This window comes from Myxocyprinus asiaticus, chromosome 41 (genome assembly GCF_019703515.2).
Source record: "Myxocyprinus asiaticus isolate MX2 ecotype Aquarium Trade chromosome 41, UBuf_Myxa_2, whole genome shotgun sequence".
NCBI lineage: Eukaryota > Metazoa > Chordata > Actinopteri > Cypriniformes > Catostomidae > Myxocyprinus > Myxocyprinus asiaticus.
The window spans coordinates 22927694-23216051 of NC_059384.1; the positions used below are offsets into that span (position 1 = coordinate 22927694).

Below are 288358 nucleotides of genomic sequence, written 5' to 3' on the forward strand. Positions count from 1 at the left end.
GTGGGAACCTTGGGCACATAGCCCGGTCAGGGTCTCAGGATCACGTGAGAGTAACCCGGACCGAACTCCAGGCACGTTTCGCTGACAGAGAACGCTAGCAGGTCACCTACCCTCTTGATGGAACTGAGTGCAGTCAGGAGGGCAGTCTTCAAGAATAGTGCCTTAAGCTCGGCTGACTGCAAAGGCTCAAAGGGGGCTCTCTGTAGACCCTGAAGAACTACAGAGAGGTCAGATGAGGGAACAAGGTGTGGTCTGGAGGGATTCAGCCTCCTGGCGCCTCTTAGGAACCTGATGATCAGGTCGTGCTTCCTTAAGGACTTACCGTCGACTGCGTCGTGGTGTGCTGCTGTGGTGGCAATGTACACCTCAAGGTGGAAGGGGACAGCCTCCCTTCCAACATCTCCTGCAGGAAGGAAAGCACTGATCTGACTGCACATCTCTGGGGGCAAACAGACTTAGCAAACAGACGCCACTTAAAGGCATACAGGCACCTCGTAGAGGGGGCCTTAGCCTGAGTGATCGTGTCTACCACCGCAGAGGAGGAGACAGCAGGCGAGTTGTGACATACAACAAGAGCGCAGACCGCCTTGGCGGTTGACATATGCTACTGTTGTTGTGTTGTCTGTCTGAACTAACACGTGCTTGCCCTGGATCAACGGCCGAAACCTCCGCAGGGTGAGCAGAATTCGAGGCAGTTGATGTGCCAATGCAGTCGCGGACCCGTCCAGAGGCCGGCGGCTGCGTGCCCATTGCAAACAGCGCCCCAGCCCGTTTTTGAGGCGTCTTTCATGACCACGGCACCTGCCCGTAGAAACGAGAGGTCGGTCCAAGGGCTGAAAAGACGGTGACAGACCGGCGTGATGACCACGCGACGTGTCCCGTGGCCCCATGCCCATCTCGGGACTCGAGTCTGGAGCCAGTGCTGAAGCGGCCTCATATGCAGCAACCCGAGCGGGGTGGCCACTGCCGAGGATGCCATATGCCCCAGGAGCCTCTGAAAAAGTTTCAGTGGAACCGCTGTTTTCTGTTTGAACGCCTTCAAACAGGCCAGCACCGACTGGGCGTGCTCGTTCGTAAGGCGCGCCGTCAAGGAGACTGAGTCCAACTCCAAACCGAGAAAAGAGATGCTCTGAACCGGGAGGAGCTTGCCCTTTTCCCAGTTGACCCGAAGCCCTAGTCGGCTGAGGTGTGAGAGCACCAGGTCCCTGTGTGCGCACAACATGTCTCGAGAATGAGCTAGGATTAGTCAGTCGTCGAGATAGTTGAGAATGCGAGTGCCCACCTCCCTTAGCAGGGCAAGGGCAGCCTCTGCGACCTTCGTAAAGATGCGAGGAGACAGGGACAGGCCAAAAGGGAGGACTTTGTACTGATACACCTGACTCTCGGATGCAAACCGCAGGAAGGGTCTCTGTCGAGGAAGGATAGAGACGTGGAAGTACGCATCCTTCAGGTCTACCGCCACGAACCAATCTTGATGCCGGATGCTCGCCAGAATGCGTTTTTGCGTCAGCATCTTGAACGGAAGTCTGTGTAAAGCCTAGTTCAGTACTCACAGGAAGATTGGCCGCAACCCACCGCCTTTTTTCGGTATGATGAAGTAGGGGCTGAAAAACCCCTTCTTCATCTCAGCTGGAGGGACAGGTTCTATCACGCCCTTCCGTAGGAGGGTAGCGATCTCCACGCAAGGTAGCAGCATTTTCGTCCTTCACCAAGGTGAAGTGGACACCGCTGAACCTGGGCGGATGCCCAGCGAAGTGAATCGCGTAGCCGAGTCGGACGGTCCGGACCAGCCCTCGCGACGGATTGGAAAGTGCAAGCCATGCGTCCAAGTTCCACGCAAGGGGGACCAAAGGGACAACGTCATCGGACGTACCGGCAAGTGGGGCCTGACGGCAGGGCGGAGCTCGAGGTGCCACACCACGTCGTGGCTGTGCTGAGTCTAAGGACATCGAAGCACTTACCTGGCTCCTTGTGACCACCCCCGGTACAGCCTGGGACGGGGGCGGAAGAGGCCTGTCCTCGTGACCCGTGGAGACTGTCACATCGGGGGCGGATTTGTGCCACAGCTGGGTGCTCAGGGGCGGGAGACCACCGCTGAAGTGCCAAACCTGCCAAATAAAGTGGTGGACGGTGGTCGTGATGACAGCCGTGCACACTGGATACGTGACCCAGGGAACAAGGAAACCACTCTTGCTGAGCTCTTGAGTACTGCAGCCACTTGGGCATGCAGCGCAATTAAATGCAAAAGGTAACAAAAAGATGGAGAGATCTGCTTACCAGCTCCAGAGCAGTGGGTTTCATTGTCCCTGGGTCGCCTGTCTCAAGGGCACTTTGAAGCATTTCACGGGTTCTGGGCAAACTGCGAGACAGGTGGCGTCTGCTTCCTGCGGTGGGCTCCACGCCGGGGCCGGGCCGAAAGGGCAGGCTGCGGCAGAGCCGGTGCAGTCACCGCAGGGGGACACCCTTGGCGATGAGTAGACGGGGTGCAGGATCTTGAGCCGCGCCTGGGAAATGGGGGCAGCAAGGAACCGTGTCTTGTCCGCCTCGCCCATCTCGACCATGTTGAGCCAAAGGTGGCGCGGTGGGAGAGACCACGCCGTGACCTCCGTTGCTCAGAGAGCGAGGTCGGTCACCGAGCGCAGTTCCTGCATCAATTCCGGGGCAGAAATACCCTCGTGCAGTTCCTTTAGCGCCTTGGCGGAATTGCAGGAGAGCCATGGCATGCAGGGTGGAGGCAGCTTGTCCAGCGGTAACTGTAGGCCTTGGCCGTCAGAGACAACATAAACCTACAGGCCTTGGATGGGGGCTTTGGGCATCCGTGCTAGGTGGTGGCGCTCTGCGGGCATAGGTGCACCGCGAGTGCCTTCATCCACCGGGGGATTGCCGAATAGCCCTTGGCCACCCCACCGTCGAGGGTAGTGAGGGCAGGGAAGCTGAAAAGATCGGGACTGGGCAGTAAAAAGTGCCTTCCGTGACCTTGTCAACTCTTCATGCACTGCCAGGAAGAAAGGAACGGGGGCGGGGCATGGCTTTGAGCGGCGCCGTGAGCCCAGGAACCAATCACCGAGCCACGAGGGTTCAGGGAAGAGCAGAGGGTTCCACTCTAGCCAACGCTCGCGGCTGCCCGGGAAAGCATGTCGTCATCTCCGCGTCAGCCTGTGACTGGGCAATCATCCCCGAAGGGAGGAGCCCAGCTGAGGCTTCTGACTGGACGAGCCCGCTCTCCGATGCTGCGCTCGAGAGCTCATCACTTTCGCGGGCTCCGAATGAGAGGTCGAACTCGCCGTGAGACGAGCCGGCGGACTCATCCGGAAGCCCGATCAGGGCAGACGAGCGTGCTGGGGAATGGGAGGTCCGCAGGGGGATGCCCGGCGGAGGCGGTCCCATTGGGGTCCCCAAATCGCCCCCAGTGCTAGCCACACTGGCCTCATACCGTGGGTAAAAGGACCGAGGCGGGGAGCCTCTGGGGTGGCTTGCTTTCTTATGAAGGCGGGCCGCGACCGCAACGTTGCCATGGACATATCCTCGCAATGAGAACATGATCAACCACGAACGCTGTCTCCGCGTGAGCAGTGCCCAGACACGAAAGACAGTGATCGTGACCGTCAGAAGGCGAGAGATAACGAGCGCAACCAGGAATAACACACAATCGGAAAAGCATCTTTAGAAAGACACGTCTTTGAAAAGATGTTCCGTGTATGCCGCTCTTTTAGAGAAATATACTCTTTTAGAGAAATATACTCTTTTTATTTCTGCCAAAGCACCCAGGGGCATTCTCTGCAGTGCACCAGTGCAGACGGGGGAGAAGCCGCTGAAATGTGGCGTCAGATCCAGCAGAGCTGAATGAACAGTAGTATTCAGCTCAGTGAGCATGACCGTTCGGCTCCGAAAAGAAAATCTGAATGAGTGGTTGTATACCAGCTCCTTTTATACCCGTATGTCTGGGGGAGTGGCATGCAAATACCACTCGCCAATTTTCATTGGCCTTTTATCAAAGACCAGAGGTGTCTCGGGCTCCCAAGAGTGACCCCTAGTGTCACTACATCGACACAACGTCGAGTGAGTGACAGATAGGGAACAATAGTAATAGGGATGCTTGCACATTTACTAACCTCATGCATAGTTCCTGAAGGCCAAAGTATACTTTGTTTTTTTGCAAGCTGCTATGTGTTACACACTGTACACATTATACAAATTTTGTCATCAGCACAGTCCATGTGCTGGCCAGTTTTTCTAGACATGTGGACAGTCTAAAAGAGTATCACAAAGTAATCAGTGCACGTGTTGAACACATCTGTATGGTAAAAAGAGTTTGCTTTGAAGGGCTAGAATGCTCAAAATATAAAATTGAAGTAAACTCAAGCCTTAAGATCCACACCATACCACTAATTGATAATATGTGCTTGTGTGTCTTGGAGTATTTGCACACTCGGATATCTGTTGTCCACTGTATATGCTGGGCAGGAGATGCTAAAATGCAAGGTATTAAAAACTATTTGTCAGTGTCAGACTACAGACAGACCCAAAGACCTGTCCTGCCCAACAGCCAATTAGAATCCAGACAGTGTTACCATCAGCGACTGACCAGAGAAGCATGGTGATGATACTGATACTTGTTTTGTATTTACTCTTTCCCTACTCGTTCTGTTTAATTTCCCTTCCTTACACACCTCTCTCTATTTTTTGTACAGTGAATTCAACTTCCTCCCTCCAGTTTCCCTGCCTTCTCTCTCTCGTTCAACCCCTCTGTCTTGAACTCTGTCTCTCTGCACTCTGGTCATAATACAGAGGCCAGATTAGCTTCTGTAGGCGTTGATGCACCATAAGGTCAGCTGCGAGATTGATGTACCGAACGGAAAAAAGAAACAAAAGAAAACATGCACACAAACTCACCCTCCTGAACAATCAGTGGCTCTTTATATTTATCAGAGGGGGGTCTTACACTGTCTGAAGCATCAGAGCTTTCTTCAACACTAATCTTTGATAGGCAATGACACATTTTCTCACTCCTCTCTGATCCCAGTCAATTAATTATATTCGTCTGTGCAGCAGCAATGCAGAGAGGCCGGCTTTTGCTTTTACAATTGCAACATATATTCAGCCATGCCTGGAAATAAAAATCAATTAGGGGTCATTCTACATGAATATTTCAGTTTAAAGGACATAATAGCATTGAGTATATTGGTGTAGATTAATTGATTAGAATTATTATTTAATATGTAAATAAAGGCAAATTTATTAGATCAAATGATTTTGCACACTTTCAAATCTGATTAGTTGACCTTAGATTTATTAAGGCAATTCGTTTGCATGTACTTTTTCTTTTTTTTTTTTTTTTTTTTTAAGTAAACATACTTATTTGGCTCAAGTTAACTGAACTTAATTTTTTTAAGTAACTTTAACTAGTTACAAGTAAACTTAACTCATCTGTGATTAAAGTATCATTCTTTTTATTTAATTCTTTAAATTGAGTTTGACCAAACATACATAATTTATTCAAGCGCAAGGGCTTATGGGTATTCCACACAGGCGTAATTTTGTACTTGATCATTTTGAGTTAGTAGTACTCAAAGCCAAGTTTAAAGAAAGTATATTTTTGAGTTATGATTCCAAAATGTGACATTACAAGTAGTTTAATTAGGACCACTTAATTGTTTTTATTAATTACAACTTAAGGGTTTAGAGAGTAAAATTAACTTAATTAAAACTAGTAAGAATAGTAAAAATTAAGCTCAAGTAAACTATTTTTTTATTTTATTTTTATTTTTATTTTATTTTTTACCATTTGAGAGAACTATTAGTATTTACAGTGTAACTAAAGTTGATCACGCTAAGCCAGTTTCAGAAATGAACTAAGTAGCAATGTTTACCCTCTGGATTTTGATTTTCAGGGGCACTTTTCTTTTTTTAACCTTTATGAGGGCAATTTTTTTCTAACCATATAAAACACATTGGGTGTTATCCTTTTATGTTAAATAAATCTTAGTTCATTAACATAAATTATCTTATGTTATTAGATTAAGAATATATTACCTATATAAATGAAATCAACTTCAACACATTTTATGTGATAATGTCTAGAACTGCACACCTAGAATAGAATATTAAGTAATATATCAAGTTTTAAATAAACAAGTTTTTATTTTCAGGGGCAATTTTGTCACTTTCAGTAGCATTTTTGCCCCGAGCCAATGTTTCAGGCTTTGTTCACATAAGAACACATATGTATGTGGTGGCATCTCAATCAGAAAACTTTTTTTTATTTTTTTTATATTCCCTTTTCTCCTAATTTGGAATGCCCAATTCCCACCACTTAGTAGGTCCTCGTGCTGGCGCAATCCAGGTGGCGGAGGACAAGTCTCAGTTGCCTCTGCTTTTTAGATCATCGATCCGCGCATCTTATCATGTGGCTCATTGTGCATGAGACCGCGGAGTCTCCACGATCCACGGACAACTAACCACGTGCCCCATTGAAAGCGAGAACTAATAATCATGACCACGAGGAGGTTACCCCATTAAAAGAATTTAAAATGTAGTGGGTTACTTTTTAAAAATGTAATTAGATTACAGTAACTAATTTATTTGTAATCAGATTACAACCCAACACTGTTAAAGTGTGATTAAAGAAATCTTTATTTCTCTTATTAAAGACAGTCTTAGAATAAAGTACATAAAATATGCATGTATAACGTATAGGCCCTATTTGACAAAATGTTCTTCTAGGCTCTGAGGAACCCTTAGACTTGTTCCTGAAGGTAGCTATTAGCTTGCAGAGGGAGTTTATATGTTTCCAGCCCTATGGGGAAGACAGACCTTTAACACAACCCACCACTGAAGGAAACTGCTCTGAGTTTAAATAGAATTCTTAGGACACTCTAAGGATTTGCTCATTCTTACACAGGTTCAGATTTTTCATAAAACACAGGTCCTACTTTGACACAAGTCAAATTAGATTTTTTATGATGGTGTAATGATATTTATGTTGATTGTTGCTCAATTAAATAATTGCATTAGATTTACACTAATATGCCTATTATTCCATATTTTTATTTGATATAAGTATTTTAAGTATTATTATTTTTGTTCTTCTATGCACATAGTTATGGGCACAACAGTGTTTAGTAGTTATGTAAAAAATATTATTTATAATAATATATATTTCTTTGCATGTAAAAAATATACTCAATAGTGCCATAAATAGGGGGCCTGGGTAGCTCAGCGAGTATTGACGCTGCTTACCACCCCTGGAGTCGCGAGTTTGAATCCAGGGTGTGCTGAGTGACTCCAGCCAGGTCTCCTAAGCAACCAAATTGGCCCGATTGCTAGGGAGGGTAGAGTCACATGGGGTAACCTCCTCGTGGTCGCGATTAGTGGTTCTCGCTCTCAAAGGGGCGCATGGTAAGTTGTGCGTGGTCATGGAGAGTAGCATGAGCCTCCACATCCGGAGTCTACACGGTGTCATGCACAGCGAGCCACGGTATAAGATGTGCGGATTGACTGTCTCTGAAGCGGAGGCAACTGAGACTTGTTCTCTGCCACCTGGATTGATGTGAGTAACCGTGCCACCACAAGGACCTACTAAGTAGTGGGAATTGGGCATTCCAAATTAAGAGAAAATGGAAAAATGAAATAAATAAATAATGCCATAAATAGGTAAATATACAGACAAGCTTACTATATGTAACTAAATAGAACCCCTGTGAAAGGTCGAGGGGCTAAAGAATCAGCACAACTGCTGCTTTTGTATCTACTGATTTACTTGGTTTTTTATCCTTATTCTATTTTATAAACTGTGTAATTTATGCAACAAAGCAAATAGTTTTTATTTTTAATGTAGTTGTTGATTAAAAAAATTAAAGGACAGAACTTGACAAAACAGAGAGAAGATAAATATATAAAAAACATGGCTCTGCAAATGGCACGTGTTATCAGAAGACTATTCAGGGGTCTTTGGACCTTTTTTTGTGGCCCCGAGGGACTGCACAGACCCTGGCAGCTAAGGCCATTAGCAATTAGCATGGATATCTTATGAGTAAAAAGGGCCCAAAATGACCCTCAGATTAGGCAAAAGGAGAAAAGGAGGGGGGCTGGGGCTCGAGTGCTTTTTCTTGTTTCTTCTCCTGTGTGATCGCCAGGGAGTAAGGCGATCTCAAACACACACACATACAGTACACACTCATTGACATGCACATACACTCCCCAGGTCCCCTCACATATGCTCTTTGGTATGAAGAACTGCCCTGGGAGTTCCTGTTTCATTAGTGTAATTAACTGTGAGAGAGAGAGAAAGAGAGAGAGAGAGAGAGAGAGAGAGAGAGAGAGAGAGAGAGAGAGAGAGAGAGAGAGGGAGAGAGAGAGAGAGAGGAGGAGGGACTTTGAGAGAGCAATAAACTTGCTTATATTATGATATTAGAAAAAGTGCAACAAAACAGTTTTAGTAGTTTAATTCGACTTGTTCTAATGATTCTAGCAAATAATGGACAAAAAACTCTTAATACTTGGAATATAATATAACAATTAGAATAACAGAATAATAAGAATAACTTTCCTTGTTTTTCATTAGTGATGCTTTCTTAGGGAAACATCACTACGTAGAATAAAGGATTTGAACAAACCCCTATCCCTAAGTAGGGTACAATGGGGCTAAAGGCACTTTTGATTTTATTTTCTCCATAAAACAGTAAACAGCAACAAAAACTACCACAGTACACCTGTTTGTCATTGTACACTGCAAAATATTTCTGATTGCGCAATGTCAAAAGTTTCAGTTTAAGTTAATTTGATCTAATGTTTGATCATTTTTAAATTGTTGCAAATTAATATAGCTAATGTGAATCCCTGAAATAACTTACTGGAAGACAAAATACTTATTTGTATATTTCAGTTTTGCTCAAGGTGAATAAATCAAAAGTTTTTTAATAACTGTCCAATAAGTGAAAGCAGTGTTTCCTCTAGGATTTTTTTTTTCAGCAGTGGTGCTGCTGTGTGCGTGTCCACAAACATGCAATGACGGACCCATATTTATGCATGTCGGTGGAGTAATAGCTTAAAATGACCTTAGAATCCTTATAGATGGATTATTCATGTTCGACTTGTCATGTGTGTGTTTATTATTTACTGGGAGCTTTTGACACTTGAAGTGCTGAAAAAATCACCAATAGAAAATATAAACCTATCTAACAGAACATACATGTCACCACAGAGCTCCAGATTAACATATGAGAGCGGTGGTACTGGTGCCACCAAGTTCTACAGATGGTGGCACTAGCACCTGATTTGGTAGCAACAGTGGAAAAATCAATATTTTTTGTAATTTAAAAAAAAATAATAATAATTAATGATAGATACTAATAAAAATAGTGACATTACTATAATTATATTATTTTGCACTGAAATGCACATTAGACAGTATAGCATTGATTTTGACTTGATGCAACAGTAACATCTGTAAAACAGTTTATTTATATATAGGCCTACCTAATTTATAAAGGGCTAAATTGAAATATTCTGCATGCAATCCTACAGAAGGCAAACAAAGCCAGTTACTTTTTCCTACAATCAAAGAGCAGATTCTAGATTTTACGCCGAAGAAAAACTGATTGCTTTGTCCTTAATTATGAAAAGTTGCTATAGTTCCTCCATTAGTGTACATAGTTTTAAGTGATATTTGTAATTAGATCACAGGTAGTCACTGGTAAAAACCAACCCGATCTCATAAGGACATACTTATTAATATTATGCCCTTACCCAAACCCCTTATCTAAACTTAACCAATCAGTAGAGTGTGTAAACATGATAGGAAGCTGTTGTGTGTGACAGAAGCAAGTAATTGTGGCGTATTAGATGGAAACGATGTCCAGCGACATCATTGGCTGTAGTGAATGAAGTTGTAGGAATTCAAACGAATGCAGCTGCATGATATCATATGAATTAGCCAAGTTTAGAAAAGTCGTATGAATCCTGACGATTTCGCCGTGAGAGTGTGTTGCGTAAAGCATGGCTCCTTACTACGATAGTAAGTAACTTCAACAAAACAAACTATGGCATTTTTATTATGAAATGACAGAAACTATACATTTAGAAACTATAAAAAACAAAATAGAACATATTTTAAAAAGAACATAATTGTAAAAGAATTAATTATTTAATAGGACTATATAAATAATATAAAAATATTTAGTATGAATATAACACATTGCAAATCCAATATAGTAAATCCAAGGTGCAATTTTGTTAGGGTGGTGATGTGTGGATTCTACAGCCTTATAATTTATGTTCTGGTCAGTGTTGTTTATAATGGTGTGTCGTTAAACATGGTTCCCTATCTGTCACTCACTCGACGCTGTGTCGATGTAGTGACACTAGGGGTCAGTCTTGGGAGCCCCAAACACCTCTGATCTTTGAGAAAAGGCCAATGGCAACTGGCGAGTGGAATTTGCATGCCACTCCCCCGGACATACGGGTATGAAAAGAGCTGGCTCGCAACCACTCATTCAGATTTTCTCTTCGGAGCCGAACGGTTGTATTTCAGCGAGCTGAATTCCTCTGCCGATTCATTCACCTCTACAAAAGCTGTTGGATTTACGGCGCATTACAGTGGCTTCTCCCCCTCGCACACTGGTGGAGTGCAGAGAACACCCCTGCGCGCTTCGCCTTCTACCGAGGCCGTGTCGTTTAGCACTGGGGGTGATTTGGGGACCCCAATGGGAGCCACTCCACCGGGTAACCCCCCACAGACCTCCCATTCCCCAGTACGCTCATTCGCCCCGCTGGGATGAGACCGCCGGCTCGTCTCAGGGCGAGTTAAGGATCTAATTTGGCACTCGCGAAGTGGATGAGCTCTCAATTGCAGCATCGGAGAGCGTGCTGGTTCAGTCTGATGCCAAGGACTCAACTGGGCTCCCACCTTCGGGTGCGGTCACCCAGTCACAGGCCGACGCAGAGCTGGTAGCCATGCTCCCCTGAACCCTTGCGGCTTGACGATTGGTTCCTGAGCTCGGAGCGCCTCTCACGGCCACGCCCCGCCCCGGTCCCTTTCTTTCCGGAGGTGCATGAGGAGCTCATGAGGTCATGGCAGGCACCTTTCACTGCCCGGATCTGGTCTCTGAGCTCCTCCACTCTCATGACCCTTGACGGTGGGGCTGCCAAGGGGGAACTCGGCGATTCCCCAGGTGGATAAGGCGGTTGCGTTGCACCTGTGCCCGCAAAATGCCGCCACTTGGCGGAACCGCCCCAGAATTCCGTCCAGCACCTGTAGATTTACGTCGTCTCTGGTGACTAAAGCCTACGGTGCCGCTGGACAGGCCGCCTCTGCCCTGCATGCCATAGCTCTCCTGCAGGTGCACCAAGCCAAGGCGCTAAGAGAACTGCACGAGGGTAGTTCTGACCCGGGATTAATGCAGGAGCTGTGCTTGGCGACTGATCTCGCCTTCTGGGCAACGAAGGTCATGGTGCGGACTCTCGGGCAGGCAATGTCCACCCTGGTGGTCCAGGAGCGCCACCTATGGCTCAACTTGGTCGAGATGAGGGAGGCTGACAAGGTGCGGTTCCTTGACGCCCCCGTCTCCCAGGTCAGCCTATTCAGTGACACCGTCGAGGACTTTGCCCAGCAGTTCTCGGTGGTTAAGAAGCCGACGGAGGCTATTCTGCATATCCTGCCCTGGCGCAGATCAAGGTACCGCACCCCATCTGCTCGTCACCAGGGGTGTCCCCAGTGCCCCGGCGTAGAGCCACCCGATGGAAGCAGACACCCCTCCCGTCTCACGGCCCGCCGCCAAGAACCCGAGGAAGGCTTCTAGCTGCCCCTGAGATAGGCGACTCAGGCACGTGGAGACCTGCTGCAGGCCTAGAAATAGTAAGCAGACCACTCCATCCCCCGGTGGAGGGCCGGAAGGAGAATCCTTTTTTGCCTTTTCTTTGATTTGCCACATGCCCGAAAGGCTGCGGTACCCACATGTTCAGAAAAGGAGTGGATTCCTCATTTCCTGGGACATACCGCTGGTGTTTATGGCCATTGTTATTGCGATCACTGGACACTGCACATTTATGGCAGGCACGACACTGCGGGGGTGGCCCCCCGCCCCTGTGTGCCAAGCTGCGGCACAACACACACGCCCGGGTGGTTGTGACGGATTACAAGGCAGTTCCCTCCTCCCCCACCACTGATTGGTCCTATGGTGGGTACCTGGAGCCAGGTAAGTGCTTTGATGTCCCCAGACTCAGCATGGCCAGGAGTTCGGGGTCCAAACCCCCTCAACGTGGCTCCTCCGGCTCAGCCCTGCCGCGAGGCCCCACCCACCGGTATGTCCGACGCAACTGTCTCCTTGGTCCCCCTCGGCGTGGCTTGCGCTCCCTAACTTGTCGCGATGGCTGACCGGGACTGTCAGACTCGGCTATGCGATTCAGTTCGCCAGGCACCCACCCAGGTTCAGCGCCGTCTGTTTTACCTCAAATGCAGGGCGAGAACGCCGCTGCCCTGTCTGCGGCGATCGCATCCCTTCTGCGGAAGGACGTGGTAGAGCCTGTCCCTCTAGCCGAGATGAAGAAGGGGTTCTAAAGCCCCTACTTCATCGTATCATGGAAAGGCGGTGGGTTGCGGCCAATCCCGGACCTGCGAGTTCTGAACCAGGCCTTGCACAGACTCCCGTTCAAGATGCTGACGCGGAAACGCATTTTAGCGAACGTCCGGCATCAGGATTGGTTTGCGGCGGTAGACCTGAAGGACACGTATTTCAACGTCCAGTACAAGGTCCTCCCCTTCGATTGACTGATCCAATTGACTGATCCAATCACAATGGAGGTTTATTTGTTTATAGAATACTTGAGATGTTATAAATGCCAAATGTGACTGTAATTAACAGAAAATGGATAACTGTTTTAACTCAAAAAAGCATCTTAATCTCTGTCTCAAAAGTATTTGCCTAAGTTGACAAATTTTGCCCTTTAACTATTGTCCTTATATTTACACAATTTCATATAACCCCCATGGGGGCCTTTTACCCCAAATGTGTGTTTAAAAATAAAAATAAATAAATAAATACATTTTACTCAAAACAACTTTCTGTTATTACTTCTTTCACACAAATTATTTTGCGCCATCAATATTCAATAAAAGAAATGTATTTTTTCACTCCTGATGCACTTTCTGAACAGGAAATTTTTTTCCTTAAGGTGTGCCTTTAGCCCCATTGTACCCTGTTATATTTTGGCAAGTAAGTCAACCTGCATTGTTTGTTCTACGAAATGAATTATATCTCAAATTGTGTGTCTTGTTGAGGAGAGGTGTGCTATTACTTTTCTAAGCCATCAAGCTGGCTGGATATTTGCCTTGTGGACCATTATACGAATGAAAAAGTCCCATAGATTTACACTGAGGAAGAAACCATTTTTAGGGACCAGAATATCATAGAAATTTGAAAGTGGGCTCTTTGACTTGGGCCCAGGGCTGGAGTGGCTATAGGGAAGATCGGGAGAATTCCCGCTGGGCCGGTCAAAAATTGGGCAGGTTAGGTCTGCATGTTGATTGACAAACTTTCATCATATGTCGCATAACAATTGCCAACAGTCCGTAACATCCGGTATTTAAAGGATCAGAATTGCGTTCCGTATTATAGCGGACGCAGTCTGTATTTTATCATCTTACACCCAAACAAATGAGAGAGTAGCTTATGAGAGACGAAACTGATGTTGCGCCGCTTCACTTCACTTGACAGCGCGGGAAGGATCACGGAAGATCCATCAAGAACAGATAGGCTACTAATAGCTGAATGGATGAACATGCTTCAGGTACAAGATCATCACAAGTTTAATATTGACTGCAGTCTCACAATCTAAATTAATTAATCTCTGAAATCCTCTTCCCTAGCAGTGCAGCATGATAATAGCAAAATAATTTTTTGTCACAAAATAACAGAATACTTAAAGTAAATGTATACAGATGCAACAGCACGACACGGTACGAAAATAATGTGACTTTACAGCTCTCAAAAGATTAAACTCAACGAAACAAACTTCACAAAGTGCCTTCAATGTTGTATCATGCGATAAAACCCTCTAAAACCCATTTTGCCTTCGTCCTGAACATTTACATTCCAAGTAAAAGAAAAGTACAACTGTGTTATTTTTAGTCTTTTATTTCACTCTTATCATTGTAAAATGGCACGTTTTTGAATGGCATGTAAAAATGTAAAAACAATCACTCAAACTTAATTGTTTCACTGGATCTGTTGCTATTTTAATTATCTAAAATACTAAGCACTGACCATTACGGGCTGAATATTAATCCCACTCCGGCCCTGCTTGGGCCAGTAACCACCTAGCAACTCCCTGGCAACACCCTAGAATTTATATATATATATATATATATACTGTATATATACTGTTTATATTATAATATTGTGCTTCAAATTAACTGGTTTGTTTCAAGTCAAAAATATGATTTAACATGTCTAAACCAACCTGAATACATTAGATCAGTGGTTCACAAACTTTTTAAAACTATTTTCCCCCAGGGCACCCCAACCACTGAAAAATAAATAAATAAATAAATAAACTAATATGCTATTGAAAACATTGAAAACATTAATATTAATAAAGTTTATTATTAACATTAACAGATTATATAAAAACAATGCAGCCTCCAAGTGTTTTTTTTAAGTAAACATTGCTTCAAGCCATTAAAGAGCCAGTAATAAAATAGAGTAAATAGTGCTTTAGGTTTTTCAGGAACAGTAGCAATTAGACATAAAATCTGTAATATAAAAACATTAAAAAAGTAATCTGAATCAAAATAAAGCTACTTAAATTACTGACATAATCTTTAATGTGTGGAAATTAGATATACATAAATATTGATTTAATGCAGTCAGAGTTTGACTGAGAAGCAGACCTGTCATTGAAATTTATTGGGCTTATAGCTACTAAAGTTATCCAGCCAAGAATTTCTTTTTGGATTAATAGTAAGGTTTATTAGGCTGCATTTACACAGATTGGATATTTTGAGATATAAGATTTTTCTCCTGTCTGCTTACACTCTTGTAACTCATTAACGGCAGTGTTATCATTAATATTTCGTCAAGAGGGGCATTTTGACCAATGAGCGCAGTTGACTTTTCACGCACACAGCTATAGAGCACGCACAGATGCATGTGAGCATTTGGAAGCAGACAACTGTAGTCAAACAGCATGCGGGTACTGAATTGAGTCAGTACTCGGTACTGGTAGTACTTTTAACATCGTTGGTATTAAAAAAAAAAAAAAAGAAAAAAAAATATATATATACATATATATATATATATATCCCTTTTTCTCCCCAATTTGGAATGCCTAATTCCCACTACTTAGTAGGTCCTTGTGGTGGCGCGGTTACTCATCTCAATCTGGTTGGCAAAGGACAAGCCTCAGTTGCCCCTGCTTCTGAGACCGTCAATCCGCGCATCTTATCACGTGGCTCGCAGTGCATGACACTGCGGAGACTCACGCTACTCTCCATGATCCACGCACAAATTACCACACGCCCCATTGAGAGCGAGAACCACTAATCACGACCACGAGGAGGTTACCCCATGTGACTCTACCTTCCCTATCAACCAGGCCAATTTGGTTGCTTAGGAGACCTGGCTAGAGTCACTCAGCACACCCTGGATTCGAACTTGCAACTCCAGGGGTGGTAGTCAGCGTCAATACTCGCTGAGCTACACAGGCCCCCTTTGGTATTAAAATATTGAACTGAGCAGAGATTCCGTGGCACCCCTAGCATGTCGTGGCGGCACGGCACCCATTTTGGGAACCACTGCATACACCAAAAAAAGAAAAGGAATTTTTAAAGGAATATTTGGAGTTCAGTATAAGCTGGGCATAATATTGATTATCAAAAAAATAATTTTGACCTGTCACTTTTCTTTAAAAAAGCAAGAATCTGGGTTCCAGTGAAGCAATGGAAGTGAATGGGGCCAATCCATAAACATTAAAATACTAATTGTTTCAAAAGTGTAGCCACAAGACGCAAACAATATTTTAGTGTGATAAAATCACTTACTAACCTTATCTTGTAAAGTTATAGCCAACGATGTAATGTCAACAAACCCTAACATGACTGTAAAAATGACTATTTAAACAACTTTACAGCTCAAATTATACATGAGTTTTAACAGAAGAATTAATTTTAATTAAGAATTAAAAATAAGTGCTTTTATAACATTATAAGCTTCACATTTCTGCCTATAAACCCACCAGAAATAGGCCCCATTCACTTCCATTGTAAGTGCCTCACTGTAACTCCAAATTTTGCTATTTTTTTAAGAAAAGGGGGATAAGTTGTAATTATTATTATTATTATGATTATTTTGGTAATCAATATTATGCCACAAATGCTGTTGATTGAAATGAACTTGTATTGAACCCAGAATATTCCTTTAAGGGTTAGAACATGTAGAAATAGCTCCTTAAGGTAACAATTGCAGGTCACTGCTTTTTACAGTGTAGCAACTGCAAAACAATAAATAAAAAGAGACTCAGAACTCCTTAGTAACCGCATAGCAACAACCTGGCAACCATCCACAACACCCTAGTGTCATGGCATCTTGTGTTGCACAGGCAAACACCATTCACATTTTCTTAACAAAATGTAAAAATCCAATTTTTTCTTCCCTCATTCTTTTCCTGGTAATTTTCCCCTCTGTTTTATTGTGTCCACTCTTCTCCAGCAGCCTGTGGTGAAAATTACACTGTATCACATCTTCTCAGGCCTCTCTCTCTCTCTCTCTCTCTCTTCCCTCAGCCTCTCACAGCCCTATTCAGTCAACAGACTGTAAAGAATAAATAATAAAAAAGTATTGATTATTTTGATGACTTCACAATTCAATTAGGTATTAATTTTGCCCTCCACTGGACCTATCAGGCAACTCAAAAGGGAGTGAAACGGGATGGGTGGAGGGATGGATGGATGGATGTGTGTTGGGGGGGGGGTTGGCTTTTGAGCTGGTATTGCCTTAAATGAATGCAAAGTGCAAGGCTCCCTCATTCAGCGTGTTGGGGGAAAGGCATTTTCCTCTCCATACTGAGAAAGAGGGGCATATTGATGCGTTGCTGAGTTGCTCGTGCATAAGTGCACTGAGAATAGAGAAAAAACTCCAGTGGAGCGATGACAAGGGACATTTTGCCAAAGCATATGAGTATTGACCAGCTGCAGGCGCTTGGCGAATGACAGCTTAAACTATTCCTATTGATTATCATTTTCAAAGATCATCATGTGTCATATCAAAGTTTCATGCACTCTATCTGATGAGCACATTAACAGAGGCCCCGCGGGCTGCCATTCATTGACCGCTCCCGAGCACAGTGTAGGTTGGTTGAGAGGTGGGGCAAAATTAAGCCTTGTGATGGTCCAATCCGCTCCTCCACTTGATTTCCTCCTTTGCCTCTTAGGCTTCATCCAAACCGATCACCTGTCCCCTATCTTAGAGTCATTTGGGCAGAAACTACTCCATAAATAAAGGGGCATAACAAGAGATAAGCAGCTTTTTTGCCCTCCCTGTTTGTACACATTTGTTTGTGTGTCTCACCATCAGAAAGAGTGGGGGGAGGTACTTCTGAAGCGAGAGAGAGAGAGAGAGAGAGAGAGAGAGAGAGAGAGAGAGAGAGTGGAGGTGACATCTCAAGCAAGTCTCCAGAGGCAATCCCAGGCTTGCACCGGCAGTGCTCACTTGATGTATCTGCATTATCCACACTGGTTTTTGGGCTTTGTGACAGGCATGCACTGACTGATCTCACTTCAGACTTTGGTATGCTCTAACTGCTCTCTCTCCCTGCTCGTGGATTTTAGCTAAGTAAGATTTTTGGAGCATAGAAACTCAGACATTTTTCTTTTTATTCTGGAATCACCTTTCTGGTAAGTTTGTTGTTGTTATAAAATGTATTTGTGTTTTACTTATATATTTTCAAACAAATAATTTATTATATGGCTTTGCTTTATGTTTCATTACTTTTGGGTGCTGGAGAGTTTAACTGGATTCAGTGAAAGTGTAGAAAGTGTAGAAAGTGTAGAAAGTTTCAAGAATATTTGTTCAAAACACTATAAATTAAACCCCAATCAAAATAGCATGAAATAACACCTCATAAAATTGCTCTTTGAATAAAAATATCTGGACATTCTTTGTGAATATTGAAAATAATGTAAATCAAAGATGATTGAATGAAGTGGGCCATTACACTGTAAAAAAGTGGTAACCTCCAGTTGTCATCCTAAGGAGCTATTTCTACTTGGTCTTGTTGGTGTAAGCTAATGTTTCCAGGTTGATTCAGTGGTGTTAAATAATATTCTTGACCTGACCTAAAACCAGTGAATTTTTTAGGTTAACATTTCAGTGTACTTTTGGGTACTGAACCTAAATGGACTTAAATAGGAAGTTGCACGTGTTTAAAACACTATTATTTAAACTTGAATAAAATAGCACTTAGTGTGACCTCATAAAATTGCACTTTGAATAAAAAGGTCTGCTTGGATGAGGACATTCTTTGTGAAAATTGAGAATTATGTCAATTTAAAGTTGAATGAAGTGGGCCATTAGATTCTCAATAAAGTTTTCAATGCTGATTTTTCTGTTATGTGATATGTCCTATGATTTATTGTAATGACAAGCAATTTCAGGTTACAAGATCCACATATTTTAATTCTCTGTTGTATTCGTACTGTTAAATCTACACACTTTTTGTTAATTTAAACAGAATACACTCTTTCGCTCAGCAAATGTTGCACATTCAAACATATCATAATTCTCAATGAAGTTTTCAATTCAGATATGATTTATTATCATGACAACGACGATTTCAGGTTACAAAATCAACATATTTTAATTCTTTGCTGCATTCGTACTCGCACTTTTTGTTAATTTAAACAGAATACACAAATGTTAATGTTGATGGCTCTTGAGTGATACTCAAATAAATGAGTCATTTGTCGAGTGGAAGATCTCAAACAAGATTTTCGAAATTTGTGAAGTCCACAAGAGCTCTTAACCACTACAGCCAGCACCAGTGAGGGTACACTGAGTAAAGAGAACGAGAGAGAGAGAGAGTGTTAGAAGAGGTGGTGAGTTTCAAAAAGCAAAGGGAGGGTGAGTAAGAGAGCAACAGAGCGAGCGTGTGTGTGTGAGAGAACCAGTGCATACCAAAGCGAACATCACTTCTTTTGCCTTTTTTCTTCTTCTTCTCCTCCCAACTTGGTCCTTCCTCTGCTCGCCTCCAGGATCCGATGATCACAGGGCAGCTGAGCAAACCGCTGCTCTCCCTGCGTGCCGATATGGACGCCTGTGAGCTGCGGGATGACGACAAAGCGGCCAGCCCAGACAGCGAGTTCAACGATGAGCCCTTGCTGCTGTCAGCTGACATGGACTCAGAGGAGAAGATGTATGGTGAGTCCAGCCTGCATCTTCCTAATTATTGTGAAGTGACACCCAGCACCAGTGTCATGGGAGAAATTAACACCAGCATGAGTATGTTTGTTTGTTTGTTTGTGTACGTGAGCGCTGTAGAAAGTGCTGGATCAGAGCAGGTGAAAGTTAGAGTCAAAGTGTGGGTAGAAAGAACACAGGTTTGGGTTCTTGTGGCTGGAAAGTGGGTATCCTGTGGAGAGATGTAATTAGAATATTCTTGTGCCTGTTATTAGTTGTTAAATATGTTGGCCAATCTCAAATTACACCACATAATTCATTCATTTTAATTTAATGAAACAGTGGATTCCTGACAGTGTGGCAATGCAGATATGTGCTTCAAACTGTATATACTAACAGCTCAAAACTCAAATTAAACAGAGTTGCTGACCTAACTTCAGCTTAATGTTTTGCTATTTTTACTAGTTGTAATCAAGTACAACATTATGCAATTCCTTGTCCACTTTACTTGAGACAAATCAAAATGTTTAATATGCTTTTTTTAAGGCAATCAGTTTTTTTTTTTTTTAAAGGAAAGTTACCTACTGTGATTATATTTTACAGCGAGTTTAGAGAAGTTAGTCTTTACGTTAACTCTGTTGGTACATGTCAATAGATGCAAATATTACCATTTCATTATGCATTTTACATGAAAATATGTTGCATTTGCGGTTAATGCCTTCACATTGAATTCTTGTGGTAGAAGTGTCCTTTTCTTCAGACACTGGTGGGGATGCTGTATGTGGGGACCAGTTTTTTGTTGGTGTTCATAAAGCAGAAAAATGTGACAGAATCTGGGGCAAATAGGCAACAGGAGACATATAATGTACACGCACACACACACTCGCACACACACTCATCTGTCATACGAGGTGACATTTCTTCACATTTGAGATCTCCTCGGCTTAGGCTGAAGATAAAATGAGAGAAAGCGAAGAGGCCTGAGGGAGAGAAATGTGATTGTTGTGTGAAGGGCTCCTCTGCCTCATGATGAGTTCACATCTAAGCAGGCTGAATTCCTGAATATTCCTGATGAACAGCAGTATATACATTGACTCTCTACTACTGGGAAAGAAGGGTACAGCTTGTCTAGTTTTGCGCCCAAGTGATGAATGCAAAAATGCACACATTTTTAAGAATGTGATATTTTTAAAAAATAGTAGTAATAATAATAATAATAATAACAGTAATTGAAAAATACTTTATTCCATAGAATTAAACTAATACTAATACCAATAATAATAACTATTATTATTATTATATTATTATTATTATTATTATTATTACTATTATGTCAATGTATTCTATTCTTTACAATTTAAGGAATTTTTAATTTGTTAATATTAACTATTAAATTGTTAATATGCTAAATGATCCCGTTCCATTGAAAAACATTTGAAAATAATTTTTAACATTAAGCATGTTCTTTAATTATGCTTCATCTTTGCTGAGTACTGAGCATACTTATTCGAATTTCTGACATATTTAATGAACCTGGACACAAAATGCATTCAAAACTCTCAAAAATTTGAATTTAATTAACATCCTAAAATAGTGTACCCTTCAGTATTATGTAAAATGTAATGTCTCGCATGATTTCTCAGACCTTGTTCGACATAAAAAAAAAAGCCTTCAAAAATCCTTTGCTCTACTCAGCAGTGGTCTACTGTGTGAACAGACAGGTTACCATCCCTTTGGATTCAATTCATTGGTGTAATGTTTGCTATGGATGTTAAATTTGCACCATTAATGATACACTTTAAAACTCATCTAACCTTGCCGCTGGCTCTTTATAAACAGAATGCACAATGCATTTTTCAATTTGTTTGAACTCTTACAGGTGAAATGCATGAACCATTCAGAATCAACCTATAATTTTTTAAGATCAGATACCAGCTATTGAGTTCAGACTTTTGTTAAAAAAAAAAAACAAAACAAACAAAAAAAACATATTCACCAATATTTTCAATATTGACATGCACCACAAATTTTAAAAAGAATTTTCATAACTTATGTGTCTTCTATATTATCTACTTTATGAAGAAATATTTTTTGCTTATGTGTTTCTATATTCATTGTATGCGCATAATAGTGAATTCAATACAAAGCTCTTTTTTCTTATTGAAGATTTTTTGACTTTATTACAGAATGAACACACAATCACACAATCACACATACACACCACAACCCCCAAACAGAGTTATATATCTCACAAATGTTAAATATGCTCATTAAAAAGAAAAATACATTAACGGAAGTGATGTAAAAATGTTCTCAAAGATCCATCACAGTATTTCAAATTAATTTGAAAGAGCACCATGCATAAAAAAGGAGCTAATAACTTTGTTGAATTCAAGTGTTGTCTTGCACATCCAGCCTAGTAAAGTGACCTTCTTAAAACACTTAAGGGGTTTAGAAGTGATTGGCACTCTGAATGTGGAATTTGTGCTGGTGTTATTTGCATTCATCCCTGTAATTCCCTGCAATTTATAACATAAATATTTCTAAAGCTTATTATCTGAGTTGGTACTTGGTAAAGTAAGGCAGTCAGGATTGATTCTATGCTTCAGGTTTGATTTCAGTAGCTGTGACTGTCTCTTCCTCTTGTCTGTAATCATGGCTGAATGACGCCTGTAGGGAGCTCTTATTGCTCTGGGTGTTAGAAGTAACTGCATTACATTAATGATAATAGAGTTGAACCTCGTCTGCCACCTACCTGATCATAATAAACTCTTAAAGCATTAAAGGACTTTTAATGTGTGTGTGTGTGTGTGTGTGTGTGTATATATATATATATATATATATATATATATATATATATATATATATATATATATATATATATATATATTACCATTCTGTATATTATTACAGTTCATTTACCAGATTTGTGATAGCATTATTAAAAAATAATTTACATCTGCTATAATATTACTTTAATTGCAATCAATATATAACCTATATGTGTTATGATAAATAATGTCTCAAAATGACCAACTTGCAGCCTTTGTTTCCCAGCCAAGGTCATATCAATTAATTATTGAATGATATTGCTGAATTCATCACTTTATCATTCTGTAATAAATTTGTTTTGATTAACTGGCTCAGGTATTCCGTTCTCATTACAAACCAGTTTCAGCCATGACTTGCTGCTGTGTTACATTAGACATTAAAAGAACAGAATAAAGAGTATTACTTGGTGTTTTGGGATGAATTATACATCAAACATCAGCGACCCCCTTATGTGCACCAAACGCACAAAACAAGAGTTTGTGTATGTGAATGTGCGGTGTGCATAGCGTATATTGTGGTTGACCATATTTTTGGAAATAATGGATTTGTGACTGCGGGCGGGTGAGGTGCAGCCAGTCACCACGGTGATGGTGTGTCAACGTGGCGGGTCTCTTTGCTGATTTGATTTTGGGATTTGGGATGGGGTGGGGTTGGGGGATGTGGCTGATCCCAGTCCGAAACCTCTCTTTCAGGCCCTGAACCGTTCCCGATGTCAGTCTGATGAATTACTCAGAATATCCCAAGGCAAAAAAAAAAAAAAAAAGCCCAGTTACTGTTTTATAATGCCAGTGTTACAATTGCCTTTAATAAGCATCAAACCTTCTTTTGTTGTCTTGTTTCTTTTTCTCTTTACGCTCCGTTTTACGGCTCATCTGTCAATCTAAACCTTTTGTAAAAATGCACTTTTTTTGCACGCTTACACAAACTCACGCACATGCACTCACTCACATTTTCATGCAGGCACATAGTTTTTCAGACCTTTATGTACAATACATAAATCTACAAAATCAAGGCTTTATTAAATTTTTTAGTTTGCATGTGGTCAGCCCAGGATCAACATTATTAAAAAAAGATTGTCCTTTCCTTTTTTAAGGCCACCAAATGGAGCGTCCCCGCTCTTTCATGCCCCATGAGAGGTAAAGCAGGCTGGGGCTGTGGGCAGTGCCAGGGGGCTGCTCGAGGCAAACGGGCATGGCTGAATCTGTCCTGGGGCACAGTTGCCCATCAGTGAAATACCTGAGAGGTCATTGTACTTTGGTTACAGAAAGAATTGTGTATGAAGGAGGAGAAGGGAAATAGCAGGTAGGAATGAAAAGAAAAAGGACTGATTATGACAACCTGTTCCTGTTTTTCTTAATATTTTGAAATTTGGTGTTCAAAGGTGTACTGGTGTACACATTTATAATTGGTTTAATTACTTTTTTGTCCCATTTCAAATATGTATTTGAATATAACCTTTTTAAAACAACAACAACAACAAAGGAGCAAAGACACAATGATTAAAATCATGTCTTGATTTTTATTTTTTACATACAAAACCAGTGATGCAAGCATGCATACAACTAAATTAAAATAAATGACTTAAAAGTAACACAATCAGATCCATACTGCATGTGTGAAAAATACAAAAACATAACTAAACTTGAGTTTAAGTCAGCCACCCACATTTACATTATCTACATCTGCATTTTGGACAGTTTGACTCTCAATTTAAAGCTTCATATAGAACATTCAACAACCTTTTTTCACCTTCATCTCTTTAGGACGATTTATACTGAAGTTTTATCTTTTCTTCTTACTCGACATTGTTTGATTAAATGGTCTTTTGCTGCCCTCAAAGAGCTCCTGTACGTTTAAAGGTCACAGAAGTGCAATACGTATGTCTAGCAACGCAACCGATGCTTGACAAATTGATATGCATGAACACAGAAGCATTGGACGAGCTTTCGCATCACCTGTTTGAAGACATTCATCCTTTTCCTTGGTTGATTTTCAAGACTAATTGAATGTTGCCTAGATGTTTTTCAAATGAAGCATTCAGCATTAAAGGCCACACAATCAAAGAATCATTTGAACACGTATGGACAAAGGTTCAGTCTAATTTCCGCACAAACGCATACGTGTTATAGCCAATAAAAGACCGGCCTTGACATTTGGTTTGAAAAGTTGAAAAGTTTCCTCTGAAGGGGGGGGGGGGGGGGGTTGTTGTTGGGTTGGTGTTGTACAGGACTATTAAGGGCAGTTGGGAGAGACAATGAAGAATACGATGGACCATGTTTTGTGCAGCGTGGATAGAACATTCAGTGGGTTTTTAGCAATCTCTAGGGAAGATTTTTAACTTTACAGAGGTTCTAAAGAAAGAGTGTTGGAGTTTGTTGTGTGGACAATGGAAAGAGAGTGAAATATATACATTATTGACCAAACATTACCACTTTTTTTGTGTTGGAGGCTAGATTTGCGCTGAATGCAACTGAACTACTTTTGAATTAACTGGACTGTGATAAAGCTTCATTTCACACTTTTGAAAGGGTATTGGAGAACAAGTTTTCAGCTGATGAAAGAAAAGTGTTTAATGTATATTTATATATTTTTTACATCAAAACATTGCGTACGTTTTGTATTAGCAGTGCTGTCGTACCATGAGTTAAATGCTTCTTTATTATCTTCAACTCCCACAAAGAGATGCATAAAGTGAAAGTGTTTTAAATGGTTGTAAAATGTTTAAGTCCCTGTTTAAGGCTCTGATTCAAAATGTGTTTGAAAAACCTTGACTGATTCATTGTGCTGGTTTGGGTGGCATTTTAGGATAAAAAGTAGTTTGCAGTGCATGTCCATGTATCTGTATGCATTAAACCCTTTTTGTGTTGTTTAGAACAGAATTATGACTAACTTTAAGGCCAAAGCAAAGCTGCTGACTCCAGAATAACATCTTTCTTCTTCACCTCTCTCTGTCTCCTCCTCACTTTCAACTCCCAATGCTTTTTCGACCTCCCCCGCCTTTTAAAAAGCTCATTTCTCCAGGTTTCACTCCAACTATCACACACAAACATCTTCAGCAACCCCATCCTATTTATTGTCAGGTACATTAGCTGCAAAAGCAGTAGTTAGGAGGCCAAACTCTGTTTTTTTTTTTTTGTTTTGTTTTTTTTGCTCTTACTCAGAATAGAAGATGGGTTGTGTGTCTATGTGTGTGTACAGTGGCTGTCTTTTCTTTTCTAAGGGATCGGCCTCCTCTTCAGCATCCCAAGACAAGATAATAAGGCACTCTGAGGCACAATCCGGCATTATATTCAGCCACCAAAGCCTCGTCTCTTGTCAGTTTGCATTTTATTCGGGCCTAGGATGTGACACTTCTATCATCAGCCTGTAAGGAGGAGATGACCAGAGAAAGACAGGGCCACTCATTTCGTACACTTAACGTCCACGCCAAATGGCCAGCACTTATGCCGATTCTGCCGAAATGGAGGACACGTTCCAGCCCAGGGGTCACCTTCAGCCGAGAGAACGAGAGAAAAAAAAAAGGCACGAAAAGATAAAAGAAATGTGTATTGATTTGTGTAATTGAGGGGGAGTTTGAGAGGAAAATATATCTGTTGTGGACATAAAAGGGGGAGAAGGTTTCTGACTCAATGCACCATTTGTTAAGAGTAGAATGTATACCATTCAGTTGGAATGCTTTCCATATGCAACATATTTTTGATAGCTTTTGTCTTAAACGATGGACAACAGAAGGGATGTGCTTTGAAATAGTGGTTGACTGAAATGGGTTTTTGAGAACAGAGTGGACAATGGCTAATATAATGCCAATATACATGATAAAAAGTAAGGATAACAAATAAGATACACAAAATTGTGGAATTTAAAAGAACATAAAATTTTATTTGCTCAATTAATTTACAAAATGTACTCAAAAATGCAGTGGGGTTCAAAAGTTGGAATTCAAAATCTAATTTTAAAACAGGACATTAAGTTTTAGGATTTTGAAAAATGCAATAAAAAACAAAGAAATGGTATGACATAAAAAGTATAAGAAATATATATATATATTATTTTTTTCCCTTTTTCACCCAATTTGGAATGCCCAGTTCCCAGTGTGCTTTTAAGTCCTCGTGGTTGCGTAGTGATTCGCCTCAATCCGGGTGGCGGAGGATGAATCCCAGTTGCCTCCGTGTCTGAGACCATCAACCCGCGCATCTTATCACGTGGCTTGTTGAGCACGTTGCCACGGACACACTGTGCATTTGGAGGCTTCACGGCATCCACCACGGCATCCGCGCTCAACTCAACACGCGCCCCACCGAGAATGGACCACATTTTAGTGACCACGAGGAGGTTACCCCATGTGACTCTACCCTCCCTAGCAAACGGGCCAATTTGGTTGCTTAGGAGACCTGGCTGGAGTCACTCAGCACGCAGAATAAGAAATATTTAAGAACTATTTATAAGTAATCAAATAAGCAAAATTTGTGACATCAACCATGTTAACTCCTTTGATAGGTCAGATTTCCTTGCTTCCTTGTGGAGTCCATGCAAATTGGCAAAAAGGGGAAATATCAAGTAAGCCTATCAAATAAGCCCAGACTCACACACATTTCATGTGTAGTATACACTTTAAGTCATTTTAACCTATTTCAAAATGAATTAATACCCCCATACCAAATAGTATAACATTCAACTTTTTATTCAAACTGTTATGCTGATAATTTAATTTGGAATGAAAATAAATCTGTATTAAATTACGGAAATGCTAAAAAATTAAACTAAATTGGCCTTTTGAACCCCAATGTACTTAAAAAAAGAAAATGTGCATTATTCATTAACAAGGCTGTCGGTAGCTGTTTGTATTTTGTAACTGACACTAACCAGAATGACCACTTCTGGTAAATGGCCAATCATCACAGTTAACAACCGTAGCGGTAATCTCAAAAGAACCAAATACTGATCGATTAATCCACCTGGTCAATACATTGGTATATCATTATTTAAAAAAATTATTTTGAGCTGAGAAAATTTGCTTTGATAACCTTTTGTCATTCAAAATGATTTAAAAATAACGTTGAACGTCTAAAAGTCGTCAAGTCATTTTTATATGTATAGCACTTTTCACATCACACATTGTTTCAAAGCAGCTTTACAGAAAATCACGCATGAAAATGTAATATCTATGAAGTCTTAGAGTCATCATTATATAGTTTGATTAAATATGATCTAAAAGTCAACCTAGAACCAAAAAGGGGTGTGTTTTAATGGCTAGCCACAAGCAAAATCCTAGTCCTCGTTTCGGCCTCACTTGTACATGTATACACACACATACACATTAGGCTTTTACACCCCCTCTAAGGCCCCTAAAAAATACATACATATTATGTTTGTGTAATCAGCTTAGCTGAAAATAGGGAGGAGGGGGTTTGGTGCTAATGCAAAGAGGGTCTTGACATGCCTCGCTCAGGTTAAGTAATAAAGTGACACAGACACATTCTTTTAAATGAGGCCGGCCCTCTTTAAATAGAGCGCACTAGCCCCGAGTGCCTCTCCTTAGGAGTTAGATCTCATTATAGGGCAGGCTCAGGCCTTTAGTTGGCTGCTTTGAGCTGGGATCTGCCCCCATCTCCCTAATGCATGCCTACCAAGCATGTGTAATCCACTCGCTAATGCGTCTGTACCGCCAGCGGCTACAGATAAGATGCTATTGAAGCAGGGGGTGATGGAGGGAGGGGGCCGGCACAAGAGTTGGGCTGGAGCGGTACAGGGTCCGCTTTTGTTTTATAAACATGCTGCTGGTAGGGTCAGCGAGGACAGTGGAAATTAATTGGCACTGCCACCTCAAGTTCATAATGGATATATGTAGGCATTTTCTGTTCAATAGGACAGAGGGCTGTTATTAAAGATATTTCAGGTTTTTCCACAAGTATCCGCTAATTGAAGTGAATGTTACTTGGGTTGTGCTCCTAGTTAATCTTCGAACTACCTCAGAGTCAGAGCTTCATTTAGATACAGTTCCATAGCCTGGTTAAAGATATAGTTCACCCAGAAATTAAAATTCTGTCATTATTTACTCACCCTCATGTTGTTTCTAAAACATTCTGGAAAAGGAGATATTTAGCAGAAAGTTTAAGCTACTGTTTTCCATACAATAAATGTGAAACATAATCACGCGGAAGTTGACATTTTGCTACCGAATGTTCCGGTACCCTGACATTGACCCTATACTACCAAGTTACAGACAAGCGCCATCTACCATCAGACATTTTTGCATCAATTCAAATGTGTTTACCTTTTCCTGTGCTGCCTGAGAGACCTGGGTTCTGGTCCCATGGAAACCAGGAAGTAATCACATTCAAATGATGAGCACGATCCGGAGGTTGCATCTATTTTTTTTTTTTGTGCATTTTCTCCCCAATTTGGAATGACCAATTCCCAATGCGCTCTAAGTCCTCGTGGTGATGTAGTGACTCACCTCAATCCAGGTGGCAGAGGAATGAATCTTAGTTGCCTCCACGTCTGAGACCGTCAATCTGCACATTTTATCATGTGGTTTGTTTGACGCTTTACCGCGGAGTCCTAGTGCATGTGGAGGCTTCACGCAATTCACCGCGGCATCCACGCCCAACTCACCACGCTCCCCACTGAGAGCGAGAACCACATTATAGCGACCACAAGGAGCTTAACCCAACATGACTCTAACCACCCAAGCAACCAGGCCAATTGGTTGCTTAGGAAGCTTGACTGGAGTCACTCAGCACGCCATGGATTCGAACTTGCGACTCCCGGAGTTTGCATTTTTGCTCTGAAGTTACATTTTTACTCCACTAATGGTTAGGTTTAGGGTTGGGGTTTGGATTAGGGTGTATGGTTAATTAGGTATGCATTCCTGTTGACTGTATTACATCATTTACAATTAAAAACAACTCACTTTACTACTCACTTTTGGCGCCACTCTGTGGACATTTCACCCAGAAACTGCAGCTCACATGCGGCCAAATGTTCAACAACACTTCCAGCTTCGGCCACTGGGGCAGTGGTTTCGAATTGTGGTAAGCAATTTAAACTGTTTTCGATAAGCAACTTTTTCTCGGTAACTGATTTCAGCTGAAACATTTTCGATCTACTGTTGCCAAATTCACAGTGAGATTAGTATGGAAAGTAAATGGTGTCCATGGCTATACCTAGTGCCCATCCACTTTCATTGTATGGAAAAGAGCAGCTTTGACATTATGCTAAATATTTTCTTTTGAGTTCCACTAAAGAAAAAAAAAACCCCATTTATTCACCCCAAGTTTAAGGAATGACATGAGGGTGAGTAAAGGATAACAAATAAACTTTCATTTTTGCATGAACCATTTTAATTAGATGTTCATAAATAGTTCATATTTGACAATTTGACTATATGGAAAAACATGGTCAAATAAGGTAGTCCAGGTTAAAATGATATCCTTCGACTGAGTTTTACGATCTCCAGTTGTCTTTTTATTCACAAAGACAAGAAACCTCTTAAACTCTTAAAAAAGTAGGTCTATCCTATTTCTTTTAAAACTCTGAATGAAAATCAAAAAGGTAACAGTTTTTACAAACAGTGAGGCACAACCCCATTTCCATTGGTGAGGTATTAAATTAACACAAGCATTCCCCAAACAAATTCTGTGCCCATCACTCTGCATGTTGCTTCCATAACGTTGGATAATTGAAGCCGTCAGTTAATAATATAGGTATAGAGGATGGTCACATCTGTCTGGAGTGATGTGAGGCGCAGTGCGTAGTCGGTAACTAGAGTCTGGATGTCCTTCACAAACCCTTTATTATTTATGATGGAGTCTCTTTGAGCACTGACCAGTACTAATGCATAACCCCCTGTCCTTCTGCCTTATACGCTTCCTTTGAAACCAAAGATTGAGAAGATCCAAGAGTGTCTGTGTTTGTACGGCTTGTGTTTTGTGTGTATATAAGGGGACAGTCTAATGTGAGTGTGTGCGTGCCATCCAGATCCTGGCAATCCACGGGCTATAATGTGTTCTTCTATCCCCCCACACATCGTTCCTGTCATATTTAAGCTTGTGGAACAAAAACCTAGGGTGTCGCTCTTCTAAGTGGATGGAGCTTCAGGAGCTTCAAAGCTCTAGACTTTCCCTTGTGACATTCATTTTGTGGTAAGACAGGTTGGGGTTGACCTTGCGTGAGGGGAGTTGGAGAGAAGCGGCGCGGCAGTTTTGCCGCACTCCCACTCAATTGCTTGTGTTTATGATGATGTCTATTGATGCTGGCGAGTGACCTGGGAGAGAAAGAAATTACTTGAGAGAGATGAGATAATCTTGTATAGACGCAAAAATGAACATTAGGTGGGAAGAGATGAGGAAGTATGACACTGAAAGGTGCCGTAACAGGCAATTGAGGTTTACAATATGAATTGTTTTTCGGAATCTTGCTGAACATCAATAAGCTAATTTATTTAGATACCATATACATTTGCTTTTTGTTTTTTAAAGTTTCACCTGAAAATGAAAATTGTGTGAAAAAGAATTTTCATTCCTATATTGTTCCAAACTGTTTGCTGAATTATTATTATTATTATTATTATTATTATTATTATTGTTATTATTATTATTATTATTATTATTATTATTATTATGTGGAACATAAAAGAAGATTTTCTGATTTTGAAACATATCCACACAATGACAGTTCAAAGTGACCATGTCTGTCAAGCTGCAAAAAGGACAAAAGAAATAACATAAAACCATCATAAAAGTAGTCCAAGTCTTCTGAAGTTGTACAATAGCTTTGTGGCCTTGTATGGTTTTAGTAGACTTGGAAATATTGAGAATGAGTTGTATGGACTAATTTTATGGTTACGGCTGATTTCCCGATTCGATTCTGATTCACAAGCTCTCGATTTTATGTGATTCTGATTCAATATTCTGTAATATTGTACATTTTGCTTACATCTAAAACAGAAGGTAGAAGGTAGTGTCCTTTACTCAATGGCCCTTTTCTCACTTGTATTTGCAGTAGGCTGCAACATGTAGACACATTTGTGATTAGAGAAACTGGGTGTTGTTGTGGGTGGTGGAGACAAGTGTGGCTGTACGGCCCTAGGGTCAGTGGGCGATGTGCTGGGCGTGACATGTGGGGATGTGGCATGTTCCTAACACCATCCACACAGCTCTTGCTGTCACCCCCACAGGCTCCTATAAGCTCCTTTTGTATGTTTATACATACTCTATAGACACTGACAGAAAATGAGCAAGACAGGACAAAAACATGGAAAACGATCAGTTGCTCAAACAATATTATGGAGATGTAGACATTTTAAGGTTTATAATTGGTAAAAATAATTGTTTAGGTTTACATTTTCAAAATTAAAATTGAAATTATACAAATGCAGCTTGTTTTCGCCTACACAGTAAAATAGCCTATTATAGTTCATAATTCTTTTCTTTTTTAGAAAAAAATATTTATATTAGAACGGTCAGAATTAACACGTTAATGCATGCGATTAATTTTAATAGTTTAACGTGTTAATTTTTCTTAATTGCGATTAACACATTTACCGTTAATACAGCATAAACTAGCAGAAACACTGGTTGGAAGGGTGGAACCTTTGCAATGTGTCGATGTGTCTGCCCGGAGTCATTACACTAATGCACACACCACAACAGAGATTCCGTGTCAGTGATAAAGTGATGGAGAAAGGACCTCTTAATGTTATTTGTTGTATAAAACAAGCCTAGATGGAGCTTGTTTCAGAAATCAAGTATTTCAATTTAATTACCACAGAAGCACGACTAGTCTTAACTATCACAAATACATTGTCTACTTTTCATGTGGAATTCAAAGCGGTGCTTGTTGCTGACGCCCTGACACGAATCATGAACGCAGCTTCACGATTGCTGTAACAAAGCAGATAGCCACAGTTTACCAGCTGATTAATATTGTGGAGGATTTAAGAGATTTTATTCCCATTACAATAAATATGCAACCTATGGAGGGGCTAGTTCTTTCAATTAGTCATCCTCACACTTAAACTTTGGGAAACTTTTAATGTTACTTGAATTTGTCCTATTTTAGTGCATTTCTATCTTTATACTTTGAAATGCATTATTGTTACATATTGTTTTGTTTTCTTTCCTGAAAAGGAAATAAGTCCATTTTGATAGGAAAAAAGTATATATAGAGTCAAATTTCACTACTTTCAAAATCTGCGATTAATCGCAATTAACTATGAAAAATTATTAATTTAATAAATGTTAATCAGCTGACAGCATTGATATATATATTGATATATATAAGTATTTGTCCACTACCTTTCAAACACTTAAAAAAAAATCACACCCAAACCCATTTTATCATTATTTACTCACCCTCATGTTGTTCTAAACCCTTATAACTTACTTTCCTGTATGGAACACAAAAGGAGAGCAGTGTCAACCTTTTCAAAATTGGTATGTATGGAAAATAGTTATGGAAAAACATGAGGGCGAGTAAATGATGACAGAATTTTCATTTTTGGGTGAACTAACCCTTTAAATTTGATTGTGTTTTTTTATGAGGAACAATATAGTCAACATATATTTGGACTACAGCAAGGAGACTATTCTTTAAAACAAGGTGAATAAAAGGTTTTACACAGAATAATTTGTAGATTTTTAATGCCATAACCATATGCTAGGCTGGTCCGCATGTTGTGACTTTTGCACTACAGAGAAAAGCGAATACGCTTTTGGGATAAAGAAGAAGCTGCACTCTAGATAAATCAGCTTTTACTTCAAAATACAAAGACTTTCACACTGAAAACAAAACTGTATACCGTGAAGGATATATTAAATATATGTACCTGATTTTCTTGCCCCCATTGTGAGCAAATAACTATTTTATATCCTTACTCAAGGTAAGCCAGAGAGTGCGTGTTAAATCAACAAATGAGAGCTACACAATATACATATAGAAAAAGAGTGCAGGACACATTCAATGAGACGCCTCACAAAGGCCACTGAAATAAGGAGAGACCTTTCGCAGAAGAGGGACAATGTTGGAGGTCAGAAGGCGGAATCCTATTTGCCACAAATATGCTTAAGGTAATTTAGGAAGAGCTCAGCATCAGTGAAAAGCACGGTGACCCTGGCATTTTCTGTCTTCGCTCTAAAAAGGTTTGATTTTCTTCAGGCAGGGTTGGCCTCAGATCCTGGCTTTGCAGATGGGTCTAAAAGGATGAGGAGCATGTGGATGGATCTTTGTCTCTTTCAACCCTGTGGTAATCGAGTTGACATTGCCTGAGGATGAGAGAGCCTTCTTCAACAGATGTGCCTGTTTGTGTGTTAATGTTCCGATCATGCAAAATCAACACCCCATCCTTCTTTTTTCAGTCCTTTCCTTTGCCTTTTCTCTCCGTCCTCTCTCACAGATGGGTTATGTGAATTTCTATCACTCTTTTAATAACATAAATGCCAGTTCATCTGCCCCCTGCTCAAATTCTCTTTTCTTATTTCCTCTCCTTTCTCTGCTTTTTTCATCACCTCTGTCTTTTTCCCCTCTTGTGTATTCAGCTATATTGATCCATTGCGTTTGTATATTTTATATAAAAAAATGAACAGCTTTGAAAGTATTTCTTCTCCAGTGAGTGTTGAGAATCTAAAGCTTCCTCATATTGAGCTGTTGGGTTCCTGTTGATAGTTAAGCATCTATCTGTCCATGGGGAGGTTTGGTATAAGTAGCTGTGTACTTTGACCAGGGGATTTACATGTCATACTTTATGGGAACTGATTGTTACTGCTACTTACATTTATATTTTGTCGAAACAGTTCCCTGCTACTGATGCACTAAAAAAAGTGGGAACCTGCACTTGTTATCTCAAGGATCTTACTTGATGTTGATCTAACCCATAAAAAATGACTGTTGTTGGTGTAATTTAATTTGTCATGTTTATTTAGTTCAATATAAAATTCACTGTAAAAAAATAAATAAAAATAATAAAATCCTGGAAGCGTCAAACACCATCAGGGTAACACGTGTAATTAAAATAATACAATAAACATCAAATAATAACTAAACTACATAAAACATAACACAGAACACCCCAAAGTACATAACTGATATTAAAAATAAGAAGAAACATAACTATTCCCATATATATAAATACACACTGTATGTATAAATATAATTAAATGTAATGGGTCATGCAGGGAATTCTGGAAACACCTAGTTATTGTTTTTTACTGTAATTTTAACAATAATTTACCATAAAAAGTACATACGTATACTCTCTTTTTAAACACAAAATAAATTTTTACCATAATTATACGGTAAAATCACACTTTTTACATGTAAAAAAAGGTACATTTTACAAAAGTTTACTGTAAAATTACATGTATTGTCTTTTTAAATATATTATATTTTTTTACCGTATATTTTAAGTTATCTACCCATTAAACAATTAACGCTTTTTTTTGTTGTAGCATTTTTACAGTCTTTTACCATTAAAATTATGAAATTTTTTTTATATGTTACTACAACAAGCAGATTTTTTCAGTTTCCTGACAGAACATTTTGTACAAGTTGAACATAAGGAATGTTTTATGTATTTATCTACATAGAACATTTGCCTGTTACTCTCTGCTGTAGATTTATCTTATTATGTGTGTTTCATAGCAAGACAAGTTAAGATCAATTTGTATTTGACAGCATTTGTGGCATAATGTTGAACACAACACAAAATCATTTTGACTAGTCCCTCCTTTTCTTTAAAAACAAAACAAAAACTGAGTTTACAGTGAGTAATATTACAAAGTTTTTTTGCTTTTATCATAGTTTTAGTTTTTAGACATGTCTTTTAAAATTATTCAATATTTCATCATGTCTTATTCATTCATTTTAGTCCGTTTTACTCTGATTAAAATGGCATATCATTTTAGTCAACGAAAATATCTTTTAGTTGATGATAATGTGCAAAATGTCAAAAACGTATGTTGAACTGTAACAGACCACACTTTAATCAAATATTCAATAATTTAGAAAAAATGTATAAACATTTTCTTAATTTAAACATGTATTAAACATAAAAGATAGGCTACATACAAAATACCGTACAACTCCTTGTTGTAAAACCTGAGCTCCTGAAATAAAAGTAGTATTAACTACTCTTTAGAAGTTAGCCTACTCTTTTCTGAATCCTTCATACTTTAGAGACTGTTATTAATTTTCTGTTTTACCAGTTTAGGATATTGCATTGCAGGTAGCATGTTTTTTTTTTTTTTTTTTTTTTTTTAATGGAAATGAGTGAGGTAAATGAAGGAATATTCCGGGTTCAATACAAGTTAAGCTCAATCGACATAATTGTGGCATAATTTTGATTACCACAAACATTAATTTTGACTTGCCCTTCCTTTTCTTTAAAAAAGGTAAAAACCTAGGTTACAGTGAGGCACTTACAATGGAAGTGAATAGGGCCAATTTTTTTGAGGGTTTAAAGGCAGAAATGTGAAGCTTATAATTTTATAAAAGCACTTACATTAATTCTTCTGTTAAAACTCATGTATTGTTTGAGCTGTAAAGTTGTTTAAATCATCATCTTTATAGCCATTTTAGTTTTTTTAGTTTTTAATCACACTAAAATCATGTTAACAGACATATTGTTTATGTCTTGTGGTTATGCTTTTGAAACAGTGAGTATTTTAACGTTTATGGATTAGCCCCATTCACTTCCATTGTAAGTGCTTCACTGGAATCTCGATTTTTGCTCTTTTTTAAAAAAAGGAGGTGTAAGTCAAAATTTATTTTTGTGGTGAGCCAACTGAAAATTGTACTGAATGTAATGACAACAGCAAAACTGCTCCAATGTGCCATATCATTTACACAGAACCAAAGACTAAAAGTTAAGCCTACCTAAAACTTTGACACTATTATTATGTTTTAATGTAATCACTGACTTCTCTGTATTAGTCCACCAGTCTTTCTTTTCCCCTTAATACCTTAATATGACAGCCACATTTACAAAATCAATAACCTAACAATTTGAGCACAATTGGCTGATTATTGACAAGATTTAAATGTGTTAAATGTGACCTGTCTGTCATGTGTCCGGGGCTTTAAACTTTAAAACCCATAAGCTTAAATTTTTGATTGATTTTGTGGTAAAAAACAAACATCCGCTGTACTTAAAAATGAAAGTGTGTTCTGCACCCTAAGCAAAATTATGAATCAAATCATGCGGACTGTGCCAATACAGTTAAATGTGTTTCAAAGAGGTCACTGCATCAGGCTTAATGATTTGTATTTACTGCCTTTACTCTGTCATATTTTAGATAGGAATGAGGAAAATCAATGCAGCACTAAACATGTCTTTCAGTTGGATTGCTTGGATCAATAGATAATGCAGATAATATCATGTAATCAATATTGTTATAACTCAACATATTTATAGCCTAAGTTAACTGTGCCTTTTTAAACAGCACTAAAGCAAGTGGAACGCTTATAGAGTGCTTTGTAATTCCAAATGGATTTACTGTGTGATTGTGAATGAGATGATAAATAGATGAAAGGGCACAGAGGGGATACACACACGTGTGCAGGGCTGTTTAACATCAGGTTTGGAAGAGTGATGCGGGGGTCTGTCAGTTCTGAATAGCCTCAAAGAGCATCTCTCAACATCACTAAAGTTATGACATAATGCATTTCCAAAGTGATAAAAGCACCTCTTTTATGGAAGGAAAAAATGATTCAAACATGTCTGCAGGGGCCAAAGCCAACCCCTGATGACAACAAAAACATTTGTGGAGGTAACATAGCTTTGAAATGTAACATAGATGAGATCAATTAATGCCAATTCAGTGCCTGGCAGACCCATTGCACTTGGCCTATTCAATGCTGCTTCACAGTTTCCACTCAAATGATCAATAGGAGGGAAGGTGTTTAAATAATTGATTCATTTGTTTGTTTGGTAACAATTTATTATAACATTAATTTGAATAATAATAATAAAAAAAGTAGAATATCACATTTTAATAGTATTTGAATATGAAGTGGCCCCGAAAAGTATTCAGACAATTAAGCCACACTTTAAAATGTATAAATGTCATTGCATTAGATAACCAATATCTATTCAACAATAGTGCTGTTCAAAATTAAGACAAAGTGGTTGGACACTTTCTGGTTGTCAGTCTTTTTCAACATGTCCATAGTTATTGAATGTGATAAACTACACCTGCTTGGGCACCTGTGTCAACCTGACTCCATACATTGACTAAAAATGACCATTTTAACACTTTAATCTTTGAAGGTGTTTTTAAAGATTTCCTGTTTCAGTGGCATACCCACAATTAAAGGCTTATAACTCTACAAATAAACAAAAGAGGGTAAATTGTTTGGTATAATTTAAAAGAAAACTTTTCAATTGTTTTAATGATATAGATTATGATTAAATATGTAACTCTCAGCCTAAGAAACTACTGAAAAATCACAAAAAAACTTGAGCCAAAAATGAACTTTTTTCCCCTTATTTTTCTGATTTGACATTATATATCTCAGGGTGTAAATAAGATAGCTCTAAAAAACCTTTCTCGCCCCTGTGTTGGAGAAGATTTCATAAGAAAATAAAAAAAAGAGAATGTGAACTCTGACCTTTGTGCATCTCAGCCACTTTATCAGAGCTGGCACATACAGACAACAGTAGGTGAGGTTTTCTACTCCCTTGCTATCAGTCTGGGTCTCTGCTGTGTTTAACCTGCTGTAGATAGGGCCACACTGAGGAGATTACAAATGAGACACTGTCAGACCAGTAGAGAGAAACATGGCCTGTTTGCATCAAACATCAAACTATCAAAATTAGACATTTATAAACCAAAAGTGTAATGTAAATAACTTCTATATTTAAATTTAAGGACATTTTTGTAGGATGAACAATTGTGGTATTGTGTTGGGTTGTCACTTACAAAGTAAAATCTGGGTCTTGACATAAAACCATTGTGCTAGTGCGCTGCTTCGCCCGTCATGTGGGAGGATGTGGGAAATTTTCAAAATATGCTAAATTATCAATAACTTTATGAATTAGTAAGTGAGAATGAGTATCTGTAATGGACCTAAGTGGTTTGATAAGTGGTTTCTTTGGGATACTGAGCACTGCAAATGTCAAAATGTCAAGAAGTATGAGTGATTATTCTTTTGGACTTACATACATTGTCTACAAGTTCATTGAAACCCTCAGGCTTTTAAAAACCAAACAATACTACTAGCAGAACATGGCATTTATTTTGGTAGAGGGAATGGATCCATCCCGTGAAAAATTCTCCACAGCTAGCAGCCGCATCAGTCTCTGTACCAGTACTTTAGACATAAGATATCCTCAGTGCTTAAAGAGTAATCCACTTAAAGCACAGGCTGTTTTAATAAACAGGTTAAAAGAACAATGGGATTGGGTAATGTGAGTGAATCGCTGTTGATAATCCCTAAGCCACCCCCCCTCCTCCTCTTTCAGCTTTTTAATTTTGTTACAGGGAAAGAAAGAAAAAAACATACCAAACCCCCCCAGAGATGAGAGGCTTGTGCGTTTATTCATTATTGATCCCACCCCCTCCCTAGCCCCCCATTCAACTAAAATGTGTTAACTTTACTGTTATTTGCAAAGGGATCAAGTGCTCCCCTTTCATCCAATGAAAGGCATTGGTTCGATAGGCCAGGCTTTGCAGCTGTACTCATAAAGGTGATATATTATTCACAACAGGCCAAGTTACACCAAACTCATCAATGCGTAAAAGAAGCATTATTTATATATGATATTGTCATGTGCTCTGTCAATGCAATGCTCCTCATCAATTATACAGCAGAGTGATTCCTTTGATTAAAAGTGAAATCGGCTTTGTTTTTCATTTTTGATATTGAGCTCACATGATAATGGAGTCTGACACAAGAGATTTTCCTCTGATGTTTGTCATTTGCCAAACTTTGCAAAGAATGTGTCATTGCAGCTGCTTATTAGTGTTGTCGCTCATCTGAAACATCAGATACGGGACAAAGCAACGGTGTAATAATGTATGATCATCTACCAATTACAAAAATCACAGATAATAATACAAAGGGCGCTTTGTCAACAAATACAAAGGTGACAACTTTGTGTCACCTTTAATCATGTACTTTGTATTGATTTGATACATAGTGTAGGTATTTGCACTGCAGACAATTGCAGCAAATACAGTGCCTCCAAACACAAGCAATATATAATTATTGTGCTTAAATATATGGTTTGATAAAATAATTGCTGCAGATAGCTGTTTTAAGCAAAAACAAGTAATTGTTTCAGTTTATTCTGCTTATTTAATTCACTTTCGAATTGAGTGCAACCTTACTTTCTGACAGGATCAGTATCAACATGTCTAACCTACACTACCGGTCAAAAGTTTTGAAACACTTGTTTTCACATTTTAAAATAACAGTAAAGTCATTAAAACTATGGAATAACATAAATGGAACTATGGGAATTATGTTGTGACTAAACAAAATGCAGACATGTACTCTTGACATTTTCTCAACCAACTTCTTGAGATATCACACTGGGATGCTTTTTAAACAGTATTGAAGGAGTTCCCATCTATGTTGGGCACTTATTGGCTGTTTTATTATTTGGTCCAAGTCATCAATTTAAAAAAAAAAAAAAAAAAAAAAAATGTTGAATAAAATTTTAGTTTTATAATGAAATAAATGAATATGGTGGCACAATTCTATTTTTGTCTACAAAACTAATTTCAAACATTTAAGCATACGCCTTCAGATCAAAAGATTTTTAAGATCATGAGAAACATTTCAGTCAAATGTTTCAAAACTTTTGACCGGTAGTGTATATACAGTAGCATGAAATCAAATATGAACTCAAACAAAACAAAGGACATTATAAAACAAGCGCATAACAAAAACAGCCCTAACCTAATACAGTTATGCATGATAACGAAATAGCCGGGTCAGTTCTATTTGTCTTGATCTTCCATTGTAAGTGCATTACTGTAGCTGTAATTCTTGCTTTTTAATTTTTTTAAATAAACTATGGATGAGTCTAAATCATTTTTGTGGCAATCAGCATTATGCAAAAAATGCTTAATTGTATTGAACCTGGAACTTTAATGATCTTTAATGATCTTTAACCTTCTGCGACCCCGCGTACACATGCGTGGATGTTGTATTTTGGCTTCATTATACACAATGTATAATGTAAATTCATTTAAACTGACTGATCTCAGCTCAGAAGACTCTGGGCTGACAATAAAGGGTTAAACTTTTGTCGTACGAAGTCATGTGACAAAACAACATGGCGCCGATCACAGCAGAGTTTGTCTTTGGGAGAAACGGCAACAAAACTACATGTAGTAAGAAACCTGATTAAGTTTTTATATTGAAACCGGTTTGAGTCAAAAGATTAGAGTCTCTAGTTTCATTCAATATGCCATTTATATAATTTGAGCGATTTATCACAAAAACCACACTGCTAAACACAATGTACCCTAATGTGAACTTTAGTGCATTTTTCCTTAGATATCTGATATTCACTGTGCATTTTCACATTTTGGTTCATCCAAAGCTGAAAATGTTGCTTTCAGAGGCTTTATATGGAGTTAGGATGAAAATAAGGTGCATTTCGAACTGTTCTGAGACCCTTGCAGACAGACACCACACTAAAAGTTAACTCATTCACTAAATAGGGAGCAAGGGAGCATCCGATAGATCTCTCTGCAGTGCATTTACTCCTAAAATCCAACCAAAAGTTCAGTTTCAGGCTTCAGATGATGTTTGGACCACTCAACATGTTTGGCAGACATGGGACAATGGTAATCGGTACACAGATTCAGAATTTATCATGTATAATTTTATTTTAACATGGTTGGCAGTGATAGGACGATGCTGGCCATTACTTTGAATCAAAATTATTTATGCTAATTTCTGATGTAATGTCTGTAATGTCTCAAAAGCATGAATAACCAACACTCCTGGAAGCTTAATAAAAAAATTGATTAAAAAAAATGGACTTGCTATAGTTTGGTATTATTTAAAATGTCACAACTTAGTCCCGCTGTCCACATGTGTTCACATCAATTTTGCATGTATATTAGGTGCTACTTGTTACAAATCAAAAAGGGAAATGGAAAATGCACACAGCAGTCACGCTCGGATCTCAGGAGGTTAGTGATCAAGTACAACATAAGGAACACAAGTCCAACAAAAGGAACCTGTTATGGTTATACTTCACCAGAAACAGTCCAAAAAAATTATTTCATTTCTGAGTAGCCTTTTCTCCCCTGGTTCTTTCCTCCTCTCAAGCAATATTTATGGTTGTGCAGCCTTTCAGGGGCAAACTAACTAATCATAAGTTTCTGGTGTTTAAAGATGCACATTTGAATGGCTTGTTAATCAAACAACGGGTTGGTTTAAACGTTTCTCAGATGACCGTTTGTCAGCAGATGTTCTTCATAAGTGTGCTGTGTAGCCTAATTACACACTCTTTAATTAGGTTTGATCAGTGTGTGTTTGAAAGATTAGGGAAAGGGAGACAGATCTTTACCCTTCAGTGATCTCTGGAATAATGAGGATATGTTGCCATGGTGATTCTCAGAGAAGCCTCTGAACCATTTAAAATCAGTTTCTTTGTTTATCTTTGGCCATCACTGCCATTGTCATTGCAAAAACAATGAAAGTGTAGAAACTGTGGAAACAAACTCAATACCTGGTACAGCAAAAATGGGGTAATGTTGTTAAGTTATTTCAAGGTAGTTTTGCCAGTATAACTGTTTTAATGTACTGAAATGTTTTACCTAAAGAGCAGTTGTTGAAAAAAGTTAAGAAAGGGAGTTATGAAAAGAGTACTGTATGAGTCTCATTTCCCTCTGTAGGAAAAGCAATAGGTTGAACTTATGTAGAATCATTTTCTGGCATGAACCAAATGTAGCTCATTTCTAAGATACAAAACCAATTATGGTTTTCTAGCAGACCCTTTTCAAAGCAGCATTTACCAGCCAAGACCTTGCCTGATCATTTTCTGACTGGTTAAAAAGACTATAAAGCTGCACGAATCAATTATACATAACATTGTGAATGATTTTTTTTTTCAAGACAGTGTGATGAAATTTTACTTTTAATCCTGACACCAGCCCAATGTCAACTCTTACAAAGCTGTTGATCCAGTTTTTTATGAGCTATTTAATGTACTGTAAATAAAAAAGATAAGTATTCTGTAAATACTTTGTCTTCTTTGAAGGTCAAATAATTTGAGCTGTCAGTCGATTAAAATATTTAATCACGATTAATCGCATGATTTATCAGTGCGATTAATCACAGATTTTAAAAGTGCTGAAAATGTACTCTTTATATAAGAAGTATTATTATTAACCCTTTAAGCTTGGATGGGGCCCTCGAGAAAAAATATAATTATGAAAATATTAATAATTACAGTCTTGACCACATAAAATGGGTATCTTTTTAAAGCTTAGAATCTCTACTTTCCAATGCATGTAGGCATTATGACCAAAACTAAACAAGTGCTTTGAAATTTGCAGACAAATCAGAAGTTTTTTGTTTTGATAATTTATTAAAATTTTTGCACTGTACATATTATTGTAATCAGTAAAAACATCAAGCTCATCAAATAGCCATGTGTCAAATGTTGTTGGAAAGCTCTCATTTGTTTTACTCACAAAATATAGTGAGTAATAGCTAAGTACATGTCTTTGACATGTCTTTTGACTGTTCATGTGAACAGGTGGTACTCATATGCCGCATTTTCACTAATAACTTCACAAAAAATAAACATAACATAAAATATCACATACCATTACTTAGAGGACTTGATCATTGACATGAAAAAGTGTGTGTGTTTGTGGTGTGTGTGTCAGGGAAATTGACTCCGGACACAACACAAAGGTTCTGCCCTATTCCATGGAGCTGAATAAAATGTCCGTATTTCTAATGTAACAAAATTAGATAAAAAAATAAAAAAATATTTTGTTAAAGAAAAAGGAACGTGTTACACATTTTAAATTAATTGCATTAACGCATACATTTTGCCAGCTCTAAAAATAATATTTGAAAGCAAAGCAATTTGGATGCTCCACATTAAACATTGAACGACTTAAAGGAATGTTCCAGGTTCAATATCATAAGCTTTCTGGACACTATCTGTGACATGCAGTGAAAATAATTGTGACTCATCCCTCAACAATCGTGTTTCCAGTAATGCACTTCCAATTGAAGTCTATGGGGCAAGGCATTACACTATGATTTAAAAAAAAAAAATACTTTCAAACTTATAACCACAAGACTAAGACATAATGCATATTGGCATGAGAATAGAGTGATAAAATTGTGTACTAACCTTGTCTGTGCAAAGGTATATCCAATCTTTCAACTCCAGTAATGACTTGGTAACTTTTGTGTGATAAGCGCAAGGATACCAGTAAGGAACTGCTTACACAGAGGAAACCCACCACAGAAATTACATTGGTAATGCTTAACAAGAATTTCATTCACTTAGAACAGTAGTTCAAAAGTAACACAAAATGGAAAATGGAAGCACTTTATTGATATAATCACTTTAACAAAAATACAAGCTTTTAAACCATTGTAAAAGTGCATTACTGGACATGGGATTTTGGTTTGTCTTTACAAACTGAGGGATGAGTTGCTCTTGTTGTTTAGTAGTTATCTGGATAACTCAAAGTCTTTCTGCTTTACAAGGTCAAAATAAAGTGGTTTTGTTGATCTAATTTTAGCCACAATTCATTATTATATTTCTTCTGAGAAAGAACCTTTGACTTTTTCGAAATGTTTGACATGAGAAATTTGATCTAAACCAATGTATATTTTATTCAAAAATGATTTATTTATTTGTTCATTTAGAAATAATGTTCAGTTTTCTTTCCTGATGCTTCTAGTTCAGTCTATCTTGTGTGTGCAGGTGTGTAATATCTGTGTTGAGGCACGGTATCTCATGCCAGCCTTGTGTACATGTTTGTCTGTGTGTTTAAGTGTGTGTGGATGTTGATAGATCAGCAGAGAACACCGGCATGTAAATTGATGTGCGGTTTGAGTCGTTGAATTAAGGAGACGTTCTGATGTGTGTGTGTGTAACACTGCTGATGTGAGTTTAGCACAGAATGCATGGTGTGCAGACTCTTTATTGGTAAAACACTTTACTGCAGCAGTTTCAGAGCACCCTACTGAGGGCTCACTGCCATCACAGCATGACACTGCCTCTGAGTGTTTGTGTGTGTGGTAATGGGAGGAAAAAAATGGGAAATAGTTTGCAATGATGTGTAGTTTTTTGGAGAATGGTGGTGGAATTTATTGAAAAGGACTACATGCTTTAAGAATAGACAAATCTCTCTCTCTCTCTCTCTCTCTCTCTCTCTCTCTCTCTCTCTCTCTCTCTCTTTCTCTCAGGGGGGCGAGTTGGTTCAGTTCAGTCCGATGCAAACAGCAGCCCCACAGAACATGGTCATTTGGGAAAAACTCACCCCACATACCCAGTAGGACCACAGGTGAGAACACACACACACACACACACACACACACACACGCACACACACACATGTACACACTATTCGCCTCACAGTAATTCATTTAAGTCAACATGACTTTACGTACCGCAGAGCTGGGTGGCTGGAGGGGTAAGGGTTGAAAAATAAGAGGGCTTGGAGACGTCAGCTTAAAAAGTAAAGTAATTTCAGAGGTAGAGCAAGTTTCTGTATTTTGATGTTTTATAATGTTAAACAATCACAATACCAGTTTTCATAGAAACACTAAAAGGATGTGTGGTGAGATTACTATTAGTATTATTATTACTATAGTACTATTAATACTATAATTAGTATTACTAAGAGTTTTATCAGTAAAATGATAGTAAAACACATTTTACTTTTTTACTTTGTGAAAGATTACAAAGACAAAGATGGGTTTTTTTTTTCTTCTTAAAAATAACTTGGACTGATAAATGTGCAAAAATGTTTTATTTGGAATAACTTGATGAAATAAAACTAGTCACCGGTGAACATTATTCAATTTTTTTTTCTGTCTTTATAATCCTTAAAGGGAACGTTCACCCAAAAATAAAACTTCTCTCATTATTTACTCACCCTCAAGCCATTCAAGATGTATATGACTTTCTTTAATCTGCTGAACAGAAACAAAGATTTTTAGAAGAATATTTCAGCTCTGTAGGTCCATATAGTGCAAGTGAATGGTGTCCAGAGCTTTCAATCTCCAACAATCACAAAAAGGCAGCATAAAAGTAATCCATATTACACCAGTGGTTTAATCTATGCCTTCTGAAGCAATGCAAACACTTTGGGTGAGAAACAGACCAATATATAATAACTTTCTTTTTTTTTTTTTTTGCATAAATCTCTACTTTTACTTTCACATTCTGAAAGTGAAAGTGAGAGTGAAGATTTAGTCCCACCCTAAAAAAATTTCTCAGGTAAATTTCCTGTTCCACTCAGAAATACATCACATTATACAAGCAAAATAGGTAGAGACCAGGGATTTACATTGACTTTAAATAGCATACCATTCAAGTCAACACCCGACAAATGTCCAGAAAAAACAAACAACTATCATCATAACGACAGAAAGTAACACACAAGCACATGCCCACTAAAAACCAAGGTCTTTTTTTATGGTGAGGAGAACAAACAAGCTCTTTGAAAAGGAGAATGATGCCCTATCCAGCCTAACATGCAGCAGCGATGTCCAAGCCCTTGTCTTCTCTGTTCCCCTGAGCTCTGCCTTAATAAATGAACCCTGTCAGGACAGTCCCACAGAAACAAACACTTTTCAGCCACACTGCTCTCTCCCTATGCCATGGCCAATTCCCTTGTTTCTGGATCAATATGTTTTGATGGATTCTCACTCTAGAGACGGATATTGTGTGCACTGCCATTACGGAACTGGATCAGTAAGAGGGCAGTTAGCCCTACATGGGTCTGACTTTTTGCAGTGCCTCTGGCTTCATTCGCGTACACTGACAGAGGGCTGCTATCAGTCTGATTACGAGTAATCTTTCAGCATTTCCTCCACTGGGCTCCCTCTGTTCTTCTTATTAGAAAGAGGAATGGAGGGTTTGGTGAAAGGGAAGGGTGGTTTAATTCCAAAAGCCAGAGCAGAAAGGTACAGCATAACACTTATAAGTCAAAGGTTCTTGAGAACACATCCATTCAGTATTGATTGTATGAAAACTGGTGTAGTCATTGTTTAATATTCTAAAAACTCCCTTTAAGTACCATGTAAATACCATGATATATTAATACGGTAATCATTCAGTACCATAGTATATAACAAGGTACCATGGCATTACCATGTGACACCGTCACTGTATCATGGTACCACCCATTTAAGGGATTTGCAAGGTTTTACATTTTCTCCAACTAAATTTGAAAGGGTTCCCAGAGTCATGGAAAATCTGGATATAACAGGGACATTTTAGATTTATAATTCCAGGCCTGGAATTATTATCAAAATTAATAAAATATTAAAATGGCATGGAAAGTGATAAATAAACAATTCAGTCAGGTTGCTTGCTGATATACATCTTATGATTATGTTAGCTACTATAACTCAAAATATGTAATTGAACCTACAAGATGTTTTTGGTAAACTTCAGGTTTCCCATTGGCTCAACATATAATCTCTGATTAAGCCACTGTTACAAGATGTTACCTCAAAAGAAAATATTAACTTTACAGAACTTTCATCAAGCCATTTGAAATATTTAGATTCAACAAGTCTGTAAAAAAACTTTAATTTGGAGTGGTCTATTTTTATTTATTTATTTATTTATTTTTTTGAACATTTCTATACTGACTATAACTTATTCTATCTGTAAAATGTATCACTTTGCAATCTCTAAAATAATATAAACTAATAATAAATAAACAAACAAATGAATAAATAATTAAATAATTAAATGACTGGAAAGTCATATAAATTAATTGATCAAAAGGTGTTGGAACACTGATTTGGGTATAGATAGAAGTAAAAAAAAAAATCATACTGGCATGAAGGCTACATTTAGAAACAATATACAGTAGCCGAATAAACAAAATTAAATAGTTAAATAAAACAAAAAGCACAGGCACAATAAGAAAAAAGAAGATATCCGCAACAATCTTTAAAACCCTTTTTGGATTTATCACAAATATGCCATAATATCCTTGAAAAGCTTACTCATGTGTATGGTAATAAACATTTAGGAGTAGGAAGTTTGTGGCGTGACTTAAACAACCCAAGGGTATTTTGAGTGTAGAGTTGTTCAGCCATTTTAAAGTGTGTTTTGATCCTGGGGGATCCCATTTCACAGACACACTGGGGTTCAGATCAGTTTGTTGGCTGCCTTGTCGCTTAGAGAGAAGGCTGATGGGAAAACGGTGTGAGCCATTAGTGAATCTAACATGAAAAGAGAGAGAAAGAGAGAGAGAGAGGGAGAGAGTGAATGAGAGAAGAACAGGTTTTCATGCTGAGTCAAAGAGTGTATGGCCCCCCCATGATTCCTGACACAGAGGTTCTGCTGGACACAAGCCATTTAACCGTGTCTCCATTTTATGCTGCCAAAACACAATAGCATGTATTCAATTGAAGAAGCCCATGAAAATGATAAGAATGAAAGTTGCCTGCCAACACAGTTGAAATAAGACAGAGGGATTCCACGATTCTGAGAGCATAGAGGATGCTGGGTAAAGAGAATGTAATCAAGCACTCTGAAATACTGCAACATACTGAATATTTGTGAACTAGTAGCATTCAAAAGGCAAGATTTCCAGAGAACACGAAAACATTTGTTTAGCATAATACTTACTTGCCATGTCACTGTAATTAAATGTCCCTTTTGGCAAAAAAAATAAAATAAAAAAAATAAAAGGGAACAAAAAGGAATCATTAGTCAACTAGTAAAGTACGAATTTATGTAGAAAAAAGCAAATATAGTATATATTCAATAGTAAAAGCTATTCACACATAATAATTTGAAATATATATTACATTTTTGATTTTAACAACATTTATACACAAGTTTTAGTCTTCTAATTTGATTGGATAAGCTAAATTCCTGCCTGTATTTACCTGCGGTTTTCAAACTTTTTGATGCCAAGGACCCCAAAACATGATGATCCCCTTGTGAGGGACCCCTTCCTAAAATTTAAAGCCAGCTACTGTATATATTTTCATGTATAAAGGCCCATTCACTGTATACTGTGTAAGAAAAATGGTACATAAGTGTACTTATAAAGATAACAATTTTATATTCATTGTACGAAAACCAAAATAACTAATTAAATTATAATTTGGAAAAGATTTACTTTGGATTAAATTGACAGCATACCATTTTTAAAGTAACGATTTTCCTCATTTAGGAAGCAGAATGAAACAAATATAATGTCAAATTCGGAAAATGTGTTAACTGCATTAAAAAATAAAATGCTAAACATATTTAATTAACATCAAAGTGATCACTCACAAAACATTTTCAAGCAAATTTTTCAAATCTAATTTTGATTTGAATCAGAATTTTTTTAGCTCCCTATTAAACTGCAGGATGCCAAAATGCAGTGTGTTTTTAATACAAATTGACATTCCCTGTGCCTGTGTTCTTTAAAGAGCCAGCATTCACGGTGCTTGTACATTCTGTACAAGTTATTGGGTTTCCCATCTGACGTTAGTCATCTTCAGACTCTGATAGAGGCTTGTCAGCTCTGTTATTTAAATTAGGTCAAGTGCCATTTAATAATTTCCTCAATACAATGAGTGGAGTTCAGAACAGGCCAGATGAGAGTTACTCGATTTGTATGAAAATGTCCTTATTCCTGATTTGAATCTGATTTGAATTTGAATCCAGACATATACACACATTTTAGCCTTTCAAAGAATTCAAAGGAAACAACACTAAAATGTGGTTTCCTTTGAATTCTTTTTTAAAGGTACATAAAGGAATATTCCAGGTTCAAGGTAAAACCTGTTGATGCTCATTGACCCCACCCATGGGCCTGACTTAACTTTGCTTAAATGAGTGCACACTTACTATATAGTATGCTGTTCAAAATTGTTCATAATCTTGACAAATCAATCAACAAATTAATCAATCGACAGAATTTGTGGCATAATGTTGATTACCACCAAAAATAAATTCAACTCGTCCCTTCTTTTCTTAATAAAAAAAAAAAAAAATCGAGATTACAGTGAGGCACTTAGAATGGGACCAATTTTTGGAGGGTTTAAAGACAGAAATGTGAAGCTTATAATTTTATAAAAGCACTTTCATTCATTCTCTTAAAACTCATGTATTATTTGAGCTGAAAAGCTGCTTAAATCGTAATTTTTACAGTCATGTTAGGGTTTGTTGACACTACATTGTTATGGCAATGAAGTTGCAAAATGTAGCTATAACTTTACACAAAAAAGATTAGTAAGTGATTTATCACACAAAAATCATGTTAACGTGCGTCTTGTGGTTATACTTTTGAAATAGTGGCCTAATTATTTTATCGTTCACATATCGGCCCCATTCACTTCTATTGTAAGTGCCTCACTGGAACCCAGATTATTGTTGTAAATGCATTGTAAAAGCAACGAGTAAAGCCGTGTTTTATCAAACAAAAATTAAATACATTCAGTTTGAACATGTTTCAGTATAAAACCTCCTAATTTTCTCTCTATCAAAGAAAAAATTAATAATTCTGCCTTTTGTTTTCCTTTGAACCATTGTGGCTCATATTATTTATTGCCATTCTATTAGCATTAAAACTAAATTCCATTTTTTTTCTCTGTATTCACAGTGTAGACTTCCAGATTACCAAAGTGACAGTTATCACTGTAAAACGCCTTACCCAGGCATGTTGGTGACCTTCTACTTGCATGAGACTTTAAAGGGATAGTTCACCCAAAAATGAAAATTCTGTCATCATTTACTCACCTTCATAATGTTTCATACCCATATGATTCTCTTTCTTGGGTGGAACACAATCTGAGACATTTTGAAGAATGTTCTTGCTGCTCTTTTCCATACAAAGAAAATGGATGATGATTTATACTGCCAAGCTCTAAAAAAGGACAAATGAAAGCATGAAAGCATTATAATAGTAGCACATATTACTTGTGCGCTATATTGCAAGACTGCTGAAGCTGTATAATAGCATTATGTGAGGAATAGACAAAATGTAAGTAATTTTATAAGTCATAATCCAATGCCGTATGACATCATTGACATCAAACGTTGAGTTGCAAGTAAGATTTGGCAGAGTACATGGTTTTCAGTGAATAGCGAGTGACAATGATGAAAGAATTTTCATATTTGGGTGAACTATTCTTTTAAGTGTTTCCTTAGGCCCAAATGCAGCTGTCAGATATAGGGGCAAAGAACTGTCTGCTGAGAGTGAAATGTTAGATCCCTGGAGGGTAGACTCTCTACTGGAAAAGCCCTCCTCTGTGATTCCTACAGCAGATTAGGTTGACTGTTCAAGATCAGATCAGCCCAAAGGAACAGCACTAAATGTCATTGTGACTGATTATAATGTAGCCTGTGTGTGTAAGAGTGAGACAGAGAGAGAGAGAGACAAATTGCTGACTGGTAGGAAGGAGGGGAGAGCTGTCTGGTAGTTCTCAGAGTCGTATCACAGACAGGTTCTTTGTATAGAGGTGTAAAGCGGTGCTGGGGTGAGCTGAAAAGAAAAATGCACTGGTCCCCTGCAAGAAAAGCATTTGATTTGTCAGACTCAGCAGTGTATTCTGCCACCACACAAGAAACACATAGAGCAAATACACTGTATGTGTGCAATGCATCAGTCTCAATAACAAGTTTGTTAGATAAACTTTAGTCTCACTTTATATTAGGTGTCTTTAACTACTATGTACTAACATTAAAATACATACAATACGATGTATTTACTGTGTAACTACACGTTGTTCTGCAAAATTCTCACAAGATTCACATTTGCTGCTACTGAGGTTGTGGGACAAGTAGGTTTAGGAGTAGGGGTAGGGTTAGGTTTAGGGTTAGAGGTAAGGTTAACAGTGTAACAGTTAAAGTAGTTAAAGACACCTAATATAAAGTGAAACCAGATAAACATTTTAATGTTGTATTTTGGGTCAAATTTACCAAAATGCGATAATTTAAAGGGAGATTACATTTGCACTTTCTTGGGATCACTGACATTCCACATGTCATACTTTAAAGGAATTTTAAGGTGAAGCAAATAATTTCTCTAGCATTAGAGTCACCAAATGGAAATAATAATAATTTTTAAAAAAATCATAAAAGTGAGAATATATATTTGAATCTTTGTGTCCATGATGGTTTTATATTTTTGAAAAAAGAAAAAAAGAAAAAACAAAACAAAAACATTAATAGCATTTTCTACAATAAGTGATGTAACATCCTTCAGTACATACATGCAAGAGAACACAACTTAATTCTTAATTTCAAAAACTTTTTCAAACATATTTTTCAAGGTTAAAAATACTTTTGCAAATATCATGAATATTTGAGGTACAGATATCAAGAAGTTTTCTTATGGTTTCTCCATTTGACGTGAACAAAATGTGCCTTTTCATAAAAATGTCTAAATATCAGGGGGCCTGGGTAGTTCAGCAAGGAAAGACGCTGACTACCACACCTAGAGTCACAAGTTCAAATCCAGGGCATGCTGAGTGACTCCAGTCAGGCTTCCATAGCTACCAATTGGCCTGGTTGCTAGGGTGGGTAAAGTCACGTTGGGTTAATCTCCTCATGGTCGCTATAATGTGGTTCGCTCTAAGTGGGGCGCGTGGTGAGTTGTGCATGGATGCCGAGGAGAATAGTGTGAAGCCTCCACACGCGCTAGGTCTCTGCGGTAACGCGCTCAACAAGCCACGCGATAAGATGCGTGGATTGACGGTCTCAGAATCGGAGGCAACTGAGATTCATCCTCCACCACCTGGATTGAGGTGAGCCACTACGCCACCATGAGGATTTAAGAGCGCATTGGGAATTGAGCATTCCAAATTGGGAAGAAAATCCCAAAAAATGTCAAAATATCTTTTTTTTTTTTAACTTCACACACACAACAATTGTTTCACTGCCTGTTTTTCTTTTCTTTTTTTTTTTTTTTTTAAGGAAAAATATTAAAAGATAATTCAAACTGCTTATGCCAACATTTTAAAAAAAATTTTTTTTTTTTTTTTAGCTTTTAATAATACTTTACATATATATATATATATATATATATATATATATATATATATATATATATATATATATATATATATATATTTACTGTCTCTGGATGGTTACAATACACTACTTTTGACTTAAAGGCCCAAGGAAAAAATATCAAAATTACTTTGAACTCTGAAATTGAAAATTAAAAAATCTCTGCTATCATAGTAGAGGTGTGTTCAAGTAATTGTTTCATGTGAATTGGATTTTTAATGTATTTTTTAATAACTTAATAGATACAGACAAAAAAATTAGCATTAAGTCATTAACCCAGATATAGATAAAGAGAAAAAAAAAATACTGTATACAGGATTGACATCACTGACAATCTACATGTCATACATCACTGGCTTTAAAGATGTTACTGTAACTTCCTTATGAACTTCCTGTGTGTTCTCCCATTCAGTCTCTGCTTGTGGCCCAGCAGCTGGCGTCGGCTGTTAGTGGAGTGATGTCCGGTGGGACCCCGGGTCTGAACCAACCCATTCTCATCCCCTTTAATGCTGGTGGGCATCTGGGTGGGCAGCAGGGCCTGGTCCTGTCTCTGCCCACTGCTGCCAACATACAGGGCCTGGTGGCAGCTGCTGCTGCTGGAGGAATCATGACACTCCCCCTACAGAACCTGCAAGGTAAGAGTCCCTATTGACACAGTGAGTATCAAGCCATTCTTATTGGCTCAGAAATCGCATTTTTCAACCTTCTGTTTGTGCATGTGCTTGCAGCGCATCAGAGGTGTTCAATACATTACCTCCTCTCTTTTCCCCAAAATGTACAATACACTCTTTCTCTAAACTGTGGTGTTAAAAGACAAAGGTATTAAAATACCATAAATCAATTGACGACATGGGCCATAAAATGTTCATAGCAGTATTTAAAAAAAAAAGTTGATTAACTAACAAAATAGTTTACCCAAAATAAGTCCATATAAAAAGAATAGTTATAGAAATGTGGTCAAAGCACTTGTCAGACTCAAAAAGAAGATTTCATGAAAGCAGTTTTTGATGCTCAACACATTCAACACACCACAGTTGTTTTGTTCTTGGGACTCACCAAGTGGTAGCATCTCAAAATACCATCAACCCACCCAAACACAGCATGTGTTTAAGACATACCTGTGCAAAGTACTCAGAAAGGCAGAGGAGACGAGGATCAGAGTGATCTAAGCGTGGAAAGTAGTTCACATTTATTACAGGTCAGCGTTTTGCACCGAAGCGCAAAAGCACTTTATAGCTCTTTCTTCTTTCAGTAGGAATATTCGCTAGCATCTCTTGTCTTCTCTTCTTTACCTCTATCCCCCCCCCCCCCACCTCATTCTTTCCTGTGTCTGCACGTCCATACTTCTCCTTGCCTTTTAAACTTTAATGCACAAATGTTCTCTTTTGATCATAGTTGTAAATGGTTTTCATTTTAATGTTTAAAACATTGTCTCTTTATACCATTAGATTGAGGGGTGGAAGGGGGAAACCATCAGTCATAAATCTTAGATGAGGTGCCTTCTCTAATGCCTGACTAAAAAATGATAGGCTATAAATTTGAGTGCATGTAAAATAGCACGTTTTCCTTTTGGGGTGGAAGAAGCTGGAGATTAAAATAATGCACAGGCAGGAAACAGGTTGTTCTGAAGTAAGAAGATGGATGGACAGTTGGCTAAAATAGTGGGATGGAGAAGAAGTCTCTAATGGACACAAACATGCATAAATAACAACATGCATCAGAGTGCAGCTGGGCTTTTAATAAACACTCACAGGGGCAAAATAAATATCTAAAAATTCTTTTAGTCACGATAATGTGCCTGTGAGGTTTGCCTTACCTTTCTGGAACTCTATAAAATGGATTCTAGAAAGAGGTGACCCATAACCCTGGTCCATTAATTGTCTGTCATGAACTTTTTGGTTTTTAGCTGCCTGCAGACTTTTTATGCTTGCTCAGCAAAAATGTTGGACCATTCCTTTTTCAATTAAGATTCACTTGTAGAGGAAATGTTCATTTTATGCAGAAGTGGTGATGTACTGTACAGATGGTCTCTGACTTTTGGACCCCACTGTACTTACGAATTACCCTGAGCACTTTGTGATGTTGTGTTATGCACAGATTGTGAATATTCACATTGTCTCATATCTAAGGTGCAAGTGAAAAAAAAAAGTGCCTGAAAAAACCCACTCTGGGGTGCTTTTAACATACAACTATGTAACAAACTGCTTAACCACTACAGTACGATGCATCGTTGGAGAAATTAACTAGCTAGTCACGACTGTTTCCTGAAATCGTAGTAACTGTCACACATCCATCATTGGTTCAACAACACAGAGTCATCATTAATGATGTTACGCAAAGGGTGGAGTAATAAGTTCCACAGATATAAAATAATAACAGCACATTTACACATACTACAGAAAGCTTTAATGAGCGAAAGCTGAATGACAGATAAATTTGCTGCAATAGTGGGGTATCCCTTTATATCAGACTTCGGGATTCCCCCGACGCACTTGAGCATATGCACATGCGCATTCTTCAAAAACATATAAGAACTTCACTTATGCATTAACATAGATATATAAGCCATTTTCTCCGACAGAAGGCATGTGTGGTAAAGTCTTTTAACAGTTAATCCCTTAAACGGCTGCATTCGCATCTACGTGATGTTTCAGAATGCCTCTTTCTGCAAAACCATAAAATTTGGCTAACGATGCTTTTGGGAAACGAACGCTGGCTAATTCTAACTAGACCTCTCAGTTTTAGAATCAGAACCTCAGGGTTACTCTTAGGGCGAAGTGTCACGGGTGCCATGTGACATTAAGTGATTTGACTGTGTCTGCTCTCCCTACAGCCAGTCACACATTCCCACAGTCCTATCCCATCATCCCCCATTGATGGAGAGCTGCTGGCACAGCACTTCTGCCAGACAGTCTTAGTTGAGTGGTGAGCTTAACCCCCAGGCCTGATTAATCACAACCTGCAGAGATCTCCTCCGCAGGCACCAAAAAGATTCATCAGTGTGCTGTAGTATGTTCCAATTAACTCTAGATCACATACTTGGCTCTGTTCAAGGATTAACTGATGCAGACAGTCCACTTTAATAAATTTAAATATAAAAGTTACACTTATCAGGAGTTAATAAAATGTAATAGCTTGTGTCGGGGCTAGAGAAGAGAGGGAAGAGCAGAATAGATAAAAAAGACCAATGAAGTAGTGTTATAGACACAACCTGGTCTCATAGAATCACATTACCATACCTTACATTTTTGCAAAATTATTTTTACGTTCCTCTTTGTAAGTATTGTGGCAATTTCCTGGTAAAATGAAGACTAGAGGCACTAAAACAACAATGACTTTTATTGCCTTTCACAAAACTCACGAATGAAACAGCAGATTATCAGTTTATTAATACAAAATTTTCACCCTGTTTTTCAGACAAGGCTATTTTATGACAGCTAAACACTTTTACTGTAGCGTATGAGGTGATACATTTTAATGTTTGCATTCGAAAATTAACTTCTTCAAGCATGATCAAATTGCGCTGTAGCTCAACTGATAGAGCATTGCGCGTGCAATGCAAAGTACCAAGGTACAAGTCCTGAAGAGCATGCAAGTCAACACATGAGCCAAAGGTGTCATAGAAGCACCACAAAATTACGTTGTTGCTTTAGCAATTGCGTTTTTCATCTCGCAATTTGCCTTTTATGACACTATCAGTTAGGTTTAGGATTAAGGTTTAGGGTAGGGAGGTCAGTTTTATTGATTTAAAACTCGATAGAGCATTAACCTTAAAAACTTTATGTGTTTGGGAGAAACTGTAACTCGCTTTTAGCGCCACACAGTGGACATTCCACCTCCGAGCTGCTGTGATACACGTGAGGACCCACATAATATATTTTTGCAAAAATGTCGCCACAATTATTTTCATGATATTAGGCTCTACATCAGGCTGGTCTGGATACTCAAACAGAAAGACCACCACAGAGTCACAGTGTTAAACCTTTAGCCAGAATTAACCTACAAATTTCTTACGTATAGTATAGTTACTTATAATCTCTGCATATTAAACTGGGATAGGAGAAAGTTTTGAAAATTTACACACATCATATAAGAAACACAAGCAATAAGTGTAAATCGTTCATAAATCCATTTGTACATAAATTCCCCAATTTAATTCTATGCGGTTTTATGTACGATTTACACAGAAATTGGTTCTGCTGAAGTTTTCTGAATGATGCCCATCTCCTGTAAGGGAATTATTCCTACAGTATATGACTTTTATAGCCCTTAATGACATCATAACTGTGCTTGCATCTCTCCCAAATAAGGAGAAACAGCAGCATCGCTGTGACCGGCCATGTAAGTATACTTAGCAGAAGGCTCTGTGGTCTGGTTGTGCACCTGCCACTGCGTTTCTGCTCTGATGAATGGGCATCACAGTGATGGGGCAGCGTCATGAAGTTCGGCTCAGTCGTCTAAATAAAAGCCTGTGCTTGGGTTACCCTGCGCTCATTTTAAACCCTGGCGCCGCCGTAGCTTGTTATTTTGTCAGGAAGATTAATGTCTGGACATGTCAAGTAAAGAAAGTGAATTCCCTCTTGAACACTATGTGTACGATTCCAGCCATAACTTGAATAGAATAAGAATCAGCCTTATGTTTCTTAGAATTGTTACTATGTTTGCTTGACAAAGCCAACATACTGTTATTCTACAAACTTGGTTTAGGGTTTTATAAAAATCCCTAAAACAAGACCAAAATTTCTAAAACTATGTCATCCTAGAGCTTTCAATCAACATCCACCAAATTTGGTACAGACCTTCAAACTGTTCTGACTTGGTGTTCTTTGTCTTTTCTAACTGAATGGACTGACGGTTTTCGAACAGCGGACAATCAAAAATCTGAAAAATCCCATAGACTTTCATTGACGGAATGTTCAAAAGGGCCAATAGAATGCTCGTTTATTCAAACTCCAACTGTCAAAAAATTCTAATGTCAACAAACCCACAAAAAGTCTTTGATCTGCTCTAATTTGCTCTGTCTCTCTCTCTTTCTCTCTATCTGACTGTTTATCTGACTATGTGACAGTCTGTCTGACTAGCTAGCTAGCTAGTTGGCAGTTTACTGGCACTTTTAAAACTAGTTTAAATTTTCGGACAAGGCTTTGTCAAGCCATCATCAATGTTTGTCTCAACAAACTTTACCTATCTAGTTTTTGTTGCATTGCAATGTTATGTCAGGGACTATATCGTCTATTGGAAGGATAGCATTTAGAGAGTTTGCTAAATTAAATAGCGTTTTAACTACATTTGGCATCCTTAATATTGTTATTATGTAGTGAACGTTTTATAAAATCAATAAGGGACCCAAGGCCGTGCTACACTGTGAATCAAATTACAACTAAAGGGCATTGCAGACATGATGCGCAACTGCCTTTAGCCATAACTATGTTCACAAAATAGCCCTTCTGTGCCCTATTGCTTAATTATAATGTTAAAAATATATGGGGTTGGTTGTGTATTTCAATACATAGCAAAAATCAAAGTCTGTTTGCTTGACACTGACATTTCTCTATATACCACAAATAAAATCATTTGATTTTATTTAAGTTGATATGAAATTTAATGATATGATTTCGCTCTTTTGAAAATTACAAATCCCTCTGTTCCACATCCCTTCTATATTCTGTCTCTTAATAAACCAGATGGCAGAATCAACTTCCTCTTACATCAAAGCATCTTTCAATAAAGTGCAGAATGAAAATAACATCTACGTGGTTGCTCATCAGCTCAGAAACACTCAAAACAGGCCTCTCACGAAAAACATAAGGGTAACCCTTAGATCACAAAATAACTGTGTTTTCAAGACCCATGTAAAGGCTTTTTGGAAACTTCTCTGTAATATGCAATATTTTCCCTAAAGAGATGTAAGACAAATGAAAGATCAGTGCTACACTGTCAGCTACTTTGAGTTAATGCAGAACAAATGTACACTTGGCCTCTTTCATATTCATATTGTAAGCTGCCTGATCGGTGCACATCAGAACCTGCAGTGTAGCGTGTAGGGAGCTGTGTGTGAGTCTACGAGACTGTGCGTTCCCTTTGCAGGAAACATAAAACGGCACTCTGGGATGAGGAGTAATTGCCTGCATCTCTTCGTGCTCGTAGGCTAATGAGGAGCCATGTATGCTCTAATCACAACACTGCTCCTCTGTCTCAGTGAAAGAATACATGTAGGCTCTTAGGGATTGCTCCCCTGTCATACCAGGGCATTGCTTTAGACTGAATACTGACACAGATTGGGAACTTGAAGCTGCTAACTCACTTAGTTTAGCTAAAAGTAGACAACTCAAAGAGAAACTTGAAGCCTTAAGGGTGATAAAGTCGAACACAGGAAAAAGAAAACAGAAAGCCCATAATTTGCTTGGTTGTAACTAAAGTAACAAGGACTGTCATTCTTGCGGCATTAAGAAATATTGCAAGTGAAAGTTCATTTGAGAGACTTGTAGATGTAGAGTCAATTCTCGCCAAAGAAAAGTTATTTTGCTTCCGCTAATGTTTCCTCTCTGGAAAATGTGGGGATATATCTCTCTTGACAGGGTTAAAATGATCTAGAAACTTTAGCTTTATAAACATGACTGAGCTGTCCGTGGTGCTGAACTAAATTGTTTCAGTCAGTGGTACTATATAGACAGAGAACTCAGACATCATTAGGCTAAATGATATCCAGTTATGAGTTCAAAAGAAGGAGAGGTAAAGAAAACACAGGGACAGGGAGACTAAAAGAGAAAGTTTTAATGCGTTTCCACCTAAAAGAACATTTTGATTTTGACAACAAGAGTAATTTTTACATTTCCAAAGCCTGAATTATGAAAAAGTTCTAAACCAAGAAATAATTTGACCTTATTTTACTAATACACATTTTCATTAAAGTCTGATTGTGTAAAGTCAAAGTACCTTGCAGTATTTTAACCTAGTTAAACCAAGTTTAACCTAATCTTGATAACCAGAGAAAATAATTTCAAATCATCCATCAGTTAACAAACAAAAATTGGGTTTATATCAATGTACATGGCCTGGGAGAAACACTGGTAAAATGAGATAAACGTTAAAAATAGTTCTGTCAGTCGATTAAATTATTTAATCACGATTAATCACATAATGTTCCATAGTTAATTGCGATTAATCGCTGATTTGAAAGTGCTGAAATTTGACTCTAAATACACTTCTTTTCCTGTCATAATGCATTTATTTTCTTCTTAGAAAAGATAAAAAAACAATATGTAACAATATCATGCTTTATTAACATTTTCCAGACAAAGCCTTCCACAGTATAAATATAGAAATGTGCTAAAATATCACCAATTCAAGTAACATTAAACATTTCCCAAAGTCTAAGTGGGAGTTTGACTAATTATAAGAAGTAGTCCCCACATAGGTTGCATATTCATTGCAATGGGCATTAAATCTCTTCAATTCTCATCCTCCGCAGTATTAATCAGCCGGCAGACTGTGGCTATCCACTTTGCTACATCAATCGTGAAGCTGCATTCATGATTCCCGTCAGGGTGTCTGAGCCAGCGTCAAGCACCGCTTTGAACTCCACATGAAAAGCGCTTGCAGAGAAATACATCTCATTCTGTGTTTTGGTGATAATTAAGTCTTGGCGTGCTTCTGTGGTAATTAAAATGTGCCTTACTTAGTCTGAAAAAAACTTCTGTTTTCTGTCACAAGTTCCATCTAGGCTTGTTTTGTACAACTAATAGCGTTAAGAGCTCCTTTCCCCATCAGTTTATCACTGACACTGAATCACTGCTGTGTGTGTTTGTGGTGTGTGCGTCAGTGTAATGACTCCGGGCGGCACATCGCAACGTTTCCACCCTTCCAACAAGTGTTAATGCTGGTTTATGCTGTATTAACAGTAAATGCATTAATCACATTTAAGAAAAATTAATCAGATGCGTTAACGTGTTAATTTTGATTGCCCTAGTTAAAATACACACAATTTCGAATCTATAGCCTCAACTTAAATAATACATGTGCTAACATGAAACCAGTGTGATAAAATCACTATGTAACCTTGTTTGTGAAACCTGATATCCAATATTTCAACCTCTGTTTGGACTGTGTCAGTGGTAAACTCTGTTTAGGGCTTTTTACATAGAGAAAAATCCAAAGACAGGACGTACAGCAGTAATGCGTAAAATACCATTTAATCTGCTTAGAACTGTAGTCCCACCAGTAAAAAGAAGAACTAATATAAGAGATTTAACAAAAATACAAGGTTCACAGTTTTGCTTTTAAACGCTGTGGAATGCTGTGCCACATAGATTTCCATAGTAAGTGCATTACTGTAAATACAATTATTGTGTTTGTTTTTCCAAACTGAGGGACATTTCAAACTTACTTTCTCTGGTAATTGACAACATGTTTTGTTGTTATCCCGGAGCATTCTTTTAATATAAAAATGAACCTATATATTTTTTCTTTCTTTCTGACTTTCAAACCATTTCTTAGTTTGACTTCAAGTATTCCCTGCTCCGTGCTTTCCACATTGTTTTTTAATGTTTGAAGTTTAAGGCAGTTTTAAGATGAATCACAGGGAGAGAGTCGCATTAAATAAATAAGAGTGATAAAATTGCTTGAGCCCTCATACATTTCAAAGCTAATGTGACTAGCAATGCGCTAGCAGCACCTGCACACAGACTTGCAGTGGTAATTTGATTGATTTATTGTGACAGAAGCCAAATAATTGAGAGTGAGAGGTTGTGTTAGTGTGTGTGTGTGTGTGTGTGTGTGTGTGTGTGTGTGTGTAAGGGGGGTTACACCGTATGTTCTCAAAGGCAATCCAGGAAGAAACAAAGATTCTCATCTCTTGTGCACTTTGGAAATTGTTCAGTTTTTTTTTTCTTTTCTTCTGACTGGATGCCGGGTGACTGCATATGACAGTGGGTTAGCCACAAAAATAACACGTTATGTACATATAACCACACAGTGAGGTTGGCCCATGCATATCTAGGGACCCAAATAGAAAGTACCTTATGACACAAAGGTTAGACATCAACACACAAATACATTTTCCCACATCACAGTCAAAATAAGCATCTGCACATCCACACAAAAAATGTCATCATGTTATACTGCATCATTGGTATTACATAAATAATAATACCAACATATTTAAAATTCTGTTTCGATTAAAGCCAAGTGTGTCATTCTCAAAAGCAGTTAAACACTTTTTATATAGGCCTAGACCAGATACAGTTTGATCTGCTGCATTTTAAATAGCATTTAAAAGTAGTTAGGTTAGGGTTAGGTCTCTATTGTTACGTTGGACATAACCCTTACCCCTATCCCAAACCTGAATCCCAGAATCGAGTTTAACAAAGATAATTGGTGTTATACTGACATAAGTAAATCTCACTGTAAGGTAGGGGTGGATATTGATACAGATTTCCTGATTCCATTTGATTTCAGTTCACAAGCTCTTGATTCAATATTGATTTTGATTTTGATTTGATTTTAAATCTGTTCATATGTGTATATTTCAGTTATAATGTCCCTCTTGCTTACATACAAAAGAAATTATCTCCAAACTAATGCTGTTAATTTTACAGGGAACATTCTTACTAGGTACATTATGAACATATTAATTTGACTAATTATAATGTATTAATTTTTCATCATTTTGGTCACATTTTGGCTTTTTAAAAAATGAACAAATCCATGAATTTAATCAATAAATAAGATATTATATTTCAAATATTATTTTGTTTACATGTTTATTGTTTAATTTCATAATTTTTACTATTTACAATATTTACATTGATTTAGTGAACACGTTCTAAAACCGGTACCGTGTCTTTAACAAACCCTGCATTTTTTTTAAGAGCGTCTGTAGATGAGCATTTGTTATCAAGAGAGGACTCAAATAGCTTTATCTTATATGTGCCATGCATGATTAGAATGAAATGCTTATTTACCTACTGTAGGGCCACAAATTCAACTGTAGGGTCACTTATTCAATTTCTAATAACAGTATAAGCATTTTGGCTTAACACATTCCATACATATAAGGTGACCAGAAGTTGATTTTGTGCATATGATGCTTGTTTCTAATTTTTAGCTTAAATAAAAAATAAATAAATAAAATAAATATAAGAGGTTTTTACTAACAAATAGGTATTTTCTAAAATTCTGGCAATTTCTTGTTCCAGGGGTTGATTGTATTAAAACAAACATAATTTAACTTTTTTTAAATCATTGTTATATGAAGGTACAATAAAACTCTTTTTTTTTTAATACTTTTCCAAATTAATTTTATATACAGATTTGACTGTTTTAGCCTTGTTCTGTGAAAAACTATTAAACTATTTAAAACTATAATTATCTAAAAAAAGAGTGAAGTAAATTTAAATCATTTCAATATTTATTGTGGGAAAATTATTTCATTTGATTGTTTTTAAAAAAATGACGACTGTCCCACAGTTGTGGAGTAATTTCAAAGACGTAAAAAATTTCATTTCCATCACCGTCATTTCCACCATGAAATTCTATTAAAAACAATACAGAATTTAAGATATGGTGTAACTGACACTGTGGTGGGAATTTCCTGACCTTCAGAAAAAATGACCAAGATGACAAAAATGACATAAATCTACATGCACATACACTGTTGGACACTGTTATTTTAAAAATGATAAAAATTAGTGAGAGCGTGAACAGTGTTTTAATGAGACTTAAATCCAAAGTGTTAAAAGTGCCCAGATTTGAAGAAACATCCAAATATGCATGTACACATAGTAATTGAATGAGTTATTGTGAGTTTATTGGACCAGTAAGGAGCTATGATGGAGATTCTGAATTTTATGCTTACATTTAATATTACAGTATTATTAAAGCACTTTAAAAATGATCACTATTGAACACTTTCAGTATTATTATTGATCAGTTATCATTTATCTAGCTTTGTAAAATAGCCCTAGCTACACCAATTCTATGTGTGAAACGTTAAAGGCACAGAGTGTCCTTTGAGTGTCAGGCAAAATCGAGCTGTTAATGTTTGACATATTGGTTGCGTTTGTCATCTTGAAATGGCTTCACCAGCTGCCTGTCCTGCCACATGCTGTTCTGTCCTCCATGACTGGTGTTATTGTCACTTTGTAAACTGTGAAAAGAGGAAACAGAGAGAGAGAGAGCAAGAGAGAGAGAGCAAGGGGTGTTGTGAAGAAAGATTGGAAAAGACAATAATAATGGTAATCGGATATGGCTTTGTCTGTTTCAATCGAGAAAGCGACATTGCTTTGGCCTTCCTGTAGTAAAACTGAAAGAGACACACATTCTCTGAATAAACTGAGACCTGGGACGTTGAATGGCCCACATACTGTATACAGTATGGCTATTTCGAAATAGCATGCTACCATACTACTATTTCTATTGCTGCAGTATATAGTATGTAGTGTATATGGTTCCTAACTGTCACGTATTAGCCTTACTGTCCAATAGGCCAGTGATTCCCAACCGGGGGTACGTAAGTAGGTTCCAAAGGGTATGCAAAAAGAATTGGATTTTGCTTTGTTTAACCTATTAATCAAAATGTATGAAATCAAATAAAATAAAAACACGTTTAATGCGTGTTCAAAGTTGAGCTCCACGCAATCCATTTGTCACTGATAATGTCTCTTTTAATAACCTTTCTGTTCTTTACATTGAGTTGTTGATCAAAACAACCAAAAAATTCACTCTTATTAACATACGCTCAGCCGGTAGTCTTAAAGAGACAGTACCATTTTAGCACTTGTTCTACATATCAATGTAAATATGCAAATTATGCATGTAAACAATAAACATGTAGGCCTAACATTTATATATATATATAAATGGTTGGGAAACACTACTATAGGCATCCTATTGTCATGTATTTAAGCGGCGTAAAGGTTGAGGACACAATTTTTCTGTTTTGTGACATATTTGATTGGACTGCCAACATTTTGAAATTTGTGAAGACATTAAAAAAAAAAAAAAAAAAAAACTGTTTTAGATGATAACTTGATGCCACTCACTTAATTAAACATGTCTTGTGATGAGATAATTTGACAAAAATGTACATCACTACTGTTTGAAAGGTTTATCGTGGAATAACACCTATTCACTTACTATTTAAAAAAAATAATTGTTGGCAGTATACAGTGTATTCTGCACAGTATTCAGTAAGTATTCCATTCTGAACATCGCCTACAGTTTGCCTCTGTGATTCTTCTAGGATTTAGCTTCCATCCACTCATCCATGTTTGATACATATTTTATGGTAATTGCATCAGTCTACAAATAATTGGTAAGTGCCAGTAATGTTTTTAAAGGAGTGAACTGGCAGTTTTCTCTCCCGATGAAGAAGTGGTGCAGAGAGGCCTGAAATAACTTAAGCCTCTCAAACTGGCATTAAATTAAACCTATCGTTTAGAGCGCATTCTTGCTCCCCCTCGTATCCCCACCCAGACTAGAGCTCTAGTAGGACATCTGAAGCAAAAGCCATGCGCTTGTGCAGGCGGTGTCCAGCACGGCACCCATGCTCACTCAGATATGTAATGAAAAAGTAGGTGGGTGCTGGAGTAAGGGATCTACATACTGTACGTCCTGCACACTACTCAGGACACACTAGACATGGATAAAAACAGCAAAGGCTGTAGTAGTGGTAATGGAGAAAAGGTCTAAGATGAAGTGGAAGAAGAAGAGAAAGAAGAAAAATAAGTAAGGAGTTAAGAAAATATTTGAAATGGAAAACTATAAGAACAATAGTAGAGTAGTCTACTAAGTCATGCAGGTGTGATTATTTCAAGTGTCTTGTAGAATAAAGAGAAAGTCTAAAATTACTTAAAACACTGGACAAATCTCGATTTTTAGATTCTCTGAAGAAAATTCGAGGCGTGCTTGCCTATGCAAAAGTTGCCGCCACAATGCTAGAGGTTGTAGGTGTTGCCAGGGCATTGCTATGTGGTTGCTAAGGTGTTCTGAAGAGTTTTTAGGTGTGGTTAGCTAGGGTGTTCTAGGTGTGGGCTAGTTGGTTGCTTATCGGCCCAAGTCAAAAGAGACCTCCCTAAACTGTCTATGGAGTTCAGGTCCCTATGTTTAGGTCTCTCCTTCAATGCAATTTTTTTTTATCATTAGAAATTTTACGATTCCAGTTCCACCTCCGATTACTCTTAAAGGAACATTCCGAGTTAAATACAAGTTAAGATCAATTGGCAGCATTTGTGCCATAATTTTGATTACCACAAAAATTAGGTTACAGTGAGGCACTTACAGTACAATGGAAGTGAATGGGGCCAATTTATGGAGAGTTTAAAGGCAGAAATGTAAAGTTTAAAAGCACCTACAGTACATTAATTCTTTTGTGTATTATTTTAGCTGTTAAGTTGTTGAAATCATAATTTTTACAGGATTACAGGATTTATGGCGTTACGTCGTCATTGCAACAAAGTTCTAAAATTTGAGATAGCTTTACATAGAAAAGGTTAGTAAGTGATTTTATCACACTAAAATCATGGTAACACACATATTGTGTACGTCTTGTGGCTAAATTATACTTCTGAAACAGTGAGTATTTTAATGTTTACAGATTGGCCCGATTCACTTCCATTGTAATTGCCTCACTGTAACCCAGATTTTTGCTTCTTTTACAAAAATCTAAAATGTATTTTTGTGGTAATCAATATTATGCCACAAATGCTGACAATTCAGCTTAACTTGTATTGAACCCGAAATATTCCTTTAACAATTCTGATTTATTTTCTATTCCATTAATGATTCTTAAAGTAATTAGAATCTGAATACAAACAAATATTTGGAATTAAGAAAAGGAATTTTTTTATTTTTTTTATTGCATTTACTGCCCTCAGCAGTCTTTTGCCAAATGATGAGATCAATCCAGATTTCAACAGAGCAGATTTAGCAAACAAGAAAGAAGGAAATATGATTCTTGCAAAAAGTTTGTTAACTGTTGGTTAAGGATTTTTTATTTATTTTTTTTGTGCAAGTTTCATACTTTGGTTTAGAGGTTTAATGCTAAGGTGCAGGTTTTTAAAAAAACAAAAAAAAAAAAAAAAAAAACAAAGTATGAACTATAGTAATAGTGATGTTTTCCTTTGCAACCACCAATGATAAAACAAAATCAAAAAAGTAATTTCATTCAAAAATGTCGAAACCATCAGCATTTTTGGTTGTTTTGCACATATGTAATATATTCCACTTCTAATTTACAGTACATGTCCCCTCTCTTGTTAAAGTCCTTGCAAAGACTACTTAATAATTAATTAATTAATTTTCTTTATTTATCACACATTATACATTTGCACATATACAGTGAAATTCTTCTTTTTCACATACTGAGACACATTTCACAGGTTTTCTGTTGTCGAGGACTGGAAATGGAAATGGAAATTGATTAGTGATTTACATGGACAGTGAGGGGACCATGAACTGATGAAACATTGAAAATGAAATATTAGAGTCAGAGCAAGCAAGCAAAGGAGAGAGAGTGAGTGAGTGAGAGAGAGAGAGAGAGAGAGAGAGAGAGAGAGAGAGAGAGAAAGAGAGAAAGAGAGATGGTATTGGGGGTTGTTATTCCTGTCTGGATGAACTGGGTAGCGTTTTTTACATTTATCTGTGTTCTGCATGACTTGTAATGCTAATGGTAATTTCATGGGAGTAAAACAGAATGAAAATGGGGTTATCACACTTCAATGACAATGTGTGATTGTGCTCTGTCACAGGACCTCATAAAACATATTTCATTCTTTCATTTGTGTGTGTTTGTGTGTGTGCGATGTGTATGTTTGTATGAGTTATTGCTCAAACTCTCCAGCAATTTACTGTAAGAACTAGAGGTTTTAGTTGCAACTATTACACTGGCTAAGAGAGAGAAACAAAGGTGTGTTCACAAGAGGGTTTGTTTGGCAAACTTTTCTGTCCCCAGTATGAATTTAAAGGGGAAATAATTTTAACAAAATATTAAAGAATAGACTGTAATAGCTTTCAATTATTTTATTGTCTCTATCATACTTTTTAGTAACGTATTTTCTGGCATTTCTTTATTTTGTGATTTTGCTGTACCCTGATTGCATTTTAAACAACAACTGAATAAAATAATAATAAATAAATAAATAAATGATATATACATATATGGTTATAATGGAAATGTAAAGTGACAGCAGAACACAACTCTGCCAGAGCAGTCGAGTGTTTGAGACAGTTTGAGCAACAGAAATGTGATTCACTTTTTACATGATGATCTGGGAGTAACGTTCCAACTTTTTGTCTACCAAAAGTGAAAAATATCATTACCATCACACATTATTACCATCAAATGCAATATAAAAAAATCCACACCATCACACATAACACTAAAGTCCACTTGAAGTTTGATCAAGGACATGTAACAAATATTTTAACACAGATGAAACATAGTTTTAAAAGGTTTAGATTTTCAAGAAGTTGTGACCCTAATGGAAGAATCACCTATATACACTTTCATGAGAGTGAATGCCATTTTATAATAAGAGATTATAACTATTCCATTTGATGGATAGAAGACACTGATATTGAAATACAGAGTACAAATAAATGTAAATGTTCTGGCCTCTGAATGGCATGCATAACTTTTATTTCAATTGAATGAAAAATCAATCCTCTCTGAATAGTTTTACAACACACCAGGACATTTTAAAGAAAGTCCAGAAACGTGTAGTGGTTCAGAGGAAGTTTACTTTTGCCACTTACAACTTAAAATAAGAAACATTTTGTCGATAAAGTACAGTTAAATCTCCAAATGAAAACAAGTGTATTGAATGTCCAGAGCAATCAATAGCAACCAAGCAGCTTATCATTGCCGGCTTACAACGGAATCAATAAAAGACCCACACAAATACTGTTCGTCGTTACAACTGTGCCATTAAATCAATATCTAAAGAATCAAGCTATCAATACACATCACACAGCGTTTAATACAGGTGCGTACTGTAGCTTGCTTTTCCTCTTTTGCTTAAATCACACATGGCTGTATAAACTCAGCAAATGTATTTTAAAAAGGATAAATATCCAAGCTGTTTGTGACTGACACATGATAAACGTTTCATTTGTCATTTCATATCAGATAAAAAGCCTAAATATGAGAGGGTTTACGATTTGACCCTTCGGTCGGGTGAAGGACTGTATCTCAGATAACGCCGGTAGCCCTCCTCTCTTGGAAACCCAAGATCCTGTGGTGATTTCTGACATGGCAGATGGTGCTGAAACCAAGCCTTTTTGGAAGCGACAGGCAGCGGCTAAAAGCTATCTGCGGTTTCTAATTGCTCAGGCCCTAATTATCTTAATTAATAGATGTGCTTTCTGGGGAAGGGGTTCGGATTCAAGGGTCTTCTGTCAGTGTTAAGGGCCCCTAAAAGGACCCAGAGGAAGGGAGGGGGGAGTGTAATGGTCCCCAGAGTCTCCTTGGTAAAAACACAGCAGGCACATCAGGGTTGGATCATGTAGCTGGTAAGTAGACCACAGACGCGAGAGAAGAGGAGATATCGTCACATTAAACTCTTGCATCTTTCACAGTGCCAAATGTTGGACACTGCTGGAAGAGGAGAAATGAGGGGTGAGAGTGGAACAGACACCCTGAATGTGTAATTTTGCCTTCAGAAACATAGATCTTCCTCTCAATTCTTTCTAACTCTTTTCTGTCCATTTCTTTCTCCCCTATGTCTTTGTTTCTCTCTCTTGTTCTTTGTCATTATGTTGTGTACTATATATCTTCCCTTTTAGTACCACAATGGTATTATCATAAAAATATACAATTGAAAAACCAAGATAACTTTTGTTGGACACTTCCATAATGGTGGTGTTTATCTTTATAATGGTGGTGTTCATCATTTATCTTACACCCTAACAAAAAAAGTACTGTGGCAGTACCATGGTACAGCAATGTTAACAAATGGTAATACCATGATACTGTTCAATTGTTAAATTCATATACCTTTTCAATGCTACATAACTATGAAAAAGTACCAAAAGAACCATGATTTTTGAAAATGTATCATGGTCATACCATGATATTCTTTGAAGCACCTTGGAGCATCATGGTAAATGCATATGGTAATAATTCAATACCATGGTATACTGTATATTAAAGTACCAAGGTATTACCATTTGTTATCATTACTGTCTCGTGGTACATCCACAGTGTGTTTTTTGTAAATTTTTATATAATGGTAATAAAACCAAAACATGGTATTTTCATGGTTTATCCATGATTTATTTTTGTGGTACCTTTACAAAAAGTACCATGGCATTATCATTAAAAAAAAAAAATCCCTGAGAGAAAAAAAAAAAAAAAAAAAAAAAACAAAAACAAAAAAACATATTTGCCATCTGATACCATCTTTTTAAACCGCCACAATGCTTTTTGCTAATTTAAATATTTTAATCGTTCAGTTAATAAGAAATGCCCAACTTTACTTTTTATATATTTATATGTGTTATTTGAGATATTTGGTAACACTTTAAAATAAGGATGTATTTGTTAAATACATAAGGTAACATGAACTAGCAAAGAACAATGAATATTTTTACGGCACTGATTAATCTTGGTTAATGTTAATTGCAACATACTGTACACTAAAACATTTGTAACATTAAAAGTTGTGTGTTAACATTATTATAAACTTACATAAACTAACAGTGAATAAAAGTATTTTGACATTTACATCTGGACATTAACATTTACCAAGGTTAATAAATGCTGTAAAAATATATTATTCATTGCTAGTTCATGTTCATAATGCATTAAATCAAACACTGATGTTTCATTACCACATACAGTTCTTAATGTTAAAAATTCTATGCATTAAAGGGATAGTTCACCCAAAAAAGAAAATTCTCTCATCATGTACTCACTTATACCATCCCAGATGTGTATGACTGCTGAACACAAATTAAGATTTTTAGAAGAATATTTCAGCTCTGTAGATCCTCACAATGCAATTGAATGGGTACCATGGAAGACTGACCCGTTCTCAAATCACTTTCACACATTTAGCAAAAATAGTGACAATACACGCAAGAACCAATGTGCGCAATTTCTACACCTCTGCTTTTTCTCCTGCCTTGTTTAAACTTTTGGCAGGCACTGCAGCACGAACTGCACAAAGCATGTAATAGTGTCAGGTGCGCTCTCAGCTGCACTTATGTAAACAAAGATGTCTCACGCACCAGTTTCAAATGGAGGAAACGGTGAATTAACACTGATATTTCAGTCGGTCCCTCACACAACACTATCGAATGGCTTCAGAAGAATTTATATATAAGGCACAAGAGTTAAGGGCGACTTGTATGGCGCTTTTGGAACTTGAACAGCCTATCACCATCCTCTCATCCCTCAGTCTTGTTGCTGACACGTAGTATCTGTTACTTTTCTCAGCACTGGCCAGGATGGGCCAATCACCTGTTGTTGGGCCAGTCGTTAATTATTACTGGAAGTTTACTGGAGTTTAAAAATGCTTAATATAGATACTACATTCACATGGATGAATACTTGCAATTATTATTATTATCTTTTAAAAAAAATAAAAAATAAATATCCAGTGTAAATATCTTCCACTGAGAGAAAACTGTTCTACTATTTAAATGTAGGCATAATTACAATGTTTTATGTATTTATGTAATACAGAAATTATACAGAAAATAACAGAACAATGTTGGCATTGTGACAAATGTTCATTCAGATTCTTTTTCAGTGAAGTATAACTTCGGTTTTTGTTGTTTCAAAGGGGGTCGTGACCAAATAAATTTGAGAACCTCTGATTTAGGTGAACTATCCCTTTAACTAATATTAACGAATTGAACCTTACTGTAAAGTGTCAACAGATATTGTAATTATATATTGTTATAATGTGCTATTTTGGTCATATTCTCTGAGAAAATGATGACCTTCACTGACAAAATGTCCCCTAGTGCTGCATCCACGTAATGTGTGAACGGCCAGCGTGAATTACAGTATTTCATCATCATAAATCTCCTCTCTATGAACCCTACATTTGATATTACCCATGGCAAGTTCTATTTACTTTCCCCGCCCTGGGCAGTTAATGTTCAAAAAATGAAGAAACAAACAACGTCCATCAGCTAATATACTTCCACACATCTCTGGCCATATTTCTTTGCTCTCTTTCTCTTCTTGTTACCCCCTCCCTCCATCTTTTTTCTTCCATGTAATCCAACCTGTTCTTCACCCCTCCTTACACCCATCATGCCTGTTTTCGGTGTCCTGCATTGAGAGAGATGCGCGTGTGTACGTTTGGGCCGCATATATTTGCTCTGATGATGTATTGTCCTGCTGAGGAGTTTCATTTACTGCGGCTGGCCTCTGCTGAACCTGTTGCTAGTCAGTGAGCACGATAAGCGCATAAGTAGCATGCCACTTCATTCATCATATATCGCTCACACTGCTCAAATACCTCATAGTCCATGCAGGAGAGAAACTACTAAACCGGCAGAAAGGATCGCACTGCTTTGTTCAAAAAGCTGAGGTCATATTAAACGCTGTGTGGAACAAATGTGTAAGAGTTGTTTTTTTCTCCCCAAAGCATTTTTTACAAGGAAATCTACTGTTTTTAACATTGTGGGAAAAGTGTTTGGGAGCTTTCACCTCATAAAAGGGTTCAGTGTGTGTCAGGGACTCAAGGATTTGTTGTACAACTCACACAAATTTGTACTTATTTTATATATCTGGGTAATTTCTAATTCATATCAGCGGGTGACTTTTCTCTTTTCGTTTTCTAGCTGTATGGGGTTTTATTAAAGTGCATTAAAAATCACAAGCAATGTCATGTCACTTAGAGCTGTGCATTTCAACAGACCCACGATGCACATACCGCTCGTGGGCACGACGCTTCTCACCCCTCCGTTCAGTACTGCGCAACAGTGCTTACATGACAAGCAAAAGGAATAATTAAAGAGGTGAAAGATAGTGGGAGGATTTAGGGCAAATTCTATTGTTTAGGGTTGTTTCATTTAATTGAAATCTGTTTTTTTTTACACCCTTTCTCGGAGAACTGGTTCCCTGAATTGCTTTTTTGGTTACATGTGTACACATTTCGCCTTGTTTTTTTTTTTTTTCAAAGGCCAAAGCAGAGCACAATGCAGGCAGCAAACAACAAAGACACTATGATGTATACACATTGTCTTTAAATCACTTCATTTCAACAGCACTGCCTGCGCAACCCTGCGCTTATCAACTTCAGGAATGCAGCTGCAGGGAGAAAAGCAATACTACAAAATGCATTTTTAATATCAGGCAGAATGGAAACTTAATCTGAAAAATCTTAACTTTCCTCTTGTTTTCTCCACTGTTTAAAGAAAAATCTTCTTAAAGGAATAGTTCACCCAAAAACGTATGTTAGGGACTTACAGCCTCAGTCACCATTCACTTTTATTGCATCTTCTTTTTCCATACAATGCAAGTGAATGGTGACTGAGGCTGGAAGCCCCCGACATTCTGCCTAACATCTGTTGTGTTTCACCAAAGAAAAAAGCTCATACAGGTTTTGAACAATATAAGGGTGAGTAAATGATGACAGAATTTTCATTTTTTGGGTAAACTATCCCTTTAACTTTGTACAGTCGTGATTGCTATCGAAATATGCCTTTTAATGAGGCTGTAATATGAGGTGGATGGGGTGTTCAGGCCAATTCGGTGCTGTTGTCCACCTTTCCTTACTTTTAAAGTGCCCCCTCAATCTCCCCCCATGCTTTTACTGTCAGTCAAAGGGCACTCTTTCTCCCTGGCGCATCAGGGCCCAACGGTATTGATTTTTCCACCCACTGAAACCACCTTGTGAGCATAAATTTTGCATTAGACACTAAGGGTAAAGCGGGCAGGGGAGGGGGTGGGGGAAGTGGGGGATAGGACCTCAGGAAGCAGGCGCATGGGACAGTGAAGGCAGACAGGTATTGGCAAAAGAGAAAGAGAGAGAGTTAAGAGGTGATCCCATGTAATGTTAGTGTGTTACAGTATGTGGTGGTGAGCTGTTGTCAGGACTTCTTGTGCTGATGAAACTGTGAGCTTTGTGGAGATAACATATAATGGTAAAAACAACATTTCGTAAGGGCTGACTATGGTTGATTTGTTTTCAGGTTTTAAAGTCAACTTAAAATGAAAATGTACCCCATTTACTCATTTCTGTCCTGCAGAATAATTGCAGAAAATGTATATTTATGTATATTTATATTCCATATAACTTGCACCCGGCACATCAGCTCTGACCTTGTTATACTCTGTATGACCCCACTCTTTGTGTTCCATTCATTGTTAACCAATCAGAAACTATGTGAAATTTGACGCATATTCCATTATCTGACTAATTAGGCTGTGATTTAATAAGCATCAATGTTTTATGTGATAATATGATTAACTAGGCCTAGAATAACATATTAGGAAACATATCAGATGTTACAAAAAAATAAAAATAAAAATAGAATAAAATAAAATGAAATAAAAAAAAAAAATAAATAAAAAAAGAGGAATTAATTACATGGGCATTTTTTGCCCTAGTATTTAGATTTTCAGCTGCATTTTTGTCCCGAGCCCCCAGTAATTTTGGAGCCTGGTTTGGCTCCATTCTGCCGTGAAACACCCACTTTTCACAATCCTCTCAAATCCTTTTCAACATTTTTGCAGTTTTGTCACTTCTGGTGGAATTTTTGTCCCGAGCCTCCAATAATTTCGGACCCTAGTTTGGCTAAATAATGGCATGAAACACCCACTTTTCACATTCCAATCAAATCCCTTTTTAACATTTTTGCATTTTTGTCACTTTTGGTGGAATTTTTGTCCCGAGCCTCCAGTAATTTTGGACCCTGGTTTGGCTCCATTATGGCATGAAACACCCACTTTTCACAGTCCAATCAAATCCCTTTCAACATTTATGCAGTTTTGTCACTTTTGGTGGAATTTTTGTCCCGAGCCTCCAGTAATTTCGGACCCTGGTTTGGCTCCATTATGGCATGAAACACCCACTTTTCACATTCCAATCAAATCACTTTTTAAATGTATTTTTATCTTTGTCACTTTTGGTGGCATTCTTGTCCCAAGCCTCCAGTAATTTTGGACCCTGGTTTAGCTCCATTATTGTATGAAATACCCACTTTTCACATTCCATTCAAATCCCTTTTCAACATTTTTGTATTTTTGACACTTCTGGTGGAATTTTTGTCCCGAGCTCCCAGTCATTTCAGACCCTGGTTTGGCTCCATTCTGTCAAGAAACACCCACTTTTCACAATCCAATCAAATCCCTTTTTAAAATTTTTGTATTTTTGTCACTTCTGGTGGCATTCTTGTCCCGAGCCTCCAGTAATTTCGGACCCTGCTTTGGCTCCATTATGGCATGAAACTCCCACTTGTCACAATCCTCTCAAATCCCTTTCAAAATGTTTTTATTTTTGTCACTTCTGGTGGCATTCTTGTCCCGAGCCTCCAGTAATTTCGGACCCTGGTTTAGCTCCATTATGGCATGAAAAACCCGCTTTTCACAATCCACTTAAATCCTTTTCAACATTTTTGTATTTTTGTCACTTCTGGTGGAATTTTTGTCCCGAGCTCCCAGTAATTTCAGACCCTGCTTTGGCTCCATTATGGCATGAAACTCCCACTTGTCACAATCCTCTCAAATCCCTTTCAAAATGTTTTTATTTTTGTCACTTTTGGTGGCATTTTTGTCCTGAGCCCCCAGTAATTTTGGACGATGGTTTGGCTCCATTCTGGCATGAAACACCCACTTTTCACAATCCAATCAAATCCCTTTCAACAATTTTTCTTTTTTTGTGGAATATCCTGTTTCACTCAGAAATACGTCACATTACAAAAGTGCCATTTCATGTTAATTTTAAAGTGCACTGAATTTATTTCAACAACTCTACTGTATAACTCTACCTTAAATACTTTTCGGAATGTCCCAGATCATATGAAAGCACATTCTGAGGCTCAAAGTTTTGTCAAAAAACTCTCTTCTTTTACACCTTATTCTCTCTGCAAGACAGCTCAGAATTCCATTTAATCCACAGCAGAGACAAAGCAGTAATAAACTTTGATCAGACATGCATGTCATACAGGAGACTTTGTGTTATGATCCCAACACACTGTTCACTTTACATGTTATAAACACTAAGGGCCTCTCAGCCACAATCTGGCATTTTGTATCTTCTGATCCCTATCCAAATCACTGTTTGGGAATCATTTAGTAAAGCCTGTGCTCCACTGTAAAGCACTGCATTTGCAAATGCTTGGGGTATGGTAGGTGGCCGGCCCACCGAAAAAAGTCCCGGTTCTACCTATGGCCAGTATGCCCCTACCTACAACTTTTCAAAAGGAAAGCAAACGGATTTTACAGACACACACAGATCCGACCCAGACACACATTTTGTTGTATTCATCAGGCAGATGCCCCTAGAGGAAAGGGTGTTTCATTGGGACAGACAGACAATGCACCTTTTTAATGAGACAGGTGTATACTCTGCTTTGCCCTGAACACACTCTCATACTAGAAACAAAAATAGTGCTATCACTCTGTCGCTTCTGTGGTGACCTCCACGGAGACCTCTGACAATCAGCCGCGCTGCCCTTCCCAAACACCCACACACACACTTCCACACATCAAAAACACAACAGGTGATTTCTACACTGGGAGTTTGACAGAGGCAAGAGCTTTAAGCCCAGACAGAGCACACACACATGCTCACACAGGGTCACAAAGGTGAGGTGGATGTGTTTCTGTTTAACAGAGGGGTCTCTGAGATCTGTTCTGGAGATTTCTGTAACCAGTTTCCTTTGCTTGGGTTCAGGTCAGGTTTCTAAAGAAGTTTTTTTTTTAAAAAACAGAATGGAAAAAAAGTGTTAAATTGGAGTGGCTTCAGGTGCAAGGATTCACAGAACTCGCATCCATACATCAGGTGGGTCACCGAACCTGACAGGACGGGCCCTGGCTTTGTTTGTTAGCTTATTGGTTGGATGAAGAAGGCTATGAGGTATTATTTAATTTCAGAATAACTATGGAGATATGTGGACCTGCAAGGTCTCCTATTTATTTTTGTTTACAGAATAAAAATGAATGAAAAGCCAGCTTCTAATTTATCTGTCAATTCACATATTAATATGACAGGTGATTTGAATGTATTATGACCTTTAAAAGAGAAACAAATAAGGGCATGCAGAATGAACTACAAATATATTGGTTTGTCTAGAGGCAGTGCATTTATTAAGAGACTTGCAAATTGACTCTTGAGCACAGAGAATATGTGTCATGATAGCATTGTTTGTAATGCATGTTTAGAGGTGACCTTACAGCTTTGTGAACAATTTTTAACCAAATAAAAGCATGTCGAATAATTGCAGCAAAATCATTTTATGAGATTATGTTCTATGTAGCAAAAAGCGATGTTGTGAGAGAGTACTTTCAGTAAAGGTGCACTGAAAATATGTTAGCCTAAAATGTGCTTCATGTGGTAATATCTAAATTAACTGATTTGATTAAAACTATTTAACATCACTGAATAAACCTGATGAGGTTACATCAGCTTCAGTTCCATCAATTTTAAGGGTTAGATCAAGTAGAAATAGCTCCTTACGGTATCAATCGCAGGTTTGCACTTTTTATAGTGTAACTTTTCAAAAGTTTTACCCCTAAAGAAACTAATGTTCCTTATAAAATATATTTTTAATGCAACATTCTTTCACATGAGATGAGTTTTTTTTTCTTGTGCATTCTGCTGCATTTACACTAATAGATCACAGGATGAAGTCCTAGACGTTATCTGCCAATAAAATATAAACAAAGAATTAATACAAGTGCACCTTTAAGAACGTCCTGGTTACTTTCGTAAACCTCCGTTCCCTGATGGAGGGAACAAGACGTTGTGTCGATGTAGTGACACTAGGAGTCACTCTTGGGAGCCCCAAACACCTCTGCTTTTTTTAAAAAAGGCCAATGAGAATTGGCGAGTGGAATTTGCATGCCACTCCCCCAGAGATACGGGTATAAAAGGAGCTGGTATGCAACCACTCATTCAGGTTTTGTGCTGAGGAGCCAAGACCAGGTCCCGGCCATTTCAGTGGGTAGTTCAGCATTGTGGCAAGAGGGACACAACGTCTCGTTCCCTCCATCTGGGAACGGAGGTTACGAAAGTAACTAGGACGTTCCCTATCTGTCACTCACTCAACGTTGTGTCGATGTAGTGATTTTGAGTGGAATACGTCACATGGTCTTACCGAGTCTTGTCGGAAGTATGTCATGTGGAGAGGTCCCATGGTAGGTCCTACCCGAAGGGGGAGGAGTTTCTACAGAGACCGGGGGCAGAGGGGCCTCTGCCCAAGGAAGACGCAGTTTGTCGACAGGGAAACAATTTTGCGGAAAATATCACATGGGGTCACCTTCAGGGAACCAGCACATGTGGAGCACCTACCTCAGTACAGGGGCTCATTAGTGCACGTACTGGGCCGGTCAGCGAGTTTCTCCGCAAACTCAACTGCCAGAGGGCTAAGGAGGAAAGTCATCCAGGGATCACAGTCTGTGAACACGACTGGGAGTCAAGAGCGCACGTCTTCACCTCAAGGGAGGGGAAAGGCGCTATGCGCAAGCAGTACACCCGGCCAGCTGTCCCGGAACTTACCTGCTCGTGCCTGCCAATACACAGGATGAGACCGGCTCAACCCGGAGATTGTAGAACCTTGCAAAGGTGTTAGGTGCTGCCCAGCCCACTACTCTGCAGATGTCTGCCAAATAGGCGCCACTGGCCAGGGCCCAGGAGGCCGCCACACTCCTGGTAGAGTGGGCTCGTAACCCCGCAGGGGGTGGTATGTCCTGAGCCTAATATGCCATCTTGATGGCGTCAATGACCCAGTGGGCGATCCTCTGTTTGGAGACAGCGCTTCCTTTCCGCTGTCCACCAAAGCAGACAAAGAGCTGCTCGGAGCTTCTAAGGCTCTGTGTGCGATCCAAATAGATGTGTGAAGCTCGCACCGGACACAGCAATGCCAAGGTTGGGTCTGCCTCCTCCTGGGGCAGTGCTTGCAGGTTCACCACCTGATCCCTAAAAGGGGTCGTGGGAACCTTGGGCACATAGCCTGGTCGGGGTCTCAGGATCACATGAGAGTAACCCGGACTGAACTCCAGGCACAATTAACTAACAGAGAATGCCTTCAGGTCCCCTACCCTTTTGATGGAAGTGAGCGCAGTCAGGAGGGCAGTCTTTAAAGAGAGTGCCTTAAGCTCAGCTGACTCAGCTGACTCCAAGGGCTCAAAGGGAGCTCCCTGTAGACCCAGAAGAACTACAGAGAGGTCCCATGAGGGGATGAGGCGCGGTCTGGAGGGATTCAATCTCCTAGCGCCTCTCAGGAACCTGATGATCAAATCGTGCTTCCCCAAGTACTTACCATCTACTGCATCGTGATGAGCCGAAATAGCGGCTACATACACCTTCAAGGTGGAGGGGGACAGCCGACCCTCCAGCCTCTCCTGCAGGAAGGAAAGCACCGATCCGACATCTCTGGGGGTCTTCGCATCGGGAAGAACACCACTTAGCGGACAGACGCCACTTCAAGGCATACAGGCGCCTCGTAGAGGGAGCCCTATCCTGAGTGATCGTGTCTACCACTGCGGGTGGTAGGCCACTTAGGTCTTCCACGTCCCATCCAGGGGCCAGATGTGAAGATTCCAGAGGTCTGGTCGTGGGTGCCAGATGGTGCCCCATCCCTGATTCGTCGGGGGGGGAGGGGTTGTGGGCTGTCGCAAGGAGTGTGAGATCCAAGAACCATGTCTGGGTGGGTCAGTAGGTTGCTACTAGGATGACCTGCTCCTCGTCCTCCCTGACCTTGCACAGGGTCTGTGCAAGTAGGCTCACTGGGGGAAACGCATATTTGTTTAGTCCAGGGGGCCTGTTGTGTGCAGTGCATCTATACCGAGGGGCGCCTCGGTCAGGGCGTACCAAAGTGGGCAGTGGGAGGATTCCCGGGAAGCAAACAGGTCTACCTGTGCTCAACCGAATCGACTCCAAATCAGCTGGACCACCTGAGGGTGGAGTCTCTACTCTCCCCTGAGGGTAACCTGATGTGACAGTGCATCTGCTGCGGTGTTGAGGTCGCCCAGGATGTGAGTGGCTCATAGTGACTTGAGGCGCTGCTGACTCCAGAGGAGGAGACGGCGGGTGAGTTGTGACATGCAAAAGGAGCGTAGACCGCCTTGACGGTTGATGTACGCTACCGTTGCTGTGTTATCCGTCCGGACCAACATGTGATTTCCCTGGATCAACGGCCGGGACCTACGCAGGGCGAGCAGTACTGCCAACAACTCTAGGCAGTTGATGTGCCAACACAGCCGCAGGCCAGTCCAGGAGCCGGCTGCTGTGTGCCCGTTGCATCCAGTGACCCAGCCCATCTTGGAGGCGTCTGTTGTAACCACGATGCACCTGGAGACCTGCTCTAGGGGAACCCCTGCCTGTAGAAATGAAAGGTCAGTCCAAGGACTGAAGAGGTGGCGACAGATCGGCGTGATGGTCATGCGATGTGTCCCGTGGCACCATGCCCATCTCGGAACTCGAGTCTGAAGCCAGTGCTGAAGCAGTCTCATATGCATCAATCCGAGCGGTGTGGCCGCTGCTGAGGATGCCATATGCCCCAGGAGCCTCTGAAAAAGTTTCAGTGGAACCGCTGTACTCCGTCTGAACGCCTTCAGATAGTTCAGCACGGACTGTGCACTCTTGTTCGTGAGGCGCGCTGTCATCGAGACTGAGTCCAACTCCAAACCGAGAAAAGAGATGCTCTGAACTGGGGAGAGCTTGCTCTTTTCCCAGTTGACCCGAAACCCCAGTTGGCTGAGGTGCCGGAGCACGAGGACCCTTTGTGCACACAGCAACTCTCAAGATAGTTGAGGATGCGTACGCCCACTTCCCTTAGTAGGGCAAGGGCTGCCTCTGCGACCTTCGAGAAGATGCAAGGGAACAAGGACAGGCCGAAGGGGAGGACCTTGTACTGGTACGCCTGGCCTTCGAATGCAAACCACAAGAAGGGTCTGTGTCAAGGTAAGACCAAGATGTGGCAGTACGCATCCTTCAGGTTTACCGCCGCGAACCAATCTTGATACCGGACACTCGTTAGAGTGCGTTTTTGCATCAGCATCTTGGACGGGTGTCTGTGCAAAGCCCGGTTCAGTACTCGCAGGTCCAGGATTGGTCACAACCCACCGCCTTTCTTCAGTACGATGAAGTAAGGGCTGTAGAACCCTTTCTTCAACTCGGCTGGAGGGACAGGCTCTATCGCACCCTTGCGCAGAAGGGTAGTGATTTCCGCACGGAAGGTAGCGGTGTTCTCACCCTTCACCGAGGTGAAGCGGATGGCGCTGAACCTGGGCGGGCACCTGGCGAACTGAATTGTCCACTCCATTGTCCAATTGTCCAATTGTTCCACTCTAGCCCGACGCTCATGGCTGCCCGGGAAAGCATGTCCGACATTTCCTCATCGCCGTGAGACTGGGCGACCGTTCTCGAAGGAGGAAGCGCAGCCGATGCCTCTGCATCAGACTGGACGAGCCCGCTCTCCAAAGCTGGGCTCGATAACTCATCGTCTTCCCGAGCTCCGAACGAGAAGTCGAACTCGTGCTGAGATGAGCCGACGGTCTTGTGCGAGAGCCCGATCAGGGCAAGTGAGTGTGCTGGAGAATGGGAGGTCTGTGGGGGGATACCCGGTGGAGGTGGTCCCATTGATGTCCCCAAATCGCCCCCGGTGCTAACCGACGTGGCCTCAAACCCGTAGGTAGAAGGACTGGTGCGGGGAACCGCTGGGGTGGCTTGCTTTCTTACAAAAGCAAGCCGCGACTGAAACGTTGCCATGGTCATGTTCTTGCAATGAGGACAAGACCCATCCACGAATGATGTCTCCGCGTGGGCAGTGCCCAGACATGTAACACAGCAATCGTGGCCATCAGAAGCAGAGAGATAACGACCGCAACCAGAAATAAGACACAAACGGAAAGACATCTTTAAAAAGAAGTTCCGTGTGTGTGCCGCTTTTTGTGAATGAATATATACTCTTTTAGAATATACTCTCTTATTTTCGCTCTGCCGAAGCGCCCAGGGGCATTCTCTGCACTCCACGGGTGCAGAGGGGGAGAAGCTGCTGAAATGCGCCATAAAATCCAGCAGATGAGGTGAATGAACTCGCGGATTAATTCAGCTTCAATGAATAAAACCGCTCGGCTCCGAAGAGAAAATCTGAATGAGTGGTTGCATACCAGCTCCTTTTATACCCGTATGTCCGGGGGAGTGGCATGCAAATTCCACTCGCCAATTCCCATTGGCCTTTTTTCAAAAAAGCAAAGGTGTTTGGTGCTCCCATACCCCAGCACGCTCGCTTGCCCTGGTCGGGCACTCGGACGAGACCGCCAGCTCGTTCGGAGCCTGGGAAGACGATGAGTTATCGAGCGCAGCATCGGAGAGCGGGCTCATCCAGAGGCTTCGACTGGGCTTCTTCCTTCGGGAATGGTCGCCCAGTCCCAGGCCTAGATCCCTCCACTCTCCCCTGAACCCTCGCGGCTCGACAATTGGTTCCTGGGATCGGGGCGCTGCCTACGGCCACGCCACGCCTCGCCCCCGTTTCTTTCTTCCCAGAAGTGCATGAGGAGCTGACAAGATTGTGGGAGGCACCTTTTACTGCCCAGTCCCGGTCTTTCAGCTCCCCTGCTCTCACTACCCTTGATGGTGGAGCGGCCAGGGGGTATTCGGTGATCCCCCAGGTGGATAAGGCACTCGCAGTGCACTTGTGTCCGCAGAGCGCTGCCACCTGGCGCGGTCGCCCGACGCTCCCGTCCAGGGTCTGTAGGTTTACTTCGATGTCCCTGGACTCAGCACGACCACGGGGCTCGAGTCCCTCGACGTGGCACCTCGAGCTCTGCCCCGCTGTGAGGCCCCACCCACCGGTACGTCCGATGTGATCATTCCCTTGGTCCCCCTCACCCGGAGTTTGGGCGCATGGCTCTCGCTTTCCAACCCAGACCGTCCGACTCAGCTACTCGATTCAGTTTGCCACGCGCCCACCCAGGTTCCTCGGTGAAGGGTGAGAACGCCGCTACCTTGCGTGCGGAGATCGCGACCCTTCTGCACAAGGGCGCGATAGAGCCTGTCCCTCCAGCCGAGATGAAGAAAGGCGGTGGATTGCGACCAATCCTGGACCTGCGAGTACAAACTGGGCTTTGCAATTTTAGATTTTTCAACAACATTTAAAAAGTAAAACAATTATAAAACACAAAACAATTCATGACACAACAAAAATGTAATACTATAAAAAATAATATATATATATATATATATCAACGCATTGTTTTGGCCACCAGAAATAATAATTAATAAATTGTATGAAATAACAAAATATTAAAAAAACACACAACAACTTGCCCCTTTAAAAATTTCACCTTTTGCCCTGACCTGACATTTAGGAAAAGTACCCTTGTCCAGAGAACACAGTTCAACCTTTCACTTATAATCTACCTTCATTATATAGTTGACCCTTGCTTTTATGTGGTTTTATTGTGTTCAGTTGTTTAATCAACAGCTATGAACATGTCTAGCATTAACACATCTATACTACTAACTTTTTTTTATGCTTGTTTCACAAAAATATGATGAATGGAATTTTAGTTTGGCAAACAGCATTCACAAAAAATATTCTAATTTAAAGGAATATTCCGGATTCAACACAAACTAACCTTACCACAAATTCACCTTACAAATTTATTTTGACTCGTCCCTCCTTTAATTTTTTTTTTTTTTTTTAAATGCACAAATCAAGGTTACAGTGAGGCATATAAAATGGAAGTCAATGGAAGAAATATTTGGCCAGTTTAACAGAAATGTGAAGCTTATCATTTTATAAAAGCACTTACATTAATTCTTCTGTTAAAACTTGTGTATTATTTGAGCTGTAAAGTTGTTTAACCTGGGTTAACCTAGGGTTTTAGGATTTGTTGACATTACATCATCATTGCAATGAAGTTGTAAAATAACTTTACACAAAAAAGGTTAGTAAGTGATTTTATCACACTTAAAGGAGACCTATTATGTCCCTTTTTACAAGATGTAATATAAGTCTCAGGTGTCCCCAGAATGTGTCTGTGAAGTTTCAGCTCAAAATATGCCACAGATAATTTATTATACCATGTTGTAAATGCCTCTTTTTGGGTGGAATCAAAAACACGCTGTTTTCATGTGTGTCTCTTTAAATGCAAATGAGCTGCTGCTCCTTGCCCCCTTTCCGGAAGAGGGCTGTGCCTTTACAGCTCGTATAGCAACAACAAATCAGAACCAATATGACTGACACCATAAATAGGCATTTTGAGTTTGTGATAGTGCTTCTTATGTAGAAAATCACTTCCTGCCCTCCATCTGCATTTCAAGCCACAGCAACGCAGTGATGTGACGTCATGTGCAAACAAGCTATAACGACATAGCTCTGGTCTCCGTGAATACAATCAGAGAAAATGGTAACTTTAGCTGCATTAGCCGTGGAATTAGCTAACAAGCACATTCGGAAAGGCGATTTGCAAACATTCACAAAATATAAAGTGCGATACTTACATCTTCAGGATATAAAGCTGGAACACAAACAGTTGGTACTGATCCATGCTTGAGAGTCAAATTTTTTGAAAATCCTGCTTTATATTGACCCTCATTCACAAAGCAGTCCGGTGTAAAATGATTTGCACAAAGATACACGAATTTTGGTATGTTTTGGGGCACATTTTCTTCAAAAACAAAAATTGTCCACTGCGTCTTCAGTGGCTCTGATGCCGGGAGTACATGAAGACTCTTATGTTCACTTTTACAGCTAACAACAGAACACTTATGACACTTACGAAGCTGAGACATTATTCTTCTCACAGTAGCTGCTGCAGCATGGAAAAAAATGGTGGACTGTGTGTCAATTATTCAGGGGAGGATCTATGATAATAGGGTGGAGTCCGTCACCAGTCGTGGGCGTGGCCTGCTCTAAAGTACCGTCACTTTAGAGCGGATACGAAAACCGATCATTTTGAGACACTGGTTTTGATTAATAGAAATATAAGAAAGAGGAGTGGGTGGACTTTTAACATTGTAGGGTGGTTGTGTACACACACTACCGACTCACATTTATGTTCAAACACCATGTAAAAGTGAATTTTGCATAATAGGTCCCCTTTAAATCATATTAACACACATGTTTGACACAGTGAGTATTTTAACATTTACGGATTGGCCCCATTCATTTCCATTGTAAGTGCCTCACTGGACACAGATTTGTGCTTTTTTTCAAAGAAAAACAGGGGTAAGTCAAAATGATTTTTTGTGGTAATCAAAATTATGCCACAAATGTTGTCGATTGAGCTTAACTTGTATTGAGGCCTAATTTTAAACTAGGTGTTTAAAAACAACATGCAAATACATGCATTGTAATTTTTGACTCAAAACCGGAAGGTTAGCAATGTTTTGTAAGATGACAGAGTTTAAAAAGCAATCCCTCTCAACCACAGTTTTACCTGCAGTGCTGTCCATATAATAGTGCCACATGGGGTTTCTCAACAATTGCTCAGTTCCTCTATACAGTTGTGCTCAAAAGTTTGCATACTTTGGCAGACATTGTGAAATTCTGGCATTGATTTTGAAAATATGACTGATCATGCAAAAAAACTGTCTTTTATTTAAGGATAGTGATCATATGAAGCCATTTATTATCACATAGTTGTTTGGCTCCTTTTTAAATCATAATGATAACAGAAATCACCCAAATGGCCCTGATCAAAAGTTTACATACCCTTGAATGTTTGGCCTTGTTACAGACACACAAGGTGACACACACAGGTTTAAATGACAATTAAAGTTTAATTTCCCACACCTGTGGCTTTTAAAATTGCAATTAGTGTCTGTGTATAAATAGTCAATGAGTTTGTTAGCTTTCATGTGGATGCACTGAGCAGGCTAGATACTGATCCATGGGGAGCAGAAAAGAACTGTCAAAAGACCTGTGTAACAAGGTAATGGAACTTTATAAAGATGGAAAAGGATATAAAAAGATATCCAAAGCCTTGAAAATACCAGTCAGTACTGTTCAATCACTTATTAAGAAGTGGAAAATTCTGGGATCTCTTGATACCAAGACAAGGTCAGGTAGACCAAGAAAGATTTCAGCCACAACTGCCAGAGGAATTGTTCAGGATACAAAGAAAAACCCACAGGTAACCTCAGGAGAAATACAGGCTGCTCTGGAAAAAGATGGTGTGGATATTTCAAGGAGCACAATACGACAATACTTGAACAAAAATGAGCTGCATGGTCGAGTTGCCAGAAAGAAGCCTTTACTGCGCCAGTGCCACAAAAAGCCTGTTACAATATGCCCGACAACACCTTGACATGCCTCACAGCTTCTGGCACACTGTAATTTAGAGTGACAAGACCAAAATAGAGCTTTATGGTCACAACCATAAGCGCTATGTTTGGAGAGGGGTCAACAAGGACTATAGAGAAAAGAATACCATCCCCACTGTGAAGCATGGTGGTGGCTCACTGATGTTTTGGGGGTGTGTGAGCTCTAAAGGCACGGGGAATCTTGTGAAAATTGATGGCAAGATGAATGCAGCATGTTATCAGAAAATACTGGCAGACAATTTGCATTCTTCTGCACGAAAGCTGCACATGGGACGCTCTTGGACTTTCCAGCACGACAATGACCCTAAGCACAAGGCCAAGTTGACCCTCCAGTGGTTACAGCAGAAAAAGGTGAAGGTTCTGGAGTGGCCATCACAGTCTCCTGACCTTAATATCATCTAGCCACTCTGGGGAGATCTCAAATGTGCGGTTCATGCAAGACGACCAAAGACTTTGCATGACCTGGAGGCATTTTGCCAAGATGAATGGGCAGCTATACCACCTGCAAGAATTTGGGGCCTCATAGACAACTATTACAAAAGACTGCACGCTGTCATTGATGCTAAAGGGGGCAATACACAGTATTAAGAACTAAGGGAATGCAGACTTTTGAACAAGGGTCCTTTTATTTTTTTCTTTGTTGCCATGTTTTGTTTTATGATTGTGCCATTCTGTTATAACCTACAGTTGAATATGAATCCCATAAGAAATAATAGAAATGTGTTTTGCCTGCTCACTCATGTTTTCTTTAAAAATGGTACATATATTACCAATTCTCCTAGGGTATGCAAACTTTTGAGCACAACTGTAGTTGCACACGATCTAGCGCCACATACGCGTACCCTGTCAAGACCTGTGAGACAACATGCCCCAACATTTCAAGCGTGAATTGAACTCTTGGAATTTTCCCGGGTGAAGATGATATATATAATTCATGCTGGGGTGTGAGAGAGGTGTCAACGTGTCAGCTGATTGAAGAAATGTAAAAATGGGCTGTTTACTGGTCGAGAGACACTTGCTTTTTTCCCTTCTCCTTTTCTGTGATTCTCTCGCCTCAGCGAGGAAAGGAGAGAGGGCTCATGGTGGATCAAATATGCGCCTGTCTGTCCAGCTGTGATGCACGAGTAGCCACACTAATCAAAGGAACGTCAGCACCAATAAATGTTCTTAGTTATCGCCAGGGAAAAAAAAATCCCCTGGTTTTAAATATTCATCTGCATCAATTAATTATGGACACTTGCTTGTCTATCATGCTATGCGCAAACACATGCTTGCCAATGCATTACAAGTCTTGCTCTGTGGCTGATTACTGATCCATTGTTATGCATTGTTTGTGATGGCTTATAACTCGGCTGTAATGAAATATTTCTGCAAATCAAAATGATCCTGATACAAGCAACTTGCTATATTATATACTCTCACTGAGCACTTGTACACCTACTTATTCATGCGATTATCTAATCAGCCAATCGTGTGGCAGTAATGTAGTGCATAAAATCATGCAGATATGGGTCAGGAGCTTCAGTTAATGTTCACATCAACCATAAGGATGGGGAAAAAATTTGATCTCAGTGTATTCGACCGTGGCATGAGTGTTGGTGCCAGATGGGCTCGTTTGAGTATTTCTGTTACTGCTGATCTCCTGGGATTTTCACACACAACAGTCTCTAGAGTTTACTCAAAAACAAAAAACATCCAGTGAGCGGCAGTTCTGCGAACGGAAATGCTTTATTGATGAGAGAGGTCAACAGAGAATGGCCAGACTGGTTCGAGCTGACAGAACAGTTATGGTAACTAAGATAACCATTCTGTACAATTGTAGTGAGCAGAACAGCATCTCAGAATGCACAACAAGTCGAACCTTGAACCTAACAATGTCCTAGTTACCTCTCAGAACACCCTAGCAACCACATAGCAATGCCATGGCAACCACCCTGGCTGTGACTTTTTCAGGTCAAGCGCATTTTTCTCAGAAAATGTACAAGTCAACATTATTTATTTATTTATAAACTTATTTAATAGTAAGAAATCACCAAACAACCACCCAGAACACACTAGCAACCACATAGAAATGCCTTAGCAACCACCCTGATTACCATAGCAACCACAAAGAAATGCCATGGCAACCACCCACAACACCTGGCTGTAACTTTTGCATGTCAAGCACATTTTCTTCAGAAAACATGCAAATCAAGGTTATTTATGAACATATTTATAGTAAGAAACCACCCAACAACCACCCACCCATGATTCTTTTATTTACAATATTTAATACTAATGCCCCCTAAATGGACTAGATATCAGTCGGTGAGATATCATCGCTGCGGAATAAAGTATAAGGAGAAAATCATGGTGACATTTTGCTGTTGTTACTCCAAAATAATGGCTCCCATAAAATGTGTATGACATCTTGGGTGTAAGTGCAGCACAGCAAAAATCATGTTTGATAAGTTCACAGTGAAGAGACTTCATTATCAGAACATAGAACAGATCAGGCCTCTGTCTGCCGGTCATCACTTCTACAGAAAAGAACCAAAGGTCACACTGATTCATACTGATATCGTAGCAGTTTGTTTTTCAATGTTTTCTTTTTATCAAATATATAGATCATGTGAGTTGATTTCTTTGGTATGTGAATAGTCCTTCGGTGTGCGCTGGAATGAGGATTTATTCTGATGCGAGCATGTAAAAGGAAGAGTTAAGAGTATAACCAAGTTCATCTTGTTCTATTATGGACTCTGTGAGTTAAAGCATGTTTCAACCCAATTCAGTGTATAGGTCTTTTCTAAGTAAACTTGTTTCTTCAATCTCACTGGAGTCTTTGGTGAGTCAGAAGGCTGTACGGAACAATTTAGGCACTATTTATTTTTTACAAAGAGGACGTGTACCATGACTTCATGGGAATCACAATCACATGCTTCTCTTTATGTACCACAAACATAAATACTTTGACATGTGCATTTGGAGTTTCTAGTACACATCAGTTCTGCTCCTTGTATTCAGAGAAAAAATTTAGCAAAGAGAGACATTCCTTCTGAATGGTGACTTTTTATTCGCCTGTTCTTTTGTCTCTTTTTTCATAGTCCTGAATGTTTTATCTCTTAGCGTCTAATACGAATATTGTGCAAACACAGATGTATAGTAATGGGTTCCAGTTGATAATTTCCACTGTTGGCAAAGCTACCTTGAATCTTAGTGATAGTTCACCTAAAAATAAATATTATCTGATCATTTACTCACCCTCATGCCATCCCTGATGTGTATGACTTTCTTTCTTCTGCAGAACACAAACAAAGATTTTTAGAAGAATATCTCAGCTCTGTAGGTCCATACTATGTAAGTGAAAGCTCCAAAAATCACATAAAGGCAGCATAAAAGTAATCCATATGAGTCTAGTGGTCAAATCCATAACTTCAGAAGTGATATGATAAGTGTGGGTGAGAAACAGATCGAAATTTAACTGAAAATTACTGTAAATCTCCACTTTCACTTTCTAAATATGAAAGTGAAAGTGGAGATTGATAGTAAAAAATGACATAATATTGATCTGTTTCTCACCCACACCTATCATATCGCTTCTGAAGATATGGATTAAACCACTGGAGTCATATGGATTTTTTTACTATGACTGTCTGTGCTTTTTAGAGCTTTAAAGTGCTGATCACCATCAACTTGCATTGTATGGACCTACAGAGCTGAGATATTCTTCTAAAAAATCTTAAATTGTGTTCTGCTGGAGAAAGAAAGTCATACACATCTAAAACAGCATGAGGGTGAGCATATGATGAGAGATTTATTTTTTATTTTTGGGTGAACTATCCCTTTAACAACCTTTTTGAAATGAACTGTCTAAGGAAATTAATATTACAAATTAACAAACCGTTTGTCTGAACAAACCAATTAGCTATAATACTAATTGAGAGTGAAAAAGGACTTCTTAAAAATGTACTTATGTTAGTAGTGTCTACTTTTAGTCAGTTGTTTCACAACACTGACAATTTCCAATGAGTGAGTTAGAGCGAGAGTTCCTTACAATGTCATGTTATAATAGCGTAAAAACCAAGGCCCTGCTAACGGTTGTAGCTGCAAAAAGAGCTTTTGTAAAAAGAGGAGGTGCATTTAAGAAATGCAGTGAATTACTTCAAATTATGTCTAAGAGTCCTCTAGATTGGAGATGGAGAAGGTACTTTGACTTCAAAAGACCAGAACATCTTTTTGCTGGATGGTTCTTAACTCAGATGCTTCTTGGGCCCCTCAATTATTACAATGTACCAAAAAGATAGTATGTAATGGGCAGTAATCAGTGATGGTTCTGCAATTACAGGTTAAGGAAAGCACTAAGTGATAATACAAACACCATCACATTGCCCGAGACAAGGTTACATCAGCTGAAATTGTAAAGTGAATTGTGAAACTTTATAAAAAATAAATAAAGATACAATATATGCCAAAAACTGTCAAATATTATTATAAATTGTATTTTTATTTATATATTTATTTAAATAATTGTAATTTTTATAATTTAAATGTTTTATATAAATATTTTATAATTATATTTAATAATTATTAATTACACATATAAAATAATTAAATAATTGCACCATTTCGATTTCACCTGCTTATTTGTACATAAACATTTTTATTTTATTTTTTTTGCAGTATTTTTTTATTTGGTCATCATATAAGGTTTCTTTACTTTATTTCTTATAATTAAATGTTTCACAGTGCATAAAAAAAGTTTTTGACTTGGCTTGACTGTTTACAGTATGGCAGCTTAACATTTACATCGGCAAACACCTTTAACCAAAGCAAATTAAAGTGCATTTGAGGGATACATTATATCAGTCCATGCATTCCATGGGACTTGAACCTATGTCCTTGGCTTTGCTAGTGCCATGTTTTACCAACTGAGCAACAGAAAAGCATTGCTGCTTCAACTGACTGATGAGAAATTGATGATTTTCAGTGAAAATTAGTGTCATTCTGCCTTTGTCTCTCTCTTTCTCCCATTACAGCTACCTCATCCCTTAACTCACAGCTCCAGCATCTCCAACAGCTACAGCAGCTACAGCATCACCAGCAACAGCAACAGCATCATCATCAACAGCAACAACAACAGCAGCGGGAACGAGAGCATCGCGAGCGAGAACGAGAACGAGAACGAGAACAGCAACGAGAACGAGAGCAACAGCAACAACTCTGCAGTCCAACGCATCTCCCACCACCCAGTCATCAGTTAACACCTCCGATCCAATCAAAAGTGACTGGACCTTCCCCGAGCTCCACCTCCTCCAATCATAACTCAGCTCCATCTCCTCAGTCTCCCACCCCCACTCACAGGCAAAACCAATCACCAGCTCGTAGCTTGCCCTCACCTGTCACGCCTCCTCTTCCACTACAGGTAAGATTTGTAAAGTAAATAAAATGTTATTTTTGGTGCTAAGGAGACAAAAGGTTTTGACCATTTTCCTTTAATACCTGTCTAATTTTATTCACAGTTTTCTAGCCAAAAAAAAGGAAGAAAAGATTAAAGATAAAATGAAAATTTGAATTTTATGTTCGTTTGATTTGAGGCCATTTATTTGCTAGTGTTCTCTTCAAATCTGACAAAATTAACTTTTAGCAGATATACAGAAAGTAAAAAGTATAAAATGTATCTAATTTTAAATATACCAACCTAGTCTCATAGAATGAACGTTACTATAACAAGATTTTTGCAAACTGACTTTTACGTGCCAGTTATACTTTTTCATCGCAGTTTCCTGTTGAAATGAACACTAGAGGCTCTGCAACATCTGTGTGTTTTATTCACTTTCACACACATCACAGGCACTATGTTTATGACTTTGTAAGCACATATTTTTCCCTCTATTACTCCCAAACTGCTATGTTATTATATCAAAACCCTTTTACTCTAACACATCATTTGAAAAATGATACATTTTAACACTTATATTACAGACCCACCTACATTTACACACATATTCCAGTGTGATTAACTTCTACAGTAGCTCACTGATACAGTGTTGGATTTTGGACTGAGAGACCCAACCAAGGACACTCGAAACAAAAGTTAAAGTGAAGCGAAAGCTAGTTATGTTTAGTAAGAGAGGAGCCCATTTAGGAGGGTCAGTTAACAACCTTTTTTAACAAGCATTTTTCTCTAAATGTGAAGCGATTTGACACCCATTCCCAAATATATGGTGACTATTTGCATAACCATGACAGAAAAGATACTCAAAAATAAACTGATATTTATATTAGCTGGTCATCTGCACCACTTAGCAATGTTAAATGTCAGTTAACTTAAAGCCATTATTCAAGATAAGTTAAGCCAACCAATCTGTCTTTATCCACTTGGCCATTGTTTTCTTCATTTTAATGCACCGTTTGTGGTGGTACTCATACAACTTATTTTCATGTCTGCAACTGGCATAACATGGCATAATTGTTTAGATCATAAGGCCCATTACACCTATATTTTACACTTATTCCCCATATTAAAAATATAACCTATTGAAATAAAGAAACGGATTACCGTTGTACATAATCGTAAGATTGAAGTGGGTCCTGACAACCTTAAATAAAATACAGCAACAGACTTCCAGTCTTAAAGCAAATTACAAGGACAAATCAGAATACACATTAATGCAAGGATGGAGTGGAGAGAAATAATATCAAGGAAGAATACGAGGATGGAGTGGAAAGAAATGTATTAGATGGGGAGATCAATAACATATAAGATTAAGAACCTAAAATTTGAACAAAGATGGGAACTGCTTAAAGAAGTAATTATATATTAAATGATGATTATTTCTCTTTGAATTTTCTGATTAATTGGTTAAATAGAAATATAATTATCAATTATACTCCCCTACAAAGGCAAAACGAAAAATTGAGTTCTGACTGAAATCAGATCTTTTAGACTATGATCTGTCCTGTGACAGACGAGTTTGGCTCATATGCTAAAATTCAGAGAAAACTTGATGTGAAAATGCAGTAACTATGGATGGATGGCCAGATGGATGGATAAATGGAAAGTAATGCCATGTCAGCACCATAGGTTATTTTCATGGCAAAAACAGAGCAGTTTAAAGCGTAATTACAAAAAACAATAAACTGTCACAGCGCTGTAAAAATATGTAAATAAAAGAGTAAGACTCGAGGTGAAGATAGCATCTCTCAGCGATACGTACAACAGGAGAAACAGAAGCACGCGTCCTGCAAAACACTGTATCCAGCCAGTGCCGCAAACGGTACCATCAGCTAATATTGGCGGATATCGTGCTTTGCAATTTAGGTCCAGTGTTTCGTGAACACCCGCAGCGTGATTTTGGGGAGTTGAGGTGGAGGGAGATATTTGATGAGCGGGAAGAGGGTGTCTGTGGTACATTAACAAAAGCGACATAGTCACTGCTAGAGACAGCACCAGGCTTCTTTATGTCTCGTATTAGATTTATAAGATTTATATTAGATTTAATATCTCGTATTACTGTTCTCACTCACATGATGTCTCTGACTCTCTGGTTTGTAGCAGCCGCTTCTTGAGTGTATTGTTGCTTTCCACCAATGACAAAAATAGAAAAATACTACAAATTTCAGGTGCGATTTTGTGATTGGTTGGGACGGTACAGCCCACCCTCAATGTTTGCAACACATAGCTCACCCCCAAATTGCTTTTAACCAATGCACAAATAGTTAAAAATCAAATATTTTATTTAATTCTGTGTTTGTCAAACGTTTGATTGGGTGGGCAAGACTCATGTTTGGGTGGGCTCAGCCCACCCCTGCCCATGCCCACATCCAGCCACGATTGTAAGGTATTATAGGAGATTTAAAATGTATGATTTTGGTGCTTTAGGTTAGGGAGCAGGGCTTAACATTAACTTTTTGGCTAACCGACCACTGTGGCTAGTGGTATTTCAAAATTGTGGTATTTTCACTGGCCAAAATCCCCCATCCCACAAAAAGTGATGAAACCAACTGGAGACTGTAACTGCATGCATTGGACATTTTATTTGAACAAGTATGATATGAGTTCAGCAGGACACAAGCCTAATGATTTAAGTAATCTCTTAGAATATCTAAAGGCAAACTGGAGAAGGACAGAACAGGAGGAAAACTTTGTCAATAATTTGTCAATTGGTCTGTGGAAGTCCAGATTTTAACCTCTTTTAACCCCTTTAACCATTACAAAATGTACTTGCCTTTATGAAAATGTACCATTGTTCTTACATTTTTTAACAGTGGCATTTGTAATGATAAGGCCATTGCCACAGGTAAGACCATGGATGGCTCCACATTACTGTGGTAAGGAGAATACAGATCAACAATAGTATTTGTTATAAAAAACCAAGAGCCTAAACATGTTAAGAAACCTTGAACTACAACTTTCACAGTTAATAATTCCATTTAGTACTAAATGGATAATAAAATGGAGAGGTTAGGTAGATTAAACTCAGTCACTATTTTCTTTCATTGCATCTTTTTCCATGAGTGTAAAAATACATGAATCTTATTCATGTATCGCCACTGCCGATTTCTACCTGCATTTGTTAAGAAAACAGTGGAGATGGTATTTGACTACAAATGCCTAGGCGACCACTCACCAGTGGTTATTCCTAACTGCAACATAGCCCAGGTTGATTCCTACAAATATTTGGACGTACATATTGACAATAAATTGACATGGAGACTGTGCTTTCTCCATAGATTGAGGGCTTTTGGTGTTAACCAGAAAGCTTTGCTTCTCTTCTACCACGCTGTAGTTCAGAGCATCATTCGCTATGGCATTACAGCCTGGTTTGGCAACCTTGGTGTACAGATGAAATCCAGAATTACTCGCCTCACCTTGTGAGCTATGAAAATCATGGGAGTCAGGCAGCATCCCATCCCACATGATATCTTCAGTGAAATAATCAACAGACTGGCCCAGAAGATCATTTCATACCCCACCCATGTCCTCCACCCAGAGTACCAGCTCCTACTCTCAGGCAGACACTTTAGAGTCCCCAAGTGCAGACTGAATGGTTTTAAGAACTCTTTTGTCCCCTTGTCCATCAAAGCTTTAAATGACAAGCTAGCTAAAAGTACATAAGTGACCTGTAGTATTAATCTTATTCTGTACAAATTCATTCTGGATGAAGTTACATTGTATGAAGAGATTGTGCAATGTTTTGTCAGTGGCAATCCAAGTGTGTGTATTTGCTATGTGTGTAATTATGGATGACAAATGTGGAAGTACTATGTTTTCTAACAACAGGTGCAGTGTATGTCCAAGACAAATCTCCTTCAGCACAATACATTTGAATCAAAATCAATCAAATTTGGCAGGTGTTAATGTCAAGCCCTGTTAGAAAGTTACGATTTACTTATTAAAACATCCATCTAATATTCACCTTAAAAACCTCATCTGATTAAAACAAAATTTCACTCGCTTTTGGCACCCCCCACTGGATATTTCACTGGGAAACTGCAGCCAAAGGTGTAATAGCCACGTACTTTTGGTTTGCAAAAAGGGCAAATGTCATGATGTCATAAGATCAGGCTGAAATTTACAGTCTTTCTTTTTGGGGAAAATTGACCAAAAATATTTTTTACATATTATTTTTACACACAGTACATACAATCTTTCTTGCAATCACAAATTTTGTCCAAGCATATGCCCTCTAGAATGAGAATGTCCCTCTAATACAACTTATTTCTGACTTGCAGTATGTAGGAAGTAGCAAACCATGTTCATGGCTGCGATGTACAATAAAGTCTATTGGCTATTAAAAAAAAACTAAAACATGATAAGCCCTTAGATACATCCCGCCCCAACTTCCTGTTTCAATAGAATATATGGTAAGTCAAAACAGGAAAGAAAACTGCACTCATCAAGCAATTTCATGGGTCTTGAAATTCACTCCACTATAGCCACCATCATTTCTTGTATTGCTCCCCACCCGGTTTGCCTTTTGTTTACACTGTAAAAGTTATTTAAAGCTATAATAAAAGTTGACTCACGATGGGAGCAGCTCTTCTAGAGTGCTGTATGGCACAGGGGTAGTCGAGACCGATCGACTCAATGTAATGACCCCTAAATATGATGCCGCCTCACTTAAAGAATTCATTCTTCTACATTATTCACAACATGTCTGAAAGAATGGAGCTCTGGAGTGAGATGAGGTCTAGGATGAATGTTAGAGAATGGGGCAGTAATTCAATTGAATGATTAAATCTGTCTGGGGAAATCTTGGATATTACAAATATTGTTTCTGGGGGAGGTACCAGTTTTCCAAGCCTGTCCCTGAAAAAGAATGAAAATTGAAAGTTTATTGTTAAAGAGTTTATCCTGGTCATCTTGCTAGCGAAAGCAATAGACTATTATTGGAAATGAAGAGCTGTAGAATATTGAATTATGAGTAATGATGTTTTTGGTGTAACTTGATTTGAAACAATTTCATGATAATCATTTATTGACATGTTCTGAAAATGTATAGCATATGCAATGGATGTTGCGTTAAACTGGTCTGAATTTTAGCAGATTCGTTTTCGACATATTTTATTTTATTGTGAAATCCAAAGCTCCATATGCCAGTGAAAAGTTGAGTTTATGATGTTTAATTTTGTTATTTGTGATTGTTATGCAGGCTTATACAGTTGAAACAGATTCCACAGATGGCACACATGAATCACTGTTGCTTTAGTCAGCTCAGTCCTCTAAAGGGGTCTTATCATGTGGAATCAAATGTTGGTTGATCATTTGAGATAAAATAGCAGGTTAGATGCTATTATTTCTAAACACAAGAATAACTAACAATAATATGCAGGAAAATGCTCTGTGGTGAGTTAAAAATGTAATTTGATACAATGGCAAACTTGCAAGCTAGTGTATGAGTGTTGTTGCTCATTTCTCATTATAATGTATAATATGACCCGGTTAAATTGAATTCACCTTATGTTTTAAATGACAAACGTAGGTGATCCATTCATATTATTGCGTGTATAATGACAACCCTTCCCTTCTTTCTCCCTCTGTCTGTCTATCTATTTATCTGCTCCTCCTCTTCCTCTTCTCATCTGGCTGCTCCAGTCTGTCACTAATAACATGCCCTCCTCCCTACATGTCCCAGTGGTTTCATTTTAGTTTGAGAAAGGCCAGGGTTGCCTCTCTGACTGTCCTCGCATTCATCAGCGTCACAGCCCTTATTGCACTGTGCTGTACTGCAACCCCACTCCCCCTTCCCCCGTTTTATGGCTGCCATCAGTTTAGCCATTTGTTTCACCTTCTGTCCCTCCCAGCCCTTTATATTCACCAGCTGGACCCTTTGGGGCCCACACTTAATGGTCTCCATAGCCCAGAACTAGTGGTTTCCAAGGGATTCCTTAAGAATGGCCAGCCATTCCATATGTCTTCATTTACAGTTGAAGCACACCTGATTTGATTTGTCAAGTAATCATCAAGCCCGTCTGATTCATGAATCAGGTGTTTCAGAGATGGGATAGAGTAAATGGTGGGAGTGACCAAGCTTTTGGAGGGGTCTTCAAAAATTTGACCTGGAGCATCAACATCAGAGGATAGCTGCATTGCCAAGTCTAGATTTGTTTAAAGTCTTAAATGAAAATGGATGTGCGTATCTAAGGCCATGTCCACACTAATACATTTTCATTTGAAAACGCATTCATTTAGCTACGTTTTGGTCTTCTGTCCATACTGAGACAGTGTTTTTTGTCCAGCAAAAACGAAGCTTTTGAAAACATTCTCCCATGTGGATACATTTGAAAATTGCGTCTTCGCATTGTAGTATGGACAAGGGAAACGGAAATAATCGAAAGCGATGACATATTTGTTGTCATGTGATGCAGTCTTGTGATCCATTCAACCCTGGCCCATGGTGTAGCAGCAATGTTGTGCCTGCTGTTCACTTTGATAGTGTTGTTAAAGATAAATGTTACTTTGAACAACCTTCATATTGCATTACTTCAAAAGCAACAAGAAGTTTACTCTGAATTGCTTTCCGGTGACAGAACATGAGGACAACTGTGTTTCAGGCCGTACATGGAAATGACGCAGGGTCATGCTTCTCATGTTTTTTCAAATGCGTAGTAAGGGAATTAAAGCTTTTTCTGGCATTTCAATGGGGACAAGCAACTTTTTGAAAAAAAATAAATAAATAAAATCGGAAGTGTGGACAGAGAGTGTTTCGAAAACAAAAAGTTTTCTCAAAAGCAGTTTTTCAAATAAGGACATGAAATAATGAATTGAAATTACATTATAATGTGTGTGGAGTCTCCAGAAAAAGCTGAATCTCCTAGTTTTTACAGTCAGAGAGAGTATCATTTATTATATTTAAGCAACCTCAGAAACATTTTTCAAATGTTAAAAGATTTCTAGTTTTATCCCAACGTGATCACATGGGAAGTCGACATGCTGTTTCCGAAAGTTTCGTTACCCTAGGATCGGCAACAGTATGCCGACTCACTGACATGCCCTATCTCCCATCGGACATATTTGGAATGGCTCAACAACAATTACTTTGCCTCGTGGCTCGACTGGTAGCGCGTTGCATCAGTTGCATGGGAGACCACAGTTCAATGCCCAATCAAATGGGGAAGTAATCACGTTTGTATAAACAATAACAAGCATGAAAAGGAGGTTGCATTTTTGTCCCTAACATTGCATTTTGTCTCTACTAATGCTTAGTGTTAGATTTGGGTTTTGGTTGGGGGGTAGATTAAATAAAATAAGCATTTCTCTTCACTGTTTTACACCCTGTTCAGCTGAAAAAATTATTTTTTCAACTGGCTTCTGGCGACCTCTCCTGGATATAAATGGATGTCACACTTGTTTATATGCTCTGAAACACTTACCACTTTAGCCTCTGGAGGCAGTGTTTTCAAATTCGGTCAATATATACCGATTACGGCTAAAGAAAAATCGGCATACACTTGCCGATTTTAATTTGAGGTCAGGCTGTTTTATACATAGGAAAGGAAAATTTAAATTTACATTTTGATAATATCAGAATGTTTATCCTAGTCTGAGATGAGTTTAACTGGAGAACAAATTGAGACTTTTCCTTAAGTTTCCTGTTTTAAAATAAATAAATAATAATAATAAACAATCCTCCTGGCAAAGACCCAAGTAATCTCACAGGTGTCTCTTCTAGATTTTCAGAAAAGATCTCAACAACATCACTGTGCTCAGATTTGCAAAGATACTAAATTCTGCAATCAAGTTTCTCATCAAATTCCTCCATGACTAAATGTTCAGAGTAAAATTATCCACATTAATTTTTATAGTTCTATACTGTATACCAACTATTGTCTCCTAAAAAAATGTAAGAGAAACATTGTGAAAAAATATCTAAGAACTTTAGAAGAGCTTTTCTCCAGGTTTTTGGTCTGTGCTGTCTGGTTCCTTTACCCCAGGGGTCTGTGATTAGATTTACAGCTGAGTCATTGTGCAGCCCTCTTGTTAATCCAAAGAGAGATTGGCACCAGGGATGACAGCATCATTACCCAACCCTTCACTGTGTTACCCGAATGCTATGTGTGAGAGTGAGAAAAAGAGAGTGATAAGTGTGCATGTGTCAGGAGTCAGGAGGGGTTTGAAGTTCCCTCTTCATGGGGGTCCGCATTACCACTTTAGCAATGTGATTGCATATGTGTATGTAGCAGGGTTTGCAAGCTATCTCTCCTGTGGGGCTTGAGCCCATAATTGGGCTTATGTCTACATTTGACTGAGAAAGTTGCAGTATGCTTCACCAGAGTGCTGTTTCTGGCCTTTAGGGACAGCCACTGCGAACACCAAGAGAGAATTTGGGGAATGTGTATTTCCTAGGTCTGTCATAATTATCTCTTCTGGTCCCACAGGTCTTTCCCCCATTTCTCTTTTTGGGTGTAATCACTTTGGTAAGGGAGGGCAGACAGGTCTCCTATTATCTGAAGACACCTAAAGGCCCAAATAGAGGCCTTCTGTAGCTGAATTGACAACATGACAGCTTGTTAGCATCCCACTCTGATAATACCACAGTCAGTGTGTCCAGTGTACGAAAGCGAAGTGCTAACCATCTGCACTCTCTCTCCCTCTGTCTCTCTCTCTCTCTCTTTTTTTTTTTTTTTGGCCACAAATGTAGACAGTAATTTTTGGTACTGTAAGTCTCAGAACCTAAGGTCCTTTATAAAGATGAATATAAATGTATTATTTTGAAAAGGGAGTTAAGTCTGGTAAAAGGACTATTATTAGTGGCAGTTGTCATTTTGAAACAAGTAGTAGCTAGTTACAAGTTAATTACTAAGTACTAACTACATTAAAGCTATTTAAGGGGATATCTCATCTTTTATATAATTATAAACAAGATTATATAATACAGTATAATTCTCTATATTGTATAATACATTTAATTTATAATATAATTAAAAAAATACTGAGTATTCTTCTGGCACTAAAACTGTAGATCTCAATTATAGTGACAGCAACTACTCAACTAGGGATGTGAATCGTAAGGAAACATGAAAGAAAATGAGGCGGAGGTGCCTTTAACAGTGCGTTAAAGCAGATCTGGGCGAATTCCATACGAAAGTGATCCTCCCTATGCCCTACTCACTCCGAATGGCAGAGCCTTTGAGGTAGGTACTCTGAAAGGAACATGGCATTACTGTATGAATGTACCCTTTGCTTATAATCTTATGGAAGGGTCCTTTGAGAAAGGATTAATTTTCTCACTTTTGTTTGGAACAACACTTTGAGTGGCATCCCCTTCCCATAATGCCCTTCAAGGGTGCAAAAATGCCATTGGGATTTCGCCCCTGGGATCATCGAAGTTGCGTTGCCTCAGACGAGTAACAGGTCAGATAAAAAGTCCACTCTATGTACAGTATTGTTTTGTAAGTTCATCAACAAAAGAAAAAAATATACTCGATTGCTACCACATTTCTGTCATTGCACACTTGCAGTGTATAGACAGCTTTATTAATTATAATGGGAGTGGTCACTTCACTTTTACCGTAGATAGAATTTAAATACGTTTTTCATAGAATACTGTCATAAACTGAAGGTTTATGAGAGTATTCTATGCTACTGTATTCCGTAACACATTGTTAGCAAATATTGCTATCGCAATCGTATATAACACCAAAGTTCAAAGCCTCTTCTATCTGTATCAGAAAAAACTGTGATTATTTTACATCCAAGCAAACTGTTCCCAGAGAGCAACAGAGAATGGAGAGAGACATACGAGCTTTAAAAAAGCAGGGGAGGGTAGAGTCAGGGCTGTTGTGACGACAACCAGATGGTGGAGATTATGAAATTTGCCTGAGTGTGTTAATTGGCTGATTGGTGGTGTGGCTGGATTTGCAGGTGCTGATTGACTGGAGCAACGGGGGTTTCACTACGCTAAGGGGACTCAGGGATTTGAGTAAGGGGAGGGGTGAGGGGCCTCGGTGGGCAAGTTGGTTACACCGGAATTGATCTTAATTAGATCTGAGAGACCTGCCACAGCAGAATGGCCACAGCGATTAAAATGAAAAACAGGAGAAATTACTGATCAAATTAATCATAATGTCAGCCTACAGCTGTAGGTCTGCTGTAATTTGCCACTCCACTGGCTTACATCAGCCCTGAGCCACACATACTGATCTGTGGCACAGAGAGAGAGAGAGAGAGAGAAAGGAGCGGGCAGACCATCCACACACCAACACACACAGTCAGACACTTTTTTCACTGTGTTGGGTGCCTGCATTTTTCCTGTAAAGAAAAGGTGTAAATTGGCTCCGCACCAGCTACTTAAACCTGCTGATCTCGAACAAGAAACCAAAAATGACAACCTGGTCTCATAGAATTACGTTACTATAACTACATGTTTGGAAAATTAGTTTTACGCAAAAGCTAGCTATTGTGTTTTTTTCCTCACATTTGCTTTTATGACACTGTCGATTAGGTTTAGGTGAGAGGTTTAGGGTAAGGATGTCTGTTTTGTTCACTTCACATTTGGTTTTATGACACTATCGGTAGGATTTAGGAAGGATGTCGGTTTAAAAGATTAGGTTTTTAAGGTTAATACTCTATCATCTCACATTTGCTTTTTATGACACTATTGGTTAGGTTTCGGTTACTGGTTTAGGTTAGGGTGTTGGTTTTGTTCAAAACTCAACTGAGCATTCACCTTAAAAAACATCATCCTTTTGGGAGAACATTTAACTTGTTTTTAGCACCTCTCAATGGACATTTCACCCAGTTTTCAAACTGTGTTAGAGCTCTTGGGGGGTCCCCTTAAAGGTGTAATATGTAAAAATTTTCATGTAATATTGGCCTTTTTTTCACCAACGTGTGAACGGCTTGTAACGCAACTTAGAAAATCCAGCAAACGTCTGGCTCCCAGCACAACACGAACTCTTACACAAACTCAGAGTAAGCAAAAAAAAACAAAAAAAAAACAACAACAACAACAACAAAAAAACATTTATCTACTGAATCCAGTCTGGCTAAGCGGGAACGTGATCGTGGTCAAGCGAAAACTATAGTGAACATCTGCAGGGTATTTGATTCCTGGAGGGACCTTCATTTGTTTTTGGGGATCAAAACCGACCCTGAATTGGCTTTCTTCTTATTGGACATGTAAGCTTACATATCTGCAAAGCATGTGAAATATAGTGCCATAAGGATTGATTTTAGCTATCTTGCCTGCTAACGCTGACGAATTGTAAGCTACCTTCGTAACTTTCAGATAATTTCAACGTTCAGTCTCTTTGTACGTTACATCATTGTTTTGGCTGATGCTCGCTCACGTCCATATTGAGTGTGTGCACGAGCGCGAGCACGAGCAACAGGTAGCTGGCTGCAGTTCACTTAATGGCCACAGGTGTCATTAATATCAAGGGTTTCTGAATCTTACATACTGCACCTTTAACCCTTACCCAGTCTGTATATTCCTTCAGAAAACAGTTCTTGGTTTAGAGTTTGTTTAGAATTGTCCGACGTATAAAAAAAAATTAAAATAAATCTAATTTGGATTATTTATGAAAACTGGGACAGATAATGGACAATTTTGCTTTGTCATGCAATAATATGAAAATAATTCTAGTTTTTTTTTCTAGTTTCTAGTTTTGATAAAACACCAGGGGACCCCCAAGTTAATTTTATAAATTATAAATATCATATGTGGGGATTGATTGCTATGAATTTGATTAGTTTTACATTTAGAAATCACTACTGACTGTTAAATTAAAGCCAGCCCATAATGGCCAATATGATTACATGGGAAGTTGACATGTTATTATTGAATGTTCTGATACCTTGACATCTACCCCATTCTGCCGAGTTACTGACAAGAGCCATCTCCTATCAGACATTTTTGCATCAATACAGATATGTTTACCATTTCCTGTGCCGCTACTGATGGGTCTCTGAGCCTCGGAGACACAGGTTCTGGTCCCATGGAAACGAGGAAGTAATTGCATTCATATAAGCAATGACTTGCATGATTCATAGGTATAATTTTTATTCCATTAAGGGTTAGGTTAGGATGTATGGTTAATAAAATGCGCATTTACAGTATGTTGACTGTATTACGTCAACAAAAAACTACTCGCTTTTGGCACCAGTCTGTGGAAATTTCATCCGGAAACTGTTCACACGTGCACATACTGTACATTAAACAACACTTCCGGCTTCAGCCACTGGGGGCAGTGGTTCAAATTTCGGTTAACACAGACCCTGGCATAAAGATGATGGATTAAATTACTTTGGATGTAAAAATCATTTCTCAAAACCATTAGTCAGAATATACAGTAGACACACTCACATTGTGGAGATTTGTGTTGAAGCATCACACATACATGCAATAAATATTTGCTTGTGTGTTTGTGAGGGTGCGTGTACAGTATACTGTAGTAGCCATTATCTCCTGATAGTTCTCCCTCTCTCTCCCAGCCTGTCATACTACTACAGTATGTGCTGTCTGTTTACTTACAGTCCTTGACCTTGCCACTATGCCTGCTTCCATGATTCCAGAGCAGAGAGAGAGAGAGAGAGAGAGAGAGAGAGAGAGAGAGAGAGAGAGAGAGAGAGAGAATGAGGTTGCACAGAGATCTCCTGTCTGGTATTTGGTCTATCATGTCTTAGCTGTCTCTCTCACTCCCGCTCTTTAACTCTCAAATTGAAACAAGCTGTATTGGCATGACTGTTGTACAGTATTGCCAAACAATGGACATTAAAGGAAAATAGTACAGTTTAATTGAAATATGTGTGAGAAAAGAAATTCAAAAATGCATAAAAAAGTAAATAAAATACAATGAAACAATTTGGAGCACACACATACATTTGATAATGTAACAGTGCTATAGATTGTTTAGTTTTGCCCGGTGGCTGTGTTCTCTCCGAGCCTATAGCAGCCTGCTACATATCTAGCTGCTGTTAACGAAAGTTCTCTCTCTCTCTCTCAGCTGTGTAAGGGTCTACCCTGACCCCCAACCCAGAGTCTTACAGAGTAGTTACAGGCTGCTGCCCAGTATTCAGCCAACGCCAGTTTACTGCTTCACTCTACTGATGACTCACCTCTTTCTCCTCTGGCTTTCTCTCTCTACCATACCTAACTTTCTGCCGATACAAGTCACTCTCAAACTTTCTGTCTCACCCAGGGTCCAAAATTAACAGTCGGCAAGCACCAAATGCGAGTAAAAAATGGCTTTGTTGAGCAAATAAAATTGATTAACTCGCCAATGACTGGTAACTTTATAAAGAACTGCAACATTACATGGTTTACTGTAAACTGAATTGTGAGAATGATAATCTGACCCTTGGTGTGAACAACATCTTCTTATGACTTTTAAATCAATGCTACCTAAATAACTTTTAAAAAGGAGTTCATACTTCAGTATCCTCATTATATGCTATTTTAAACTATTTAAAAAAAAAAATCATTTTCACATGTCGTATTTTGTTTTTGTTGATAAATCTTTTATACTGGATGTTGATAAATGTTTAAATTAATTTATTTTTATAACATTTGTTTACATTTTGTTATGTTGTCATTTGACACGTTATTGTTATTTTGTGCAATATCTTCATTATAAAATGTTTTATATATTAAACGTATTGACTAAATTTAAGTTATGTACATTTTAACTAAAGCAAAAACTGTGTACAAATAAAAAAAAAATAATAAAAAAAAAAAAAATATATATATATATATATATATATTACTAAAATTGTAATCAGTTGCATAGTCTCTAATCAGACTTTTGGATTACCTCTGACTTAACTTTTGTTTATCTGATGTCACATGCATTTGAGTAGGATAATTTTGTACCACTTTGACATAATGTTGCTTAAATGCAGAAACTTCCTTAAATTAAGAAAACTTTTAACATTTCACCTCAGAACTGCCGAAATATGTTTAAGGAGCCACGTAATCACCACAGTCATGTAATTTTTATGATATCAGGCTAAAACAATTACATGTTCTAACATGTTCCCTCGCCATTGGCAGATGTGGCAAAAAGTTCTCTCATTCACTCACCCTGGTTCTCTTTCTTGCTTTTGCTTAACCTCTCCAGGCTTTTCTGCACCCCTACTTGTCCATCTTTTACCCCCACTTTCCTTTATCTTCTCTCTCTCTCCTGCTCGCCCGTCACTCTAAGACACACCCCTCCTGTCCTGATGTACTGATGTGTGCCACAGGAGGCTCAGACCCACGAGTGCTGCAATTACGCTGGCCTCATCTCCTCTCTCCTTTTCTATCTCCCTGCTCCTCTCATCTGCCTCCCTCTCTCTATGTCCATTCTCTACCATTCCCCAGCAATCAGCCATCATTACAGCTCGCTCCTGAAACCCCATCTCTGCCAAGGTCAGGCGCCTTCCCAACTCACATATGCTCACAGACAGACATACAGTATATACACACACACTCATGATTTTTGTCTCTTGTAGGGACCCCTTAAGAACACAATCTCGTCAGGCTCCATCTCCCTCTCCCATTCACTGATTCTCTTTTCTACATCCGTGCTTTTGAACTTTTCACTCATTTGAACCCGAGATCTGTCAAAAAAGACATTCTGTTTTTTATGTATTATGTATTATTAATCATAAATGGCACTCTGAGGTGCTTGATTCTGATTGGTCAACCGAGGCATTCTGCAGTTAAATATTCTAGTATAATGACTGCTAATCTTTATCCTTGACTGTTGTCCCAGGCAACTGTTTCCTACTGTGCTAGTTTGATGTCTCTTTCTTCTCACATAATAGAATCATTTAAAGTCAAGTCAATATTTTATGTACATATATTTATTTATTTAGTAATAAGCCATAAAAATAGGCAAGATAATGTATTACAGCCTGTCATTATCACAAAATAAACCCCTTTGGAGTGATACAAGGCAAGACCCTCCTGTCTTGTTGATCACAAACTCTCTTTTCAACCTCTTGTTCTCATGTTGTTTTGATAGAAATAAGATGCAAATAAGATTTTGCAGATACCAGATTCTACTTGTTCTCCAGTAACTCAGCAGAACTGGCTGCTTAAAGAGTATGTAATTAGGGTTTTAGGATTACTTATTGTTTATTTACTAACTGTGTTTTATTAATTATTCATGTTTAGAAAGATTTGTTTAATGCAGCATTTCCTGCTTAACAAGACGTTTGATTTTCAAATGGCAAAGACATATCTAACCTCCATCCAGTCCCAATCTCTCCATTTCTTTCTTCCATGCCTCCCTGCTCTCTCTCTCTCTCTCTCTCTCTCTCTCTCTCTCTCTCTTTCTCTCTCTCATATTAATTCAGTCCAATACACAGTCCTTCTTAAGAAGGCAGAAAATTGCCTTAAATAACGCAACATCCACTATATGAAAATACAAATGTGCACTGGTGACTGAAGCAGAAAATAAGACTATTGCCCATCAACAGCAGCACACCGTTCGGTATGAATAATTATAAAGCATGTGATGCAGCCAGTGAGGAAAATCTGGGCGCTGAAAGCAAAGCAACTTTTTATTTAGTCTAAAGAGGGATTATTTTTAGAAAAAAAAAAAAAAGAGAGAGAGAGAAAGGGCACCGGGGCCTGCAATAAAATACCTAGTAAGAAATGAAAGTTTAGAAGACATCTAACAAGACATTTGGATCTGAGTTTTCATCTAAAATAAATTAGTCAATATTTGACTTAATAATTTGGCATCTACAATTAGTCATCAATGATTTAGACTTTTAGAGAATTAAAATTAAACTTAAAATGAATTAAAAAAATTCTTTAAAAAGAGAAAACAATTTCAGAAAAAGTGCTCTTTAACTTACATAATTATAAGCTTCAAAGTAACCCTATAAAAATATGCTACACTATAAAAATAGATTGAGAGAAACTGACTTGTGTAAATGTCTTATTACCACAGAAAGCTGTGAGATTCACTGTCTTTCTGTATGTTTCTTTATCATAAAAGTCTCTCTTAAGGCAAGTCAGTTCACTCTTCAGCCATATTGGGTATGGCATGCTATTTCCAGTCAAGTAAAGCTCATATCTACATCAATGGGGAAAGACCAAAATCTTCAAAATTCTTTATCAAACCTACGTTGCAATAATATATTCAGAAGACATATAGTACATGTATATCACAAATAAAATTGGACAAAAATGGCATCATTATTTATACATCATTGGCTCATATTTTCAAAATCAGACTGGTTCAGCTAATGCACATTTACATTCAAGAGAAAAAAAGAAAAAAGAAAAGAATAATGCCTCTATAAAAATGCAATTGGCTCTTTTAACTGTAAGGAGGGGCTTATATTCCTACAGCCACTGTATTGATCATTGCTATTCCTCCCATTCATTTTTATATAGTGGTCTGCCTTCTTGACCCTTATAATGTCATGTTGTCTCTCTACCACTCTCTCGTACTAAGGGTGTTCCACAAGGTTCTGTCCTGGGCCCTTTTTTTTATCATTTTTCTTTACATGGAGTAGATATTCTTTACAGTTTTTCTCCTTCTCTTCCTAACTATTTATCTCTCCAAACCGCCCCCACCCCCACCCCAACACACACACACACGCACACAATCATACACATGCACAAACATCATTGAAATAATAAATGTGCCATGTTAACACAGGCAAATGGTGCAGTTGCAGAAAACAGATGTCCAGTAACATTCTACAGTTGCTAAGTTTTTTGTGACCCCTGTAAACTGCCCAGAGAAAAACAAGGAGTCTGATCAGTGCTGTATCCGACTTTTGTCCATTCATCACTCTACTTACCGATGATACTGAGTGTGTTATTGTTTGCTTTTGTGTATTTGCATTTGTTCTCAAGAGAATGTGTGTGTGTGTGTGTGTGTGTGTGTGTATATATACACACACATACATATATATATATATATATATATATATATATATATATATATATATATATACAGTATATAGATGTGTGTATTATCGATCGGACCTCTGACCACATCATAGCCACAGAGCCCTGCTCAGTCATTATTAATCTCTATGTTGTGAGTTCTCAAATGGCAGCTGGCAGCCCCAGCTCCAAAACTAACCATTTCTCTTCATTTGCCCCGCTCACTCCGAGACGCCATGCGGAGGAGTAATCATTTACCATTATTCTAGTTATGAAACTTACACACAGCTGACGCTAGGCTTTATTGAATAGAGGCCATCAAAAGATCACCAGCCATTGATTAAGCCAATATTAAAGCCATTCAAATGCTGAATTTGTATGTCAAACAACAGCAAGTAAAAATAGATGGCATTCAGTTTAAATGCCGGAGAGGAGAATTTGACATGATGAATCAAAGTAGCTGAAGTTACCTCAAACAGAGACATGCTCTTCTGTATCTTCACTTAGATTAGCACATGCAGTATTTTGCTTTCAGTCATTGAAAGACAAACAACAATTGATCATTTTGCTTTTTTATGTTTTTATTGTCTTCATCTTTCTTATTACAGGAAATTACAGTGGAGATTAAAAATTGTATGAAGACTTGGCCTCTAGTGGCCATCATAAATGCAATATAAACTTTTCATGAAACTTATGCTTTATTTAAAGGGATATTTCACCCAAAAATGAAAATTTTCTCATCATTTACTCACCCTCATGCCATCCCAGATGTGTATGACTTTCTTTCTTCTGCTGAACACAAAGAAAGATTTTTAGAAAAATACCTCAGATCTGTAGATCCATACAATGCAAGTAAATGGTGGCCAGAACTTTGAAGGTCCAAAAACACATAAAGGCAGCATAAAAGTACTCCATAAGACTCCAGTGGTTAAATCCATATCTTTAAAAGTGATATGATAGGTGTGGGTGAGAAATAGATCAAAGTCTTTCTTACTATAAAATAAAAAGAAGAAGAATGGTTAAGTGAAAGTGGAGATTTATTTTTAAAATTTTGTATCTATTTCTCACCCACACTTATCATATCACTTCAGAAGACATTGATTAAACAACTGGAGTCATATGGATTACTTTTATGCTGCTTTTTGGACCTTCAAAGTTCTGGTCACCATTTACTTGCATTATATAGACCTACAGAGCTGAGATATTCTTCATTTGTGTTCTGCAGAAGAAAGTCATACACATCTGGGATGGCATGAAGGTGAGAAAATTATGAGAGAATTGTCATCTTTGGGTGAACTATTCCTTTCTTTCTTTCTTTCTTTCAACAACAGCAGGTCCTACAGGCTTAGTTACAGGCACAAGGGATCTCATTAATGTCTCAATTGTTTCTCCTAGCCAGCATTGAGAATGAATGGAGAACAAAATGCATTTGAGATTTTTCTCATGAGAAAAAGCCCCCAGTAATGGCATATGTGTCTCCACTAGAGTTTCAGAAGAGATCTCAACAATGTCTCAAACTTTGCTCATATTTGCCAAGCTATAAAGTCTGTAACCTATGTCAGTATGATTTTCAATATATGCTCAAACAATTTTTCATCAAATTCTTCCAAGAACAAATGATCTGAGCTATCGCATTCACATTAATTTGATAGCTCTATACTCTTATAGTGTGTAATATTGTCTTATTTTTAGTTCTCATCGAAGATGATATTTTAATGAAACATAACTGATCCCTTCATTAAGTCTTGTTAGCTATGAAAGAGCAACCTCTGAGCCATAGTATTTTTCCTCAGGGGTTGTTCCCCATCACAGTCTTGCATGGGATTTTCATCTTTTTCATTTCATCTTTGTGAATATAAAGAAATACTAGTGCTACATGTGTAACACTGCAGTCAGCACTTTTGCTTGGAGCTTTATATTTGCAGCAAACATTATCTTTAATCAATCACATTGAAATGTGGCCAAAACATTTAGGAATTTTTCAACATGAAAAATTATACAACATGGAATTTATAAATAAAATGTATATTTATTTACCATCCTGGAGGCTACTTTAAAGTACTGCCTCTTTGCAGGGAAAATAGAGCAAAGATGACTGATGGGTTAAAATGTCTTTATGGATTTTAAGTACCACAATTATGGAAGCACAGAAAACGGCAGGATTTATATAATGTCACATAAAGCAATTAATTATGCTTAGAATTAATGAGTCACATAATTGACGGCTAGCACTGGACAGTCCATCACATCTTTATTGGTACATTTGTCATTAATTTCCTTCCGTGTTCCTCCGTCATTTCCATTCTGGTCTGTTAAAGATGACCCCCTTTGCTCCCTCTTTTTCCAACAGTTGTGCTTTTTATCAAGTGCAGCATTTTAAACAGCTCTTATGTGCATCAGAAGATGTGGCCCTGGCGGTGTGAATGACCTATTACATTTGCCAGAAATGTGCGGTATACAACAGAGCATTCCACCCTTTTTTTCCACCACACGGTTTTTAAAGCAATGCATCAAGGAAGGGCTGACCCAAGTCAGCTTACTTATCTTCCGCAAGTTTACAGCATTGCATTTCACTTTATTCCAGTTTTTCTTGCTCTAGTTTTTTACTCTCTCACCTATTCTTCCCTTGAGTCTGTATATTTCTGTTTTCCTCTCAGCTATTTTTATTTTTTTATTTGTCAATGGGAAGGTGAAATGGGTCTCCGTAAGTAGCGTCAGTAGTGTGAGGATTCTAGAGGAGACGGCAGGTGATGGGCTCAGTGGGTCCAAAAGGGGAGCTGAGGTGTTTGGGACAGTCTAATGGTGTTTTGATGTACCCGGGCAGAGGGAAGGCTCCTGCCTGGGGAACGTGGGAGGAAGAGAGAGGGCTTGTTTTGAAGGAGGCAGCATAAGGTCTGGATGTGACGCAGGGGAGACCGTGAGCATGCTCACATGTGTCACTTTTGATTATGTCCACTCTCCATAATGGTAAAAAATAGAGAGATAGACAGAGCAAGGGAGACAAGAAGAAAGGGTGAAGGTTGTGATTGACAGATGAATTGCTATGGTGCACAACATTTTTTCCTGCATCTCAGTTGTTTGATAGCAGCCTATGTCAGAGTTGTCCACTTGTGTAAAGTTGTCCGTTGTCTCTCCTTCCATTTCCATGACAAATTAACGCTGAACACTTCCAAAAGTACATTTTCTTAATATGTATTTTGTTTACCAGTTAAACATCTAAACATGCTTTAAACAAGGCACAATTACTTAAGAAGCAAAATTGCATATTAGTATATTATTATGGAAAATATATCTTGAATTAAGTTTATTTTTCTTACTCTACAGGTCAATATATACAGAATATATATATATATATATATATAGGGTTGGGAGGGTTACTTTTGAAATGTATGCCACTACATATTACAGAATCCATGCTGTAAAATGTAATTTGTAACGTATTCTGTTAGATTACTCAAGGTCATTAAATACTTTGGATTACTTCTTCAGCAGTGGTAGATTTTTTCACTTGTTTTGACTATAAAAACTCTGCCAGTACAAAATACATTCTTTGAAAAACCTAAATATCTTATGCAGTGTTGTTTCTAAAACAAGATCAATCTAATTGATCTTGTTTTAAGGATTTTTAGATATTTTTACAGGAAAACAATACAAAAATTATCAAGAATAAGATTTTTACCCTAATATCAAAGATCTTACTAGAAAAAAATAAATTATGATCTAACGTGAATTTTCTTGATAAAAAAATATGATTGTGGGGCCTGGGTAGCTCAGCGAGTAAAAACGCTGACTACCACCCCTGGAGTCGCAAGTTCGAATCCAGGGTGTGCTGAGTGTCTCCAGCCAGGTCTCCTAAGCAACCAAATTGGCCCGGTTGCTAGGGAGGGTAGAGTCACATGGAGTAACCTCCTCGTGGTCACTATAATGTGGTTTCGCTCTCGGTGGGGCACGTGGTGAGTTGTGCGTGGATGCCGAGGAGAATAGCGTGAGCCTCCACATGTGCTATGTCTCCGCATTAACGCGCTCAACAAGCCACGTGATAAGATGCGTGGATTGATGGTCTCAGACGTGGAGGCAACTGAGATTCGTCCTCCGCCACCCGGATTGAGGCGAGTCACTACGCTTCCACGAGGACTTAGAGCGCATTGGGAATTGGGCACTCCAAATTGGGGAGAATAAAAGTATGATCGTGCCTGCTAACATGTGCATGTAAAATGGCTAGAAATAGCATTTTAGCTTAGCGTAAAGCTGACAATTTACACAAGGTTTATTTCTATTTCTTCTGCTCCAAACTTACTTCAAACTTATTTCTCTGTCTGCTCGTATGAATGTAACACATCATAAGAAAGTGTTTCACCGCTGTTCAAATGCACTTTGGATCACATCATTTATATGTATAAATGTTTTCCATCTGAAAGGACTAAATATTAAATGAAACAAATGACAATGAAATGCAAGGTAATCTCTTCAGTAATCAAAATACTTTTTGAATGTAACTGTATTCTGATTACCAATTATTTCAATTGTAACTGTAGTGGAATAGAGTTATATATGTATATATATATATATTGACCGATAGAGTAAGAAAAATAAATTTTATTCCAGATATATTTTCCATAATAATATACTAATATGCAATTTGTATGTTTGTATATATGTATATATTTCATGTTTTAAACATAAAAATATAAAATAAATAAACCTGGTCTCATAAAATCACATTGCAATACTTACATTTTTGCTAAGTGAATATTATGTGGCTCATTGTACATTTCATGACACTACAGGTGCTAAAATAACAGTGATTTTTATTCACTTTCACAAAATTCATGAGTAAAACGGCAGATTATCAGTTCATAAACACTAACTTTTCACCCTGTTCCTCACACAGTGCTGTCTTATGAAAACATTTACTATAGTGCATGACTTGTAAGACAATACATTTTCATGTTTGCATTACATAACCAACTATTTACAAGCTTGTTCAAGTGAAAATCAAATTGCGCTGTGGCTCAACTCATTGAGCATTGCACTTGCGATGCAAAAGACGGGGGAACGAGTCCTGAAAAGCATGTTAAAACGTGAGCTGAACGTGTTATAGAAGCACCACAAAATGACGTGGTTGCTTCAGCGACTATGTTTAGGAACCACGTAATATATTGTTTTAATGTCACCACTGTCATGTAATTTTCATGAGATTATGCTGCAAAATGTAGCAAGGTTTATGCTTGAAATAATAACATTTAGTGAGTAAAAAAGTAAAATAAATTCAAGATATATTGTTTAAAAACAGCTATTATCTTACACAATTCTGCTTCTCAAGTAAATGCATTTTGTTTTAAGATGTTTAGATATTTTGCTGGAAAGCAAGAGAAAAGTAATGATTAAGATAACATAATACATTAAATGGGCTATACAATGATAATTATTATTATTTTATATTTTTTGAAATGAACAAGGTCCTATCTATAGTAGATCATATGAATTCTTTTCCTGTAACATTGATTTCATACACCCTGCCAATATACAGTTCTTGTAACTTTTTTATCTTTAAAAATTGTGGATGAGTTGCTTTAGGTGTTTCCTCCTATAGTGTTAGCAGGAGTCTGTCCCTTAGGGTCTGTCTCTTCCTACTGTATTAGCAGAGAAAGTGATTAAGTCTAAATTTGTAGTCTGAACGGAACAAGCGGAAAATTAACTCTTGCTTTTGGAGTGCTTTACTTTGATGTCCAGAAGTCCCTTGCCATTTTTTCCCTTGTTCAGGAGATTATATGGGTTGTTGCTCCAACTGACCCGCTGGTCAAACTGCCATTGCAGGCCTTGCAGAACCTAATAGAGTTTAAAATTTACTCACCCACTTTGCCATGGGGTGCAAAACGTGTGTGAGAGTGTTTTAACACTCTTCTTTACAATCGTTCTTTCTTTCTTTCTTTCTTTCTTTCTATATAGTGTTACTCTATAAAATAATATACTGTACCAATCAGATATGTTGTCAGATCTTTCACTTATTTGACAAAATCCTATCTCAGCTTTAACCTTCACCTCTTCAAGAGGTGAAAGAATTGGTGTTTTACTGCATTTACCCAGTGTTTACCTGCTGTTTGTCAGTAAAAAAGATACCAGCTGTTTAGATCTACACACACACACACACACACACATACAATCAACACAAATAGTGGAGCTGTAACATGGTTTCTTGCCTCCCCACATGGTTCCAAGTGAAAGCAGCCTGCTGGAAAATCACCTGTTTAAATGAAAACACTGCAATCCCTGAAATCACCATATTCTCCCAGTCTGCTTCCTGCTGCCCCCCAAGTTACAAAGTCTTATTTTTCCCAGCTGTGCTGTTTAGTATTTTATAATAGGCTCAAATGTTATTGATCTGCTTTCAAAATTATATGAATGAACTGCTCAACAATAATCTGAGCTGTAGATAATGAGGCCTTCTCCACATTTTCCAAAATATTAAAAAGACAGTATGGGATCAGTGACATCTTGAAAGTAAGCTGAATAACTGACAAACGTCATACCCCATCAAACATTTTTTGCATCATTTTCACTGTGACCACCTTTCCCTGTAGCATTACTGATAGCGTGTTGTGCGAGCAACCTCTAAGAAATGGGTTCTGGTCCTGTGCAAACCAGGAAGTAATTGCATTCACATAAACAATTGTGAGAGTGATTTTGAGGTTAATTAAAATTTTACTCCACTGATGGTTAGGTGTAGGGTTGGGGTTTGGGAGTAGAGCTAATAAAATTAGTATTGCTGTTGACTGTATAACATCACTTACAACTAAATATACAACTTGCTTTTGGCGCCACCCTGTGGACATTTCACCCAGAAACTGGAGCCCACATGTGCCCATATTTTCAACAACAGCTTCAGCCACTGGGGGCAGTGATTTGAATTTTAGATCGTGTTCAGCCAGTGGTGCCTCATGAATGGCACTATGCCACTATGGGGTGGCGAGAGGGGAACAGTACAGTTTTTACTGAGAAAGAAGCTGTAATATAGTAATGTCTTGGAGTCATAATTGTGCGGTTTGATAAAAAACATGATTGTATATTGCGTCTTAAAATAAATAATAAAATAAATAAGTAAATTATATTTTGTATTTAAACCCCCAGTGAACAAGCTAAAGGCGACTGTGTCAAGGAACATGTTGGTTAATGGAGAAAAATAACCTTGGAGGAAACTAGGCTCACTGTGGGGGACAGTTTCCCTCTGGCTGAACAGCATGAATATAATGCCAATATTAGATATTTATGTTTAATACAAAAGCTTATTTTCATTCTTACTCCATATAAAGCCTCTGAAAGCAACATTTTTAAGCTTTTGGATGAACCCATTGATTCTCAATGTGAAAATGCACAGTAAATAGGATTTCTAAGGAAAGATTGCATTAAAGTACACATTAGTGTACATTGTGTTTAGCAGCATGGGGTTTCGCAATTGATCGCTCAAATTTTTAAAATGGCATATTGGATGAAATTAGAGACTCTAATCTTTTGACTCAAACAGTTTTCAATGTAAAAAAGTTATTAGGTTTCTTACCAGATGTAGTCGGTGCCATGCTGTTTTGTCACAGGACTCCGTGCGTCGAAAGTTTAACCCTTTACTGACAGCCCAGAGACTCCTGAACTGAAATCAGTTGGTTTAAATGAATTTAAATTATGCGTTGTGTATAGCGAGCCAAAATACAATGTCCACGCATGTGTATATGGAGTCGCACAAGGTTAAAGGTAAAGTGTTTAATTGTTGCGGCATTAGTATCAACACACATTATTGCAAGAATTCTGTTGATTGGACAAACAGATAGTCCCAGCATAAACTCAGGCTATTGTTTGAGCCAATGTTTGATATTTCGGGCTGGTCGAACAAACAGCAATATTTTGAAAGTGCCACAGAGCCAATGTGTTTGAACTTTTTGGGGAAATAAACAAACGAATGCCTTACTTTTGTGTCTGCGTATTAAGCTGGGATAGAAAAAAGTATTTTAACATGGAAAAAAAAAAAATACACATTTCACCTTTAAGGTACTTGTTCTGAGACTATCAAGTGAACCTAGGAAATCAGCAAAATAACATTCAGATGTCAGTGGATCACTAAAGAAGATCCTATATGTACTGTATCAGCTCAGATAATTCACCCATCTTATCATTCCAGGAGAACGCATTTCATCTACTCCATCAGAGAGAGAGAAAGTGAAGGAGAGAGAGTGTTTGCCCTCAGATAGGGTATAGAGGATAATCTTTGAATTCAATCCCTGCTTGATATTGCCATCCTTGTCTATCTCACTCTCTCTCTCTCTCTGCATCTCACCCCCTCTCAGAAATACATGTTTTTATTATCTGAAGATGTTACCCCAAGATAAGATGTTCTCTACATAGCCACCTTTCCTGCAATCACAAAGCTATTCTCCTTTTCTTTTTAACAGAATAAGCACTCAGGAGTGTCACTGGGTTGTTCTGCAGGAAATCACAAGCTGTCTGAAATTTTACTAATGCAACAACAACAACAAAAGACTCCCGTAAAAAAACTGAACACAATAGCCATTGTCAAACTGAAGCATTTTGAACTGTAATTGTTTTTAAGTACCTTTTCAATGCTAACATTGAATGCAAATATATCAATTGAAAATCTATTGACAAATGGTAAAAAATGAAAGCCTCAAAACGCAGAAATGTCCTCAAATCTCAAAGAGCTTTTATCACTTACAATAGCCACATGGCGAGGCATTGAGGAACAAAAATCGTTGCCCTTAATGTTTAGGGTCGCTGATATTATCAACTGGCACTTGACTTCTGCAGAAGGACAAAGAAGCGGCAGCCACAAAGAGGCGATTTCTGTGATTAGTGATAAAAAAAGGATGACTTTCAGTCCGGGGGACGTAATATCAATCTCAGCCAATTTTAGGCCACCAACATGAAATATGATTTCATAAGACAAATGCGGTGTCATTCTTAATGTGCTTAACCTTTACTGTCAATGAAAAAGTATTGATCGCTCGATGGTATTTTCTCATCATTTGATTTCAGAGAGACTGGTAATATATGATGGTGGGATAAGATGAAAGATGAATGGCAGCAGAATGTTCTCACTTTAACAAAGCTGAATGACCCCCGCTGAGAGATGGAAGGGGGGTGGGGGGGATGCAGACCGGGGAGACAGGAAGCAGAAGAAGAATATAGCCTGAAATTGGTTAGATATGGGTACTTCTTTAGTTAAAGCAACAGTTTAGCTGAAAATGAAAATTCTGTCATCATTTTCACACCCTTATGTTGTTCTAAACCTTTAAACTTGACTTTCTTCCTTGGAACACATACAGTATGTAGAAATGTTGAAGAATTAACTGGTCGCAGCTTTCCATCCAATAACCAGAGGTGCGTAGAGTAGCCAAAAACTATACTCAAGTAAAAGTACTAAGTCTTTTAAAAATTAATTACTCAAGTAGAAGTAAAAGTACTGATGTTAATAATTACCTGAGTAAGAGTAAAAAAGTATACAATTAAAAGAATACTCAAGTAGCGAGTAACTAGTTACTTCCGATCGGATTATTATTATTAACACCATGCATGCATGAATCATGTGCCTATGTGATCCTTTATACCCTCTGTTAAGTGATAGTTTAAAAATAAAAATTATGATATAATTTATTCACCCTCATTTTCTAAACCAGAATGACTTGGACACAATGAACACAATTAAGGAGATGTTAGATAAAATTTTAGCCAGTCACCTAACACCTTATTTTTGGTTCCAGAGAAGACGAAGACACAATGGTTTGGAACAACGAGAGTGAGTCTAAATGATTAAAGAATGTTATCATTTATCATACCTAAAATCATTTCTGCAGAGCTACGTTCCCACCAGAAGCCTGCGGTCGGCTAATGAGCAGCGCCTTGTTGTACCAACACGAAGAGGCACCAAATCACTTTCCCAGACTTCTGGTTTCACCGTACCTCATTGGTGGAATGACCTTCCCAACTCCATCCGTGAAGCAGACTCACTCTCTGTCTTTAAAAAATGGCTAAAAACAAATCTTTTCCATGAGCATTTAACCATGCACTCATAATATATATATATTATCAGTTATTCACTGATAATCTTCACTGTTATTTACTGATTTTTCTCCCCTTTTCTCCCCAATTTGGCATGCCCAATTCCCAATGCACTCTAATTCCTCGTGGTTGCGTAATGACTTGCCTCGATCCGGGTGGCAGTGGGCGAATCTAGTTGCTTCCGCTTCTGAAACAGTCAGCCCACGCATTTTGTCACGTGGCTTGCAGAGCACGTTATTGCGGAGACTTAGTGCGTGTGGAGGCTCACGCTATTCACCGCGGCATCCATGCACAATTTACTAGCCCCACCGAGAGCGAGAACCACCTTATAGCGAACACGAGGAAGGTAACCCACGTGACTCTACCCACCCTAGCATCCGGGCTTTGGTTGCTTTTGGAGCCTGGCAGGAGTCACTCAGCACTCCCTGGATTCAAACTCACGATTCCAGGGGTGGTAGTCAGCGTCTCTGCTTGCTGAGCTACCCAGGCCTCCTAATCTTCCTCTTCTGTTAATTTGAGAAACGCTGTGACCGAGAACCGAATCAGTCTGGTTCGTGACTGAATCATTCAGTCCAGTTCTGTGAATGGGATCAACTGATTCATTTTAAAGATCCAACCCACAAGAATTTATTTCAAAAGAATCAGACACCGTTAGTTTTCTCATGAACTATCATAAATGTGCCAAGGAGGGCTAGGGCAGATGTAAATATTTTCAGTGAATAGTGATTTATTTTTGATTTGTTCCTCACAGAATTCTATCACAAGGCTTAGAAAACTTGGACTATAGTGCACAAGTCATATGGGCCACTTTTATGGAACTTTAGCATCCTTTTTGAAGCTTAAAATGTCCAGTCTCCATTCAGTTTAATTCCATGGAAAAGAGTGACCAGTACATTCTTCAAAATGTCTTCTTTTGTATTTCAAGGAAGAAAGAAAGTAATGCTGTTGTGGAATGATATGAGGGTGAGTAAACAATGACAGAACTTTCATTTTTGGGTGAACTATTCCTTTAAAGCAAAATGGTATCACAAATATGATCACCATACTCCTGTGAACTTTAGTTCAGACAATGTCGTAGTCGTTTCATGCTTATGTGCTTTGTGATACATAGCTAAGGCAAACTCAGAAGGCATCAAAAAGAATAGCATTTTGATTTCAGTAATAACCTGCTGCTTATATCGCTGTTGACTGCCATTAGGATATGGCGTTTTCTTTGACTCTTTCTGTCTCTTGTCACCGTGCCTGTTCCCCTCTGTCTGCATGGAGCGCTGTTTCCATTACTGCCTCATTGTGATGAGTAATTGGGGAGTCTGTGTGCAGTCCTGCGTGAGCTCTTGATCTACTTAAAGAACCTAATAAGGCCCTGCAACCAAATAAGCACTGCATTCTCCCTGCTTATTAGGAGGTTAGCTTGATTTATTCACCTGTGCATTTGTATGTGCATTTGTGTGTGTGTGTTTTTGACACTGGCGGTGCACTCCAAAGCAGAGAAATCGACTGTAGGGGTTAAGAAAAACTGGTTGCCTTCTTTAACTCTAGACCTTAATGTACCACCATACTACCAGTTACTAGTGCAAGATAAGCTAGAATTCTAACACATAGGGTTGGACAATTAATCAAATAAACAATCTAGATTACAATTACAGCTTCCACAATAAACTAATTGTGAAAAGTGCCAATTATAACAGTCTATGTAGGTCGATTTATATTGTGTCAAATATTTTTTATTTAATTTTCTTTTTAACATGTGTTAGCATTGTGCATTGCTTTCTGTGTATAATTGGTTCAAAATTTGAACTGCAGCTTTTTTGTGTGTGTGTGTGTGTGTGTGTGTGTGTGTGTTTTTTGTTTGTTGTTTTTTTAAATAGGGCTAATGTAAAGTTGACCATTTAGGCCATGAGTTTTCAAACTTTTTGATGCCAAGGACCCTTAAATATATCTCTTTAGAAAGCAGAGTAAAACAGTAATAATGTCAAATTCAATAAATATTAAATCTTTTTTTTTTTCCTGAAAATTTCTGCAGACCTCATAGCACCACTTTGCGGCCCCCTGGGGGTCCCCAGACCCCAGTTTGAAAACCCCTTTTTTGGCAACTAGTTTTGATGTACTGAACCACAATACAGTATTTCAGGAACACAGTTCTCAGCTTGTTTTGGATGTGTAGCTGACATTAAGAATATGGTATGCAGTTGAACCACCCAAAATATGTATTTTAATGTAAATTATATTAATCGAAATTAATCACAATTACAGTATCAAGAAAATAATCATCAATTATGACTTTTGTCATAATTGTCAAACCCTACTCACATGGATATAATAAGTGTGTAATTTGTAGGCTTTACAGATATGCAGTTGTAGTTCATTTTAGCTATTTAAAGTCAACATGAAATCAAAATTGATCCGTACTTTCTTACTATGCTCTTATTGTGAACGATTAATTAGTGCTATGTTATTCCAATGTTATTCCAAAATGTTTGACTTTGTAATCTTTCATCAAAATATAATGATTTTCCCAGTCTTGCTTTTCATTCAGATGATATTTGTCATAAGAGACTTTTTTCACTTTAAAGTAATTGATTACCAGTACACTCAAAATCAAGTCGCACCCTCAATTTTTTCATTAAATACCCTGTTTCACTCAGAAATATGTAACATGTAAAAATACATTGGTAGCAAGCACTGTTTCCTGAACTGAAGTATGAATCCTGTTAATGTGCACCATGTATAGACCTGTACCATGAACCATAATAAACAACTGCAATTTTACTGGTACATCCATGGCTTTTACAATTTCAGCTTTATGTCATATTTTATGTGGTGTGTGAATAAATACTTAATGTTTTTCAGTATTTTGAATTCTATATCAGTTTTAATTCTGTGTTCAATTCCTCAGCTTAACCCTCTGGCCAGTCAGGCAGCGGTTGCCGCGGCAGCAGCAATGGGTTCTATTGCCGGGTCACAAGTGTTTGGTAATGCACTCTCCAGTCTGCAGGGGGTCACTGGGCAGCTGGTCACCAATGCACAAGGACAGGTACGTTCATAAACACTGATTTTTTTTAGATGAAAGATCATATGCATTGCAATGCACATATAAGCTGAAGTCTGCTGTACACTAATCAGTAGACTATAAAATAGAGGACGGTAAGTAAATGGATTGTTGACAAATAAAAATTGTTAGTCGACATTTATATGCTTATGTTTTTGCAGTTCACTTAAAGCGATAGTTCGCCCAAAAAGGAAATTTGAGGTTGCCTTTATTAGTGCAATGTTACCTATGTGACTAAATCCAAATAAGTCTTTAGTCTTGACCTCCATGCCCCGTCTTTAGCCATGTTAGTGCGACTGTGAGCCCAAGAGGGGCGTTGTTTTTAAATTGGACAGCAGCGTGGGAGCACGGGGGATAAAACGCTGACCTTGTCATATTTATGGGGCTGACTGCAGAATTGTTCCATCAGTATACAGAGACTTGAACGATGAGGCTTGTCAGACCAGGGCCCTATCTAATGAATCATCTTATCACAGGTGCACACCGCTCCCATATTAAAGGAAAGATTGTATAGCCAATGTGCCCTTTCACGCTACAGACGGCATTATTTACCTTAACCCTTGTCTCATTCCCCTCCTCACACTGACACTTCCTCTCCTCTAATACGATGGAAAGTATTGTTTGAGAAATTGCGTTCTTGGGGCCTGGCTTTGTAGCCTACACTCTTAAGAAAAATGTTTCTAAATAGTTCCAAATAAGGGTTCTTCGGCTTGTAGCAAGAGCAGAACCCTTTTTGGTGCTAAATAGAACCTTTTTTTAAAGGTTCCATAAAGAACCTTCCTTTGAAAGTGCTATTTAGAACCTCAGTAATGCTATAAAGAACCTTTTTGATGCAAGTAGGGGTTTTTTTTTCTATCCTTGTATATATCTGCTCCTATAAAATATTATAGCCTAAACTATGGTGTTACATTAAATATAACAAAACAAACAAATAAACAAACAAACACATAAATAAATAAAAGCAAGGCAAGTCAATTAAGAACTTTTTATTTTCTATTTAAATGAAAAATGTTAGAAAAAATTAAAAATGCTTTTACAGCAATCATTAGTTGAATACATTAATACATTATTGTGCATAAATGCATAATGCATAAATCACTCTTTAATACATTAATGCATCAACAAATACATAACGTGAAAGAGTCAATAAATGCATATGCAAATTAAATAGCAGACCCCTACATTGCTCCACACATTAAGGCTGTGATAGAAACTTGTACATTCCTTTATATTTTAAATAGAGAGTATTTTTCTTTCATACTGACAACCAGTCCTTCAAGCAAGAACAACGTCCCATGGAAACACAAAACAGATGTAATGAAGGCTAAACTGAACTGAAGGCTTCTCTAAAATATCTGCACAATCCTCAATTATGTCTTCACCATCCATTACTGTGTATTTTGGTGTAATTACCCTCTCCGCAAGTAACACTATGTAACACAATTTTTGTTCCTGGTAGTAAGCGTAATTTCCTAATTGCTTACGCCTCAAAAGTATAGAAAATGGCTATTATTCCCCACAAACTTTGCTTTTGTGACCAGGACAGTGATATTTTTAAATTGACCTATTTCCAATGAGAAAACAGGTAAATTTGTGTCTTTTCGTTCACATAAAGTCAGAAAAAACAACAACATATGAGTCCAAATTAATATGTATTTATACTAAAGTAATACAAAAATGACTACAAAAGATTTAGAAGTGAGTAGTTTTTCGAGATTTACGATTATACTGTAAATCACTTTCACGAATCAGCCCCAAATGTACTCATCATACTTCAAGGTGTCCAGCAAGGTCTTGATGCTGTTGTAATCCTCTTTGAGGTGCACTGAGTGAGCCAGGGGAAGGTACGGGTACTTGTTACCATTATGGACCAGCACGGCTTTGAATATTACTTTAGTATAAATACATGTTAATTTGGATTCATATGTTGTTGTTTTTTTTCTGACTTTATGTGAACGAAAAGACACAAATTTGCCCATTTTCTCATTGGAAATAGGTAAATTTCAAAATATCACTGTCCTGGTCACAAAAGCGAAGTTTGTTGGGAATAATAGCCATTTTCTATACTTTTCAGGCATAAGCAATTAGGAAATAACGTTTACTACCCAGGATTTTTTGGAAACCAAAAAAATGTTACACAGTGTAATGAGCTTGTGGGGTCCAACAGCATCTGTCTGAGTAGAAATACACAATTAGGTTCAGAGTCAGTGTTTCAGTATATGTGGACAATATACAGTATGTGAGCCCTTCACAATGTGAAAAAGAAAAAGTGAAATAAGGTGTGACTTATTTATTTATTTATTTTGTGACTGGGCAAAATGTTTATGCATAAACACAAGTAAATAATTTAAACATTCCAAAATTCAATATGGATCACAAATTCAGTCTTTATCAATCACATGCTTAGTGAAGAAGCGGAGTGAAGTATCCTCACCAAACACAGCTGGAAGACAGTGTAGCTACGTTTTAACTGTAAACCAATGACACAAATAAATGACATTGTATTAATTAATTACAGTGTATAAATTAGTGGCAAAAATAGATATGAAAAAAGAAAGTGAGGTAAAAGTACTTAAAACTCACGTAATCTGATTGCTTTAAGGCAGGCATAGCCTATGCTTTTTCAGAGCAGACAATGAATCATACCCTGAGTGGGATGGATACCTGAAATCACAATAAAAATCCAAAAATACAAGCTTTTTCTGAACATTATGTCAGTATTTTATCTCACCTCTTGAGTTGGTCACTTGCATTTTCTGGTAGAGATCTATAAAATAAAAAAGACAATCTTATGGCTTGGAAATCACTAGTTACAGAAAGTTTTGCTTTGTAAAGGTTCAAATTTAAAGCGCTTATTATGGACTTGCTCAGCATTTTGCAAAAACGTACCCATGCGCTGTGCTGCCTTTATCAAGCAATGACAAAACCATCTGTTGTTTGATAACAGGCATAGTTTCATTCATTCTGTGATTATTATTTAGAGGTTATTATAAGCACTAAATTTGGTCCATCAGTCTCATGCCCTGCATAGAGAGAAAAACAGATGTCATGAGCTTCCTTTCAAGGTTATTAAATATATTTGCAAAAAATTACTGGATGCAGGTTTTTATTTGGACTATGTAGGGCTACATTTCTAAATCTAAAGTTAATAAGCTCTGAGTAAAATAACTTAAAATTATTGAACGCGTAGAGGACAATGTTGCATTAATTATTTTTGAGCAATTAGTCATGTTAATGCTTAAAATAATAACAACTTGTGGAAAGTTTCACCATACAGTTTACTGTATATTCTTCTAGGAGTTTTAGGACTTGAATGAGCTGAGAAAATGCGATCTCCCCAACATGAACAGTTACAGCCATAGCGGTTACAAAAGTGGTATAAATCATGACTTCAAATTTAGCCAACCTCTTAAAAAATGTTTTGCTCCCAAATAAACTGTATGATAAACTGTCAACTTTAAAAAGGTTTCACTTTCAAAAACTGTGAGTGAAGCAAAAGAAAAATAAGCAAATGCTCACTCCCATTTAACTGAGCTAATGGGATTTTTGTCCCTAAAAACTTTCCTGCTAATACTAATAATGGTTAAAATGTTTCAGGGACATATTTAAAAATATATACAGTACTGTGCAAAAGTCTAAGTCTAATAAGATGTTTCACAAAAGCATTTGTCTTAAGATGGTTATTTATATCTTCAGCTTTAGTGTGTCAATAGGAAATATACATTTTAGACTCCCAAACATTACTTTTGCAAATAGAAAAGATTAGAATAGAAGAACAGAGAGCCCTGCAATAGATGGCATGGCCCCCACAAAGCCCCCCACTGAACATCATGTCAGTCTGAGATTACATAAAGAGACAGAAGCAATTGAGACAGCCTAAATAGATAGATGAACTGTGGCGAATTCTCCAAGAAGCTTGGAACAGCCTATCTGCCAACAACCAAGAAAAACTATCCAGGTGTACCTAGGAGAATTGGTGCTGTTTAAAAGGCAAAGGTGGTCACACCGAATATTGATTTAGCTTTTTATGTTTACTGGACTTTGTATGACATTAAGTGATAAATGAAAACTATTTATTTCATTATTTTTGAAGACATCCTTACTATGCAAATTTTTTTACAAGTGCCTAAAACTTTTGCACAGTACTGTATATATATATATATATATCAAGTTTACCTGTGGTGGCACAGTCTGTGTAGCTGTCGGTTGAGCTGCCAGGACTCCAGTGCTGTGAGTAAACCAATGACACGGTGGCTATGAAAGAATTTATTGAACGTTACATTCAAAAAACAAAAGGGCAGAATAAAGAACCCCTAATGCCCAATGCAAAGAAGCATTTCAGCACAAAAGGTTTCTTCAGGAAGACATGGTTCTAAATAGAAATATTAAGGTCAGTAAAGAACCTTCGAAGAACCATCTTTTTTTAGAGTGTACTCTTCTTTATGGACGCTTTTAACAATTTGCTCTGGACGTAATCAAATACATCTAATGAATGCTTCTAATTTTTTGCTTTAGAGATGTCATCTCATTAGTAAATTTTTATGGGTAGAGTGAAGTGTGGGTTTAGCACACGTACATTAAAGGAATGTTCTGCTTTCAATACAAGTTAAGCCCATTTGACAGAATGTATGGCATAATGTTGTTTACTACAATTTTAATGTTTTGAATTTTCACTCATTTATAAAAAAATAAATAAAAAAATCACAGTTACTGTGAGGCACTTACAATGGAAGTGAATGGGCCAGTCCATAAATGCTGAAATACACGTAGTTTCAAAAGTATAACCACAAGATGTAAACATCATACATGTTAACATGATTTTAGTGTGATAAAATCACTTAACTTAACTGTGTAAAGTTATATCTAATATTTCAACTTTGTTGTCATGATGACACAATGCCGATAAATCTTATAATCTGGTAAATGCTGTAACACCAGTAGATCCCTGATTTTATCACACTAAAATCATGTTAACATGTATAATGTTTATTTCCTATTTATACTTTTAAAACATTGTGTATTTTAACATTTATGAACTGGCTCCATTCACTTCCATTGTAAGTCCATTACTGGAACCGTGATTTTTGCTTGTTTTTAAATAAAGAAGTGACAAGACGAAATTACTTTTTGTGGTAATCAGCCTTCCACTACCTTTAAATGCTTATGAATCCTTTAAGGTTCATAGAATATTGAATATATAGAATTCATAGCTTGATTATATAAAAATTAGATTAATTAAATATGTTAACACAGTTAAAGGTTTCATTATGTTTTGTGAGATTTCTAAAGACTGGAGGGAACCATTCTGACAACACACACTCACACAGAAATCAATAAATAATGTGCAAAAAACACATTAAAATACGAATGCATACAATACAGACGATTACGAATGAGATCACTCAAAAACTTTCCACAAAGGTTTCTTACATCAGTTTAGTTGGTACATATTGACATTCAATTGAAATTGAAATTCATCCAAGCTTCTGTGCGTATGAAACAACTTTTATATTCATATGTTCAGTGTATGATATAGTCACTCATATCTGAAGACATATGTGTGTGTATATGGTTGATGCTACCTAACAAACTGGTGTGGCCTCATCTATACTGAAGGTGTCTGCAGGGCTCAACTGGACGTATCGGCATGGCAAAGCCGCTGATGGGATGCTCTGTGCGTTTGTAGTGTCATGGTGGCTGACACTGGCTGACATAATCAGGTCACTGAGATGGTCAAAGCCCAGGGCTGCAGGCTCTGCTCCCGACCTTATTACTGATGTACATTATTCAGTTTGAGCCTGCTAAAACACCCACCACCCTTTTGAGTCTCGCCCCCCTCCTTTCTTTTGCTTTTAACATTAAAATGATACTAATACAAGCCCCAGACATGGCCAGGGGAAGAGCAGATGCTGCCACAGACAAAAAATAAAAAAAAATAAAAAAAAGGAATGAGGCAGTGTTGTTTTAGACTAAAATAAAAGAAGCTCTCTTTGTTTGACTTGGTTGTTGATGTAGCTCTTAGGCATTAATGTTGGCCTGATAGGAGATTACTAAAATAACATGAATGTGGCCATGTTGCTTTAAGCTCAGTCTAAAAAGTAGAAGCCTTTTTACTTGGCTAAAACTAGGCGAGGATGCTAGGCAAGGATGGAGTACATTGTGACTGTTTTAGGAAAACCGAATGTAAATGGCGATATTTGAAGAGGGAAATATTGAATGTTACTACCTCTGAGAATTAACAATGAAAGTCATTTTAAGTTATTAAATATTTAGAGATACTGCTGAGCATTAAGTCTTTTGTACACATTTCAGCTTGACTTCATATGTTTTGACTGCATTCTTTTGTTGATGTACAGGTTATATTTAAGCATATTGTTGGCAAAATTGCATTTCATCTGTGGCTATCATTTCAGTGTTTATCCTTTTGTATTTTTGCAAATGTTACAGGGTCTCATAGCAAACAGGTATTCACCAGTATAAATGAAAATTGTCCTCTGCCATCCACTGCTTAGTCCGGTCATTCATCTTTTAGATGGAAAAGATGCCTTTTTCTTTTTCTTTTTTTTTTTTTGCTTTGGATCCAATGAGTAGGAAGATCAAAGGTTTTCACCAGAATGACCTTCCCATTCTCTTCTGGGCCAAATGACTGATGGCATGTGTAAAATTCCCAGCTTTTTTAACAGTGTTTGGCTTAAGCAACCCCTTCTTCTGAAGTTTTGATTTGGTTTTATCCATCGACCTTGCAACGTGATCTCATGAGAATTCGTATGTATTCTTACGTAAAGTTTGGTTCTAGCAAAAGAACATTCTCTTACGTTTGCATAGAGACACTGAAACGTACAATACTGACTTATTGATAGCATATAGATGTCATCATTTTACATATTAACCCCTATAGAAACGTACAAATGTTTACGTGTACTGTTTGAATTGATTAATATTGAATAATTCATAGAATTAATTAGTTAATTACATTTAATTTATAATCAATGAAATAAGTTAAATGCCATCACATTTAATGCAGTTGACATTATAATATGATATTTTAATGGTTTTATTCAGTTCTGTGTGATTTCTGCTGCCCTACACAACATTTTAAAGGATTGTATCACTTTAACCAAGACTAAACTTTAAAATATTAAAATGAATAAAAACTGTGTAATCGTTTAATCATTTGTTAAGCATTTAGTTTTATTTTTGTTTGCCATGGGACACAAAAGAGTTTTCAGAATATGCCAAAAAACAAAATTAACCATAAAAAGCACCACAAAACAATAATACAATTAATCCATACATGTGTCAGCTATAATCCAAATCTTCAGACTGCTTTCTGTGAAGAACAGACCCAAATTCAAGCCTTTTATTCAACGATCTCCATCTCCATCCGCTGCAGCGCTGTCACGTCTGCTGTAACAGTTAACAGTTGGTTTCGTTTTCAAAATTCAAAAATTGCCGCCTCGAGCATTACAACCAGCGGTTTTACGGCAGTGATGTCGAATGCTCATTGGCTCTCAAGTGTCTTGTGACCGTTTGCGACTGTCATATTCTGCGGTGTATATGTTTGAATGAGATATGACAGTGCCGTTCTGGAGTGCATCAGGAGAATATTTACTGCGATTTAATAATTTAAATTCTACTCTCCACCTCACACAATGCTGTTGTATGCCATCAGGGAGCACATCGGATGCAGCGATTAAATTTATCTGCCTTTCATGATTTATATGCTTAATAAATGGTTATGGTTAGGTTTAGGAATAGGTGTAGGATTAGCAGCTGTAAAATATATATAAATTAATATATTGCAACAAAAATGATTGCTACTGTACATTAATCAATGTAAATTAATACATTCATGTTTTTATATTGTTGAAATGTTATGTTAAGAGGTTGGGGTAGGGTTAAGTGATCTAAAATATCTATAAAACAGTACAAATGTACAAATATATTTATAATCGATTTGTGTATTCAAATATTGTTGTAATGGATTCGTCAATATTTTACATTTCTAAAGCTGTAAATACGTTAAAATGTTTATGTTTTAGATGCTTACAAGCATCCATATTGTACATTTTAGTGTCTATCCAAACGTACAAACCTGTACACTTAAATGTTACAAATATTGTGTATATTACTACTCAAGTTTACCCTAGTTAAAGATCATGACTCCAAAGAGAGAAATCATAAATTCAGTAAGCATATTACAATTTAAAGATTAGAGGTTTCAAATACCTTTACATTTATATATATATAATATTAGGGTCACATGTTAAATTGTCAATGTTATAGTATAATTACTTTATAATTACTTATGTAATTACTATGTAATAATAATGCACAGATGTTGGTACACTGTAATACTATTAAAATTGAAACGTTTTGTCATTATTGCTAATTATATATGTCATTACTTTAGAATTCATTATATTGACATGTAACATGAATAACATGGTCACTGTAATTTTAAGTGTTACTGTTTTTAGCAGGAAGTTTTACAAAACAACTTATAATAAAGTGCACAAATCATCCTAATAGTTTTATATGAATCTTTAGATAAGCTTCTATATAAAACAATTAATGTATTACTGTATAACTAAAACTTGCTAAGCAAATAATAGCTTTGACCAAGATTGTATTCAAAAATGTGATCTTTGGTCGCCTCTGATCTGTGCTGCTTTCACAGCAATGGATGTTAGAACTTCGGAATTCTTTCTCAATATGTGTCCCCATCCTATTCCCCTCCAAACAGCGGGCAGTAGGGCAGAAAATGGGCAGGGATATTGCCTGCCGGCCATGGCTAACACCAAAGATTGGCCTAGCTGGAGGAAGAGATGACATTCCCTCGGAATCACTGGCAATATAATCCTAATGAGTTCTGCTCAAAGAGGAAAAGCAGAGAGAACAATAGACAAAGAAAAGGGAGAAAGGGAGGAAAAAGCACCACAGTGTAAAGTATATTTGTTTTACAACAAACAAAGAAATGTTAAAGGAATAATATACACAAAAAATACACATTTTACATTTACTCACCCCCATGTTGTTGCAAACCCTTATGACTTTCTTATTTCGTGGAATGAAAAATGAGATGTTAGTCAGAATGTTTGGGACTTACAGCCTCAGTCACCATTCAATTTTGTTGTATGGAAAAAAGAAACAATGAAAGTGATTGGGGAATGAGGCTAACCTTCGGCCTAGCATTTCCTTTTGTGTTCCATGGAAGAAAGAAATTTATACAGATTTGGAATGAAAAGGGTGAGTGATGACAGAATTGAACTATCCCTTAGAGAAACAAAAGGCAGCTAAATATACAAACATGAAGAAAAAACTGTTACTGACAGATGTTTTACGCAATATATGAACCTTTTAGAATTTATTTTATGGTAGCTGTTATCTCCTGCCATTTCACGCAGGTGTTGCTCATGTGGATAAAATACATGATCAGATTTAAGAGCGTAGCACAGGCTCACGCTGGATTGGTTGACTGTGTTTCAGGGAATTGTTTACATCCAACATGATCGAGTCACCGGCAAAGTCCACATATGTTTGACATGGTTTTACCAAATCAGATGTATTTTTATTTGCTATTTATAAGGATTTATGAGGAACATGTCAACTCTCTCATGTCAGCCATTGATGGAAACTGCGTTAAATCGAATTTGTCCTTCCGAGTTTGCCCAGGTTGTTTTTTTTGCCAGCTTAGCAACCTTATTTAAAACAAATTTCACATTTTAAGGGGACACCAGTCCCAGGCAGTCCTGGCTAACTTGGTGCTGTCTATGAAATAATACCAAATTAATCTGTTCAAATCCTGATCTATATAAACAAATTTATATGTATACCAAATGTATTTTTTATATATCACAAATATTATATGTATCTAATATATATATATAATTTATAAAAATATAAAATAGAATTCAGGGATCTTGCGATGATGAAAACTGGTGAAATGCAACGCATCTAAAGTGAGATGCTCCAAAAGCCTCTGTCTGATGCATGAGTACATAAACCAACAATTAAAAATAGCGCAGAGGAAAGTAGGCCAATAATAGTGTTGTATTAAATTATATGGAAATAAAACAAACAATATTTTGACTTTCAAGCCACTTTTTGTATTGTAGAAACTTGCATTGCTTAACTTGTCTGCTGCCACAATATATGTATATAATGTAATGTATTTGAATGATCTGAATTATAATATTTATTATGTATTATATTTATAATTAGTTCAATTATTTACTAAAATTATGTGATTAATTGAATTTGATTAATTAATCGGCACATCATGTAATTAATTTGATTACAAATTTTAATCAATTCACAGCACTGATATTTTTTTATTTATAAAAATGGCCAGTGGTCACTATACATTTTCATTGTATGGAAAAGAGCATTTTGGACTTTTTTGATAACTCCTTTTGAGAAAAAAATCTAATGAGTTTAGGGCAACATGAGGGTGGTTAGATGATGACAGAATTTTCACTTTAAAGCAAATGATCGGTCCATCTTTCACCTTTTATGCGGAAGGTGTAACTTGATTGGACGAAACAAATTTAGACTTGTGAATGGTGATTTCCACAACAGTGCTCTAGATAAACACTTTTTTTTTTACCTACTATAATAGTACAACAGGTACAGAGGTACACTTTATTTTTTTTATTTTTTTGTAAGTTGCATTCAAAGTCCATTTGGCACAAAAATCTGAGGATGGCATAACGCTTCTGAACGTTATTGTAACGCAAGTTATTGCAGTTTCAGGTGTAAAGACAAAACCTGATAGGCCACAGTAAGGTGAGAGTGCTGTAAATGGTGCTATTTCGAGCAGCCTGGGACAGTATGTAGCTGTCAGCTCCTGCTTATGTTTGAGCAGCCACTTAGTCCAATGAGAGTGAATAATTGAGCGGAACAAGTCCTGAGACAAGACAGCATGCAAATGCCACGTCGGGGGACACGAGCACCAAACCGCACAATAAAATATGCTAAGTGGCAGGAGAGAGGGCCATGAGAATTGAGAGGGAGCGATAAAGAGCGAGGGAGGGAGGGAGGGAGGAAGAGAGAGATAAATTATCTGTCGCTTAATGCAAAGCAACGCAAACAAATGAGCCGTGGTGAGGATGAATTACACATAGTCAGCCCTCCTTTTTTTCACTGCTCCATCATCGTTATGTCAAAGAGAGGCGAGTGTAGAGAGGAGGGAACACAAGCAGTCAGAGATTATACAGATGCAGCGCTTGTTAGCACGATGGGGGTCCGCTGGCAGGCAAGGGTAAATTATATGCGATAGATCAATGGTGCTTTTTCAGTCTACGTGATATATAAAACATTTGTGTGCATACACCCACACAATTACACACTTGTAGACGCATGCAATAAAATCACTAATCGTGTATAGTAGTATGTGTCTTTTAAAATTAATTTTGGACTTTTTGCCCTTTAATTGACTCAGTGACTTAAACCTGTATTTCCCACCTGACCGCCAAGACTCAATGTGTCTAGGGCACACGTTCCATTCACTAGGCCACGGTTCTGACTTTAAAGTCAACATGAAATCAGAACTGACCCAATTTGCATTACTATACAGTTTACAGTAATATAATATTAGCGTTCTTAGTCTAATTGTAAACAATTCATCTGCAAATTATTTCAAATAAGAAAAAAAAAATGTGTTCTAATATTTCATTTAAAATACCCAGCTTTTGAAACAACTTTCCTTTTTGGGTGACATCACCAAGCCCTCTTATTGTTCAACACAGTTGAAAATGAAGGCAAAATTGTCAGAAAGGTACAACTTTTATTCCCATAGAGACCAATCATACAATTGATATAAGACAGGCATAACATTTTAGCTAGTCTCCTATGCAACACTTTATTTTAAGAAAGGAAATGTCTGTGAAAAACGTTGGTTACTCGTTCAATATTTATTTATGCAATAAAAATGACTGATGTATATCTGATATCAATAGCCTGTAATACGATTCCTTCGTCTCGTTCCAAAGACTGATGTTTTCTTTCTTCCATGGTAAACAGAATTTATTTTCCTATTAAAATCATGGTTAGATTTAAGGTTTGGGTAAGGGTTTACACTTTATGGTCAGGTTTAGGTTTGAGTTACGGGTTTAACTTTTGTTTTGTTTTTGTTTTTTGTTTTTACAAGCCAACTCATAACATTTCTTATGATTTCGCCATCTCATACTATTATTACATCTTACCAAACAATTCCTCATTAATACATTCTGTTTCTAAAAAATATATTTTTTAATTATTGTTCAGGCTTTGTGCTTGTTCACTGTAAGCCCGGACAAGTTCATTTAACTTAAAAATGTTGTGGAAAATCGTTGCCCTAAAAAAGTACATATTTCTGAGATAAGGAATTTGCGTTGACTCAACTTAACTTAGTTGTGTTATCTTTCTGCTTTTACTCAAGATACAGTGATATATAAATCAATTTTTTTCAACTTAAGAAGCCTTGTTGAGACAACAGATTGACAACCAATTGATTTCAGTAATGTGGACTTGACCTGTTTAGTTCAAATAACTAAAAATAATTATTTAATTAATTAATGTAGTTGATTAAGCATATGTTTTTTAGTTGAGGTGGCAAATATGCTTGGTGATTCAACTTATGTAAACAAAATGATACAATGGCAACTTAACATGTTAAGTTGACTTTAAATTTTAAGTTGTGTCAACTCAAAAAAGCACTTTCATGTAGAATAAAAGATCCTGTTCAATTGATAAATTGAACTAATAAAAATCCAGTAGATTTAGAGAAATCATGTAAATCATCCACCTAACTCAAAACACTTAAGTAATGGAGGTAATATGTTAGGATTTATGACAATATTTTGTCCTCAGTTTATATGGGTTAAAACAACATCAGGGATAACAGTGTTGATAGACTAAGTAGAAAGACAGGAAATGGGGTGAAATGAAGGAATGGGACATATTGCAGGCTAGACTCAAACCTCTGTCAGCCATACTGTATATGCACCAAGGCTCAACACATTTTGAACATTTGCCCCAACCACTGTGCTTCCGGATGGCTTTGTCTTTAGAAATGTCTTATCGTTATGGTGATAAGTAAAAGCAATTTTAGTAACAATTCAGGTATATTATAATGTACTGTTATGTGAGTCAAGAATACACAGTATCTCCTGCATTAATGCATTTTGTGGTGATTATACGTGTAATAGTGTTACTCTGGATAAAGGGGTCTTAAGTCTTTTTTTTTCCACTGACATAAGCCTTGTGATTGTGTTTGTGAGGAGGCGTTTGGTCCTTCTCTCCACAGCTGTTGTTCTACATGGCTCATTGAAGCCATGGCCTTGAGAGGTAAAACACTGCAGCTACACAGGGTTATACCCTGTGATCTGTGACAACAGGGGGGCTGCCAGAGACCACAGCAATGGATTGGGAGGGGGCATCCCTTATGGATAATGGGACTAGAATTAAAAGAGTGTGCGTGTGGGCATGCATGTGTTCTTGTGATATTGTTGGTGGACGAGTGGTTAAGATAATCTCTCTCTCTCTCTCTCTCTCTCTCTCTCTCTCTCTCTCTCTCTCTCTCTCTCTCTCTCTCTCTCTCTCTCAAACACACACACACACACATACACACACGCACACACTCACGCTTTACCTCTGGTCTTATGATAGATAATACAGTCAGTGGTGTGCACCAGAACACATAAAGGTACTTAGAGCCTGACCTTTAGAGAGGAGGAGAGAGCACATTTTGTGTATGTATGTGTGTGTGTGTGTGTGTGTGTGTGTGTGTGCGCGTGTGAGTGAGTGAGTGTGTGATGTCTTTCAAGCCTACTGTATCTTAGAAATAATATGTAATACAGTCTATTTTCTCTGCCCAGTACTAAGTAGCCCTAAATCCATCATTACAACATCTGAGGGCTTTGATAGTTTGACTATGATGAGGTCCTCGGAGTGTGTGAATGTAGTTTTATAATTATAATTATAATTTCATTTAATATTTATAATTGTAATTTTATATATTTTTTATAATTAATAATTAATAATTTGTAATTAATAATATAATACTTTTTTTATATAGTTTGATGTCTCTCTTGTGTTTGTGCTATGCAATAATTATGCACATCGATTTCACATCATCCACATGTGCAACCGGAAAACAATCTGCTGTAATTCTCTGTGCCGTAATGACATATAATCTATCTTAATCCATCTTTTTATTGTATTTAGATATTATATTAAAATACATGAATGGAAAAGTGTTAAAGCAAAATTAGTCTTTACAGTAATGCACTTACAATGAAAGTCTATGGGCTGAGGTATTGCACTGAGATAAATGTTTCAGTATACACCCGAAAGTAGAGCCACAAGATGTAAGCATTAAACATGAGACTAGTGTGATAAAATAATTTGCTAACATTGTCTGTGCAAAGTTATAATATTTCAGATCCTATCGTGGTGTCAAATAGCACACGTATCATAAAAAAAGAAAAAATTACCTGCACATTTCTGTGATAAACAGAATGCTTTGCCCTATAGAGTTTTTTATAAGTTTCACAAACTGAGTGACAACATTACTTTAAGTTTGTATAAATGGTCTTTATACTGTAAAGTGTTAGTTTTGAAGTGAAGATTTTTCTCAGCTTTTAGTGGTGTTCAGTTATTCAAAGACAGTAGAGCAGATGATATATTTTTGATTACTTTGAGAATAACTCAACCTGAATTTTATTTCTGTCCTCTCACTATCTTTATAGATCATTGGTACGATCCCTCTGATGCCAAACTCTGTAGGATCTTCCAGCCAATCAGGGGGTGGCACAGCCTCACTGCAGGTACAGCCAATCACACCGCAGCTGCTGACCAATGCACAGGGTCAGATTATAGCCACCGTGATTGGCAACCAGATCCTGCCAGTCATCAACACCCAGGGAATCACATTGTCACCTATTAAACCTGGACAACAGGTAAGTGCTGAGTGTCTTAAAGATTGAAAAACATTACTGTGTGTAGAAGTGAATTACATTTTATATGAAGTTGAATATACCAAGTTCCTGAAAACGTAATTTTGGGTGGAAATCAAGAACATTTTATTTACTGAATAATATGCCACTGGTGTTCATGAAATTAACGTAATAAAACACATATTGTTAGTGGTGATTGCAGCACCACTACAAACCCCTAACAAACACCTAACCTTAAGAGGCCCCTCACAACAAACACATCTTTATGTTAAAAAAGCCAGGCGCAATGCTGTGAACGCAGGAACAGTATGTGTTTTTAATAGTTGAAGTTTTTATTAACTTTGACACTGCGGGCCCTATTTTAAGAGTGCTAAAGCTAAGCACAGCACTATGCCATAAGTCATTATTTGCCCATGAAGTTTTGGTATTTTTGTGCAAGCATGCGCTGTCTAGGCGCCAGTTAGTTTGGCAAAGTACTAGTGCGATTTAATTTTGAGGTTTTCTTCCGGGACCGTCTGTTTCCTCTTATATAGTGTATTACCTGTAAAGCACCAGCAATGTAAACAAAGACAGCACATTCATAAGAAGTTGGTAATGTAAATGGACTGTGTGCAATGAATTAGAAGAAAAGAAATATGGACTTACGTTCCGGAATATTTATATGACTCTATTTATACACATTGGAAAATGTGGTTCTCGCCAGGATTTGGATTTATGCTCCATTAAATTATAGAGAATGTAAGTATTATTACTCATTTTCATATACTGACTCACAAATCAAATCATGGCTAGTGTTAACAGTGTGTATCGGAATGCACTTCACTGCTACCGGTCGATTTTGATTTTGAAAAATTGTATTCATTTATTGAAACAGGAAAAAATTCAACCAAAAATATTTCTAAATTCAAATTACACTTCAAACTAAATGAAAATATAATCAAAACATTGAAGTGGACAAAACAAATCATACCAAATCCAAACATTTTAATCTCTACAACTTCTTCCACCGGCCCCTTTTGCAGTGACTTAAAAATCACTCCACGACAACAGGTGGAAAAATACCAATAAAGATTAGATTATAAATACAATTGTAAATATAAACATGATTATAATAATTGAAAAATTAACCATGACCTAAAGATAGTTTAACACAAATCTAATGAATATTTGTTTCATAAAACGGCTACAACAGTGATCGTCATGGACATAATTTGATGTTCCACTTTATTTACAGAGTTTGGACATGAACTTTATTACCACCTGCTGGTGAAATCTCCAAACTGCAAATGCAGGAACTGAGTTTAGACTTAATGCTGAGATACCAAATTACTCTTTGCGCCACTTCATTAACATACAATACACCCACAGATTGTGGAAACACACCCACCCATGTCCACTTGCAGTTTACGCTGGCACAAATTGCAGTTTTGCTCTCACGAAAATTGGATAAGATGGTGCTCCTGCGTGACACACTAAAAAAAACCAGCAAGACGTGGCACAACAGTCAAAAATTTCCATTTAGCACGTTTACATAGGAATACAATTGAAAAACTGCATTGATGGATACAAAATATGCGTCCGGTGTGAACAGCCCCTAAAAATATTGTTTAGGACCAGAAAGAAACCATCTAGAAACCACCTAGTAATGCACTAGCAACCATCTAACAATTACCTAAAACCATTCAAAACACCCTAGCATTATGAGAGTTTTGCACAGGTAAGCACCACTCACATTTTCTTCAGAATATGTAAAAACTTATCTTAATAATTCCAAGTAATCCTCCACTGTAACAATTTTGTGCATGTCTGCAAAAACTGTAAACTATAAAATGTAGCACAATGTATGCATAATATAGCCCAAAACAAGTGTAAACCAAAAATGAGATGTTGTTCTTGTAAGATCTCTGGTGAGACTCTATTCACACTTACAGTCAAGAAAGTGTTCCCAGATACTGTATGCCAACAGAATCCAATTATACAGCCTTTCTGAACTGGTAATAAGCAGTGGGGAAACTTTTGTGTGTACTGTAAGTTTTTGATGTTTTTTTAATGAATATTGCCGGCTGACAGGGCTTTTAATACCTCTTTTTTCTCTCTGCGAAACACATACCTACTTAAACAGACACACAGTATTACTGTATGTGGAGGTTTAACCCATAATATTATGAAGTATACTATGAACTATAACTGTAATATAAGAGTGAAAGTTAGTAAGAATGAACAATAGAGCATATTATTATTAATCTAAAACGGTCCGCAATAAAAGCATCTACAGTATGAGGTCAACCTCATTTCTGTTGGATTAACTCTGTGTCATATTTACTGGAACCTTTGATCACACACATAAACACAGTAATGCATTTGTAATAATGTTTATGGATTTGTCTGCATTTCAAATTGACTCCTGAACATTTTCATGGAGCGATAATTTATGGCTGTCAAAGAAGGTGGCGGCAGAGCGATCCAGAGAAGCTCAGTAATTTTCACAGACCTGTCGACAGTTCTGACAGTGTGTGCAACACTTCTGACATCTCTCACCAGCCAAAGAAAAACACACAGAAGAGAATTAATAGTGCAAGAGAACAGCAGAGAGAAGCCAACCCACTTTTAGACACATGAAACAGTTTCTTTCTGTGAGAGGAGATGCACCGTCTGGATTTTGTAAGAGGCGCACAATGGTGCATAAATCATGAAAATATATGGTGCCGCAGTCATGCCACATTGCCCATAATAATGACTCATATTGTAGCCACATGATTTTGATTTCTGGGTTCAGTAAATTGATATTTTTCCTTTTCCGTGTTAAGGTTTCAATGCTGAGTAGCCAAATGCTGTCGTTTTTTCTTTCTTTCATGTAGTTAAAAATATCTCATTGTGTTCAATGAGAATTGTGTGTAGCCTCTCTCAATTTGAGTCTGTCTGTTTGAGATGTTAAAAAACTGTAATGCCCATTCATGCTTAGAAAAAAAAAAAAAAAAAACATAAAAAATACAAATAACTTCACAAAACAAAGTGCCAAAAATAATTAAGGTATTACTGTGTTTTTTGGACCGGGTACACACTTTGGTCTATAAGGGTTCTATATCGAATCCTAGGGTTCTTTACTCAAAAGAGCACTCTATGTCAAAAATGTTAGGTATAAAAATAACCTTTTTTGCACAAACAAGGCAACACAAACAAAATCCACAAAATGAATGAACCCTTTTAAAGGGTTTGGAATCTTTTATGGGGTTCCAAATGTAAACTGAGCAATAATGCTTATACATGCATGTTAATTGCTCTTAACTTGAAATATTGAGTGAGCTAACTCATACATTTTGATTAAATATAACTCTTTGGCTGAATTTAAAATTACCATGTAAGCTCAACTTAAGCACTTCAAGAAGAGGGAACCTAACTAGCTAGTACTAGCTAGAACAAGCTAGTACAGTGAATGCTAGCATGCTGAATGCATGCTAATTGGAAATACTATGCTCTGATTAGCATTGCAATTGCTCAACGGGTAAAGCAATATACTGTCAAACAATCTTAAATTGAACCGGTCCTCAACCAAAGCTCAAGCTCCACTATTCACCATAATGGCAACCCCCATGCTGCCATTTTAGTTCTTTTTACATGATATCACAATGGTCAAGTAGTAGCTTCCATTGAATTCCGAGATTACAACTTGTAATTCCGAGTTCTATGAAGATGTGAAAAATAAATTCAAATTGGAATCTCGTAATTATGAAAATTCCGACATGAAGTGAACACACTAAATGACCCTTTAAAGTTTATATGGAACCATTCTTTCTAAGAGTGTAATGTACCACGCAAATAACATGGTACCATGGTAATTCCATGTTATTCTTTGAAGTACTTTGGAGTACCATGCAATAATATGATGGTATATGAATATGTTTGTCACTCAATACCATAGTATAAATCAGAGTACAATGGTAGTACCCTTACTGTACCACAGTACTACCACAGTATTTTTGTAAGGGTTTTATTTTCTGAAAAGTATGCTTTGTAAATTTTACAATGTGTTGTTTATCTTATGTTTATTCACAGTTGCCACAGGCCGCTCAAACTCTGCAGGCTCCTCCTGTGTCTCAGCCAGGTCTGCTCCGTATGCCCCACAGCCAGAGCCCCCTCCGCCAGGCCTCTTCCTCCTCCTCAACATCATCCTCCTCATCCTCGGCTCTCAGCGTCGGGCAGCTAGTCAGCAGTGAGTGTCCACTGCATCTCTACATGTTAGCAGTGTTAGCCATGCTAACACTTGATCCATATTTACTTTTCTTAGTCTTAAGAAAGATACTTTGAAACTGTTGCTTCCAAAGCTACCAGCTACTCATAATTGAAAGTATTTCAACTACAGTCAAGCTAACTTTCTGAAAAAGTTGTTCAGTCAGGACCACTTCTGTCAAATTAATACTTTAACTTGAATATTGGAATTAATGTTTTATTCACTTACAGTATAAACAACTGAAGCAATCTGTTGGTGTTGGTGGTATGGTTTTGTTCTGTGCAAACTCCCCACCCATCCATGCAGCCATGCATGGACAGAGCAGGCAGTGCAGCAAATAAAAAACCTAATGGGTAACAGAACAGATCCAGCAGAATTGTTACAACATTGTACAATTTTTTAAGATTTCTGACAGTGTCGCTGGCTACCACCCCTGGAGTTTGCTAGTTCGAATCCCAGGGCGTGCTGAGTGACTCCAGCCAGGTCTCCTAAGCAACCAAATTGGCCCGGTTGCTAGGGAGGGTAGAGTCACATGGGGTAACCTCCTCGTGGTCGCTATAATCTGGTTCGTTCTCGGTGGGGCGCATGGTGAGTTGAGCGTGGATGCCGCGGTGGGTGGTGTGAAGCCTCCACACGTGCTATGTATGTCTCCGCAACACGCTCAACAAGCCACGTGATAAGATGCGTGGGTTGATGGTCTCAGACGCGGAGGCAGCTGGGATTCATCCTCTGCCACCCGGATTGAGGCGAATCACTACACGACCATGAGGACTTAAAAGCGCACTGGGAATTGGGCATTCCAAATTGGGTGAAAAAGGGGAGAAATACAACAACAACAAAAAAAATCATTTCTGACAGTGCAACGTGGTACTATTGTTCATTGCATAATACATTAAATGGACACTTAATAGAACTTCAAATACTGAACATCAAGTTGATAAATCAAGAACAAAATGCAATAACTCATTGAAGATAGGAATTCCAAACTGGCAATCAAATGTAGTCTAAGAGCACTGAACTACAAGACAGATGTAGAGAAAACTAAAGACAAAGCTGCCATAAAAGAGGTTGAGCTGGGATTGGAGGAGGGTGATAAGTGCAGCCTTCATCCATGCAATGGAAAGGCAGCTAATGCAATGAATAAATGGAGGTCTTATATAGACCTGCTCTTATAAGTGTCTGAATTGTATTGGTAGATGTCATGATCAGCTGAGCATGATTGCAAGCTTGACTAACATTACCTGCCTGAACTAACGATACGCTTGATTTAGCTACACTACAAGCTCCTAAGAAAACATAGCTAATGACATTAAAGCTATGTAAGTAATCAGTTATGTATTTTTAAAGCTTTTTCCATGTTAAAATACTATGTTCCAGTTTAAGGTTAGGTTGATTTCTTTAAAAAATTTAAACACTGTGTCTCTGGTGCTATAATAATTGGTGCTGTACACTTGCTTGTTGTGGCAGGTATAAAAGGAGGCTATTGTAATCTTTAGAAGTTTTCATGTTAACAAAATTCTGTTAACTGAATGGGACATTTTGTGTCTAGACTTTAGAAAATTTAACATGCTGTCTTTTCATTCTGCTTTTATCAGATTTGTATTTTATTCTGTCATCTAACTAACAAAACTGTAGGCCTAATGAATGGAAGGTTTAGTTTACAGTGGCTTCAGCCTCCAGAAGCAGCACATATAAATCACTTGCTCCAGCCTGTCAAAGCCACACCGGCCCTTTAAAAACTGTTTTACTTAGATAAATTCTCATTTGTCATAGCCAATTGACCTGAAACCATTTCAATGGCATCTGCAATGGAGTTTTGAATTCAATAAACAGGAAGTTGCCATTGATCAACTTGCTGTGGACACAACCAATGGACTGTTTCCTTTTTATTATTTTTTCACCTTTTGTTTTCTTTCTTCTTTTTTTTTCATTTCTCTATTCATTTTTCTCTATTCATTTCATCAGTTTACCACCGTGGCATAGCTCTCCATGCCAGATTGCGTTTGTTGTGATGTCCTTGGCTAATGCTAATTCCCCAGAACATGTTTTGAATGGAGGAAAAAAAGTCTGACTGGCCGCACACCCACAATAGAGTAAAGTGTTCAGCTCGGTTGGAATATGCAATACTTTCAAGGACCATACAAATCTGATGTTTTACAAATCTGTTTTGTACTCATATTATATTTTAAAAAAAGATTTTAAAAAAAAGTCACAACTGTAACATACTTTCTTTGTGTGTGTTTGTGTATGGACATGTGCATGTGTACACAAACCCTGCTTGAGAGGAAAGCATGCACGTTGTGGGAAAGATTTACCAAGTGAAGCATGTGGGGAAGCTAGAGTAGTATGAGGCAACAGTATGAGGCTAGGGTTTTACATTTTTGAGAATTTGAAATATTTTTAAGTTCAAATTTAATTCATAGATGCACAAAAAACAATTTAAAGCTGTGAAACATCCAGAAAGTCTGAAGGTGAAAGGTCACAACTGGTTCTTCCAATATGGTTCAGAATTGACCCGTAAAGACAATGGAAGTAACAATTGGTTTTAAACTGCTAATTCTCTTAAACAATTATATACAAAAATATATTTGATTTTTTATTTTGTTTGCTTTGATGGTCTTAACAAAGTCACAACTTTCTGTTACAGTACCAAAAACTATGCTGTATTTATAACGTACATATTCTTTACCTGTCCCAGGTCAAAATTGACCCTGAGACAATAGGAGGGTAATGTAATATTATTAAAAATGAATTTATTTTCACTGTTCAGCAATGAACACAAATACATGACATAAGGCAATTTGACATCTAAAAAGGTACCTGCCAGTGCATTTCCCTGGTATTTTTTTTTTTTTTTCTGTTTTTTTTTTTTTTGCCTTCGTACCATTTGTCACAAATCATTATTATGTGGTCGAAAAAACACAAAATGCACATTTGCTGTGTGTATGTTCAGAGCAAGTTCACATTCTGAGCAAAATGTCATGATCTGATTTGCATATAAGAAATGACAAGGTGCTGGTTCAATAGATTTTTATTTTAAATATGGCTGATGGATTCTTTTAATAATTCATTCATAATGACTTCCATTAATTATTCAGTCAACCAAACTTTTCTTATGTAAGCAGGATCCAAGGCCACCTGGCAGTGATGTACAACACCCAGTCACATTTTATTAACCAAAATACACCACAAAATGAACAATAAAAGTGCTGTCTTTAGACTAAAGAGCCTTTGTTGTGCTCAGTCGACGGTACTTGTGGCATAATGTTGATTACCACAAAAAATAACTTCAGACTCATTTATAATTTCTTTAAAAAAAAAAGCAAAAATCGAGGTTAGAGTGAGGCACTTACAATGGAAGTGAACTTTGCCAATTCTTGGAGGGTTTAAAGGCAGAAATGTGAAGATTATAATGTTATAAAAGCACTTACATTAATTCTTCTGTTAAAACTCATGTATTATTTGAGCTGTTTGAGTTTATTTGAGTTTTAGGGTTTGTTGACATTACATTGTCATGGCAACGAAGTTGTAAAAGTGGCTATAACTTAACACAGAAAAGGTTAGTTCATCACACTAAAATCATGTTAACATGCATATTGTTTATGTCTTGTGGCTAGACTTTTGATATAATGAGTATTTTAACGTTTACGAATTGGCCCCATTCACTTCCATTGTAAGTCCATCACTGTAAAACTGATTTTTGCTTTTTTTAATGAAAAGGAGGGGCAAGTCAAAAAATGTTTTTGTGGTAATCAATATTATGCTGCAAATCCTGTCAATTGAGCTTAACTTGTATTGAACCCGGAATATTCCTTTAAATAGAAATTGAACCTCTGCGCAGCTCTTTGTTAAGTGTCTAGTTTAGCAAAATTAGCAAATAAAGAAGGAATATGAAATAATACGTATGTGTATATGTATGTATTGCTTCTGGTAAGGCATTTTAGAATGCTTTTCACTGAAATTCATTTGGGACATGTAAGCGTAAGCTTAGTTCTAGCGGGAGACTCGCAGCTGTACATCATCATGCCATTTTCTAGATAGCTCCTAGCCAATCATACATCAGCTATTGCTTTAAAAGCCTGCTCTCAATTTACCTCTGTGCTGTTTTAGTGTGCCAACACGGCAACCTCCTCCTCCCCACCACCACCAGTCAAGTCCCGTCCTACACGGGGGTAGGCTCCTCGCCCCCTGCCTCCTATCTCCAGCAGGATCTAACAGTTCAAGTAGCAATCTCATCGGACCACCAGACGGGGCTTACGCTAAAAGAGAAAATATATTATTCCGTGGTTCTATATAATTTCATCAAATAAATGTCATGTCAACTTTATCAAGTCTGCGAGTCTTTCTGATAGACGTGTCACTCCCAGCTGGTCAAATAGGAATTATCACACATTTACCACCTATTAGACAGATTTCAGTAAGTGTTGATGATATTATAACTGGCATTCAACCTTTCAGGTGATGTGAGCCTGAAAATCAGAAACCACGTCTAAAGAGAAATCAATTAATAGTTCAAGAAAAATACAGGAATAATAAATGAATAGAAGCTAGTAATTCTTCTCAGAGGAAGAAGACTTGAATTCACTATTTCTGTTATATTACAGTATATCTTGCAAATGGAAGTAATTGAAAGTATTATGAGCTTTGTTCTTTTCTGCTCTGTTTTGTAGATCCTCAGACTGCCCCCAGTGAGGTGGATGGTGTAAACCTGGAGGAGATTCGAGAATTCGCCAAAGCGTTTAAAATTCGCCGACTGTCTCTGGGTCTGACTCAAACTCAGGTGGGCCAGGCTCTCAGTGCAACTGAAGGCCCCGCCTACAGCCAGTCTGCCATTTGCAGGTATGAAAGCTACCAGATAGATAAGAAATGCATAGTAAAAATATAAATGTGAATACATAGCTTATACACTACATAGTCAAATGTACGTATGTGTTTACTGCTGATTATTGGATTTGGTTATTGCTGCTACAGCCATCACTAAATCTCTTGTCTAATTGGGAGATAATCCCTGCAACCATTTTCCAATATCAAGTGGAAAGACTTTCCAAATGACTGTTATAGTAACAAAGGTAGTACTATTAATCGCTATTAATGCCCATGGTTTTAAAATTACATTTCCAACTATCAAATTTGAGTGTGGTGATCAGGTGAGCATATAATTATGGTCATGCAGTGTATATATTATGAGCATTCACCTAGTGTCCATTTAAAGACTAATTAAAGGCTAAATTTACCTCTTTAAGTTATAGTTTGCACAGTAATACTACTAGCAAAAGTCATTTTTGTGTTGAGTGATTTCATCATTATGATAAAGGCATTTGGCATTTATAGCACTCAGAAGTGGGTATGTGGTTTGTAATTTGCAGATAAAAGAAAGAAAGAAAAAACTTCTACCAGTGCCAATATCAGCTTACCTTGTTACCGAGCAGTCAAAATAGTCAGCATTCAGATTTACATGCAAGTATAGTACCCTTTTTATATTTAATCACAAATAATTAAGACATTTAAAAGGGGTATTCATAAATTATGTGAAATTTATGTCAGATACTTTTATTTTTTTCCATTCTCTGCCCGTCTCCACTCTCTCTCGCCCCTCTCTGAATGAGAAGATACAGTTACTTATGTAAAATACATCAGCTGTGGTATTACAAGAAGCACTTAAACCACTTAATAATTTCTAAGGGCCATTGCCATCTATTCACATGACATTTAGCTGAAAGGAACTTGACATGGCTAGACTTTTAATAAAACGTTGAGTTCCACAGTTCAACAATGACATGGATTTGGTCATAAACTAGGACATTATTTAGCATTAGTAAAATAAATATTTAACTTCATCATAAAAGCACAAATTCTGTTACTCATTTAGTAGATCTCCGCAGTTACTTATTCACATTATGTTTTCATCAAAAATGAGACAAAGTTTATGTCAGATTGCATTTATTACAGACCATGTCATGTCTGATCATGCAAATAGACATAAATAAGAATGGGTACAAGAAGGATATACCCTTTAAAACCTGTGCAGTCTTTAAAAATAGTGTAAAAGCAATATAAACTATACTGTAAATCACACGTTTTCATCCTTACAAAGACTCTCCATCCAGACTCCCAGCCAACCCAGGGCCCCCCAGATTAAAAAAGCTAGATTTTCTCGGTAACACTTTATAATAACTTTCATTAATAGCTTTAATAAACATTATTTTCTTCCATAATGCTTTACAGATCATTAATACACTACATTTAGAAGTACATTTTGAAATGTATAGAATATAAACATCCATTGTGTTTTATGTATCAGTCCACAGTCCCTAGAGGATCTTCTTGAAAACTCAAAAAAAAAAAAAAAAAAAAAAAAAAAATAATAATAATAATAATAAAACAACAAACTAATCTTTTTGACATGCTGATTACCCATTAAGGCAAACTTGTGCACAAATGACTCAGTTACGCTTTATATTAGGTGTCTTAAACGACTATGTACATACATTAAAATACGTACAATACAATGCATTTATTGTGTAACTACATGTTGTTCTGCAAAATTCTCAAAATTCTCAAAAATTCTCAAAATTTGCTGTTACTGAGGTTGAGGTACAGGTAGGTTTAGGAGGAGGGGTAGGGTTGGGGTTAGGAGTATGAGTTAGGTTTTAGGGTAAGGGTTGGGTTAGGGTTAGAGGTCAGGTTAACAGTGTTATTGCAAATTTAATTAAATGCATGTGCTTTAAATGAAAGTACAATGCATCAAATAAGTATATTGTATCAAACGATGAAGTACATAGTAGTTAAAGACACCTAGTATAAAGTGGGACCAATGACTCAAGACAACTTTTCTGTGTGTCAAATGAAAACCATGTGCCACTTGTCAACTGTCAATAGTTTTCTGTTCGGAGTTTTCTGTTTGTGTTTAATTTTAATACAGTGGAATTGTCAAAGGCTTATGCCTCACCTGATGAGACACTTGTGTTTATCTGACACACAGCCGCCACACGCTTTTTAAAATTTCATCATATCAGCAATGAACGACCGATAAAGCCTGAAATTGCTCGGTGAAGGGAGAGTGAGGAAATTTCTTATGAAGCTTCAAACTAGTGCGGAAAGTCGGGAAAAAAATCATGCATGAAATATTTAGCTGTATGCATTATTTAGATATTTATAGCATACATTAAAAGCCATTAGTTTCCAAAATCAAGAGGTGATGGGATGTTTTCCCCTATTTGCATTCTTTCATCTCTTCAGAAAGGATGGGGGATTTCTTTGTCATTATTTGTTCATTTTTATGACATTGGACATGACAGTGTGCAGAGTGTTTTTGGCTTTAAAGGCAGACATCGCATGCTTTAGTTTAGTTAACATCAGCAGAGACAAGAGGGGAAAGAGGTGAACGCATTTTGCTCGTGAGTGTGTGAGCTCTTGGGGCCCTTGTAGTGTTTGTGCAGTCAAACTCGGTCTGACAGATGTCTCTATCTTGTCCGATCTCATAGTTCACTCTGGGAAAAAAGCTTTATTGGTTCATCTGAACAATCACAAAGGTGCATCGTCAAACTGACCATAGGCAGGGGTCGTTATTAAAGCCTGAAGAATTTAGTATGAGTGATGTAAAGCCTTTTAGAATAATACATAATTAAGCTTCTGCAAATTATACAGTGGGGTCAAAAAGTCTGAGACGACTTGTGGAAATGCTTCTATTTTGCATTTTTCTAATTTATATTATCAGCATAACAATATGAGTGAAATGTTCTCAAACTGGCATGGACAAATTTTGTGCAAAACCTGATGATCCATGTTATTCTAGTATGGTTTGAGAATGTTCTAAAGAGCATCTTGTGTGCTTCTGTGGAAGAAAGGAAATCTGACCTTTTGTACAAAGGAGTTAACATGGTCAGTGTCACAAATATGATATAGTGCAGAATTGTTTCACGTCATAACATTTCTTTGACTAAATTTGTCCAAAATCTGTTTATTTCCAGGATTAAATTAGATTTTGAATCCCAGATTTTCAATGCGGTCTCAGTCTTTTGGACCCCTCTGTATATATAAACCTAACTGCTCAATTCATCTTGGAAGATTTGATATAAAGTGTAAATCTTATTATTAAAATGCTTTGCTGCATCATTTGTTTAAATCGGTTAAATACACTGTCCTTGTTCTCAGTGCGACAAATTAAATTTTCCCCCTTTTACACGGCACGATACACAGCCGCTCTCGGCAAGAGCCCTCTTTAGCATGCAAAGCTTCACGTGGATGCTCATACAATGTCATATCATCACATAATTGTGAGATGGAAATCGCTTTTCCACTTTTAAGCCGTGTGGATTTACAACATTAATCCACACTAAAACACTGGATTCACATCAATGATTCATGTTTTAGGCTGGTAATCTGCCATCTATAATTTGCACAGCAAATTAGGCAGAAGAGCTGCTTAACATGACTGTATATATATATTTAATCATATCTACTTACCTACTGCTTCTGTATTCACCATTACATTGTACTCACCTCCATTTAACTGCTGCTAAGCAGGCATCTTTTGAAACATTGGAGAAGACACATTGTAGGGGAGAGCAGGGATAACTGTAGCACTTTTAGATTTTTTGTTCATTCATTAAGGAAATGTTTAGCCCAACCCTTTGAAATATTGCCTCATACATCTGTGACATAGCTATTAGCAATCATTACATGGACTTAATGGAGTCGGATACAATTACATCAGAAGTACACTGATTATATACATACATAACAACCATGTTATGAATTATAAATGTAACAGCAAATCAAAAAGCTCTATACTGTGAATAATTATATTTTACTGTATGTGTTCATACTAATGTTAGTCAATGCAAAACATATCCTCAAACACTATAGATATGGCCACTGTGAGTGCATTGAGTGCTAAGCAGTGTCGATTGCTTCAAGAAAACACGGGAAGCATGCAGACTGACCACACAGAAGGTTGATTTTTCTTTAGCTAAAATCGGTCTGTGCTTACCAAAATTCTAATCACTGTCCCGAGTGGCCAAAGTAGTAAGTGTTGTTGGGCATATGGGCACGTGTGAGCTCAATTTTCTGAGTGTAATGACCACGTAGGGGCACCAAAAGCAAGTTGTGAAGCAAATTGTTTTCAGCTGTACAGGCTGCTATACCGTCAAGATCATAGCATGTGAGCGGAGTGGAGCGGTGATAATGTCTTCTTGAGGATTCCATTCAGGCCGCTCAACACCACTCGCTCAACCCAGAATGTGCTTCGAGATATGCTGGTTTGGGAATCTGCGAAAAAAAAAAAACAGTAGGCCTGAGGTTACGGAGTTCAAACACTGTTTTAGTGAAGTTGCAAACCTTAAACATAAATGCAAAGTAAATGGGTACATGTGAGCAAAGTAAAAATCAAAGCTAAGAACGAGGAATGAGAAGAAATTGAAAGGGAGTGGGGAGACTGTGAGAGTTAGCAAAGATTCCCTTTGGTATCTAATGCGTCACATTGCCAGGAAACACGAGGATGTTTTACGCAAACATGGTAGTGCAGCAAAAGGTGAGCTAGTAGGCTACAGGCTACTAATTTGCAGGCACAGCATTCTGCTTTCATGCCTCTATTGTACAATTGAGCATTTGATTAGTAAAGATTTCCGCTCTCGCATAGTGAATTTCATAGCGGAATTATATCACTCAATCAACCAGCTTTGATTTCTGCATTGGGATAGTGCACATAACTGCTGGTCAGTTTCCCAAAGCCAAATCCACACCTTAAAAAAGACCCACTGACACTAGATGAGTTGTTACGGATAACATCTTCCGACATTGCTTGCTGCATTCATGCGCAGAGAAAAAAAAGCCATAAATAAATTATAGCCTACATTAGAAAAAAAACTTTTCTTTAACGAAGGCAGTGTAATTCATGGATTAAATATATTTTTTTTATTTGTTTTGGGATCATTAAACATGATTTCATCTAATATATACAGTATTGGACAAAATCTCACTTTATGCAGGACACATTTTTTTATTTGTTAAATCCATAGATTAAACCCTGCTGTACATACAGTATAAAGAGTGCATGCACAACACATTATCTTCTGATGCATATAAAGTCCAGATTCACTTTATGCTGCTTTAAAAATGTCAAGAAAAAACAAAGAGGGCACATGGTATCTACTAATATAATAATTATTATATAAATAACCACAGTCCTTTAGATTGCATCCAATTACAACATATAAAATTGAAGGGAATAGGCTATTAGTCAAGCAACAATACTGAAAAACTTTGACTGCTTTTTTCTGGATAACTTAATACACCCTTTAAAACTGAACACAATATTAGGATGAGAAATTACTCATTTTAATTTACAGACCAAAAGTCTGATAGCATTAAATCAGAAACCTATTAATGTATCAAATCTACAGTGTAATCATTCCTTGGAGACAACGCAATTGAAAAACAATTATGAATTTCACTTTTATATGTTTGATGACTTGTTTAAAGTAAATAAAGGCATTATTTGAAGATGTTCAATGACATATGTGCTAACAGAGAAATATTTGACTGATTACAAATGATGATGAAGGTCTGGTAGACCAGATTATCTTACAGCCATTGTAAACCAGTACAAAATAAACAGTGAGGTTTTATGTACTAAAACACAACAATACAATCACAGAATTTCAGATGTGTACATTACTAAGCGTTTCGTAATGTAATAAATGTAGGCATATAGCCTATATTTCACCCAGAGGGGCACTTCAGTCCATGTGTGCAAAGGGGCAGTTGCTCGGGTGTGTGTGCATGCCTGGAAACAAGTATAGCCTACTACAGAGAAATTTCATGATGGAGCGGGATTTGAGCAAACTTTTTTACTAGTGAGCGTGAGCGGTACTTAAGCGGAGCATTCGCTTGGGCCATGAGCGGTTGAGCGGAGTGCACGCGCATGGAGAGGATTATTGAGCGGAATGTCACACCGCTCCGCTTCGCTCACATGCTCTGGTCAAGATGTATATTTTATAAACTGAACCCCCCAACCCAAACATAATCATCAGTGGAGTAAAAATGTAATGCTAGAGGGAAAAGTGCAACCTCCAAATCACGCTTGTAATGGATTATGCAAACGCAATTACTTCCTGGTTTCAAGACAGGATCTGAACCAGGGTCTCCCACGCTGCTGATGCAACATGTTTCCAGTCATGCCACAGGGGAAGAAATCAAACACACTGGAACCGATGCAAAAATGTCTGATAGGAGATGGCGCTTGTCAGTGAGTTGGCATAGTGTGGCCTATCTTAGGGTTCCGGAACTCTCGGAAAGAACATTTCGACTTCCCGTGTAATCATGTTAAAGCACGACTTCCCCTAAAATGTTAAAATAATGCAGCATTGATGAGTTTAATATAATGGACAAATAATCTATATAAATTACATATTACTCTTTGTGCATTTCAATATTTTAGCAATTAATAATAGTGAAACACATCACTAACGGTTGCTATTTCCAGTAACGCAATCCGTTTTTTCTACATTAATATACCATAGAAATGGATGCAAGACCTATAAAGCCCTATTGAAGCATGTCTAAAGCAGAAACCTGTACCATCCGAGTCAATGGTGCAAACGATCGATGTTCATTGGACAAGTGGCTCTAAACATGTCATATTTGGTCTTATGCCTTGCTTCTCTTGAGGTCTGTGGGAGCTTCATGAGCACTATTTGCATTGGATTGGATCAATTTGGCAAGATTTTCTTTGTGCCACCCCAGTCGGATGGCAAAACGACCAAGTGGGAGTTTGTATAGTCTTAGTATTACAACCCCTACTTCCCTGCTTTCCTTTAAATCCTTATTTTTGAAATCCTTACAAACATTTGTATTAAAATAATGGATTCAAGAAATGGCTCGCTACTGGAAAAAGAAAAACAGTTAAATATACAGAAAATAGAAACTGAAAAGGAGTTCCAATAAACTTGATTTTTCTTGATTCTTTTTCCTATTTCACCTAAATTAGCATCATTATATGCCCTGCTGTCTGTCTTTTCCTGTCTAACCTGAAACCAAAATGTTTTCTGGTCTGTTTGGAGAAAACAGGAACTTAAATTAACAAATGCAATAATACATGACTTAATCAATAAATCATCATCTCAATATGTTTTGGCTCTGGTATTGTTTCCAGCTCAGTTGGATTTAGCAGGATGCTGTCATTCATCTTTGTGTTGAAAAACGTCTCTCGTGTGTTAAAGGACATTGGAGAGCGATGGCCTTTGCCCCCGCTTCAGGCGTCTTTTCAAATGCCAGTTAAGATTCTATCAAGGGCCTCCTCACAGGAGCCTGTCCAGGAGTTTAGGACCGAGAGAGAATATGTGTTGTTTCAGAGAGCAGTAGTTCACCTCACAGCTGGGCTTTTCTCTGTCTGTTTGACAGATGTCCATGTGTCGGAATGGAGTGCAGGTCAGGGAACTTACTCAAACATCTTTCCATTTAAGAATGTGTGAGACACAACTGCATTCAGTGGAGTCAGTGGAGACAAAATCTTTGTATGTGGATGTTCTATAACTGTACTCTGCAGATGATGTGGTTAAAACAGGGTTAATGGGTTCCCAGCAAAATTGTTTATTGTACAAAAGTAGTGATAGACCAATGTATCAGCCAGGCTGATTAATCGGCCGATATTTGACCCAGATATTACATTGGACATCAAGTGGCAACCCATAACAGTACCAAAATTGTTTATTCTACAAAATTATCTGTTGGCCAATTACCGATATATCAGCCAGGCTGATTAATCGTCCAAGATTTGACTCAGATTTTACATTGGACATTAAGTGGCAACCCAACACAGTACCTAAATTATTTATTGTATAAAAGTAGTGAGAGACAGATATATCAACCAGGCCGAATAATTGGCTGGTATTTGACCCAGATTCTACATTGGACATCAACAGTCGACCCAACACAGTACCAAAATTATTTATTCTGCAAAAGTAGTGATAGAACGATATATTGGCCAGGCTGATTAATCCGCCGATATTTCACCCAGATTTTACATTGTACATCAAGTGGCGACCCAGCACAGTACCAAAATTATTTATTGTACAAATCTAGTGATAGACAGATATATCGGCCAGGCCAAAAAATCAGCCGATATTTGACCCAGATTTTACATCGAACATCAAGTGTTGACCCAACATAGTGTCAAAATTAAGTATTGTACAAAATTATTGATTGACTGATATATCGGCCAGGCTGATTAATCGTCCAATATTTTACCCAGATTCTACATTGTACATCATGTGGCGACCCAACACAGTACCGAAATTGTTTATTGTACAAAAGTAGTGATAGACCGATATATCGGACAGGCTGATTAATCAGCCGAAATTTGACCCAGATTTTACATTGTACATCAAGTGGCGACCCAGCACAGTACCAAAATTATTGTCACCAAATATTTGTATTTTATTAAAGATAATTATGACAAATACTATTTAATTTACACACTTAGGATAATGTAAAAATTACTGCTTGCCAATGTAGAAAATTATTTGGGCGCACAGGAGCAAGTAACAGCTATGAATTTATTATTGCAGCCTACCATCAGAATTAAAACTTCCTAATGTATCTTCCCTCATACACCTAATACTTTTAAAAGAGGCGCGTTAGTTATTTTTGCATTAAAAGCCCTTTTTCACTCTCTCATGGCTGCGAGCGCTGTCCTTTCCCTCCCTATCTTTCTTTCACACGCGCGCAGAGACCGAGGGAGAGATATACCACGTGAAGATGGTTAAGCAGAGTTTCTTGGTTGTTTTTTATGTGTCAAAATTATAGGCAACATTTTAAATAATGACGGATTAATCTAGCACTCACACACAAGATTCTGAGAAAAATAGCGAGTCAAATTAAAATGTGCGAATCCATAATATGCGCGATAACAGTAAACAGCTTGTCAGTGTCCTCGTCTAACTCAACGTGATAAGCAAATTCTCAAACATAAAATAAGAAAAGAAAAAAAACATGAAATGTAACTCTACCAATAACATATACTCTGCACAACTGCGTGAGGATGACGCATACCGAATTTAAAGTATTCTGCTTCTAACGGAGGTGCGCTGGCTGTCGCGTGGAGGAGTGCTTGTGGGTTTCTTTTTCTTGGATCTTCAATTGTCATGAATATTCAATAACATCATAACCACGCACTGCAACACTGTAAAAACCTCTTAAAAGGGCATACCTTGTTGGTGCTTTATAACGAGATCATCAAGCAGCTGTATGGCTCTGCGTCAATGTGTAATAGACCAGTAGAAATGTCAACCGCTAGAAATGTATCAAGTATCATGTCTATCACGGTTATGCAAAATTCGTGGCAAAGCACGTTCCCAAAAATCATTGTATTATAATCATCATTTTGCATTTCTCATTGATGATAGTGCTCTCTCGCACGCACACAAGTAAACACATAGAGCGCGAGGAGAGAGAGCGCGCATCCATGGCGTGAGAAATGCAAAATGATGATTATAATACAAAGATTTTTGTGAACGTGCATTGCATAACCTTTGCATATGCTGTATGTGTAGACATACAGTATATAAATAGAGGGGGCTTCAAGTTAAATGGTTGGGAACCACTGGTCTGGCTTATAATTTCATATAAAAACAATAAAAAAATAAAATTAAAAAAAAACAGCATATGCAGATTCTTTCTGGTAATTTATGTCATATAAAATATATTAACATTGTATAACTTTCATGAATTACCTATTAAGCATTATTATACAACGCTTAATAGACAGTTAAAACTGAAAATACATTAATGTAGTTATGAATGTCCTAAAGGTTTGATTTGAAAGATTTAAATGTTGATGAACTAGCTACTAATCTGTTAATAATTAGTCATACCTACAGTATATGTTTGTTAATGGCAAATGGAAGTATAAAGTGTCATCAATATATTATTAATTTATTGGTGGCTTAAGGAGATCTGTCAGGACTAATGTAGTTTGGTGCTGCCTATAAGGTTAATTTAAGAATTAATAATTTATAATAATTAATTATAATTTTATTTATCACACATTATACATTTTGCACATATACAGTGAAATTATTTTTTTTTTTTCACATATCCCAGCTAAGCTGGGATCAGAGTGCAGGGTCAGCCATGTTATGGTGCCCCTGGAGCAGATAGGGTCAAGGGCCTTGCTCAAGGACCCAACAGTGGCATCTTGGCAGTGCTGGGGCTTGAACCCTTGACCTTAACTGCTGAGCCACCACTGCCCCCAATTTGAAAATGGTTCATCAGAGAAGACGTCCTTTGTCATGTTTAATGAATTCTGTAGCAATTTTTAAAGCATGAATGCTCTGTTGTAATACATTACCAGTTGTATTAACCTGAACACTGACTGTGCCCCTACAGCGCAACACCCCCCAATCAAACCCCCCCCCCCCCCGGCCCGCCCGCCCCCCAATAAGACTGTAATAAATGTTTCGAACCCCTCATAAAACACAACATACAGTAACATACTAAAATGTTACCAATTAAGTCCTTCTTGTAGCTCAAGTAGCTGCTGTGTGGGATTTTGCTGTAATCATTTTGAGTGTTTATTCTAAACAAGTGTAAAACAATTTGCAGGGACAATTATTTTTTATTTTATTTTTTTCATTACTGTTTTTTTTTTACAAAAAGCAAACATGTCTAAATGCTAGTTCCTTCTGCAATAGCACATTGAGAAAAAAAAATTACAGTGATTTACCTCCCCAGAGAGCCCATAAACTTGCAGACATATTCAAAAGTGAAGGTGAAAATGTATTAGCATTAAACATTTAATGAGCATCTGGTTGCATGAGGAACAGAGAAAAGTTGGAGAAGTGTATTAAAATGTGTGTGCATTTGAGTGAATAATTTAAGCCATTTGTGAATTAATAATGCTTTTAATGTTTTATGGCATGCTTGTGTTATCCATTTGAAAATATGTATTAAAATCTCTCACAAAAGAAATTGTGATGGCATATGTGGATTTGATTGTATAGAACAGCTAGAGAAGAACAAGGCAAGGCCAATAAATGGTATTCATTCTTTATGATAGCAGTCAACAGCTTGCTTGTTTTTGCACCAGCCTGTGGAAGAGTCCTGTTGGTTCAATGCAGCTTGGGTACAGAGAGTCCAAAAACTAACACACATAAGAATATTTGTTGTATTGCTCACAATGTAATGTGCAATGTAACTCTTTGGCCTTACATTAATCACGTTTCTTAGCATGCAACTGCTCAAGAAACATTGAAGTGATGCGGTAGAGGCCACTAAACTCTCTGTCCCACTGGCGACATGGACCAAGAGGCCCCTCCTGGGAAACTGGGTCAGACGGGAAACCCCTCGCCCAGTCAGGGCACATGAGTAAGCTTGTTCTCTCTCAATTCTCCCCTAGACACACCATCCTGAGAAGCCACTTTTTTCTACCACAGGAAGCCCAAGAGAACACTATAGCTAGCAGTCTGACAGGCAAACTGAACCCTGGCCTTTTATATCCTGCCAGGTTCGAGAAGTTGGACATCACCCCAAAAAGCGCCCAGAAGATTAAGCCCGTGCTGGAGCGCTGGATGGCCGAGGCCGAAGCCCGCCATCGCTCCGGTATGCAGAACCTGACCGAGTTTATCGGCAGCGAGCCTTCCAAAAAGCGCAAACGCCGGACCTCTTTCACACCACAGGCCCTGGAAATCCTCAACAGCCACTTTGAGAAGAATACTCACCCCTCCGGTCAGGAGATGACGGAAATTGCAGAGAAACTGAACTATGATCGCGAGGTGGTGCGTGTCTGGTTCTGCAATAAGAGGCAAGCTTTAAAAAACACTATTAAACGACTGAAGCAACCAGAGCTTGGGCCAGTCGCAGCTATGGACCCTCTGGTTGATAATATGGATGATCATCCTTAACTTGACACGACATCTAAGCGATTCAAATACAGACCAATGGAGAAACTTCTGATGTTTTGGACTTAAAAACCTGGATGATTACTATCCAAAGTACCATCAACTAAATAAACTGTCGACGAAGGCGAAAATAAATATTGTCAGTGTTATCATCAAAAGTGAGAAACAAAAGCAAACACCAAAAAAGTAAAGAAAAAAGAATAGTATGAGAATGAAAATTATGAAGTACTGATACATAAGCAGTTTGTGAGGGGAAAGGGTTCTCTTAAATTGTAACTAAGAACACGTACCAAAGTTTGTTGCATTTGATTCATGAGTTGTTGTTTTATATATATATATATATATATATATATATATATATATATATATATATATATATATATATACAAAATTATTATTATTATTATTATTATTATTATTATTATATATGTGTTGAATTTTTACATTTTTACTGGTAAAAAAGGAAAAAAGAAAAAAATTGTGTGGTGGGGTAGGTGGGTGTGACATTTAATCTTTGTCATATTTTATCACTTGGGTTTTTATGTAAATATTTATGGTAATCTGTCACCAAATTGAAATCACAAGTTTTAAAAACATATTTGAAATATTTATTTCATTAAAAAAATTGTTTTGTCAAAATTAAATTTCTGCTGTCCATATAAGGTCATTGTTATTCTTGTCAACACACTCTCATCATAAAAAGGCATCCATCATGAGTTTAAAAGACTACACTTGGAATGGATTATAGGACAAACATGATCTATATTTTGCAAGGAGATTCTGAGTGAACATGCCATAGATATCCACATTCATTAAAGCTATTTTATGGTATTGCCAAAGCATCCTAACCAAAGAACACAATTTGTTGGCCCAAGGACCTGTGTTATACCTTGGCCTGAACGTTCTAAAACCATTTTTGTTCTTTCATGTGATCAGATTTGTATTACTTGCCTCATGAAATGTAACTAAATGTATTTAAAGATTTCAAGTAATTGAGAACAATTTAATTTAATTTGAATAACGATCACTTGAGTTATGCAAGTAATCTTTTGTCTTTTTACTGTGTGCATTTTTATTTTTGATGCTTCAGGTTTTATTTTTTTAAGTGAACCACTTTTCTTCATGCAAAGCTCCATTATGTCAGTTAGGAAGACATTCCTTGGAAAAAAGACCAAGAAAATGCTCATTCGGACTCATTAGAAGAAAATAGTCAACTGGACTGAATAGTAAAGGATCCATTGTCCCAAATACTGTGCCAATCTGCATACTAGTGACATTGAGCCATCTTTTGATTAATTTTACAATTTACTGTTTTCTTTTTCTTTTCTTTTTACTTAAAGATTTTTGGGACAGCAAAGACTGCAAAAGGTTTACTGATGTCTTTTCCTTTCCTTAACATTAAGGATGTCATATGGATCTGTTGGCTGTAGATGTATGGCATTTAAATACTGTCCAAATGCATAGTAACTTTACTAACAAGCAAAAAATGTACTTTAAAAAACTCACTCAAGATTACTCAGTACAGTAATGGCTATGTGGATATTCCTTCCTTTAAAGTACTTACACTGCAGGCTAATATTTTATTGTTTAATGATGGCCAATCTTGATTTTTTGGGTCAATCCATCTGTCCATCAACACTGAACCGTAAATAATGGCAAGAACAAAGAAAATCTTCTGAGGTATATATTTGTAGTGCAGAAAAAAATAAAGATTTGCTATAATTGTGGTTACAGGGGGAAAAAAGGCTGGTTTTGGCCAGTTAAAATCTATCGATGTAACTGAAATCTTGATTTACTTCTTGATTCGCCAACTGTCTAATTACAGTGTCTCTAATCATTGTAACACTTTACAATAAGGTTCCATTTATTAGCATTTGTTAACAGCATTAGTTAACATGAACTAACAGGGAACAATACTTTTGCAGCATTTATTAATCTTGGTTTATGTTAATTTCAACATATACTAATACATTTTTTAAATCAAAAGTTGTATATGTTAACTTTAGTTAATACACTATGAACTAACCTGAACTTACGATGAACAATTGAATTTTTTATGAACTAACGTTAACAAAGATTAATAAATAATAGTGTTCATTGTAAGTTCATGATACCTTATGCATTAACTAATGTTATCAAATGTAAGTCATTCATTTTCATGAATTCAGAAGCACGGCATCTGTGTGTGGTTGCAGAGATAGTACATCTTAAGGTATACAGGCTTACAAAAAAAAAAAAAAAACTGTAACCAAAAATTAAAATCAAGAGACGAGAATCTTAGTTCTGCCTTTGCTCATCTTTTCAATGCTGGACCAAAGCTCAATAGTTATATGCACATTGTACAGAGAAATGGCTAAATGTCACTGACAATCCTGAAATATGTAACTGTTTGAAGAAAATTGATTAAATGGAGTATATCATTGAAATTACCTCAGCACTGTCATGGTAAGTAGTGAACAATGTCATAACATGATACCTTTTTTCCAACAACAAAATCAAAAAGGACTTGTGTATATAAGTAGTTTTTAATAACCATGCATAGATTGATTCTCACCTGTTTTTCTTTATGATGTGCTTTCCAGGGTCATGTGTACAGTATAGAACATTCTAGACGTTGTTATTACATGATTGTCTTTCTTTCTTTCTTTCTTTCTTTCTTTCTTACTTATTGTTTGGTTTCTACATTGCATATGTTTGTTTCTCTCATTCTATGTATGGTGCATTTTTGAGTTTTATTGCCTGGAATTGCTCTGTATGAATAGGGAACAAAGCAAACTTCAACTCAATTGTTTTTGAAAGATGATGGAAAACCTTTTGAGATTTATTGAAGAACACTCACTGGAATACATACACATATAAACACACACACACACACACACACACACACACAAAGTCGAGTTTGAAACATTAACATTGTTATTACTTTCAACACCTCGAAACCAAAGCTGATTAACCTGCTTAGGATGCTTTAAATTTTATAGACTGAAAACTGTATGTATTATATAGAGCAATATCTGTTCGGTCAGTTAAGCTGCACTTTGTGTATTTCTTAACAGCTTCAAGTCTGTCACCTTCATTTGTACCATAATAATTAATAATAAACAATCGTTTGAAATGAAACATAATGACTGAATTTGTTCTGATGAATAACAGTACTTTCCACAGCAGAACAGGCAGAAAAACAAATATAATTTCTTTTTTTTTTTTAATTGAGTCTGTAAAATCCAGATGTAAATATCACTGAATGAAGTTTTAAATACAAGTAAAGCTAGATTTACTGATAAGATGTAAAGAAAGATAATTCAGAAGAAACTCTAAACGTACATCAAGCAAGTGTAATTATTCTGATGTTTACAGTAATAATGATATACATCACCCATAATTCATACACAACTCATTGTGCATGCAAAGTATTGACTTTCTTGAACTATAAATTAAATTACAAAATAATAAAATTATACACGATACAAATAATAAAACAAAATTACAATAATGAAATAAGGTTGCCAAAGATTCGAAGCCATTGTAATGGAGAAATAGCCATGTAGAATTTTGTGTGTGCATTTGTTTATCAAGGGTAACATTTTCATATCAATTACACATTTGTTTATTGCAGTGTACAATCCTACATCAAATCATGCTGTTTTTTATTTTATTTTGGGGATATTCACCAATATAACAGACCAGTGTTAATTCAAAAGAATTGCTTTTCAAAGATATATGCCACACACATATTGTTTCGCTATTTTAACCGCATGTTAAGCCCAGTTTATTTCCCAGTGATTTGTTTCTTCCTCTGAACAATATCTGTCTTTCATCCTCTCTGTAATATGCTTTCGTTCCATATAATCACTGATTTAAGTGAAGAGTCACACAGAAATGCCTTTTCTCCTGAGCCAAACAAGCTTTCAATACAGAATTCACACCTAAAAGCAAAGTGATGGCCCACAGGCTTTCAGGGTCAGCAGCAATTCATTTAGATTTCCATATGGTCAATAGAGAGGAATCCATGGCAGGGTTATTTCACATCAATATTTCATTACTTTGCTGCAACAGATAACAATAATGAGCCATCTATAAGAGAAAGAGAGAGAGAGAGAGAGAGAGAGAGAGAGAGAGAGAGATTCTCTGAGAAAGCATATTCTCTGCTGAAAGCCTTTTGAAACAACTCTGAAGTTTGAGACAGCTTCTCTTGTCCATGAAGCCTTTGAAAGCCTGACTGGCTGGCAAACTGAAGAGGGGTAAATAAATAAATATTAATCATAAAGCACACAACATAAATTATTAACATTAGGCTGAGAACTGATGTTGAAGATGTTTGCGCTGTCCTTTTTCTCCCATCCTACTCTTCATTTCAAAAGTAACAGATGTATTTTGAATCTATAGGCTAAAAGTTTTCTTATTTTATATTATTTTGTTTTGTCTTCCCATTTCATCATATTTTCCATTAGCTTCCATGAACGTGCAGAGACGTGCTATTTTTGCAACCATTGTCTTTGCGTTCAGGCTGAAGACTTTCAAAACCTTTAGTGCGCAGAGGAGTGGGAAGACATGGAGAATATAGAACAGCTCAGTGCTTGAAGCAATTATAAGGATTGTTTCTGACAAATAAGGCAGTTTTGTAGTTTCGTTTGGGTAATTGGCAACTGGGGCAATGAGAGAAAGTATACTGCATGTATCTGGCAATTACTTCACCATATAGTGATGCACGCTGACCAAACCTCTGTAGTTGCCCTGTGCAAGATCTCATTTTTATTCATAGCTATTCATACTCACCATTTAAACGTATATTTTTGTACATTTGGATAGACGCTGAAATGTACAATATGGATGTATTGACAGCATCTAATACTTAAAAGTTTTTTAATATATTTACAGCTTTAGAAATGTAACATATTTAAAAATCCTTTATATTATTGGTCTAAATACAGTATATTTGTAGCATTTGTTAAAGTTGCATTTTTACTATTTTAGATCCCTTAACCCCACTCCCTTCACATAAACCTAAGCACTTTTCGACAAAATAAAAAAATGTAACGGGCAAAAAAATGTACAGTGTCAGTACTTTTATTATTTTACTATACTGTTATATAGATATTTTTGAGCCACTAATCTATTTTTATATGTAAACAAGTGGCATACAAGTGCAGCTCTTATCTGCTTAAATGGGGAAAGACCAAAATCTCCAAAACAGTTGGTAAATATTACAATCAAAGAATATATTTAAGATAAATTGTTTGCACTTGTATAGTGCTTTTTTAACCTTAGTGGTTCCAAAGTGCTTCACACTGTGACTCATTCTCCCATTCACACACACACTCACATGCCAATGATGACAGAGCTGCCATGCAAGGTGCTAGACTGCCATTGGCAGCAACTTGGGATTCAGTGTCTTGCCCAAGATACACTTTGGCATGTGGAGTCATGTGGCCCAGGAATCAAACTGCCAACCCTGTGATTAGTGGCCAACCCACTCTACCACCTGAGCCACAGCCACCCCAGATGGGGGACTTGGGTAGCTCAGCAAGTAAAGATGCTGACTACCACCCCTGGAGTCATGAGTTCAAATCCAGGGCGTGCTGAGTGACTCCAACCAGGTCTCCCAAGCAACCAAATTGGCCCGGTTGCTAGGGAGGGTAGAGTCACATGAGGTAACCTCCTCGTGGTCTCTATAATGTGGTTCTCGCTCTCGGTGGGACATGTGGTGTGTTGTGCGTGGATGCCGCAGTGAATAGCGTGAAGCCTCCACACGCGCTTTGTCTCCGCAGTAACACAAGCCACAAGCCACGTGATAAGATGCGCGGATTGACAATCTCAGATGCGGAGGTCTCTATGCCACCACAAGGACTTAGAGCGCATTGGGAATTGGGCATTGCAAATTGGGGAGAAAAAAAAAAAGAACATATTTAAAATCAGCAGTAAAATCTGTTCTCGAGTTGATTGACAGGTGATGCCTGCATTTAAAAGGTGATTGGCTCTTTAACCTGTAAGTTTGGACTTCCTTTCTACATCCATTGACCGTTGGGCGTTCCAATTTCTCCCATTCATTTAAATAGAAGTGGCCCATCTCTGCTAAACAGTCTTTGACTTAAAAGTAATTCACTTCATTGAAAGTCAGACACTGCAATCTGATTACAAGAATTTGAAATGTAATGTGCTACACTACTTTTTGTATTTAAAATTAATCAGATTACAGTTGCATCACAACTGTCAATTCATTTTTTTGTTTTTTGTCTGAGGTGCGATGGAAGTGAAGACAAAGCGCTGATATCAAATATGGCGGCCACGTCAATAACATCAAATCTCATTGGTTCTCACCGTATCTCATGACCAAACATCATGATGTCAAGTTGCAAAAACCAATGAGGTTTGATGTTATTAACATCACCACCATATTTGATTTCAGTGCCTTATTAATGATTAGATTTGATTAGAAATGATAAGATTCTGTTCTGTTCATAACAAAAAGTGATCATATGTCTTCAGAATACTTGGAATATAGTGTATGAGTCATATTGATTGATTTTACTGTGTTTTTGACCTTTTTGGAGCTTGAAAGACCAAAGATACCATTCATTTTCATTGTATTGCATACAGTATAAACCCTGTGAATTCTTAAAGATGTCTCCTTTTGTGTTCCACGGAAGAAGGAAAGTCATATGGTTTTTGAGCTACATTTGGGTGAGTAAATATTGAAAGAAATTTCAGTTTTGGGTGAACTATTCCTTTAAGTGCCAATACCAGCTTGAAGCCTCATGCTGTGACTTGTTTTATTTTTATTTTATGAAACAAATGTGACTATGAGCTGTATTTTCTTATGTTTTGTAAGTACTGCAGCACAAGATGATTTAAATGAATGTGCCAATGCTTGTTTTTTCATTCTGCTTTTCCCGATTAAGGCTTTCTTATCCGTTATGAACAACAGAAGTGCATCCTGGTTGTGAAGCATCTTCTCTTAAAAGCAGAAGTCTTGATAATGCAGTATATCTTGATCGATTTGTTCGGCCCAGCAAAAGCAATAATTATCCTCACGCTAGACTTCACGCTGCTTTTTAAAAGCAGAATCCGCTCATATTCACCGATTGCTTCAATGGAACTTGCTTCTGTTCAACTTCTAAGTGTCAAAAATTGCCTTGAGAGAGAAAGAGAGATGGAAGGCAAAAGAGGAGAAAACATTATGAAATGTCAGCAGCTTAAAAGGATTACTGTTCAATATCAGTCAGTTTTTGTTTTTCCATCAGCGAGGAGGTGCTTTCTCGGCTTATCTCCTCAGCAGTGGACGTACGGCGGGACGATGTTCTAGGAAAATGAACTGTCGCCGCATCCCTCAAACACATCTACCATACCTTAAACTCAACATAACACACACACACTCGCCCGTCTGTTTCCTCTGCATCACACGTACACACACTCTGAAGAACATACACAAATATATAGCCACTCAGCCATCTCTGGTGTTTGTGCACACCTTGTTGCCTCCGGAGGGGCAATTACCGATGCTCACAGCTGTCTAAGGTGTCTCAGGCTCCCATCCCAATCCTCTCCCTCTGTCCATCTCCCCTCTCCATTATCAGCGGGCTAAATAATGCCCCTGCGTCTGATGCTGATGGAGATGTGACTGGGACAACAGATTCAATTGCCCTCCGCTCCATTTATCTTTAGCAGCTAAAAAGGCATTTTAGCATTCATTTCTATAGCAAGTGCTGCTAGAGAAGTTTGAGGTGAGGTGAAGCATGTGCAGGCTGTGCAATGTAATGCAGAATACAGTTAGGTTTGTAATCCTAAACCCTGGAACATAATTAGCCTTTTCAAGCAATGGGTTTGCTTCAGGAATATCCAATGGGATTTTCAGAATAGCATTTAAAAAAAAAAAGTTAAAAATGGTCTTTGGTTAGAATAAATAGTTACGACTTCCATATTTAGTTCTAAAACATACATTTAAAACTGAATTGGGTAACTTTTTCGGTGTTAAAATATTTTCTCCTACACCAGCTTCAATTATAAGTGAGTCATTTGTAGGTTAGTTTTTTTGTTTTGAGTGGCCCGTCCAGCCCTGACACAACAACAAGTTGCTAAGTTGCTTCATGGACTACACCGGTTGTCTTTTGTCAAGCATGTATGCAAGTTTAGGAAAACGAAAACCGCTGTTGATTTTTAATTAAAAATCCATTGGAAAATGAGCCTTCTGATGGCCTATAAATTGACTTAATGACTGAACATCTCTATGGCTATTTAACTACCAATTAAAAAACTTTGGAAAATGTAACATAAAATAGCTTTGTTAGTTGGTGTCATCACACTATTAATGCAAAACTGAGTTTTGTGGTACCATATTGAGAATCAAAGCATTTACCTAAAGGGATGTAGTGGCCTATACAAAGCAAAGAAGTTGCTGGTACGATGTCCTTTTAATCACTTAAAAAAGGTACTATGACATGTAGCATTTGAAGAAACTGATGATGCATTTATTGGACTCATATCAAGATGGCAGTGTATGACTGAATTATTTATCTTTGTGCTGTTCAAGTTATGGTGCTTCCATTTGTTTACACCACCACAACAACAACAACAACAAAAAGAGTTTTTTTATGAATTTGGTGAGTGCAGAAGAACTTTGAGGTGAGAGCCAACATCAGAGTAGCTACTATATAACTTTACAATGCAATAGGATAGCTATTTAACATTTACTCACCATTTATAACGTTTGAAATGTGAATGTTAGAAAGTTGTTTAAATAGCTCTGTTAATTATTAATTAATTAATTAGTTAATTTTGTTTTAATTTTGTGTTGCTAAGTTATCACACTAATGTGAAAGCAAACTAGAATATCATGGCAGTATATTAAAAACAAACAAACAAAAACAACAAAAAATGACAACAAAATTAATGAAGCCAATGTGTATTGGCAGATCAACAGTCTTCATCAGGGCATATGAGAAACACACACCAGTCTCATATTTAAGTGATAACCAATATGGCAGCAGCCAATGATTTTCAATTATTATTAAATCATTCAATCAATCATGACTGAATGCTTTTGAATAATCCCAAACCTATGACAAAGGGTTACAATTTTCAAAGCAATAAATTCTGGAAAAGTTGGCTCTGTTCTATAGACTTTAGTTAAGATGTTTATGTAGCTTTCTGATGTCAGGTAATCTGAAATTGAAGATATGTACCATTCAAAAGTTTGGAATCACTAAGACATTTTTGTTTTTGAAAGAAATTGATGCTTCTTTTCACCAAGGATGCATAACATTGATCAACAAATACTGCCAAAAACATCAGCAATTTTGAAAACTATTATTACTGTTTGAAATATTTTAAAATTCAATGTTTTGCCCATGATGGCAAAGCCCCATTTTCAACAGTCATTATTCCAGTACCAAGAAAATACTGTTTCACCTGATCCTTGCGAAATCATTTTAATGTGCTAATTTGGTACTCAACAAACTTTTCTTATTATAAGAACATGGTTGTGATGTTTAATGGAGATTGGACAGTTGCTGAAGTATTGAGGAGACTTACATTTCTAGCTAGTCACTTTTACACTTCTGAGTCCATAAAAAAAAAAAAAAATGTCCTAGCTACCCTAAAAACACTTTTTTCATTTATATTGTGTTATGCAAGTTAAAACAGTACTTTATATAGGCTATTGTTAGTTGGTTTTCCCTGCTATTGGTTTATATATTTAAAGGGATAGTTCACCCAAAAATGAAAATTCTCTCATAATTTACTCAGCCTCATGCCATCCCAGATGTGTGACTTTCATTCTTCTGCTGAAAACAAACAACATTTTTTAGTAGAATATTTCAGCTGTGCAGATTCATACAATGTAAGTGAATGGTGACCAGAACTCTGAAGCTCCAAAATGCACATTAAGGCAGCATAAAAGTTGCATGATTAAATCCATATCTTCAGATGTGATATAATAGGTGTGAAACAGATTAATATTTAAGTTCTTTTTTACTAAAGATCTCTCTTTCACATTCTTCTTCTGTTGTTTTTGGCGATTCACATTCTTCGTACATATCGCCACCTACTGGGCAGGGAGGAAAATTTATGTTAAAAACAGACATAAATATTGAACTGTTTTTTCCCAAAGCAATCATATCTCTTCAGAAAACATGGATTTAACCTTTTAACCTCTGGAGTCTTATGGATTACTTTTATGCTGCCTTTATGTGCATTTTGGAACTCATATATTTTGGTACCCATTCACTTGCAAACTGCAGAGCTGAAATATTCTTCTAAAAATCTTTGTTTGTGTTCAGCAGAAGAAAGAAAGTCATACACATCTGGGATGGCATGAGGGAGAGTAAATGATGAGAGAATTTCCATTTTTGGGTGAACTATCCCTTTAAGTAAATTACCCAAACTATTTTTTGTTCTTGTATTTACACCATTTTGGATTTTCGATGACAGCTTGTCTTCCTCTTTTCTATGAGATACAACAACACTGTCGAAATGAGCCCCAGACCCTCTGCCTTAGAGACAGGTTGAGGGTAGAGGCTTAAGAATTCCCTTCAGGAGGGTCCACTCATTAGTGGTCAGCCGCACCCAGAACATTCGGACTCTCTTGTCGCCCCTCTCCAGGCCCTGATAAAACACTTTTCACCCACTCAGGAAAAAGAAAATGGCTGCTGGGGGTGGAGGAAATCTTAGAGGTGCACTGCTCAGAGAGTCCTGGATGTCAACAGGCCCATAATGATACCTGATAGCCCCTGGAAAATACTCATGTCTCCTACTCTCTCTCTCTCTCTCTCTCTCTTGATTTTCTACTTTCTCTTAATTTCCCTCTTTTCCCTTTCTCAGAGCACTTCTTGGTCCTACATGCCTAAGACGTAGTGCACTTGAAAGCATAATTAGAGGTAAAACAGAGGCCGTATCTCCCCATCAACCTTGCACATACCCATCGCTAAATCCTTTGTTTTTAAAGCTCTCTCCTCAAAATTCTCCTTTCCTCCCTCACTTTTTGAAAAGCTGCTCAGAGAGAGGGGGAGAGAGAGGAAGGGAGGAAGAGGGAAGATAAAGAGGGTGAAAAGTGGGAGCAAGAGAGAAAGAGAAAACGCCAGAGAGTTCCCTCAGCGAGTCGCCAAGGTGCTCTCTAGTCCATTGTGCAGTGTGCTGTCAGGTTAAATTAGGGAGTACAGGCTCTGTGAGTGTAAAAAAATCAATACTTGATGGAAGATTGCTCCCCGGAAAATCTGTTTTGATTCCAGGATTAATTCTTGACCAAAGGCTCTGCTGAAATGACATGCCATTAGGGCTGAAAATGAACACATTCGGCAGTGGAAATTGGATGGAAATGTGTCAGGTGATTGCCCCGGCTGCTTGTTGTGCTCTCCTGGAGAGCGAGAGAGGAAGGGAGAGTGCCGCGCAGGAGGATGGTGTGGCGGCAGAAAGCCTCGAATACGCAGGCCCCTCAGAATCCATTTTCAGGGCTTCGCCGCGGACCTCCGGAGTATTCTCTGGGCCATTGTTGTCCGGTTCCTGCAAATGCACTCTGTGCAAGGTGAAATGCATTTGTCCACTGGCTATGTCTCTCCTGTGTGTTCCCTTAAACCACCAGATGAAGAATAGGCCATCTTAAAATAAAGCAGGGACCTCTTTTCTTTGTCTCTACAGTGCCAAGGAAAGAAAGGGAAAATGCTATATTAATGAGAGTACTGTGTTTGTCATCACTCGTAAAGTATTTCCAGCACTTGAGTACAAAAAAACACAAAAACACAAAAACAAAAACAAACAAGACCCGGCTCGCTGAGATAACATTCTTTAAAAAGCATTATAAAGTGCAAGAGCTTGGGAAATTAAAATAAATCAATAAAAAGTTTGTGTTGTAAGTTTTTTTTTATTTATCTGCATTTAACATGCAAATATGAGGTATGCAAATGTCCCAATATTGAATAAAAATCAGTAAATTCACTATTTCAGAAATTATGCATTTCTCGGAAAAGTTGACATGGTCAGTCGTTTGCATGATTAATGACCTAGAATCCTTAATCTAAAAAAAAAAAAAAATCATATTAATTTTTTACATAATAACATTTCTTTGTTAAAGTGGTCAAACTGTTTTCATTAGATTTTGAATCACAGATTTTTAATTTGTTCTCTTTTGGACTTTTGGACCCCACTGTATATGAATGATTAGTACAGGGGTTTTTTTGATGCCAAGGACCCCCACATATGATAACCCCCTTCCGATGGACTCCATGTGTGATAAAAATATTAAACAGGATATAGACATGTTGTTTGCAAAATAAAAAATAAAGAAACTGACTTTTATAGTGTCATTGAACTAAATCTAAATGAATACATTCTGTATGGAAAATATATCCTTTCTATTAATTTGACAGTGTGTCTTGTTTTTCTAGTAATGTAAAATGTTAGAACTGAAGAAATTAATTAATTAAAATTTATTTGTATAGCACTTTTCACAATAAATATTCTTTCAAATCAGCTTTAAAGAGAATAGTGAGAAGTACATTTATTTCTTACAAATAAGAAATGTTTATATATATATATATATATATATATATATATATATATAAAATAAGAAATTATAATTAGATTTGTTTCTATTTCTCATGGTATAAAAACTATGGCTGTCAATAGAATAAAATAATTGTGATTAATCCAATGTTTTCAGAATGAAACCCTTGAGGCCCACTGGGGGTCCCCAGACCCCAGTCTGAAAACCCATGAGTTATTATACATTCAGATATGAAAGTCTACTGTAAGACAAAACTCACTTAGCTGTTTAACTTTTCCATTGAGTCTAAGCAGTTACGTCACTGTATTGGTGGTTTTTCAATTACATTTCACCATGGAATGCTGAGGGTTCTGAGCACCTGTGATGATGAATTAGGATTTTCCACACTGATATCAGCACTGAAAGTGGGAAAAAGGACCCTAAATGGGTACAGAGCAATAGAGAATGATTCTGTTCTCATTAAACTCTCACCTGCTGTGCCACTTCACTATCTGAACAAATCACACAAGTTTATTAAATTGGGTCCATTACGGCACATAATTTATAACCAAGATCAAGCACTATTCACCACCATACAAGTCATCTCTAAGGATGACAAATGTCTCGGGTTGAGTTCCATACCTAAAAATTATTTCTATCCCAGAATAACAGTGAAGATAAATGACAGGTTTTAATTAGCATAACTGTAAAGGCCATATATGTTGAGGTGAATTGGTTCACTTTAGATTACAATACTCCTCTAGGTTGATATAAGATAATATTTCAAATTAAACCAGCCAAATGAATTAGACTCCTCATTAAACAAGGAATAAAGCCTTAAATCTTAAGTGAAGTTGATACTTTAATGTATTGATCTTATCAGGCTTTCAGTTATCTGAAAATTGTTAAATTTTTTAATTTGTCTAATCGTCCCAGAGTAGCTACCAAGGTAAAAAGGGAATCACTGTCAGCACCTTAAATTTCCAATGAAGTGTTTACCCCAAAAGCTATTATTGCTATTGACAGTATAACTGACGGTGTCTTAGTGGTTGGAAATGTGCAATGACAATCCCTTTACTGGACTATTTTATATGGTTAATATACCAGTAAAATAATATTAGTGTTGCAGAATAACACTTCTTAAGGTCGATTCATTGCTTAATTCGGTGGATGATCATTTCGTGACAGCCTGAGGAAGAAAGATAACGTTTAATGTGAGTTTAGCGACACTTAGTGGTCATAGACTGCAATCACAAACAGAATTAACTCGTGCAAGAAAATTCTACATAACTATTCTGTATTGAGGACCAACATGAACATTAATTATCATGGAAAGTTTAATAACTTATTTTTAGTATTATGATGCATAACATTCAATAAGACTTCAATAATATGTATTTGTTGGACTATTTATAACAATGTTAAATTATAGATACATAATTTTAGCTTTTAATTTTGTAGTGAAGCTACAAAAATGACATTATAGAAAAATGTTGTACATAGTAAACAGTTGCATAGTCCATATTGCTTTCAGATATTGTTTCCATGTACAGTGCATCCGGAAAGTATTCACAGCACTTCACTTTACACATTGTTACAGCCTTATTCCAAAATAGATTAAATTCATTATTTTCCCCTCAGTTCTACAAACAATACCCCATAATGACAACGTGAAAGAAGTTTGAAATCTTTGCAAAAATTAAAAAAAAAAAAAAAAAAATCACATGTACATAAGTATTCACAGCCTTTGCTCAATACTTTGTTGAAGCACCTTTGGCACCAATTACAGCCTCAAGTCTTTTTGAATATGATGCTACAAGCTTGGCACACCTATTTTTGGGCAGTTTCTCCCATTCTTCTTTGCAGGACCTCTCAAGCTTCATCAGGTTGGATGGGGAGCGTTGGTGCACAGCCATTTTCAGATCTCTCCAGAGATGTTCAATCGGGTTCAAGTCTGGGCTCTGGCTGGGCCACACAAGGACATTCACAGAGTTGTCCCGCAGCCATTCCTTTGTTATCTTGGCTGTGTGCTTAGGGTCGTTATCCTGTTGGAAGACGAACCTTCACCCCAGTCTGAGGTCCAGAGCGCTCTGGAGCAGGTTTTCATCAAGGATGTCTCTGTACATTGCTGCATTCATCTTTCCCTCGATCCTGACTAGTCTCCCAGTTCCTGCCACTGAAAAACATCCCCACAGCATGATGCTGCCACCACGCTTCACTGTAGGGATGGTATTGGCCAGGTGATGAGCGGTGCCTGGTTTCCTCCAGACATGACGCTTGCCATCCAGGCCAAAGAGTTCAATCTTTGTTTCTCATGGTCTGAGAGTCCTTCAGGTGCCTTTTGGCAAGCTCCAGGTGGGCTGTCATGTGCCTTTTACTGAGGAGTGGCTTCCGTCTGGCCACTCTACCATACAGGCCTGATTGGTGGAGTGCTGCAGAGATGGTTGTTCTTCTGGAAGGTTCTCCTCTCTCCACAGAGAAATGCTGGAGCTCTGTCAGAGTGACCATCGGGTTCTTGGTCACTTCCCTGACTAAGGCCCTTCTCCCCCGATCGCTCAGTTTGGCCAGGCGGCCAGCTCTAGGAAGAGTCCTGGTGGTTCCAAACTTCTTCCATTTATGGATGATGGAGGCCACTGTGTTCATTGGGACAGACATTTTTCTGTACCCTTCCCCAGATCTGAGCCTCGATACAATCCTGTCTCGGAGGTCTACAGACAATTCCTTGGACTTCATGGCTTGGTTTGTGCTCTGACATCCACTGTTAACTGTGGGACTTTATATAGACAGGTGTGTGCCTTTCCAAATCATGTCCAATCAACTGAATTTACCACAGGTGGACTCCAATCAAGTTGTAGAAACATCTCAAGGATGATCAGTGGAAACAGGATGCACCTGAGCTCAATTTTGAGTGTCATGGCAAAGGCTGTGAATACTTATGTACATGTGATTTTTTCATTTTTAATAAATTTGCAAAGATTTCAGACAAACTTCTTTCACATTGTCATCATGGGGTATTGTTTGTAGAATTTTGAGGAAAATAATGAATTTAATCCATTTTGGAATAAGGCTGTAACATAACAAAATGTGGAAAAAGTGAAGCGCTGTGAATACTTTCCGGATGCACTGTATGCTTTAATTTCAATTGTTAAAATTGTAAAAGAAAATAAAAATAATAATAATAAATTAAATTGTTCAAAGACAGGTATTTTTTCTGTCCATTTAAATGTATATGATAACGAGCCATAATAACAATTAAATCACATATAAATATTTTTTATTTTTATCAACTGAGATCCATCAGTTCGGGTTCGAGACGGTCAGACGACGAAACCAGTTTCATGAGTTTAGTGGCATCTAGTGTCCATACACTGTAAGTACACCCAGATGCACACTTACTAGGACCAAAGTGCTTAAAATAAAAAATGTAATACAATAAATAAATAAATAAAATGCATTACTATCTTAACAAATGTAAGTAAATAAATAATTATATAATGATATTTTGTTATAAAACATATTTTTGTAATATTCCTCTAATATACAAGAATTATTAATATAAGCATTTCATAATATCCCCTTTCATCAAACTTTGAGTATGTTTTAATGTTTATTTTTATCATTCAAAATATTAGTACTTCCAATTACCTTCCACAGGCTTCGTTTAAGCGAGAATAGTCATAACTGAATACAAAAAAAACCCTTTCTAGTTATTTTGAGGATATAAAGATGTTAATATGCGTAATGAATTATTGTTATTTTTCTAACTATTACTGCTATTTTATTGTTATTCGTAAAATATATTTTTCTGCGGTTCGTGTGTTAAACTCAATTGAATACATGCAGTGACAATGACGACCAGCAGGTGGCGATATGATCTTGCCGATGCGCTCAGAAGTGACCAGAAGAAGAAAACACACTCATATGCATTCTGAAGCCGTCAGTCACGTGACAATGTGGATGTGATCATGGTTGATGGACCTAGTCAAAGGCCGAAACAAGCAGCTTTTACTCCCCGGATACCTCTTACGTTTACGTTACACGTAGTGGAATTAATTGTAGGGACTCGTGGATTGGAAACATCATGTCGTGGTTAAAATCAGTGTCATCCAGCGAAGATGTCTTCGAAGAGGATGTGGATGACATTAGTCTTCAAAACAAAGAATGGAATTACAACATGGAAAAACGCGCAAAGGTATGTGAAGGTATTTTATCAACATGATTGTATTGAAATATTTATAGTTTTATTTGCGTTTCAGTCGTATTTTCAATCTAAATGATTGTCCAATGGCATTGTGAGGCTCTTTAAAAGCCACCAGTGAAATACAAAAAGAGTTAACAGTCAGGGGTGAAATGCACAGTGTGTAAAGCAAGTGAAAGCAGCGCAGTCTAGAAACGACTGCCATGTGGTTTTCTGTCAGGATGGTTTCAGAGATGGAAGTGATGCAGGGAAACAAGCCTCACTGCAGGTTGGTTTCAACACGGGATACAGAGAAGGAGCCCAAAAAATGAGAGTCATCGGTCAACTTAAAGGAATCATGAGGTAAGCAGCTGCATTAGCCTTAATTATCATCATTTTACACTTTTTATTTCTATAGTTGTCTAGATTAGGCTATATATGGGGATATTTTGTGGGTGTGCAGCTTATATTTATGGTCTTTTCATACATCAATAATAAAATTATGCTGTACAATTCATGGACAGAGCACAAGGACATAGGTCTTTTCCATACTTACTATTTATGTTAATAAACTGATATACAATGGCCCAAAAAAAGTATTTGGACACTTTATTGGTTGCAAAACTTTAGTGGAATATATCCATAGTTATATGCACGATGTGATGAACTGCACCTTTGGTTACTCTGTTAGGACACCTGTGTGAACTTGAGGAGAACTGACGTGGTATGTCCATTAAAAACTAATTAAGAAACCAGATGGTTAAAAGCAATTGCAAAAAATGCAGTATAAAAGAGAAGTTAGTTCTGAGAAACATTTTGCATCATTTGTTTGCAGATGCCGCTTGGTTTAGTATCTTGTGATCTAATTAATACAATGACATTTGGACTTTTTTTATGTGTGGCTTAAAGGAATATTCCTGGTTCAATACAAGTTAAGCTCAATCGACAGCATTTGTGGCATAATGTTGATTAACACAAAAAATGCAAAAATCGAAGTTACAGTGAGGCACTTATAATGGAAGTGAATTGGGGCTCATTTTTGGAGCATTTAAAGCCAGAAATGTGAATCTTATCATTTTATAAAAGCATTTCCATTAATTCTTCTGTTTAAACTCATGTATTATTTGACCTGTAAAGTTGTTAAATCATCAGTTTTACAGACATATTAGGGGTTTCTTGGCATTACATCGTCATGGAAACAAAGTTGTATAATTGGATATAACTTTCCACAAAAAAGGTTAGTAAGTGATTTTATCACACTAAAATCATGTTAACACGCATACTGTTTACGTCTTGTGTCTATACTTTTGAAACAGTGAGTATTTCAATGTTTACAGATTGGCCCCATTCACTTCCATTGTAAGTGCCTCTCTGGAACTTAGATTTTATTTTATTTTTTTAAAAGAAAACGAGAGACGAGTTGAAAAAAATGTTTGTGGTAATCAATATCATCCCACAAATGCTGTCGATTGAGCTTAACTTGTATTGAACCTGGAATATTCCTTTAAGTATCCAAATATTTAATGGGGACACCAATGTTAAACCTCTTCTTTCCTGTCTTTACTGTACATCCCTCCTGTTGTGTCTGACTATAACCAAGTTCATTGTCTTATCTTTTTGCAGTGCTGTGCGGTGCTGGTGTCAAGTTCAGCTGCCTGGAAGCCCAGCTTTAGCATCTGTTACTGATATGCTCCTGAGAGTGGAGATACATGAGGACAAACTAGTGGAGGCCATGAGAAAAGCCCAGGAAAGGTCTCCACCCAGTGTGGCTGAGATGGTGGATGACATGGAGGACCTAAACGTCAAGCAAAGTGACCGGGGTGCAGAGTCTGGCTGCTGCAATAAGGATGGGGACTGTTCTGGGAGAGATGGAGCGAATGAGCGCTGCAGTAACATCAAAGACACGAGTGAAGACTCATCAAGGAGTTCTTTCTCTATAGGAGATAATTTTGAACAGCTGCTGAAGAGTTGCTTGGACTTAGTTACAGAATTAGGGCTGCCCGAAGAGCTAAAACTTCATATTCAGCAGCTCACAGACACATGAAGTGGATTAGGGCCTGTTTGTGGTGATCATTGCCTCAAAATATGGGTGTCTGATTAACATCCTGTTTGGGCAGGAAATAGGCTACAAGCAAATTTTTGGAAAGAAAATAGACTGTTTATTAGTTGACCTAAATAGATTGAAAACTGGGGTGCGATTTTGTTTTTATTTCACTGCTGTGATTCTGTTGAGTCGCTGGAATGGTAACGTAACATTTTACAATCTTTTGCTCCTCCATATAATATGAATCCAAATGCATTGTGAGAAGATTACCTGTTCACTGTTATGAAGTGATGTTGAAAAAAATACTCAAAACACTTAATTTCACTAAATAAAGGTTCATTTTTCAGAATTTAAGTCATTGATTTGCCATATACTGTACTTTTGTGATTGTACAATAACTTATCGTATGTATTAACACCATTGTACATAAAGAGTTGCTGCAAATAAAGCTATTTATCCAAAAACTTATCTTAAGTAATTATTAGCTAATTTGTTTAATGCTACTTATCTAAAGTTACGAATTCATAAAGTTATAAAAGTTACTTAAACTTGGAGTATAGTTCAGATATTGTGTAATTAGATACACACTAATCCTTAAACAGTTGTAGAGTACAATGGGGCTAAAGTCACACCTTAAGTTTCTTTTTTTGGTCACAAAGTGTATCAAGATTAAAAAAATATTTGTATTTAATATTGATGGAGCAACATCCTTTGTGTGAAAACAAATAATAACAGAAGGTTGTTTTGATTAAAATTACTTTTTCTAAAAAAGGTGGTAATGAAACTGTGGTAATATTGTGTAATATAGGGGACAACTGTTACAGGGCAAAATTTGTCAACTTATGCAAACACTTTTGAGACAGCAAGATGCTTTTTTGAGTAACAAATTAAGATGATACTTTTTCAAAACAACCATTGTTAATTTCAATCACATTTGGCATTGCATTACATCTCAAATATTCGATAAACAATTAATCTCCATTGTGATTGAATCAGTCAATGTGAGCCCACATTGAACAGTTTTCATAACAAATCTATTGGCCCCACTTAAGAAAAGCAATTGTTTTATGGGGGCCTTTAGCCCCTGAAGTAGGGGGCCTTTTTACCCTAAATATCAGTTTACTTTGACATGAGGGGTGTGAATGCAGTATTCAATATCAAGGCAGTTACTGAGATTCAAGCGAGTATTATTCGGCTGGTCATGTGATCCTAACATGGAAGCCCCATGAGGGGACCCTCTCCATGTAGAATAAAACAGCTTTTCTTTAAGTTTTGATATGACCAGAGCCTTCATCTCATGTGAGTGCTTATGATTTTATACATGTTTCAAAATGACAATTCATTTCGGAAAAAATAACTGAGTGCCCCTTTAAAAATGAAACCTGTTAAAGCAATCCTCTCCAGTCTTAATTTAGACAGGCTGTGTTTATGCAACTCCAAAGTAGTTGTGTACTGTGTATAAGAGATGTGAAGACCTTAGAATCAGATTTCACTGCATTCCTTTATATGCCATAACCCTATTCAAGTGTTAAAACGCGAATGTTCTCAGTCTTGACTTTCTTTTTGGTTCATTTCAGTGTTAAAACGATATTATCAGTCCAAGAAACTGTGAATTTCACAGTGTTTATTAAGGGAGATATTCATAGGCGGAAAGTGAAACTAGTCATGAATACACGCCAAACTTCCTGAAGGCGAAAATGGTGGTCTGTCTTGACAAGCAAATGGGAAATTGTCCACTTTTAGGTAGGGAAGATGACATTTAAGCATTTTAACATTAATGCGGCACAAATGTATTGATAGCCGACAGAGTATCGGTTTATCTGACAGATTCATGAGGTGATGTTTGCTGTCGTTCTTAGTCTCTTATTAAATATCGTCGAGCGTGGAAGTGTCAGTTAAATACATTAGGCTTTGAAGAACTGACATTTAACTCTGTGTATTGAGTAAGAGAATAATACTTTGAATTCACGTTAAAAGTAAGAGTGCAACAGTATCTGCAGTAAACAATGTCGTCATTCTGTGCTGTGAACACTTGTGCCATGCGCTGTAAAACCCCCTCAGTAACCATGTGTGTAATTATGTACAAATACGCTAAAACTGATGAAAGTATTAAACATAAAAGAGAAGTATTAAACATGTCAAATTAAAAGGAAACTGAAATAGCATGAACGTCTCCTTGAAACTGATGGTCATGCATAATTTCAGCTTGAATCTCCGGTTTACCTGGTCTTTGAAATGTTGAAAATGGATGTAGGCTACTAGGTTTTAAAAAGTAATCTTATCCATCTAAAAATCTAAATATGTGTAAAGTGCATTTTTATATTTCGTGTCATTCAGGCATGAGTGGCTGGAGCAGGGCAGGTTGGCAGTAGCACGATATGCACAACAACTGTTATAAATGAACGTAACTACTATAACGAACTTGTCTTATCTTTTTACCTAATAACATGATCTCTTTCATTCTCTCTTAGTTCGGCTGTTTTAATTTATAATCAATCAAATAAAAGAAATGACATTGAAAAAAGTCCCTTATAAAACTTTACCATGGTAACTGTAGTTTTACTGTAAAATCTCAATAAATTAATATGACACTTCCTTTAAACAGACCGGACACTTTCAGGTGTCTCAAACGCGTTTTAAAGGTTGACGCTCGTTTTAACTTGACAAGGCGTCTAAAAAACGCGGTGCTCCTGCACTAGACGAGACGCTAACAGCAAGACACCACGCAATGGTCAAAGACGTCCGTCTAGCTCGTGTTTGAATTGAAAAACAGCGTAGTGGAATAATGCATTCGGTGTGAACGACCCCTAAGGATCTATTTAGAATCTTGCTGTCATGTTGTTTTGTTTATTAATAAAGGGTGAAAAAAAAAAAAAAAAAAAAAAACAGCTTAAGCTGGAAGCTGTGTTTTTGGAGACCAGCTTGGACCAGCTACTAGCTGGTCATTCCAGCTTAAACTGGTCAAGCTGGTTTTTGGGAAATGGTAGCTAGTCAACCAGCTCGTGACTAGCTTGAACCAGCTAATGACCAGCTTTGACCAGCTTACAACCAGCTTGGACCAGTTTATGACCAGCTCATGACCAGCTTGGACTGGCTTATGACCAGCTCATGACCAGTTTATGACCAGCTTGAACCAGCTAATGACCAGCTTTGACCAGTTTATGACCAGCTTGGACCAGCTCATGATCAGTTTATGACCAGCTTGGACAAGTTTATGACCAGATTATGACCAGCTCATGACCAGCTTGGACCAGTTTGTGACCAGCTCATGACCAGCTTGGAACAGCTAATGACCAGCTTGGACCAGCTTATGACCAGCTTGGACCAGCTTATGACCAGCTTATGACCAGCTTGGACCAGCTAATGACCAGCTTCGACCAATTTATGACCAGCTTGGACCAGCTCATGACCAGCTTATGACCAGCTCATGACCAGTTTGGACCAGCTTATGACCAGCTCATGACCAGCTTGGAACAGCTAATGACCAGCTTGGACCAGCTTATGACCAGCTTGGACCAGCTTATGACCAGCTCATGACCAGCTTGGACCAGTTTATGACCAGCTTCGACCAGTTTATGACCAGCTTGGACCAGCTACCATGTTCCAAAATACAACTACCAGCTTAAGCTGGTTTTTCCACTGGTATATTTGCCAGTTGTTTCGTCAGAGTTGGCTAAACCAAGACAACACAGTTTACTGTAATAATAACTGTAGTAACAAAAGTATTTCACTGGAAACAATAGTTACCATGGTACTTTTTAAAGGGGTGATCCAACTTCATTTCCCCCTAAAAATGTTGACTTCTGATTCTTGAATTATTTTTATGTAATATTAATGAGGTGTTTTGTCTTTGTTTTTTAATCAGCAGGTGTGAACAGATGACCAGTGACTCAGTGCAGTTTACGGTCAGCTCCTGCAGCTGGACTACTCTTACAAATAATCGTTATTTACAGACACTGCTTAAATGTATTGGTACGGGACACACAGGATCTTATCTGAGGAAATAATATTCATATATGGCAAGCTCTCTGGAAGTGGAAACCGCTTGCTCTAGGTAACTGGACATACTTAATTCTGAACTTAAACTTAAAAGAACTTAAACCCAGAAAGGTGGATTTCTGAGGAGGTGTCACCCTATCCTGTGACAACATGGGGAACAGTTTTGACTGTTGTGGACAAAAAAGCCCATGTGAACACACTGAGGATGAGACTAAAGGTTTATTACACAACTCTGAATCAAAGACATCAACCAAAGCCGGAACAGATGCAGGCACCAGTCAAAGCTCAGAAGAGGAGGAAAGGTAATGTAAAGCATTGCGTTTTTGACCTACTTATTTGCAGTGTTTGGTTCATTTTAACTGTAACAATCTTCCATTCTTGAGAGGGTTTTTTTTGTTCTACACTCCCTGACATTCACTTATGTTAGTCAAGGTTTATTGGAGATGTTAACGTTTAGTTATACACAACCATACAGTACATCAAACTAGAAAAATCCTGTTTTCCATTATATGTTCCTTTTAACAGCTGCCTTAAGCATAAATGCATTTCAAATATCTCAACAGGCATAAAGAAGAAACAAAACCAGCACTGGAAGTTGTTGTAACCAAGCAGCCAAATCAAGAAGCTCAAACTCTTAAAGCACAGAGTTCTTACTCGACAACAATATCGATGTTACACACAGAAGTCTGTCATGCTGCTGAAGTTAATCACGAAGTCCCACCTGAAACAATAGAGGCACGAGCAGAGGCTGGGAGCTCAGCTATAGAAACGACAGAAACAAAGACTGAAGTCGTAAAGGAAATCCAAAACATTACACCTGAAGCCTCAGAGGTTCCTCAAGACTCAACTGAAGCACCTGCGAAGGCTGTTGCCTCACCATTGAAAGAGGAGCTTGATGATCTGCATGAGTCGCTTGAAAAAGTAGACATCGCAGCTGTGCCGATAGATGATACAGGTGTAACTGCAACAAGTCCTGACTCCACAGTTGCACCTGTTGAGGAGGTAGCTGTTGAGGAAACACCTGTTAAGGAGGCACCTGTTGTTCAGGTAGATGCTGAGAAGAACTCCTTTGAGCCAGAAACACATGTGGAGTTCTCAGCTGAGGAGAAAATGATCCAAACTGAGGAACTGAAAGACACCATGGATTTGAAACATGAAGAGGCTGGCCCAGCTCTTAATGACATGGATATTTCAGCAGTAGAGAATAGCAGCGCAGAACCTGACTCATGCATTTTAGGTCAGGCAAATGAGTTGGATGTTACTGAGAAAAGTGTAACTGATGTGACCACTGAAGAAGAGCCCGCTAAGGAGGCAACAGCTGAAGTGGAAGAGAAACCTTTAGGGGATACCTGTTCTGAAATGTCAGAATTGAAGCAAGAAAACCTAGAATTCTCTGAATCTCAGGAACATTCACAGGAAGTTTCCTCCACATTGGTGGATATCACTAATGGATTCTCTTCTGGCATTGAGAATGGTGTAGTGGAGGACTTTAGCCTTCTTAAAAGTGAGAATGAATTCATTGCTGATGTCACCGTTGTGGAAGGGGTGACTCAAAAATATGATACAGACCAGAAACTGAGTGAGGAGCCCTTAGATGTTGAGATTGAGGAAAAACTGTCATCTAAAACCTCTGCAACCTCTACATATATTGACAGGTAATTAAAAAAATAAAAATATAGTTAAGGAAATGTTGACAACATGGCTTTCTGGAATGCATGATTCTGATTGGCCAATCATGCATTGATGGCCGGATAATGTACTAATGCTGGTCATTATCACAAAATAAACCACTCTGTCTCATGCAGGGTTCCTGATAACTCTTTTAGGCTTTATTCTTATTAGGTTTGGGAACCGAGAAACGTTTCTTGTTCAGAAACGATTACATATTTGTAATTAAAAATATCATCCCGAAACCGTTTGATTTTCATGACTTTTGGTTCACAGCAACAACAAAACAAATAATTTTTAAATCAGTATTTTTGGTTTGTTTTCCAGTTAAAATATCGAAATATTCTTAAAACAAGATACATTTATTTGACAAGCAAAATGGCATAAGATATTTTGTCTTGTTTTCAGATAAATCTAACAAAATTTAGTGAGGTTTATGCTTAAACAAGAAAAAACGATTTGCCAATAGGGTAAGAATTTAATTCAAAGGGAAAAAAAGTTTATTCTAACCACATTGGCAGATTTATTTCTTGTTTTAAGCATAAAGTTTACAACTTTTTGTCAGATTTATTTTGCCTTACTTACAACATGTTATCTTCGCATGTCTTCAGCAATCATTGTTTAAAATTTCAGTTTTCCAGATGTCAGTCTTTATGAATTCTCATGAGACTTGCTTTGGTTGCTAAATATTATTAACTAAAAATTCTGCAGGCTCTCGGGGCCAAATATATGCATTTTATGAAGATATTTTCCTAGAGATCTGGGATTGGTTGTCATCATCTTCATGGAAAATGTGCAGGTGTGGATTTTAACTTACTCTTTTTTTCTTTTACTAGCACTGTCAAGAAGGACTTACCTAAAGTAATAGATTTTGTGACAGACAAGAATGAAAAGGTTACAGACCAGGTGAAAGAGGCCACAGAACCCAGTCAAAATGGCATTGACTCCACATGTGAGTCTGTGCCCTCAAGTCCCATTGAGAAAACCAGACACACTGAGCCAAGGAGGTTAGTGCTTGCTGCTATTCATTATTCTTACCACTAGATAGAGCAAAACACTCAGTTTAAAAGCTCAAGTTCATGTTCAAGTACTTAGTGGGGTGTTGCTATCACTTTGCCATGTCAACACATTAACAGTACAATCACACTTGTAATACTATTAGAATGATAAATTGACAAAAGGAGAAGTCTGTTAGACACAGCAAGCCAAACAAATGGAAATATAGTACAAAGACAAGGTTTAGTGTAACAACATTGTGTCAACATTAGTTACAATGGTCAGATTATTGTCTTTTATGAATGAATGAGTCACCATAGACGTAAACATTGTAAGTTGGATGTATTCATGCCATTGTCTGCTTTCTGTGAGTAATGCTATTTATGCTGTAATGTAACATTTTTACTGTGTTACATCTTGTGAGGCCTAAAGTTTGTTTGGATGTTTGTATAATTCCTCAAGACATTCCTTTCACTCAAACAGATTGTATTTGTAATTAAAGGAGATTATTATTACCTTTGGCATACATATGTACACTGAATATTACTTCTTTTTAGATATCGGCCTTAAGGTATCTGCTCATTTTCTTTAATCTTGTTTTATTTCACATTTACTTTTGTAACCCTGTTTTTAAAATTTGGGACACATCTGAATACAGTTTAACTCCCTGATTTGTGATTCGCTTTTAAATTCTTAAAATGCATACTATATATATATATATATATATATATATATATATATATATATATATATATATATATATATATATATACACTGGCACACCTTACATTCTAGCTGATCCCACAAAAGCTCAATGGGGTTAAGATCCATAACACTCTTTTCCAGTTATCTGTTGTACAATGTCTGTTTCTTTGCCCACTCTAACCTTTTCTTTTTGTTTTTCTGTTTCAAAAGTGGCTTTTTCTTTGCAATTCTTCCCATAAGGCCTGCACCCCTGAGTCTTCTTTTTACTGTTGTACATGAAACTGGTGTTGAGCGGGTAGAATTCAATGAAGCTGTTAGCTGAGGACATGTGAGGCGTCTATTTCTCAAACTAGAGACTCTGATGTACTTGTCCTCTTGTTTAGTTGTACATCTGGCCTTCCACATCTCTTTCTGTCCTTGTTAGAGCCAGTTGACCTTTGTATTTGAAGACTGTAGTGTACCCCTTTGTATGAAATCTTCAGTTTTTTGGCAGTTTCAAGCATTGTATAGCCTTCATTCCTTGAAACAAAGATTGACTGACGAGTTTCTAGAGAAAACTGTTTCTTTTTTGCCATTTTTGACCTAATATTGACCTTAAGACATGCCAGTCTATTGCATACTGTGGCAACTCAAACACAAACACAAAGACAATGTTAAGCTTCATTTAATGAACCAAATAGCTTTAAACTGTGTTTAATATAATGGCAAGTGATTTTCTAGTACCAGGTTAGCAATTTAGCATGATTACTCAAGGATAAGGTGTTGGAGTGATGGCTGCTGGAAATGGGGCCTGTCTAGATAAGATCAAAAATGACTTTTTTCAAACAGTGATGGTGCTGTTTTTTGCATCAATAATGTCCTGACTATACTTTGTGATCAGTTGAATGCCACTTTGGTGAATTAAAGTACAAATTTCCTTCCGAAACAGCAAAATCTGTACATTATTTCAAACTTTTGGCCGCCAGTGTGTGTGTGTGTGTATATATATACACACTACCGGTCAAAAGTTTTGAAACACTTACTCATTCTTTATTATAATTTCTTTTCACATTTTAGAATAATAGTAAAGTCATTAAAACTATGGAATAACATAAACGGAATTATGTTGTGACTAAACAAAATCCAAAATAAATCAAAACTGTGTTATATTTTAGCATCTTCAAAGTAGTCACCCTTTGCCTAGAATTTTCAGAAATGTACTCTTGACATTTTCTCAACCAACTTCTTGAGGTATCACCCTGGGATGCTTTTTAAACAGTATTGAAGGAGTTCCCATCTATATGCTGGGCTTTTATTGGCTGCTTTTCTTTATTATTTGGTCCAAGTCATCAATTTCAAAAACTTTTTTAAGTTAAATTTTAGATTTATAATGAAATAAATTAATATGGTGGCACAATTATATTTTTGTCTACAAAACTAATTTCAAACATTTAAGCATATGCCTTCAGATCAAAAGATTTTTAAGATCGTGAGAAACATTTCAGTCAAGTGTTTCAAAACTTTTGACCGGTGGTGTGTGTGTGTATATATATATATATATATATATATATATATATATATATATATATACAGTGGTGTGAAAAAGTGTTTGCCCCTTCCTGATTTCTTATTTTTTTGCATGTTTGTCACACTTAAATGTTTCAGATCATCAAACAAGTTTAAATATTAGTCAAAGATAACACAAGTAAACACAAAATGCAGTTTTTAAATGAAGGTTGTTATTATTAAGGGAAAACAAAATCCAAACCTACATGGCCCTGTATGAAAAAGTGTTTGCCCCACCTGTTAAAACATAACTTAACTGTGGTTTATCACACCTGAGTTCAATTTCTCTAGCCACACCCAGGCCTGATTACTGCCACACCTGTTCTCAATCAAGAAATCACTTAAATAGGACCTGCCTGACAAAGTGAAGTAGACCAAAAGATCTTCAAAAGCTAGACATCATGCCGAGATCCAAAGAAATTCAGGAACAAATGAGAAAGAAAGTAATTGAGATCTATCAGTCTGGAAAAGGTTATAAAGCCATTTCTAAAGCTTTGGGACTCCAGAGAACCACAGTGAGAGCCATTATCCACAAATGGCGAAAACATGGAACAGTGGTGAACCTTCCCAAGAGTGGCCGGCCGACCAAAATTACCCCAAGAGCGCAGCGACGACTCATCCAAGAGGTCACAAAAGACCCCACAACAACATCCAAAGAACTGCAGGCCTCACTTGCCTCAGTTAAGGTCAGTGTTCATGACTCCACCATAAGAAAGAGACTGGGCAAAAATGGCCTGCTTGGCAGAGTTCCAAGATGAAACCACTGCTGAGCAAAAAGAACATTAAGGCTCATCTCATTTTTGCCAGAAAACATCTTGATGATCCCCAAGATTTTTGGGAAAATACTCTGTGGACTGACGAGACAAAAGTTGAACTTTTTGGAAGGTGTGTGTCCCATTACATCTGGCGTAAAAGTAACACCGCATTTCAGAAAAAGAACACCATACCAACAGTAAAATATGGTGGTGGTATTGTGATGGTCTGGGGCTGTTTTGCAGCTTCAGGACCTGGAAGACTTGCTGTGATAAATGGAACCATGAATTCTGCTGTCTACCAAAAAATCCTGAAGGAGAATGTCCGGCCATCTGTTCGTGACCTCAAGCTGAAGCGAACTTGGGTTCTGCAGCAGGACAATGATCCAAAACACACCAGCAAGTCCACCTCTGAATGGCTGAAGAAAAACAAAATGAAGACTTTGGAGTGGCCTAGTCAAAGTCCTGACCTGAATCCTATTGAGATGCTGTGGCAGGACCTTAAAAAGTTTTCATGCTCGAAAACCCTCCAATGTGGCTGAATTACAACAATTCTGCAAAGATGAGAGGGCCAAAATTCCTCCACAGCGCTGTAAAAGACTCACTGCAAGTTATCGCAAACGCTTGATTGCAGTTGTTGCTGCTAAGGGTGGCCCAACCAGTTATTAGGTTTAGGGGGCAATCACTTATTCACACAGGGCCATTTTGTTTTCCCTTAATAATAACAACCTTCATTTAAAAACTGCATTTTGTGTTTACTTGTGTTATCTTTGACTAATATTTAAACTTGTTTGATGATCTGAAACATTTAAGTGTGACAAACATGCAAAAAAATAAGAAATCAGGAAGGGGGCAAACACTTTTTCACACCACTGTATATATATATATATATATATATAATTATTTCAAATGAATGATTGCACATACAACAAGAAAATGTAATTAAAAATATGCCAGAATGGCATGGGTTGTAAAGCTAGCTTTAACTATCACTCAAAAAGGGCTTGATAGATCAAAATATTTATTGATCATTTTTCTTGTAATAGCTTTGGAAACAAGGTAGAATGATTGATCTTAAGGAATACAGTGAGCCCTATAATTTGGTACACACATTTCATGTGTTCAAAACTTCTTTTCATATTATGTTAATTTTATGCTAGATAATAATTAACATGTCTAGTAGTTATCAATACAAAGATGTAATTTGTGCCTCCAATGCTTTAAAAAAGTACCAAAACTTTACCCTATTCTTGGAGAGTGCCCAATAACCACAGCAACCCTCTCCCATTACAGTGATTTTGTTGCTGTTGAAGACACTGTAGAGGTCAAAGCTGATGTTATTGCGCTAAGCGAGACAAAATCACTGGAGGAAGTCGTACAAGAAGGTGAAGAAACCAGACCTCAGCAAACAGAAGAGGAAAAGGAAAAGCAGGAAGAGGAAACTTTTGTTGCCCAGGAAAATGAAGGAAAAGAAGACACAGAAAGCTCTAAGACCCAAAAAGCAGAGGTCATTTACAGCAGTCATAAAGTGGAGTTGATACCTATGAGGGAGACAGATGTGAGCGTGGAAGAAGTAGTGGACGATGAGTATGTGTCACTCTTTCACTTCAGTTATATTATTAGTTTGGAAGGAAGGGAAGTAGACTATAGCAAACCATACAAAATAACAGATCTGGACACAAGAAGCTCACAAAGATATTGTTAATTTGGCAAATTAACGGACAAGTACAAATGCAGAAAGTGACATGTTTAAGCACTAAAGGACAAGAGGCTGTGCTATATTGGTAATATAGTCAGAGCTAATTACTAGAAAGCTAAAAGCTAGCCTTTGTTAGGTATGCAACACAGAATAGCACATGTAAATCTATTTAATATTAAATACATTCTTTTGACCACATAAAATTTATAACATTTTAAGGAGACAAACTTCATTAGAATGTTATCTTTTTAAGTCATTCTATTTTATAATGCCATCCTTCCGCTTAAAAATATAGTCCCTGACATGTAAGCTGAGGTTAATAGTTGGTCTCTATGGGTGCTGCGCAGTGATATACACCACAGATAGCACACGTACATCTTCAAGATATCTGTTTAAGAGCATCTGGAAAAAAATCTAATGTTTGTGTCTTAAAAAGAGCAGATTTACACATACTATATCTTAAATGTCCTTTTGACATCCAAAAGGAAATATCCTATTGACGTATTGCAGATGAGTGAACACTAATAAAAAAAACTGTAATGCTTTCCAGATGAAAACACACACATCAAATAGACGTCTGAGAGATGTACGTGTGCTGTCTGGGATTATCAGGTGTTTTGCTTCATAGCTGTGACTATATTGTGTATTTTAGCTCAGCTGGAACACTGTATTAACTAATCAGCATCCAGAACCAGAAATATCTATTTTATAATTGTGAACAAGGGAACTTCCCTTTATGTGAACAACTGATTTAAAAATAAACTGAAGGATCATGTCAAAACCTCTTTAGATCCAGTTAAGCCTGCCCAAAAATCATGAGTCATTATCATCTGGAAATTATTATTTGTACTTTAATTCAATAATTTTCCAACTAGACTTCGCATGACTGCTTGTCATAATGAACATTGTACAAAATGCATAATAGTTCCTCTTTATGTCATAGGAGTGCAGACCTGTATCTGGGAGCTGATGAGATAGAAATGGGGGCCAGTAAAGACAAGCCATCAAAACCACTGCTTGAGCTCACAAGTATTAGTAATTTAATTTGTTCATGTTACAGTTTGTTTCTCCCATAAAATCCCATTGAATGTACACTTGCATTCATCAGCCACTGACACCAGAGCCATACAATTGAAGACCCCATGAAATCTCTTGACAGGCATAGTTTTCTTTCCTGTGTGACATGTATACCATTGAAACAGGAGGTTTGGGTGGAACATATCGAAGGACCATTTTTTTAAATTTTTTTAATGGCCAATATGCTTTAGTTTACATCAAAGCCCTGAATCGTGATTTGCTAATTGCTAGTTAGAGGCATTTGGTATTGAGGGAGGGACATTCTTGTTCTAGGGAGCATTTGATTGGACAAAAATCTGAGTAGTGCAGTAGAGAAAGAGTTTTCCCAGTAGAGAAAGGCTATACATTTTAAATGTGAATTTCTGCTAAAAGTTGATAATATATGCATATATCAAATATATATATTAGTGCTGTCAGTCGATTAAAATTTGCAATAATGATTAATCATTAAATTTTTCGTAGTTAATCGCAATTTATCACAGATTTTGAAAGTGCTGATATTTGACTAAATATACTTCTTTTGCTGTCATAATGCATTTATTTCCTTCTTAGGAAAGACAACAAAACAATATGTAACAATATAATGCTTTATTAAAATTTTCCAAACAAAGTCTTCCACATTATAAAGATAGAAATGCACCTAAATAATTTAAGTTTACATTAAATGTTTCCCAATGTCTTAAGTGGGAGTTTGACTAATTGAAAGAACTAGTCCCCACATAAGTTGCAGTGCACATTAAATCTTTTAAATTCTCATCCTCCACAATATTAATCAGCCAGCAGACTGTGGCTATCCACTTTGCTACAGCAATCGTGATGCCTTGTTCATGATTCATGTCAGTGCATCATCACCAGTGTCAAGCACCGCTTTGAGCTCCAAATGAAAAGCGCATGCTGACAAAAACGTTTCATTCTGCGTTTTTGTGATAGACTTGCCATGCTTCTGTGGTAATTAAAATGTGCCTTACAGTTGAAGTCAGAAGTTTACATACACTTAGGTTGGAGTCATTAAAACTCATTTTTTAACCACTCCACAGATTTAATATTAGCAAACTATAGTTTTCGCAAGTCATTTAGGACATCTACTTTGTGCATGACACAAGTTATTTTGCCAACAATTGTTTACAGACAGATTGTTTCACTTTTAATTGACTATATCACAATTCCAGTGGGTCAGAAGTTTACATACACTAAGTTAACTGTGCCTTTAAGCAGCTTGGAAAATTCCAGAAAATTATGTCAAGCCTTTTGACAATTAGCTTCTGATAGGAGGTGTACTGAATTGGAGGTGTACCTGTGGATTTATTTTAAGGCCTACCTTCAAACTCAGTGCCTCTTTGCTTGACATCATGGGAAAAATCAAAAGAAATCAGCCAAGACCTCTGAAAAATAAAATGTGGACCTCCACAAGTCTGGTTCATCCTTGGGAGCAATTTCTAAATGCCTGAAGGTATCACGTTCATCTATACAAACAATAGTATGCAAGTATAAACACCATGGGACCACGCAGCCATCATACCACTCAGGAAGGAGACGCATTCTGTCTCCTAGAGATGAACGTAGTTTGGTGCGAAAAGTGTAAATCAATCCCAGAACAACAGCAAAGGACCTTGTGAAGATGCTGGAGGAAACAGGTAGACAAGTATCTATATCCACAGTAAAACAAGTCCTATATCGATATAACCTGAAAGGCTGCTCAGCAAGAAAGAAGCCATTGCTCCAAAACCGCCATTAAAAAGCCAGACTACAGTTTGCTAGTGCACATGGGGACAAAGATCTTACTTTTTGAAGAAATGTCCTCTGGTCTAATGAAACAAAAATTGAACTTTTTGGCCATAATGTCCATCATTATGTTTGGAGGAAAAAGGGTGAGGCTTACAAGCCGATGAACACCATCCCAACTGTGAAGCATGGGGGTGGCAGCATCATGTTGTAGGGGTGCTTTGCTGCAGGAGGGACTGGTGCACTTCACAAAATAGATGGCATTATGAGGAAGGAAATTTATGTGGATATATTGAAGCAACAGCTCAAGACATCAGCCAGGAAGTTAAAGCTCGGTCGCAAATGGGTCTTCCAAATGGACAATGACCCCAAGCATACCTCAAAAGTTGTGGCAAAATGGCTTAAGGACAACAAAGTCAAGGTATTGGAGTAGCCATCACAAAGCCCTGACCTCAGTCCGATAGCAGAACTGAAAAAGCGTGTGCGAGCAAGGAGGCCTACAAACCTGACTCAGCTACACCTGTTCTGTCTGGAGGAATGGGCCAAAATTCCAGCAACTTATTGTGAGAAGCTTGTGGAAGGCTACCCAAAACGTTTGACCCAAGTAAAAAAAATTAAAAGCAATGCTACCAAATGCTAACAAAGTGTATGTACATTTCTGACCCACTGGGAATGTGATAAAAGAGATAAAAGCTGAAATAAATCATTCTCTCTACTATTATTCTGACATTTCACATTCTTAAAATAAAGTAGTGATCCTAACTGACCTAAGACAGGGAATGTTTTCTATGATTAAATGTCAGGAATTGTGAAAAATGTTCAAACTCAAATGTTTAAATGTATTTGACTAAGGTATATGTAAACTTCTGACTTCGTACATATGCTGAAGAATGCTTGATTTCTGTCACAAGTTCCATCTAGTCTTGTTTTGTACAACAAATAGCATTAAGAGCTCTATTCCCCATCACTTTTTCACTGACACTGAATCACTGCTGTATGTGTTTGTGGTGTGCATCACAAAGTGTCCAGCCTTTCAGCCAGTGTTTATGCTGGTTTATGTTGTATTAACGCTAAATTCGTTTATCACGATTAAGAAAAATTAAAGCATTAAACTTTTCAAATGGATCGTCACAAAACTCAAAGTTTTCTTTTATGGGTCTTTAAAGAAACGTTTTGGAGATGATCAAAATGCTTTCTTTAATTGGGGCTGGAAAAGCAACTAAAACCTGTAAACGGATCCTTTACTTAATTGCAGAGTTGCACAGTTGTTAATTGTCATTCTCAATGGTCTGATTGTGGCTTACTAATCAACTCTGGGTGTCAGCTGAATGAATTTTGAGAATAAAGTTTTTCTGCTTCAATATCAGTTTCTCTCATGGTTTTTGTCATGCTGTCTTTCTCTTCTCATCTAGTTCCTGGTTTAGAGTCCAGATGTAGCTTAGCACAAGCTGTGGACATACTGGCCTACAGTGAGCAAGAATGGAAGGGCAACACAGCCAAGAGTGCTCTGATCAGAAAGGTGAGAGTAAATGCGTACCTTTTATTATAACAAATGCTGCATTGCAGGCAATGCATGTTAGAAAAGTATGCCTGTGCTAACTCTCTTTGAAAGACAGGCTGCTTGGTTTGATCTATTGTAGTGACATTCATTCATTTCTAAGTGTGGCTTAAGTGTCCAAATATTTGTGATGCAACTGTACTGAAAGTTGAACTCTAAATTCTAGATTCCCTAATGTGTCTGTTTCAGGGCTACAGTGAGATGTCTTCTAGCTTTAGCGCTCTGAGGCAAGTAAGAGGAGATAACTACTGTGCCCTACGAGCCACACTGTACCAGGTGCTGGTGACCAGCACAGAAATGCCCACCTGGCTGCAGGATGAAGGCTTTCTATTGGTGAGGATATCTTTATACTCTTATAGACCTAGTCAGGGTCGACTCCATATTTAATTTGACGCTTACTAAAATGTGGCTGTTAGAGATAAAATACAGTCTGTTCAATATACATACTGCTGTTTACATTAATATTGATTGTTCAGCAGATGAAACATTGAAAATTTCCAATGGACAAAAACTTATGGTTTGTACAAATTAGATGTCAATTGATTTTTTTTTTTACCATTTTTATACCACACATAAATTGTCCCTACTAACTGACAGATATCACTGAAACAGGTGTCCTGAAAAATCACAGCTGTCTCTTGGCCAGGCCTATGCTTTGTAAACAGCAAAAAAAGATTCAATGGAGCAGCCCACACTTTTTAGCCAGTCAGAAAACTAGCCAATCAGAAACATTATCTGTCTGTAAGTCATTATGCGTGTCTGACTGGCACGCTGGCTGACATGTCTTTGGAGTGAGAACATTTGGTTAAAGGGATGGGGGGATCTAATTTAGAAATATATTATTTTATATTTCCCTGGACAATCAAGCAACTTTGAAGCCACGTTTCTCAGTTTCAGTGCTGGCGTAGTTACTGCGTTTTGGTTTGGTAGGGCAGTGTACTTCTATCTCTCACAGCCTTTTTTTGTTTGTGTCAAATTAAGTATTATCTACCCTGACTAAGGTCTATATGGACTAACATTGTGTGTTATTCTGTACTTTTTAGCTTAATTTAACTATTGCTGATTGGTAATTTCAATAGTTGCCAGAGAGGATTGAAGCTCGGGAGCATCTGATTGGTGGATGGGTGTTTCCCCTAGAGTGCAACTTGGGAAGTGAAAAGCAGGATTCCGTAGAGAAGCTGAAATATTATCTGGAGCTCCTTAAAAAGAAGGTGAATCTCTTTTTTTCCATTATTTATTAAAGTAATATTATACAACACAGGAAACATCCATTTAGTGTTTGTCTATATGATAATATATGTATAAAAGTGCACAATATAATAATCTAATATAACATATATTTCACATAATACATTTTTACTCATCTCTCTCTGTAATGATTCTGATTGGTCAATCTCAGCATTCCATAGTACCATATTTTTGAATAATGATTGCTAAACAGTCATTTCTTTCTCACATAATACTTTTATTTAAACTCAGATCAATATTCCATGTCCATTCATTTGACAATAGTACTTATCACATTGAGTAAATTTCAATTTCCAAGCATTATTCATGTTTAATTTGAGAAAACTGGATGATCATAATCATTTCTGATATTAATTATTATCTTTTAATGTATTTGTATCTGTATGCATTCAGTGGCAGGCAGCAGCAGCTGCTGAGAGCCCTGAGGAGAAGCAGAGTGTGGTTGAGTGCGTGTTTCAAGGTGGTGTGGAAGAGTATGGTCTTCTGGAAGCACTCAAGTTTCTGATGCTGGCCAAAGCCATTGAGCTTCATCACAACATGGTGTCGGATCAAGAAGTGCCTGTGTTCTGCTGGCTCCTTTTTGCCCGCGACACATCAGAAAACCCACAAACCCTCCTGACCAATCACCTGAGCCAGATTGGCTTCTCCGGAGGGGTAGAACAGGTAAGTAAGACTCTGACAACTTCAATTGGCTTTAATGAATTTCAACAAGGAAAAGAATGAAGTGTATAAACATAAATATTTTAAGGAATATTCTGGGTTCAGTACAATCTACAGCATTTGTGGCATAATGTTACAGTGAGGGACTTCCAATGGAGGTGAATGTGGCCAATCTATAAACGTTAAAATAATCACTGTTTCAAAAGTATAGCCACAAGACATAAACAATATGTGTGTTACCGTGATTTTAGTGTGATAAAATCACTTACTAACCTTTTTTTGTGTAAAGTTATAAAACCCCCAGATGGCTGTAAAAATGACAAAAAATTACTTTACAGCAAAAATAATTTTAACAGATGAATTAAAATTATAAGCTTCACATTTCTGCCTTTAAATCCTCAAAGAATTGGCCCCATTCACTTCCATTAGACTTTTAAAAGTCCATTGTTTTTTTTTGTTTTTTTTTAAAGGAGGGATGAGTCAATACATTTTGTGCTAATCAACATTGTCACAAATGCTGTCGATTTAGCTTAACTTGTATTGAACCCGGAATATTCTTTTAAGATTATTAAATAAGGTGAGAAAATATATTATCTTTTACCTGTAACAATACAAAATTACCTATTGTGATTAAAAAAAATATATAAATCTGTATTTTTCATCATATTGCTGTTGTCAGTGTTGTATACAAGCAGTAAGGCCCTCATGTACTTTACAGTGATTTATAATATGGTAAACTAGGCCCTCCTCTTTGCATAATGTGTAACAACATCTCTTAACTATGGTTAAATCACTGTAAACCACAGCCTCTCATGGCGCATTGCTTTAATATATCATGCCAAAATACAATATGTCAAATGTACAGGTGCATCTCAATAAATTAGAATGTCGTGGAAAAGTTCATTTATTTCAGTAATTCAACTCAAATTGTGAAACTCGTGTATTAAATAAATTCAATGCACACAGACTGAAGTAGTTTAAGTCTTTGGTTCTTTTAATTGTGATGATTTTGGCTCACATTTAACAAAAACCCACCAATTCACTATCTCAAAAAATTAGAATATGGTGATATGCCAATCAGCTAATCAGCTCAAAACACCTGCAAAGGTTTCCTGAGCCTTCAAAATGGTCTCTCAGTTTGGTTCACTAGGCTACACAATCATGGGGAAGACTGCTGATCTGACAGTTGTCCAGAAGACAATCACTGACACCCTTCACAAGGAGGGTAAGCCACAAACATTCATTGCCAAAGAAGCTGGCTGTTCACAGAGTGCTGTATCCAAGCATGTTAACAGAAAGTTAACACAGCCTTATGAGGATTGTCAAGCAAAATCGATTCAAGAATTTGGGTGAACTTCACAAGGAATGGACTGAGGCTGGGGTCAAGGCATCAAGAACCACCACACACAGACGTGTCAAGGAATTTGGCTACAGTTGTCGTATTCCTCTTGTTAAGCCACTCCTGAACCACAGACAACGTCAGAGGCGTCTTACCTGGGCTTAAGGAGTAGAAGAACTGGACTGTTGCCCAGTGGTCCAAAGTCCTCTTTTCAGATGAGAGCAAGTTTTGTATTTCATTTGGAAACCAAGGTCCTAGAGTCTGGAGGAAGGGTGGAGAAGCTCATAGCCCAAGTTGCTTGAAGTCCAGTGTTAAGTTTCCACAGTCTGTGACGATTTGGGGTGCAATGTCATCTGCTGGTGTTGGTCCATTGTGTTTTTTGAAAACCAAAGTCACTGCACTCATTTACCAAGAAATTTTGGAGCACTTCATTCTTCCTTCTGCTGAAAGATGCTGATTTCATTTTCCAGCAGGATTTGGCACCTGCCCACACTGCCAAAAGCACCAAAAGTTGGTTAAATGACCATGGTGTTGGTGTGCTTGTCTGGCCAGCAAACTCACCAGACCTGAACCCCATAGAGAATCTATGGGGTATTGTCAAGAGGAAAATGAGAAACAAGAGACCAAAAAATGCCAAAAAATGCAGATGAGCTGAAGGCCACTGTCAAAGAAACCTGGGTTTCCATACCACCTCAGCAGTGCCACAAACTGATCACCTCCATGCCACGCCGAATTGAGGCAGTAATTAAAGCAAAAGGAGCCCCTACCAAGTATTGAGTACATATACAGTAAATGAACATACTTTCCAGAAGGCCAACAATTCACTAAAAATGTTTTTTTTATTGGTCTTATGATGTATTCTAATTTTTTGAGATGGTGAATTGGTGGGTTTTTGTTAAATGTGAGCCAAAATCATCACAATTAAAAGAACCAAAGACTTAAACTACTTCAGTCTGTGTGCACTGAATTTATTTAATACACGAGTTTCACAATTTGAGTTGAATTACTGAAATAAATGAACTTTTCCACGACATTCTAATTTATTGAGATGCACCTGTATGTGTTCTTTGTGCAATGCAGGTGGAGATGTTTCTATTGGGCTATGCCTTACAGCACACCATTCAAGCCTTCCGTCTGTACATGACAGACACAGAGGAGTTTGTCACACATTACCCAGATGACCACAAGCATAAGTGGCCCTGCGTTTGCATCGTGACAGAGGACGATCGCCATTACAACGTTCCGGTCAGGAGGACCGTTCAACACCAGCAAAGAGCCGATATCATGATGCCCTGATAACACAGACCTCATAGAACAAATCTGACCAACAAAAATGGCATGATGTTTTTGTTTTTGATGGTCTGTTGGTCTTTCAATGAATGGAAATGTTTAATGAAGGGAATGTACAACAATCCACTGAGATCATATAGAAAGCAGAAGTGCTCGGGTTTTTTTTTCCCCAAATGATTCAGCATATTGCACACTGCCTGTCAGGAAATGTTGTGATGCGAAAACTGGTGCAGACATGAAACAAACGTACTGCCTTTTTACTTCAACTGCAAGGTCTTATTTTGCACTGTTGAATACAAGTTGAAAGCTGTTCATTTTCTTTGTTGATGTTAAAGAATACTAAGAGTTTACAACAAGTTTAGAGGATACTGATTGAAAAGAATGTCAGTATATTCTGAGAATGGAAAGGGAATTGATATAGTCTACTGAAGTCCATTTGATGCAGATTCAGTCAAAGTTATATTGTTTTATAACATAAAACATGCCTAAAAAATGCCATGGGCAGTGGTTGTTGCATTTTTAACCAATGTTGAGACTGTCAGATATCTTGGGTCATTTTTAAGTATTGCTTAATGCCTTTTTTTTTTTCAAATGAGCGCATTTACATGCACAATAAACCGGCAATGCATGTGGCCATGCCTTAAATGCCTTTCCTTTATCGGTATAAGGTTATAAACAATTTAAGCAAAAAACAATCAACAGGTTGATTTTTGTCCATTACCTCCATTTCGCATTGCACGTAAACACGTTTACCAGTGTTTTTACCGGCTTATCCAATGTGTGCGAGTGTTGTGCGCATGCCTGTTTAAGTTTTGAAGTCAAAAGCATAGAATAACCCTATGATTTCAAATTTCATGTAAACACGGTTTTCTTGCATTGTCAGATTTTTTGAATAAGCTGATATTTGGTAGTTGTCAGCTTATTGGTGTGCATGTAAACACGCTCATTGTGAAAGAATCTGTTTCCCATACAGGTTTAACTGCCATGAAAGTTTTTTCTCTGTAGTTGTAACTGAATTTTTAAAAGTATAATTTGTAACTGAATATCAAATAAGGCTCTAAACAAAACATTGTCTTAACGTTTTACAATTAAAGCACTATTGGCTACATTAGGTAGACTTTTAAAGGAAGAATAACCTATATAAGTTTCCATCGTGTAATTTTAACAGTTAGTTTGTGATATACACTGCTCATTGAACTAAGCCTAAGTGATTTTTTTTTTCTTTCAAATTTTGCTCATTATGAAGTTCAGCAACAACTACTTGCACAACAAGCCAGTTTTTCTTGGTTTATTGTAATAAATTTTCATATTTATGACTGACAGGCTAACATTGACTAACACTGCCAAACATTCTGAAAAATGATACAGTATTGGTTACGTACGATGGTTATTTTTTAAGAACTAAAAGATCATTCTATTGTTTGAGGAAGTATGAATAAAGATTATTCTACGACTCAGTTGAGCCTCTCATTCTTAATATAATTATGAAAAAAACTGTATTGTGCATTTCAACATTTAAACAGGTTAATGCTTTTATGGTGCAATCATAAAAACATGTTTATGTGCTTATAGAGTATATTGTCTTTTAGTTAGGCCACAAGCACCCCATAACAGTTCAAACAGGACCTACTTAATGGAATAAAACTATATTTGTTAAGGAATGGCAAAAATTATAAATGCTTAGACCTTCTATTGAAAAATAAAACTGTAAATGGATTCTATAATGTGGTCCCAAACAAGTTGCAAAAAGAAGCAGATGCTATATTGCTAATACTGGATCAGAAATATAGTGTCACAGAGAATTTGTTCAAAAAACCTCAAATAAATAGAAGAGTGTCATCCTCAGGCTTAAATGTCTCCATAGTAATGACATGTACACAGATTTGCAAAGTAGCCTATATAAAATCTGGTGAGATCAATATAGAGTATAAAAATAAACCTGATAATTTGAAATATACCTATATATATATATATATATATATATATATATATATACATACACACACAATGTCATTTCAAGTCAATGCTCCAAGTCAGTAAATCAAATTCCACTAGAACATTATAATATACTCCCAAGTCTATATATTGTGCGCTTTAAAGTAAAAGAAAAACCAGGCAGTATGTCATGTGGTCAAAGTTCAGCAGATAACACTTCTCTCAAGAAAACATCCTTTAAGTCTGTTCTTGATGCATTTCAAGAGGTGGAGTTCTCTTTCCTGGGCAGGGCCGTTGCCCCGGGCCCTGTGAATTTTAGTGCCAGCCCTGCTCCTGTGGTGCATCAGTCTATTTTGGCAAAAATATTCAGTGGCAGCAGAACAGGAATTTTGGAAGACTTACTGTATGTGTAAATATGCAAAAAAGATTCCATAAGTGCATAATTCTATTTGTCTAATCTGCTCATTCAATCCCATCCTATGGTCTGTCGATTTGGTGGTTGTATGATGATATGTAAATTTATTAGATATTAATATATCTAATGGACTAAACAATCACAAAACATACTCTTGATTGTCAAAGATTCAGTCAGGTCATTGCACTGCTTCAGATATCCACCTCTTCACCCTCTCAGAAAAAATTAATAAAATAAAATAAAAATACATTTCATCCTCATGGTGATTTTCATTCATTTTCATTGCTCTCTCTTTCCACCCTCTCATTCTCATCCGCTTCAATATCATCTAACTGGGTCCTGGAGGTGACCTCACTCATTGGGGAAGAGTTATCTTCATCCACAACCATTCCTATATCTGGAGTTTTCTGCTTAAAAAGAAGTATGATATATATTTATATATATAAAAAAAGAAAAAATGGTTAAGACGTACAGTAAGATACCATCATATCACATGAGTATCCTATGTACATATTTAAAACTCTAAGGCCAACAAGGCAACAATTCTCCTGATTTCCAGTTAACCATGGATTAGGCTTAAAGGTGATGCATGTAGTTTTTCTTTTCTTTTTTATGTTAAAGTAACAGTTCACCCCAAAATGAAAACACTTTAATCATATACTCACCCTCATGCCATCCCAGATGATGACTTTCTTTCTTCTGCTGAAAACAAAGATTTTTAGCTCGTGAATGGTGGCCTGAACTTTGAAGCTCCAAAAAGCACATAAAAGGCAGCGTAACAGTAATCCACACAACTCCAGTGGTTAAATCCATATCTTCAGAAGTGATATGTGATGTGGGTGAGAAACGATAAATATTTAAGTCCATTTTTACTATACATTTTCCTCCCTGCCCAGAAGCTGGTGATATGCACAAAGAATGCGAATAGGCAAAGCAAAAGAAGAATGTGAAAGTGAAAGTGGAGACCAACACCTGTCATATCGCTTCTAAAGAAATGGATATGGATTACTTTTATGCTGCCTTTATGTACTTTTTGGAGCTTCAAAGTTCTTGCCACCATTCACTTGCATTGTATGGACCTACAGAGCTGAAATTTTCTTCTAAGAATCTTCATTTGTGTTCAGCAGAAGAAAGTCATACACATCTGGAATGGCACGAGGGTGAGCAAATGATAAGAAAATGTTTTCCCTTTAAAATACTTTCTCCTATCCTAGATAACTATAAGTAATCAATTTATTGCAGACGAAAGGACAGAAAACCAATTTAAAAACAGTAATTTCACAACTCCGTTGCATGCCTCAGAAATTACACACTTCAACCATTCAAAACTGATTGCATTATAAAGCACACTAACTCTAATAATTCTGCAGAACTCAGGTTGGTCCTCACCTGTTTTCGGTATACATAACAGGCAGCCACTGCGACCATGGTGGACTCCCCCACAAATCCTGCCAATAAAGATCCCACTCCTAGTGTGGCACCATGCACTCTGCACAACAACAAAAACATAATGAGCTGCACAAGAATAATGACAGGACAAGTCAAAATGCCTAGGTGTAGTGCGAAGATGTTGTAATCAACAAAACCTGTTAAAGTAACAGTCTCTAAAGCTTAGCACTTTAAATACAGCTCCAGCAGCACGCATTACCTATGGAGCTCTGACTTATTATTAATTCAAAAACAGCAAAGAGGGAATTTAATCTGCTTATTTTTAGATTCACAAAAATTTCAGAGGCAGCTTGGCAGCTAATTAGTTCACAGATCTCAGACTGAGCAGAAGAGCACAGTCTGGAAGCATAAAGTAATTTGAATCAGATGCATTTTGCTGCTGCAATATACCAGATGTGTGTGTTCCTAACAGCTTTCGATAGAGTAAAAAAAAAAAAAAAGACTGTAAAGATTCATAATATAAACATTAGAATTCCGTCATCTGTGTGCTGTTTATAAACAAGCAGTGAGGCAGGGGATGTATACCAACCCCATGTAAGGCAGCACCAGAAGGCTTGTGATGAGCACAATTATGCGCAGGACAGAACTGGGCGCCAGCACGAAGGTTTTCTTCAACGTCATTAACCAGCCCGTCAGATAAGCTCGAACAGTTACTGCATATCACACAGACAGAACAAAGAATACATGAGTAATATGGTTTTTCAATGTAGAAATCTGAAGTCAATAAGTACAATAAGCACATAGGTAAAAGAAAAGGCCGACCGGTACCTGGCAGAGGGAAGAAGGAAAAGATTCTCAGAGGAATTGTGCAGAGTTGTGCAAAGGCCATGTCCACCCCGATGACGCCTACGAGGATTTGCTCAGAAACATGAGGAGTCCAGAATACAATGAAACAAAGCTGGCAAACAGACATAAACACATGGTCACGTGTACATTTTTATTTAGCCCTCATGCCAATGAAATACAGAGAATATCATGTGCACATCGTATACAGTAGGTACTCAACCAAAATGATACTCTTTACTGCGGGCAGTACTGCCATGGTAAAACTTTAAATTCTCACAACTGAGACTTGTTCGCAAAATCACTGCCAGGAGGCACAAAGGGACACTTTTGGCACCACAGTTTACATTTATGCATTTGGTAGACGTTTTATCCAAAGCGACTTACAGTGCACTTATTACAGGGACAGTCCCCTCGGAGCAACCTGGAGTTATGTGCCTTGCTCAAGGACACAATGGTGGTGGCGCTGTGGGGATCGAACCAGCAACCTTCGGCTTACCAGTTCTATGCTTTAGCCCACTCCCACCACCACCACTCCCACTCCATGTTTGTTTAGTGTGAAGTTTAGTGTGAAGTGAATTTTTTCCTTTTTGATGTGTAGAAGGTGATCTAACAGTGCAAAATGAATGGCAGCATTAATGTTAAAGCTTAGTTAGCTCATGAATTTACCACTAGCATACAGAAGAAAAGGCTCAAATGTCAGCCTTTTTCAAAAAATGAAAACTGTTACTTCATAGATATTATTTATTTATTTGTCTTCCTGAAAATCTAAATGAAAATACATTGTGAACATTCATTATTTGATTTATTAGGCCAAATGAAAAAACGAAAACGGCATTTAATTAACGGTGTTAACCTGTGTTATAATTGACCTGGCTAATCAGTAGTGGTAGACTAACATCATGTACATCTATGTCGCGTGCACATGTCAACTTCTTGACAAGTTGACCGAAACTTTGGATGTGCATATTTGTTTTGTATGTTTCTTCCCATTTCAGCAAGACCAAATTATGCAATTGTCTCATGCCAAGTCTGCACGACGCCCTGCCTACGGGCATTCCTCCCTACTGGCACAGTATTCAAGTCTGGCAAAGGCATGACACACAAGTTAACAATGCATCTTGCACCACATTTGACCAAGCTAACCTTCAAATAGTCCTGGCAACAAACATCCTGTTAATATGAACGGGTAAAAAAATGTTGATGCTAAAATCCGTTCCCCTATCACAACATTGTTGATTAACCCAAAGAGTGTAAACACTGTGATGCCATTAAAACATTGCTTTGTTAGTTTTGAACATCCTGACACAGCCCGACATAGCTCAACTAATGCCATGTATTTGGGAGTATTTATTCCAATCTGTTTCACCAATTGAAGACAGGGGAGTGTTTATGAAACCTATTTTTTTATTTAATAGTAAAAAAATTTAAATTTGTGGCAGCGGGGGCATGGTCAAGCATCCGTCCAGAGAGAGAGAAAGCGGTAAGGGCGCTTGCACCCGAGCTAGATTATGTTTAACACCTGTTTCTAATTCCAGTGAGCATGGGGAGAGCGGCATATAAGCAGCCTCGCCACCAGCAGAGGAGAGAGTATTCGACTTCAGTATTCGGAAGCAGTGCCACTATGCAGCATCTCAGCACATAGGGTTATGGAGGCACTCTCCAAAATAATCTCCCAGGTGGGGATTCCGAAAGAAATCCTCACCGATCAGGCCACAACCTTTATGTCACGGACACTACGTGAGCTTTACGAATTATTGGGCATTAAATCAATCCGCACCAGCGTTTACCATCCACAAACAGATGGCCTGGTGGAGCGATTTAATAAAACCCTTAAAAATATGATTAGTAAGTTTGTGCACGATGATGCTAGAAATTGGGACAAATGGCTCGATCCCCTGTTATTCGCAGTATGAGAGGTCCCGCAAGCCTCCACTGGGTTTTCCCCATTTGAGCTGCTGTATGGGCGGCGCCCGCGTGCGTGCTTTATGTCATACGCGAAGCTTGGGAGGACGGACCTTCAACCAGTAAAAACAAAATTCAATACGTTCTTGATCTTAGAGCAAAGCTCCACACTTTGGGGCAACTAACACAGGAGAATTTGCTCCAAGCTCAAGAATGACAGAGCCGACTGTATAACAGGGGAACTCGGCTGCGGGAAATTGCACTGGGAGATAAGGTACTCATATTACTCCCCACATTGAGCTCCAAATTACTCGACAAGTGGCAAGGACCCTTTGAGGTCACACGACGAGTGGGGGATCTCGATTATGAGGTTAAGCGAACCGATACAGGGGGCGCACGTCAAATATATCACCTCAACCTCCTGAAATTGTGGAGGGAGGCGGTCCCTGTGACATTGGCTACGGTAATTCCAGAGAGGGCTGAGCTCGGGCCAGGGGTGAATACAAAACACAATCGTTTCACCCCGGTCACTTGCGGAGACCACCTCTCACCGTATCAACTCGCAGGGGTTGCCAAATTGCAACAGGAGTTTGCAGACGTGTTTTCCCCTCCACCGGGTCGTACGAACCTCATCCAGCACCACATCGAGACTGAGCCGGGTGTAGGGCTTTACTGGTTGTTTAGATCAGTGTTACCATCAGAAATAATTGATAATTATTTCTTTAGTTATTAATTAATATTTAAATTAATTAATTTAATCTAACTCATTAAAACCTCATATGGGGCTCTAGTAAATGTAGTGCACTACGTTTAGGAGCGGGTTTGGTTATTAGCAATAATTAATAATTATCAAAGATAATTATTAATTATTAATTATTAAAATCAATAGAGCATTGATGAGAATCAATGTTAGCTTTTCTAATCCTTTAAATCAACAATTATCAAAGATAATCATTAATTGTTAACATCGATGAAACATTAATTAAAATTAACACTAGCTTATTGATCCTCAAATTCAACGATCATCAAAGAATGATCAATTATCAAAAATCAATAGAATATTAATAAGGATTAACATTGATGGGGCACCACCCTGGAATCAGGGACTAATAACCAGATAGTATAACAGTCTCAATATTAGATTGTTTTCTTAGGAAAATCGACATCTGAAGAATATCGATTTTCGGGAAAAAAACAATGAATGAAGGCTTGAATCAGAGCACTGACATCCCGTCAGCATGACACAGGTGTATGCAAAACAAACCAAAACACTTATCTTTGTAATATAACAAAGTTTATTTATGCAGTAATATCAATTAATAATTAATAAAATGCAATCAATAAACTTCCGACTTACAACTACAAACTAAACAGTGATATGATTAGATATGGAAATCAAAATAATCCTATAACACATGAGGGTATGTGTGTGTGAGAGTGGGTGTGTGTTAGTACAAGAGAGAGAGAGAATTAAGTGACGGCCCCAAAGCCGATTTCACGATCGTGGGAGAGAAAGCAGCTTTTAGTTTATCACTCAGAGACGCGGTGGACAGCTCGTAAACCGTCTCGCGGTCTTTGATTCTTTAATGGATAAACTCAGTTTGTCTCACCCGCGATGGCGGAAATACACAACAGTCCAATGTAGTTGGACTACAATACAGCAAATCAAATTTGTGATAATTAATGCCCTGAGTATTAATAATGAGCAGACATGGCGGTCCGTAAACTGTACAAGCATTAACCTTGATACACAAGAATAACACACTATAATATTCTATCTCTGCCCAGACGTAAACCTCTTACTTGAATCGCATGAGGATGCAGAATGTGTGTTCATCCGTCGCTTCACTTCTGCAGGCAAACGGATGAAGATGCGGATTGCTCGGCGGTCTCCTTCGGATCCGTTAGAGCGTTCGGTGGAACACAGAGTAATCTCAACTTGTCCAGCAAGATGGAGATTGTATGGCCACAGTTTCAAGTCGGACGTTACTTCCTTGTGCCACAAGGCTGCACCTGAGAGCAGCGATGAGCTGTGTCTATGCATGACGAGCAAAGTTGCTGGAAGCAAATCCCGGAAGCATTTCAGAGGTATTTCTACTCCTGATGATGTCATGGTTGAGGTGCGTTCTGTCGTGTGCCTCATCCAATAGGAGTTGAGAGTTCGATCCTGTAGTGAGCAAGGCTTCATGGGATTTGTAGTCCGTTTTGGACTCCCTTTGTTTGATTTTGGTGTGGTTTTTATCAGTAAGATTTATGACTTATGTGGGGGCCTGAGTTAGGTTTTACGACTGTGTTAGGCCTACCTTTGTCTTCTATCTGAATACATGAGGCCCAACACGGGGGTGGTGGTACGTAGCCATCCCTACCGACTGCCCGAGCACAAAAAGAAAATTGTCCTGGAAGAATTGGATGCAGTGCTCAATATGGGGGTAATAGAGGAATCCCACAGTGATAAGAACTAGAACAACCAGGCTGGACCAAAGAGCAACGGGTCTGTACGGTTTTGTGTGGATTATAGTGTGCACTTTTTGTGTGCGCTTTTACATTCACCCAATTTCTCTCTCCCTTTTGTCTTGCAGACGGACACTTCAGACAGAGGGCTGGGGGCCATGCTCTCACAGGTGGTGGAGGGGGAGGAGCGCCCGGTGCTGTACATTTGCCGCAAGCTCTCGTTGAGGGAGACTAAGTACAGCACCGTAGAAAAGGAGTGTCTCACCGTCAAGTCGGCGGTCCTCACTCTCCAGTACTACCTGTTGGGGCGGGCCTTCACCCTCTGCTCGGATCACGCCCCACTCCAATGGCTCCACCGCATGAAAGATACCAACGCGTGGATCACCCGTTGGTATCTGGCTCTTCAGCCATTTAAGTTCAAGGTGGTCCAAAGACTGGGAGCACAGATGGCTGTCGCCAACTTCCTTTCAAGGAATGGGGGGAGTAGTAGACAGGCCGGATGTCTCCCCGGCCTGAGTCGGGAGGTGGGGATATGTGGCAGCGGGGCGTGGTCAAGCGTCCGTCCGGAGAGAAAGTGGTAAGGGCGCTTGCACCCGAGCTAGATTATGTTTAACACCTGTTTCTAATTCCAGTGAGCATGAGGAGAGCGGCATATAAGCAGCCTCGCCACCAGCAGAGGAGAGAGAGGGTCTGGCACAAGGAAGGCCACGGTGCTCCTGAAGCTGTTACGTTTAATCTGTTATGTTTGTGAAGCTGATGTGTTTAAGTTACTACGTGCCTGTGAAGCTGATGAGTTTGTGAAGTTGTAAAGCATTGAAGTGGCTGATTAAAAGTCCTACCTGAGCCTGGAAAAACCTGCTTCCCTGTGTTCTCCTTCCCTTCTGTTTGTGAAGCTGTGTTACATCATTATTTTTGCAATTCAATTTGGTGACACTAGTAGTGCAGATATTACACTTCACCTTTAAAGACTTGATTTGCTTAACACAAAAATGAAAACTAAAACTAACACAATGAATGTGAGGATTCTGCCGATGGGTATGCAGATGGTTTGGCCATGTTTTTTCACAGACGAAAACAAATAAAGTGTGTAATGTGACACAGACAAGCCCATCCATGCATGGTCAACCTGGGCTATAAAACTACAAAGTTTATGGGTTTGCAGCTTTTACATCAAAGAGTATTTTTGTTGTCAAGTTAGACTGGTGTCTTTTATGAGAATACCGAATTTGAAGAACTTTCTGGGGTAAATATGGGGCAACATTTTGAGTTTTTATTTCACAACCTCAAAAACAAATTAACCCACCTTATGCAAAAAAAAAATAAAATAAAAAAAAAAAAAATAATCTTGGTAAATCTAAATTAAAGATATTCCAACTACGACTGATTTTCTTTGTCATCACTGTGAGACAAGAACCAGGAGCCTGTACCATGAAGCCGTTTAAGGTGGCTAGCCAAGTAAGTTTTAGTTTAGTTTGTGTCAACTCACCATGAAAGTTGGTCTGCCTTTCCGTAGTTCATCACCATAGTAACTTACACTCCACAGATAACCTGCTCCGCAGCAGGTTTTCTTCTGGTAACAGACCGCTAACAGATGCTGAACCAATCAGATGCGAGTAAAGTGACATATCTAATGCAATGAAGTCACTCCCCCATGTACTTTACAGAAAAAAAATAAAATAAAATAAAATATCTTAGATATCCAAAAATATCAACAGTTCATGATAAATTATTTATTTGAGAGTCTAAATATAGACTTTCAAAAGATGAAGTCTTGCAATATACAGTATTTAAATACACTATAATTGTTTTTCATTGACATCCTCTAGCCATAAAATATAAACACAATACAATATTAGGCTATCTATAAAACAGCTAGTAAGATAAATTAATATAATACCTGCCGATAATGATGATTTGTATGCTTAATCACTCTACAAGTTGGATATAGAAAGGGATGAATGCCACCCAAACCCCTTCTTTCATGGAGATAAACATACAGAATTTCACTTGAGGTTTAAAGGGGTCATGAAATGCTCTATTTTTTTATTTATTTTTTTATATAGTTTTATAACTATAACCTTGAGGTCCACTGATAATGTTAGCAACGTTTTTGTGCATTAAAATATTCATAATTTAGTAATATACAATCATTTTCCACCCTGTCTCTGGCCCTCTGTCTGAAACACTCGGTTTTGGACTAAGCGCCTCCTTCAACATAAATGCCCACTGTTATGATCAGCACCATAAACTATCAAACACTCATGGCATATGTGTGAACGAAACTGTTTACTCACTTTTGCGATCGGGTCCCAGTGTTTTTGCCACATTATTCAATAACAGTTCCTTTGCCAAGCTTGAATCGTATTATGACTGTTCACAAGCAATCCACGGTGATATGAGCTGAAAAAATATACAATCCACGCTGATGTGAGGCGAAAAACCACACATTCATAGTCCAAAGTGCAATGAAGATGCACACATCCAGTATCATCGTGCACCGAAGCCGGGAACACATCAAAATAGTTAAAGACGTCCATCTTGTGCAAGTTTTCATACACCAACGATTAAAAATGGCGCCAATGGGTGCCAGAACGCATCCATGATGCATTTGTGCTCAAAACAACAAGAGGCAGCAGCTGAATGAAACCGAATGGCTTCTCCTCTTCACAGCTGTAACTTGTCACTGCATCTTTTAAAACTGAGATATGTATCGAGCAGTCAAAGACATCTGTGTAGTGCATGTTTAAATACAAAAATTATTCAAAATGGTCCAAATAGGTCCTCTTTGGTGTTCAGGAATAGTGAGGCCTGTCTGTGCTGCTCTCTTTGTTTCTGAACTGAAGTACCAGTGGGCGGGGCCAAGGGTAAGATGATGTAATGTAGGCGTTGATGTTTTTCGTTGTAGAGGCGTTCATGAATGTACCCCTAGTGACGTAGGGTAGTCGCAGAAATAGAGAACGAGGCGTTTATGCAGCTTGGTTTCAACAAATGCTTTTATTGCATTGGGGATAATGTTTTGAGTTCTGAAATTTACAGTATGCCCTTATATGTCAAAATATCAATGACAATTTAATTCTTCATGACATGACCCCTCAAATATAAGCAGTACACAAAATGTGTCTTAAATAAAAAGAACAAAAATATGTCTTATTATTGCATACCAATTATTCAATATGGATTTCTGAGTGCTCACGTTTCAATTATTCAATATTAGCCTATGTTAATTTGTAATCATATTAATTGATATTAAGCTCAATTTAAATAAATTTCAAAACTTCTATATTTTAAATAAAGTTTTTAAGCTTTTAAAAATAAAAATACGCCTGTGTGTTCTTGTTGTGGACCTATATGAGTTTACTTAAACATTGATATATACAGTATATGCTGTTTCATATTTTTATTACATTCAGAATTTGTTTCCAGCATTCCTCGATCTCTCGCAGCAGCCATGGTGTTTCTTCATCCTGTGTAAATGTCTTTAATTTCTTCATAATCGAACAGTGATTCCTTGTGCTGTGTAAATGGTTAATTCTTCATGATTTAATGTTGATCTCTTTTGCAGCGTAAATGTGTTTTATTTGTATTTTTTTATAACAATCTCTTGTTGTGCTGTTTAAATGTTATACATTCTTTATACACTGACTGAGCATTTTATTAGGTACACCAGTACACCTATTTATTCATGCGATTATCTAATCAGCCAATTATGTGGCAGCAGTGCAATGCATAAATAATGCAGATACGGGTCAGGAGCTTCAGTTAATGTTTACATCAACCATCAGAATGGGGAAAAATGTGATCTCAGTGATTTCAAGCATGGCATGACTGTTGATGCCAGATGGGCTGGTTTGAGTATTTCTGTAACTGCTGATCTCCTGGGATTGTCACACACAACAGTCTCTAGAGTTTACTCAGAATGGCGTCAAAAAACAAAAAACATCCAGTGAGCGGCAGTTCTGTAGATGGAAACGCCTTGTTGATGAGAGAGGTCAACGGAGAATGGCCAGAATGGTTCGAGCTGACAGAAAGGCTACGGTAATTAAGATAACCACTTTTAACAACTGTAGTGAGTAGAATTTACTGTATGAACATTTACTGTATGTGCACACGTGCATGAACTGGTCAAAGCCTGAGTTGACAGAGAAAGTTGATGAGCAGCGTCATGGTACCAATTAAGCCTGACTGAATTGGTTTGGTTTTGTCATCTCGAAACCAATCCTGTAACCCTGAGTTTGTTCAACTAGCTTCATGGTACAGGCCCCAGGAGAGCAGCCAAAGATCTTCAGTTTTCAGAGATGCCATGACTGGTGGCACAGGTGTTACATCCTCATTCAAAAACATGGGTGTGCAAGGTCTGCCTATAGGTGCTGTTAATGTCCATTTGATTTAACCCTCCATTCGTAATTACACAACATGCACCTACAAGTCAAACAATCTAAGACAAAACAAACTAGAGAGCTTTTGGTCTGTTTTCAGCATGGAGAAAATGACCACATTTACATGCACTTACGAAAACACTTTATTCCAGGGTTTTTGCAGAAAGTGGCATTCTGAAACATCATGTAAACGAGAAAGACGTTTTCCTTATGTAATGGTAGCCAGCTGGTACATGAGTGCTGTGCAGTGTGTAAACCTTACTCTCCTGGCCTTAAGAGATGCACTAGCAACCGAGGCTAGAGACCATGGCTTTTATAGCCTCCTTGCTAACTGCTTTTGTGGCCATTTAAACAAATAAGCAGTGCTCTTAAAGGTTTTTAAAGAGTGCGAATGTGTGTGAACAGACCGGATAACAAACATCATAGGATTGAGCCCAACAACAATCCAACACAGCGGAGAGAATTCAACATTTCTCAGAGTACAGTGGGAAAAGCACATACACTATAAACCATACCCATTTATACACACTAATTTAAAATACCGACTGTCCCTCACATTCACGTATATGCACTCAAGTACACTGGGGGAATCCTGGAGTTTGACGTAAGAGGGAAACCTCATTGTTGCAGCGCAATCCTGCTGCAGGTCGCGATGGAATGTTAAGGAAACAAACACAGCAACAACTCTGAAATATCTGGAAATAAAGTGAAGCAACTGGGAATAAAATAGCGAAGTCTTCCTTGGATGCCATATTTGTTTTTTACACAAGCGTTGCAGGGAAATTACATTGCTGTGGTGAAAGCTGCTTACTCACCGAGCCACATGTATAAGGGAGTAAAGAGTACACCACTTATACAGTACATGTAAACCACAATGCCACTGTCTTGCAATAAGTTGCTTTCTGGTGTCCATGTAAACTTGTGATTGTTTATATTCATTACATATCACAAACAACAGGCTTTATTTGTTTTCACACTGTTCCACACCTGTTACATCAACTAATTTTGATGGCAAAGACAACAGAAGGCCATCTGTATTGCATAAGATACTTGGACCCACTTTATATTAGGTGGCCTTAACTACTATGTACTTAACCATTTGATACAATGTACTTACGTACATATATGTTGTTGCATTGTAATTACATTTAAAGTACTTCTATTTAATTACATTTGTAGTTACAATGTTACATTGACCCCTAACCCTACCCTTACTCCTAAACCTACCTGTACTTCAACCTCAGTAGCAGCAAATGTGGGAATTTTGCAGTTACACAGTAAATACATAGTCTTGTATGTATTTAATGTTAGTACATATTAGTTAAGGAGACCTAATATAAAGTGTGACCAGATACTCTTTTTAATCCATAAGTGGCATCCTTCAAACAAAACCTTAACCATATGTGCAACATCTGTGACTTGCTCAGTTCAAAGGGTCAGCAAGTTCTGAGACAGACTGTTGGATTTATGTAAGAAATTAAGAGTCATTTTGACCTGTTGGTTTTTGTTTGCAGGCCCTGAGGTAAGAGCAGCATAAAACCACAGACCACGAATTGGTTTGTCAGCAATGCAGGAACTGAAGTTGGCACTTCTTCAGTGTATGGCATGTGAAAAATGCATGTTCTATTCATGTGAAAGAAAAGGATCCATTTGCTATGTTGGAACCTGTAATTTGGCCAGCCCCACAATCCTTGCTATATTTAAAAAAAACAAAAAAACAACTCAAAACATTTGTGAAAGTCCTCTGGGCACATATCATGTAAATGCAATTTTTTTACATTATATTTCACACAGTGACAACAGTGTTCCTGTGGTGTGACATGCTATACTATACATTTTTTTAAGACAACATTTTTCAAATTCTTATATAATATATAAACATCTAACATGCAGTTGGATTTCGTGGAATATTAGTACTTTTAAAAATCTGTCACACAGCAAGACTATTTAAGTAAACTTCAAAAAATTTGCAAAATGATGATTCAAAATTGTGAAAAAAGGAAACGGTGTCTGCTAAATAAATAAATGAAAATGTAAAAGAAATTATGACCAGTTACAGCACCTAAAATGTACACTTTACCTTAGACATAAATTGAACCTAAAATTTTGATGTTTGTAAAAAAATAAGTTAAAAGTTATTGGACATTTTATCTATCATCTACCCACATATTTAAACCAAATCTACATAGATGTTTGATTAAAAAGACTTACCATTAAAGAGAGAATCAAGCAGCAGAGAGTGAATCTCTTGATGTGAGATTTGGTGACCGGCTGACCACCAGCTAATTTATTAGAAGGGATATTCTGTTAAAAATGAGGACAGATTCAGTTAATTTGTAAACCACAATGACTCAAACAATGTGAACAGATACAGTATCAAAACGTTAACTTTGATCCTTTTGTGGAAAAATCTCATTTGAAAATAAAAGACCCAGTGAAGTAATGTTTTCAATCCATGTTTAACTTGCTTATCTCACATTATGCTTTGCTATCAAACCATCTTAAACTATAATGCTGTTTGTCACAGCCAAATGCACCTTTCTGGCATCACCCATCAAAAGCAAGTGGCTGTCACTCCTACTCTCTACTAGAACATTGAGAGCTAGTGACTTTAAATGCTGTTATTAAAGTTACAAACCTACCTACGTCCTTCACTCAAACTCTCACCAACACAGCCACAATTAAAACATAATGGCCCTTTTTGCCACAGAGAGGTGACACTGGTTATGTCTGTAATCAAAAGCAGGTGAAACCAAACAAGATCAGACATTGCTGTAACATTTCCAAAACCACTGGCACTTGGCTAAATGTTTGTCTGACTGTTGCAGGTCTTTCTGTTGTGTAATTACAGGCATGGAGGATGAACCATTTTATGAAGAACACAGCACAAAAACACTAGACATTGGGTGTTGACTAAAGAACTTCTCAGAGCCTCAGGTCAAACCAAAACGTGTTGCCGTGTTATGGTTTGAAAATTAGGATAACAAAGGTCTTACATAAAAACATCTAAGCAAACACCAAAAGACCGTGATATAAGTTAGATAAGAACTGGATTTGTACATTTTCTTAAGAAAATGTGAGTGGTGCTCAGCAGGGTTTGCTGCCTAGCAATTAAAAAAAAAGAATTCATGGATGAACTGCCACATTTTATAATCTTGCCTCTTTGAATAGTCTAAAGTATACTTCGGTTTTCCCTGTTACGGATCGAATGGCGTACAGTATGTATGACACAAATTTCATCATCAGCACAGTCTGCACGGACTGTAGTCAAAAGAGTATACTTTAAAAGGCTTAGCGCTAGACTGTGTGATCAGGCACCTGAAAAAATAAGTATACCTGAAACTTTAAAAAACGACTAACTGGGGCCTGGGTAGCTCAGCGAGTAAAGACGCTGACTACCACCTCTGGAGTCCAGGGCGTGCTGAGTGACTCCAGCCAGGTCTCCTAAGCAACCAAATTGGCCCGGTTGCTAGGGAGGGTAGAGTCACATGTGGTAACCTCTTAGTGGTCGCTATAATATGGTTTGCTCTCAGTGGGGCGTGTGGTGAGTTGTGCGTAGATGCCGCGGAGAATATCGTGAACCCTCCACACACGCTATGTCTCAGCATTAACGTGCTCAACATGCCACGTGATAAGATCTGGGTTGACAGTCTCAGACGCAGAGGCACCTGAGTTTCTTCCTCTGCCACCCGGATTGAGACGAGTCACTACGCCACCACGAGGACTTAGAGAGCACATTGGGAATTGGGCATTCCAAATTGGGGAGAAAAAGAGGAGAAAATCACAACAACAACAAAAAACGACTAACTACCACTTACCTTATCAAAAGCTGGATAGACAGCTCGCAGTTCTGTTAACCAGCCGTAGGGCATGTGACCCACAGGATATGTGGCTGTAAGGACTGCTACCGCCTAAGAGAAACATGCAATTTAGCTAGAACAGACTGCCATGTAATACCGATGACTTCAAATTGGCACTCAACTCTACTCACTTCAATTGATGTAGTGCTGCCTTTAAGGTCCCGTGAGACGAACAAGTTGACGATGGGTCTGCTGATGCGCTGAGTGGCCAAAATCAGCGCAAGCGGCCACCAGAAACTGAGCATCTTCCTTACAGTGGTATCACCCTGGAAATGACCACAAGTAAATGGCATATACTGAAGAACAAGCTCTTTCAAAGTACCAGCTAGGACTACCAGCTGTTGGGGACATAGCTGAGCTAGTAGACTATCTAGGTCAAGCTGGTTAGAGACAGTGGACCACCTTGGACCATCAACAAACCAGCTACCGTTTTCCAAAAACTATCTTGACTACCTTGAGCAGGTATGACCCATGATTTGTTTTTTGCTTTTCTCAGCAGGAAATGATACTGTATAAAACCTGCACATAGGATAATACATGTATGTATATTTATAGTTTGCTTTGTTATCTTTTTGCTGAGACTAGACTATGGTTGATAAACATACCCCCTGATCGAGACTGCTTGATTCAGGGATGTTGTCATGGATGTTGTGGTAGTAGCCTAGTCCAACGATAGTGAAGCGCACGAGAGCTCCCACGTACAGAGCGAGAATGGGAATAAGAAGAGGCTCTAAACATTCCAAGTTACTTTGGAGAAGGATTATCACAAATATTATCTGCAGGTGGAAAAGAGACATCAGTTAAACAATTTTAAATTAAGTTTAAGCATAAGGTAAAACACATAAGTCTGTAAAATATTTTTTGTTCAATTATTTAAAAATAAGAATATGCTGTATTTGTAGCCGTTACCTTTCTATACAAAAATACATGTCTCTTTGCTATGCAAAAAAAAGAGCTAAAAATGCCTTTTTGGAGCCAAGAGGTCAGCCCATTTATCTTACAGTAACATTTTTTTTATTTTTTTTTTTATTTAGCATCATAGAGTTGACAGTGAGAATCTTGCTATTGTTACCTGTGCAACAACATCAGAGATGGAGGCAGAGCCTACCAGCAGACTGTACTTGTGCTTTAGGAGGATGCCAGTGTGAATCCACGCCTTCGAATCAAAATACAAACAATACAAATTTAAAAAGAAAGAAAGAAATAACAAACATGTATTCAAAAGGCCTTAATCTAATAAAGAGATGCTCAGAATAGCATACTTCCATACTAGTCATACTTTTTCTGCAGTATGCAGTATGTATAGTGTGTGCAGTACTAGATAGATAGATAAATAGATAGACAGATAGACAGATAGATAGACACACAGACAGACAGATAGAACGCTATTTTATAGATACATTTGAGGTATCGATATATTAACATCAGCCAATATTTAAATTAGAAGCCTAATTTGTGTGCTTTCAGTTCACTGCCAGTTCCAATCCATTCAATGTAGTCTAACGTAATAGCTTTGGGAGACCACAAGGGGGCGACATAACATTTACTGAAGCCAGTTGTGGCATGGACAAGGTACAAATATCACTCATTACACATTACAAACTGATGGCAGTCAAGAGTTACAATGTTTTTTGTACTTCTTCAAGAATTAAAGTGACGTTGATGAGTTTGCAGGTTAGTGTATGAAACTGGTGTGACAGTGCAAACTTAATGATTAGAAATGGTGACGTTTATTATGCAATTTCTCTGTATGTAGCCATCAAGCTGTCAAACCACAAAAAGACATACTTGTAATTGAAAATACATTGTGTAGCTCTATAAAGATACTTATACACAATGTATCATCCAGTAATGACTAGAGTAAATAATCTTTGTCCTTTGATAATGATTTGGGTCGAATTTAATGGAAAACTATGTGAGTTGAGTTCCGTGGCACAGCAGAATTTTTAACAGCCCACGGTGTGTGCGTAGACACCTTCATAGAAAATAATTGTTTCGAATTTTAGAACGCTCCATGTCGTCTGGTAGACATGTCTGGTGCGCGACCCTCTTTAATTAACCCTGCCACTCAAACTTTACCAAAGTTGTGCTGAGAAATATGTTTGAAAAGACTAAATCTATTGTGTAACAAGCAGCCCTATTTATATCTGAAAACAAATCCAGATATATCAATAATAGTCTGTGTAACACTTTACAATTCATTTTTCACACCATGCCAATCCAAATACAAAAATAGAAAAACGGTTTGAAATTTTTGAAATTTTTGAAATTTTTTCCGGTTATTTAAAGAATGGAAATTGATCTTTTCTCTCATTTTCTTCAATTGTACTTTTTCTAAATTGTGACTTTAGAAATTATTTTTGGAATAATTGACTCATCACCAACTTTCTATTTTTAAATTTTTTCATGTCTTGCAATTTGCGCTGTGGGCTGTACCATTAGCACGGGGGTGTGGGTTAAGAAACAAACTGCTTATTACTGCATGGACATTGAGAAGTTTAAAAGGCTCCCAACCTAATTATTATTATTATTATTATTATTAATAATTGTAATTTATTTAGGCCTTTATATGGAGCGTATATTGGCAATTTACCAGGACCTCATTTCTCAAAAGCATCGTAAGCCTAAGAAGATCGTAGAATCCATAGTTTTACGGCCCGTTTCACAAAGCCATCGTAGCTTAAGTAGTACTTGAAAATGCTCGTAGATATATGAGTGCTCTGGAGTAATCGTAGAGCGACAAGAACTTCGTAAGGACACGGACTTATGCAGACACCTGCAGGACAACCACGAAATTACACATAATACAATTTAAATACCTAGCTAAACTTAATGATCATTTAATATCATTATACATATGTCAGAGAGGGAAAGAGAAAAATCAATAACTTGCTGCCCTGCATGAAAATTGTCTGTATATATTGGCTCCTTATCCTCATCTCTGCTTCCTCTCTGACACCCAAGGGCACTCTCGCCCACACCACGCGTTGTGTAGTAAAGCACATGTTGTGTAGCATTGCTGTTACCGTTATCATTTTTGGGAATAAAGAGTCCTCCCTTTGATTGGTGAATGTCCCTAAAGCGCAGCTTCCACACGTCTCCTTATTTTGTGCTCCGTAATAATGGTGAACCTCGTTATATTCAATTAATGCTTATCATTGGCAGGACCACAAACATACAAATATCAACCCTTGTATGATATTCATTGAAAGAAAACTGCCGCATGATGGCTGGCTAAGTGAAAAACACTGAATTTCCGAATTCCCTAATTCCCTAACCACACAAATGTTTCCTTCCAATTAGAAATGAATATCGTACAAGGAAAAATGGACCTGATAAATTGCAAGTAAACTCCGTATAAAGGCCTTAATGCATCAGAAAAGATTAATCACCCTAAATTTATATTAAATGAAAAGCAATTCAGAAGAGGTCACCATTGTTTATTGCTAGTATCATATGCTTTGTAAATAAACTTGATACTAAAAAAGTGGTACAAGTGGCATGAGGACAGACACATGTGATCCGTCAGTGTCAGTGTCTGCCAGCCAGTGAGAGATTAAACCCCTATCATCCACTACGCAGAGCGAACATTGCAAAACTGAACCCTTTATGCTTGCGCGACCTACTTAAAAGTGAAGTCACGCCGAGTTGGCGCTCAGTGGGTCGCACAAATGGTCTGTCCACTCTTTTGCTATTGCCCGCATACCAACCCCTCCGTGTGGCAAAGGTGGCACGTGTGCCTTCGGTTGTTGAGCCCTGGGCAAGCCTTTTAAACTACTACTCAACATACATACAGTACGTTCCCTAACCCACACCCCCGCGATAATGGTACAGCCCACAGCGCAACTTGCAGGACAAAAAAAATTTGAAAAATTGAATATTGGTGATTGGTCAATTATTAAAAAAAAATGTTTTTAAAGTCACAATTTAGAAAAAGTAAAACTGAAGAAAAGGACAATTATCCATTCTTGAAGTTACCGGAAATAATTAAAGTTTCAAACCATTTTTGTATATTGCATGTGGATTGGTATAGTCTGAAAAATGAATTGTTAAGTGTTACACGGACCGATAATCATCGGTAGAATCCTGCGATTATAGATACGTGAAAACGGCATCGATCCCAAGCCTAATGACAGACAGACAGACAGACAGAGAGAGAGAGACAGACAAACCGACAGACAGACAGGCAGACAGACAGACAGAGAGACAGACAGACCGACAGACAGACAGACCGACAGACAGACAGGCAGACAGACAGACAGACAGACAGACAGACAGACAGGCTGTGGCATTCACTTTTCTCAGCCTGTCCAGGTTAATAATAGAGGTTCACACTCACCATTGCATCTAATATTGGAAATACTGCAAGGTACAGGAAGGCCTTCCTCGTCTTGTTTCCAACCGATTCATCCACATGGTGGAGCTTATTTATGATGTAGTAACCCAGATCTGTGTAAGCTGGAGAAAATATGGCAATTTTTAAAACAGAATTATGATATTACTTTCCAAATCGAAAGTTGCTTGTGATATTTTCTCCACTTTCCAGCATGAAACATGAAAAAAATAAAATAATAATTTCCTCAGTTGATTATTTTGTTCCAAATGAGACATGAAAAAGACAGACCTACCTATGAGGACATGGAAGACAATGGCAATGATCCCTGCCACAGCCATGCAGAGGACAGCTTTGTTTCTCTCCCTCTTGCTGTTGACAAACACGAGTCCCACATTCTTGAAGTCGCTCATGGGTCCAGTGAAGAACTTCATAAGCGAGTATGCCAGACCATAGCTGGCCAACATCTCAACTCTGTCCTCTTTTACAGCAGCTATTCCTCTGTTTAAAGCCTGAAACAAACATGAGAAAAAAAAAACAGAAAAAAAAAAAAAATCTATTTTATCACCCTTAAATATACATTTAGCAAACCCGATGAGACTCAAAAGTCCCTGTTCAGAAGAAATGGTGTCGACAAAATGCCTATAATTGCCAACTTCAGGAAACTGCTGAAAATATAACTATAAATTTGAAGTTTCACATTCTGATGAGTGCTTACATGTTACCAAGCTATCCACCTTTAAAAAGCCTGAAGCTACCATATCTCTTTACTAATGATGTTCCTCTTTAGCATCCACATTACAAAAATACCACAGTGAACTATAAATTTCATTTCATCATATTTCTTTGAATTCACTGGAACATCCATGTCAAGACAGTATTGCTATAATAAGCAACACACATCTGCACAGACATGCCCAAAACTGGAAAGACAATGACCAGATTTCAAACTTTGACAAAACATTTATTTACGTTTATGCATTTGGCAAATGCTTTTATTCAAAATGACGTTCAACGCATTTAAGATATAATCTACATATTATCAGTTCACTCCCTTGGGACTTGGAACCCATGAACTTGGCATTGCTAGCAGTGTGCTCTACCAGTTGACCTACAAGAAACAATTGGTACACCAAAAAACAGTGTAGCCTAGACTATATAGACTAACTCCAGTTTCATCCCATTTCTATCACTATTTGTGCAGCTGTCTATAACAGTAAGAAGAAGAGAGCCAGAGAGAGAGACAATAAAACTGCTGCTATAAATAAACTCACACAGTACTGTAGTTACATAAGACTAATCCTTACCCCTCTCTAATCCACACTTACACGTTGACAAGAGTAACACTAGAGGACACAGACCTAGGCACATGCTTGAATGAAGAGAAACATATGTATTAGGGCCTGTTCTATTCACTTTATACACAGATCAGTGTGCCAAGAAATAAAGCAAGAAATGAGACAATGGGCTGAAATTATGTCTCTGCCAAGTGATTAAAGGAATAGTTCACCCAAAAATGAAAATTCTCTCATCATTTACTCACCATTATGCCATCCCAGATGTGTATGACTTTTTTCTGCAGAACACAAACAAAGATTTTTAGAAGAATATCTCAGCTCTGTAGGTCCATATAATGCAAGTGAATGGTGGCCAGAACTATGAAGGTCCAAAAAGCAGATAAATGCAGCATAGAAGTAATCCATATGACTCCAGCTGTTAAATTTATACTGCATTCTTCATCCATATTGCCACCAACTGGTCAGGCAGGAGAATTTATTGTCAAATAGGACTTAAATATTGATTGTTTTCTCACCCACACCTATCATATTGCTTTTGAAGACATGGATTTAACCACTGGGGTCTTATGGATTACTTCTATGCTGCCTGTATGTACTTTTTGGACCCTCAAAGTTCTGTCAACCATTCACTTGAATTATATGGACCTACAGAGCTGAGATATTTTTCTAAAAATCTTTGTGTTCAGCAAAAATAAGCAAGTCATACACATCTGGGACGGCATGAGGGTAAGCAAATAATGAGAGAATTTTCATTTTTGGGTGAACTATCCCTTTAATGTGCATCAAAAAGTAATTGAAAAGCAAGCTTATTTGAGCAAACTTTGAGCAATAAAAATTCACTGTATGTTTACAGTATCTCTTGACACCAAGCTTCTCCAATATGCCCAAGCTCTCCTCATAAATAGCAGAGAAAATCTTTACACTGGCCCTGTTACCAGGGCATTGATGCCAACAGAGTTATTATAGAGAATGTATAAGCATATATGTAGCTGAGGCATAAGTAACTCATAAGACGTAATCAAAGAAACACTTCACGCAAACCCATACAAGCTCCTAACATGCCTGCCTGGACATAAGTGTATACTCCAGTGAAGAGTAATGACATTGCACAAACACAGTTTCTGCCAATTATGGACCTGGTAGTATCACCAACTTGTGTGTAGGATGGTTTTTCATTCACTCTATGCATTTTGTTGCTGCTGTTTTGTTTCTGATTTTTTATTCAGGGTTCAAAAATATATGTTGATCCATTTAAAAAAAAAGGGCACTTGTCTAAAATATATATTGGCCTTTACCTTAAATAATTCATAGAGGGTATCTCTGCTGTAACTGGTATCTATTCTTTCTAAGCAGAGGTATTGGGCTATGCATTTCACTTTGACTCACCAGATCTTAACATGTAAACCTGTAATTGAATGTAATTTTTTTTTTTTTTTTTTTTTCATTTTAAAAGGAGAAGTAGTGTTATGTAAGGGAAATACTCATAAACTTGGAGATCATCTTTGAGAAATGACTTCCCATTCTGGGCAGAAAATTAAATCAATTATTAAAAGTACATGGTTATCCTCAAAATAGGCTAGCTAGTGGATGAAAAATAATTTTAAAAAAATCTAACTCATAGAACATGCAGGTTTTTAGACTGTTGGGTACAGTCCAACTTCAAATTATAATGATTACTTCTAATATACTTTTCTATCATTTAACTCATACTTTTATGAGTAACAGGGGTAGAAATGACAACAGTGTCCTGCAGTGTAAAATTATATAACTACATTTTCTTATTTATGTATAATTATGCATGTAGCTTTTATGACTTCATATGAACTGAGAATACTCTTCAAAATGCATGTCACACTGCAGGACTATTTAAATGAACTGAAAAAGCTAAAAGATTATTCAAATCAAATAAAAATAAAAACAAAATAAAAAAAGGGAGAGGAAATGGTGACCAGTCACAGCACCTAAATCTACACTGTCCCTTTTATATTTATAAATGATTTATACATTTGTAACACAAATTTATGATGTCAGAAAAAGTTAATATCCATGTTATTTGTCAATAACTCACTTATTGCAGGGACCGAGAAACCTGATCCTCTTCTTACCTCTAAACACAAGCCCAACCACTGTATTTATACACACATCACCATAACCTGCTGTTCGTGCAATACATGTGGTTGTATGCCAAAATATGAGGGTGCAAAAGTTAAAACGCATAATATCATCATGTCTTACCTGTTCTCCAAAGTCAATAGCTATATTAGTAATGGCCAGTGGCAGCAGGAACCGAATGAGAGGCCAGTAGGCAGTGTGTGATATACAGTCCATCATGGTGATATTATTATTAAGGCTCATCCGTGACGATCTGCACTGAAGAGCACCGAACAGCCTGTGCTGTTTCTAGCTGACTGAAGTTAAACTGGAAAAACAGAAGACGTTGTCAGCTGTACTGTCATTCCCAGCGCTTCCGTGCAGGAGGAGGCATGAGAAGGTCACCCAAACATTTCACAATGATATCATTCTGCCATTCACCCGCAAAGACGTCTTACAGTCACGAAGGTCTGCTGTAGGAAACTGCTGAACTTCTGCATTTTGGTATCAGACGGTATAAATAACAGATCGAAGAGCAGTCTGCAGCTTGCGCGCATGTGTGTGTGTGTTATTTATTCCCAGTGTAGAACACACGTGGGGCGTCACAACACCAATACGTTCTCCAGCTGTTTACGTCACTCTGCAGTTTTAATAATCAGGATTGATTACAAAAAAAAAAAAAAAACTAAAACAAGAAAATCTAATATTTTGAAATATATTCGTATGTATGCTAGAAAAATATTAATAAAATTGCATGCCAAAGGAAATGTTGTATTAAGTTATAATGCATAACCGCATGTTTAATTATTGTATTTTGCTGACCTCTACTGGATGTCAGTAGGAATTACACTCAGTTTGTCAAATGTACAACAGTACAGCAACATCAGTGCTTGTTGACAGTTAAATGCGTTGTTCTACAGGCTCAACATTGGAAGGAGTAATTTTGGGATAAAATAGATTATATTGAGAATAATTAGCAAAAACGTTAAAGGAGCTAAAGGTGACCAATATAAAATAATAATAATAAAAAACACTATACATAAGTTACATCACTACCAAAACTCTCTTTAACTACTGAAGCTTATTATGTGATTTCACCCTAGACGTGGATGTTGGTAGCATATTTATATTTCCTAATCTTTAATTTGATGCATTAAATTGAAGTGTATCCAATTGCAGTGTATTAGGCCTACTATACATATTATCAATCAATATTATATATATATATATATATATATATATATATATATATATATATATATATATATATATATATATATATATATATATAGTTCCATATCAATGAGATTCCCCACTTTTTTGTCAACATGAAATAACCCTCTGTAACTCAGGCTGAGTGTGATCCATGTGCGGTTTATTAAAACACAGCAAGTTCAGAGTACAGACCAGCGTGGGTCGAATAACCAGGGCAACCAACAATATCAGAGGCAGTAAACGTGGTATAACAGGCAGAGGACCTGGGCAGGCAGGCAGCAAACAGCAATAGAAATGTAAATATCAATGTTTTTGATCAAATTAAAACTCTGAAGGCCATCCACTGACGTTGGTGGCATTATATGATTGGTTTACATGACATTACTCTTTCTCCAAAGGTAGAGCCGGTTGGTATCTCCAATCTAGACGTATCAGGGGGAATTCGGCTATTCAGAATATAACATTCTAATTGAAATCTGCTCAAATGAACGAAATGACTTAAATAAACATTCCTTCATTTTGCTTAATGAGATTCAAAGATCTAAGTCAGTCTGGAGCCCTGATTTAGTATTTTATATATGTAATTAATTCATCATCTACATAATCGGAGGTGAGTTTCCCTCCCTCCAGGACATCTATACCAGGCGGTGTGTGAAAAAAGCTTGGAGGATCATCAGAGACTCCAGCCGCCTGAGCCATGGGCTGTTCTCACTGCTACCATCAGGCAGGCGGTATCGCAGCATCAGGACCCGCACCAGCCGACTCCATGATAGCTTCTTCCCCCAAGCAATCAGACTTTTGAACTCTTGATCTCCCACGATCAAAGTACATCAGCACTACACTTTATTAATCTTATTATCTCACACTGGACTGTCATAAATTATATTCTCTCTTAACAACACACTGGCAACTGACTATCAACCAACAGCCTGAATGTCAATACAGTACAATGCAACCTACTGAACATTCTATATATTCTATATATACTTTTTTATTGTATAATGCGTATTCTATATTGTGTGTATTGTATACTGTACATTGTATGTTATTATTTGTATATTGTGTTATGTGTAATTATGTGTATATTAGACTTTAAATTGTGTTGTAAATCTGATGTTTATTGGTATATGTCTCATCACTGTCACGACTACTATGTTGCTCGGAACTGCATCCAAGAATTTCACACACTATTGCACTTGTGTACATGGTTGTGTGACAATAAAAGTGATTTGATTTGATTTGAATTTAGATAACTTTGTAGACATCTGTTTTCACTTTGATATTAAGGGATTTTTCTGTTAATTATTGTCATAAAAACCACATTTAATCTACTTTGATTCTGTGCTGTAAGACATGAAAACTTCTTAGGAAGATAAATACTTTATAATTTATAGGCACTGTACCATTTGTAACTGACAATATTGTCTTTCAGGTCACCTATTTTGGACTGGCAGGGGGTCTGTATGACTGTAAAAGAAACTGTCTGGAGAATAATGCCAAAACTAATGACGAACCAACTGGCGAAGCAAATTAACTGGCGCGGAGTGAATGGGAAGTATGGCTTTGAACCACTTGCCATTAAAGATGTTGTCCTCAGTAAGTTTTATTTGTGTATCATAGTGTTAATTCATTTTCATCGTTATAGGAAACACATTTACGCTTTCTTGCTGAGAGTTAGATGAGAAGACTGATAACACTGTCATGTCTATATGCAAGATATGAAGCTGGAACCAGGTGATGGTTAACTTAGTGCAGCATAAAGTAATAATACATTTTTAAATAATAATAATAATAAAAACAATTTAGTAATGAAAAAGAACCAAGAAGAGTATCAGTAAAGAACCGTATAAGGCATATCAATAAAATAAAGATACAATTCTAACAATATACACAGCTCTTTAATAAAGTAAAAGTATTTCTTATCAGATTATTTGGTTAATCAATATAATAATCGTCGAATTTGATTACTAAAATAGCTGTAAGCTGTACCCATTTACAGGCTGTGATACTTGCCAAAGTACTGACCATGCAGGGTGCCCAAATTGTTGTTATGGGCCTTTTTCTTTTTTGTCATTTTGAAACTATAAAATATGTCAATTGAATTAATTTAAAATTAAATCTACAACACAATAAAGTCTGCAAAAAGTGAAGGGGTCTGGATACTTTCTCAAATGACTATAACCCTGTAGTTTTTTCCCATCTTTTCCAGTCTTTATGCTAAGTTAGGATAACCAGCTTCATGTTTGAACAGGCAAACTTGTGCCATATTCACCTGATTGATCAGTTCTTTTTCTTTCTTTCTTTCTTTTCTTTTTTTTTTTTTTTAAGAATCTGTGCGAAGAAATGCAAATACTGCCAGTGCGTCAGACGGAGACATTGAAAAGTTCATAAAAAGATGGCTGCAGCTTGCATCTGACAGAGATGGGGGAAGAAGAGAGCGGGCCCTAAAGCAAGCAAATTCTTTCTAAGGTATGTTCCAAATGTTGTTACCATTTACCAGAGTTACCATTCATGTCTTCAGTATGAGATTTCTGAGATCTATCTGACTAACTAACCATATGTGTCATTGTCTGTGCCCCCTCTTATCTCTCTCTTTCTGTCAATCTGTCTCTCTTTTAGGGTACACTTCCTTGAGGAGGGTCCTGAGGTTTCCTAGTTTTTTTGTTTTGCATTTGTTCATGCCACTTTTTGCTAGTTCATATAAAGCTGTATGTTAATGTTTGGGTTCAAATAAATTCTCATATTTCTTATATTATCATGGTGTCATTTTACTTGGGGAAAAGGAGCACATATGGATGTTATAGGGTAATACATGGGGTATAGATGGGGATGCCATGAAAAAAAGAGGGTGAAAGGGCTAAACCCTCAATCCTTGTAAACTTGACATATTTTCAAAATTCTTAAGGTCAATATAAACTAATTTGTTTAAGCTTATAGTCCCCCTCCACTCCAGTTTGTTTGTTTATTGTTTCTTCATATAGATGTTTAAGCTGATGTAATGACGTATGTTCAGTGTTGCCAGAAGGCTCTGAGCTCACCTAAAATCTGAGTTTAAGGCATGTATCTGTGAGGAGGATTTGACTGTCACAAATAGTTTAGAGCCAATCACGGTAAAGCATAACACCTACAGTACACAAGCGTGAAACTTAAAGCCTCCACATTTAAAGCCTCCAAAGCCTCAGAAACACTGAGAATGGATTTGACATTCAAAAAAGCTTCCATTCTGCAGTTCAACTTTTGAAATGAAAAATATTTGCATATTAAGTTTGGTTACACTTTATTTTAAGGTGTCATTGTTACAGTGTAATATACATTTATGTATTGAGTAATATTAATTAACAACATGTACTTACTATAGGGTTAAGGTTAGGAATACGTTTTTTTTTTTTAAGAAGGTGGAAGTAGATGCCATCTTAAGGATTTTATTAAGGTAATAGAATGTCGTTTTGTGGAAAAACATTAGAGAAATATTATTCAAAGCTCTTTTTTTATACAAAAACTGGAAGGAGTCTTTATTAAACAACATGCATTTTAGTAGTTTTTGGTAACCAATTCATTACAAGAAAAGTTACACTGAACACAAACGTTTTTTCAATTCTGTTTAGATTAAGTGCAAGTATATACTTAATTTAGCAAACAAGCTAATATTGCTCTGGCAAAATGTCTTTTGTTGTTCTTATTAAATAGATGTAGTTTTGTATTTCATATAGATTTCTCTTTGGGACTCAGACTCGGGCCAGTACCGGCTAAGTGTACAATTTTTTTCAGTGTCGGCTCAGTTTTAGCACCCGCACTCGGGCCAGTGTACTTGGGCTGATTCTGGGGCGTCATTCATTGCCGTGTTTCACAAGAGTCTGGCAACCGCATGTGGGCCGAGTTATTTCTTCTGGCCTGCCGGATCTGGGCCATACTGAGGACACGTGACTTTGAATGTAAAGTCTGGCATCAACTCACAATCTTTATCTAAAATAAAAGGGTAGCATTTTTTGAGAATGCAGCGGACCTCAAAGCAAATGACATTGACCAATGTCAATGAAGACATGGATTTATCCACTGGAGTCTTATGGATTAATTTTATGCTGCATTTATGTGCTTTTTGGACCTTCAAAGTTCTGGCCAAAGCTGCAATATTCTTCTAAAAATATTCATTTGTGTTCAGCAGAAAAAAGAAAGTCATAAACATCTGGGATGAGGGTGAGTAAATGTTTTTAAAAAAAAATTTTTTTGTGAAATATCCCTTTGATTCACAATCATCTCCATTTGTGTGGACCAGAATTGTATGGGTTAGACTTGCAATCGTTATCCTATAGTTATACTATACATAATAATTATAATTATAATTAATTATATTTATTTATCACACATTATACGTTTTGCACATATACAGTGAAATTCTTTTTTTTTCACATCCCAGCTAAGCTGGGGTCAGAGTGCAGGGTCAGCCATGATACAGTGCCCCTGGAGCAGTTAGGGTCAAGGGCCTTGCTCAAGGGCCCAACAGTGGCATCTTGGCGGTGCTGGGGCTTGAACCCCCGACCTTCTGCATTATTCTACAGAAACATACTTATGATGTAGGCCTTTAATAAACGTAAAATAAACTACTTTATTTGATTTTATTTATAGGACCTCATTCATTCATTCAGTAGGCTGCTGATCAACGTGATAATTACAGTATTAAACAGCAGAGGGCGCCACACACCCCTGCATCATACATATTTTGGAGTCAGATAAATCCTCTGAAGTCCTCCCTTGAATGATCTAATCATTCATTAGGTGCACTAATTTCTGTTTATAGGTGTTTGAACAGAATTTAGGACAAAACAAAGAAAAACATTAATATCAATTGATTGTGCACATGGATGCACGAATGAATACTGTAGAATATGAAAGTAAAATCTGGCCACAACAATATTTTTCCCCACATTCCTCCCTCAGACCAAGAAACATTGTCTAAACCAATTTATAGCTCCAGGAATAAATTGAGTGGACTGTTAAATCGAAAAATACTGAAACGCTGAACTATAGCTCGGTTCTATAATATTTGTTTCACTTATGTTAAAAGTGGATCCTTCTGCCATGACAATTTTTTCCAAAGTGACCACATGAACTAATGCGTTCAGACAGCTCTGATTTTTAACAAACACCCATACTGCCATTCATATATATATATATATATATATATATATATATATATATATATATATATATATATATATATATATAAACATAGAAATGAATCAGTCACAAATGTATTTAGTATTATTTGCTTTATTTACTCCTGTATACACTAATTCACCAGTCTTTTTCCAATAGTGTGAATACCTTCTTCTGTTTGTTTCTTGTTTCATTTATCTGCAATAGATTTCAAGCATTTGATCAAAATAAAAAAATAAAAAATAAATAAATAAATAATAATGATAATAATAATTTAAACACTGCCAACTGCCAAAATCTAGATTACGTAGCATTTCGGCATGCTAATTATATCAACTGTGAGTTGATGACTTACTTTTACATCTATCTGTATCGGTCTTATTTTGCAAAAACATTATGCCTGACCCATGTATTCTGTATGCGTCCTAAACCTACTTCTGTTTCCAGCACCCATGCTGTCACTACTAGACCATAAAACCAGTGACGTCAAAGAATGATTTTAAACCCGCCCATTCAACTTCCACCGAGATTTTGATCCCTCCGCAAGAAAATAGTCCCACATTTATCGAATTCAGAGATTAATTATAAAACGTCTGCGGATAGAGAAAACAGCTGTTGGCTTTTCACAGAAGTCGCTGAGTTTTACAATAAATTCACGAGCTTAAAGAAGCAACTGAATCCACAAACAACCGTGTTTGCGTTTGGCGGGAAAATATTACTGGCGCAGTCATACGTCACTGTGCGCTGCTTCAGCTCGCGGGAGCAACAGAACTTATTCATCCTGCCACTGTCACGCGCACTATCAGTCTGTCCAGCGTCCGAGAGGGAGAAGAGTGCGTTGCGTGAATTACAGTTTACATCACTGTGCATTTGACCGCGACTCTGAATCCACTTATGCTGCAAAATACCGGAGTAAACGGTTGGATTGTACTTTTTGCTCCTTGTTTTTTTCGCATCTTTTCATTGCGTTGAGTCTCCCACTCAACCATTCTGAAACTGCTTTTGTACATACACGGTAAGCATCCAGCATTTTCACTACGATTGTGCATGGATATTGTAGACTTAAAATGCAGCGTGCATTAGTGTTTATTTTAGTGGACATATGATAGACTTGCTGTTTGTTTTTTGTTTTTTTGTTGTTTTTTTTTTTTGGAAGTTTGCATTTACATAGTCTGCTACGGTTTAGGTTAGTCGCTGTTCAGTCAGTGAATGCACAAGGATCAGGGGTGCGTTTAAGTGTTTTGGTAGTAACACCGGCTCTGAGGGTTTAGTCGCTCCCATTTTTACACATGTTGTCATTTAGTTGCATAAGTTGGCTGCTTGGGTTGTCAGGTGCCTATATGACGGTATTGTAGATGCTCCCCAAATCTATTTCAACAAATTTTAACGGAATACATGTTACTGACAACATATACACTTTGTTAGTAGGTTAGGTTATACATTGGTTTTTCAGCGTTTAATTGAACGCTGCATGACATTCAAGTATTTGCATTTTTTATGTCTTCACTAGTATCAAAATTGGCATTCGTTATAATATATATATATATATATATATATATATATATATATATATATATATATATATATATATTTATTTATTTATTTATTTATTTCCTCTCTAGTGTCAAAATGCCGGCGAGTGCGAGTTTGGCGTATAAAAACTACGATTACGACTACGACTCCATCCAGCCCTATTTCTACTTCGACAACGACGACGAGGATTTCTACCAGCAGCAGGGACAGACTCAGCCTCCTGCGCCGAGCGAGGACATTTGGAAGAAATTCGAGTTGCTGCCCACACCGCCGCTCTCGCCCAGCCGAAGACAGTCGCTCTCCACCGCCGACCAGCTGGAGATGGTCAGCGAGTTCCTCGGAGACGACGTGGTCAACCAGAGCTTCATCTGCGACGCTCACTCCTCCCAGTCCTTTATCAAGTCCATCATCATCCAGGATTGCATGTGGAGCGGCTTTTCCGCCGCTGCCAAGTTGGAGAAAGTGGTTTCTGAGAGACTGGCATCCCTGCACGCTGCGAGGAAGGAATTGATGGCTGACAGTACGGATAGCAGCTCGAATCGACTCAGTGCAAGTTATTTGCAGGATCTGAGCACATCTGCATCAGAATGCATCGATCCTTCGGTGGTCTTCCCATATCCTCTTACTGAGTCCCCCAAAGCCAGCAAGGTTGCCCCAACACAGCCCATGCTGGTATTGGATACCCCGCCTAACAGCTCCAGCAGCAGTGGGAGTGATTCAGGTATGTTGTGAGCTAATATGCATTATTAACTTTATGTTGATAATTTAGACCTGCTTTATGAAATGCATGATCTTGAAGTATTTAGTTAGCAAATGCATGAACAAGTGGTTTAGGCATGCTAACAAAATGTAAATCCTCACCCTAAAGTGTTATCTATGACCTTTACTGTGCTGATCACGGGACTTTATCCTCTCCCCCTGTGCCCTTGATGGCACGGATAGAAAGCGTGCAATTTTGCAATGGGCAATCATTGCAAGTGGTAGTTGCATAAGCTCTCTCCACCCCCCTGTTTGACCCCCAGCCACTAGACAAGTCAGAAATGTAGGAAAGGCTGCAATGTTCAAATATCAGCTGAGAGGAAAGTGGGCGGGGACCGGAATGCAGAGATTCCCCACCCTACCCTATTAAATTTCAACAGCTCTTCAGTTTGGAGATTTAAATGACCTGTAATTAAATGCATTTCTTTTTCATTTGATTGCAGAAGATGATGATGAGGAGGAGGAGGAGGAGGAAGAAGAAGAGGAGGAGGAAGAAATTGATGTGGTGACAGTGGAAAAGCGGCACAGAAGGAGTGAGACTGAGGTGTCAGAATCAAGGTACCCCAGTCCCCTGGTGTTAAAGCGCTGTCACGTCTCCACCCACCAGCACAACTACGCTGCCCACCCCTCTACGCGGCATGACCAGCCCGCAGTCAAGAGGCTACGACTGGAGTCCAGCACGGTTATCAGTAACAGCAACAGGCATGGGAAGCAGCGCAAGTGTACAAGTCCCCGGACATCAGATTCGGAGGACAACGATAAACGCAGGACTCACAATGTGCTGGAGCGCCAGCGCAGAAACGAACTCAAACTCAGCTTTTTCGCACTACGGGATGAAATCCCTGAGGTTGCAAATAATGAGAAAGCCGCCAAAGTGGTGATCCTAAAGAAAGCGACAGAGTGCATCTACAGCATGCAGATGGATGAACGGAGGCTGCTGTCTATCAAAGAACAGCTGAGGCGAAAGAGTGAACAGTTAAAACACAGGCTTCAACAGCTGCGGAGTTCACATTAATGCATCTGTCGCAAAGTGAAAAGACTTTTAAGAAATGTTTTCTTTGCCCCTGCTTTTTTATGCAAGTTAAAGACTGTTGCTGTGTATAGTTGTGATGTTGCATGTCCAATGCATTTTTTTTTCCTTTTGAATATTGTCAATTTTTTCCATGTTTGAAACTGCCACAGTTTAAAATTTAAGGTGGTTAAATAAATCATTTGTATTTAAGTCATTTATTTTTATTAATAAAATGAGAAAATATGGGGCTGCACAAACCCTAAAGTAAAATTTGTTTTGTATGGTTTTTGTATATAATGAATTAATATTTCTTAAGAAAGGTATTTTTGGATCTGTATCAGCTACGTGTTCTCATCAACCATATTCTGTTTCACTATATGGTTTTTCCATGTTTTCACATTTCTTAATCATAAATGCATTTCTTTCTTAAGTTGACTCTGGTCTCCGTGTTTTGCTCTCTTTGCGATGAACTCCTCATAATACACACCTACACAAGGTCCTATTGACTTGGGTGGTTTAAATTCAAAGAAATTTGAATATTTACCTCTTTGCTAGCCAGATTTCATACTCTATTCAACCCTATTTGCAATGTCAATGATAATTATTTCAGGGATTCTTCCAGTCATAAAGGTCAGCTTAGCCAACTTTTCACCTGTCTAAAAATGCAATCTGCATTTGCTTCAATGAAATCATCATAGTGCATGAATACTTATTCATGTATCACCAGTTATCTAGGAAACAGATGAACTCTTGAACTTGCCATTCAAATAAACATCAGTGCCCAAAAATGAGAGAAATGTAAAGTTTATTTAAGGACTGCTGCTTGGAAACCCAGTGAAGGGGATTTTGCCAGCAAGAGAAGCCAATTGCAGGTGATTCACCATGAAGTTATCCACACAGAGTGCAGAAATGGTGACTCACATGCCACAGTCATTAATCTAGCCTTGAATCTGGGTTCATGTGGCACATCGAGCATCTGTCATGGATGTGGCAAAGCTCTTCTAATGCACGTCTGAGCTGTTTGTTTACTAATCAGAAATAAGTGCAGCAAGTCTGCAGGTATGATTGCGGATATTATGTAGATCTGACTTATAAAGTGCAATTCAAAAGAATTCAGAGTTCCACGCCTATTTTAAAGCCTGTAATGATGTAGATGTATATTTAGGTGACATTTATGTCGATTCAAACGAATGGCACATCCCAGCTTCCGTAGACGACAATTCCTGCATCCTTCAAGGAGGACCGTGCTTGTCATAAGCATGGCTTTCCACGCATGCCCGCGAGCTTGAAAGTCTCAATGCTGAGCTCGATTAAAATCCACAAACTGGTGTTTGCAGACTGCTTTTACATTAATCTGTTTCCATACTATGCCGGCTGAACAATTGCTGTGATTTGTCTCCGACGTCTCTCTGCTCGGGCGCAATGACGTCACCGACTGTATCTGACTGTGTGGAGCGCGTGCTCTGAGCACATGGAAAAGCTCTCCAGACAAAGTGCCCAAAGAATAACTCCAAACCTGAAATGGAATACCTGCACAATAGAATTACATTTGAAGCAAAAGAGGTAGGTGTTTAATTATATTTCACTACAGTGCGTTATAACTCGTGTAACGTTTGTGTGTACAAATTACAGATATGTTTACCTAATTATTGATGGGTGAATATAATTGATGCTTTGACAATAGGACTCGTGTGCATGGTGTTTGATGAATATATATATTGAGATATAGATGGATATTCTGACGTTAGGGTTTTATAAATCATATTCACATTATGCAACAAGGAGTAAATTTTGTATGAGCCAAGTAATTAGTCTAACGCATGTCAGACTCTTAGAATAGAAAGAAAAATCAATTATGTATTATACTTTTACTAATAACGTTTTAAAGATAGCCAAAAGAAAAGCTAATCTGATCCCAGTTTTTGTTATATATTAAAGCTATTTCATGCCTACTGATTAGCTGAAATTTGACATTATTTATTATAGATCATTTATCTATACCATGAGTCAAATTACAGTTCATTAGGGTTAGGGTTATCTTTTCTATATTTAAAATAGTTAAACTTACTCTTGTACCAAACAGATATAAGAATACTTTGCCACATTTCACAATTGCACTTATTGCCTAATAAAAGATGAATAAATTGATCAAATGCTCTTTTAAAGACATCCGCAATGTGTTTGCTTGGATTGAAATTCCTTTTGTCTAGCATATATGTCTTTTCTAAAAGAGGACATGTGCAGCCATATTGCATGATACGCCCTAACTGTTTTAAACAAAAGGGTTCACTGCATTAAAATATTTTTCCCATTGGAACTTCAATGGCTGCATTGATTTAACTACTGTTAATGGTCCTTAAATATCCCTTGATTATGTATATTACAGTATCTGAGATTCGAGAAAAAGTTCTGCAATAACAAACTTCAATTTCAAATATGCAAACAAAGCATGCTTCTTCTGTAGCATTAGTCTGTAATGGTATAAGTGTTAGTACTATCTGCTTCTGAAAAGAACTAATTTAGCACTAATAGAGCATGCATTTATTTCCAACTTATGCGATCAGGAATAGGCAAATCAGCTTCTGTGTGCATGCACAGTCTGTGCTGTTCTGGTGTGCTGAATTGCAAAATCTTTGCAAACAAATCTATTTCAGTGATTATTATTTTTTCTTTTTTTCTTTTCATTAACACAACATGTATGGAGACACATTCTTAAGTTGACTAACAGGTGTATGTTGTCTTTGAAGGTGTGGCACCTCAGGACTGCACAGATTTGTCTGTACAGCTCAGACTGGTTCTGCATATTTTAGTCTGCGTATGAAAGCAAACTTTTGCGCGCAAGAGGACTTCTAAGTCTAGAATACACTTTATGTTCTGAGGTTTGGTTTCATTAGTATTTTATTAAAGCAAAAGTGTTTGGGGGTTGCTCATTAAGAAAAGTGCATGGTTTCCCTGGCCCATCCTTCTCTAGGGTCACATGGTTCATTTTGGCAATGACAGCACATGTCTGACTGAGGGAGGCAGACCACAAACTATTAAACAGTCAATGTCTCTCCAGGCCTCAGGGTTAGTCTGAGACAGAGGTATATCCTGAAATCATGGAATATTACATTTAACAGTGTAAATTGTTTTTGCAAGAAAGAGTTTGGCAAGAATATAAATGTACATTTAAAGGCAAAGTGGGTCTCAGTTATAGGCACATTAATGTGTCATTTAAATACCCTGTCTGGATGTCTGCATTGAACTCCCTTTAGCCATGTAGCGGATTAAAGACGACAGAGAACTGTTAGTTAGTGTTGCTTACTAAGACTATCATCTCATACAGTTACTATTGTTGATACTTGAACTAATCCGTAACTTTAAGTATTGAATTTTGATGCAGAACTCACACTTCAAATTGTGTGGCTTGTTGAGGAGAGGTGCTATTACTTTTCAGTGCAATCAGACTTTCGATTTTATCATGTATTTTAATTCATATTTTGGGATATTGCATAAAATTCTGGATGGAAACACCACGATGTGAATAATGTTTAAAAACTGTGCATTAAAAACGTATATGCTTGGATAATTGTTTTATTCGATAAGAAGAGATGTGCATAAATAAACTATGATGGAATCACATTTTCTGAATAAATTCCTATAGAATTCACATAGGAGTATAGATGTACATCAAAAACGTAATGTGACTATCAGCAAACCATGTGAATACATAATTCACTCAGAGAATATCATCAATATAATCGCATTGCATCTCAAATGTTGCTCTGGTTATTCTCAAATGTCAAAGCCTGTCATCAAAATGATTAGCTACTATTACCTCCCATAACTGTCTGACATGCTTTCACTTCCAGACATAAGGCGTCTGCCGCTGAATGCTAGCAAGCATGCAGTTTGTCAGAGCGTTTTGTCTGCACGCTCTAAACTGCAAGTAATTTATTACATTTTATAAAAGAGCCACAGTGGCTTTAACCTCCATTTTCATTTAAATTTTTTGCCAGTTTCTCCAGAAGTGACGATTTTGTTCTCTTAAACACATGGGATGGAAACGCTGGTTTGTATGCAAATACAAAACATTTTGTGACACGCCGCATAAAATTAAAATCGAAACATGACTATTGACGAAGGAACCTGAGCCAAATTTAGGTTCCACAATATCATAAACTACTTTTCCACCATTGGGATGAATGGTCCTGCGAAATCAGGAATGTACATAACAAACACATCAGTTATCGATGGTGTGAGAGGTCAACATTCAAATGTTCCAGTTTTTAGGAATGCTTTTTTCCTGGTTTTTACTCTGCTAAAGCACAGGAGAGACACGTCCCATGTCGCAAAAAAGAAAGCAAAGAGAAAAAGGTGAGAGGTTTACCATCATATGCTAATTTACTATCATATCCAGATTTGCTAAAAAACACATTTATTGTCAAAATATTAAATGAGTAATATATTGATTTATTCTGAGTTTTAATGAGCTATCTAGTGTAATCTACCTCCCTGACGAAAAAGGCGTGTCAAAAAAAATGTACTAGTTAAACCATCATGATAAAATCATAAAGATACACTAAACAAGAGACAGGCCACTTCTTTTTAAATGAATAGGAGAAACTGGAACGCCCAGCGGTCAATGGATGCAGAAAGGATGTCCTGCCTTACAGGTAAAAGAGCCAATCACCTTTTAGATACAGACATCGCCTGTCAATCAACTCGAATGTGCATGCGCATTAGCTCTACAAGCCTGGAAAATTTTGTTTTTTTAGCGTAATCTGAGGTAAAGAAGAAGAATTTATTATTCCAGTGTTGTCAGATTTTACTGCCGATTTGAAACATTTTCTTTGAACGTAACCGTGACCAACTGTTTTGGAGATTTTGGTGTTTCCTCATTGAAGTAGAAAGGAGCTACACTTTCATGACTGGAAATGGCTTCTCGGAAGCATTCCAAAGATGGCCTCCAGTGGACTGAATTGCTAGAAAGACTTTGACTAAAATGCGCACATTTTTATTAACTTTTATTATTTTCACCCAAATTTTAGCTAACTTGGCCAGCTGCCAAGAAACAACTGAGTTACCATGGTATTGGCAAATTGACAAAAGTGAGTCGCCACTTACGAAAACCAATTCACCGGCAGAGTTCAGAATGGTTAGCCGTGTTGGTAATCGCACCATGCCGAACCATGCTTAAGTGCAAATGCTACTGAAACCATTCCTCACTGTGCTCAGAAATGTTCGATTTGGTGGAAAAGCACTTATAGAGACTTGGGTGTGGGCTTTTTTGACTTTGGCCAGTAAGCAACCACTTAGCGACCACCCTAGAAAATGCACAGCAGCACCCTGGCAACCACCTACAACTGCCTAGCTTTGTGGCGGTGAATTTTGCACGAGCAACCATAACTCCGATATCCTTCAAAATCTATGTTGATCTACTTTGTGAACCATCTTTTTAAAAAAAAGAAAATAATAATAAATCTGATCTTTATTGAGACCCCAGTTTCGAGGAAACTAAGTCTATGGCTTTGTTCACACAGGCAGATTTTTTAAATTTTTTGGATGTCTTTATTATCTGACTCAAATATGTTTAGGTTTTTGTAGACTGAACAGGAAAAAAACTCAAAAAATCAGATTTTTACAAGCCTGATCCAAACCACATTTGTAGGTGGTTTGGAATCCGATAAAAATCATTTTCTTAATGCGTCTCAGTCTTTCAATGGCTACGTTCAGACTGCAGGCAAAAGTGACCCAAATCTGATTTTTTTGCTCATATGTGACTCAGGTCTGCTTTTTTCATAACACCACAAACCGCTTAGAATCTGATCTTTTCTGATTTGGGCCACTTCCATATGTGGTCTTAAATCCGATACAGGTCTGTTTTTTTGCAATGCGACCTCAGTCTGAAAAGTCATATCGGGATTCATGCGACTTTTACGTCACTCTACATCGACAGTCGTCACAGTTCTGCGCTCAGTGCGCTGGCAGGAGTCATTCCAAACATTTGCCATTCAAAGAACGGCAGTTCTTTGGTCATTTGGTGAAATGGAAGACATCTGCGAAGGTAGTCAGTGGAAGGACAGTGAACTCATAAAAATTTTGCTCTCTTTCTCCTCATCCTCGTCAAAGGCACTCTGGAACTACATTAACTTATGCGGCGCCTCATGTCTGCTCACATGCGGGGAAAAGAGGCAACACGTGCATAGCGGGACAGGGCGTAAATGAAGTGTGTTCGGTGTTTTGTTGTGCTGCTCACTAGAGACGATGAGAAGGCACAGCTGTCATCATGATGTCTTGTTGTCCGGATGGAATCAATCCATCAAGGTGGCAAAGCAGCTAACATAAGCAACATCATACAGTCTGAGAAAGCCGAACTGCTTGCGTTTTTAGCGACACACACCTGATCGTCTAGATGTAGAACACAGGCAAAATATCGAAAATTACTCAAAAGCTTATCATCCTCCGTATGGGATAAAAAATGGGGCCGTTGTAAACCCTAGTAGCAATAAACATTGCATATGCCACCTCTTTTAATTTAAGACGTTGTCTGTGACGAATGTAATATTTGATATTGCCCTCATGAAAACATCTATTGCTAAACTCACAAGCATGGTGAATACGCAAGTTTGCATCGTTACTATGAAAACTAACATGGACGTGCTAGCAAGAGCGACTTCTGTCTGAACAGAAAAAAATTCTGTCAGTCCACATATAACCTGCAGTGTGAACAAAGCCTATTAAACATTGTTCTGTGTAAAATGTGGTGTTTGTGCTGTCTGAGAGTGGTTAGCTGCACTGTCTCCAAGAACTCTGTTGAACTGCAGTTTAAATAAATGAAATCTATCAGCTGTGCAAGAGAGGCTGGGACAGGCTCCTTTGGCAACACAGAGGCAGGCCTGTTTTTGTTCTTTGGATGGTTTTCCATGTGTTATGTAATCCCCCCCCCCACACACACACACATTTTGCACTGGAGGTCTCCACTTTGGCAGAGATCTGAGCACACTACATAACTCTGTCTTTGTCTTTTCCGTCTACTTCTTTAACTTCTTTCCCCCTAATACTGGCCCCTGTAAACGACGGCATCACTTCCTGCTGACATCACTCTCCACCCTGCCTATAACCACACTACCACACACTCTCTGCTCTCGGTCATCTGCTCGCTTTGATTTCCTATCCTCTTTCATTTCTCTTCCTTGAAGTTATTGGCACACTCCTTTCTCTCTCACTCTCTTTCTGAATTGCTCTCTCCACTTTCTTTCTCTTTTCATCAGACAGTAGGGTCTGTGGTGGCGACGTCTGTGTTTTGCCTGGCCCTGGTGACCCCATGTTGTCAACCTGCCAAGTGACTTTCTGCTTTCTCTCTGTCGTGTTAACCGTGTGAGAGATGGCTTTCAGTGTGCATTCTAGGCATAAAGAAAAACACAGCACTGGAAAACTAGGCCCTCCAGATTTACACACTTTTTAAGAGACCACCAAAGATCATGGAGCCCTGCTGGAAACCTGCTTAAGGGAGTGCAAGGCACTTCTGTGAATATTTAAGCAGACCTCCCCGAGACAAACATGCAAACGCATATGTACGAGAAAGCACACCTCTCTGTTTTCTTTAATAGCTGTTGAGGAAACAGTCTGTGATGTCAGAATCTGTGTTTCTTGCATGCTTAAAGAGACGCAACGATGTTCAGAAACCCTTACAGCAGCAAAACAAGAATCTTATGAAATATCCTTGAACTCTTTTCTTTAGTCCAGTGGTTCTTAACAGTTTTTTCTTCAGGATAGACATCATGTGGTGACCCAACACAAAATTGTCCTTTTTAAACATTACAAATTTATTAGTGGAATTTATTGTATTTATTGAACCATTAATTCAATGTACAAATAACATTCTGGTCAGGATAAACCATTTTTATCCTCTTTGCAAATGAACCCATATTTAATGTAGTCTGGTGTCTTTTAATTTGTGTAGTTTTTCCTCCCCGGTCTCATGACAGATCGTGACAACAGTATGAGATGGCAAAACCATAAGAGATTGTAAAAAATGGCAGTGGCATAGTGGGCTAAAGCACAGAACTGATTAGGAGAAGGTTGCCGGTTCGATTCCCACAGCCACCACCATTGTGTTGAGCAAGGCACTTAACTCCAGGTTGCTCTGGAGAGATTTTCCCTGTAATAAGTGCACTGTAAGTTGGTTTGGATAAAAGTGTCTGCCAAATGCATAAATGTAAAAACACACAACTTAATGTCATAGAGAAAAATAAACAATGTCATTACAATGTTAGTGTAACCCCTAACCCAAACCTAACAGGGAAGTCTAATCCCTTACCCAAACCCTATACTTAAATATGATTTTAATAGGAAAATAACTTGTGTACGACAGAAGAAAGTAAACACTGGAGTTTGGAACAGGGTCGAGGGAAGTGTATTTGAATAAATACATAGTCTGTTCACAGACATTTCCTTTCTTAAATATAAAGTGTTAGAAGGCTAGTGAAAATTTGATGCCTGTTGTATATATTCAAAATTCTGTTTGTTGAGTGGTTGGTCTAAAAGCCTCTTCACACAATATTATCTATATACTTTATATAGTCGTATATTATATTATGATTTCATACAATTTATTAAGAGTTGTCATGAGACTTTGTTGAGTTTTCATTGTTTTTTTAAGGTTGAGGGCATGCCACACTTGTCCATAAATGCCTAATTTTGCTAGCTTCTATCAAGTGACAGAAGAATTTGGGGCAAAATATTGTAGAGTTTGATTGGACATATGGCCTTTGTCAACAACAAAATATATGGTATGCGTTTTCTCCTCCCTCTTAAAAGTTAAAGTTGCTATACTATGCACTACTTTATGGTTGGTTGATATTTTTTTGTGTGTGTTTTGCTATATACTCTGTGTGCTGTAATGTGTCAGTCTGAGACTATTTACGTCTGTCTCTGGCTTAAATGAAAGGGTGTTTGTATATGCAATAGGTACCTTAGTGTAAGGGATGACTGTTGAATGTAAGCTGCTAAAGACTTAGTATAGACTAGCGCTTGTGACAGTATGTAAGCAGCTCAAACACACGCTCGCATGCAACAGGTATTTCTTAATTCCAGTAAATATGGAAATTAAAGCATACAAGGCAAACTAAGAACTTAAGCAAAGGATTCAATTTACTTACAGCCCATTAAACTGAAACACACTGGGATGAATATCAGAGAAGATCAAGGTAGGGCTAAAAAATGTCTCAAAATAAAATCTAAATCGCTATATGATGTAGTGCGATTATCAAACAGCAAGGGCTGCGATTTAAATAAATGGATGGTCTGTACGTTCTGCTCTCTGCTCTTACTGAATATGCACAGCTCTGTAGTGTATTACACATACTCAAAGCACACGTGAGGCTAATGAACTGAGCACGTTATATTTACAGTGCTCAATATTCACTAACTGCGCATTTGCGTAATTACAAATATGCTTGGCCGATAAAAGTTACTATCCAAATCTAAAGAAAAAATCATAACATTGGGTTTTTTGTGGACAGAAGGGTTGATGAGAGCATTTCTCTGCATTACAATGTCATTGCCAACTCAACCACAAATAAACATGTTTTCCTTGTTCCACCGAAATAAAAGCTTCAGCCAAAATAAAGGCTTAAGGGATTAACTGAAACGCATATTGCAGTTCAAATCACAATTGCAATATTGTTTTCAAAATAATGGCAATTGAGTATTAAAAATGTTTATATATAGGCTATATACACCGATCAGCCACAACATTATAACCACCTGCCTAATATTATGTAGGTCCCTCTCGTGCCGCCAAAACAGCTCCAAAGAGTGGTTATCTGAGTTACCGTAGACTTTGTCAGTTTGAACCAATCTGGCCATTCTCTGTTGACCTCTCTCATCAACAAGGCATTTCAATCCACAGAACTGCCGCTCACTAGATGTTTTTTGTTTTTGGCACCATTCAGAGTAAATTCTAGAGACTGTTGTGTGTGGAAATCCCAGGAGATCAGCAGTTACAGAAATACTCCAACCAGCCCGTCTGACACCAACAATCATGCCATGGTCCAAATCACTGAGATATTTTTTTTTTCCCTATTCTGTTGGTTGTTGTGAACATTAACTGAAGCTCCTGACCCGTACATGCATGATTTTATGCACTGCACTGCTGCCACACAATTGACGATTAGATAATCGTAATTAACCAATGACTTTGTTTTAATTTGTTAAAGTAAATCGGTTAAGAACGTCAATCTCTAAAATATCCTACATTTATTTCAATTTCAGTTAAAAAGAGCCCTCGCGCTCCCTTGTCTCCCCCGCACTTACACACTCACTCTCTCTCTCACACACACACACTGAGACTCGAGTCGCAACCAACAAATAGAACCACACCCTCGCGACTTGAGCAATACAACAATTTCTGTTATCCAAAATAACTTTTAATGTTACAATATATTTTACCCTAATCAGCCTCACATAGCTGTAGTGGAAAGCACTACACACACAGAGAGAGAGAGAGAGAAAAGCAGCGCATCCTCCGTTGCTAGTTCTAACATGACATTTTCGAATTAGCAATGAAGGCTTGAGCTGTATCAAAGCTAGATGCACTTGATCAATATAACAGTTTCAATATTATCAGAAATATCTGTGTGGAAAAACCCTTGCGTTCCCCTCTCACACAGACACACACTCCCACACTCGTGGACACAAATTATACGTGTGATGCACACACTTAAGGCCCAAACATACTCGTGAGAAAAGAAAAAAAAAAGAGTCGTCATGTCAACGCACTCCTGCATCTCAGTGGGGATGAAAAAAGTTATTGAGGTTTATAATGGGAATATGCCGACACACATCTTGGCGATTTTGAAGCGATGTTACATCTGACGAGAGCTGCAATTAAAAAAGGTAATCCCAGAAGCGATCTCTCTCATTTTCTGAGTTTCTCTCTTTCAATCCCTCAAATACAAACTCACACACACATGCACAAACGCACTACATTATTACTCCAGTAAGTCCTCAAGTAAAGCAGTGCAAGCCTCTGTTGCTAGTTCTAACGTGACGTTTTTGAATTAACAACGAAGGCTTGAGCTGTACGCTGAATCTGTTGCGGAAGAAAGTAGTCCCACTCACAACAGCGTTTTAGGGACGAAAAACAGAAAATGCCTTGAGATAAAACCCTGCACGATGTCTTAAGGTGTGGTAACCGTGGTATAAGTGGAATAATTGACTCCGGCCTGTTGAATTGTTGAAAAATAATGCACAACCGCCGCTGCGCGTCGTGACCGCATTACCATCTCGGGTGTGCATTATTTTTCTACAATTCAATGGTCCGTCATCAATTATTCCTTACATATATTAAAACTTATCTGTATATATACTGTATATTAAAAACACTAATCAAGTAATCGAGAGCGTTTTCTAAATGCTCCATTTTCGGTGGAGAAAAAACTTGTTCTAGTGTGGATGAGAGGCGTAAATGTAATGGAAATGCTTTCAAACAAAAACGTATTAGTGTGAATGCAGCCTTAATCAGTGAAATGATTGGAATGTTGATGGAATGCAATAAGAAATATACCGAACTACATACTGTACAGTAAAGTAAAAAAAAAAAAAAAATGTACACCGCAACAAAGCAGATATCCACACTTTTCCTAATCATTCGACACCAAAATATCAAGTTCCACTCCAACCTCAGATAACAGCTTGATAGCAATGTTTGAGGATCAAATGAGACTTTGAACCACAAAATTCTCATAAAAGAGCGGGCTGAGTAAGTGAATTCTAAGAGATGCTATTTAACAGAATGAAAAAGATGGAATAGAAGAGAGTGATGCAGAGACACACATACTGGTTAGATATGGAATGTTTACCCATGAATAGCCTGCTCTATTCAGGTATACTTTCTGCACACACTGGCACACTGCATACATCTTTAAGAGTTCAGTATTACTCAGCTTCAGAGCTTGAATCAAAACAGCAGCTAAAAGTCAGCAGCTGCAGTGATTGAAAAGAGATGGATTAAAAAGCCTTCGAAAGACAGTGGGCTGGTCTCACTGGCCCATTTTCCAGCTTCTGTTAATTTGTGAGTCATTGCTACTACAAACAGTGTGTTTGTTTCCCTGCCAACACTGCATGCCAGGACAACAGGCACAGGCGCACAAAGAACTACACACTGATACGCACACACAATACCAAAGTAAAGAGTTATTCAAATCCGAACTGTACGATTACCTACATAGATGCCGCGCTGCCATGCCCTTAACTAAAAAGGCGGGGCTGGATATCTGGGCATTTGATCCATTTAAGAGAGATTAGAAATAAAAAGTTGGTGTTTTTGTTTTGTTGATGTTTAAGATTCTTTGATCATTGTGAAACATAAATGGAAGCAGATGCTTTGTTTAATTTTCTCATGGCCAATAAATTATTACTAATACAGTAGATCTGCAAAAGTCTACTGTGAATATGAATCAGACTTGTTTTTTATCTGAGGAAAAAAGCTTTTGATTGTTGTCTTGATTGTTATGTTAAGATTTTTTTATTTGAATAATGCATGCTTAGAGAAGTATTACTCATGTGAACCAACAGGCTAATTGTTGACATTTCCTAATGGTTCTGACCTAACCCTGCCCAGGTGGTTATCAACAGTTAGTCTCTAATGATCACCATTATTCATTTCCTTAACTTAGTGAACACCAGGGGAAATTAAACAAACACCTCGAGGCAGCATGTAGCTCATTGTTTTAATTATGTGAACCAGTTTAATTAGTTTGTTTGGGTGTGAAGGAGAGATCGTTCAGACTGGCACAGATGCACACTCGCAGGGGGGTGGGACTGTCAGGTCACCATAATGAACCAGCACTGAATAGGACTGTCTCAGTGTCTAGAATATTACATCTTGTATCCTTTTTAAGAACACCAAAAGATCAAGCAGTATAATCAATTGAAAACATTTTGCTACGAAGTTCTGTATGTTAACATTACATAACTTCTGTTTCACAAGATTCTATCTGGTTCTATCTATTAATGCATTAGGTATCAAGATTATAGATTATGATCCTGCAAGGCCACAGGGTACCAGCCTCTCAGAGGTCCCATCTTGTTGCAAAAGCGATTGTAATGTCTACCAAGAAATTATATAGCTAATGTTAGTTAATAATGCATTAACTGATGTTACACTCTTAGAAGAAAAGGTTCCATATAGAACCCTAAAGGGTTCTATTGCTCGCTTCATATTTGGAACCCCTAAAAGGTCCTATATGTAACCCTTTTTAGTGTTCTATCAAAATAACTCTAAAGGGTTCTTTGAGCCAGGTGGAAAGGTTCTATATAGAACCTTTTAGGGGTTCCCAAAATGCAGTTGTAACATTTGGTTTTTGTTTAGTTTTTAAATGTATTTTTGTTTTATTACCAGAAGAACATTTAATGGAAATGTGAATTGAATAGTTCATATATCACTAAGAAAGTCAAATAACCATATAAATTACATTTTAAGTATTAGTAAGTAAAGCTTTTTTAATAGTTTGTATTTATACCAACACAAACAATAATTAGCACAATTCATAATGCAGTAGTTATGAGAATTGACTTTATAAATCCACAGGTTTTTAATAATAATAGAGTATCCGCAGGTCCTTAAAAAGTCTTACATTTACTTTTTAAAATTTAAGGCCATAAAAAGTCTTAAATATCTTAAATTACAAAAAGTCTTCCATTTCGTTTGCTGAGGTCTTAAATTTTGCGGTGTGAATAGAGGAGACACTTAAAACAGCAGAATCTGTGCGAGTAAAAATCATCTCTCTCTCTCTCTCCCTCTCTCTATCGTGCATCCGTCATTTAGCAGCTGACGCTTGAGTTTAGTGTGAGCACGCATAGGGAAGCGCTTTTTTACTGAACTTACGATGTTACACATGTCATTTGTAAAGCTATCTGAACTAAGCTGCAGAGTTACACCTGTTATTTCTCATCTCCATCTCTCTAGATCTAGGGCTGCCAAAGTAATTGACACTGTTCTCACGCTCTCACGCCACACGTCCATTTTCTCATGCAGTGATAACGTTGCGGAGCAAAGAGGACACTGGCAGCGCACGGACAGACAAGACAGAGCAAGCTGCATGATGCTGCGAGTTATTCAGACCAATCGGGGAAAGCAGCAGCACAGCGTCTCTCCCTCTCTTTCTCTTTCATAATTTAATCTGTTAACATTTTCAATACATCTTGTCAACTTTAAACGGCCATTTTTAAGGTAACTGATATTTGAGATATTTCACTCAAAAATGTAAATTGTCATCACTTATTACCTTCATGCTGTTGCAAACCTGTATGACTTTCTTATTTCAGTGGATATCAAAAGGAGATATTAGGGAGTTTCAGTCACCATTCACTTACATTGAATGAAAAACAAGATGCAGTGACAGTGAATGGTGACTGAGACTAACCGTTTAACTTAACATCTCCTTTTTCGTTCCACAGCAGAGAAAAATTAATTCAGACTCAAGGGTGAGCAGTGATGACAGAAATTACATTTTTAAATGAACTGCCCTTTAACTACCTGTTAAAGGTATCTGCCAAGAAAAAAAATATATAAATGTTATTCAGCACATGCTTGACCTTATTCACAACAGTGCCATCTTTGATGCTTAATGACAATGACAACAAGGCTGTGCAGGATAGACGTACAGTCTCTTCGATAAGATGTACTGCAGTTTTTTTTGGATCATTCTGTGTACAAAACATTGAAAAAATATCTTTTCAAGGACACTCAATAGACAAAAAAACACCAGAAAACATGAGTTGTGGAAAATCAGATGTGATCTAGGAGCTTTTTACAGCTTTATACCATTTGTGCCATTGAAGAGACTGTAAGAGTATCCCTCACAGCCTCGTTTCCATTCCCATTAAAAATCAAACATGGCGCTACTGTGAATAAGGTCTATAGACCAATCCTCTTGTTTACAAAAATGTCAGTGCATGCGCAATAAGTGGTGGCAGAAAGCCCGCTGATTGTTGTGTTAGATTTGACAAATTAGATGATTAAACGGAAGTATGACACAAAACCATCATAAATACAAACATATTCTTAGCGATACAATTAGAAGTTAATAACAAACATGTAATCATGTTCGCTATAAATTTTTGCTGCAAAGTTGTGAGTTGAAATGATGATCTCAGTCCAGTCAGCTCTGTTGATGATCTTGAAGCCACAGCAGTCAACAGAGCCCTCGGAATCATTTTTCAACAACGTAATCCAATAAAAGTTTATTTTTTGCACATGGTTTTTGCCACAACTTCCGTGTTTGACATAAATAGTGACGTTACCAAACCTTTGGTCTAATGCTTCATGTCTTGCTAGAAAGCAAGTGACTAAAGGGAAGGGTCACAATATAGGCTACATACTTTAGGCTACATGCATTCTTAATGATTTCATTTAGAGTTTTAATGTTGTATTAACTTATTAACACATAAATGCAAAAAAAAAATAACAAAAATATGTCCAGATACATTCAAGTAGCCTCCGTGGTTTTGTATTTACCAGCTAATGAATTAATGTTTTTTTTTTTTTTTTTTTACTGCGAAAGTGGTCTAACATTTTTCTTAAAGTTGGCCTTTAAAAAGTCTTAAATTTCATTCCTTCAAACCCTGAATGAGCTAAAAGTTAATTAGTAGTAATATTATTTATATAAAAATCATAAATTTATATAAAAATTATTTATATAAAAATCTTACATTAACTGTAAGTTAACATTATAACCATAAGTAAGATTAATAAACAAGTAAAAATGACCAATTTTAGCACTGGGGCAGTTACAGAATCACTTTGTTGCCACTGGCAAGTGAGGTCTTTTGGATACAACAAATTAAACTTCACTTCAGCCATATCCATATCACCAGTTTGATGCAGGCTTTCTGCACTCTCTGATGGGTCTGGACACCAAAGATCAGGTTGAGGATGGATGTGATAGACCTGCTGTCAGTATGCAGAGTAATTAAAAACAAAGAAACTTGTATCTCTAAATTGCATCTTAAAACTTGTATGAAGAAGAGGAGTTTTTGTGATTTGTCTAGTACTGCTGCTCTCCAGAGACACTTCAAACTGAAAATAACCATTATTTACTATCATAAATACCTTGATGCAATGCAAAATAATGAGAAATAATAGAAAAAAATATGTACCTTTTATGACATTGTTTGTCATTGTTTTGAAGTCAAATGTCCTCTTTGACTTTCAATTCTCATGGCTCTGATGATGTTCAGATCTTCAGAAGTGCTCTGAGTTAAGTGAAGGTTTTTGTTAAAAACCCATGTTCAATTAATATGGCATCTTAAAAAAAACAAAAAAAAAACAAAAAACAAAAACATAATGATCATATTTTTGTATATGACAATAAAACTACAAACACCAAATACTCACAAGTTTAGAAATTGAAACATTTCCATCGCTTCCTCTCTTTGTCTTCAGACATCTGACATACACTCTTGAATAGAGCTTGATTAATCTCTTTATATCAGTGCAGTTGGATTAATTCAATGCTGTGATCAGAATCAGCTTTATTGCCAAGTATGCTTACACATACAAGGAATTTGTTTTGGTGACAGGAGCTTCCAGTGTACAACAATACAAAAACAGCAGCAAGACATAGATAATAATAAAAAATAATTAGATACATACGTACATACACACACAGACATACATATACATACATACACATACATACATAGTGCAAATCTAATACAGATAAGTTATCTGTTATGTACAGTGCAAATACAGTCTGTTATGTACAGTGCAAATGTTTGTTTTTTTTCTTTTTTCTTCAGAGGAATGAAATGGCAGAAGAGTTTGGATGTGCTGGATAAATATAAAAAAAGACTAAACTGTGTAGCGCACATAGTTATACCTCGATGGGGCAATTTAACTGTTCATGAGATGGATAGCCTGAGGGAAAAAAACTGTTCCTGTGCCTGACGGTTCTGGTGCTCAGAGCTCTGAAGAGTCGGCCAGAAGGCAACAATTCAAAAAGGTAATGGGCAGGGTGAGTGGGGTCCAGAGTAATTTTTCCAGCCTTTTCCTCACTTAGGAAGTGTATAGTTCTTGAAGGGGGGGGGAACAAATAATCCTTTCAGCAGTCCGAACTGTCCTTTGTAGTCTTCTGATGTCTGATTTCGTAGCTTTCCAGACAGTTATTGAAGTGTAGAGGACAGACTCAATGACTGTTGAGTAGAACTGTATCAGCAGCGACTGTGGCAGGTTGAACTTCCTCAGCTGGCGAAGGAAGTACAACCTCTGCTGGGCCTTTTTCACAATGGAGTCAATGTGTGTCTCCCACTTCAGGTCGTGTGAGATGGTAGTGCCCAGGAACCTGAATGACTCCATTGCTGCCACAGTGCTGTTTAGAATGGTGAGGGGGGTCAGTGTTGGGGTGTTCCTCCTAAAGTCCACAATCATCTCCACCGTTTTGAGCGTGTTCAGCTCAAGGTGCACCAGACAGCCAGCTGTTCAACCTCCCTTCTGTATGCAGACTCATCGTCATCTCGGATGAGGCCAATGACAGTGGTGTCGTCTGCAAACTTCAGGAGCTTGACAGAGGGGTCCTTGGCGATGCAGTCATTTGTGTAGAGGGAGAAGAGTAGTGGGGAGAGCACACATCCCTGGGAGGCACCAGTGTTGATTGTACAGGTGCTGGACGTGAGTTTCCCCTGTCTCACAAGCTGCTGCCTGTCCGTCAGAAAGCTGGTAATCCACTGACAGATAGACATGGGAACAGAGAGTTGGTGTAATTTATTCTGGAGTATAGCTGGGATGATGGTGTTGAAAGCCGAACTGAAGTCCACAAAAAGGATCCTTGCATATGTCTCCGGTCTGTCTAGATGTTGCAGGATATGATGCAACCCCATGTTGACTGCATCATCCACAGACCTGTTTGTTCGATAAGCAAATTGAAGGGGATCTAGAAAGGGTCCAGTGATGTTCTTCAGGTGGGCCAACACCAGCCTGTCAAATGATTTCATGACCACAGACGTCAGGGCGACAGGTCTGTAGTCATGAAGTCCTGTGTTTTTTGGTTCCTTTGGGACAGGAATAATGATTGAGCATTTGAAGCAGCACAGGACTTCACACTGCTCCAGTGATCTGTTGAAGATCTGTGTGAAGATGGGGGCCAGCTGGTTAGCACAGGATAGAAGACACGCTGATGAGACGCCATCTGGGCCTGAAACTTTCCTAGTTTTTTCTTTCCGAAAGACCCGGTTCACATAATCTTCACAGATCTTAAGTGCAGGTTGAGTAGCAGGAGGGGGGTTGCAGGAGGTGTTGGTGTTTGTGTAAAGTGAAGGTCAGAGTGGGTGTGGGGTGTGAGATTGGGCCTTTCAAATATGCAGTAGAACACATTCAGGTCGTCAGCCAGTTGTTGGTCCACCACAGGGTTGGGGGTAGGAGTCCTGTAATTTGTGAGTTGTTTCATGCCACTCCACACTGATGCAGGGTCGTTAGCTGAAAACTTTTTTTTCAGCTTCTCAGAGTATCTTCTTTTAGCCACTCTGATTTCCTTGTTCAGTGTGTTCCTGGCCTGATTGTACAAGACTTTATCCTCACCCCTGTAAGCATCCTCTTTGGCCTGATGAAGCTGCCTGAGCTCTGCTGTAAACCACGGTTTGTCATTGTTGAACTTTAAATAAGACCTAGTGGGAATGCACATAGGTTCACAGAAACTGATATATGATGTGACAGTATCTGTGAGCTTGTCCGGGTCTGTGGCTGCAGCCTCAAAAACACTCCAATCCGTGCAATCGAAGCAAGCTTGTAGTTCCCGCTCTGCTTCATTGATCCATCTGTTTACAGTCCTTACTACTGGCTTGGTTGATTTTAATGCCTGTAGGTTGGAAGAAGATGAACCAGACAATGATCAGAGAGTCCCAAAGCTGCTCTAGGGACAGAGCGATATGCATCCTTAATTGTTGTGTAGCAATGATCCAGTATGTTCCTGTCTCTGGTGGGGCATGTAATGTGCTGTTTGTATTTAGGCAGTTCACGTGTGAGATTTACTTTGTTAAAATCCCCAAGAATAATAATAACTGAGTCCGGGTATTGTTGTTCTGTGTCTGTGATTTGATCAGTCAGCTGTTGCAGCGCTGTGTTCACACACGCGTTTGGCGTGATATACACACTCACCAGAATAAACGAGGAGTAGAAATGCTTACAGTTGATAAAGAGCGCTTCCAAATTAGGACAGCACATCCTCTTTAACGTTGTTACATCTGTACACCAACTTTCATTGATGTAAATGCATGTTCTACCGCCTCTCGTTTTCCCCGTTAACTCCGCGATGCGATCCGCTCTGAACAGCTGGAAGCCCGGCAGATGTAATGCGCTGTCCAGAATGGCTTAACTCAGCCAGGTTTCTGTGAAGCACAAGGCAGCAGAGTTTGAAAAGTCCTTGTTTGTGCAGGTGAGGAGATGAAGTTTGTCCGTTTTGTTAGGAAGAGAGCAGAGATTCGCTAGATGAATACTCGGTAGCGTTGTTTGTAAGCTGTGCCGACGGAGCCTGACCAGCGTGCCTGCTCGTCTCCCTCGCCTGCGTCTCATAGCGCGTTTAAACTACACAGCCGCGTCCAGCAAAACGTCTGAATATTCAAAAACCAGGAAAAGGTTGTCTGGTATATGCTGCTGAATGTTCAGCAGTTCGTCCCTGGTAAATCTGACTGGAAAAAACTGACTGGAAAAATATTACTAAACACAGGACAAACAAAAACAACAAAAGAACTTAAGAGCTACACACCGAGGCGGTCATCCGCAGCGCCATCTTGTATTGATATAATTGACGTGCTCCTGGAAACTTTTCATTTTTTTCCCATGTTTTCTAGATGCAAAGAAAATTTAATTATAACATAACCTGCCATGAGGATTACTAGTCAACCCACAAAAGAGATTTTAGTGATTCGAGTTTGAAATTACTTACCTGGCAGAGAATATCGCAGGCCTGGACGAAACGGTTTTGTCGACATTTATTCTTTGCTTGATGAAATAAACTTTAAGTCATAAATGACAAGGAGTTATTTCAAAATAAATAAAAATAACAAAATTAACAAATTAATTAATTTTTCCTTACCAGGGTAACGTCGCCCTCTCAGTCTTTCAGCTCAACCGACTTTCTGTGACAAGCTTAAATGTGATTTTGCTCCATGTTGATAGGAGAGGAAAAACAGCGCTACACACTCAAGTTGTTTGCTGTTTAAGATAAACACAATTTTTTGCATCTTTTGTTTAATTATGAGTCAAGAGTTGACTATAACATAGACTGTATATTAATACAAAAGTAAACCCGACTTCTAAAATAGAAAGGACATTGGATCTGTCATTTATCCTTTTCTAATCAAACCCAAAGCTGTAGAAGTACATTGTAAAAGTTTTTCTGCAGTATGAAATGAAAATGCAAGTAATGTAGTGTTCAATAATGTAATTTATGCATATACATACATACACATTAAGCAGTTGTCCACCCAAAGATCCCTTTTGTGCAAAAAGGGTTCTTTTTTTGTAAATCTTTGTAACTAGAACGTTTTTGGCATAAAGGGTTCTTTGGAGCTGAGTAAAGAACCCTATGGTTCTATATTGAACATCAAAGAACCTTTTTTTTTTCTAAGAGTGTAACCTATACATTTTAAAATATATTCGTATTCATACAAATGTAAATGAAAAAAATATTTATAAATAATTTTTTATCCTTAGTTTGTGTTAACTATGGCATAAACTCATGTTCATGTAAACAGCCTTTTTGTAAAGTGTCACCAGTCAGTCTTCAATATTTGTTCATTGTTCAGTGTTATCTGATATAGCAGCTGTTTAAAGTTTAAAGCTGTTGGAAATTCAATGTTGGAAACTTGATCGGAAGCCAGAGTGACAAAGGCGTGTAAATAAGGAAATGTCTGATTGTTGACTTGCCAGTCTTTTCTCCAGCAGTTCCTTTCACTTTCTCCTGTTACTGTCATATAGGGATATATCTGAAAGGAAGTGGAGTAACCACAGTTTGCATCAGAGATCATGCAGGGTGATCATCATGATGTTAAACTGAACATGTTTAGGTTGTTTTAAAATGTGTGAAATGGGAGGGACTCCTCGCACCTGTCTCGGGTCAGCTGTGTGCTCAATTGCAGTCATTGTGAGTGTGTGTGTGCTAAGCTTTATAGGGGATACATTTAGAGATGCAACTTCTCTGAGAGGCTTTTAGTGTGTTGACAACAGTGTCATACTGTAAATCAAAAATGTTTGTCATTGAGGTGTTTGATGTGAGAATATATTATTCCGTCTGTTCTTTTTAAGGCAAAGAAGCGTAGCATTATCAATACTTGTAATATATTGATTCTTATTGAATTCTACTTGTGTTCTAGTTGGAGTCATGCAAACCAATGGAGGATCTGCTTTTGTGATGTAAAGAAACTGTGAAGCAGTACGAGAAACTCGGCTTATAAAAAGCTTCCATGTGTGTATGTGCATTAAATCTATTAACATAGGTAGAGCAGATTTGATGAAAAGCCAACTTTCACCACTTGTTTTTTTTCTGAATAATAATTTGTGAAATGATAAATGTGATAACCTTTATATAGACTCAGATGCTAATGCTGTCAGCATTGGTTTCTATGTTTCTAAGCTCTGGGTGAGTGCAGATGTTTTTTACTTTGGAAGTTATGTTATTTTTAAACCGTTCTTGCTAACGTTTGTTAATAAAAAATATATAAATTTCACGTATGTGTCATACTTTTATTATTTACTTGCAATTTAATTGAATAGATTACGGTACTTTTTTTCCCCCACCCAATTTGGAATGCCAAATTCCCAATGCACTTTTAAGTCCTCGTGGTCGCGTAGTGATTCGGCTCAATCCGGGTGGCGGAGGACGAATCCCAGCTGCCTCCGCATCTGAGACCGTCAACCCACGCATCTAATCACATGGCTTGTTGAGCGTGTTGCCACGGAGACATACCGCGGCATCCACGCTCAACTCACCACACACCCCACTGAGAATGAATCACATTATAGCGACCACGAGGCGGTTACCCCATGTGACTCTACCCTCCCTAGCAACCGGGCCAGTTTGGTTGCTTAGGAGACCTGGCTGGAGTCACATAGCACATCCTGGGATTCAAACTAGCGAACACCAGGGGTGGTAGCCAGCGTCTTTTCCACTGAGCTACCCAGGTCCCCACGGTACTCATTTGTTGAGGGTTAGAGTACTCGACTACAAAATTACTCGAAATGCCATACTAAACCAATTAATCTAATAAGCCAGTTCTTTTGGATCTACAGTGTGAAAGATGTTACAAGTGTAGTCCGATTCTCAAACAAATGACCCTAATGAGCTGGATCTTTTTTTTGTTTTTTTTAATCAAATACACACAGTACAGCGTGACCAGTGTAGTGCGGTTCCCAAACGAGTGAGTCCTATAAGCTGGCTATTTTTATTGAATTAAAAACACTTTCATCAAGTTCAACTCTAAATTAAATAAGAACTGTTACTGTGGTATGAAATGTTGTACTTCAGACCTGTGAGACTTCAATCAGGCAGTGCAGTTACTGACCGGTTGTTCATATGACAAAGATACACATGACTTTTCTTATAATCATTTAATTTTTGTAATTTTATAAAAGAATGAATGAATGACATCACATTTTTTGTTTTATCATTGGATTGCATTTATGCCTGCTAAAAAGTCGAGAATTGTATAAAATGTATTTCTGATTTGCTATATCTGATCTTTCGAAATCTGAAATGAGCTTATCATATGACAACAGGCTGGTGAATGCAGTAAATACAATAACAATTGCATTTCTTATTTCTGGTATTTCTTTCTCAAAAGAATGAATCATTAATGGAACCCAGTGGCGGATTTAGGCATGGGCGAAATGGGCAGTTGCCCAGGGCGGCATCTTGTGTTGACCCCCCCCCCCCCCTCCCCGGTCAACAACTTGCCCCCACCCCCATCAACAACTTTGGGGGCGTGATGAAGTGGGTTTCACCCAGGGTGCCACACAAGCTAGAACCGCTACTGATGGAACCACTAAGGAACCAAAATTGCTAAGAGTAAGCGGGACCGGAATCGTTAAATTCCATAGCATTCCCATCCCTACTAGTTACTAGTTGTTCAGACAACCCACCCACAAATCAGTTTTGAAAATACACAGTTTTGCAAATCCAGTGGTTGTGAAATTTACCCAGATGCCCTTACACTTGTTTGTCTGACTCCCTTTGAGCATTCTTACCTGTTGAACCTAAAATCAGTCGATAAGTATTCTTGTAGGGTTTAAAATAAAAGATGAAATAATAGAACAAAACAGCAGGAGCAAAGCCTGATTAGAGAAACCGTGTTTGATTTTGGACATTAATGTGGTAATTCCCAAAGTGCCATTTATGTATTTCCAAAGCTGTTTTCCCAGTTCTTACAGTCTTCTTTTGAAAGTCTTCTTTAGAAAGTTCAATACCTTTCGCTTTACTGAAAGTTCAATGCGATTTATAGTCTAATCTCTCAGGGCCATATTGAGTTTTATCTTCCTGAGGCCTCACATCTTAAGAGGAGGATAAAGATTCTGATGCGCTTCTTCTGTGGGCTTCAGTTGGTTGCTCAGTGGCCCCCTCTTCTGTGTCCCTCAGAGGGATTCATTACCCATATCATTAGTCCCACTGAGTAGAATGGCCACCATATGGAGGAAGTGACAGTCTCTGCTGAATCATAGTGTTCCCTTTCTCCATCTGTCTGTTTCTTTCTCTTTCTGTCTTTTTCTTGTAAAGAAGCTGTCTGTTTTATCTCCAATCTGAGGATGGAATCTGTTCAACTCTTCACAGCAGCTCTCTCAATCTCTCGTTCTCGCTCGCTCTCTGCCTGTTAGTAATGAGTTCAGAGAGAGGAGTCTGAATCCTTACATGACCAGCACATCTGCATACTCAATGTAAACACAGATTGAGTGCTCGGCAAGCCTGAGCTGCATATGGAACATACATCTCTTGGATGTTATACAATACAGTGTTCCATAATTCTGCAGATAATCCAATGATTTATTAATCAGTGTTTACATGAATATTCAAAGCTGATTAGAAACATAAGCTTTTCCCCATTGTTAAATGCAGCACACGTTATTATAATTTTTTCGACACAGAGTTGGTGATTCACAACAAATCCCTTATGCAGCAAATAGGCCTAAATGTTGTTTGTAGTATACATTTACAAACATCAAGCTACTACCAATGCATAGAAATCATTCCTCTTGTTTGTTAAGGAACAATTGTGAAAGTGAGAGCAAATGTACGACAAAGACAACAGAACAACAAAGGAGGGCTGATGGATGTAAACTGTTAATTCACACCTCAGTTTAGTTTTTCTTCAAGACTGACTGATGGTGCTTTTATGATGATCTATTTCCACTTGGTTTGATATATTACTATAATGCATAGCATTCATTCATACATTTTTAATTGTAACTTAAGTGTCAAAATACTTTTTGGGGCCACTGTAGATTGACATTACAGATGAAAAATCTGCTCAAAGTGTTGGTTTCAATGTTTCTAACTGTTTGTATTAAGTTCATTCTTGAAATCAAACAATTGTCTGTATTTCGTCCATTTTCTGTGGGTTTATCCTTCAAAATCCCATTCAAATCTAGTGACAGGAAGTAACAGGTGGGAGGTCAGAAGTCACTCAGCAGGGCCTGACAGTGTCAGATCAGCCACAGGGGGAAAAAGACTGATGGGATGTAATCATTTGGAGCATCTCCGCAGGAAAGTGTGAGAAAGATCATGCACAAGGACAAAAGTGTGAGGAACAATAAAGAAATGGATCGGTGCACTTTTGTGTCACGAGCATGAGTGAACAGGAGGTGAGTGGGTGGAAAAAACAAGGAGTACAGGGAATCAAAATGTTCCTCACAAAGCTAAGCTTTCATATCTGAATTTTTGTCATGTTAAGGCTTGTCACCATTAATTGTTCTATTCATTTGTGAACATAGATGGAACCTTGACAACTCAGTTTAGAAAATAACTTCATGTCAGCTGCTGTGAGGAGTGTTAAAGCAAAGGCAGTCCTGAAGTCATTGTCAGTAAGTAGGGCCCTATAAAAAAAGATTTCATTTGTACCCAAATTCTCTTCTCTGTTTTATTTTATTCAGAATTTCTTGTTTTAAAGTTTTAACATAAAAAAAAAACAACAAAAAAAAAAAACTGTCCAATCAAATGAATTCATAGAACTTTAAATAAATTGAAAACTGAATAATTGCAGACTGTATATTTATTTGATGAAATCACAGCCTTTTGTGGTTTAATCATCAGACTAGTCATATCACAATTTTATTTTGATTGTGTGCATTCATACATTCATTTTATCCCAAATATATAAAATTCCATGACATTCCACATTTTATAGTTGATTCCGTTTTTATGATTCCGCAATTCCATCCCTGTTTTCCACATCGTGGAGATCATAGGGCCCTAAGTAAGTCATTCTCTGTTCTTTTGGCCAACTATACTATAATGCATTGAGTCATTGCATTCCTCAATAATGGCTCCAGAAATCGAATTAACTGCTAATACATGAAACAATATGTCCATAGACACTGTAAAAGCAATTACCGCTACAGAGGAGCCTTTTTATATCATGTGTTTTTAATGCATCCTATAGTTAGGGATTGTATTTTCCACTAAATGCTTTTCACTGAACACTTTACTGGAAATGTCGTAAACTCCTAATCACCTTGTATCTAATAAAGGTTTCTAGTCATTGAAATGCTCTGTATCATGACAAAAATGAATAATTAATAAAAGTTTGCATATTATTATTCTTCCAATAAAGTACCATAGTGTTACCATGGTTGAATAAGTATGGTACTAGTATAATGCATCTTTGTTTTTTTTCATTTTTTTTTTTTCATACATGTACCATGGTAAATTCATGATACTCATTCAATTTCCTTGGATAATCATGTATATTAATATGGTAATCATTAAGTATGAAAGTACTATCACTGAATCATGGTACTGCCACTTTTTTGTAAGGGTACAGTAATGTTAGTAGCAGTGCATTACTGTATACATTAATGAAAGAAATAATTGAGGAAGTTGTCCTCTGTTCTTCTCATGCCAGTCTGTTGTCTATTAAATATTTGATTTGCTGGCTGTTAAATATTTGAGAGCAGTAAGGCATTGAACAGTTTTCTGTTGCTGCTGAATCACTATATGTGCCGATCCCTGATTAACTGTCCCACTGTGGGGATCTTGGCTCTAACTGGTGAAATCTGAGCTTCTAGATAAGAAAAAAAGCATTGATACATGGACATGGAATGTGATAGTCATGAACCATGAGGCCATATTAGACAGTTATAGTGTAGTAATATAGTTTCAGTAGCCTAAACATTAGTTAAAAGCAATACGTTTTTTAAATTTAAAATTACTTTTTCCAGTCAGAGTTTAACATGCAATAAACCATCCATCCGAAACATTGTGGTGCTATCAAAACATTGCTCTGTTTGAGTATCTCAATTAGCCGTCATACAGTAGCAACAGTGGCTCCTCCAATGATGTGAGTTTGGGGTGGGAATATGTTTTTTTCCAACCAATTGAAAAAAAGAAATACAATTGTAGTTTGGTCTGGTGTTGCTAGCGGGCCAGAAAACTTTGTTTTTGGTGATTTGCATTCTTTGTGCATATCGCCACCTACTGAGCAGGGAGGAGAATTTATAGTAAAAAAAAAAAAAATGAATTAAATATTGATCTGTTTCTCACCCACACCTATCATATCGCTTCTGAAGACATGGATTAAACCACTGGAGTCTTATGGATTACTTTTATGTAGCCTTTATATGCTTTCTGGATCTTCAAAGTTCTGGTCACCATTCACTTACATTGTATGGACCTACAGAGCTGAGATATTCTTTGCTTGTGTTCTGCAGAAAAAAGAAAGACACACATCTGGGATGGCATGAGGGTGAGTAAATGATGAGAACATTTTTATGTTTGGGTGAACTATTCCTTTAACAGTATGTTCCTTTTTATCTGAACTACCACTATATCTAAAAGAAGTACTTTATTCGACTAACATAATCTATGTATAGAATGTCTATTCTTGATTTGTCAAATCAAGTCTTTAAATTCAAGCCCTGATTGCGAAAAGTGCCATTTTAAAACCAACTAAAACTGAAACTATAACAGCAGGCGCAGTCTGAATGGATTCCCACAGTAGAGAGAGATGTGTCAGTGCAGGTCTGGTGGCTCTACACTCCCTCATGCCCTCAAAAGGAGGCAAAGAGGTGGTAGCATTCAATAGAAGACGGGCGAGACCAACCTGGTGGTCTGGCAGTCATCACAAACCAAGAAATGTTTTGTCTAAAGTTCCCTCCCACTGGCCCCGTCAGCTCCTCTGGTGTGTCTCCTAACTTTAAACAAACAGAGGCACCTCGAATAAATATTTAGTGCTCTTGTGGAGCATTCAGAGGCTGTCGGATAAAATTAATTAAGAATATTCTCTCCACTCACCTCTAGGCAGGAGAGTTACTCAAAAGCTCAGAGGAGAGAGATGGATGGTGTATATTTGTGCAAACAAGAGAAACCCAGATGAATATGTTCTCATTTCTTGGATCAGAGCCAGTGAATAATATAGTCAGTTTATACATAGAGTATATGTTTTATTATTATTATTATTTTATTAAATGTGATATTTTGAATAATACAAATCTGTTTTCTTTTTTCAATTTAAATATACTTTCTTCTATCCCAGCTAAATATGCAGAGACCACTATTAAACTATAATAAGTCATTTGTTTGAGTATAAACACTGTGGCACTTTTAACATTGCTCTGTTTGTTTGAGCATACCGACCTTAAAGACCCTGTTGATCTTTTGACCTCTCTGTTTCCGACACACCATGACAGGAAGATTTTCTTGCTATAAATCTGAAAGAAAGAGACTTAAAGGACTACATGTGAGCAATTGCAGATAGCTTAAAGTAATAGCTATAATTTACGTCACATATCATAGTTTATCACATAACGTATGTTAGAAATCAAATATGTTTTGCTGACAGTGGTCTGACGTAATTGTGTAGAACACTTTCAAACAGGTTCTGAGGTGAGGACACACTTTAAATAGAGCACTGAGAGCCAGCCCAGCCCAAAACTGTGGTCTTCTGGTGTCATCAACTCTGAATACCATGTCCTCTCCTCTCTGTGCAGACAATGTGCAGTATGTGAGTATCTGTCTGCCTTGTTAAAGCTAAAGCAGCAGACATCATGTCACGCCTCTCTATCCCCCAAAGTGTGCAATGATTCTTTTTCTCATATTCTGCTACTATACTGTTTTTGTTGTTTTTTTTTTTGTTTGTTTGTTTTTTTTTTATTCAATTTAATAATTTCAATGCATCCCTCAGTTTGTAAGAATGAACAAAAATATTGTTTATAGTAATGCACGTACAGTGGAAGTCTATGGCGCAAGGCAATGTGAAGCCACAAAACTTCAACCTTATACGTATTAACATGAGAATAGAGTGAGGAGATCTACAGCACATGATACATTTACAAACCTTGTCTGTACAAAGTTATATCCAATTTTTCAACTCCAGTCATGACCATGTAAAGCTTGTATACTTCACGTGATGTGTTAGAATACTATAAAGAATTCCATTAGTAGTGCAGAATCAGATGTTCATCCACTTGTAACAGTAGCCCTAGCACTAAAAGGACAATTTAGACAGCGTTGTGGCTCAAATTACATATTTTTGTACAGAACATATACTAACAGTATATGTGAGCAAATGGATAGAAATGTTCCATTGAGGAAATCAGAGAGTGATCTACTGCTGTTTTTTTTTTTTTTTTTTTCATCAGCTGTTGAATAAACATTGAAGTGGGATTTGGGATTTTCCTGACACCATCAAAATCTTTTGTTTTCTATGGAACAATGTGGTGAATAGGAAACATTATTGACATGCTAGCAGCATTCCCACATTCCTGATGTCAGCTCCCCTCTCATAGCTTTACTATATTTCAAGAAGTATTAGGTTGTCATTGTTCAACAGAACATTTGGGTTTTTTTTTTTTCTCCTATTTCTTTTCTGGCAAAAGTTGGTGTCATTTATTTATTTTGGTTTGATCTGTGTTTACAGTTATGAATAAGTGCAAGTGCAAGTATTTTGCATACATTATTATCATATGACTGCTTTGATTGGCAGAAGATTAAAGGAATAATTCACTCAAAAAGGAAAATGTCATTATTTACTCACCTCCATGTAATTTTAAACCTCTGTGTTTCTATTTTTTTCTCAGTAGAAAATTTGAAGAATCTTCATGTTGCTTTTTTTTTTCCATTTAAAAAAAAAAAAAAAAGTGATGTCTATATCAAGCTCCAAAAGGACAAAAACACCAGAAAAGCATCATATGGCATCTGTACAACTCATGTGTGCTAGTATGCTATTTTTTATAAGCCTTCAAAAGCCACAAGATAACTTTTATATGACTAACAGACCAGAATGTAAGTCTTTATTCACTGGAAATCTCAACAACTCTCCAGTATGGCACCAGATGTGTTGCGTGAGGTTTGACATCAGTGATGTTTGGCCATGAGACCAAAGATGCTATAACCAATGAAGTTTGACGTTATTGACATCCAGTCTGCGCCATAGGCACCATATTTGAGAAAATATGAGCTTCAGCAAAGGGGATTTTAATTCATTATTCAATGAAATTTCAGTATGTTCCTCATAAAGCTATCAGCTGTATTGAGAAGACTTCGAATATAGTGCACGTCACATGGACTACTTTTACTGTGCTTTTGTTTTTTGCTCCTTTTTGGAGCTTGATAGACACGGTCACTATGAACTCTTGTTGTTTGGAAAAGAGATGCATACAATTTAAAAATTCTAAAATAAAAAAAATCGGTTTTTGTTTTCCACAAAAAATAAAATAAAAAAATTACAGCATATGGGTTTGGAACGACATCAGGTTTAGTAAATAGTTTTGAGTGAACTATAATATTAGCAAGCCTGAGAGTTTTAATCAAGAAGTTTTATCATTGAGGGCTTGTGTCCTCTGAACATCCTGACAGGAGGCAGTTGGGTAAAAAATTACTAGGCACATTATCTACTGTTCCCGCTAAAACATTTGCCAACTCACTTGCAAGTCACAGAGGAGAATGTCTGGAATGTATCACATTGGCTTGTCACCTCAGTGGCAGAGCTCCAAATGATGGAGTAATCTGCTCAAACACTGTGCCAACATATAAATCACATTAATCAGCAATGCTTAGTTGTGAAATTATTCACTGAGATAGGATTAGAAATTATTTTGCATTGCCATTAGGTACAGTAGATGGCATGACCGATGACTGGCAACAAATGAAGATACTCTCCTTCCCTTTTTGGCCCTAATTTACTAAAGGTTTGCATATATAAAAACATGTGCAAACTTAAAATAGATCCGTGCTGGTCTACTAATGTAGTGTTTTAAAGGTTGTGACTTTCAGGGGGCCTGGGTAGCTTAGCAAGTATTGACGCTGACTACCACCCCTGGAGTCGCGAGTTCGAATCCAGGGTGTGCTGAGTGACTCCAGCCAGGTCTCCTAAGCAACCAAATTGGCCCGTTTGCTAGGGAGGGTAGAGTCACATGGGGTAACCTCCTCGTGGTCGTGATTAGTGGTTCTCGTTCTCAATGGGGTGTGTGGTAAGTTGTGTGTGGATCGCGGAGGTTACATGAGCCTCCACATGCGGAGTCTCCGTGGTGTCATGCACAACGAGCCACGTGATAAGATGCGCGGTCTCAGAAGCCGAGGCAACTGAGACTTGTCCTCTGCCACCCGGATTGAGGTGAGTAACTGCGCCACCATGAGGACCTACTAAGTAGTGGGAATTGGGCATTCCAAATTGAGAGAAAAGGGGATAAAAAAAATAATAATAATAAAATAAAAGATTGCGACTTTCAGATGCACAAAATAGCACATCTTGGCAATTTTTGCTTGTTTCCCTGAAATTAATGTTAGGGGTCAACCGATTATCAGCCTAGCTGACAATCGTATCTGATATTCATAATTTTTCTAATTATCGGAATTGTTATTTTGGCTGATCTTATTGCCCAAAATTTTAATATGCGCTCCGTTGGCTCTGATATCACCACCTGTCTCTGAAAGTTTACTGCTGGTAGTCTGGCTCAATGTCCTGCCCACATTATTATCGGATTGGTTATATGTCACGAGTAAATGGCCAATCAACACTGTACTTTGTATTCGTGGGGGAGAGGTGGGAAAGAGGAAAGCAGCAAGAGAAAGTTACATCACTGAGAGGACAAGCTGTTTTCAAAGGTAAGAATGCAGATACTGACGTTGCAATAAACATCACAATACTCTATACCAGTGGTCACCAATTAGCAGACAGCAGTCCAGACCACGGACCCAGGATTTGTTCCATCCGGACCATGAGACATCATGACAATGGTTGCCCCATCCCACTGTTTCTAAACTTTAGGTTAGGAGCGCGACAAACAACGGAGCTTTATACACACTCTGGGGCATAGATAGCACTAATCTTTCAGCACTATATCCTTAAATATTTTTCTCTAACACAGAACACGCTTCATTAACGCCTTTTCGCGCACCACACGCATTGCCTGTCTCCACCGGCCCGCAACATGAGGCGCCACATAGAAGAGCTGCAGACGTGGTTATTTTTTCAACATTAGACAATAGCGGAGAAATACAGTGAGCTTCTTTCACTAAAATACACTGCAGAAAACGAAAATGAAGTAGAAACAATCTTAATGTGTCTGATATGACTCCGACTGTTCAGCTAAGCAAGGTTTGTGACGGGACAATTTATCATGGTTCCAGAGCGCCTTTAGACTAGAAAAAAAAACAAACATTCAGTCTAAAATTAGCTTTATTAATCAATATGTTTCAAGCCTATTGATAATAAGCAGATTTTTGTTTACATTTTGTGAAAATGAATCAGAGATAACATCATCTCTGGCATCTCAACCAAAACGTTGAAATTACAAGTTCTCTACTTATGGTCAGGGCTGTAGCAAGGTATTCTGGGCCCATTTCCTATTTAAAAATACTGTTTAGAATTTGCTGTGCCCTCCCCCGCCCTGGACCTGTGGGCCCCTACCACCTTTCACCCCTGCTTATGATAAAAATAAAATTTCCATTATTTGATAGTCAGCCCATTTATACTTAACTATTGCAAACAGTATTTTTAAACTGCACTATTTAGATGTACATTTTTTGTTTTTGGTAGATTTGCATTTTAAGGAAAATAAAAAAAAATGGTTCATTAAGACTTGACATACATTTTCTCTCAGGGGTTACCCCTGAACCCCCATACAGTATCTTTCCTATGTATATATAAACGGTAGAAGATCCTCCATATTACTTTGGGTGTCTTTGGTCCACAATGTCATCATTCTTGCCCAGTTCTTAAGAGACTTTTTGACTGATTTAAAATGTTTATTTTTACTGCAAATGTATATTGGCCCCAAATATCGGTTATCGGTCTCCTTGATTACTAATAATTGTTATCAGTATCGGCCCTGAAAAACATATTGGTCTACCCCATGTAATTTAGAGGCGGGCCTTCAAATGCGCATAGCAAAAAGGAGACTTTGAGAACACGTAATATGTAGAACACCCTTTATTGACACACAGAAACGTTCAAATGAATTAATACTCATGAAAAAACTGTTTTATTTGATTATTTTAAAACTTGATATCATAACTGATAACATCATAAGCCTACTAGCAATTTATGCCCAAACTATGTTATAATTTAATGTTTTGTACATTGTTTTAAACTGCTGAAATATAGCAAAATATTTTAAGTGGTGGTTCTTTCCAGTAGGCAGGCTGATACGCACCTGTATGCCGAACAGGTTGATCCCGTGAAACAAAAAAGGAGTGCAAGTTCTTTACCGTGCAGCTTCCCTTGTCTGTGTTCTGTGCAGCTAACTTTGCCATGGTCAAGATAATAGTGGTTTGAAGTCAAGTCATTTTTATTTGTATAACACCTTTCACAACACACATTGTTTCAAAGCAGCTTTACAGAAGATCAGGCATTAACAGAAGATAAAACTGTGATATCTATAAAGTCTGAGAGTCATCATTGTGTAGTTTGATAAAATATGATTGTGAGTTGTGTTTAAAAATAAGTAATTAAATAATAATTGTATTTATAACCCCAGTGAGCAAGCCGAAGGCGACTGTAGCAAGGAACACAGAACTCCATAAGATGTTGGTTAATGGAGAAAAATAACCTTGGGAGAAACCAGGCTCACTGTGGGGGCCAGTTCCCATCTGGCTAACATCATGAATATAATGCCAATATTACTTTATAGTGCAAGTCATGGTTTAAAATTATTAAACTAATTAAGTGTTAAGGGCCAGTGTTTAAAAAAAGATTTTGTATAAATTGTAAGATTTAATGACTAATGTCTTTGAAGTCCATCCTGGATTAACTGCAGAAGTTCACATAGATGAAACTGTACTTGTTAGTTGGCTGATGAAGGCTTTTGTTGGCAGTTGATTGATAGTCTATGTATTCCATTCCAGGAGTGTAGTCCATCATTAGACCGAGGTGATGCAGGCAGAGATCAGTTAGGTGCATCGCAGTTCAACCTGGCAGGTAATTTCGGTGAGGTCTATCTTAAGTCCAAGGTTCAGGCAATGGCATATGAAGTATCCCATGTCTTATGGTTGGAGTTGGCATCAGTTCATCCTCTGAAGTCCATCGTAATAGACTGAAGTGATGTTTGGCTGCACCGGCTGCATTTAGTCGTCATCACTCAGAGACACGTCTTCAAATTTAATTTAAGTATACATCAGTGGTGCAGTGGCTTAACATGTACATAATGTTGTATTTTCTTTGTGAATTATGAACATTTCAAGTGAAGAGTGTCATGTGCATTCTCATCAACACTTGTTAAATAGCAGGGATTTTACGATGATATCATACAATCCTATAAATAAACATATAAATGCTATATTAAATAAAAATAAAATGGTATTTAGTGAGAGCTGTACTGTAATTGCATTTGGTGCAAGTAACACATGCAAAAGCCTCCTGCACGAGAAGTTATTTGAGCTATTATTCTTAGTAAATCACCCGCAAAACGTCCACGACACGCACACGCAATTTCATAGATTTCACAAGTAAATTAGCACCCGTTATTTGAGATCTTAATAAATCTTAGCCTCTGTTCTTTTTTTTTTTTTTTTTTTTTCTATTCAATTTATGGTAATCAAGTGTTTAAACGATGACAATAGTGTCATACAACCCACTTGAAGTCTCTAGCTCGGTTGATTTGCATCAGAACGGAAGAGACGAAATTAACTAAAGAGACAAATAATTAGAGGACAGATGCACAATTGAGACGGGTCTTGTGGATCCTGAATCACCTCTCAGAGATTCTTGTTTAGACAATGAGGTTATTCTTTGATATCAATCCTCCAGGCTACATCACAAGCCCCTGCATCATTACATCCACATAAAATTCATTAAAGAGAGGATGCGGATGTGATTGTCAGAATGATTTCTGAATGCTGTACTTCATGTTCTCTCTGACAGCTCTTCCTATGAGTGTTGAACTGACTTCCTGTATCATCACAAATCATTAGATCTGCACCTATAGTTTCTACTAAGCTAGTTTCTCCTGAACTTTGAAAATAGGTAAAAATGACTACTCTTGTACTCTTTATGTATTGTAGACAATATTACCATACATTTTACTGTAACTATTGTAGACACTACTACTGTACACCATGTACTGTAGACATTATTATTGTACATTTTACTGTAAGGACTGTAGACACTACTATTGTACACTATGTACTGTAGACATTAATATTGTATATTTTACTGTAAGGACTGCAGACATTACATACTGTAGACAGTACTACAGTATATTGTTCTGTAAGGACTGTAGACATTACTACTGTATATTTTACTGCAAGTGCTATAGACACTACTGCTGTACACTATGTACTGTAGAGATTACTATTGTACATTTTACTGTAAGCATTGAAAACACTACTACTGTTTAATTTATGTACTGTAGACATTAATATTGTACATTTTACTGTAAGCACTGAAAACTCTATTCACTTTATGTACGGTAGACATTACTACTGTACATTTTACACTTAGGACTGTAGACGCTACTTACTGTAGACAGTACTACCATATATTGTACTGTAATGACTGTAGACACTATGTACTCTAGGCAGTACTACCGAATATTGTACTGTATGTACTATAGACATTACTAATGTACATTTTACTGTAAGTACTATAGACACTACATACTGTAGACAGTACTACCGTATGTTGTACTGTACTGTAGATATTACTGTAAATTTTACTGTAAGCATTGTAGACAGTACTTCCAATATATTGTACTGTAAGGACTGTAGACACTACTTTTGCAAATTTTACTGTATTTACTGTAGACATTACTACTGTACATTTTACTGTAATTACTGTAGACAGTACTTCCGTCTTTGTAGACAATAGACATAACTTTTGTAAATTTTACTGTATGTACTGTAGACACTACTGCTTTACACTTACATACTGTAGACTCTGTTACCATACATGTTATTGTAAGTGCTGTATTCAGTGTTATTTTGAATTTCAATAGGTTGATGGTGCAGCATTAAACTTTTACTCCAAGGTATTATCTTTAACTGAGATTAACAGGACGTTGTAAGTCTTTCCTTGACACTGCTGTCACTGTAATATGATAACAGCATCTCGGCAAACTCTACACCAAGCTGCAGAGGTCTTTGTTTTGTTAGACATTCCAATAGTGCAGGGTTTCACTAGTGTCTTAACATACTTTGGTCGTTCTGACAGCACACTCCAACATGTCAAGAGAACTGTCATGTCAAATAATTATTAATTTGTGATTCAATATCACTATTGTTATTGCTCATACTTAGGGTTAGTGATCTGAACAGAGGAACTCACAAAATATCATAGAGACTTTGGGGTGGGTTCTTTTGACCCTGCTCACTAAGAGACCACTTAGAAACCACATAGTAACATACTAAAAACCACACAGAATGCCTTAGAAACAACATAGTAATGCCCTGGCAAGCAACTTCTACACCCCTGTGGCAGTCAACATGAACAGGCAAGTACCATGCACATTTTCTTCAGAAAATGAAAAAGTCTAGTCATCAATTCATCTTCAGTCCCTATAATAACAATTTAAACCACCCTTAACAGCATCTCAGTTTATAACGGTTGCTCTATAATCTATTAGTGATGATTACATAATCAGACTCTACTCTCAGGTACTGCTCAGAACACACGCATACCCCTTTGCTACAAAAACTAACCCCAAAACATCTCAATACTACTATAGATCAAATCTTCTCCTAGTCGTCTCTCAACAACCCAGCTCTATTCAGGCAATGCACCTGTTGTGTGACGTGCCTGTCCAAGTGTTCAAGTTTAACGCCACTAATTTATAGCCTGCAGCTGCATACATAAGTCCCCATCTTTTAAGTGAACAGTCAGAGCCGTTGTATAGTCCCAGTAGTCAACACAGCTGAGAGTACAGTGCTAGGACAACTCACCTTATGAGTGATTATAACCAAACTGTTCACCCTGTGATTATTGTTTACAGAGCATAGTCCCAGTTTACAGATTGCCACCTTAATTATGGTGGCTTAGACCTGTGGTTTTGTACTTGTTTTGCTTTAGGACATAGATTTTACGTTAGACAATGTCACCATCAAGAGGTGTTGAAATACAGAATGAGCATTTTTTTAATTCTGATGTCTTCAAACCATGTTTTTTTTTTTTTTTCTTGTTCCAAGTAAAGCCATGTTTAATGTAGTGTGACTTGTATATCTGTTACCTTGCATTGTTTTGTTTATGGTTTTCAAGGATGAGGGCATATCATGCAACCTTTCTATATTAGTATAAACCAAATTTGGCTAGCTTCTACCAATTAATAGATGGATTTGCATCACAATACAGTAGAGTTTGATTGGATGTATGGCCTTTGATGTCAACAACAATATATATGGGAAGCCTATTTATTTTGCTATCCTTACCATGTTCGATTATATGGTTAGTTGCATTTAGCACAGGTTGTCCAGGTAAGACCCACTTTGAGAACCACTGGCTTAGACAATTTCCCCCCCCCTTCTTCTTCTTTTATAGCATCTGGCTGATTCAGCTGTAATATAGACAGTGTAATAATCGCCCTACAACTTTTCTCAAGGTTTTTGGTATACATTATCAGTTTATGAAGCTGAATGCAGTTGCTGCATGTATTGACCTGTTGCAGAATTCCAAGACAAAGATGTAGGGCTGACTGTACATTTAATTGAAGTTTAACTCACTCTTAAAAGCTCTCATGGTAAATTGCATGCTGTTTCCCAAGAATGTGTTCTCATTTCTTATCATTAATGAGCTGAAGCTTAGTGAGCCGATTTTTGCTGCATCTACTTGGGCTTGTTCAAAAGTCTTAACATCTAAAACAACTTAAATAAATAATAATTTGGTTTAATGCACGTTGAGTTTTGAAGTCTTGACAAACCTGTTTAAACAGTGCATTTGAATGTCAAGGAAATGCTTCAGGTCAGACAGAGTTCATATAGGAAAACAGATTAAACATTAAATGGAATCTCACATTACTGTAGCTCTCCCTCCTGACTGAGTAAACAAAGTTTGAGTGAACATGGCATTATATATATCTGTTGTGCAAATCGACATATTTTCAAAAATGACTGGTTAAATAATCAGACTTAAGGAAGTTCTGTATAGTTATGCTGGTGGTGACTTCATCTGACCCTGGTCAGATGTATTTCTTACAACACTTCTCATAATTTTAATAATAGTACAAGATGGCGAAATCTTAATAAATCGTACGAGAAATGTTAAACTTTTACACTCATTTAGAAAAACAATCGAACCAACGAACAATGTTATTACAATTTTTCTGAAGTTTAACCCCAAACTTTAATCCAAACCATGAAGTCTAACCCCTAATTCGCTGCCGAAAGTCGCTCCTCATTTGCATAAAATTAAAGTGTGCTCAACTTTTAGAAGTCGCTGGATGCACCCATATCTGGTGGCCAGAGGTTGCTGTCCCATGTGTCACCGGAAGTCGCCAGCTCTCATTGAAAATGAACGAGATCATGTCGCTAGAAGTCGCTGCATGTGTGAATGGGGCTTTACATGTTGACATACATCAGTCATTTGTATTGCATGAATAAATATGGAATGAGTAACCACAGTTTTTCACAGATGTTTCCTTTACTTAAGTGTTGGATAGGAGTCTAGGTAAAATTTGATGCCTGTATTGTATTGATTTAAAATTCTATTTGTTGATGGGTTGTTCTAAAAGTCGTACCTTTTTGTACGAACCAAGTCATATGATATCTCACCATTTGATGAATTATTACAAGTTCTCATGAGACTGTCTTGGTGTCTAAGGGAGCGTTTACAAAAGACAAATCCTTGCATTCAAAAAAGAGCTAGATGAGCTAATTGAACTTAATGAACCAGAATGCAAGGATTTAAGAGCCATTTTTAAACGGAGAGCTAATCTTAACCGAGCACACTGGGATGCGACACAGCGGCATAAGATGTCTGACTGAGTTTGGCTGTAGTAGAGGGGCTTAAAAGGGAATTAATTTAAAGACGCAGCTTTTCCAAGAAGGTGTTCTGTGCAAACTCGCAAGCACTGCAGCTGCAAATATAAAAACTAAAACATAAAAAATCTAGATAAACTCGCCAACCTCACTAATTGACTAGTTGGTTGTTGAATGACTAGTCAACTATAATGACCCGTCCCAAGTATACTGTAAATGTTCAATGGTAGTGGGGAGATTTCACAGAAAAGAAAACGTAAGTAACTGGAAATCACCTCCTGTGATGAATAAAATTGTGAAGAAAATGACTCGGCTGATTCAGTAGAAACAAAACCTTTCAATATGCATCTGGAAAAATATAGGTTTCTTCTGCCTACAGTCCTAAGTGATCTGTGCAAAAGACACTATTAGAGGTTCCTCCCCTTAATGCACAGTAGAAATTCTAGAAACCTAATTAGTGGGCAAACTCTGTTTTAGTATCACTTAGTCATCCCATTCATCCTCATAAACTCATGACTTGCTTCCCCTTACTTCCTCACAGACCTTTAGAACAGCTGCTAGTCAGCCTGTCGTTCTCTTGTTGGATGCCTGAAACTGGAGCCACAAATGAATGCCAAACATTTCAGGAAAATACCTAAATGCTCTTCCTCCATTGAGCCAACAGCTTCATGCCATCATAGTGAACCATGCTGGTCTTCTGTGAAGTGATGGGGATATGCTGTTGCCTGCAGACAGCCGGCTTTTACACGGTGGGTGTAAAAATGTGGAAGAGGGTAAGAATGCTCTGAAATTTAATATCTCAGAGTTAGTCTGAACTTAAATGAATAATTTTTATATGTGTATAAATATTGAGGTATATTATATACAGTGTACAGTATATGGATGCAACTGTAGATTCAATGTATGTAAGTCATTGCAACCACCCCAAACTATTATTCTCTTTGCAAACAGATCCTCATTTTAAAGGTGACATATTTTTGATTATTTATTTATGATGATAATGATGATTGCACTTTGAGACATAATTAATAGATGCATTTTTGTGTGCTCTTCACTTGCACCTTTGCCCTTACAAAAATGTACTGTTTATATTAGACTAATATATCAGCCAGGCCAAATAATCGGACGATATTTGGCCATTTCAAGATTAGTTGCTTGGCCTATTTTTAATAATTATTCTATTAAAGGATTGTTTATTTAAATTCAGTGCATATATCAGCCATTGGCCACCCATATCAGTCACTAACCATAGTTTCCACCAAAATAACATTACTGTAGTTATTGTTACTATACATTAAAGGAACATTCCCGGGTTCAATACAAGTTAAGCTCAATCGACAGCATTTGTGTAATAATGTTGATTATAGCAAAAAAAAATTTCGACTTGTCCCACCTTTTCTTAAAATAAAAGCAAGAATCTGGATTGCAGTGAGGCACTTACAATGGAATGGAATGGAGCCAATCCGTAAACGTTTTAATTACTCAGTGTTTCAAAAGTATAACCACAAGACATAATCTATATGCATGTTAACATGATTTTAGTGTGATAAAATCAGTTACTAACCTTTTCTGTGTATCCAGTTTTACAACTTTGTTGCCATGACAACGTAACACCATAAACTGTAAAAAGACCGTAAAAATGACGATTCAAACAACTTTACAGCTCAAAACATACACAGGTATTAACAGAAGAATTAAAGTGCTTTTATAAAATTATATGCTTCAAATTACTGCCTTTTTACACTCTTCAAAAATTAGCCCCATTCACTTCCATTGTAAGGGCCTTCCATTTTTTTTTTTTTTTATGAAAATGAGGGGTCTTTTTTTTTTTTGTGGTATTGAACATTATGCAGCAAATGCTGTCGATTGAGCTTAACTTGTATTGAACACGGAATATTCCTTTAAATCAAAATAAAGATCCCTTATTAATTTAAGAGATTACAGTAGGAACAAAAACTTCAGTAGGATAACTGTGCTCTCTTGGTGGAATCTTACCATGGTATCTTATATTGGCGACTATACCATGGTTTCCATGGTCAATTTTTTTTAAGAGTGATCTTGGACAGAGATATGCTCTCAATGCTGATGTATAAATGGTTCAGACCATAACTGTTATGTTTAAGTTTTTTGTACATAAATGTATTGGAATGTATTGGTCTGTTATAGAAGTGACATTTCTTGTGTGTGTGACCATATTTGGCCAGTAAATCTGTTTCTGGTTCTAAAGTATTTTCATACCCTAGTCATCCAGATAGGTACTTTCAGAACCCTATTCAAGGGTTTCACTTTTTGGGAAGTTGGACCACACTTTTTTAACCATATTTGAGTTGCCTGTACTCCATGTGAGTCAGGGGTGAATGAGCAGAGAGTCGATGAATTAGATGTTCCTCATTAATGATGGTGCTCCATTACATTTGCCCATTCCTGACTGGATGGGACAAACTGGCACACATTCTTGGCCTATCATGTTTCAGCAAGGAGCATTTGATGAAAGATGATTCGACAAACAGCTTGTGCAAATGGCTGATTCTTGTGTTTCACAAAATGATTTCATTTTGGATCAGTGCAGGCCACTGTTCACATAAACGCATGCATGCATACACACAAATGTCACTGTAGTCCTCTGCTTGTCTTCAGAAAACCTCCTGCTATAGGGCTTCATGGAATGAAGGAAGTTAAAATATTCTTGACTCCCTTTTCAGCCTGCTCCATAAATAGTATGGTTTATACAGCTCGGACGCTGACCTGCCAGACCCCCTCTTGGCCTGCCAAACCACAGAGAATGGAAAAGTTAATTTCACTGCATTACCACTCTAGATTTGTAGTCCTAAATCAACAGATCTTCATGGAAACAAGTATGCAAATGGATCCTTGAGAATTGAAAGATATGAAAATTTGCAATGGGGATTGAAAGTATATTTCAAAAAGTACACCCAAAATGCCCAGTTCCCAATGCACACTATGTCCTCGTGGTGGTGTAGTGACTCTCCTCAATCCGGGTGGTGGAGGACAAATCTCAGTTGCCTCCACGTCTGAGACTATTAATCCACGCATATTATTACGTGGCTTGTTGAGCGCGTTACCACGGAGACGTAGCACATGTGGAGGCCCACGCTATTCTCCGCAGCACAACTCGCCACGTGCCCCACCGAGAGCGAACCACATTATAGCGACCACGAGGAGGTTACCCCATGTGACTCTACCCTCCCTAGCAACCAGGCCAATTTGGTTGCTTAGGAGACCTTGCTGGAGTCACTCAGCACGACTCCAGGGGTGGCAGTCAATGTCAATACTCACTGAGCTACCCAGGCCCCCGAAATTGCATGTTCTTAAATACATTTTACACCCAGAAATGGAAATTCTGTCATCGTTTACTCACATTCATGCCGTCCCAAACTCGTATGACTTTCTATCTTCTGTGGAACATAAACACTATTTTGAAGAATTACTCAGCTATTTTTGTCCATACAGTGTAAGTCAATGGGGTTCAAAACTTTTAAACTTCAAAAAGGACAAAGGAAGCATAAAAGTAATCCATACGTCTTGAGTGGTTTAATCCAAGTCTTCTGAAGTGATACGATAGCTCCGGGTGAGTCTGGGCTCAGGTCTAGTTTGAACATTCAAACATGGATGCGCCAAGTGCGAGGACACGTGAACGAGCTTCATGAACAAGCATAGGAGTGCTGGGCAGAATTGAAGATTTTTTTTTGTGAATAAAGACTGATTTTTTTTTTTTTTTTTCTGGTTTGTTTCTCACCCAAAGTTGTTATATTGCATAAAATGCTTGCCATTAAGATAACAGCAGTATGTATGTACATTGTGTCCAGTCTGAAAATACCTTAGGAGAATATGATCCTTTTTCTTGTGGTCAAGTTTACTTGGAATTTGCAAGCAGGATCCTTCACCATCCATCCAAGAACACTTGTGCTTCATTCTAGTGTAACACTTTATGAATCATGTATTCTGACATGTGAATCACTTTTTATAGTCTGTAACAGAGGAGGTGTTGTAAGTATAAGTACCTTTTCTTTCAATGTTAACTGAACTTTCTTTTTGCAAATGTACTATATAATATAGTAAAAAAAAAAAAAAAAAGTCCTGCAAATGATATGAAAGGAGAAGACATAAACAATGGACACTAGAAAGTAACAGGAAATTGGAATCAGGAAGCTATGCATGCTGGATTTGAACCTGCATTAGCTGTATGAGCACCATGATGCAACATTTCTGGAGCACATGCACTTACCACTGCTGCACAACTCCAACGGGTTAAATGATATTCCTAAATAATAAATTTCAGACAGCTCAGTATATTACAGTACATGGCCTATGGGTGTAATGGTATGAGATTTTCATGGCATGATAACTGTCACACAAAAGAAATTCCCTGGTATTACGGAATTAAGGTGCATTGCATATTTTGTATCAGTTTAATATTTAGTTATAGATAAGTTAAGACTAAAGAAAAAAACATGTTCCCTACTGCAATCATTTTTATTATTATTTTAAGGTTTATGAAATTGAATTTAGCAAAAATACTGCCCATGGTAACAGTCCAGATATGAGTTTGATGCATTTTGTAATTACAGTAGTTTGATTCTAAACAATACCTACTGAAAAATAGATTATTAATAATTAATAATTATGGTTAAAATAAAAACACCAATAAATAAACTGCAAATGAATAATAATTTATTATTATATACAGACACTCTATAAAAATATATATAGTGTTTTGTGTGCTTCCAAATAGGAAAACCTATCCTTAATTTTTTTTTTTCAGTCACCACATTCATTGTATCTTTTTTCCACACTATGAATGGTGACTGAGGCGGTCTTTCTGCCTAACATCTCCTTTTGTGTTCCAGGAAAGAAAGAAAGTCATACAAGTTTGGAACATCATGAGGTTGAGTAAATGATGACAGAATTTTCAATTTTAGGTGAACTATCCCTTTAAGTGAAACCAGCAATTTCTATAGGTTAATTATCAATCACCAGCCCCCATGGAATGAGGGTAAACTCAAGAGATATAGAATGTGTGTGCGTGTGAACGTCAAGCTGGTCCTTTTTAAAACAGCCACACCCTTCTTACACATTCCTGCCAAAACCTCATCACCATCCCAAGAATATCCCACAGCTAGCGTGTCGTTGCAACACTATCTCTCCAGAGGTGGCAATACTTTCACACCCTTCAGCACCTCACATGCTTATATTGTTAGGGCATATAACTTGTGGAAATGCATTGTGAGCATATTTACATGTGTTGGGGGAATGCTCAAATAAGTGCAAAGTGCTGTAAAGTCCATTCCCTTATTGAGTAGTCGCTGATCACATGTGAAGCACATTATATCCTTAGGGCATACAGAGTGACATGCCAATGAATAATACACTGTAAACATGCAGGGCCAATTTTGAAAAATTAAAGGCCTTAGGATTTTGTCTATTGAAACTCCATTCATATATTAACCCTTTTAAATATTAGGCCATTTAAAGAACAATAGAGACTAAGCAAGCCATACTGTTCTTTTTTTTTTAGGTCCTGATTCTTTCACCTCTCTAAGGCTACATTCACACTGAAGCATAATACAGTTGTCAGTCCTGTTTTAGAATGCTAAAAATGACAACTGAATTCTGTAACCAAACTGACTCTGGTTTCAGTAATTTTGTATATATAGTTGTCATTCCCAAACTGACTTTGTGTCCAAAATGAATGAAAATCTACATAAGTCAAGTCATTTTTATTTGTATAGCGCCTTTCACAACACACATCGTTTCAAAGCAGCTTTACAGAAGATCAGGCATTAACAGAAGATAAAACTGTAATATCTATACAATCTTAGAGTCATCATTGTGTAGTTTGATAAAAATACGATTGTGAATTGTGTTTAAAAATAAGTAATTAAATAATATTTGTATTTAGAACCCCAGTGAGCAAGCCGAAGGCGACTGTGGCAAGGAACACAGAACTCCATAAGATGTTGGTTAATGGAGAAAAATAACCTTGGGAGAAACCAGGCTCACTGTGGGGGCCAGTTCCCATCTGGCGAACATCATGAATATAATGCCAATATTACTTTATAGTGCAAGTCATGGTTTAAAATTATTAAACTAAGTAAGTGTTAAGGGCCAGTGTTTAAAACAAAGATTTTGTATGAACTGTAAGATTAATAACTAATGTCTTTGAAGTCCATCCTGGATTAACTGCAGAAGTTCACATAGATGCAATTGGCCTTGTTAGTTGGCTGATGAAGGCTTTTGTTGGTAATTAAATGATAGTCTATTTGTTGGTAATTAAATGATACTTCCAGGAGTGTAGTCCATCATTAGACCGAGGTGATGCAGGCAGAGATCAGTTAGGTGCATCGCAGTTCAACCTGGCAGGTAATTTCGGTGAGGTCTATCCTAAGTCCAAGATTCAGGCAATGGCATATGAAGTATCCCATGTCTTATGGTTGGAGTTGGCATCAGTTCATCCTCTGAAGTCCATCGTAATAGACTGAAGTGATGTTTGGCTGGCACCGGCTGCTATTAGTCATCATCACACAGCGACACGTAGCAGTGAATTCCAACACGAAGCAGGAATGGAGCTGGATTCAGCCATTTCTGGTGACCTCAGGATAGGAGTCCCGAGGTTGAGACATGGAAACAAATTAATAATATTAGCATAGATGCCATTCAATTTATTGCAGAGTTATAGATCATGATCACTGTTTTATAGATCATGATCACCGTTTCTGGTTCCGGCAGACCTAACTAAAGCAGCCTAATTATGAGTTGAAGGATAAATTAGATGTATGCCTGGCTAAATAGATTAGTCTTTAGTCTAGACTTAAACTGAGTGAGTTTCCATTATTTTCCATAATAAATGGAAAATGTTGTGAATGGAATGAGTATAAAAGCATGAGGCGAGTCCTCTTATAGAATTCCAACATTTACAGTGGAGGATTTTGCACCGTCAACCCTGTACAGCAATGATAACAATAGTGTGTTAATGTTAAACATCTATCAGCAGAATGAGTACATGCTACTGGGCGTCTTGAGGAAGTGATGATTGGATGGGATGTAAACAATGTAGGTTAAATCTTTAACCAGTGATTAATTTTTTCACCCCCATGTTGCAGCGGTACATAAATGGAGATCATGAGGGAGATGACAAGGCTTATTGTATTTCTTTTGGTTGTAAAGTAATAAAACATAATGAACACCATTCACTTCTTTCTTATATTGAATGGTTTGAAGTTTTATGGTTCAGCGGTTTGTTTTATTGTTCAGCAGTATTTCTGTTATTTGATCAGGTGTTGAAAGATTTTGCCCGACTCTTATTGAATAATAATTATATTTTGCAAACCATTAGTCATGCAATGTAACAGCCTTGCTTCTCTAAAATATTAAAGGAATAGTTTACCAAAAAAATAAAATAAACAAATCACTTAGATCTCATTTTTGCAGTCATATAACGACATGATGTTGAGTGAATGAAATGATGAAAGAATTTTCATTTTTAGGTGAACTATGCCTTTAAAATTAGGTTGCAATTGAATGAACAAAACTGCTTGTAAGGACAAGTCAGTCTCAGTCACTGAAACTTCCTTGTGTAAGAATTCTGTCTCCCATTGGCTGTGTAGTGTAAACAGTTACAGAAGCAAGTTTCTTAACAACCTGTTCATGCGGTTTGAAGTGGGATTCATGACAGAACATGTTTGACTGAGCATTAATTTCTGAGATAAACTTTCCCTTAGTCTCTCTCTCTCTATCTTTCTGCAATAAGAGATGATAGCAGTTGATGATAGGCTGCCTGGGTGTTGAAAGAAAGTAGCAGCTGATTCTCAAGAGCTGAATGGCAACACCTGTGTTTAGACAAAACATATGATGTTGGTATCGTGCACAATAGGAGAAGAGTGATGTTTTGATTGAGATTTTTGTCATTGTCTTTCAGTTTGTTCCTAATCATTTCTGATATCTTTTTTGCTTTGTTTTTGGTTGTATTGTTTGAGAAGGGTGAATGAGATACTTACATCTGTTAGTGATTGAGGAACTTATGTGAATAAGCCATCATTCTGTTTCAGATGCATGCAATAGCCCTTAAATGTGTAGTTCACCTAAAAATCATTTAATCGGCCTCATGTTGTTCCAAACCCATATTAATTTCTTTCTTCTGCTTAACACAATAAGAAACACTATATGGCCAAAAGTTTGTTGACTCCCCCTTTTAAATTAACATGTTTAGCTATTCCATTAATTCCAGGGAAGATGAATCATAAAGCTACAGCATACAGTGTAGGGTCCTATGAAATCTGTTTTATTTTTTCCCAAATTCTGTGTTTTTCATTTTATTTTCTCTGAATTCCAGGTTTTAAAGTTTAATTACATTTTATAATTTATAAAAAAAAACTGTCTAGTCAAATTGATTCATAGACTTTTAATCAAATGAAAACAGAACAATTACTTTTCAACATACCGTTGCATTATTTTTTATTAAATGAAGAACGTCTATACGGATCCTCACAGCACAACCCAAAATCCCAAATTCTTGTGTTTTTATTATTATTATTATTATTATTTTGGTCATATACAGTGCTGCACAGTAGAGCATCACAGTATTAATGAAAACTCTTGCTTGAGATATTGCTTAAATATAATTATGTAATTAAATATTATTATTATTGATATATTAAGTCGGGACACTAGAAAAAGTGCTTAAATACGGGACTGTCCTGGGGAAAACAGGACGTCTAGCCACCCTATACTACTACTACACAGAATATTTCATTTTACTATACAGAAGTAATTTTCTGTTGCATTTTTTTTTTTCAATTTCACGCGTCTAGTAAAATGGAGCTTTTATGTTGCCAGTTTGGCGGAAAACCAGGTTTTTATGACTGTAATGTGTGTTGGCAATGACAGACAAAGATGATGAAGTGTAGAACCCAAGTGCAGTTTATTAATTAACGTGAACGAGAACTAAACAAACATGAACTAGACTAGATTAGACTAGACTTGACATGACTTTACATGGAATGACGTTACACCAACATTCAATACATTCACTTTCAGTACAATGACATTCAATACCTGACCAAAACACAATGGAAACATGAGACTTAAATACATGGACATGGGAAACATAAACCAATGAACAAACAGAACTCTAAACAAGATAACAAGACAATGAACATAAACCAATGACATGATAGAACCAATAACAAGACTATGAACATGAGGGAAACAGGATGATCACATGACTAGACATGGAAACAGGAAATAACATGACATGGAACTACTTTTCAAAATAAAAGACAAACACAAAACACGAACATGAACACATCTAGACGTGACAATGATGGCATTCACTTCACACATTTGGAAAAGCAGTTCGCTATATGGGCTAATGTGCTTATTAAAAAGCTATGATTTAATTATATAAATATATATTCTGCATGTGCTATGCACTTCACAGTGAATAAAGTGCTCTGCTCTTTGTCAATAATACACATACACAGAGCGGACTTGATGATAATGATGCAGTGGCTCCTCAAATTCACTTACTGTTGAAGCACCTAGCTCATGTAGACCTTAAATCTCAGCCTTTTGTTATTAATCACACTAGGACATATGATTTTAATTGATTAATTGTGCATTTATACATTCATCCCAAATATGTCCAATTCTGTGTCAGGTTTTATAGTTAATTACGTTTTTATGGCTGGATTTCTTCATTCTTTCCATGTTTTCCACAATGAGGAAATCATAGAGCCCTGACAGTGGCATTCTAAATTACATTTTAAAAATATATTTTATAAATAAAATGAAAGTAAATGGTGACTGAGTTTAACATTCTCCTTTTGTGTTCCACTAAAGACAGAAACTCATACGGCTTTGGAACAACATGAGAGTGAGTAAAAAATGATAAAATTGTAATTTTTGGCTGAACTATCTCTTTAGCAAAGAATTGGGCAAGGGAATCATGAGAAAATGCCACAGCAAGTATATTTTAATTTCTGTTCACGTATAGTTTCACGTCCCTGCTAATGTGGGGGAGACGCAACCACTCCCTTTCCCTTTGAGAACGGTCACATCTCATAACTGTAGTTTCAAAATGTCTAGTATTGCACATAAACAAAATGTACATTTCTCACAAATAATGCTGATAGTATGAAATCTAAGGTCATTAAGTTCATGACATACCCATTGTAGTTTGGGACCAACAATTTAAATGGTAGCAAAGGACCATTAAACTAAGATGAAAGCATTGCCAATGATTTATATCCAATCAGAAACTAAGCATTAAGCACATGAGAGAACAAGAGATTTACACCTGCAAATGAACAAAGCATTAGGATTTATTGGGGGAGGGGTGAAATATTAAAGATTCTGCACTATATCTATGTGACTAGTCAGTGTAAACACATTTGTTACATTGATCATGTTAACATTGTACAAATGGTCAGATTTTTTTTGCTTCCACTGAAGCACATAAGATGCTCTTTGAAACATTGTCAAATCATGCTGGATAACAATGGTATCAGGTTTTGCACCAATTTCTGAAGTCAGTTTCAGATTAAGTGCATGCTGAAGGGGGACATACCAAATGCTAAGATTTTCTGACATTTATTATTATTATTTTTTTAAATCAACATTTCATAAGTTAGCTGATAATATAATTTGAAATTGAAAAGAATGCAAAATGGAAGCATTTACACTAGTCGTTTCAGACCTTTCGACCCCACTGATTCTTGTCGTCAACCCAACTAGAGCAAAACCGTCTTTTTTTTTTTTTTAAAACATCCCATTTCCTTTAATTGAAGGAGGGCATTTTATACCGACCCATTAATCACTGCAGCAGAAAACTCTTTTCTCTAAAAAAGATGGAATGTGTCTGTTTTTTCATAACTGTTTTTTAGCCTCTGGCAACAAGATGCTTTAGATATTCTCTTACCTGTTAAGAGAATTTTAATTTGAAGTCTCTGAATGACACCACCCATACATATTCTGTAATTAAGAAATAACTGATTTCAAAAGGTGATCAACCTTTCTCAAGTTTGTAACAATAGTTGTAATTGTAAAAATCAAGCAGAACACATGTACTGTATAACTCATCATTTTGTTCCACAGTTATCATTTGGGAATAATGTGCAACCTTGCCAAATCTGATGGAGAAAACTGTCTCTAAAATCAATCTGGCAGTTTATTGTAACTCATTAACATTTTATTATCACAGATGAGATTTAATCTGAATTTACACATGATCCTGGTCATGAATGTGAATATAACAGTAAAAACACAAGTATGAAAGCATATACACTCACTTAGCACTTTATTAGAAACACCTGTACACCTACTTATTCATGTGATTATCTAATCTGCCAATCATGTGGCAGCAGTGCAATGCATAAAATAATCCAAATACGGGTCAGGAGCTTCAGTTAATGTTCACATCAACCATCAGAATGGGGAAAAATTTTATCTCAGTGATTGTTGGTGCCAAACAGGCTGGTTTGAGTATTTCTGTAACTGCTGATCTCCTGGGATTTTCACTCACAACAGTCTCTAGCATTTACTCTGAATGGTGCCAAAAACAAAAAACATCCAGTGAGCGGCAGTTCTGTGGATGGAAATGCTTTGATGAGAGAGATCAACGGAGAATAGCAAGACTGGTTTGAGCTGACAGAAAGGCTACGGCAACTCAGTTAACCACTCTATACAATTTTAGTGAGCAGAATAGCATCTCAAAATGCACAACACGTCGAACCTTGAGGCGGATGGCCTACAACAGCAGAAGACTACGTCTGGCACTTTTAGGACCAAAGTGTTCTTAATAAAGTGCTCAGTGAGAGTATAATATTCATAAATATATAAACACTTCTCATATTAATGTGTCTAAACATCTGGGTATAGCAGTGCCTTAGTCTTTCCACTCAGTTAATAATTCTGCCAGTTGCTTAAAAGAGCGTCTGTATTTGTTTTGCTTTGTCTGAAACATTATTAATTTGACAGAACATTCTCAAGTTTGTTGAGAAATACAATCTTATTTTCCAGTTAATGCTAAAAAGGCTACATCTTAGACCAACACAAGGATGTAAAAAGAGGATATGGGTTGCATAATCACAGGTTTACTGGAAGTTTGTGTGTGTGTGTTTGTAGTAGTATAGCTGGCCCTTCAAGTACAGTATTATGGCAAAAAGCAATTTTTCTGCATAATTGTGTGTGCTTTGCATACCACACATCTCAGTCTCAGTCAGTGTGTGAATTTTCTTTGAATGACTCCACAATTGTGAATCATTAACATAATTAGTTTTTTTCATGTGGATATGCCATGTCAAAATGAATAAATTCATTATTAATTTGTCTGCCTGTGTGATGCTTTTCTATTAGCCGCAGGCTGCAGAGACCTTTATTATCTCTTCTTCAGATCTTCTAATGACTGCACACACAACTGAGGGAATTATTTTCTCTCTCACACAAACACGTACACATATGCTCATTCTTTATCATTTTACATGTTTTAGAACAAGAGTGATAGTAAAAGAATAGAAACACCACAAAAGATGTGGTTGCTTTAGCAATTGTGTTTTTCCTCTCACCATTGTTTTTTATGATACAATTGGTTAGGTTTAGGTTTAGGGTAGGGAGGCTAGTTTTGTTGATTAAAACTCGAAAGAGCACTAACCTATAAAACCTCATCTGTTTGGAAGAACATTTAACTGCATAATATCATTTTGCAAGGTACAAGATATATTTGTCTACAAAGCTAATTTTAAGCATTTAAGCATAAACATTTAGATCAAATGGTATTTCAAATCATGAGTAACATAAATTCATTCTACAGTGGCATGGAAGGACACTGCCCTCCTTAGTTAGAGTACTTGTGCAGTCTAGTCAGTAGCATGACTGTGTTGTGATTCATTACTTGTTTTTGACCGTGGGACCGATATGAATTTCCCCTAATTTAGTGACTGTGGTAAAGAAAGATCTTGACTGTAGTGGTACCTGCCGCAGACTTGTCAACAAAAAGTTTTTCTCTGATCACTTTGTGTGTTTTTCCTCTTTCTCTCATGATTCCCTCACTGTGAATGCCAGTTTAGCCTTGTCTTTATGTCTTGTTTTGCTATTTCCTTTTCACAATCTCTTTCACTCACACACCCTCTGGTTTACCCAACATTACAAGCATATCCCTCCCACACAGAAGCAGGATGCAGTGTGTGTATATGCTGTGGATGTGATTGAACGTTTGCTAGCGTGTGTGTGTGTGTGTGTGTGTGTGTAAAAGAGAGAGATAATGTCAGGGGTAAAGTGAGTGATAGCAACGCAACAGTAACTGTCTACCTGAAAGGGAGGGTGAAACCAGGTGACTGACTTTCCCACCAACCCCTGCATACCATCCATACTGTTTGGAGGATATTACAGCCCACCGCGGTCTTAAATGTGCAATCCATATACACACACACAGGTAAAGATGCACATACCTTTTGTATATAGCTCAAGACTGGAAATCGGAAGGTTGCCGTTTGATCACAGCTGGGAACAAGACATCAACATTGTGCCTTTGAGCAAAGCACTTAAAGGGATAGTTTACCCAGAAATTAGAATTCTTTTGTCATTTAATCACCCACATGTCGTTCCAAACCTGTTTAACTGTCTTTCTTATGACTTGTCTTTTATGGTACATTTTGTCCTTATATGGAAAAGTGCATGCTTACAGTACACATAAAGACAAGTATCTTACATAAAGACTACTTGCGTAAAGAGACATGTAACTCTGCATGCCTGTGCAATCAATTCAGAGGCAATGTCAGTGTCAACTATACAGAACTATACATTTAATCAGAATTGCTTGCAGAGCAGAAAACATCAGTCATAGTGCGAAAAGCAAACATTTGCTCAATAAAAAATAAGATTCTGTAAACAGAAAGTAGAGCAGCGAACAGTGTATAGTCATACAGATTCCCAGTTGGCTCTTGTATGTTTTCTGAGCAACTTCTCTGTACTCTGTAAAAAGCAGGGCTCTCCCCTTCTTCTCTATTTGACTGGTGATTACTCAGATTGTGCAGTATATGCCTATGTGAGTTGATGGCCGCCTGCTCTGTTCATTTGGGGGATGTCCCAAGCCACTGGAAATAAAGTGAATTGAAACTGACCACAATAGATAAAAAAGCCAAAAAATTCCATGCATTGAAAGTTATTGTAAATTTGATTGCTAATTATACACTCACTCACTTACACAGAACTTAATCAAGTTCAATTTTCAGCAGAAACATGCAGTTTTTATGACTTCATATTAATTGAAAGACTAGATGGAGTATTTACACTTTTTAAAATTAATTTGTCATACCGCAGGACCATTTTAAATGATTAAAACAGCGATTCAGTTAGTGAAAAACTGAAAAGAAATGGTGACATGTTATTTGTTAACTACCCTTAGGCAGATAGATGTTTTTGTTTTTGATCAAATAAAACAATATTATGTAATTTACATTGTTTAGTACACCAAAATCTTTAATTCTTTAAATTTTTTAAAGTGAAATATGTTCCTCTTCTTGTTCATGTACCATAATTTTAAAATCAGAAATGAAGCCTTACTTCAAATGCTGGCATAATATTATGTTATAAAAGTGTAATAACATACATGCCTTGTTGTTCATGCTTTATAACCACAAGAAGTGTTCTATGCGTAAACTGCGCAAATTATGTAGCCTTATCTTATGTATGTGCAATATGATGAACTTCTGACATGGGAACATTGGAAGCAGTTTATGGGAAAAGGTGAAGGAAGAGGAATAAAGTGGGAAGATAAGAGTGAAGACGCTGAGAAGTTCTCTGTTATGTTTCCTGTTTGAACGGTTGGTCTATGGAGGCTGTTTATGGGGTGAGTCATGCAGGTTAGACCTGTTTCAGGATGTGAGATTAACTGCTAGTTAGTATGCTGTGTGCTACGTTGCATTGATTTCTGGAAACAAACCCTTTGAGCAGACTCGAGAAACTTGACTGTGCATCATGTAGGGGAATATAGCTTGGGCCCGTAGACCAGTAGGCTTGGAATGAAGACCAGGAGTCGAGGTTCCAATCAATTAGTTTAAGTTTTTACTGAAGAACGTTGTTTGCAAAATCAAATGGCAGAAGTCATCAGCATAAAAGCCTCTGAGTTCGTAGACAGGAGAAACCCATGCAAAATTACGAACTGAACTCAGGTCCAAAAACATAATACTTATGTCAGGTACAGCATCAAGTTGGGGTCAATGCTATAGTCTTCTAGGATTCTGATTGGTTACGAGCATAGATAACTATAGAACGATTCTGAACATGGTCATCTTGTACGTTGTTTATCTCATTGACTATTTGCATGACGCTTTAGTTCTGTATATAGGCTCCAATGGTCCGAGGACAGGACAGTCCTCCCTCTATGGTCATCCATAGGTCTCTGATGTCCAGTTGTCCACCTCTAGACTGCTATTCTAACTCCACTGGTCTCCTGAAACAGAAATACTTGGAGAAACACACACACAGCTTCTCATATTCAAGGTCATATACTACAAAGCTTCTGTTGGATACTGGCCTTATCCTGTTGGAACTTAAAACATAGAGATAACTGTACTTTCTCTCAGGAGAGCTGAAGTAGTGTTCTTGTTAAATTGGCAGAAACATTCATAATCAAATGTATGTTGTTGAGTCATGAAGACACTAGAGAAGTGGCCTACGTGACCTAGGCCTCTTAGTCAGCAGACACATTGTCGCCTAAGACAGATATGGAATGGTCTCAAACTGCTTGAATGAGCATGAAACCACAGAGAACATATATTAAGAGACTATAATAATGAATCATTTGCTCACAAGAATATGATATGTGTGTTATAATGTTGTATACATAATTAACTCATAAGAATACTGATTAGTTTCACTAAAATCATTTAGTTAATCACATTAGGTTCAATGCTGATCAGTTTAGATTTAATTCACTCAAAGGATATATATGTATTGAAGAAGAGGAGGTGGTGATTCAGGCATCCACCCCTTCAGTTGTGAGTTTTCTGTGTACAGTATTTTTCAGTACTTTGAAATTCATTCTTCAGTAACATTAACTGTACTTCCACTTACTGTGTAACTAGTTTAAGGAGCTGCTTGCATTAACATTAATTAGTTAATGTTATTACTTCTGTGATTAATGTTAGTAACGTGTAATATGCATAACACTGACCCTTTATAAAGTGTGACTGTGATTACAAACAAGGGCACTTATTACACCAGATCTGGATCCATGTCTTTCCCAATGTTTTTTTCACATACACCATGGATGGTCAGATTGTGTTAACTTTTTGCTTGCCTAAAGAGATAAATGAAAATTCTCTCATTATTTACTCACCTGCACGTTATTCTGAACCTGTAGAACTTTCTTTCTGCTGAGGAGCGCAAAAGGAGATGTTAGGCAGAATGTTAGCTTCAGTCACCATTCACAATCATTGCATCTTTTTTTACATAGAATGAAAATGAATGGTGACTGAAGCTAACATTCTGCCTAACATCTATTTTTGTCATTTGGAACAACATGAGGGTAAGTAAATAATGACAGAAATGTTCATTTTGGGGTGAATTTAAAATTATTGTCACTTGTACACATGAAGTTATTCATGGTGGGAAGTCAATGTTGTTGAACATCTTATGTTCAGGACATGTTTCAGTTAGTGGGGCCATAGCACCTGGGGTGGCTTTAGATTAAACACCTCTCCCGTTTCATGCTTGAGCAAAGCTGTTCAGATGCTGAAATGTGGGTTCTCCTCCTGTCAGCCTAATGGGAATGTAATTAGAGGAACATTCAATCACCCTCAAGGTCTTGATTTGTTTGAAAACACTTGGTAGAGAAAGTTAGTCAGACATGGAGAGCTACCAAGTAGTCTCTTTTGTTTTAGTAACCCTGATCCAGGTCAGGAAAAACTAAAATCTGCACTCTCAATCTTTGCTGCCCTCACACACAGCTGTGACATGAAACAGGTGTTGCAGTGACTCTAGGTTTAAACTTCTGACACCTCTCTCTCTCTCTTCCCTTAAAACTCTTTGCTATAGCTTAAGGATTAAAGGAAGAAGCCGTGCTGAACTGCTGCCAAAAGTTAACACTCAGCCAGAGCTTACAAGCTTACTGAACCCAAAAAACTCTCTTCCGAGAACTTAGCCAGGTAGGCAAATTGCACATGAATCTTACACATGAAGCCAATGATTTCCTTTAAACTGATGAGATGACCATATACTTTAAATATACTTTCAAATGTGAATCTAATTTAAGTTAAAAACTTCAAAGAAGTAAAATTCTGTCATTTACTTAAATAATTTATTTTGAAGAATGTTCACAATGTGACATTCCAACAAGGACAAAAAAGCACCCTAAAAATATTACATTGATTGACATCAATGACAGCAAATGTCATTATTCTTGCATGTCTCATATTCGAACATGGCATGGGAAATTTGAATGTGTGGAAGCGTGAATGAGATTTGAGAGCTACGGCAGAGGGCAGGATTTCCAGTGAATTACAGCTTCAGTTTTGGACTGTTTCTCATACAAAACTATTGTATGGCTTCAGAATTCTAAGAATATAGCGCACATATGGACAACTTTTAAGGTGCTTTGTTGTCCTTTTTGGAGCTTGAGAGCCACTGGCCACTGCATGCTTTCATTGTATGAAGAGGAAAGCTTGAACATTCTTCAAAATATCTTTAAGGTCACTGCATTTTATCTGACCATTTATTTAAAGAAATGTTCCAGGTTCAATACAAGTTAAATTCAATCGACAGAATTTGTGGCAACTCATCCCTCATTTATTTTAAAAAAAGCAAAAATTGCGGTTACAGTAAGGCGGACCGCAATGGAAGTGAATGGGCCAGACCATAAACAATAAAATACACAGTTTTAAAAAAGTCTAGCCACAAGACGTAAACATTATTCTTGTTAACATGATTTTAGTGTGATAAAATTACTTACTAACCTCACAGGTGTGAAGTTACATCCACTATTACAATTTTGTTGTCAAGACGACATAATGGTGATAAACCATATAATCTGGTACACGCCGTTACTCTGGTAAATACCTGATTTTATTACAATAAAATTATGTTAACACATACAGTACTGTTTACATCTTGTGGATATATAGTTTTGAAACAGTGTATTTTAAGGTTTATGGACTGGCCCCATTCAATTCCAATGTAAGAGCGATTATATTTTTTTAAATAACAAGGGACGATTCAAAATACATTTTTGTGGCAATGAGTATTATGCCACAAATGCTGTGGATTGAAGGTAACTTGTATTGAAACTGGTACTGTTCTTTAAGAATTTACTTATTGATAAGAAACATTAGGAGATTAAAATGGATTATTTTGATGCACCCTAAATATGCATTTTGAACCGTCAAAAAAATGGAGTACATTCACTTGCATTGTTTAGAGGAGGAGGCCTGAAATGAAATCCTAAAAGTCTTAAATTCTGTTTTGATGAAGAAAGAAACTCAGATACATCTTGGATGGCCTGAGGGTGAGTAAATTATCAGCACATTTTCATTTTTGGGTGAACTATTCCTTTAAGGTGAAATTCTAAAAACCTATCAAATAAAGTAGAAATGACTGAAATTACTGTAACAAGTAAAATAGATGGAAAAAAATGTATGAATTAAGTTCATAATCAGCCTCTCTTTCCTACTTACTTGTGCCACATTTTCCCCCCTTGTTTTTCCTCAGATCTGAGGCCCTGTGGCAGAGTGTTTGAAGACTGTAGGGGCTATCAGTGTCAAGGACAGTGTTTTAGTGTGTGGGTGTGTGAGCTGCTGTAATGTGTAACTATTTGACCAGCAGAAATAGGCAATGAGTTTACAATTAGTCCCTTCGTAATCACAACAAAAGAAAAGAAC

General features: G+C 37.6%; 5 protein-coding genes and 1 long non-coding RNA gene across 12 annotated transcripts in view; 5 read left to right on the top strand and 1 right to left on the bottom strand.

The window, feature by feature from the left end:
- Nucleotides 1–17791: 17791 nt before the first annotated feature.
- On the top strand, nucleotides 17792–157363 carry LOC127431715 (POU domain, class 6, transcription factor 2-like). The gene is given in 12 exon segments (XM_051682244.1): nucleotides 17792–17887; nucleotides 19244–19409; nucleotides 44622–44719; nucleotides 52826–53048; nucleotides 90884–91269; nucleotides 116352–116388; nucleotides 116391–116422; nucleotides 121143–121280; nucleotides 136028–136237; nucleotides 140288–140444; nucleotides 145133–145301; nucleotides 156859–157363. Coding segments are annotated over 11 exon segments (2115 nt in total). The 5' UTR covers nucleotides 17792–17887; nucleotides 19244–19249.
- A 16408-nt stretch (nucleotides 157364–173771) lies between these two features.
- LOC127431790 (protein YAE1 homolog) lies at nucleotides 173772–176402 on the top strand. Its single transcript, XM_051682338.1, has 3 exons — nucleotides 173772–174024; nucleotides 174251–174372; nucleotides 175633–176402. Exons 1-3 carry the CDS (start codon nucleotides 173914–173916, stop codon nucleotides 176051–176053), a joined length of 654 nt encoding a protein of 217 aa, XP_051538298.1. The 5' UTR covers nucleotides 173772–173913; the 3' UTR covers nucleotides 176054–176402.
- Nucleotides 174019–197764, top strand: LOC127431769 (FK506-binding protein 5-like). Of its 4 annotated transcripts, none has more exons than XM_051682307.1 (11): nucleotides 174019–174034; nucleotides 179919–180354; nucleotides 180616–181707; nucleotides 182557–182727; nucleotides 187012–187305; nucleotides 188361–188446; nucleotides 191629–191735; nucleotides 191964–192107; nucleotides 192854–192985; nucleotides 193416–193685; nucleotides 196102–197764. In XM_051682307.1, exons 2-11 carry the CDS (start codon nucleotides 180203–180205, stop codon nucleotides 196315–196317), a joined length of 2664 nt encoding a protein of 887 aa, XP_051538267.1. In that variant the 5' UTR covers nucleotides 174019–174034; nucleotides 179919–180202; the 3' UTR covers nucleotides 196318–197764. The 4 variants fall into 4 exon arrangements, with proteins under 4 accessions (XP_051538267.1, XP_051538268.1, XP_051538265.1 ...); XM_051682308.1 differs by lacking the exon at nucleotides 174019–174034 and adding an exon at nucleotides 177273–177352 and having other exon boundaries at nucleotides 179922–180354; XM_051682305.1 differs by lacking the exon at nucleotides 174019–174034 and adding an exon at nucleotides 177514–177796.
- A 138-nt stretch (nucleotides 197765–197902) lies between these two features.
- On the bottom strand, nucleotides 197903–221771 carry LOC127431772 (progressive ankylosis protein homolog). Of its 2 annotated transcripts, none has more exons than XM_051682311.1 (12): nucleotides 221352–221771; nucleotides 218114–218330; nucleotides 217825–217943; nucleotides 214558–214641; nucleotides 214091–214261; nucleotides 213617–213751; nucleotides 213444–213536; nucleotides 211837–211929; nucleotides 200879–201008; nucleotides 200640–200763; nucleotides 200051–200150; nucleotides 197903–199071 (listed from the first exon to the last, which is right to left on the bottom strand). In XM_051682311.1, exons 1-12 carry the CDS (start codon nucleotides 221469–221471, stop codon nucleotides 198931–198933), a joined length of 1527 nt encoding a protein of 508 aa, XP_051538271.1. In that variant the 5' UTR covers nucleotides 221472–221771; the 3' UTR covers nucleotides 197903–198930. The 2 variants fall into 2 exon arrangements, with proteins under 2 accessions (XP_051538271.1, XP_051538272.1); XM_051682312.1 differs by having other exon boundaries at nucleotides 197903–199068; nucleotides 221352–221770.
- Nucleotides 221772–228356: 6585 nt separating this feature from the next.
- On the top strand, nucleotides 228357–231310 carry LOC127431776 (transcriptional regulator Myc). Of its 2 annotated transcripts, none has more exons than XM_051682318.1 (3): nucleotides 228357–228591; nucleotides 229199–229830; nucleotides 230312–231310. In XM_051682318.1, the coding sequence occupies exons 2-3, from the start codon at nucleotides 229206–229208 to the stop codon at nucleotides 230881–230883; spliced, it is 1197 nt and encodes a 398-aa protein (XP_051538278.1). In that variant the 5' UTR covers nucleotides 228357–228591; nucleotides 229199–229205; the 3' UTR covers nucleotides 230884–231310. The 2 variants fall into 2 exon arrangements, with proteins under 2 accessions (XP_051538278.1, XP_051538277.1); XM_051682317.1 differs by having other exon boundaries at nucleotides 228450–228591; nucleotides 230315–231310.
- Nucleotides 231311–232146: 836 nt separating this feature from the next.
- Nucleotides 232147–288358, top strand: part of LOC127431793 (uncharacterized) — a 70377-nt gene continuing 14165 nt past the window's right edge. Inside the window, exons 1-5 of one of the 2 annotated variants that reach the window (XR_007895651.1) lie at nucleotides 232147–232443; nucleotides 270010–270217; nucleotides 286521–286630; nucleotides 287899–287985; nucleotides 288189–288358. The exon at nucleotides 288189–288358 is cut by the window's right edge and continues 864 nt beyond it. This is a non-coding gene — a long non-coding RNA (uncharacterized LOC127431793). The remainder of the gene's footprint in view (nucleotides 232444–270009; nucleotides 270218–286520; nucleotides 286631–287898; nucleotides 287986–288188) is intronic. The other variant, XR_007895652.1, reaches the window with a different exon arrangement.

Bases quoted from the DNA above. Each gene is read 5' to 3' on its own strand.
- LOC127431790 (XM_051682338.1), top strand. From the start codon at position 173,914: ATGTCGTGGTTAAAATCAGTGTCATCCAGCGAAGATGTCTTCGAAGAG. The intron at 174,025-174,250 runs GTATGTGAAGGT...GTTTTCTGTCAG, and splicing joins ACATGGAAAAACGCGCAAAG to GATGGTTTCAGAGATGGAAG. The intron at 174,373-175,632 runs GTAAGCAGCTGC...ATCTTTTTGCAG, and splicing joins CAACTTAAAGGAATCATGAG to TGCTGTGCGGTGCTGGTGTC.
- LOC127431769 (XM_051682307.1), top strand. From the start codon at position 180,203: ATGGGGAACAGTTTTGACTGTTGTGGACAAAAAAGCCCATGTGAACAC. The intron at 182,728-187,011 runs GTTAGTGCTTGC...CTCCCATTACAG, and splicing joins AGACACACTGAGCCAAGGAG to TGATTTTGTTGCTGTTGAAG. The intron at 187,306-188,360 runs GTATGTGTCACT...TTTATGTCATAG, and splicing joins GAAGAAGTAGTGGACGATGA to GAGTGCAGACCTGTATCTGG.
- LOC127431772 (XM_051682311.1), bottom strand. From the start codon at position 221,471: ATGAGCCTTAATAATAATATCACCATGATGGACTGTATATCACACACT. The intron at 217,944-218,113 runs GTAGGTCTGTCT...TATTTTCTCCAG, and splicing joins TGTCTTCCATGTCCTCATAG to CTTACACAGATCTGGGTTAC. The intron at 213,537-213,616 runs GTGAGTAGAGTT...TGTTTCTCTTAG, and splicing joins GCAGCACTACATCAATTGAA to GCGGTAGCAGTCCTTACAGC.
- LOC127431776 (XM_051682318.1), top strand. From the start codon at position 229,206: ATGCCGGCGAGTGCGAGTTTGGCGTATAAAAACTACGATTACGACTAC. The intron at 229,831-230,311 runs GTATGTTGTGAG...ATTTGATTGCAG, and splicing joins CAGCAGTGGGAGTGATTCAG to AAGATGATGATGAGGAGGAG.